Raw genomic sequence first — 288,358 nt, 5'->3', positions numbered from 1 at the left:
GGTGGAATAATTCGGACACCTCAGTGCCAGGGATCATTTGATCAATTAACCCCAGGCTGTCTGGAGACAGCCTTCTGCCTGTCCTGAGTCTAACAATGGATTTTTATAGCCAGTAATGCCTCGGTGCAGGAACTAGAAGCTGGACTGTTGCTGAAGGCAGAAGAAAAACTCAACAGTAATTTTCCATTGAGAAAAGTTAAGATAAGGAAACAACATTCATTTCAACAAATACTTTCGGCTGGGTGCAGTGGGTCACACCTGTATTCCCAGCACTTTGAGAGTCCTAAATAGAAGGATTGCTTGAGGCCCAGAGTTTGAGACCCACCTGGGGAACACGTGAGACCGTGTCTCTACAGAACATTTATAAAAATTAGCTGGGCATGGTGGTGTGTGTCTATAGTCCTAGCAACTAGGAAGACTGAGGTGGGAGGATCTTGAGCCCAGGAGTTTTAGGCAGCAGTGAAGTATGATCACTATACTGCACACAAGTCTGGGTGACAGCAAGACTTTGTCTCTAATTTTTTTTTAATTGAAAAAGTACAAAAACAAGTACTTTAGAGCTTATACTGTACTCATGGCACTATACTATTCTTCAATAATATATATAGAGAAAATACAATTGCTACTGTCTAGAAAGGGGAGATAGTAGTTACCCAGTAAGGAGTGGTGATAAGTTCTAGACCAGAAGTGTGAAGAAGACCTAAACTCTGGAAAAGAAATGTCCAGCTGTAATCAAGAAACATAGCAAATTAACAGTTCACACTTTGAGAGGCCAAGGTGGGTGGATCACTTGAGGTCAGGAGTTTAAGACCAGCCTGGTCAACATGGTGAAATCCCGTCTCTACTAAAAACACAAAAATTAGCCAGGCATGGTGGTGCACACCTGTAGTCCCAGCTATTCAGGAGACTGAGGCACGAGAATCACTTGAACCTGGGGGGCAGAGGTTGCAGTGAGCTGAGATCGCACCACTGCACTCCAGCCTGGGTGACAGAGCAAGACCCTGTCTCAAAAAAAGCAAAGCAAAACAAAACAACAACAACAAAAAACCTGTTAATTGATGATTTCATTATTTAAATTAATTGTAATATCTTTGTAAATTAATATCCCCTGTATTAACATTTTAGTTTAATTATTAATAGTTGATTTTATATTAAGACAAAATATCTCTCTCTCACACACACACACAGTATTTCGTATATATAAACTAAGAGTTCTTTAATCATCAATTCTGGCCTTTTATTTCATGATGACCTTGCAGAACTTCAGGAAAACCTGTAATTGAAAGCGGTAGAGACAGGTATAGCTATTATAGGAAATTTGGTTCTGATGAAGAATCCTTCCAAGGATCTACCAGAGTTTTTGCAGACACCTCCTCTGCTGCAGTTTAGGATGCTCAGCAATATTAAGTTCATCAGTTCACTTGCATGAGGAAGAAATGTTAGATGAAGTTTGATTTTATTTAATTCAGGTGGGCGAAGTGTCAGACGGAGGCTATTTCTGAGCAGGGCAGAGCCTCAGTGTTCTGAGTGTCACTCAGCAAAAGGTTTCTGAGAGATCTTAATTGTCCGTTCAGGAAAAATGGGACACCCATTGTTCTGCCTTGAGATTACATGATTTCCCTAGGTAATCTAATTTCATTCTTCCTTTTTTTGTAGTGTGTATACGTGAATGAATTATTCTCAATTCTCTGTGTAGCTCCAGGTAGAGTACCAGACTCATATATCCAGCCTAGTGACCCAGAGTCATCTGTGTCATATAGTGAATGCTTACATTTGCCCTCCTTCCCTTCTCATTTCTCTGATTCTTGGTGCTTTCAAATCCTTGCTTCTCAAAATGTGGTCCATGACACATCAGTATCACCTACACTTGCTAGAAATGCAAAGGCTCAGGCACCACCCAAGATCTACTTAATTAGGATCTGCATTTTAACAAGCCGTCTAGGGGATCCTGTGCATGTTAAAGGTGGAGATGCACTCTCTTAGCCTCCACCATCGCTGCTGCCTCCTCACATCCTGTCAATCAATAACATCAAAGATTGTGCCTCTTTGATTACCTCTTGTGTTAGTCTGTTCTCACACTGTTAAGAAGAAATACCCGAGACTAGGTAATTTATAAAGGAAAGAGGCTTAATTGACTCACAATTCCACGTGGCTAGGGAGGCCTCAGGACACGTACAATCATGGTGGAAGGCAAAGAAGCAGCAGGCACCTTCTTCACAGGGCAGCAGGATGGAGTGAATGCAAGCAGGGGAAACGCCAGACACTTATAAAACCATCCGATCTCGTGATACTAACTCCCTGTCATGAGAACAGCATGTGGAAAACCACCCCCATGATCCAGTTACCTCCACCTGGTCCCACCCTTGAGATGTGATGTGGAGATTATTGGGATTATGGAGATTACAATTCAAGATGAGATTTTGGGTGGGGACACAGCCACACTGTATCACCTCTGTAATCAGGATTGTGAGTTTGGCTTGTAAACTATAAAACAAAGGGAGAGACTGGGGAGATGTTGGTCAAAGGATACAAAATTTTAGTTAGGAGTAATAATTTCAGGAGAGCTATTGTACACCATGGTGACTATAGTTAATAACAATGTATTGTAGTCTTCAAAATTGCTAAGAGAGTAGACCTTTAAATATTCTCACTGCAAAAAAAATGTGGGTAATATGTTAATTGGTTTGATTTAGCCATGCTATAATGTATATATATATTAAAACATCGGGTTGTACACCATAAATATATATAACTTTTATGAATCAAATGAATAAACCAGACAGACACTATAGAGGGATAAGCTCTCTGTACCTCTCTGTTGCACTCTGGGCCCTGTTGTCTCTTCGTCTCCTTCAGTCATTTACCTGCCTGCCTCTCAGTTTCTGAGCAATGCGTCCCGTCCACGCTCACTTCAATACGCCAGTGCAGGCCTTCGTTTTCTGTGCTCTGAATGACTGTAAGGGCCTCTAAACTGGCCTTTTGCCCACATTCCCATCTCATTGTTCTCAGATCCACGTCATTAATGCAATGATTTTGCAAGTTCAAATTGCACACCTGCTCAGCATCCTTGGCGACTTCATCACTTGCTGTCCTTTTTTCTAAGTGGCTTTCTGAACACACCTGGCTGTTGCAGGGTCCCTGTATTGTGCACGTGCTACTTTCCCATATCCCCTTTTCTCCTTTTCTTCCTCTTTCCTTAGAATTGACTGTAGTGTTACCTACTTCATTGCCTCTGACCTGCACTCCAGTACTTCTGTAGCAACCACCCACAGGAATGCTTAGTGTGTGCTGTGCCTCTCCCACACTAAGATGTGAACCCCTTGAGAGCCTTTCTGAGACAGTGACAGTGGGATTGTTCCTTTACTCTGGGTTTTGTACAGACTGGGTACATCTGGGACTGTCCCCTTACTTTTGGTTTGCCTGCATGGTTTTTTTTTGGGTAGGTAATCAGTCACATTAGAGGCGGGCAGATCATGAGGTCAGGAGTTGGAGACCAGCCTGGCCAACATGGTGAAACCCCATCTCTACTAATACAAAAATTAGCTGGGGATGATGGCGCACACCTGTATTTCCGGCTACTCAGGAGGCTGAGACAGGAGAATCATTTGAAACTGGGAGGTGGAAGTTGCAGTGAACTGAGATCGAGAGATCGAGCCACTGCACTCCAGCCTGGGCAACAGAGCAAGGCTCCATCTTGGGGGAAAAGAAAATCGGTGATACTTTCTAAAAATAGGAAGTTCATTCTATTTTAATTTAACTTTTTTACATTTGAGAGATTTCATAACAAAAGCGACCAGATATAATGGAGATCTTTGTGTTATTCTCCACTATTCTTTCAGTGTTTGCATTTTTCTTGCTTTGGTCCTTCTGGGATAGACTTAAAGCTTTGACTTTCCATGGAACTAAATTGGATGATAATGAATGATACATACTTATTGTAGACAGTTTTGAAGTTTCATATGTTTGACTTGCATACCATTTGTAGCAAAACTAACCCTTTTCAGCAATCTGTTTAAAACCCTTTTCAGCAATCTGTTTATTACGGATTCCATCTTTAGGTTTCTCAACTAATGTTAATAGAGCAGCAGTGTCTGGGGGAAGCTGGCAGGAGGGCAGGAGCCAAGGAAGCATGGTGGTGCCACTGGGGCCTGGTGTGTCCAACTTTCTCCTCCTTCTTACTTCTCCCTTATCCCCCACACTTGCACCTTGGAGTCCTACAGCGTGTCCCCTCACTTAATCTATCTGTCCTCCCCAGCTGCAGTTTATGTGTGAAGCCAGGTGGAATTGCTCTCTCTTTACTCCTGCTCTAGATTCCCAGCATTTGGGATGATGTTTGAAGACTGGAGACTGGCTCACAGGATGTGGGAGGGGCGGGCAACTGGGAGATCCATCTACTGTAGTCTCAGTAAACATTGCCACGTGCTGCTGGGGCAGATGGAAGTTATATTTACTGGAACAATTAGAAGTATTATTGTATGTTTTTTTAAATTCTAGAATTCTCTCGTTGCGGAATAGAAAAGTATATTTGTTCTAATGTTAGGTGTTTGTTTTTCAACATGCTTTTAGATTGTTATATACAGAAAAAGGAAATGCTTCAATTTCCATTTTTTCCATTAACATTTTTAGTAAAATTGTTTAATTCTTCCCATTTTATGTTAGCAACCACCATATTGACCTATTTTCTAGAAATGATGTAAAGTTTAGCTTTTTGAATTAGTCATTTCATCATTGTAATAATAGAATCCTTTGTGAAGTTCTGTCCTTACCCCTTGCCCTTCTCAAAAAAACAACTAATGTTATAAATAATTAATAACATTTTGCTCACATTAAATTCCTTTTGGGGAAGGCCTGAGTTTCATTCATAAACACTGTTTACTTCATAGCTTTTGTTGTGCCCTTCTCAGATGCTGGTCTTGTTGACAAATTGTTTCAGATCATTTAGGTCATGAAATATTTTTCTTGTATCTTCAAAAAACAGGGCTTTGCTTCACTGCTGGGCCGGTAGTGACTACTCGTGCAGATTTTCTTTCAAGCTCTTCTTTCTCTTTACTTAAATCTGAAGGATTCTTTTGTTTCCATCTTAAATGTTATCTTGTTATCTCATCTTCTTTCTTGGCAGGTGCTAAGGATTATCTTTAAAAAAAAAATACAGTTTAAAGACTGATTATTAGGTTATGGTTGTTTTGTTTTTGCTTTTGTTTGAGTGGTTTTAACTTGCAGATTGCTTTTTTTTTTTTTTAAGACGGAGTTTTGCTCTGTCGCCCAAGCTGGAGTGCAGTGGCACGATCTCGGCTCACGGCAACCTCTGCCTCCCGGGTTCAAGCAATTCTCCTTCCTCAGCCTCCAGAGTAGCTGGGACTACAGGCGCACACCACCACGCCTGGCTAATTTTTGTGTTTTTAGTAGAAATGGGGTTTCACCATGTTGGCCAGGATGGTCTCGATCTCTTGACCTCGTGATCTGTCTCAAATTCCTGGCCTCAAGCAGTCCTACTGCCTTGTCCTCCCTAAGTGGTGGGATTACAGGTGTGAGTCACCATGCCTGGCCACTCCTTTTTAAAAAACACCATGGAGAATGTACTATTTGTACACTCCTCAAACTTGGTTTTCCACTTAAACATATATTGTGGGTATTTGTAGCAGGTTCTTTAATTAGGTGGGAATAGTAGGTACGAATAGTAATAGTCAACCACTCTCTCCCATAACTTCTGCATTTAATGATTTTTGTTCTACTTCTAAATTAATTAGCTTTAATCTTAGCACATTAAGGATTATGTGCTGCTCCTATAAATAGGTCTTGGTCTTGGGAAATTTGGTGGACCAGTTGTTAACTTACACATTTTTTTTTTGAGACGGAGTTTCGCTCTTGTCATCCAGGCTGGAGTGCAATGGTGTGATCTCGGCTCACTGCAACCTCTACCTCCAGGGTTCAGGCGATTCCCCTGCCTCAACCTCCTGAAAAGCTGGGATTACAGGCTTCCACCACCACGCCTGGCTAATTTTTGTGTTTTTAGTAGAGATGGGGTTTCACCATGTTGGCCAGGCTGATCTCAAACTCCTGACCTAGGTGATTCACCCGCCTTGGCCTCCCAAAATGCTGGGATTACAAGCATGAGGCACTGCACCTGGCCAACATTTTTCATTTTATTTTAAGTTACCTGTGTCCTCCTCTTTCTTGCTCTCCTAGAAGAGAAAAACGCAGAGGAAATGGTAGGAACTCCTGCAGCAGGTGGAGTGACACCCAAGGCCCCAGGGGCTGAGGCAAACGACTTGGAAATGAGAGGGTCATGACATGTGGTCTTTAGCCTCTTAGGTGATTATATATATATATTTAAATGCCAAACATAACAAATTAGATTTAGTAAGCAATTATTGCTCAGCTTTCTGGATGTGTGTAAGTTCTGCCTCCAGTAGGCAGATCACTCTATACAGGTATACAGGTCATTATTTCTTTTATATAAAAGTGTTTTGAAAGAGCAGACAATTCTAGATAGGCAGAAGAAAGAAGAAGGGAAAATATTCTTCTCTTCCATAATGGCGTTTATTTCCTTTTCTACCTTTCTCTTGTGAATATCATAGTTAAATGTGTTCATTTAAAAAAAACCTCATTTTGTGTCTTGTTGCTAAGATATCATACATCTGTCTGGTCATATTAAGCAGGTGAGTAGCTTTTCTGCAGTGACCTAAACAGCTAGTCAGAAAAACAGTTGCTCTAGCTTAGTGTATTTATTTGAAAAGTGCTTCCCCTTTTAGATTGGACGGGACTTGAACACAACTACTGATGAGTGTCTACAGATTGCCTGCAGTGTTCTCAGGAATTCAGAACAGTGGTTTTAAATCAGGTTTTAATTGTGTGTCACGACCAGTTGGAGGAGCTTTTTGAAAATATACACATCTGAGCATCATTCTTGTCCTACTTAATCAGAATCCCCAGGGGTTGGGGCCTGGGCATGTCGCTATTAGCAAAATCTCCTTGGGTAGCTGATGTATAGCCTTGATTAGGAAGAACTGATTTAACAGGTATTCTTCCTTTAGCATTACCAAGAATGTTTGCATACTTTTTCCCTGCAGGAAGGTCTCTGTTATAAGTTTCTATAAATTAATGCTTATAAAAATGTGGCATATAAAATTATACCCATATGAAAATATCAGTATACTCTTAAGTAATGAATTTGGTAACAGAGGTTTTCTATTTTTGACACTTCTTCTTAACTGTCCCTCTGTGCATCTCCACCGTGCTTCATGATAAATGTTTGGTGGTGAGGTCCAACCCTTGTGCATCAGTGACGGCTGCAGATGTGGGAGTCAAGCTGCCATCACCTTGCAGTTCTCTATACCCCACTGGACACAAGTCATTTGGAACAGTGATGGACTGTGTTGAGATCTGACAGGGAGAGGGACACACATCGTTCCATGGGGCTCAGCCTGTCCTCCAGGAGTAATGGGAAGGCCGTACCTGCAGTTCTGTAGAATTCTTGACTTTCTCAGAAGCTCCGTCAAGCTTAGCTAATAGCTGTCAGTATCTTCATTGTGTGTGTGTATGTGTGTTTGCGTGCACATTGTTCTCATTGTCTATTTGTTTCACAAGCGTGAATTCCTCTTCTCAGCGGTCCTTAACATGAAGGATTCATGTTGTTCTAGAAAACAGTGTTTGCTCTGTATACAAATACTGGACAGAGGGAGGAATAGATGAATAGATGGATGAGCAAATGAAAGTGTACTTGATGCCTTTGAATTAGTGGGGGTGAAAGGGGAGAGACAGAGTGAGACAAACTGACTGACCTTTCCAGTGAGTCTAGGAAGTAATGTGGATTTCATTAGGGCGTGGAGAATGCAGTTTGTCTTCTTCCCTGTGAGATCTCTCTTGTAGCAAACAGGAGCAATGACAACTTCACGTACATGTTACCTGTGTCCCTTCTCACTGCCTGAAAGATCCCCTTTCCATCTCTGATTAGCCAACATTTTCCATTATATATAAGTCTTGGTCATTATGATATAAAAGTCCCATTCTGTATGTCTCACCATTGCCATGTGGTCACCTTTTCCTCCTCACCCCCTAGTTACTATAGTACTTGAGTCACCCTACCCAGCTTTTGCACTTAATTATACTTACTCATGATTTGCTTATTGCTTTATGTGAACCATATAATTTATCTTCCCAAATAGACGGTAATCTTTTAAAAAATAGCGCTGCATTTTAGGCTACTTCTTCATTTCCTGTTGCACCTAGAAGAGCCATGCTGGTACTTCCAGGTCCTTCTGAGAGCTGCCGGGAACACTTCCTTTAAGCTAGTGTCTTAATGGGTGGTTGACAGAGTAACCTCTACTCCTGACTGCTCAGCCCCAACAACATAACTTGAGTTCATTGTGTTTCTTTGACCTGGTTCTGGCAGATGAGGCTCTTTTCTTAGACCGTTTCCTTACAGTCTTGGTGGGAGGAGGTAGGGATATAGACTGGTTTCAAAAATTCTAAAGATCTAGCTAGACCTGCTCTGGCCTCTCCCCTTAGGTTCAGGTGTTGTCAGGTGGGCTTTATGATCTGGTTTATCCAGACTTGCTGGAGCACCCCTACACGTGCTAAATGCTGACCCAAATACTTGGGATGGGAAGGTACACCCAAATCAGCTTTCTCCTTTGTGCCCTCTCTCACTTGCTTGCTCTCTCTCTCTCTGCCTGCCCCCTTGTTCCCTCTTCCTCTCTCCCTCCCCCTTTCTGTCTTTACTTGTTCCTATCACCATCCCAAGAATTTGTAATATCACACACTGGCCTGTACTGCCCCTACTATAAATGTTGCTACTCATTTGAGTGAGTATTCTCCTTGAATTAACTGTTGTTCATTGACTAATATCTTGGTGTTCAAGGAATACAATGTTGTAGGCTAAGCATCTAATATTTATGAAGTCACACTTTGAAAATTTAAACCTTAGGTAGCTGTGCAATAATAATTTAGCTGTGCCACAATGTATATAGTCTGCATGTGATCTCTTCAGCATGTATTTTAGAAATAATATTGATTAAAAATTTGTGTATGAATTTGTTCATTATTTGCTCTGATTTCAAAAGAGTAGCAAATCAGAATGGATTTATTATTTCTGGGACATTGGTAAATTTGATTAGAGCAGATGTTTTGAAATAGAGTAGTAATTGTTTTCTTTTCTTTTTTAAAAAATAAAGATGGGGTCTTGCTATGTTGCCCAGGCTGGTCTCAAACTCCTGGGCTCAAGCGATCCTTCTGCCTTGGACTCCCTAAGTGCTGGGACTACAGACATGAGCGCCTGGGGAGTAGTAAAGTAAGTCAGTACGGTTATAACCAGGAGTCACAGGTATTGATGCAAACTTGGGCATTGCCCCTCAATTCAGTTGGTATCAATTTGGATTTGCATATTCCTCCTCTTCCTGCTTCTCTTCTTATTTTGAGAACCTGACTTGGGCCAGGTGCCGTGGCACATGCCTGTAATCCCAACACTTTGGGAGGCTGAGGCAGGCAGATCACAAGGTCAGGAGACCGAGACCATCCTGACTAACACGGTGAAACCCCTGTCTCTACTAAAAATACAAAAACTTAGTCAGGCATGGTGGCATGTGCCTGTAGCCCTAGCTACTCAGGAGGCTGAGGCAGGAGAATCGCTTGAATCTGGGAGGCGGAGGTTGCAGTGAACCGAGGTAGTGCCAACTGCACTTCCATCCTGGGCGACAGAGTGAGACTCCGTCTCACAAAGAAAAAAAGAACCTGACTTGCTTGCATGCTTGGGTTATTTGCATATAAAAAAGTGGTTTCCTAAACTGATGTCTCCATTCACAGATAACCTGAATGTCTTTTTGTAGCCAAAGAATATTGGGAGTATGTTTATGAATAGAATCATAATTTCCACCAACAAAATAGCAATGTTGACAACAAGGGGCTGGAAAGCAATATTGTAAAAATATGATAAGAGTGGCTTGAACAAGCAACAACAAAATTTTCTTCAAGTTGCTTCCTGGAGGGTGTGAGCTGGAAGGCTCTCCTGGCTGGAGAGACAATATGAATGGATGGCACTGACCCTGCTGCAGCCTGTGGAGCCTGAGGTTTCCGTAATTTTGCAAGCTGAGACCTGGGGAGGACTGGGCTCTCTTATTCTTTCCCATTGCCTTGGTGTTCCACTGTCTGAACTCAAATTCCAGCTTTGTCATTTGCCAGCTTTGTGATCTAGGGCAGTGGTCCTCAACCTTTTTGGCACCAGGGACCAGTTTCTTGGAAGACCATTTTCCCACAGACCTGGGGTGGGGTGGGTGGTGGTGGTGGTTTCAGGATGAAACTATTTCGACTCAGATCATCAGGCATTAGATTCTCATAAGAAGCATTCAACCTAGATCCCTCCCATGTGCAGTTCACAATAGGGTTCATGCTTCTGTGAGAATCTGATGCCGCTGCTGATGTGACAGGAGGCGGAGCTCAGGCAGTAATGCTTGCTTGCCTGCCGCTCACCTCCTGCTGTGTGGCCCAGTTCCTAACAAGCAACAGACCAGACTGGTACTGGTCTGTGGCCTGGGGGTTGGGGACCCCCTGACATGGCGTATTTTATTTAAATTCACTGTGTCTCAGTTTCCTTGGTTGAAATGGGAATATTGGTAGTAGCTACCTTGTAGGGTCATTGAGAAGATTCAGTGGGTAACTTAATTAGAACAAGGCCTGCTTGTATAGTAAGCACTTGTTTCCTTGAGTTGCTATGCAGCTGCAAGTAACAGATCCCAAACACCAGTGATTAACACTTGTGGATGTTTATTTTTCTCATGTAATGAGAAGTTCAGAAGTAGGCAGCCCAGGGCTAGGATGGTTTCACGAGGCCATCACCAGACTCCACTATTTCTTTTCCACTCAGCTTTCCTTAGTGTGTGTTTGTCATCTCACAGTCACAAGGTGGCTGCCTCATTTCCAGCATCATCCTTACATCCCAGCAGGAAGAACAGGAAGGTCAGAGAGCAAATGGTGAGCACCAGCTGAATTGCCTCTCTTTATAAAGAGATTTCCAGAAAGCCTCACACATCAATTTCTATTTATATTATATTGGCCAAAATTATAGCACATGACCTTATCTATAAGCAAAGAAAGGAAATATAGTTTTTAATTGAGCATGTTATCATTCCCCCAAACATCAAGGTTGTTATTGGTAGTAAGGAAGAATTAGACAAGGGATGTTGGGTAGGCAAACCAGCCATGTCTGCTGCAGCACTCAACATTCTTACCATAGAAATCATCCTTGAATGTGGCTGTCCCTAGAGATAGGGACCTTGCAGGAAGAAGGTTTCAGGATTCTGATTAGGAATCATGGAAATTTGCAGAAGCAGCAGCATTCACTTCCAGGCCATCCTGCACTAAATGTGGGCCTACGACTGACCCATTCTACATCTTTCTCCTGCTTTCTCAGCCTAATTCGCTTCCCCTCTCCTATTACTGCCTAGGGTCTTAAATGTCTTATCAAATGTCCTTAATCTGTTGCCTGCAAATTCCAGGGTGCTTTTGGGGAACACCTGGAAGCAGTGGCAGTCTGGTGGCCCCGCTAGCACTGAAGACAGGATACAGGGCAGTCTGGTTATCCGCAAGACGTGGGACTGGACAGGTCGCATGGCCATGGGGGATTTGTCCCGTTCCAGCTCTCCACTTGCTGTACTTTTTCCTCCTCTAATTAAACTCTTAGGTGCACATACTTCCTCAGTTTTACTGGCATTCCATTCCCATGCTGCGTGTTGATGAAATGGAAAAAGAGCCTTTGCCTGCATTTGTCAGCAGGGGAAAACTTGGCTCACACTCTCGGACCCAGGCATGGTGTTTCCCATCTGTGGTGGCCATCAGTGACTGGAGCGGCGTACTTCTAATACACATCCGTCAGGGGTTCTAAGCTTGGGGAAGGGCAGAAGGCCAGATACCATCATCTAAAACTCCACATCGATCAGAAACAATGAAAACTTTCTCAAGATGGGCACAACTACCTAAAATGTTGGCTTGGGCTTTGTTATAGGCTGGTTCATTAATGGCCAATATTTTGGCCTACAGTTAGTTAAAAGCATAATACCAGCCAACCTTGAAGCAGCATTCCATATCTGTTTGCATCATCTTATTTCCACTCCAGAGTCAGCAAACTTTCCATTAAGAAAATGGGCCTGGTGTGGTGGTTTCTCAGGGTTTGCTTCAAATCTTTTTCTACTTCCATTAGCTTTCAATACAGAGCTACTGCAGATTCAATAAACAATGGCTCATTGTGAAGACGCAAATGCTTTGTGGTCCGACTAAGACTAAAAGTGGTATCTCCATGCCCTTTCCTTAAAAAAGAGATAGTTTTCCTCAATCAAAGAGCTTTGTAAATGCTGTAGATCAGCAAAGCAAGTTAATTTTTGAAAAAACTAAATTCATTTAGTGCTATTTAAACTCCACAAACTCACTCATTTTGTAAAAGGAAGATAGGTTTTTAAAGTTCACAAATAAAAGGTAAGTGCTACTGTGTCAGGTTAGTTAAAAGGGAAGATGATTGAGAGGACAATGTGTCATTAATTTTTGTGTGTGTGTATATAGAAGCTTTCTCAGAGAAAAACATTCAAATATTACAATTCTCCTTGACAAACCCCTCCTCAGAAGTAACCAGTATTTTCACTCTCTCATGTATCTTCTAAGACTTTCTAGGCATTTATATTTTTTTCCATGGAAATTATCTTTAAAAGTGTATATGGTATTATGGTGTGCATTATACAGTTTTCAGATTTTAACAATAGTATATCTTGAAGGTTATTATATACTAGTACATTTATACTTATTCTTTTTCATTGCTGCATATACCATGGTTTTAATCCTTCCCCGGGCACTTAGTTGTTGCTAATGTTTTTGTTTCCGGCTTTGTTTTTTGAGTATTACAATTACGCAGTTCTTGTATTAGTGTTTCTGTACATATGTGTGAGTATTTCTACTGGATAGATACTGAGAAGTAAAATATTTGAGGCAAATGGTATATGCATTTCAAATTTTAATAGATACTTCCAAATTTCCTTCTGAAGTGGCAATACTGATATACCCTCCCATCAGCAGTATGTATACAAGAGTTTCAACTTACTTTTTTTTTTTTTGAGATGAAGTCTTGCTCTGTTGCTCAGGCTGGAGTGCAGTGGCGTGATCTTGGCTCACTGCAACCTCTGCCTCCCAGGTTCAAGCAATTTTCCTCCCTCAGCCTCCTGAGTAACTGGGATTACAGGTGGCCGTCACCATGCCTGGCTAATTTTTGTAGTTTTAGTAGAGACAGAGTTTCACCATGTTGACCAGGCTGGTCTTGAACTCCTGACCTCAGGTGACCCACCTGCCTTGGCCTCGCAAAGTGCTGGGATTACAAGCGTGAACCACCGTGCTCAGCCTCAACATATTTTTTTAGTGTGGCATTTATTTCTATGTTTTTAGGCAGGCTTTAATGTTTAGCTTTTGCATACATTTCTATTATATGGTATGTTCTGGGACTACAGTTAGCACATACATATTTAGTAATGCTTTTAATTTGAAATAGTGGTAAATGTGAAATCATTCCTATACCGCTGAAGCAGCAGCAGCACACTGAGAAATTGTGTCACCCTTAAGTCTCTCTCCTTTAATGAGGCATATGTGAAACACTATTAAAATGCTGCCTGTTGCTATTTATAGTTGACGTTGATGGTTTCCTACCAAGCATTCATCTTCCCTATCCTTTTCTTATTAGTAGAAGCCCCCACCTCCTTTTTCTTCAGAAAAATGACCCCAATTCAGAGAAAACTGTTGAAATACCGTTTTCCTTGCCACTTGACTTTTTTGTTTGTTTGAGACAGAGTCTCTCTCTGTCACTCACTGGAGTGCAGTGGTGCAATCTCAGTTCATTGCAACCTCCACCTTCTGAGTTCAAGTGATTCTTCTGCCTCAGCCTCCTGAGTAGCTGGAATTACAGGCATGCGCCACCACACCCAGCTAATTTTTGTATTTCTATTAGAGATGGGGTTTCACCATGTTGGTCAGGCTGGTCTTGAACTCCTGACCTCAGGTGATCCACTCAGCCTCCCAAAGTGCTGGGATTACAGGCATGAGCCTCTGCACCCAGCCAATAATGCCGTTATTTTCGGATGCAGGGAGGCCACCTGCCTCATTCTTGGCTTCTCTGGCTTTTGGAATGGATGAGTAAGTGTAGACCAATGCCCCAGGTCTAGCCATAATTACCTTTGAGTCTTTGGGTGGAACTGTTGAGATAGGATGAAACTAACACAAAGGAAAATGGAGCTGAGAAGTTGTTCTGTGATTGCCTGTTTTTTGCTTTCTATCTCTGGACTCTTCACATTTTGTCTTCTAAGTTGTGGTTTTAGTATTTGCTACTGAATGCCTAACATATTGCCTCCAAATCTAGCTTTTCTTGCTCCTCACATCTTGGTTGGCTCAGAAGGGGACATTTTGGGATGAGGCATTGGTGGGGCCCTGTGGGAGCAAACAGCCAACCTCTTTCTTGTGCAGGTTGAAACAGGTGAGGGTGATATGGGAAAGAAAAGTGAGAATTTCCTGTAAACCCTCAGGCTCAACATCATAAAGGAGGAGTGTGGCAGGGGGCCTAAGATGCATCATGCAACTGACCACATATGTGCCTTAAAATGGACATTTCGTGGAAGGATGACATTGATGGTGGTCACTATCTACTACTATAGCCATATTGGCAGTAGTAATAACAATGAAAATTATTGAGTATTGGTGCCTGCCAGGTGCTGTGCTGAGCACTTTACATTTATGATCTCATTTAATCTCTAGAATAATGGTCTGAGATAGATGACATGGATAGCACTACTTTTTATAGGAAAATGAAGTTAGGAAAGTTGGTTAAGGCCACATGGTCAGTGGTGATGGTGGGGCTTGAGCAGCCTGATTCTTGGGCTGTGCGTGAGCCCCAGCGGTGCATTGCCAGCTTGCCCGAGCAGCCTCGACTCTGCGTCTCACATTCTTCCTGACATCCACATTCCTCTATAGCTTTGGTCCCAGCTCACCCTCACACCACGTCCAGCACCATTTCTATGAGCTTTGACCTATGCATTTTGGCCACCCTTGGAGGCGTAGGCAACATCCATTTGCTTGTCTGCCTTTCTTAGCCACTTTATTTGTAAGTAATATATTTATTGGGAACTCGCCAGCATATATTGTTTGTATCAGCATTTCTTAATCTTTGGAGATTGTGGACCCTTTAGATAGGCATTATTCTCCCTAACGAAAAAAGTGTGTATAGTGTATGCATGTAAATTTGCATGCAATTTCATGGAGTTACAAATACTCTGAAAACCAGTTTCTCTTTACATGCCTAGCGTCTTCTAGTAACCAACAGAGTAGATGGGCAAGACAGTGGGGTTGAATGAAATGTTCCTGTTATGTAAATATCTTTCCTGTGTTCTCTTCCTAATCCCCTGAAGGGAGGGATGGTCTCAATCTTTGAATGTATTTGTATACTATGATGTAACTGGCACAATTATTTGTCTTATAAATTATGTAGCTTCATTTGTAGTGGCAGTTGAAGGAGGCCGCTCTGCTTTGTTTTTTGCCAAATTATTTTTATTACCAGTAACTGCAGTTCGTAGTTAGTAGTCATTGATCAGGAATTTTCTTTATGGGAAGTTAACTGGACAAAGTAGAAATAAAATTTTCAGTATGGGTAACAAGTTTTATCAAACTTAATAGGCTCAAGAAATGATTTTGTGCTACAGATCCTACTACAGTATAATGATGCCTATTTTATAGAGAAAGCAGGAATTCTTGAGTTCACATTGAGTTGAAACTTATTTTAAAATTTTCAACTCCATTTTTTATCTGTTTCAACTGACTTGTACTTAGGGAACTTGAAAATGACCTAATTTCTTCCAAGGCCAACTGTTAAAATTCTGCTTCATGTATGAATTACAGCTTTTGTGTTTGGATTATTGGTGCTAAGATTTAGAATCTTGAGGCTGTATTGTTGGAAACTGACTTCCTTTTTCTCAGAAATTACTCAGTATGAGAAACATGTCATTCAAAGTAATTTTCGTGATTTTCTGACAGGCAGACATGTTAGTGCCTTTCAAACAAACTAAAGCCTTCATTTAGTAAGATTTATCCTCTCGTGAGCTAAAATATGTCCTTTGAGAAAGTGTTTTCTTGGTCTAGAATTCTTTTGTTGGCGCTCACTGTTGCAGAAGAGTGTTCCCCTGCTGCGCAGTTCCGCTTGGTCCTGCAGCTAGACAGTGAGCGGAGCTGACAGGGTTGAAGGTTAGCATCCCAGGACTTGGGGGATCTCAGCCCTTCCTTTGGGGTGCATGGGAATGCCACAGTGTCTCCAAGGAGGACCTCTAAGGTCCAAAAGAGGCATCCCGCCCCCTCCTTCTGTCACTTATCTTTGGAGCCTCAATCGTGAAACTTTTGATTCTGTTTCTTAGGCGGTATGAATTTGAAGACATTACAAAGTACCCATTTGGTCTCCTGAACATAATTCCTTGGAGTAGTTGTCCTTCTGAAACATACCTCAGCATTTAACTTTAAAGCCTCATGGGAAGGAAGGAAGTCGACAAGAAACCCCACTCTGTGATTATGACTCCCGGCGGTCCTTGCACGTATGAGGCATTGGTCACAGCTTTTGTTCTTGCTTTTGTTCCATGTACCACAACTTGTTTTTCTAGAATTCCCCAAGCTTTTGTATGCTGAAGAAAAAAATCAAACTATCGCAATTTTAATCCTGACTAGATTCCATCTCACTTCCAAGTCAACTCATAAAAACATACGAAGTTTTAAGGTGTGGTATGCTAAATTGAAAATTACATTGCTATAATATTCTTTGTTTGCTTTTTTTGTTTACGAACCAGACGAAGTAGTTTGACCTCTCACTTGTTTCAAGGCTAATCTGGGTGAATACTTTTGTTTTTGTTTTGGTCGGTTTTGTCCAGTGATAGTATATTTAGAAATAATGTTCATAGCAATAAGGTCAGAGACTTGTAAGAGGGAGACTGACTGATTCATCTTTCTGTTCACAGCATTAACACCATAGCTGTGTTCAGTGAATGGATGCATTTATTACTTAGCACTTAAGAGTGTCAGGCGTGATGCTAATTTCCAGAGATCCAAAGTTGAATGAAATGGAAAAGGGAAATAAAGAAGAGGAAATAATTCCCAAACAGTGTGGAGCATTATGTACAGATGCATAGGTTTTGATGGTAGCACCTGGGGGCACCTCCTTTTTGAGGATATCCTATTTTAGCTGATTAAAGAAGTAGCACAGGGGCTGGGCACCATGGCTCACGCCCGTCATCCCAGCACTTTGGGAGGCCGAGGCGGGTGGATCACAAGGTTAGGAGATCGAGACCATCCTGGCTAACACGGTGAAACCCCGTCTCTACTAAAAATACAAAAATATTTGCTGGGCGTGGTGGCAGATGCCTATAATCCCAGCTATTCGGGAGGCTGAGGCAGGAGAATGGCGTGAACCCATGAGGTGGAGCTTGCAGTGAAGCGAGATCCTGCCACTGCACTCCAGCCGGGACGACAGAGCGAGACTCTAAAAAAAGAAAAAAGAAAGAAAGAAAGAAAGAAGGAAAGAAAGAAAAGAAAGAAAGAAGGAAAGAAAAAGAAGTAGCACAGGTAATCCGGATGAAGGTGGGGTAGGGATACTGCCAGTCACAAGCACGGAGACAATAAATGGCATGAATTTGCTGGGGAATATGGGCACTGAGGACACAATGCTAGGTGACAGGTGTTAAGAGACCTATGAAGTGGGTCTGTGACAAGGGACCTTGTCATAGACAGCTCTGTAAAGCATACAAAAGATACTTGATCCCAACCTATTTAATTGATCAAGAATGACAAGGGCTGTGGGGCTTAGTATCGTTTTGTTATTTTGAAATGTTGTGATGATAGTTGATGAAATTAATTAATCATACTCTATCGCAGATGGAAATGAGACAACGGTAACAGTTCTTTCTCTGTGGGGAATGAAGTATTTTGGTTGCAAGAAGAGGATGAAGGTGCAAGCTCTTTCCTCTGCAGCCTCTTCAGGCCGGAGGAGCCTGTGTGGGTTGTGATTTGTGGGTGGCTTGTCATTCTGTGGGTGGCAGGCACAGCAGGGGGCTGTGAGAATGCAGGAACAACTTGTATACACAAAGTACTTTGCGGTTTTGTGAAGCCCCTTCATCCATGTTGTCGATTCTGAACTCACAAAATCCCTTTTTAAAAAGCAGAACAGCACACCTCTCCAGTTACTCCTATAGTTGAAGTTCAGAGAAGTTACGTGAGATGTTCAAGGATATGCAATTAGAAATCGAAGGATATTAATAAGCCCCAAATTTATGACTCTGGTACTCATGCACTTTCCACATTACCACACTTCTGCCTTGCTTGATAGCTATTCAAGAGACCTGGCCATTTTCCTCTCAGAACTACGTGTAGTTCCCTTCAACAGAGAGACTGTTGATTGAACAGATTCTTAACAGTGTAGAAACTTACCTTAATCAAATGACTATTGTGTTGAGTCTGTTCTCTGAAAGCAAAATTATTTTAGTCATATGCTTCTCTTTGATGAATTTTTGCCTTTATATTTGTGCCTAATGTCTTAGAAATAGCTTTCAAATCAAAGTCGTGGTGGGGAGACACAATGTCAGTGAAGCTGGAGCTAGAACAGTTGTAAGATAGCGGATGCCTTTGTCTTTTTGTGCTTTGAGCTGATGAAAATCTGTTCCATTTTTGACTGCCACAGTATTTTAATTCTGGTAAACTTTTTTTGTGGGGAGTGAGAATGTGAGAGTTTATATTTTTATTTGCTTATATGAAAAGGTAATTATACAAAAAAGAAATTAGCCAGGCGTGTTGGCGTGCACCTGTCATCCCGGCCACCCGGGAGGCTGAGGTGGGAGGACTGCTTGAGCCCAGGAGTTTGAGGCTGCCGTGAGCTGTGATAACACCACTGTACTCCAGCCTAGGCAACAGAGCAAAACCCTGTCTCAAAAACAAACAAAAAAGGTAGTTAGATGAGTCCATGCAAAAAATGGTGAAATCCAAGTCAGGTCTGTTGTCTAGTTAACTGTGCTTTGTGCCAGTCAGTTTTCTGCTTCTGATAATGCGATGCAGATTATGTCAGATGTTACTATTGGGGGAAGCTGAGTGAGGAGTATACCAATCTCTGTACTATTTTGGCAGTTTCTTGTGAGTCTATAATTATTTCAGAAGAAAAGGTAATAGAAAAGTAATTAAGATATGTCAGTCAAGTAAGTCAGATATTTTCCTTAAATTTGAAACAATTTGTCATGACTAAATTGTAGTGCAGGCTGGGTGCGGTGGCTCATGCCTGTAATTCCAGCACTTTGGAGTCTGAGGCGGGTGGATCACCTGAGGTCAGGAGTTCGAGACTAGCCTGGCCAACATGGTGAAACCCGGTCTCTACTAAAAATACAAAAATTAGCCAGACTTGGTGGCACATGCCTGTAGTTCCAGCTACTCAGGTGGCTGAGGCATGAGAATCGCTTGAACCCAGGAGGCAGAGGTTGCAGTGAGCCGAGATCACACCACTGCACTCCAGTCTGGGTGACAGTGCGAGACTGTCTCAAAAAAAATTATTTTAAATAAATCAATCAATCAGAGTGCAAATAACATACTCATCATTCATTCATTCATTCACCAGATAATTGTTGAGTTCTTTACTTTCTGCCAGGCATTATTTTAGTTGCAGAATCAGAGAGCTGTGCCTAACTGTAAGGGGTTAACCAGAAAGAGCCTTCCCTCCTTGCTTCTTAGTTGTAGAGCCCGGCTTACCCTAAGCTGTAGATTTTAGGGATAACATTTATGCTTTCTGCAGAAAGTATCCTTAGTGTTCATTAGATTTTTGAAGTTTAAGGACTGGTGCCGTAGATGATTACTTCTCATACATGGCTTTTCATGAATACAGGGAAGCCTCTGGCATTCTGAATGCATTAACCTGATTAATTGTCTTTGGAAAACTTGAGCTATGCAAGGTACCTGTCAGACTTCTTTATTTTTCTTTTTAGTTGACTGATGGTAAAGGTGTTGGATACTTAGAAACAGTTTGACTTCTGAAACGAAAATATTTAGAACTACTTAAGTTGATCCATGTGAGCTCTGATTTTTGGGGTGGTCAACTCACTTAGCAAAACTTAATGCAGATGATGAAACTTCTAAAATGTTTTTGCAGGAGCTCTTGTGTGAGGTGTCATACTGAACACTGTATGCGTACTGCACACATTTTTGTTGCCCCATCCATTCCAAGGGGCCAATGTGCCTGACACATCTCTTTTATTCAGAGTCTGTGTGGTGTTTAAAATTAGTTCCAGGTAAGACTTACAATTCATGATATGTTTTACACATTCTCTCTTTTGTATGTGGTTGGTACAGGTATGAGATTTTTCTCTTAAAGAAAAATGAAAACCAGTCTTAAACTTCCATCAAATTACATTGTCCTATAACTATACATATTTTCCTTGGTAGCATTTAGTGTGCCTGACATGCTTCTGTTTTAAAGGGATGAGATGCTCTTAGAATAAGAGACTTAAAGTACGAGAAGGGGAGTTTGAACTAAAGTCTGACTGTATCTACAATAATTTATAATGGTAATTCTCAAGTTTGTCTCTTGTCATTAGACTTTGAGCCCCTTGAGGGCAAGGCTGAGCTCATTTATGTCTGTTTATTCCTCGGCTCCTAGTGTGGGATCTAGCAGCCTGTAGGTGTCCAGGAATTGTCTGTTAAAAACCTTCAAAACACTATTTACAGGCACCACCAAACCTCATAGTGCTCACCCAGGAATGTATGGGAAACCTTTACACTAATCAAAGATCCCTGTTGGCTAGAGCACTGCGTGTGGTGGTGTTTTTAAAATGCTCAGAATCCAGACTGGCACAGTTGGCTCATCCCTGTGATCCCAGCACTTTGGGAGGCTGAGATGGGTGGATCACTTGAGCTCAGGAGTTCAAGACCAGCCTGGACAACATGACAAACCTCATCTCTACAAAAAATAAAAAAAAATGTAAAATCAAAAAAAACCCCTCAGAATCCTCAACTAGTGTAAATATTCCCCTCTCAACATACTATTTGACTTTAAAAGCTTAAAATTGATAGTTATATTTTGGCCATTGCTTAAGTAGCTAATTTTGGGAGTGGAAGGTATCTTCTTTCCATAAAAGAAAACCAGCAAACAACAATGTGAGCTGAATTAATTTTTGTTTATAATGTACTTTCTCTGTTTGTTTGGAGGGCTTTCTCTGAGGGTGCTTCATAGATTTAGCTATGATTTCCACTTTAGATTTATGAACTGTCCAGGAAGGAGTTCTGTTTTATTTTGTCACAACACCACAGTCCCTTGAAGACATGGATTCTTAATGCATCTGATGAGGAGAATGTAATTTTAAACACTTACACCTACCAATGATGAAAATAACAAAAGGCATGCTATCTTCAGTTCCAAGTGGATTCTCTTTATCCATGGGAAATGATAATGTCCCATATTGTTGGAAAAAAAATAAAATTACACGAAACAAACATTTGTAAATCTAACAAAATTTGCATTTCCATGGAAACTGAAATTGAAAATACAATAACCGGCTGGGCATGGTGGCTCACGCCTGTAATCCCAGCACTTTGGGAGGTTGAGATGGGCAGGATTGTCAGAGGTCAGGTGTTCAAGAGCAGCCTGGCCAACATGGTGAAACCCCTTCCCTACTGAAAATAGAAAAATTAGCTGGGCATGGTGGCAGTAGCCCGTAATTCCAGCTACTCTGGAGGCTGAGGCAGGATAATTGCTTGAACCTGGGAGATGGAGGTTTCTGTAAGCTGAGATAGTGCCACTACACTCCAGCCTGATGACCGAGTGAGACTCGGTCTCAAAACAAAAACAAAAACAGAAACAGTAACCGTATTTGCACATAAGAAAGTGAAAAACCTAGGTATAAATCGAATGAAACATACAAAATCTGTATGCTGAAAATTACAAAATGCTGATGGATAAAATCAAAGACCTGAATACATGGAGAGACATACCATGTTCGTGGATTGGAAGACTCACCATAGTAAATATATCAGTTCTGCAAATTATCCTATAAATATGACACAACTTTTTGTAAATTGATAGTGACATCAAAATAACAAGCTCAAAATAACAAGCTTAAAACATCAACCTGGTATTTCATCTTCACATCTTAAAAATTCCAGGTTAATTAGTAGTTACCATTTTTCTGTATGCTGCTCTCATTGTAGTCCTATGAAATAATGATAAACTTATCGGCTTTATAGGTTTGCAGTCTGATAGATCTTTTAATGAAAAAGTTAAAGTGTGTACATTTTCTTATTCTTTAGCCTTAGTTTTGGTTTTTGTTATTGTTATTAAATACATTCTTGAGTTTTTGTGATACTGTTGCTGGATTTAAGAAAAACTCTTTTTTTTTTTTTTTTTTTAGGTGGAGTCTCCCTCTGTCGCCAGGCTGGAATCCAGTGGCGTGATCTGGGTTTACTGCAACCTTCACCTCCCGGGTTCAAGCGATTCTTCTGTCTTAGCCTCCCGAGTAGCTGGGACTGCATGCGCGCTTCATCACATCCAGCTAATTTTTGTATGTTTAGTAGAGACAGGGTTTCACCATGTTGGCCAGGATGGTCTCGATCTCTTGACCTTGTGATCTGCCCACCTCAGCCTCCCAGAGTGCTGGGATTACGGGCATGAGCCACTGTGCCCGGCCAAGAAAAACTCTTACAATCAGTATTAATCATTTTAGATTCACATAAGAGTAAATTTTTAAAAATAGTATCCCTCTTGTATGAGTTTTCTGCATGACAGGTACAATTGAGCAATAGCCACACAAGTGTCTAGGGATGGCGCTGCATGTGTAACAAAAGGTTAAAAGGGTTTTCTAACAGATTGCCAGCAGTGTTTTACATTTCCTGAATGATCTAAGTGTGGTTTAGCTTGGGACTGGAGAACATAACAGATTTAAAACATAACAATGAATATGGTTGCTCTGTCAGAATTAAAGAGTTATTTAAATAAAGGCAGGCCAGGGAGTATTATCAAAAGATTCCCAACAATCCTGGTGAGTTTTACTTTAGAAAAAAGTTCTGAGATAAGTGATTCAGATTTATAGTGGAACCAGATTTTATATTCATTTCTTTCTAGTTAACCCAGATTCTATTTTATACATTTTGTCCCTTAAAAAGTAAATGAAGGGACATAATGTTTGAATAGAATCCTTTGTTTTCTATTGACTTTAATGCTTTCATAATCATTATGAGAAAATACTTTCAAATGATTTACACATGATTTAGAAATGCAGGCAGCCCTTTCCAAGTGATTATTGTATTCTGACACACAGTGATATGTGTAGATATATCATGTTACAGAATGAAGTGGCCATTTTTGTGGGATGAATTTTCTAAAGAACATGTTGAAATATTGGAAGTTAGGGTTATTTTAAAACATGATTTCCTTCTCTCACAAATTACAGTGTTTGATCCCTATAATTGCCAGACTATAAGCTCTAATAGGGATAGTAAGATCTAAGTGTCTGTTTAGCAACAACATTAAGAAAATTTTAAGTATAGCTCTGAATTTTAAAAGGTATTAATACTATTTTTCATTTAAATTTATAGTAATTTAATGAGAAACAAATGGCTTAAACCCAGGGAAGCAAGGATTGTAATTGATTTTTTTGAGCAATGTTCTCTTTTGGTTACAAAGTAAAAGGTAAAATAAAAGTTTAAAAGCATTTGGAAAGAATGTTCTTTGGTTTTGTCACTCAGTAACCTAAAGTTTAATGACTCTTTATAGTGCTGATAAACACTTAACTTTTTGCAGTAGGCATTGCTAGTTCAAATTGAAGGAAGGTTGCCAGGCTCATGCCCATAGTCCCAACTACTTAGGAGGCTAAGGCAGGAGGATCCCTTGAGGCCAGGAGTGCAAGGCTGCCGTGAGCTATCATCTTGCTACTGCACTCCAGCCTGGGCAATAGAGTAAGAGATGGTCAAGAAAAGAAAAGAGGAGAGGAGAGGGGAGGGGAGGGGAGGGGAGAGAGCATCGAGTGGAACTTAAAATACCTCTGTGTTACTTTATTTTAATTAATTAATTATTATTATTATTTTTTTTTTTGAGATGGAGTCTTGCTCCGTTGCCCGGGCTGGAGTGCAGTGGTGCAATCTCGGCTCACTGCAGCCTGTCTCCCACGTTCAGGTGATTCTCCTGCCTCAGCCTTCCAAGTAGCTGGAATTATAGGCGCCTGCCACCACACCCAGCTGACTTTTGTGCTTTTAGTAGAGACGGGGGTTTCACCATGTTGGCCAGGCTGGTCTTGAACTCCTGACCTCAGGTGATCCACCCACCTCGGCCTCCCAAAGTGCTGGGATTACAGGCATAAGCCACTGCGCCCAGCCTTACATGTTTTTATGTAGTACAGGTTACCATAAAACACTATATTATGTAGAATTTGTTTTGAAAAAATATGTAATAGAATTCAAAACAATTAGGTAGCTCAGAATGTTTTCTTAGGTTATACTCTGTGCCTGGGTCAAGAGGTAACAGACAAATCGGATCCAAACTTTACAGCTAGATGACTTGGACACACGAGAACAGGTGACTCGCTGATGATTAAACAGGGAATCTGATGGATCTCCAGGCCCTGAGCTCTGGCCTTGGAATCTTGCACTTTTTGCAGTCTAATGTTTGGAAACATAGGGGTGAACCTGAATTAAAGAGAAATCCATGTAAGGCCATTTACTTTAATTTCATCTTCATTATTGTACTTAGAGTGTGAGGATGCTGTCATCTTAGAATGAATGAATGCAGGGTTCAGTATTAGTGGGATTATATAGCTTCTCCCACCCTACTACAAAGAGGTGAGGAAATGCTGGATGTCGTTTTAGCCTGGTCAGCAAATCCAAATCTGTGAGCAGTGTGGAGAAAGGGTTTATGTTCACATATATTTTTAGTAGTTCTTAGAAGAAAGACAAATGCTGATTTTTTTTTTTCTTAGATGAAGTCTTGCTTAGTTGCCCAGGCTGCTGGAGTGCAGTGGTATGGTCATGGCTCACTGCAGCCTCAAACTTCTGGGCTCAAGCCATCCTCAGACCTCAGCCTCCAGACTAGCTAGGACTACAGGTGTGTGCCATCACACCTGGCTATTTTTTTTTTTTTCCTTAAGATGGAGTCTTGCTCTGTCGCCCAGGCTGGAGTGCAGTGGTGCGATCTTGACTCACTACAACTGCCACCTCCCAGGCTCAAGCAATTCTCCTGCCTTAACCTCCCAAGAAGTTGGGACTACAGGTGCCCACCACCATGCCCAGCTAATTTTTGTAGAGACAGGGTTTCACCATGTTGGCCTGACTGGTCCTGAACTCTTGGCCTCAAATGATCCACCCACCTCAGCCTCCCAAAGTTCTGGGATTACAGATGTGAGCCACCACGCCTGGCCTAATTTTTTAGAAAATTATTATTTGTAGAGATGGGGTATCACCATGTTGCCTGAGCTGGTCTTGAACTCCTGGGCTCCTATGATCCGCCTCCGAGAGTGCTGGGATTACAAGCGTGAGCCACTGTGCCCTGACAAAAGCTGATTTTTAAGAAGGTGGGAGACAGTTTCACCTGCACCACCTTCTCTTCTGGGAATCATCATCAAGGTCACTGATGACATTATCATCATCACTGGGGAAGTGCTGGCACACCCTGTAGGTCACTGCTTCTCACTCATAAGAAATATTTTTAATATCTTTTTTCTACCCTGAAATGAGTATTGCATAGGCAATATATGTCTATTCATGCATGCTTAAAAAGTCAATATAATGTCCTACCTGCAACGTAAGGAGAAATTAAAGAAGGCCATTTCTACCTTTTCATATTCATTGCTTAGAAAAGACTGTACTTACTGGAAGATGGAATACAACCGTTAGATGCTTACATGTGTGTGGAATTACCACGATGAAAAAGTTAGTGACTCAAACACTACAAGCGGTTAGGTGGTCAGTGATGTGATTTTTCAGAAATGGTGAACAATTCTTGACAAAATTCCAAAGTAAGCAAACTAAAGTGATCTTTCTATTCAGTGTTAGCAGTGTACCTGGAAATTTTGGCATACATTAAAGTCAAACACAAACATTGTATTCTTATGTAATAAAAATATCATGAGAGGTTTTTTAATCAGCATAAACATCTAAAGCCTTTTAAATCTATCAGAACATAGGACAATATACTGTCACACAGATTGTATGATTTCTGGTAAACCTGCTGCCTGCCCACCAAATGCCAGTGGTGTTACCCAACTATCCTGATGACCCAGAATGCCCCACACATTTCCAAGATGGCTGCTAGGGTGAGGCACTACTCTTGTTGAGAACTTCCTTTCATTTTCTCCTGCTTTTTGATGATTTGCTTACTGTTTAGAAGTAGGCACTCTGTCATACCTTGTAATTTTTCTTGCTCTCATAGGGTGGTGTTGTGTGGCGGGCGTGGTGAGGGAAGAAGAAAAAATTGTAGTTTGTGGTGGTGGGTATCAATGATCTGTGTCAGTATTTTGAAGATTTTTTTTTTTTGCATTCACGAGGCAAGATGAAACTCTTATCCTTAATAGTGATTTGACACCTCAAAGCACTATCTGATGTGAAGCAAAAATTTGCATTTTGCATTTTTTCAAGCAAATGGGAAATAAATCATTTGCTTGACCCTGGTCTTCTTCCTAGTTAACCTGGAGATTATGTTAAATATTGTTGTGAAAGGAGTGTGAATTGGAATGTTTCTTAGGAACACCTATTTAATATTATTGACTGTAAAATTTTGAAGCCTGGCAACCACTGAAATTTGGGCATCACAGTAGAATCAGTCATGACCCCTGGGTGTGACTCTGTCATTTATAAGAGTGTTGCTGTGTTTGACTTGTGTGTACCAGCAATCAAGCTGATAGAGTTGAAACAGTATTGCTATGACATAATAGCAGGGGCTTTTTATAATATTGTCCCCAAATCATGACAATTGTGTTGCATTTCAGATTTATACCTTTTAAGGATGCACTTCTCTGCATGCCCCATCCCTATCCCTGGTGCCCAAAGCCATGTTTGTTCAAGGAGCCTGGTCCCCAGTTTCAGTGGAGTAGATGAGGTTGAACAGTAGTCCCAAGATGGCAAGGTCTCCTTCTAGGAACTGGTATTGAAAGGGAAGAGGAAGAAGGAGAGAATGAATGGGAGAGAGCAAAACTGAGAGATCCTATTTCTCTGGGTAGTAGATTTGGGTGCTTGGGCTGAAATCAAGATATTGGCCTGGTTGATTCCTTCTGAGGGCTGTGAGGGAAGGATCTGTTCCAGGCCTCTGTCCTTGATGTGTAGATGGTCGTCTTCTCCCTGCGTGTTTTTACATTGTCTTCCCTCTATGCATCTGTCTCTGTGTCCAAATTTCCCCATTCAATAAGGACCGGTCATACTGAATTAGGACTTACTCTAATGACCTTATTTTAACTCGATCACCTCTGTAAAGACCCTATCTCCAGATATGGTATTAGGGTGTAGGACTCCACCATCTTTTTTCAGAGGACACAATTCACCACCTAAGAGGTGCTCTAAGCCACTGCCCTGCTGTATGGACTGGGAAGTACAGGAAGGTGATTTGCAGAGACAAAGAGTAAGACACAAACGACATGGGAAGAAATGACTTCACAGATTATTGACTCTTTCCCATTTTTCCTGGAGATGAGTTGTATTCCTAACCTTGGATTCAGTGAGCTACCACTGTGGGCTTCCAACATGTTCCCATTGCTTAAATGTAGTTCCTGTATGTTTAGCTAAAAAATGCTAACTAATATGATAACCAAATTGGGACAGACATTGTAGTATGACACTCTTAAAGATCTGGGTGTTACCTGCGGGTCTTGTGAAGCCATCGCTGGTTAGATGAACTGGAAAAGGGAGGCAGAAAGAACTCTTAGAAGCCTATTCTCATGGAATTATGAGGTGAGGGAGAGTAAGGAGGAATGGAACCTGTAGATTTTGGTTCTTTTTAGAGTACCTGTTACTGTACAAGCCCTTTCATTTAACTGGGGCCCACATTAAGGACATGGATTAAAGAGATTCAAAGAGGGAGAGGGAGGAACCCATGTTGACTTGGAACTTTCTGCTTTAGGCGGTGGGGTTGATAGGTTTGGTGTTAACTTGACAGGGACTGTGTTTGAGGAAAGACAGAATTCTGATTTGGAAATGTTGAGTTGAGGACATGGACAGCCAGGAAAGCTGGGCATGGTACCTGAGGTGCTGGTGCTGAAAGCAGTTTTGGAGAGTCATTTGTTTCATGCTATGCTGGTGGAAGCTGTGTTGACTAGAAGCTATCACCAGGGAAAAGAAGAGAGAATCCCAGAAAGGGCCATGTATGAACATCACCTTTGGAAGTGCAGTCTGAAGAAAAGGGTCAGCAAAGAAGATGAAAACAAAGAAGCAGTCACCTGATGTAGCAGTGAGGCTTAAACACACTCCACAGACATTTATAATTTATAAGCATAGTGGGGGCAAAAGTTGTGAGGTTGTGTTGCTGTGGGTAGAGGCAAGAATTGTGCATTAAAAAAATGGAGGCATGGCTGGGCATGTGGTCTTGGCATTTTGGGAGGCCAAGGCAAGAGGACTGCTTAAGGTCAGGAGTTTGAGACGAGCCGGTGAAGCATAGCAAGACCCTGTCTCTACGGGAAGTGGGGGAAGCTACTCTGGAGGCTGAGGTGGAAGAATTGCCTGAACTCACGATTTCAAGGCTACAGTGAGTTGTGGTCTCACCACTGTACTCCAGCCTCGGCAACAGGGCAAGACCCTGCCTTTGAAAACAAAAACACAAACAAAATAATAATAATAATAATAATAATAATAATAATAATAAAATAGAGGCAACAGCATAGATGGTTCCTTCAAGATTTCGAGAAGAATAGAGAATGATTGCTTGAAAGGAAGGCAGGATGGAAGAGAGATTCCCACAGGAAGGGGGAAGCCCACATTCCTCCAAATATATGCTACTTAAAATAGCCACTATTTATTGAGCCATGCATAATGTGCAGCACTGGCTAAATGCTTTATATACATTATCCAAGCTGCCCTTTCACACACACGTGAAGCTTGAGAGGAAACATCAGGCAAGTTCCCAGATCCTTCTGTGTCCCTTAGATACATACAGTTTATACAAGATCAAACCGGTTAGAAAGCTCAGGTCTATCTAAATCTAAAGCCACCCCATCCCTCCCTGAAAAATCTCTCTATAACAAAAATGAATTCAGAGTATCAGCTAAATACGAAAACAAAACAAACAAAAAAACAAAACAAAAAAACCCAAGAATTAAATTCAGGCCATCTCTTATAAATTTTTAAATGGGATTTGCCAAGCATTCTGCCTTATTGAATGAAGTGAATGACAATAGGCTAAAAAATAAATGTAGAAATGGCAGTAGGAGGCACAGGGGTCCTGCTTGGTTTGGAAAGAAACTGATCTGGGGTTAGATGTGTCAATAGGAGTGGAACTTCAGACTTACTAGGTGGCAATTTGGGGGAAAATATCAGGTAATAGAAAGTTAGGCTAGCACTTTCGATAAGGTCTCCAATGCTTGTCAATACCGAAAGGAGAACAACTAAGCAACATGGATGTGAGTGTCAGAAAGCAAGAAGGGCATGTGTTTGAAACCAGACTAGGAGATGAGAAAGTCAAAGATGAACATAGGAAAATTAAATAGAAAGGAGAGAGTGAAAGGGACCCTCCAACCCCCTCAAATGATAACTATCAGTAAGAATGAAAGGGACAAATTCCATTTATTCATTAATGAATTCCATTAATTAGTTCTCCATTGGGTAACATTAATACATGCCACATCTTTTATTGTATATATAAAAGGGTATGTGTAAAATAAAACCATGCATTTCACAAATTTCAAAGCTACGTATCATTTGTTGTAATCGTGCCTACTCACTCACATTCCACTGCCTTCCTGTCTTCCTGAGTGTTAACCCCACTAACATCAGACCACGTGTTGCCTTCCTTCATCCCTAGGTCTTTAGCAGTTAGTTTCCTCTCTACCTGGTGTGTGGTGGCCCTCAAGAAATACATATTCATTCCATGTGTTAATTCATTTCCACTTAATGCAGGATAATTGAGAGATTGAGGTTTTCATTAAAGGATTTCAGATACCTATCAACAATTCACTAGCTCAGTAAAATACATACTTTTGTTTTATCTGGAGTTGGAGCTAAGAAATATGAACTTGTAAGTTTACATTAGATTTCCACATTTTTAGAATGTTGTCTGTTACCCTTAGCTTTTGATTACAAATCCACATTTCTCTTATTTTTAACTCCGAAAGACCTACTGGTAAACCTACTAGATACTTTTATATTTAAATGTAGCTGTCAAATTGATATAAGGCTATATGTGACATAAAAGAATGATGTTTGTTTTTGCTTTTGTTTTTTTTTTTTTTTTTTTTTTTTGAGACAGGGTCTTGCTCTGTCGCCCAGGCTGGAGTGCAGTGGCGCGATCTTGGCTCACTGCAACTTTTGCCTCCCAGGTTCAAGCTATCCTCCCACCTCAGCCTCCTGAGTAGCTGGGATTACAGGAATGTGCCACCACACTTGACTGAGTTTTCCATTTTTTTTTGTAGAGATGGGGTTTCACCTGGTTGGCCAGGCTGGTTTCCAGTTCCTGAGCTCAAGTGATCCTCCTTTCTCAGCCTCCCAAAATGTTGGGCTTACAGCCGTGAGCCACTGCGCCTGGCTATAGCAATGTTTTGAGTTTTTTTGTTTTTTAATTTTTTTCTAACTTTTAATTGAAAGATAACATGCATACAGGGAAGTGTGCATACTTCATTGCTTTTGGGTGTGCAAGGCCGACTTTTCACAGTAGAGGGTGATTGGTTTGTCCTGCTGCTTTTAGGTACTTTACCAGCTTGTAATGTTCACTTCTTGGTCTCCCTCATGTGCAGCTGCCAAAGGAAGCAGGGAGTCCACACTAAAATCACCAAAAAGGAGCAACAGGTACCTGAGACCTGGAAGTGAGGCATATGATGATGTTTGGTTTGAATTTTGGACTAAAGTTCTGTGACGATTAATAGCACAGGCAAACAAATGTAAAACTCGTCAAATCAATAGTTATATAGATTTTACTATTAAAAGGAAATAACAGTATCTGAGATGGAATTAAAATTCCAGGCTCCTAAAATCATTACCTGTAAATTCTTTGTTCTTTATGCTATATGACACCAGATCAAAACTTCACAAACTTAACAAACCATTTTTATGGATTGATGCTTCATATGCCAGCACTTAATTAGGCTTTTGTATTCTATTTGCTATTTGGAGGTCTTAACTTTTTTTGTTGTTGTTGAGATGGAATCTCACTCTGTTGCCCAGGCTGGAGTGCAGTGGTGCGCTCTTGGCTCACTGCAGCCTCCGCCTCCCAGGTTCAAGCGATTCTCGTGCCTCAGCCTCCTGAGTAGCTGGGATTACAGGCGCCCGCCACCACACCTGGCTAATTTCTTATATTTTTGGTAGAGATGGGGTTTCACCATGTTGGCCAGGCTGGTCTCAATCTCCTGGGAGGTCTTAACTTATTGATTGCAAGGTGGGAACCCTGAGCACTTGAAACTCTGCTTGAGAGAGTGTTTCTGTCCCGCTTAACTCATGCAAGGTAGAAATGAATAATTTGCTGCTGCCACTGCCTCTAGAGACTATTTTAAAGGATTATCTCATGAAGCTTTCAGAACTCCCCCCCGCCCTGCCCCACCAGTTGAATGTGGGTGAGAAACGGATGTGAACTTAAAAACTTACAAAACTTGGTTAACCTCTTAGGAGCAGCTCTGCTTAAATTAGCTGCATTGAGCTCCTCGATGTCCTTTTGTGGTGCTGCTGATTCTTTCAAGAACCTTGGCTGCCTTGCCAAATGTATCACTCCTTTATAATCCTAAGTGTTTTAACAAATGAAATACAGTTCAGTTTCTGCGCTTGGTTTTAAATGTCATTATGTGTCTCAGCAATCCACTTAGTCCATCAAAATCACATTTTGACTTGTCCACATAATCCTTTTAGACTGTTTCTGGATTTATTAAGTGCTTTTCATGCAGTTGATGAAAAAGCTTTCATTTTAAAAATAATTTCCACATGACGCTGGAGGCCTCCCATTGTAGTTTTTTTTTTTTTTTTTTTTTTTTTTTGAGACGGAGTCTCGCTCTGCCGCCCAGGCTGGAGTGCAGTGGCCCGATCTCAGCTCACTGCAAGCTCCGCCTCCCGGGTTCACGCCATTCTCCTGCCTCAGCCTCCCGAGTAGCTGGGACTACAGGCGCCCGCCACCGCGCCCGGCTATTTTTTTGTATTTTTTTAGTAGAGACGGGGTTTCACCGTGTTAGCCAGGATGGTCTCGATCTCCTGACCTCGTGATCCACCCGTCTCGGCCTCCCAAAGTGCTGGGATTACAGGCTTGAGCCACCGCGCCCGGCCCCCATTGTAGTTTAACAATAGTTGAGATGTTGTATTGTTTATTCAGAACTGCCAAGTAGCGTCAGTGCTGCTGGATGGGAACCCTGGATGGAGTGCTGGGAGAGCCCTGGAGAGGTAATTTAACCTCTTTGTTGTACAGTCCTGATGTCCAGTGGGTTTCAGCAGCATGTCTAGGTTGACTCCATTGCCAGGCAGAGATAGATTCTGCCTCCTCTGCCCCTTTGCCTTCCTTGGATGAATGATTGACCACTGGAAGGCATTCAGACCATTACCTTTCTATGCCTTTTCCTTTGCCTACGACCTGCAGAGGAAAACATACTTTCATCCTGGATATTTTTTGGTTTTAGCTTCCAAGTAGGGGTTATGGCCTTTTTTTCTCTTGGGATTGGGAAGAAGGGCAGTGTTGGAGGGAAGAGACCCAGAAACACCACCATGCTAGTAATAAGGAGGAGAAAGTTGGGCCATATTAGAGTCCCTCTGCTAATTATGTAGATCGTGGAGCATAGGTGCAAGGTTGGCATGGCAGCCTCTGGACTCCTCACTTTCCACTTTCTCTTACCCATTGTCTCCATAGGACTCAGTGTTTTGTTTCCAAAATCTTTCAACTTTACCTGTATGATATGCTATTCTTATCCATTCGTTGTACATAAATATATTTTCTGCTGATTGAAAAAATTCAGAAAGGAAAGAGGGAGATAATCTTTTTATAATTGATTCCAGGTTCCCCTATGATATTGAAGTTATTGAAATTCACTTTTGTAAAACAGACTTAATATATCTGTTTTAAAAAAAGAGATAGGGTGTCACTCTGTGGCCTAGGCTGGAGTACAGTGACAGGATCACAGCTTAGTGCAGCCTAGAACTCCTGGGGCGCAAATAATCCTCCCACCTTGGTCTCCTGAGTAGCTGGGACTACAGGTGCTTGCCACCACACCCGACTAATTTTTAACTATTTTTTGCAGAGACAAGATCTCGTTATGTTGCCCAGGCTGGTCTCACACTCCTGACCTCAAGTGACCCTCCTGCCTTGGCCTCCCAAAGTGCTAGGATTACAGGCATGAGCCACTGTACCTGGCCTGTATCTTTAATTTTAACTCTCTTCCTCTTCTTAGTGGCTGGTCCTTTTCCTGACATATACTGTCTAGAGACTATATGCATAAAATAGCTCAAGGAAATATTATTTAGAAAGAAATAGTTTTCAAAGAATCACTTTTTATTTTCTGTAGGTGATTGATTGACGTGCTTAGAAGACCTGCAGAGGCCTACGCCTGTGATGTATACTGTACAGTAGGCTTGGCATCAGCCTAGTGGGAATCTCTGGTTTTGAATTTCTAAAGTGACTTGCAAAGGTCCAAGACATATAGTGAAATGTTGAGTTGCAAATTAGGGTCATGTGCTGGATGGGGCTTGTGCTGGGGAACAGGATCTGGGCTCATGCGTGAACCAGCAGCCAGCTAACCACAGCAGTCGACCCCTGAACGAGTTTTGTAGTGCACTCCTCGTTTTAAGCACTTTACTCCTTTCAAAATACATTTTTCTTTCTTTGTGAAAATCATCTAGAAAAGAAAAAGCCCACTTTTGAGTGAGAGATACAGATTTCTTTATCTGTAAACTTGGGGACTCTTTAAAATCTTGCTATGTAGCCCTTTCCTTGTCAGTGTCAATGTGCGCAATTTAAAGTACCTGCACTCTCAATTATTTGTCTATTGTCTTGATCTTCCTAGGAAGCAGAGGAGTAGTTTTCAGCTCTGGGTGCTCCTTGCTGGGAATCATATTGTATTTTGTAGCTTTGGCACTGGGCCCATACATCTGTAGAGTGAAAAGCTCCCTAGGTGATTCTGATGTACAACCACGGTCAAAAAGCATTGAAATAGACAAGTGAATGAAGATCAAAGAGTTCAGGGAAAATACTCAACGACTTTCACGTCAGTCCCCAAGAACAGGTACAGGGGCTGTTTTTGCTTAGAGCCTGGGAGCAGTTGCAGAAGCCCAGCGAAATTGGCAGTCCTATTGGCAATAAGTTAAGCTCTCAAGGATTTAGTTCTACATAGGTTCATTTTCCCCAGTGACTGAATAGATACTCCCACCTTGTCCTGAAACAGTTGTGAATGAGAGTCTAACTGTTCTTTGCTACTGAATACCAAAAATACTGGTACTTTAGCCAAACCCTTTCTCTGTTGCTTAGAAGCTGCTGAATCAGTGTAGTGCATTTCTCCTATTTTATCCACATCCCCCAACCACATAATTAATGTGATCAAAATAAACTGACCCCCACCACATCCCTGGACATTTACAGCAACATTAGCATGTCAAAGGCTGGGAAAGTCCTGTAGTGAACAAGACAAAAAACCTTTTAAAAACTTTGTTCCCCCTAAGCTTATTTGCGTAGGAAGATCCTTTTGGCTCCTATATCTACAACTGAACAGTTTTTCCTTAACACCAGTTTGGGAAAAACGGCCCAAGTCACTTTTCGATTCAGCAGTTTTCTTAGAGTTAACTTCTGACAGCTGAACCTCTCTTTAAAATCCCCTTTGAAGTTGGTCTGAGTTAACAAATGGAAGGCTTGGCAAAGCAGTTTACTAATTCATAACTCTATCCCTCAGCTTTCTTTGTGTTGCTAAATACTATCATCTTTGACCCGAAAGGAAGAATACTGCTAACAAGTAAATATTTGAAAGGCCCCATGAAGTATAATGGGCATGAGTTTGTGCCTGGGGAGACCGTCTGCTGGATGAAAGAAATGACTCACTTTTCATCTCCTAATGAAAGTGAGTTTGTTGTTTTACAGTAGGTTGAAAGGAAGTATTTTGAGTGCTAAGGGCTAGATTTCCTTTTATTTTTAAATTTAGCCATTGGCCTCACTGATTCGAGGGTTGCGTGTTAAGTCGTCATTCCTAAGTGTATCAGCACTCTCTCTGTATGAGTGAATTAGCATGATTGTGAATGAATGAACTCTGTGCTACCAAAGCCCAGTGTTTGGAACAGTCAGAGGAAACGGAAACGTGACTCACTGATGTACTTGAAGACTATCAAGGGGGAATCACGAACTTCAGAGCCAGACCTGAAGCATGGGAGAGTGGGCAGAGCCTGGACTGGGGCAAGGACAACGGGATTCTAGTCCCAGCAGTGCTCCTGACTGCCTCCGTGACAGTGCCGGAATCTCTCAGAACCTGTCTATCTCCTATGAATAATAGGAGTTGTGAATTATTTGTCACTCAGATCATTTCCAGCTTCAAGATTCAATAAATCTTTGAATTCTACTGATTCTCTGGTTTGTGTGGAAGTGGGTGTGTATGTTTTAATGGCTTTCAGATGGGATTCATCAAGGCTCCATTAAATAAACTTTATTTTTAAAATTTGAAGTGAACTGCAGTGACAGAGTTTGGCTAGGAAAGTCCATAACAGAAAATGAGGAAGCAAGTAAACTTTGATTTATAAGGCTGTGGGCAACTGACTTCCTGTGGCTGTGGCGTTTGATATGTAAAATGGTATGTGTGTGATGCTTTTGGAGAAAGGTTAATTATTGTCTATAAGCAAAAGTTTTGCTCCGTCACAATTGCTTTTAAAAAGCTGAAGTAGCTCCTAGCTACCCTGTTTCATATGTCTTACGATGTTTAGAAAATATGTAGACCAGCCTACTAAAATACATCTGCAGACCTTTTTCCTTAGGGGCAATTACCTGCATACCTATCAGTTTTCACTTTTTAGTTCTGGTTATGTGGGTGTTTTTGTTGTTGTTTTGTTTTTTTGTGGGACAGTCTCGCTCTGTTGCCCAGGCTGGAGTGCAGTGGAGCAATCTTGGCTCACGGCAGACTCCACCTCCTGGGTTCCAGTGATTCTCATGCCTCAGCCTCCCAAGTAGCTGGGACTACAGGTGCACGCCACCATGCCCAGCTAATTTTTGTATTTTTAGTAGAGACAGGGTTTCGCCATGCTGGCCAGGCTCATCTCAAACTCCTGGTCTCCAGTGATCTGCCCGCCTCAGCCTCCCAAAGTGCTGGTATTATAGGTGTGAGCTACTGTGCCTGGCCTGTGTAGTTTTTACACAGTCATTTTTGTATATGAAGAATCTTGTGTTCTATTTTCATTCAGTTGTTTTCTTTCATGCGGGCTGAATTGACAGGTACCTTGAAATGTGGGTGTGGGACCTATTAGAAATTATCTGTGCAATCTTGAAAAGTGATAATGTGGATATTTACTATTGTGTTTTGGGGAGCAGGAAGCAGTGTAGTTTTCTTGAGGGTGATAATTAAATTTTCTTTAGTTTGATTATGGCTGTGAGAATGCATTTATTGTCATGGAATAATTGAGCAAAAAACCCAAAAAACATTTTCAAATGGGAACTTTCAAAGTTACAGTAGTCTCCCTTCATCCATGAGGGATAGGTTCCAAAGCCCTCAGTGGATGCCTGAGACCATGGAGGCTGCGGAACCCTGTACACATTATGTGTTTCCAATCTGATAACCGAGTAGTCTGTTCAGTAACTCAGGAGAGTGTGTCCGCAGCGTGGCTCTGCTGCACAAAAGGATGATTCACGTGCAGGGCTAGACAGAGCAGGACGGTGGGAGATTTCATCACGCAATTTAGAACCGTGCTCAATTGAAAACTGATGAATTAGCTGGGCAGGGTGGCTCATGTCTGTAATCCCAGCATGCTGGGAGGCCAAGGCAGGCACATCACTCGAGCCCAGGAATTTAAGACCAGCCTGGGCGACACAGGGAGATATCTCTACCAAAAACAAAAACAAAACAAAACAAAAAACCCAAAAAATTAGCCAGGCATGGGGGCGTGTACTTGTGGTCCCAGCCACTCAAGAGGCTGAGGTGGGAGGATTGCTTGAGCTCTGGAAGTGGAGGCTGCAGTGAGCTTTGACCAACACGCCACTGTACTCTAGCCTGGGCAACATTATGAGACTCCATCTCAAATAAATAATAAAAGGAAAAAGGAGAAAACTTAAGAATTATTGATTTCTGGAATTTTTCATTTAATGTTTTAGACCGCAGTTGACCTCAGGTGCCTGAATTCAACTGCAGAAAGCAAAACTGCAGATAAAGGGGAGGGACTACTTTAAATAATATTTGATAGCTTTCATAATTTTATCCCTTTTTTTCTGCAACTTAAGCTACAGTATAATATTTGCTACCAGTGTTTCCCCCCTTGATAACTGGTATCAATAGTCCCTTACCTATTCCTTTTGCTGATTAATATGCTGCTGCAAATTCTCAAGTTCAAGAAGATAGGTCTGAGTGCCTCCTGAGTGCTCCGTGCTTGCCCCATACAGTCACTAGGTGGCGGTATTGCCGTTCTTTTTCTTGCGAGGAGGCGATTCCCAGAGGATTGCCTGAGATCCAGTGGTCAATACACAGGCCTGCTGAAATCAGGATTAGAAGCCAGCCTTGCCTGATTCAAATATTTGTGCTATTTGCCTCTCTCTGTTGCTCCAGCATATTTTTGAGGGGGGGAAAGGAAAGGACTAAAGCCTTGCTTCTTAACATACGGTATAATTTTACTGACCATCCACAGTTAATTTTTTTCTTAAGGAATGATTATCACTGATGGACAGGAGAGGTGTCAGTGGTCTGACATCAGTAACCCACGGTGCAAAGGAGGGAAATCCCATATGACCAGGCAGCCTGGTACTATGCCAGTTCTCCCAGTGGAGAGGGTAAACAGCTGCTTTAAGGGTCAGGGATGATGCTGAAGAGGATGGAGAACTGAGGAGTCCACACAGACAGGTTGGATTCTGTTGTGGGGGATGAAATGGAAGGCAGAGGAGCTTGCGTTTGATGAGGTAGAGGCCCCAGCACAGCAGTTTGACAAGATCAGGGCTGGAGTTGGTGGTTGATTGGGCAGGATGTGCAGGCCAGAAGGAAGAATCAGAGGGAAGAGGGGCAGGGGCTTTCCTTGGGGAGTGGGGGGAAAGGGAGAAAGGAGGGGCTTGACTGCAGTTTTGTGCAAAGGGAGGTTGTCTTTGAGTTTGGGAGTGAAGGTGGGAGTGGGCTTCAGGGAAAACCTAAAGGTTTGGAGCAACGAGACCGACATGAAAGGTATGAGTAGGCCAGGCGCAGTGGCTCACGCCTGGAATTCCAGCACTTTCGGAGGCCAAAGCCAATGGTTCACCTGAGGTCAGGAGTATGAGACCAGCCTGGCCAACATGGTGAAACCCTGTCTCTACTAAAATGCAAAAATTAGCTGGGCATGGTGATGGGCGCCTGTAGTCCCAGCTACTTGGGAGGCTGAGGCAGGAGAATCGCTTGAACCCAGGAGGCAGAGGTTGCAGTGAGCCGAGATTGCACTCCAGCCTGGGCAACAGAGTGAGACCCTGTCTCAAAAAAAAAAAAAAAAAAGAGTAGAAATATTGTAGAAAAACACTAGAGGCTGGCAATCAGGCTCAGAGCCAGCCCGGTCAGCACATTCAGTGTCTTTATTTCTGAGGTGGCTGGGGACCCACAGGAGCAGTGTGGGTGCCAAGGTGCAAGGGCCGAGGAAGAGGGAGTGCTGGGGATGCGGAGGCTGGGACTATGCCGACTCGGAGGAGCAGCCGGCTGAGGAGAGGCGATTTGCTGTCTGATGTAGAGGATCAGAGGTTATCAGCAAAGGGAAAGGAGTGTATTATCTAGAAAAAGAGGTTGAAGATGCAAAAGAGGAAGCCAGTTCATTCCTGCTGTGAGAAGGAGGTAAAATGAACAGGACAGGGAAGGCATAGATGAGGGTTTGGGGTAAAAGGAGGCTGGGGAGGGTGCAGGTACAGAGATCGTCACAGGTGACTCTACTGAACCCTCTGTGTGCTGAGCAGTGAGGGGCGAGCGAGTCTCTGCCAAGCCTCTACATTGCTGCCTACCCCGAGCACGTGGTGGAAGGTGACTCCTCACCTGTGGGCAGGTTATGGCAGTGCTGTAGTGCACAAGCCAGCCAGGCCTCCGCTTGGCTGATGAAGACCCCAGGTGATTCTCTGGCCCTTTCCTTACATACTCTGGTTGTCTAGGGTGGGCCCTGGGTCTGTATTTTAGTAAGCACCCCGCATCATTTGGGGGAACAGGTCATTTGATATGACCCCTGGGATGCTGGCACGCCCTCTGTGCTTTCTCCTTCACACCTCACCCATACTCTCCTGTGAATGCACAGGACACACTTCTGAGTGTTAATCTCCAGGTTGTTGAAGCTAATGGTTACTTGACTGCTTTCATTTTATGAGCCACCCTCAGGTTTTAGTTGGATGCAGGATCCTTTGCAGGTTCCTACTGCAATTTTGGCGGGCGGGTGTTAGGATACAAATACTCCTTCCCTGATGGTCTGCCCAGCAGTTCTCTTCCCCTGCCTGTGGCTTTCTCAAGGATGGGTTGTTTTGTTCTGCCACCTGCTGGTCAACTACGGGCACTGCACGTGGTGTTGGGAGGATGGCTCCGTATGGAAGGCGGGATTTCAAACATGATTTTCAGTGGGGTGTGTGGATGAGGTAAAAAGTCTTATTTTGGATGGGTGGGGATACTAACCACTATACTAACAAGAAGCCGTTAAAAGTCTTATTTCTAATAGAGCCATCTGCTCTAAGTCAAACCATTTACCCTTAATGTTACCATATAACAAAGTGAATTTCCTCTTCTCTAGAGCTTTCTTTTCACCCAAACTTAAAATTTAATAACAACAACACATTTTAAGAGATCAGGTTGCTGTGTTAATCTCAGAAGGAATGTTTTCTAATATGCCAAGTGTCTGTTCTAAGGACAGATGATTCCGGTGCTTCAGGTCAGTGGTGAAGACAGATAGGTTCAAGCTCCATTTTGTTGGAGGGGTATGACCTTGGAAAATGGCTTTACTTAGGCTCAGTTTGTTTTCAGTGTAGTTGCAGTGTCATTATTTTATTTTTTATTTATTATTATTTTTGAGACGAAGTCTTGCTCTGTCATCCAGACTGGAGAGCAATGGCGTGATCTCAGCTCACTGCAACCTCTGCCTCCTGGGTGCAAGCAGTTCTCTTGCCTCAGCCTTCCCAATAGCTGGATTATAGGCGCACACCACCACACCCAGCTAATTTTTGTATTTTTAGTAGAGACAGAGTTTCACCATGTTGCCCAGGCTGGTCTTGAACTCCTGACCTCAAGTGATCTACCCACCTGGGCCTCCCAAAGTGCTGAGATTATAGGCGTGAGCCACCAGACCCAGCCAGTTGTTATTATTATTATTTTAAACTGTGCCTGGTTCTGAGTCCCAACTTTGCTGATGACCTAACCCTGAGAATTAATTTCTAAGGATTTTAAGGAGTACCTGCGAGGTGCTGGGCCACACAGCGGTAGACTGCTGAGATGTGATTCCTGCCGCCAAGGGGCAAGCATCACCGCCAGCACATGAGCTTTCTGGTTCCATTTCCTCATTTGTACCATGAAAGTGTATGATGGGATTATCTCTAAGCTCTTCTTGGGCCCCAAGCTTCTGTAACTTAAACAAACAGTATGAAGTGTTCAACTTGACTTTCCTAGTGACCATGGGAGGCGGTGTCTGTTGTTGTGTCCTCCTTGATGGTGCCAGGTTGTGTCCTTTTAGACTCAGAGACCCGTTGACCTTGGCATGTTCCATGGGAAGCTTCCAAGGCAGTGAATTTCAGGCTTTGCATTTGATGTGTGTTTAAACATTTTAAAATATTAGAATCAAAACAATGGCAGGCTCCTTCATTTTCTTTGTCTTTTAAATGTTATCGTTTGAAACATAGAATCAGCATTTCACTTGGCAGCTCTATCTATAAACAGAATGTGAAGTTTCTTAAAGATCAGTAGTTCTTAAATGTAGGGTAAGAGGCTTACCTTACACAGAACACGAAGCTTCTTATTTTTGTTCTTCTTCTTCTTTTTTTTTTTTTTCTAGACAGAGTTTTGCTCTTGATGTCCTCCCGAGTATCTGGGATTACAGGCATCTGCCACCACACCTGGCTTATTTTTTGTATTTTTAGTAGAGACAGGGTTTCACTGTTGGAGGGGTACGCCTGTAATCCCAACACTTTGGGAGGCCGAGGTGGGCGGATCACCTGAGATCAGGAGTTTGAGACCAGCCTGGCCAACATGGCAAAACCCCATCTCTACTAAAAATACAAAAATTAGCCAGGCGTGGTGGCGGGTGCCTGTAATCTCAGCTATTCGAGAGGCTGAGACAGGAGAATCACTTGAACCCAGGAGGTGGAGGTTGCGGTGAGTGGAGATTGCGCCGCTGCACTCCAGCATGGACGACAGAGTGAGACTCCATCCCCACCCAAGAAAAACACACGTGCCAAACAAGAAACCTCAAACCCACTCTACCCATAACCTGTTGAATAAGAAGCTTTTTGAAAGATGGCTCTGATGTTCAGCCGTGGTTGAGAATGAAAGCACTGACACAGTTTCAGTTGGGCCTGACCCATCCTGGGTCGTTTGTTTTTGAGCAGCACGAGGCCGTCAAACACAGGGGACTCACAGTGTCCCAAGCCCTGTGCTTGGCTCTGGATCCTAAACCCGCAAATGCTTACTGATTATCCCCTCCTACACATTCCCCCCACTACCTTTATTAGGCTGGTGGCAGAACATTTGATGAGACTATTGATTTCTCTAGGTAGACTTTATTATGAAGCTTACCCTAGTTAAGTAAATTAGATTTTAATCTTTCCTCAGACCTCATTGTAATCTCATTATGTAAAGGGGGTCTCTTCTGGAAGTGGCTGAGTGTTATATTGACATATTAATTCTTAAGTGACTTTGTTACTTCTTAAGTGATGTCACTTATTGTACCTCAAGCATAGGCTATACCCTGCTATAATTCCCTATGTGCTGAATAACTGGTGTTGGACTCTGTTATAAATTAAAGATTTTGGGCTGGGCGTGGTGGCTCATGCCTGTAATCCCAGCACTTTGGGAAGCCAAGGTGGGCAGATCACTTGAGATCAGGAGTTCGAGACCAGACTGGTCAACACAGTGAAACCCTGTCATTACTAAAAATATAAAAATTAGCTGGACGTTGTGGCAGGTGCCTGTAATTCCAGCTATTTGGGAGGATGAGGCAGGAGAATCTCTTGAACCTGGATAGTGGAGGTTGCAGTGAGCCAAGATTGCACCACTGCACTCCAGCCTGGGCAAGAGCAAGACTCCATCTAAAAAAAAAAAGAGAAAGATTTTGACACTATTAACTCTTTTTTCTTACTTATTTGTTTTTGTTTTTAGAGTTGGGGTCTTGCTCTGTTGCCCAGGCTAGAGTGCAGTGGCACAATCACAGCTCCACTGCAACCTTGAACTCCTGGGCTCAAGTGATCCTCCTGTCTCTGGCTCCCTTGTAGCTGGAACTGTGGGCATTCACCACCACACCCAGCTAATTTTTAAGTTGTTGTTTTTTTGTTTTTTTTTTTTGTAGAAACTGGGACTTGCGGTGTTTCCCAGGCAGGTCTTGAGCTTCTGGCCTCAAGCAGTCCTCCCACCTCACCTCCCAAAGTGCTGGGATTACAGGTGTGAGCTAACTTTCCTTGCCTTTTCTCCCTGTTTTGAAATGTAGCTCACTTTTAACCAAGCATTTCCTTATCAGCTGTAACCAGTGATGTGTATTTTATAGAGCGATTCAGTGCGGTATTTTTCTTCTGTGTTCATTTTTTTCCCCCTAGAAAAATTATCAGTGAAACAAACTTTAGGATGGAACATGAGAGAGAGAGAAGTTTGACCAAATTTGGAGTTTTCAATTTTTAAAATTTTTCAGTCATTTAAAATAACTGACATTCCTTATGAGGTAAGGTAGCCATGCTTGTGCTCTTTTTGTAGTAATTTCTTTTAAGTTGTCGGAATTCCACACTTTTCTTTGAACCATTCATTGCCTCACATCCTGTGAAGAAAAATATGCCTCACAACTAGGTGAAATGACACAAGCTGGTCACTTTTAGAATTGTATTATTACAGGTGAGACTTGGGTGCTCACTTCTTTTCCTCGTAATTCTGGCATGAGTGAAATATCTCCCTGATAGGAAATATTTCCTGATGGAATCTGACTCTCAATCCCAGCTCACCTCCCGCTCCCTGTACACACCAGGTGTAACTAATCATCTGTGCTGGTCCACCAGCCACATCTATTTCAAGGACTGTTCCTGCTGTTGCTGAAAATAACCTCCCAGTTACTGAGTGCTAATAATGGGCCTTTCTCACTTAGTTTTCATAACAACTCTAAGAAATAAAGGCCTGGGTGTCTGTAGCATGCCGGGGTTCAAGCAGAGAAATGAGAGCCAAGGGTAAGTACAACTGTTAAGGCCCTGGGGTCCTTACCCACACAGGTGCATTTTGTGGCAGCTCTGTTGTAGTTCTTCCTGTGTTTCAGGTAAATGCCTGCGTGACTGGGCTGGGAGGAGGACGATTAGGAAGGAGAATCTCTGGAACAAATGTCTCCATTTGTGCTTGCCAGTTTCCATCAGTCCACTCCAGTCTGCCATCAGTGGAAAGGGCACGGTGTTTACTTTGTAGAGGTACTTCGTCCTTCTTTGACGTTCTTCTTGATGGCATATCTTCAAGTAGCCTATTATGGTAATAGAAGTTGTCTTGGTTTAACATACCCGGTTTTGATCCTGGGGAACAAGTGTTTCAACCTCAAATTTCTGAGTGTCTTAAGTGTTCTTTAGGCCTTTTGTTCTCTGCATTTCTCCTTATCAGATGAGTTCATTACTTTAGGACTGTAACAAAAGTAATCGCACAGGGACCACTGAAGTAGTCATTGTCAAATTGGATTCCCCTTCACTAAATAGCTCTTCTACTCACGGATTTTGATGACTGTTGGGAGAGTTGCAGTGCACGTGGCTGTAAAAATTTGTTGAGCTGAAGAGAAAAATATACAAAGATAAAGTCATCTTAAATTTTTTAAGTTTTAAAAGAGTGAAATTTTAATAGACAGTATGTGAGAGAAACACAAACGTCTATGCCCTTAATCAGATTTGCGGATTGAATATAGAGACATAGAGATCAATTTTTAGATATATCCAGCTGTGAAGTGTTCATTTAATTACATAAACAAGGTTGTAGGAAAAGGATCACGTGAATTAGTTTAGTTGCAGGGTGAGTGGAAAGTTTTTAATATTATTTTATTTGTTTATTTACTTGAGATAAAATCTTGCTGTGTTGCCCAGGCTGGAGTGCAGTGGTGCATTCATAACTCACTGCGGCCTCAAATTCCTAGGCTCACGTGATCTTCCTGCCTCAGCTTCCTGAGTAGCTGGGACTATAGGCGAGCACCACCACAACCAACTCATTTTATTTTTTGTAGAGACGAGGTGGGAGTTGGGGTGTGGGGAGTGTCTCACTTTGTTGTCCAGGCTGCTCTCCAACTCCTGGCCTCAGGTAATCCTCCCACCTTGGCCTCCCTAAATGCTGGGATTACAGGTGTGAGCCACTGCACCTGCCATGTTTTTGTAAATAAAGTTTTATTGAAACCCAGCTACCCTCCTTTGTTTATGTGTTGTCTGGCTGCTTTTTTGTTACAATGGCAGATTGAGTAGTTGCAGTAGGGACTATAGAGTTAGCAAAGCCTTAAAATATATGCTGTCTGGCTCTGTATCTAATCAACCTTTTTATGTGAGGGAATATCAAAGGAGGTCCAGTAAAGAAACTTGAGTTCGTCTGTCAGGAGAGAGTTGAACATGACGATAAACAGCATATGATGGACCAGTACAGTTTAACAAACATCAATTTAGTGCTTACTGTATGCTGGGTCCTGGGCACACGGTGACAAAAGCCTCAGTTCTTTCTCTTGGGTGGTTTACAGTCTAGAATGGCAAATGCATAATTTCAGATGCCACAGGTGAAGCACAGCATCTCTCTGTGTGGGCTGTTATGGGGACACACAGCAGGGGTACCTCACATAGCCCAATCCCTGAGGTCAGGAATGGTGTTTTTGGAGCCTTTAACCCTTGGTAACTTGCCCAAGTAGCTGCCTGTGGTAGATGAGATTCAGAAATATTCACCCCTTGCCCCCACTTCCTTGGGTGAGTGGAGTTAATTCCTTGCCCCGTGATGCTGGGCTTGGGCACATGACCTGCTTTGGCCAGTGGAATGTGAGTAGCCCTCTTGCCTAGGAAGCTTCTGCAGCTGAGCTGGTGCTCTCTGGTGCCATTGCCGTGGAAAAGACAAGCTTGGACTGGCCTACTAGTCCTAGGAGCGGGAGGGACACCTGGAGGTCGCCGCCAAGGTGACCAGCCATCCTGGTGTCTCCAGGACTGCCCCCATTTTAAAACTGCAGTTCCATGTCCCAGGAAATGTCTCATTTTCAGGCACACAGGGACAGCCACTTTGGAGCATAGCCACTCTCAGCCGAATTCAGCCGAGGTTCACTACCCTCCAGATGACCCACTAGCTTCTGAGAAATTGTAAGTGATGACTGCTTTAAGCCACTGGGTTTTGCAGGAGTTTGGGGGGCAGCAATAGTTAAGTGATACAGGACCCAATAAACATTTGCTTATTTGAATTGAGACAGCTCCCGGCAGAAGTTTTGAAGGGTGAGTAAAAGTAAAGCCGGTGGAAAAGATGAGGAATGTTCCAGAGATGGAGGAGATAAAGAGTCAAGGCCTGGAGGCGTGGAGCATGGTATGCCTGGTGGTGGGGAGGACAGATTGAAGGCGTACAGCCAAAAGCAGGTCACCCAGTTCCCAGGGCATGGCTGTAGCCCAGGGGAGACACCCGCAGGCAGTGGCCCTCAGCACAGAGGGAAGGCTCTTGACTTGGGGTTGGGTGGATGCTCAGCTCAGGACCTTAGGTGAGATACTCCATCACATTCTTCCTCAGTACCCTCACCTATCAAATACATCTACACCACTGAGATGGCAGCAGTGATCTGTCTAGAACAGCGTGACTGAAAGCACATGGGTCATTATGACTGTTTGCTTACTGGTTTCAAAATTTTTTGAAGGTTTTTTGGTCCCATCTTTTTTTCTTTTCTTTTTAAAATATTTTATATTCTCATTCATGTTCATCCAATTATTCCCCAGGGCAAAAGGGATTTTTTTGGTCTTGAAATGGAGTGTCCTGATATTAATTGAAGATTATTTATTGTATTCCATTTACATATTCTCAGTGATTTAAAAACTGCTCTTTAAATTAAGACCACTTTGGGCCAGGCACAGTGGCTCATGGGATTATAATCCCAGCACTTTGGGAGACTGAGGCGGGCGAATCAATTGAGATCAGGAGTTTGAGACCAGCCTGGCCAACATGGTGAAACTCTGTCTCTACTAAAAATACAAACATTAGCCAGGCATGGTGGTGTGCACCTGTAATCCCAGCTACTTGGGAGGTGGAGGCTCGAGAATCGCTCGAACCTCTAAGGCAGAGGCTGCAGTAAGCCAAGATCACGCCACTGCACTACAGCCTGAGCAACAGAGCAAGACTCTGACTCAAAGGAAAAAAAAAAAGTAGAACCTCAAAACTGAGATGGAGTCTCACTCTGTCACCCAGGCTGGAGTACAGTGGCGTGATCTCAGCTCACTGCAACCTCAGTCTCCTGTGTTCAAGCAATTCTCCTGCCTCAGCCTCCCAAGTAGCTGGGATTAGAGGCAGACACCACCATGCCCGGCTAATTTTTGTATTTTTAGTTTCACCATGTTGGCCAGGCTGTTCTCGAACTTATGACCTCAGGTGATCCTCCCACCTCTGCCTCCCAAAGTGCTGGGATTACAGGTGTGAGCAACCACGCCCAGGCCTGTGAAAAATCTCTCTAAATTGCCAGTTGTTGGCAACTTAAACTGCCTCTACTCATTCCCTGTTAGATCTAGTCTTCCAAACTTTTGCTTTTATAAACAACACCAAAAAAGGACTGAAAAGGAATTAGAAAATTAGAAAAGTATAAGAGTGCAAAAGATCTCCGAATTCTTACAAAATGAACAGAAATGCTTAAAGATAGAGCAGGTTGCAAAACTCCCATTGGTACTCCACTGCATCAGTTTCCTATACAGCTGCTCTAAAAAACCACCGCAAACTTGGTGGCTTAAAACAATGGAAATTTATTCCCTCATAGCTCTGGAGGCCAGAAGTCTGAAATCAAAGTGTTGGCAGGGCTGCACTCCCTCCAGAGTTTCTAGGGAAGATCCTGTTCTTTGCTTCTTCCAGCTCTAGTGGCTGAATCACTTCGATCTCAGCCTCTGTGGTCACATTGCCTTTTCCTCTTCTGGCGGAAATCTCCCCCTGCTTCTCTCTTTGAAAGGACACATGTGATTGCATTTATAGCCCACCCAGCTAATCCACGATAGTATCCGCATCTCCAGATCCTTAACTGAATCATACCTATGTATCTCTTTTTCCCATGTCAGGTAACATTTATAGATTTCTCTCTCCCTCCACCCATGCTAATACTTAAATAATTGGTAATTATGGGGCGATTAATTTCCTACCAAGTCATTATGTTTGCCAAATGATTGTGTTGGCCAAATTCAGTGGTGTACTGGAGCCAGCACATACTGACTGTGGGAGCCAGTTCTTAAATTTCAAGATTTTAGCAGGCTGATTGTTAAATTGTTGGTGACTTGAAAGTGGCCATGGTGGGAGCCTTTACATCATGGAAATTGGCAAATATGTATTAAAAGTCATGACTTTACGTCCCTCATCCCCGCCCCAGAGAGCCAGTTTACTAGCACACTACTGGTTGACTAAATCTCCCGACCACTAGAAAACTCAGCTAGAGAGCACATCTCATCCCGAAGAAATTACTGAAGCCCAGAGGCTTGACTCGGGCCTACTACTTGTTTCTTGCATTTGTTTTTTTGCAGTATATTGAAAGTAACTGTGCATATCTGTCTTCTACAACACATTTAATAGTCCTCTAGGGCAGGGCCCTATCTTTTTTTGCTTTAGAATCAGCCTCCCTGGCCCATCTCCTAGCATAGAGATCAATAAATATTTGAACTGATCCCTGTAACTGGGATTACATTTGCTATTTCTGGAGGTGACACACATACTGATGCATAGCTGCAATAATCCTAAATATATGTTTTTGCATTTCTGTCTCTTTCCTTGTTTGGAAACATACTCGATGTTTTTGCTTACTGGGTGCTCCTGATTAATTTTAGTTACTTTATATTCAATTCTGTTAATAAATCATTAAAAGTAAGATTTATCTGCTTCACTGGAAATCAGTGCTTGTATCAAGCAATGTGTCACATGTATTTAGCATGTAGGCGTAGCACAGTAAAAGTAGGCTGAATTGATAAAATGTCTGTTAGAAGTCGGATATATTCAGTGTAAGCACTGTAGCGCCATTGCGAGTATAGTTTTAAAGATAGAGTTAAATAGAATAAATGCTTTAGAAGGTCACGTAAGGTCGATTGGAAAATTCTTTGTAATTTCTTAAACATCTACTAGGAAAAACTGACGTAAAAACATTTTTCCACTGGCATGGAGCAATTCAATTCACCTAGTAGAACCCAGCAGGTCCCAGCCTGTGTGTGGATTATCAGGTAGAATGTGGGCTGCTTTTTGATTTGGCTCACTGTTGATTGCACTGGGCTGGCCTGGAACATTGGATTCGGAAGTTTTGGTGGATGGAAGCAGCGAAGATGTCCTAATAAATGAAGGAAAGCATACGCCTATCAGTTAATAACCTTCTTTCTTCCCAAAGTGAAACAGTATGGCCATATGGATGGGGTTTTATTATTAACCCTTTAATTCAGATTGTATACTTTTTGCCAGTTTATACATTTTACTTTTGCTTTTTGTGATTTAGTGATAAAGGAGTGGTTGCTGTAAAGGCCTACTTATCTCCTTACGCTGAAACTTGTTAAGATCAAAAGAAAGAGGTAACATGGAAATGACAGATGGTTCCATTTTTCACCCTGTCAACCAACATTGGCTAAATGTTAGCTGTGTGTAAGGTATTATAAGGCAGGGGTCCCCAAACCCCAGGCTGTGGCCTATTAGGAACCGGGCCGCTCAGCAGGAGGTGAGCTGTGGGCAAGCGAGCATGACTGCCTGAGCTTCACCTCCTGTCAGACGGGCAGTGGCATTAGATTCTCACAGGAGTGTGAACCCTGTTGTGAGCCATGCATGCCAGGGATCTAGGTTGCACACTCCTTATGAGAATCTCATGCTGCTGATGAGCTGAGGTGGAATAGTTTCATTCTGAAACCACCCCCTACCCTGCTGTCCATGGAAAAATGGTCTTTCACGACACTGGTCCCTGGTGCCAAAAAGGTTGGGGACCACTGCTATAAGGGACAGGAAGATGACAGATGAGCTCCCTGGCCTCAGAGGGCATTATAGTCTAGCACTGTGCTAACTTAAACCTGGTCTGTTCACTAGCATCACTTGGGCACTTCTGGGAGTTCAGAATTTCAGTCCCTTCCCCAGACCTGAATCACACTCTGCATTTCAATAAGATCTCCTGTGATTTTAGATGCTTAATACAATTTGCAAAAAAAAAAAAAAAAAAACTGGTTGAGTAGATAGAAAAAAATAATAACCACAGTGATCACAGGAGAGGCTATAGGAAAGGTATCAAGAACAAAGGAAGTTATTATTTTTAAAAAAATTATTTATTTGGAATTTTATTTTGATCTCAGAGTAAGTTTGCCCTTGGTCTTCTTGTATCAGAAGAATCTCAAAGTTGATGCCGTTTTAGGGTTTCTTGTAATCTGAACCCCTTAGACTGGGGACATTTTCTTGGTGAAAGTTGGTGCAGATGTCGCATTCTTGGTTGTGTACTGCTTCCCAAGCCTCTGACGTCCATGTTTTCTGTCAGTGGCGGCTTCTGTACCGGCGACATCCTTTATCCCCTCGCACCTCAGGGGACTGAGAACAATAATCTGCCATATTGCTCCTGTATCAAGTGATCCCATGGGGACAGTGCGGCTAAGGCTTAGGATGTCAGATCTGTTCGCCCTTTGCAGGCATGAAGACTTTGAAAGGTGGGAGTTGGGCTGGTGGTGATACATATGCATAAATGTTTGTGTTGAGTCTTTCCCTTTGAGGGGAACAGCACTATTAATTCCATTGAAGGCACTGTGGCTTTTAAAGCCAGGGTTTAATGAAAAGTCAGTGCTTTTCCTTCTTTTAAGTATTAAAGCAGTGGTAGTTGTGGGCAACCTGAAAACGGGACCAGCTCTGAATAGGTGATTAGCTGTGTTTTGCCTTCCATGACTTCTTTCTGGAGTACAATCACTGGTTCCATTCCTTGGTAGGTGGAAAGGTGGATAAAGGAAGAAGGATTTAATGTACTATGGGGAGTGTGTTTGCTGTGGTCCTGGGGGTAATACGGTTTGGTGGTTTTGTTTTTCTAGTTATAAATATCTGGCTCAAAGTATTTACTTTTGATATTGAGATAAGCTTTCATTATTCGTGTGTACAAATTACCTCATAGAAAGATTTCCATTTAAGTCTACTGTTAAATTATTCACAGGAGATGATAGTTGGAAAACCTACTGTACCCTGTCCTAAGCTAAAGGCCCCTGTGGGTTGTCCGGGTGACTCATGCAGTAATCTGATGAGAGGCACACTTCACTGCTCCCAGCCCAGGCAGGGCCACTCAGAATGTGACACCATAGAGAGCAGTCCTCCTCTCTGCTCTATGTGGTTCTCTTTGCACCTTTGTCTCTGTTCACATGCCTTCTGTTTATGCGCCTCACTCCCAGTCAAACCAGCCAACCCCAGCAGCTCTCGCAATCCAGCCGTGTTTTCCCATTGATTTCTAACTTCAGGGTGCGGCCTCTCTTGTTCTCTTCTCTAGGTTTGACAGGGCAGGCAAGCTACACATGGAAGTGAAAAGTCACAGTGCTCATTTGTGGCCTGTGAGGCCAAAAAACTGATGGCACTTGAAATTAGTTCCTATTTTTGGCTGGCAGTTTACACAGATGGCGAGTAGAGCAATTACATGCCTGATTGCATTGAAAGGTTTGTCTAATCCTATATCTTGTCCTCTTTAACACTTTTTATTAAGTCTCCAACTTTCATTTATGATAAACTCCTTTTTAAGGATGCAGTATATGTTGAAACATAAAATATTGCGTCTTATGGCAAGAACCTTCCAAACATATCAGTCTGTTCCTTTGAGTCTTGGTAGAAGCACAAATAAATCTTTCCAAATTAATGGGCATTTGACTTAGGAATTCCCAAACGAGATGATTCTAGAACTTCCTCTGGTAATTTATTCTGATGCCTCCAGTTTTTATAGTTAATTTTTCCTTAATGTATTACTTACATCATTTCTGAAATATATAGAGTAATATAGAGTAATTTCTTGTCCCTTTGTCAGCAGTGACGGATAAGTGACCCTCAAATGCGGAGAACTTAATATAAAAGATTCTATTGATCATAAACGTGGTGTAAAGATCCACCTGGGGGTCATTATGCAGGGTCTGCTCCTCCAGCCATTTCCACCCTGGGGCTTCCATCCTGCTGGTGAAGGAGATGGGTGCTGGCCAAAGGCAGCTGCGACAAAGCCCTTCCACAGAGGCTCTGCCTTTTATTCCGTGAGCCCTCATTAACTCCCACTAAACATGTAATTTAAACAAGCCTGTTTATTTGATTCCTAAGGCCTGAAGCTCAGCAGTGGCAAAGTGGTAGGAAGGGAGCAGTTATTGGCACATGTGATGACAGCAGAAGTTCGAATTTGACAGCCTGACAGTGAGAGGGGAGGGGGCAGCGCAGCGCGGTAAGGAAGGCGGATAAAATCTGTTCAGCACGTCTGTCCCACATGGGGACAAGGCAGTCTAATGTAGATTTTCTTGCGGAAAAATAGCTACATTAAGATGTTTTCATTACTTCGAAGATTATAGCTGAAGTTACTTAAAAAAAAATTACTGTAAAAGTAGGGATTTGTGGGTGGGGAGCGGTGGGTCATGCCTGTAATCACAGCACTTTGGGAGGCTAAGGTGGGCAGATCACCTGACATCAGGAGTTTGAGACCAGCCTGACCAACATGGCAAAATCCCGTCTATACTAAAAATACAAAAATTATCCAGGCGTGGAGGCGCGTGCCTGTAGTTCCACCTACTTGGGAGGCTGAGGAAAGAAAATTGCTTGAACCCAGGAGGCAAAGGTTGCAGTGAGCCAAGATCATGTGCTCCAGCCTGAGGGACAGAGTGAGATTCTGCCTCAAAATAAATAAAGAAATAAATGTAGGGATTTTCCATGGCAGGGTTATTGTGAGGATTAGCAATAATATACAGGAAGCATGTGGCACAAAGTAGCCTTGGACCTACTGCCGGGAGGGGTGATTGGTATGGCTCTTGGGTTGATAATCCACATAACTAAAATGTAGGGCTCATCGTGGTTGCTAAACAAATATAGCTTGAGTCAATATAGTAGCTTCTTAAGAAGCCCACTTAGGATGTTCTCAGCTAATTAGAGTATATATCTAATATGCAGAGTTAAAATCTAAATATTACCTACAAAGCTGATTTAAACCATTATATTCTCTTGACCAACAGGAACTCTGATCCAGTTGTAAAAGTAGTTAATTTATTTGACTTTCTTAGATAAATGAAGATTTAATAATCAAGGCCCAATATAACAGAAATATGCACTAGCCAGTAGACAGAGAACTGGTTATTATGCAAACGTATCCCTAGGCCTTATGATTTGTGGGTGCACGGTTTCTGGAAATCTGGCATAAGTGGGCACTTACTTTGAGGGAGAGTCATAAGTCTAGTCCCCAAATGGACTAGTTATTGTTTTTGGCTGCTTGGCAGGAAATGTTCCTTTAGCTTCTCCTATTAAACCTTTCCTTGATGTATACAGGGATGGGAGCACTAGAGGAAAACACGCCAGTTACTAATGACACCAATTCACCTTTGCTGCTGTATGTATGCACACTCCACGGAGGAAGAGTTGAGGAAAGTGCTCAACAGCCCTTCTGGTAAATACAGAACAGCACTTGGGCCGAGCATGGTGGCTCACATCTGTAATCCCAGCACTTTGGGAGGCTGAGGCGGGTGGATCACCTGAGGTTAGGAGTTCGAGACCAGCCTGACCAACATGGAGAAACCCCATGTCTAGTAAAAATACAAAATTAGCTGAGTGTGGTGGCACATGCCTGTAATCCCAGCTACACAGGAGGCTGAGGCAGGAGAATCACTTGTACCTGGGAGGCGGAGGTTGTGGTGAGCCGAGAGCGTGCCATTGCATTCCAGCCTGGGCAACAAGAGGGAAACTCCATCTCAAAAAAACCAAAAAAACCAAAAAAACAAACAGCACAAGGTTTAAGCATATATATAATTTTTTATTTTTCTTATTTATTTATTTTTTGAGACAGGGTCTCATTCTGTTGCCCAGGCTAGAGTACAGTGATGCAACCACAGCTCACTGAAGCCTCAATTTCCTGGGCTCAAGTGATCCTCCTCCCTCAGCCTCCTGAGTAGCTGGGACCATAGGCAAGTACTAACATGCATGACTAATTTTTTTCTTTTTTGGGGGGTATTATTTGTAGACACAGGGTTTTGCCATGTTTCCCAGGCTGGGCTTGAACTCCTGAGCTCAAACGGTTCATCTACTTTGGTCTCCCAAAGTGCTGGGTTTATAGACGTAAGCCACCATGCCCAGCCAGATATTTTTAAATTAAAAAATGCAGCCACAGGACGTAGAGAGTAGGGAGAAGAGAATTGTGTTTATTGCTTGGGTTCCATGGATCCTTTGAGTGTGCACAGATGTGTGGCAGGGGGTCTCGTGAACCAATGAAATGGTAAACAGCATTTGGGACATTAATGGATTTTTCTGGTGAGATGGTCGTTTTTTACTTTTCCTTTTATATTTTGAGACTCTCAAAAAGTGCTTTCTACTCAGAAAGAAGAGAGTGGATGTTTGATGTTTGCCACTGGTGTTATGCACAAATATTTTACCTTTGCCTTTACAGTGGTAGTCAAAGTGGAGATATTATTCCAATTAATAATTGAAATAGGCCCAGAGCACTTGGTGATATAGCAAGCATCCCTGGTAAGTGTGTGAATCTCTGATCCCAGTGGTGTCAGATGCAGCCTGGTCTTCATTACTGACTCCTCTGTGTGACATTGGGTATGAACATACTTTCTCTGGGCCTGAGCTTTCCTATCTGAAAATCAAGGAGTTTAAACTATGTGATCTCAAGGACTCTTTTAGCTTTTAAACAGAGGCTGCTTTGTAGCTTCTCCCTTAGTAGTACCTGTTCTCTGTCATTATTTACATGGTATAATATGAACTGCCCATCCTAGGAACACTTTGTAGAACTTCTGACTATCTTCTACAAGTGTTGCTGTCCCAGTAAGCTTGTAGAGCCTTTTTCTTAAAATCTCAGTGAATTGGAGTAGATGTATGATGCAAAATCCTTGTTTTAAAATTTTTAATCAAAGTTTGTTTTCTATTGCAGTTTGTTAGTTTTAATGTATTTGATCGATGCTGAGTAAAGCAAAGTGCTGCGGGACCTAGTTCTCTACTTGTTGCTTATTTGCTTTACTCCAAATAACACTTGGGGGAAGGAGATGCCGACCCAAGTTTCTATGATGGAAAGTTGCAGGGACTTTGAACACCCCTAGGACCATGCAATTGCAGTAAGTTAGCCTTGGGTGAAATGCTACACCCAAATGCATTGCAAGTTATGGCTCTAGGTAGTTTGCAGAGGAGGCTCAGGGCTAGAGCCTGCAGCTAAGTGCCACTAGTATAGCTCTCTGATAACTCTTTGTGATAGGATGATCATTCAAGATTGGAGACGAATAACCCCCAGGGGCTCCCAGTGATAGGGCAGAGGAGAATCCTCAGTCCCACACTCTGGCTGCTGGTGACAGGCAGGAGTGACAATAACAAGTACAATAATGGCTGCGTTTCACCTTTGTTGGAAGCTGGGGTCCATTATATTCTCTTTGGAAGTATGTTTCCTTAAATGATGGACATTCCTAAATACATCTAGGAATGTTGGATATATCTATATCTATATACTGTATTAAGCCCCTTCTCAAAATTGTCGTTTCAGAAGTATGGTTTGATAATTAATAATCAAGTTCTTTTTCTTTATGCCCAGAAGTCTGTATTCTGCACAGACTTGCATACCCCTAACTGCGCTAAAGTTCAGAAGTTTGAGCTGCCACTGAAGTATTGGCTGTGGAGAGGCGGAGTTTTCTGTCTCCAATGAGGTGCCTTTGGTGTCAGGAAAGCCTATCGTCTTTCTTTCGCAGGAGTGCTTGCTCTGTAATCCAAGCAATAGCCACGCAGCCGGTTTTATTGTTTGCGAAGTCCTGCGGCTCTTAACGAGCGCTTCACAGACGGGAAGGAGAGCAAGTGGGCGGTTTATGATTCTGCCCTGTGCTGGGGCGAGTGAGCTGAGCTCTTTGATTTCTCCCAAGTGACCGTGTGGGTGAACTGTAAACTGGGTGCCTGGCTTGACCCTGAATCTTTTTCTCTAGGGTGAGGAGTTCCTTCTTTCTGCAACCGACAGCTGGCTTTCTGCCCTGGTGGGGAAAGATGCCCAGGAGTGGAGTAGGATTACAGTTTGGGATGCTAGGGACACACCAAAGAGTCGGAGTGCCCTGGCTTTGTGTTTTGCAAAGTCCTGACAAGTGCTCCTGAAATGAACACCCTGTTTCATTTTTTAAATTATACTTTTATTTATTTATTATTTTTTGGCCGTGGATATCGCTGATCTAGAAACGGAGTCCACAGTGTGGCTAGGGTGAAACATTTTTCTTTTCTTTCTTAATCCCTCCTTTTCCCTTTCTTTTTAATTGGGTGACACAGAAGCCGTCTTTTTGGATAATGCCGTGCCTGACTGTCAGCGTTGTCTAAGAGGGAAACAGCAGGCGTGTGGAGAGGACCTGGGCCAATGCAAAAAACCCAGCGTTTTGTTTGCTGGTCTGTTCTTTGTCTCTAGTTGATTTTGAAAAGAAGATGAAAAAGGAAGGCTCTTCAGGTTCCTTCAGACTCAAGCCGAATGCAGGTTCTCTCTCACGTGCTGTGAGTTGGATAAATTTCTCCTCCTTGTCCAGGCAGACAAAGAGGCTGTTTCGCAGTGATGGAGAGCTCTCAGTTTGTGGGCAGCAGGTGGAAGTGGATGACGAAAACTGGATATACAGAGCCCAGCCCAGAAAAGGTGACTCGATTTTTTAAAAATTTAAACATTTGAAAAAGTTTGTTATGTAGAATTCTTTGTTTCTATCACTCCCCCTTCATGATTTTTGCCCCCATTAGGAGTTTCTTTTGAAATGTTTGTTTTTGTATTGGAATTCAGCGTCATTTGTTTACAAGTCTAAAATAAAAATGCTCTTCCAACTAGATTCAGCTTGAGCTTGTATCTTGTATCATTCAAAGAAGGATAAAGTAGCTGTTATTTGTTCTCGGCAGCCTCCCTCCCTCCATCAGAGCCACATGCTCATGTGACTTATGAAAAGTTCAATGGTAAACCACCACCCCAAAGAGAATCTCCTGCCCTTATAGCAATCTGGGGCTAGAACGTGGAGCTCTTGTAAAACTGCACTGAGAAAACTTCAGGAATCGTACATAGTCTTCTTGCATCCTTCTTCTAAGATTGATGAATTACATGAATGCTTGAATTAAGCTGGTGTTGGGCTATGACATCAAGGAAAATGAACACGCAAGGGGCTTAACCCTGATATGTTGGTCCCAAGGAGTTTTTGGATTTTTTTTTCTCCTTTCCTTCTTTTAACCAGAGTTTTAGTTTTCTATCAAGTTTCTTTTCAGATTGACGTTGACTCTGTTCTCAGGATTAACATGTTTTGCCTCCAAGATGAAAAAAAAAAAAAAAAAATACCAGTCCTGCTGGGAGAGAGGGAAACAGGTCAATATTTCTTAACATACCCCTATTTTATATTTAGATTTTCTGAGTTCTTCCTCTTGGTGTGTGTAGAGACTGAATTGTTAAGCTCTAAAATGGTTTCTGCATTCAGTGCAGTGGGTAAAGCCCAGTAGGGGAGTGCTATTTAAGTATCACAAAGGAACCAAGTCCAGACATTCCGCATGATTGTGTTTTCCCTGTTTATCACATTCTTCCCCGTGCCAAGAGAAACCTTGCTGGAGTCTTTCAGGGACCTGTGCCTCCCCCTGCTTTGGAAAGCAGAACTACTGAAACGTGAGAGAATCAACTAAGTTCAATATGTGCTTATGAGTATAGTAATTATATCGCACAGGCTAAGTGTTAATGCAGCCCTTCTTCAGGGTGAATGTGTGTAAACTATTTGTTCTTGTCTATTAAACTATGGCACAAGAGGGACTAGCTAATAATATTTGAAAGTATCAGCTGTTTATTATATCAACAAGGTGATCAACAATGACCCACTGATTCTGAGCTTAAAAATGTGGGTTTTCAGTTCAAATGCTGTGTGATTGCCAGGCTTAGAAAAGGCATTTGTGCGTTCTGGCTGGAGTTGTATAGCTTAGTAAGTCCGTGAACTTTACTTTTCTAAATCAGGAATAAGCTGTGGTTTTGGTAAATGATTGGGTTGTAATGTTTGAAACAAAAATGTTTGAAGGGTGGATTCAGTAGTGCTGTGGTCGCGAGAGGGTATAGTTTTGATTCCTTTGGGCTTTGCCGAAGGTCGCTTTTTAGGACTTGTTTGACTTGAAATCAACCACTGTCAAGTCTCTGTTAATGATTGTATACATGTGAGCACGAGGCTGTAGGATTTCTACTGTAGATGCTTCATCTGAATTAGCATTAAAGGAACAGAGACTGAATTTGCATGTATTAGTTTTAGTTGGGAAATAAAGCAAATACTGTACACGTGACTTGTGGAAAATAAGTCATTGTAAAGGACAGGGGTGACTTGTGAAGGGAGGACTTGCTTACGTAGCAATACAAAAGATTGTGCCCTTTATCCCTTAATGGAATAGGGGATACAGTAGCTTCATGAAGATAAATGGAAGCATAATACATGGTGTAAGTTTATGTGTTTTTTAAAAAATAATTGGGCATGAATAATATGATTTTTGACATATGGTGTCAGAGAGAATCCTTAAAAAGCTGCTTATACATCAAAATTCATGGCATTATATTCTGTTTTCACATTTGACTTACAAAAGAAAATTGGCTCCCAACTTTGACATCTTGTCTCAGGGGCATGTTATAACAGTTGATCTTTTTTCCACACAATTCCTTTCTTTGGAGAAATACAGAAGTGACATTTGTTTATGTGAGCAGATCAAAAGAGGAAAAGTCTTCAAGAAAAATTATGCAGAGATGAAGTTTTTTCTCAGAAGCATCAAATAGGCTGACACTCTAGCAAGGATTATCAGGCAATACTAAGAATGCCCAGTGGCCACGTTAGGATTTGGTTGCAAATAAATATGCACTGGGAGACACACTGGTCTGATGGGAATGTGTAGCATCTTTTATATCTCTCTGCCCAGATCACGCACAGCCTAATCCACCTTCCTTTCAGTTTACTCCGCAACCCCCCTAACTTACATTAACATTTTTTGATTTATACAGATTGCCAAAAACCTGCTCTCCCTCCTCCCCGCGCTCTCTCTCTCTCTCTCTCTCTCACACACACACACACACACACACACACACACACACACACCCACAACCATTATGCAGTGACAGCTCGAGGTAGGGCAACTGTAGCTTAACAAGCCAGCCTCGCATCAGTGGTCCCCCTGCGGGATCTGTGGTTGGTGGAGGTCCGGTTCTGCAGCTCCTCCCCTCCAGCAGCTGCTGCCAGGCCGCACTGCTTGCCTGTTCCCTGCCCACTGTCTCCAGGTAGGCTTTGCACCATTAGCCTTCTGAGCTCCTACCATCAGTGTGTTGTATGAGACACATTCAATTTCTGAAACAGAAGCTCTTTTAATAGGGAATTTCTATGCTGGATTGTTATCAGGAACATGAAAATAAAGTTTTGAAGTGGTTACCCTTATGGATATCTTTCGGTACAACAAACCAATAGCTTTATGATTTAATGTCAAGAAACTAAGGATAAAATTATAGTGCTTGAGATTCTTCTTTCTTTTGAGAATCTTTTTTAAGATTAGAAGCTACTAGTATGCATTTTCTAATTAGACTACTGTTCCTGAGCTTAAAAAGTAATTACAAGATACATATTGATAGGTCCAAAGCAGCCACCAGTAAGCATCTGTATGTTTTCTTTTGTATGTGTGTTTGACAGCACACTACAAGTTTCAAAATTCTCTTGAATCCCTGTTTATACTCGGAGAGGTAAGAATGAATTGGGTAACAGCAATGATCAATTCTTATATTCTTAGTATGATATGACCCACTGCAGTAGTAGATGAGGTTTTAACTTAATTAGCCATACAAATTAAGGGCGTGAATCAGTATCTTCTTTATAGTAAAAAAGTGGAATGCAGTGGTAGATGAGACAATATGTAACTTTTCATGTGAAGTTGTGAGAGCATTTATTGTTGGAATCATTACTGAACAGTATGTGCAGGGTACAAAGAAAGATAGCACTTAGGCCCTGAAGTCATGGAGTTCATGCTTAAATGGAGAAGCAGATAAGACATCTAAAGTGGGGGTTTAAAGAGAGAATGTAGGATAATTGTGAAAAAGTGCAACACGATGACCTAGATGAGAAGGTCCGGATAAGAGAAGGTCCAGATAAAGGAAGTTTATCCGGAGCATTTTCATGTTTTCGTGGTCTTCTGACTGTTAGCATTTAACTGAACAAGATTTAATGAGTACCTGCTGCTTTTCTAGCACTGTGGAAGGTCCTTGAGGAAAACTAATGACTAGTAGTATTTATTCTGTGCTTCCCCTTTCTTGCTCACTCAAATAAAACTGAAAGAGGTGGAGTCATAATGGGGTGTCTGTCCTCTCATTGAGCAGAGCTTGTTTTGTTGTATCCTCAGCTCTCCATTTAGCTGGGCAGAAGCGTGATTGATGATCCTGGTATTGACAGGTCAGCAGATAGAGAGGGCAATTGACATGCAAAGCCTTGCTTCAAACAATGTTTTATCCTTTCCTTCTGGACTTTATCATACAGACTAGTAATGTTACCAGCTTGGAATCATTTGAATGTCAGTGCCCTCCCTTCTCAGCCACTACAAAAATGGCCAGAGAATGGCCATACTAGGTATCAAGGGTAATGAATAATCCATATACTAGATAACCAATTTTTGAGTGCGGGAGTTGGATCTATTAAAGTAATTTCATCCCAATTATTCTCCTAATAAAATAGTTGCAGAAAGCAGGATCCTTGTGCATAATTAGATTACTAATGTCCAGATATTACAGTGGAGAAAAATGACATGAAAGACCAAAAGCAGCTAGGTCAAAAGTCAAGATCTTGTTTCCATGTAAATAGCTGTGGTTTATTTCTGATAATAAATTCCTTAAAATGGTGGGATTTAGGAATAGCTTCCTGGGCCAGGTGTGGTGGCTCATGCCTGTTATCCCAACACTTTCGGAGGCCGAAGTGGGCATATCACTTGAGCCCAGGAGTTCAAGACCAGCCTGGGGAACACGACGAAACCTTGTCTCTACAAAAAATAGAAAAAGTAGTCAAGCGTGGTGGTGTGCGCCTGTAGTCCCAGCTACTCAGGAGGCTGAGGTGGGAGGATCGCTTGAGCCCGGGAGGTCGAGTCTGCAGTGAGCCAAGATCACACCACAGCACTCCAACCTGGGTAACAGAGCAAGACTAGGTCTCAAAACCAAACAAACATAAAGACTGGGTCTCAAACCAAAAAAAAAAAAAAAAAAAAACACCTCCATAAAAAATAGCTTCTTTATGGCATTAAGAAAACCTAAGAAATATTGAAAAATATTGTTAAGTAGCATCACAAATTTAAGAGTGAAACAAGATCAGTAAGTTTTATTTATTCCGAGGGTTACAACATATATCGGAAAAATAGCCAAAGGAAGTTTTACCGTGGTGTGTTAACAAAAGAGATCAGTGAATGTCATGGTATTCTTCTTACTTCCTACTGAAGCTGACATTCTGTGAAAGAGACACACAGTGAGTGCCACTTAATATTTTATCTGGTTTGTTGAGACTGCCCTTTATTGACCTTTGATTATTTTTTTTTTTTTTCCTGAAGTTGGGACTCTGTTGTCTCACTGCCTTGTTTTGTTGTAAAATGTCTTTATTTGCAAATTAAATTGTTGAAGTTCGATTTAAATGATATTTTGTCCAGTATCCTTCCTTTTTTAGTTTAAAAACTTTGTGCATTTGTTTTGAGAAGAGACATTTAAATTATGAAAAATATCTTTTTTGAAAATTATGAAAAGTATCTTAAGAGTGATAAAAGAAGCAACTTATTGTCAGGGCTTGGGTGTGGAACTGAGTAACCTGTGTTCTTTTCCATTAAAATGTCTTTGCTAAGTTACAGAAACCTTTGAAATTGATCTTTACGAACAGTTTACTTTTATTTATTTTTTTTTGAGACGAAGTCTTGCTCTGTTGCCCAGACTGGAGTGTGATGGCATGATCTCGGCTCACTGCAGCCTCTGCCTCCGGGGTTCTAGCGATTCTCCTGCCTCAGCCTCCTGGGTAGCTGGGATTATAGGCACCTGCCACCACGCCCGGCTAATTTTTGAATTTTTAGTAGAGACGGGGTTTCACGATGTTGGCCAGGCTGGTGTTAAAACTCCTGACCTCAGGTGATCTACCCACCTCAGCTTCTCAAAGTGTTGGGATTATAGGCGTGAGCCACCATGCCTGGCCAACAGTTTGCTTTTTATAATTTTAAAAGATCTTGCATATTATTTAGGGTTAATTTTTATGTCTCATGCAATTGTTATAAAATATATTTCCATGTCATTTCAGGGTGTTTTGGTTTAATTATAACATGTTCTGTCAAATTAGAGGGGTTTGTTTGTTTCCTTTTTTTTTTTTTTTAGAGACAGGGTCTTGCTTTGTTGTCCAGGCTGCAGTGCAGTGGCACAATCATAGCTCCCTGTAACCTTGAATTCCCAGGCTCAAGGGATCCTCCCCGCTCAGCCTCCTGAGTAGCTAGGGCTATCAGCACAGGGTACCATGCTTTTTGAATTTTTTATTTTATTTTATTTTTGTAGAGATGGGGTCTCTCTCTTTTGCTCAGGCTGATCTTGAACATCTGGCCTCAAGTGATCCTCCTGCCTTGGCCTTCCAAAATGCTGGGATTATAAACCTGAGCCACCATGGCTGGCCTGGAGTTTTTTTCAAAACTACAGTCTTTTCTATCAAATACTTCAGTTTAATCTTCTAAAGGTCTGCTGTGTTTGAACCTGGATGTCTGTCCTCATAGAGTTTAGGCCCTTACTGGCTCTTACATGGATTTCTGAATGATCTTCTGTTCTCTTTTGCTTTCTCCACTCTTGTTCCCCTTTGATCCATCCATGAGTCTACACTGTTTCCAGAGTGATCTTTCTAAGATACAAAAACCAGCTGGTACCAGTGGCTCAAGCCTATAATCCCAGCACTTGGGGAGGCGCAGCATTTGAACTCAGGAGTTCATGACCAGCCTGGCCAACATGGTGAAACCCCATCTCTACTAAAAATACAAAATTTAGTTGGGTGTAGTGCATACCTGTAATCCCAGCTACTTGGGAGGCTGAGGCAGGAGAATCGCTTGAACCCGGGAGGCGGAGGTTGCAGTGAGCTGAGATCGCACCACTTGACTCCAGCCTGGGTGATATAGCAGGCCTCTGTCTCAGAAAAACAAATAACAGAAAAACCCACAAAAACAACTGGATCACCTTTCTGTAGCTCCCCATTGCGTACAGAATGAAGCCCACATCACTTTACATGGTGTGAAACCTTAAGAGATCTGCCTCCGTCCTCTCCCCTCCAGAACTAGCATACAGACCCATTGCTTTTTCATAACTCCAGAAACTAGCACCTCACGTTTCCTCTTATTCCCTGTGCCAGGGTGCTCCAGTCGCCTCCCCTGCCTGTTGACTTCCTACTTATCCTTCTAGACTCGCTTTAAAACTCTGTGAAGTCTTCTCTAACATCCTCAGGCAGAGCTGATGGCTCTTGTCTATGCTATTTCTCTGCCTTCTTCATTCCTCTCTAATTGTGGTTTTCATGCCCTGGATTATGCTTACTTGTTTACTTGTCTGTGTCTTGAACTAGCCATGACGTGTTTTAGGCCAGAGACTCAATCTTATTATTATTATTTTTTAATCACCAAGGCTAAGTGCTCAATAAATGGTTGCTGAATGGGTAAACTTAAGACATCTGGGACTCGGTTAAATGGTGCTGTGCGCATAGACTAATGTGCTAAGCAAATACTTTCTGAATTTGGCTTAGTCCAGCTAATTTTTGTATTTTTTAGTAGAGACGGGTTTCACCATGTTGGCCAGGTTGGTCTCGAACTCCGGGCCTCAAGTGTTCCACCTGTCTCGGCTTCCCAAAGTGCTTGGATTACAGGCTTGGCTTAAGCCACTGTGCCCAGCCTGTTTTTGTATTTTGGGAAGATCGCTCTAGAAACAGTGTAGACTCAAGGATGGATCAAAGGGGAACAAGAGTGGAGACAGCAAGAGAGGATAGAAGACCATTCAGAAGTCCAAGTTATGTGTAGCACTGTATGCTTATTACCAGTGCTCTCAACTCTGGACTTTTTTGAGTGTGATAAAAGAGAGGGTTCTGTTTATGGAACATAATTTCAATGGCATACTTTTGGTGTTTTCTGTTGCTTCATTCAAACTAGGTACGTATCAAGCACTTTGTATAAAAAAAAAAAAATTTTGATCAGGGCTGTTTTGACCAATTAGTAAAGTTGGCTTTAGTGAACAGAGAGGAGATATGGAATTAACGATGCCAAGCCTGATGAGGAGAGGCTCCATCGTGCTATTGCAATCTTTTCTTCACTGGTTTCCCTGCTTTCACCTTTGTACACACCGCTTCCCTCCCCACCAATTGGGCTGATCTTAACCTAGCAGCCTCAGTGATCCTGTTAAACCTCAAACATGAAACATGTGTAATTTCACTACTTGAAACCCCTCAGGTGCTTTCCTTCTCCAGGGAATTAAATAACTAAATCTTGACAATGCTCTCTAAAGCCCTATACATTCTGCTTCCCTTACCCCATTGCCTCCTTGTGCTTCCTCCTCACTCTCTCCTCCACAGTCACACCAGCCACACTGTGAAATGGGGTAATACCTATTCGTCATACATATCAGTAGCAGGTACAATTTATTTATTGAATAAATGAATGCTTGTTTAATAGATATGCTGTAAGCCTACAAATTTGATCCGTTGTATTTAATGATACTGGCCATTGGATTGATAATCTCTTCACTATCAATAGTCAGTTGAGTCAAAAAATGCAAAAAGTGTCTTTATCCTAGTGTAGACTATACTATGATGTAGAATTTCCAGTTGTAGAAGTGTCTTTGGAGTACTTGTATAACCTAGGCAACTCAAGTGGAACCTATCACTTCCTTTACGTAATCCTTCAAGGAATTTGTATCTCAGTGTTGACGTCAAATCCTGAAATGATTAAAATACTATATTGCAAGTCATGTCTGAATCAGTCAACCTACCCATAAGCTTAATAATGGCTAATATTTAGTGAATGTTTACCGTGGCGAGACACTATTATTAAAACTTTACATGAGTTCATTCATTTAATAAACCTAGTCTGGACATCATAAGTGACCAATAAAAACAATAGTTGGTTTGGTAAGGAAGGGTCAGATCATTAGAGAGAACTGAAAACTGGGCAGAGAAACAGATGTGGGGAGGCAGGGAACGGAGTATAATTCTTCAGACGGAGAAATGACATTGAAAGCACCTAGGGCGTTTTGGTGTCAAGGACTTAATAACTTTTGGTTTAAGGGCAAATACTCTGCTTTGAAAATATTTGAGTATGTGCTTCATACTTCTCCTAGATTTGAAGCCCTTTGAAGTCTAGCCTGTCTTTTTCAAGTGCCTTGCACTTTGCAGATAGTAAGTAAATATCTGTTGTGAATACTTGGTTGAAGCTGTGTTGGAGGGAACCCACTCTGGTTATGGCGTGCAGAAGGGATTGGAGCATTAGAAGTTAGAACTAGGTCATCTAGGGGCTGAGAAAAGACAAAGTTCTGATTGAAGGGATTATATAGGCACATAAGGGAAAGTAGTAATGAATCCACAGATTTTCATGTTAGGCTCCCTTTTTGTGTGTGTGTGAGACAGAGTATTACTCTGTCCCCCAGGCTGGAGTGCTCTGGTGCAATCTCGGCTCACTGCAACCTCTACCTCCAGGGTTCAAATGGTTTTCGTGCCTCAGTCTCCCCAGTAGCTGGGATTACAGGCATGTGCCACCACACTTGGCTAATTTTTGTTGTTGTTGTATTTTTAATAGAGACAGCGTTTCACCATGTTGGTGAGGCTGGTCTCGAACTCCTGACCTCAGGTGATCCACCCACCTCAGCCTCCCAAAGTGCTGGGATTACAGGCATGAGCCTTCACACCTGGCCATGTTAGGGTATCTTTATTAAGAGAAGTCACAGATTTTCATAATTACTTGTTCCGTTAGCAACAGCATCTGTGATTTTTTCCAATGTATAGTTATACTTTTTCTAGCTTTGTGAACTATGGGTAGTCTTTACCTTATATTTCTAATCTCCCTAATTAAAGATTATATTTATGGCAATCACTGTCTTAATAAATGTGATTGGAAAATTTATGTATAATCAACATACACACTCTTCATATACACAAATGTGTGAGGTGTAAGGCTGGGGATGCCTGAAGCTGGTTGCAGTGATGTAGCTGTGGTCTGCCCCTCTTTAGCCTGTACCATACCTCTTCTGTGTTCCGTTGAATTCAGCATCTCTGAGCATTGTCTATCAGTTCATCACTGACGTTTGATGACTGACTAGCAGATATTATAGACGTTAAACCAACAATTATTTATTTAGCTTTTGCTAAAATTCGTTACTGTGCCGGCTGCATCTCGCTTTGGATATTTAGGCCGTAAGAGAAATGATGAATGCTTGCATAGGCAAGCAGTTGTCTGAGACCATCCTTCCCCGCTGTGGTTGTAGGGGGAGGACGTGTTGGCCAAGTCTCCCAGCCAGTGCTTCCCTTGCCAATACCGTCATTTTCTGGACTCATTTCTAGTGTTTGGGGGCATGCTTGGGTGTGCGCCTCATGTGGCGGGCACATCGTGGGTTCTTGTGTTTGGAGAGCACCTAGTACTGCATACACTTGATGTAAAGCAACCTTCTGAGTAACTCATACTGAGGAGTCAATGTGAAAATGGCTTGAATTGGGAAGTTACTGGGAGCATCCTGGCCCACAAGAGGTTTCCTAGAGTGGGTGCTCATTAAGGTTGGTGGAATGAAGAGGGACTCTACTTTCCCATTTTCATGCCCTCTTATTTTTGAAAAAGACTGTATTGGGAGTGGTAGTGAATGGAAGAAGGTAGCAGTAACCTGGAGGGAAGAGGAGGGGATAAGCTCTGAGGAAAGAAGAGATCATGACTCCCATACTGATCCAGTTCTACCCCGCCACTTAGCTAGGACTTTTTGAATTCCCATCCCCTAAGTAATCATGGTTTGTGGGAGCTTGGTCAAATTTCTGAGTGTGCTGCTTGCATCACTAATTGTACACTTGTAGTATTGTAGGTTTGTTTTTATGTTTTAAGACATAGCTTAATAAGTTTTTGTACATGATTGAAAAAGGTATAGAACAAGAATAAAGGCTAATCTATTTACTGGTGAAAATAATTTTCGTGGTAGAAGTAAATTGTCAGGTTTGGGCTTAATATATGTTTAGCTTTCTTGAAGGAAAACTCACAAGTATTAATAAAAGCCACAAGCAGTTGAGATTTCCTTAAACAGTATCACTTGAGTTTTGTCCTTTCTATAAACTTGACGAGAGAACATGAGAATAAGTATATAAGTATATTGTCGATAAGTTCCCTTGCCTCTATTCCCTAAGCTTCTCTTTCACTTTGTAACTAGAAACGCCTCAGCTAAAGCAGAAACTGGGTATCTGGTGTTTCTGGATTGCCTTCTGAGATAAACCAGCATTCCTTCCTGAACAAGGGTGGGTATTGCTTTAGTCTTGATTGGTTGGGGATTCTTTTACAAAGCAGACACAAGGCAGTTTGTGAATTTACCTTGTGGGTGGTTGTGGCTGGTGCTTAGTTTGGTTGCTGTGATCATCTTGCCTGGTAGTTATTTATTTACATAAGTTTTTCACCAGTAGAAAGTACATAGAATGCTTTGACTTCCTGGAAAAAGAACTTTGATTTCTACAGTGAAAGTCATTTCAGTGCTGAGTTCTTCAACACACTCTATTCCCATTATAAAAGGATGTTTTAAATATTTTTTCCTTGCTAGCTTCCCAAGTGCAACTCTTTGTCCTTAAGTGTGCATGCCTGAGTGTTGTTCTGTCATAAGTATCTTAGCTCTGTTCCATTTACAAGTCACTTTTGAGCCACCGTGTCTCATTTGTGTGCTATTGATGCTTTATGAAGCTGGCGAGGTTGGGGTTTCTCTCCTTCAACATTCCTTTGGATCAGCAGACCTTGGTTACATCGCCACTCTGGAGAATGTGTTGGTTTATTCAGTTGATCTGTGTTCTTATGTCACTGTAACCAGGGGAAGGTTATGCCACTGACTTTAGAAATCTCGAAGGTTATGTTCCAACTCCAACTAATAATAAAGGTTTGAACAAAAATCCAACTAGTTTCTGAGAAAGTTGAGCTAGTTTTCTCTAGAATACATGCTTGTTGCAAATGGGGGAAATAATGTCCTACAGTAACTATGGTGTGAATGTTTTGGGGTTTTCAGGGCCTGAAAAGTTTAGAGAGTTTAAAAAGTTTTGTTTGTGTCCAAAATAATAAATACACTTTACATTGGTTCCCAGGCCACACATGGCATATATGCACAGCATGCATACATGGAATAGCTTTGTGGAATGATTTACCTTTACTGCGTGTCTACATATGATACTCTATTTTCTGTTTATTTTCTGTTTATTCTATTCTACGTTATCAAACAGAACATGTCAGTCCTGACTTACTACTTGATTTTATGACCCTCAAAAATGGTGCTTTCGGTAGACTTCATTTCTTTCAGTAGGGTGTTATTATGCATGTGTATCACATAGCTTTTTTCCTCAATATTTAGAAGTTACAAGCTATGATGGAATTTCTGTAGATAGTCCACTGTTGTCTTAGTGTTGGAGAAAGGCCTGGCATACCAGTAGTACTTTGAGAAATAGTGTGGAGTAGTGATGCCTCTCAGAAAACCATCGGGTCCAAAACCCAGCTCATGACTCTGAGCCACCTACGCATTCATCCACCATAGGAAGTCCTTTTCTGGGTTCCCCTCTGCGCCCCTAGTCCAGGACCCTGTTGGTGTATAAGCCTTGAAAGTTGGCAGCAGGAACGAGTGATTTCCAACGGGAGCCTTGCTGCCTGCTGCAGGGAAGTGTGGAAGAGCCTGCTAATGCACTCAGGCTGATTCTCTGCACCTGCTCACTGGCCCTAGGGAAAGCCCATGAATAGCAATGTCTGGCCAGTTTCTGCCCTGATCCTGTAGATTTCCCTGTCATTATGCTTACCAGCCTACTGTCCATCCCCCATAGGGGAAAATTAGTTGCGAAGTTTAGTCCAAAACTTTCACTTCGAATTATTGGACTCTAGCCTGTATGTAGCAGAGATCGTATGTCTGAACTGGAAAACAAAAGCAATGCTTTGGTGGGTTTTTTTTTTTTTCTTTTTTCTTTTTAAGAGATAGAGCCTCCCTCTGTCATCCAGGCTGGAGTGCAGTGGTGCAATCATAGGTCATTGTAACCTTGAACTCTTGGGCTTAAGGAATTCTCCTGCCTCAGCCTCCCAAGTAGCTGGGACTATCAGGGGCTTGCCACCATGCCTGGCTAATTTATTTTATTTTGTTTTTTGTAGAGAAGGGGTCTTGCTGTGTTGCCCAGGCTGGTCTTCACTCTTAGCCTCAAGTGATTCTCCCACCTTGGCCTCCCAAAATGCTGGGAATATAGGCGTGAGCCACTGCCTGGCTGTACTGTTTTCTTTGAAAAAGTTACTGTAAAAAACGCTCGTTGGGGCCAGGCGCTGTGGCTCACACCTGTAATCCCAGCACTTTCGGAGGCCGAGGCAGGTGGATCATGAGGTCAGGAGATCAAGACCGTCCTGAACATGGTGAAACCCTGTCTCTACTAAACCTACAAAAATTAGTTGGGCATGGTGGCGTGCTCCTGCAGTCCCAGCTACTCAGGAGGTGGAGGCAGGAGAATTGCTTGAACCCGGGAGGCAGAGGCTGCAGTGAGCCAAGATCGTGCCACTGCATTACAGCCTGGGCAACAGAGTGAGACTCTGTCTCAAAAAAAAAAAAAAAAAAAAAAAAAAGGGCCGGGCACAGTGGCTCACACCTCTAGTCCCAGCACTTTGGGAGGCCGAGGCGGGTGGATCACAAGGTCAGGAGATCGAAACCATCCTGGCTAACACAGTGAAACCCCATCTCTACTAAAAATACAAAAAATTAGTTGGGCATGGTGGTGGGTGCCTGTAGTCCCAGCTACTCAGGAGGCTGAGGCAGGAGAATCGCTTGAATCCAAGAGGCGGAGGTTGCAATCCGCTGAGATCGCACCACTGCACTCCAGCCTGGGCAACAGAGTTGAGACTCCATCTCAAAAAAACAAAAACAAAAACAGAAAACCTGGTAATTGGTTAGAGATCCTTTTCTAAACTGTGATCATATGGACTAGATGTTAACTTGTATTAAATACTAGGGGAGTATGCCTTTTACTTATTTGTAGTTCCATATAACAGAAACTTGCCTCATTCGTCTTTCAGAATTCTAAAACAATTGAAAATATTTTTTAATGAACATCTTTCTAAAGTATAGTCTACACCCAGAGCCTGTTTACAGGTCATGTTTTGTGCAGTAGTCATGCATGGTCTTTCTTCATCATGTGGATAGTTCTGTGGGAGAGTGGCAGGACAGGTGGCATTGCCCCTTTTTGTTGTGAGCAAGCAGTTCCTGCAATATTAAGACTTGCTTGAAGCCATAGAGGTAATTGGTATAGACTGGATTTGAATCCACTTCTCGTGACTTAGTCCCACACTCTTTCCATGACACTTCAACAACTCTGCTCAATCAAAGAGTACAATTTAACCTTGTTTTAATGCCCTGGTGTCACTGTGACTAGTCATTGGACCTTGTAGTAACCTGGTGATGCCCTGGTGGCTGCTGAATGTTGTAGGGATCTTTGCTTTGACGTGAAATGAATCTCCGCAGTGTTCTTTAATTTCCAGTGTCTGTTTTGTATTTCACTTTTGCTGGAAGGCTTTCTCTTCCCACAGTGTACTGGTACTGCCTCTGGTAGTCCCCACCGCTGTTTGGCTTGGTGTTGCTCATGTGTTACCTTGTGTGGGGGGTCTGGGTAACCCAGTGTGTTGCAACAGTATTGACTGGAAGATGCATGAGACCCTGAGCCACGATCCTGTGGGCAATGCTGTCTGGTTGGAGGCCATTTTGATTTCTTCTTCTTTGCCATATTTTGAGTGGTTGAATTTGTCAGAAAGATAATCCGTTGATAAGTGGATGTTACTCTAATATGTAACTATGTTTTTTACATGTTTATCTTCTGTTGGCTTTTTGTTTGGGTACAGTGAAATAAAGTACGTGTATGTGTTAACATTATGGACTTGTGACTGTATTTAGCCATCCCAGTGTTTTCTGTAAACATTTTAATCACTCCTGTAAAAATCACTCTGAATTTTCAAGGAGGATTATCATCTACTGCTTTGTTTCACTTACTAAGCAAGTATAGCTTTTAAGCCTTGATTTCACCATTAACCACTTTCTCTAATAACATGTGGATTGTCACTCTCTTTTCTCCATCTGATATTTAGACATCAAGCTTATTTACTCATTTTTCATTTTGTTGAAATTGCGTCCCCCAGATTTCTATTTCATGTTTTTGTTTGTATCCTCTACATTTAAAAAGTCAAGAAATAGTGAAGATAAGATGTATTTCAATTATTTAAAACCAATTCTACTCTACTAAACATGTTTGGCCAAATACTTTAAATGATATTTGAGCCTCATTAATACGAATGGGAATTATATAAAATGTGGCTGAAAAAGCTGATCTGACCCTCTGGTTTTCCATGAATTTGTTAGTGAACCGCTAATATCCCAGTACAGAGAATTCACATGACTTTTTACTAGTTTGTGTTGAAATGCTATAATCCCCATTTTGCATCCTAGATTCACAGTGGTTGCTCAATGAGTACTTTGATTTGCACATAGGAGACCTACAAAAATGTTTAAATGCAACTTAAATTAATTGAAAATAGAGATTACAGAAAATTCTGTGACTCAAGAAACGAGGCTCAGAGAAAAGAAAAATAGTTTCCAAAAGCATTGTTATCCCTTCTCTCATTCTCTAAACATTGAAGAATTGACAGAAGAGTCTCACTCCTGATAGAAAAAGCTTTTGGTATTTTACATAGTCACTCTCTGTTTTGGTTGTAAAATGTCAGAGATGGTGACAGTTTTAAAGATGTCTTTCTTTTCTGATGAAATGAAAACTCAGAGAATTCTGTTTGGTGTTTACCTAATGAGAGAAATCAACTTTAGTAATTACTTAGAGAGAGCTCTTATTGAAGCAATGACCACATATTTTCTTCTCTCGGTGCCATTTGAAGCATTTTAGTAAATATTTGTACACAGTCTCTAAATTGGACATGTGAAGGGATCCAAGTAGAGTTAGCTTTACAACAAGGCTAACGTGTCAGGGCTGGAAAGAACCTCCGAGATACCCTGTTTGATCCCTTGTTTGGCAGCTAAGAAGGGAGGATGCAGAGAAGTGAGTTAGCTTGCTCAAGACGTGCACCCAACAGGGCCCAGTGAGGCTATGTCCTTACATTCCTTTGTCCCCTCTTAAGGTATTGAGAGTGTGTTCCTTTCTATTAGTTTCTTTAATTTTGACATTCCTGACTGCCCTGTGAGGGTCAAGTGACAAATTCCTTTTCTGACCTTACAGAGCAGGTTTTGGAAGCTTCTTAGTCACTCTCTATCACACAGAGAGTTTTCTAAGCAGATGTGCAGAAGACAAGCAATTTACCATAGCAAAGACAAAACGGGAAGAACGCCAGTCCTAAAAACAGGCTTTCTCGTGTCACTTTTATTCCACGCAAGAACAGAATTCATTCAGTTTTCAAAGAACAAAAGAGGAAAAAGAAAACAAAAACAAAAAACCAACTCAAGGGCACCAGGCTGCAGCCTTTCTTTGTTAGGAACTGAAGTCCCTAGAGACAGTTGAGTAACTTAATAGAGCTGTCAGAAGCACACCTGCCTCGAAAGCAATAGATGCATTTTAAAACTTTAAACTTAGCATTCTATTTTTGACTTGGAACTTTTTCCCTCTTGAGTGGCTGTAGTCTTATAGTTAATAACTGAATTTACAAAGATACATTAAATAAAAATACAAAGTAACACAAAGTAAATCTCAGCCATTACCATTAACAGAAAGGTAAGTTACTTCTACTAGAACTTTATTGACTTTAAGCTAGAGAGAGAGAGATAGAGAGAGAGGTAAAACAAAAATAAAAAAGGAAAAGGCTCAGATTATATTCGGCATGATCAAGAGGAGGATCAGAAGAGCTGTTTTTGTGGGCTGCACTGTGCTCTGTGGATCTTGTAACTCTGTAATTATCATGGCAAGACTCCACCCCTGAAGATGGTCTGCGAATTTGAAGAATCATTTTCTTGCTTATTTTTAAACTCTTAAAGACAGGGAAAAAGACAGAAGGAGCCTGAATGCTGTGGTTTCCTCAAACCATTATTGTTGTAAATCCTATGGTTCCTGAAGGAACTCAGTATTCCTAAAGTTTCAAACTGCCTCACTACTCAGAACACTTGGCAGTGGAAAGAGAAATGATTAGCTTCTTCCTTGAAACGTTGTTACTAAGGTTAAAGGGGAACAAAAGTTGGTGAATGTGGTGAATTTCGGAAGTAAGCTACCTTTTTATAGAAATTCCATAGTTCTTTCCAGAGCTTTGGGTTTTTCAAATACTTAGTTGGTTTCGAAACACAATATTTAAACAAGTAAGCCTTAAAGAAATTAACCGTTAGAATAATGTATTCAATTATCTATGCAGAAGTTACCAGAAGCCTGGACATTTAACTTGGCATGCCTTGCTCTTAATATCTTAGTATGTCTTCTGGAATTTTATCTTTTTGTTTGACGATTAAAAGTAATTATAGTCCAGTTACTCTCTCTGCTTATGTTTTATTAACACCTACATTGTGGCAGAACTGTGGTCTGGTTGGTACATGGACTTGAATAATTCTTGATTTTGTGGATGGAGGAGTTGCACCTGTTTCTGTAGTTGAAGGTTGGTTATGGTTTTTACTTCCTCAGATTACTCAGATGCTTGGGAGAAAAGGACACAAATGACTTTTTTTGGTGGGCGGAGGGTCCCATTGATCCGTATAGAAATTGAAGGGTCTCATTGATCTGTATAGAAATCGGAGGGTCTCATTGATCTGTATAGAAATCGGAGGGTCTCATTGATCTGTATAGAAATCGGAGAGTCTCATTGATCTGTATAGAAATCGGAGTGTCCCATTGATCTGTATAGAAATACACAACATGAAAGGACCTACTGTTGTATCTTTCCTATGAGGTTATTTTTATGTGCTTTAACCTAGACCCTCCGAAATGTAATACACATATGTTAGGCATAGTGGCAATGGCAAAGAGAAAACAATTTAGACTCCAGTAGTTTTGTTTTTCTCTCCTATAATACAATTCCTTATAAGTTTACTAAGAAAGGGAATTTGGGGTCATTATTATGACATCTTTCGGTGTCCTCCCTCCATCTGGACATACTGGTGTTAATTCTCTTGTAAGAGCTATTTCCAGAAAATATTTTTCTTCCTTTTTCAGTTCCATCACCCTTCAAATATTTAATTCAGGCAGAATGAGAGTAGGAAAAACTGCTTTCTGAGTTTGCTGTGGTGAAGTTGCCTGGAGAGAGAACGGTATCTGTGTTTGTTTATAAATGAGACTTTTTCAGATTATTAATCCTTTAAGGAAATGACAGTTTATAAAGATTTCACCATAAAGTTTATTAATGATCACTGACTTTCATTTAATAATGAGTTTTAATACCATTGTGTGTAGGGAAAATATGTCAATTTAATTTTAGGGAAGATATTAATTATGACTTTTCATAGGAATCTATGCTGGTGGTTATGTATCTTATCTAGGTTTTATATACTTTCCACTAATGATTTGCTTTTGGATGAAATAGCAAAGTAGTGGTAATTCTGCTTTACATATTTGTGCAACAAACATGGATCACCTATCATGTTCCAGCACCCTGAAAAGTACTGGAAGTTAAGTGTGAATGAGCAAATCCCTACTTTAAGGAATGGTCATATTGGGTGGGCAGAATTGTAATACCATGCCAGCCACGTGAATAAAGTGCCATGGGACATAGTGCAAGCTTGAGATTGATCCTGCTGCTGGAGAGGAGCATGGTTAGAGGAGGCTTTAGAGAAGTAAAAAGCAGAGTACGGGGGTGAGGGCTGCATTCCAGACAAAGGGGACAGTAGCCTGATCCAAGACAACAGAGGTACAAGACCCTAAGGAATATGACGCAGAGCTTACCGAGGGGGTCACTTAATGGGATACGTCCAGAATAGTTTGGAAAAAATACTGAGTACAAGTCCAGACGGGCCTTTATTGCTACATGAGGAGTTTAGAATTTTTCCTTATCTTGTGTTTTTTACATAAGTAGAAACATGATTTTTTTTCCCCCCTCTGGAGGGAAAGGATGGTGCAATTGGAGTTCTTTTGGAAAGATGTAATAGGTGTGAAGGTGGATTAAAAGGTCAGATTTTGAAAGAAAAAATATCAACTACAAAGGTCCCAAGGAGCACTCTGTCTCGAAGAAACATTTCAGCCATAGGCACTATGCTTTGAAGTGACATCAGGGCTGCATAAATGGCACAAGATTCCATAGTAAAATCTCCTTTCTGCACTGCTGCTCATGAGGTGGCACTGTGCTTCTGAGGAAATGAGTGGAGTTACAGACTGGAGCTCAGCGGACAGCAGTGGAAGTCAAGGCAGCTTGCCACAGCTAAGGGCAACCGAAAGAGGTGGGAAAGTTATCTAAGCTAAGAGCCCAGGTCAACTTGGAAATTTATCTTTACCTTCCCCGGGAAGATGAAACCAGAAGGACCTAAAGGTTCTTACAAAAAAAAAAAAAAAGAAGAAGAAGAAGAAAAAAAGAAAAGAAAAATCTAACCCTTTGGGTGTTAGGAGAGCTAGCTAAGGTGCCATGAGTGAAGGCAAATTTCATGAAAAGGAGCCAAATGAGGGCTACTTTCTTGACTGTGATGTCAAGAGACCTAGGCTTGGCTACGAAGAAAAAAAAAGTTGAAATAACCTCAAGAACTGGCTCAGGAGGAGGGGTGTGTGTGTGTGTGTGTGTGTGTGTATACACTTTTCTTTTTTTTTCTTTTTTCTTTGAGATGGAGCCTCACTTTGTCCCCCAGGCTGGAGTGCAGTGGCACGATCTTAGCTCACTGCAACCTCTGCCTCCCGGGTTCAAGCGATTCCCCTGCCTCAGCCTCCCAAGTAGCTGGGACTTACAGGCACGCACCACTATGCCCAGCTAAGTTTTGTATTTTGAGTAGAGCGAGGTTTCACCATGTTGGCCAGGACGGTCTCGATCTCCTGACCTTGTGATCCGCCCGCCTTGACCTCCCAAAGTGCTGGGATTACAGGCTTGAGCCACTGTGCCCAGCCCCAGGAGAGTATATTTTTAAATGGCGAATTAGAGCAGATCTCCCATGATTCAGGGAGGAAATACAGTGATGTGAATGTGTCTACCCAAGGCCAGAGGCCATCGAAGAGCCTCCATGAAGCATTTGTGTAGTTGTCTTACTGCTCCGTGGTTAGTTTGAGTCCAGCACAGAATACCCTAGGATTCAGCTATTTCCTAAAAGAAAATGCAAAGAGGATGAAGGTTGCGCTTGGGACTGAGTAAGTCAGGCCTGGCTCTGGAGTGGAGAAAACTCAAACAGGATACAGGCCCAGACAATGCTGGGAAGAGGCAGTGTCCAGAACAAAAACCCACGTTCCATATTCCCCTGCCTACAGAGCTGGATAGACTGAGGGCACTAAAATGGGGTCTGGTTTTAAATCAGTTTCCCTGGTGAGCCAGGGAAAAAGTGAAATTAGCCAGTTTAAAGTTATAATGCTATAATTTTTTTCTCTTTCTCTTGTTCCTGAGGTAGTAATAAATATATAGAAAAACCCAGACAAAGTCTCCTGTCTGAGAGATTCAGAACACTGGGGAAACTAGAAGTATTCTAGAATAGTAGGGGAGTAGAGAATGACTAAAACTGGGTCAAATGTGTTAGTCATGGTCATAGGTATCACCAGAGTGGATTCCTCTCTGGGGAATTGGCTTAACCTGGTCATTCTCATCTTAAAAGTATCAGAGGGTTTCAACATCTCCAATCTCTTGCATCCAGGGGGAAATGGAAAGCACTGTGATGGGAAATATGTCTTCAGGCTCCTCTGACTTTAAAGCTTCTCATGCTTTAAAAGCATGTCTAGAGATACAGCTATGAAAATAAGCATCACCTGTCTGAATACAGTAGCCCTGCCTTATCCTTGGGGGATACGTTCCAGGATCACCCAGTGGATGCCTGAAACCACAGATAGTACCAAACCCTATATATACTATATTTTTCTTATACATCCGTACCTATGATAGTTTAATTTATGAATTAGGCATAGTAAGAGATTAACAACATAACTATAATAATAAAATAGAACAAGTATAACAGTATGCTGTAATAAAATTAACATAAATGTAGTCTCTTTCCCTCTGTCTTCATATCTCTGTTTTAATATTTTTGGACCTCAGTTGACTAGGGGTAACTGAACGTACCGAAAGCAAAACCTTGGATAAGGGAGGACTGCTGTACTTTGCAGTTGAGGTGAAACAGACCTGTGAATGGGTATGGAAAAGGACTTTTCCATCTTTATCTGGGCTTTTTGGCAAGAGTAAGAGGATACATAGGGAGGAGATATGGTTTGCCTGTTTTTCTTGTATAATTTTGTTTTGTGTTTTGCCAGGAATGAAGACAAATTTTGAGCTGATCTAGATGACTAATTCTCTGTATTATGCAAACTAATTTCTAATTTATTCTCATCCCCACTATTTTCTGGAAATCAAAATTAAACTGGTAGCACACAAGTGAAATCACACTGGAGTGGTTTTGAAGACATAATTATCTAAATATTTTTGGCTGCATGTGTGGATACCACTCCCTCTTGTAGAGATAATAATGTTAAACTTTAACATGATGCTGGATGTCGTAATCCTACAAGGGAGAGAAGTGGTTGCCGCCCTAAGGTCATGATTGGCAAAGGCAAGACTTTTGTGCTGTCCAGAGGGCTACAAATCCTGTGAGTGCACATCATCTTGGACCTACTCCCTTTCACAAAAGCTTCCTAGGTATTTATTTTTCAGTCTCAGTAGCAATGATCAGTAGTGGCAGACAATCATAATTTCAATGGATAGTTCTTACTTTTTCCTAGTTTGAACAGCGTGCCCTTTTGTGTTTTATTCTCAGACATACAGTTGTAAACACAAGGGATTTTATTTTCTTATTATTTTATTTTTTGGAGACGGAGTCTCACTCTGTTGCCCAGGCTGGAGTGCAGTGGCATGATCACAGCTCACTGCAGCCTCCGCCTCCGAGGTTCAAACGATTCTCCTGACTCAGCTTCCCGAGTAGCTGGGATTACAGGCGTACGACACCATGCCTGGCTAATTTTATATTTTTAGTAGAGATGGGGTTTCACCATGTTGGCCAGGCTGGTCTTGAACTCCTGACCTCAGGTGATCAGCCTGCCTCGACCTCCCAAAGTGCTGGAATTACAGGTGTGAGCCACTGTGCCCGGCCCACAAGGAATTTTTTTTAATATGATAATCTTATATTTGACATTAAGAAAAACCCCTTTTATTGTCATTGCTTGAGATTAATGCTGTGAAGTTTCAGGTAGTGATACCTATAATTTCAGCAATTTAATAGGAGTTGGTATTTGTGCTGTTTAGAAGTGCTATAAAATTTTGCTGCAGTAAGTACAAGGGTATGGAAAAAATAGGTTTTAAGCCTATGTAAACATAAATTGAAGACAATTTAAAAGAAAAACAAATCATGACCATCTCCCATAATTATTACCTTGCTAAATGTGTAAGTTCCCTACGGTCACTGTAACAAATTACCCCAAGCGTGGTGGCTTAAAATAAGCAGTTTATTCTCTCCCTGTTCAGGAAACCCGAGTTCTAAAATCAAGGTGGTAGCAGAGCCCTGCTGCCTCCAGAGGCACTAAGGGAGAATCCTGTCCTGGCTCTTCCAGCTTCCGCTGGTGCCGGGTATTCCTTATCTGTGACAGCACCTCCCAGTCTCTGCCTCCATCTTTTAGGACCACCTCTGTGTCTCTGTGTATCCTTTTTTTTTTCTCTTTTTTTTTTTTTTTGAGACAGAGTTTCATTCTTGTTGCCCAGGCTGGAGTTCAATGGCTCAATCTTGGCTCACTGCAATCTCTGCCTCCCAGGTTCAAGCGATTCTCCTGCCTCAGCCTCCCGCGTAGCTGGGATTACAGGCATGCGCCACCACGCCTGGCTAATTTTGTATTTTTAGTAGAGACGGGGTTTCTCCATGTTGGTCAGGCTGGTCTGGAACTCCCAGCCTCAAGAGATCCACCCATCTCGGCCTCCCAAAGTGCTGGGATTGCAGGCATGAGCCACCGTGCCCTGCTCCGTTTTCTCTCTTATTAGGACATTCTTCGTGGATTTAGGGCCCACCCTAATGCAGTATCATCTCATCTTGATTCTTACCTTCCTTAACTTATGAAGACCTTATTTCCAAATAAGGCCACACTCTGAGGGTAAACATGAATTTAGGGTGGACACTATTCAACCCACTACATTAAATTATGTATGCTTTAACCTTAGGAGGGTAGCTTCATTAGATGGCAGTGGGCAAGAGCTACCATTGATCATTATGAATTTTGTGTGTATTCTTCTGTCATGTGACTTACCACACTGAATTATATTTATTCCACTCATCTCTTGCACTAAACCTCAAGAAGGCAAAGATTCTTTTCCTGTGACCTGACATAATGTGCCTAATAGTATGTGTGTGTATTCAAACCAAAAATAAGAAATTAATGAGTTAAGATGGAACCTTAGAGTTAATTTAGTCCCCATGTTCTATTCAGTCCTCACATTTACAGGCCATGAACTGCTGTAGAGACTAACTATTGGGGCATCCAATCTTTTGACTTCCCTGGGCCACATTGGAAGGAGAAGGATTGTCTTGGGCCACACATAAAATACACCAATACAGTGATAGCTGATGAACTTAAAAGTTGCAAAACAATCTCATAATGTTTTCAGAAAGTTTACGAATTTGTGTTGGATCACATTCAAAGTCGTCCTGGGCTGCATGGGGGCCGCAGGTTGGACAAGCTTGAACTAGATAGTGATATAGACATGACTGGAATGAAATTCTCTTTACTTTTCAATCCACTTTTCTTTCCAGCATATAAAGTCATCTCTATTAAAAAAAGGCTTAAACTGCCAGGTGCAGTGGCTCATGCCTGTAATCCCAGCATTTTGGGAGGCTGAGGTGGGTGGATCACGAGGTCAGGAGTTCAAGGCCAGCCTGGCCAAGATGGTGAAACCCTGTTTCTACTAAAAATACAAAAAAAAATTAGCCGGGCATGGTGTCGTACGCCTGTAATCCCAGCTACTTGGGAGGGTGAGGCAGAGAATTGCTTGAACACAGGAGGTGGAGGTTGCAGTGAGCCAAGATTGTGCCGCTGCACTCCGTCCAGAGCGAGACTCCATCTCAAAGAAAAAAAAAAAAGGTCTTAAACTGTTCAGAGTGCTGTTAAATACACCTAATCCCCCGAGACCCTGTGTATTAGCCTGTGTTCAAAAGTCTTAAGTCTCCAAGGTAGGAGCTGCTTTCTTTCTATATACAATTCCAAAAGTTGAATGTAACCCATGAAAATATTTTCAGGAATACCTCTGTAATTCGTAAATTACATGGGAGGGACCACTCAGAACAGGAGAGGACAGAGAATAACTCAGATCAGCCATGGAGAGAGTCCCATGGTGAGATGGAAGAGGCTAATCAGCTGGTCTGGTTTTGATCTTGTTTGTTAGGTGAATCAATCACCTCATGGTTTACACAAACGAAATGAGCTATGAGGTTCCCTCCCATTCTGTTCTAGGAGTTAATATCAGACTAGGCGCGGTGGCTCACGCCTGTAATCCCAGCTCACTTTGTGAGCCCGAGGTGGGCGGATCACAAGGTCAGGAGATCAAGACCATCCGGCTAACACGGTGAAACCCCGTCTCTATTAAAAATATGAAAAAATTTGGCCGGGCGCGGTGGCTCAAGCCTGTAATCCCAGCACTTTGGGAGGCCGAGACGGGCGGATCACGAGGTCAGGAGATCGAGACCATCCTGGCTGACACGGTGAAACCCTGTCTCTACTAAAAAATACAAAAAACTAGCGGGGCGAGGTGGCGGGCGCCTGCAGTCCCAGCTACTCGGGAGGCTGAGGCAGGAGAATGGCGTAAACCCGGGAGGCGGAGCTTGCAGTGAGCCGAGATCTGGCCACTGCACTCCAGCCTGGGCGGCAGAGCGAGACTCCGTCTCAAAAAAAAAAAAAAAAGAAAAAATTAGCTGGACGTGGTGGCGAGCGCCTGTAGTCCCAGCTGCTGGGGAGGCTGAGGCAGGAGAATGGTGTGAACCTGGGAGGCAGAGCTTGCAGTGAGCCGCGATCATGCCACTGCACTCCAGCCTGGGCGACAGAGCGAGACTCTGTCTCAAAAAAAAAAAAAAAAAGAGTTAATATCACTGTTAATCATTCTCAATGCATGTTTTTTTTTTGTTTGTTTGTTTTGTTTTTTTAAATCCTAACTAGCTTCTGGCGAGAGACCTCTTATATATTCTTGTGATTATGGAAACTAGTACGGTGACTTCCTTACGGTAGATAACATATTTATTACCCAGGTGCTATTGGTGATTCAGGGTGACAGGGAGCAGAAACCCCACTGGGATATGCTGAAGCATCTATCGAAAGCCAAAAGAACATAGAGCATCCTTAGTGTGTGGCAGTGAGCACCCCAGGACACAGACAGATAGATAGATTGGTTCTGTGAGTCAGTTTCCTGCATCCTGTGGAGTCAAAAGGAAGACCTGCAAACAGCAACGGGTCCTGTGAACAATGGCCACTTCCTGAGCCAGGAGACTCTCATGTCTCTGTGGGGAAGGACCATGGGGCCACTTATGGTTCAGACGGTACTTTTCAAGCAGGGTGCTCCTGAGGCAGTATTTGTGGACTGTTTCTCTTCAGATCTGTCGTAAGATTCCTTTTGCCACTTTCCACCTGTGTTTGAGAGTCTGCAATCAAGTAACCTTGAACTTGCCAGAGTGAATTTAGCTTTCCAGTGGAGGGGAAGAAATGTACTGATCTCATCATAGCCACAACAGAGTTAGAAATTTGCATAATCTAATGCTGCCTTTGTTTCCTCATTTGAAAAAATGATGCCATAGAAGTATAACATGCTTCACAGTTTTATCCTAATACTCAAGGGGCTTTCTTGTTTTTTGTTTGTTTGTTTTTTGTTTTGAGACAGGATCTCACTCTGTTGCCTGGGCTGGAGTGCAGTTGCATGATCATGGCCAAGGCACTCTCTACCTCTTGGTCTCAAGCAATCCTCCCACCTTAGCCTCCCAAGTAGCTGGGACCCCTGGTGCATGCCACCATGCCCAGATAATTTTTTTTTTTTTTTAAGAGATGGGGTCTCACTGTGTTGCCCAGACTGGTCTCAAACTCCTGGGCTCAAGTGATATTCCCGCCTTGGTCTCCCAAAGTTCTGGGATTATAGGTGTGAGCCACCATGCCCACCCCGTTTTTAAATAGTAGTATGTAGTAGTAATGGTAGCACTTACTTAGTGCTTATGATTTGTCTGGGACCAAAAGAGCATTTCACATATATTCACTCATTTACATAGACCCAGACAATGGAGTGCAAAGTTTCCTATTATAATGTGCAGTGTTAATTATGTACCAGTATATGGTTTGCTCTATATTAGAAAAAAAAGGGGAGCATGTGAACAGAAAAGGAATAATGAAGTCGGTGAATAGTAAGTCATAATTACATAAATAGTAAGTCATAATAAAATAGCAAAAGGTTAAACTGAATCGAGTGATTTCTTTTTTGTGTCGTTGGTCACGTGAAGAGCTGCATCCGCTGTGGTGGAAAATGCTGAGAGAGAAGCACAAACAAATGGGCTCACCCTTGGGCTGGTCTGCACTGGACTGTATGAACGGTGACTGCTAACCCCTGGCTCCCTTCCCTTTTCAAGATGATCGCAGGCTGATTCCATGGTGTGAAATAACCCAGGAGAGATAGGGAGGTGTCAGCAGCACAGCCCAGCAGGCTGGGGATTGGGCAGTGGCTTCCTGGAGTAACAGGCGCTGGCTGGCCGCCCTGCTCTCTGGCAGTGAGCGCTGAGGAGGTGGGCTGGGAGACAGCTGTGCCTAGCACTGCAGGCTTCATCAGACCACAGAGCACAGCCCCTCCATGGAACTGCTGCAGAATGTTCTGCCTGAAAGGTGAGGGGGCTTCGTGCCCATTTGGGTGGCAAAGTTCTACTTGGGGAAGATTGTCATTTAGCATCAGAGCCTAAATCACAGAGCTGGTTCCAGTAAAAATCAAAGTTTGAGGGAGTTTTGTAAGTATGAAAGTGAAAAAGTCATTGTTCTTTTTTGTTGCAAACAGGAAGAAAGACCTCCTGCTGGGGAGATGGAATTCTCTTTTAGACAGAAAGGATATTTCTGTGTTTGAATGTGTTTTGTATGTGTTTTGTTATAGACAAAAGTAGCTAAAAGTTTAAAAGAAGGTTTTTAAAATCAACTTAATAAATATAGGAATAGTTTACAGTGGTAGTATGAGTCTATTAGAGAGGTTTTCATGTAAGGAGTTGTTCTTGTAAAGAGTTAGAATGAGTAGAAGAGGGTAAAAGATTCTATTGCTTTAAGCTTCACTGTGTGAACTTAGGAATGAAATTAATTTGACTGTAGAACATACTTCTAGGCTGGGCGTGGTGGCGGGTGCCTGTAATCCCAGCTACTTGGGAGGCTGAGGCAGGAGAATCACTTGAACCCAGGAGCTGGATGTTGCAGTGTGCCGAGATTGCACCACTGTGCTCCAGCCTGGGCAACAAGAGTGAAACTCGGTCTCAAAAAAAAAAAAAAAAAGAGAAAAAAAAAAAGAACATACTTCTTGTTCTGGCCACATATGGATTATAGTACTTCCTAAGTACTCTAAAATGGTGATTATATGAGTATATGTCATCATTCCCTGATTAGTCAAGGAGTATTTTCCATCTTTAGGCATTTATTTTTTCAGTCAACTCTATTTTTCTTCCAACTCTTGTTATAATGTAATTATTGTAGGCATGTGAGAGTGTGTTTGTGTGATCGTTGAAATGGTCGGGGGTAGAGGGGGAGGTGAATTTCCTTGGAACTGTTCTGTTCATATCTTTCAGTGTATGTCATTCTGTTGATGGGAAATTCTTGACATCTTTTCAAGTTTTGGAAATAAAGTGGTCCTGGCTTATTTGCTTGTGGATTGCTCCTTTGTCCTCAAAGTCTGTTCCTGAGGTATAGACATGGATTTTGTAGACCCAGACTTTGCAGTTTTAACCTTCTTTTGACACCTTAAAACCCACCAGTCTTTAATATTGAACTTGGTGTTTGGGATATTTCTTTATATAGTAGGTGCAAGTTTGGTGAAATTGAGGGGTAAGAACAAAAAGGAACGTCACATTTTTCTCTCCTTAAGCATTCGATTAATTCTCACTACAGAGAGTATCTAGTTGCAGTGGATTTCCAAGGAGTCATGGGCTGACATGAATTTAAGTATTTCCGAAAAAATTTTAGATGAAAGGCATTATGAGCACTCATCACACTGTTTCTTTACAAAATTGGTCTATAAAAAGTTTAGGTATGAAGAGTCGGTGGTATTATTGGATGAACGTACATGCTACCTGGTATAATTTCCACAGTGCAACTGAAATCATTACAATCCAATGATAGCTTAAGGTTTACAATTTCGAATTGAATATGGGTGTGGAATTGTCACTGGGTAGGACATCTGCAGCTTCAACATATTTTTCTCCACCCATTCCCACAGCAGCCATTTCATTTTATTAAAGAATCTCTCATTTTCTTGGACTCTTAGTTTCTGTGGTAACTCAGAAAACTTAAAAAACTCAAACGTATGGCATGTGATGACAACTAAGTGCTTTTACGCTGAAGTGTGTGTTCTAATCAGGAATCCACAATCGCACCCTTTTAAAGCCTGTTCTCTGATCTCCCAGCAGCTAGGACAAACAGTTGATTTTCTACTCGCTTCCTGTGACTTATAGCTTCTTGATTTACAATAATAATTTTTAAGTTGTCCTTTGCCCTACATATGAAGCAAGCCCATGATAAAGTAAGGATGAGTGAGATTAAGCAGAAGAATAGTAAGAGCTACTTGTTGATGCTTTGTGTTCTTACTTTGGAAAAGTGGCTTTCATTCATTGGTCTGTGGCTAGCCAAGGTCCTAGGGGCTATTGCATATGTGGTTGTGATTAGCATTGATTTTAAAGGAAACATGATTGCTCTTCCTTTGGTTTAAATCATGTTCCTGTGTGTTTCTTGTAATTGCTGAAAAAAACATTTAAATCAGATCGCTTCCCACATTGATGCAGGATTTCCTTTTCTCTACTTAGACTGTTTCTTTTCTGAAGCCAGGTCCACTCAGCTTTGTGTCAATTTGGCCTTCCTTGAAGAAGGATGCCATCTTTCTCATTACTGTCACTATGGTAACTCATATAGTTGCAATCACTCTTTGCTATTGAAGTATCTCAGATACATCAGCTTCTCCCAACTACATTTTGTATGTGCAACATTTGAGCACTCAGTCTTCGGGAAGATGTACTGTAAAGTTCAGCTAAGGTCTCTGTGGCTAACAAAGGCATGGTGTGTTCCTTCACTGTGTAGCAAGTGATCCATTATGGTCTGGGAAGTGAATTGTGGCTAATCATATGATTAATAGCAAGTAATATGATTAATAGCAAACTACTGTGTGTACCATTCACAGATTATTCTAAGAAGTAGAAAAGGCCAGGTGCCATGTCTCAAACCTATAATCCCAATGCTTTAGAAGGCCGAGGAGGGAGGATCACTTGAGGCCCTGAGTTCAAGACCAGCCTGGGTAACATAAGGAGACCTTGTCTCCACAAAAAAATTAAAAAATTAGCCAGATGTGGTGACATGGAACTGTAGTCCCAGCTACTTGGGAGGCTGAGGCAGGAGGATTGCTTGAAGCTAGGAGTTCGAGGCTACAGTGAGTCATGATTGTGCCACAGCACTCTAACCTGGGCAATAGGGTGAGACCCTGTCTCGAAAAAATTTTTAAAGAATAAATAAAAATTAGAATAAAATGTTTTTACTACTAAAGCTACGTGGAACATAATTACACTTCTCTGAAATGGTTCCGAATGCAAATTTCTTAATTATAGTAAATCAGCTTTAACTTTATAAATACTAATTATCTTTGCAGTGCTTCTCTAACTTCGGTGAAGACTTTTTAAAAGAAATTTCCAAACCATTACAGACTGATATTTTGTAAAACATAAAATCATGTGCTTGTGTGATATCACCACATTGTCAAACAGCTATAAAAGTTCTTAAACATTTAATCTCATTTCCTGTACTAATCTTGTTATAGACTGGTAGTGAAGTACTGTTCTACTGGCACTGGTTAGTAGACAAATCTGCATTAGTTTCCCAGAGCTGTCATAACAAATTACTGCTTAGTGAGTGGCTTATCCAGAAATGTATTCTCTCACAGTTCTAGGCTAGAAGTCTGAAATCAAGGAGTTGGCAGGGCCATGCTCCCTCTGAAGGCTCCAGGAAAGACTCTTCCTTGCTTCTTCCACTTCCTGATGGCTCCAGGCATTTCTTGGCTTGTGGTAACATCACTTGAGTTTCTGCCTCTCTTCCCACAGCCTTCTTTCCTGTGTGTTTCGCTGTGTCTCTGTGTCAGATGTTTTTCTGATAAGAACACCACTCATTGGACTTAGGGCCCACCCTTAATCCAGTATATCACTTCACCTTAATTAATTACGTCTGCAAAGACCCTATTTCCAAATAAGGTCATATTCCAGGGTTGTGAGCGGACATGATTTTGGAAGGACACTATTCAACCCAGTTCAGTGGACCGCATGTAAAATCACGTAGCTTGAGGGCAGCTGCATGGGAGGTGTGTTTAATGGAGAACTGTAAGAATGATATCCAACTTAGCTGCTTTGAGGATGCCTTTGAAACTATGGCAATGTGAATTTAAGATGAGTTTGTATGTGTAGGTAGAAGAGTTGAAAATGTACATACCCATTATGATCAGTCATGCAAAGGAAAATGTTGCCTTTTTATTTCCTTTAATCGATTTGGCTTCTTTCATGAACTCTTATCCCGCTGAGAAGGGGTAAAACAAAAAACAAAATTGAACTTAGTTCACTGCAGTCAACTCAGTGTGAGCCAAAAATTTAAACGGTTGCATTAGATAGCTCAGTCTGTTGGATGACTCAGTCTTTCAACATTCTCCTGCTTATCCTCCTTCTCTTCAAAGGGGACTTTGTTGCTAAGTCCCCCTTATTAGTATAACAGAAGTGAACCATGCTAAAATATGTACTTTTGAAATCATTGGCTTGATTATTATACAACGTTGAAAATTTTAAAGCAGACTCTCTGCTGTTGAGTTTTAAACATGAGGTAATATTTTTTAAATGATGTTGGTTTTATTTTTATTTTGCTGAGACAGAGTTTTTCTCTGTTACCCAGGCTGGAGTGCAGTAGTGCGATCTTGGCTCACTGCAACCTCCGCCTCCCAGGTTCAAGTGATTCTCCTGCCTGAGCCTCCCGAGTAGCTGGGACTACAGGCGCACACCACCTTGCCTGGCTAATTTTTGTACTTTTATTAGAGATGCGGTTTCGCCATGTTGGCCAGGCTGATCTCGACCTCCTGACCTCAAGTGATTCGCCTGCCTCGGCCTCCCAGAGTGTTGGTATTACAGGCGTGAGCCACCACGCCTGGCCTGATGTTGCTTTTAATGTGGACAGGATGCATACATATATCCTTCTGTGCTCCAGGAATAATTTCACTGTATTTTATGAGCATAATAGACCTTAAGTTCCTGAATTTACTAATGGATTTTACCTAATTTTGCATTCTCTCTAGGGACTTTTTACCTGGTTTGTGTTGGACTAGGTTCTTTCCCTTCCTCAGCCTTTATGTGTCTTCCAAGAGGTAGAAATCTAGTTTCATGGAGCAGAAAAGTGGTAAATTCTGTGGAATTGGGTGTGTCCCAGCTGCCTGCATGCCCCAAACGACAGGGTCCTGTCTATACTCTTTTTTGCTTCACAAGTTACTGATTTAGGAAGGCCTTTAGGTTGTCTAATAATAGCAAAGAGTTATGTTGGAGATTACAGCTATGAACAATCTCAGGCATGTGCCTCTGCTCCCACAAGGGCAGTTCATATTAGAAACTAACCCTATCCTTCCTCATTGTGTACCCTGAAACAGATCACAGGCCTCTTTCCAGTTGTCTCGTGTATGTTGTGTATGTAAAAGAATTCCTTAGATTCTTTTCTTGGCAGCATTTGGAAAATAATGTTAGGAATCAGAAACAGATTTGTTATTTCTGTGCTCAAACAAGTGCATTTTTCAAGTGAGCTAGTAAGCAACCATTTGCTCTGGAAGGTCCCTAGCCTCTTGTTAAATCTGGTAATAAGCTATCAGATAATCAGTGAGCAAAGTTTATGCTAGTTGATTCTGAGCACCATTTTGAAAGATTTTTAAAAATCAAAATGCAAAGCAACCCTGGGAATATGGCATCTGTCTGACTCTGGACATTTTACTATCATGCATTTAGATGTCGAGTTTTATATAAATTATCAGTGGCTTTTAGAACTATTGTTCTACAATTCTTCCTGGTTCTTTCCTGCTCCTTTCATTTAAAATTGCATATAATTGTTAGTGGGTAATCAACAGCTACCAAGCGGAATTCCCATTTGCTCAGTCTGCAATTTAAAATAGCACTTTTAATAAACACAGTGGTAAAAACACGCATTTTTCAAACTGGTGGGGAAAGCCCTTGGAATTTAATAAATGAAACAAAGCTGGCTAGACTTTTATTTCTTTTGTCTTTTCCTTGAACACGTTATCATGCTTTTTAGTTGTCTTTTTTTCCTTCCATGAATAGTCAAAATCTGTTTTTTAAATATGTTGCAGTAGAAGCCAAATTACCATGTTAAATCGGTTGTGTAATACTATATATTGAGATGTTACCCTATGGACTAAAAGAGCAGTTAACAGAGTTTTGCTGCCTAAAACAAGGAGAACTTGAGGTCTGCTTGTTTCTGGAGCGTGCTCTGTGCAAGGATTCATGCTCTGGGTAATTTTGTGGAACTGAATCAAATAACTTGAATTACTGAAAGCATTAGCAAATATTTCAGTTAAACTCTTCATTTTAATATCCCCTGTTCCATTTCTACCTATTCTGGTTTCCTTTATTTGCTGATTTTCATGTCTCTCTTTTTTAGGCCCCCTACCTCGCCTTAGCTGTCCTCCTCTGTGATGGCTCATTGGGGGAGCAGTATTACAACTAAGCCATATTGAACTCCTTCTAGTTACAAGGATGTGGTCAGTAGTCTACACACACATTAGCAAAGGTGACAGTTAATAGGCAAGGCAGATGGACCCGTGTGATAAAGGCAGTTTACCTCTCAGGATGTCATGTCACCACCATTAACCAGGTGCAAAGGTATGCAGGGGTATATATTTTTCTATGTTAAACATCAGAAGAAAATACTGCTGAAAACAACCTGAGGGTTTTTAAGCAATGAATAGATTTTGCATGATTAAACAGTTTGGCAGGATATGGTATTGGGGATGTGGGGTGGAAGATGGGTAGTCTTAAATTGGGAACATTAATTATTTTATACAATCGTATGTAGCAATTGCATTTAAAATTAAGAGATCTTAATTTGACAGCCAACAGAATGACAAACAATTTGATTTAATGTCAGCAGCATTGATCTTGTATCTGGTGATTATGTGACATTTATCAGTCTTTGTTAACTTAGATTACATTTAGAACTTTTTTTGTTGTTGTTACTGTCAAAATGTGATTAACCCTGAGAGCCAGTGAGACAAAAGGCCAGAGTGACTTGACTGTGGGTTTAACTTGGGGGAGGTGTGCATGATAAGAGAAATGTGAGTGCTCATCACCACTTTTTCTTTGGAATGTCTTCTTATAACAAAAAGATATAAATAGCATAAAGTGAACTTTAGGAGCCACAAGTTGCAGTACACTTTAAGTGAATTTATATATGCACAGAATAGTTTTCAAAAGGTCAGATGATAACATATGTTTGTACTTGTGAAATTTTGCAAGACAGCATTTGAGAGCAAAAGAGAAAATCTCTGCTTTGCTGACCACAAGAGGCCACCTATGTTCTTCATCATTTTGTTTCACTGAGTGAACTGTGCAAGGTTCATTGTTGCTGGAACTTTCAGAATAAAAGTTGAGACAGATGCTTCTGCTCTCTCGAGGGCGCGAGCGTTGCGAGCAGGGTCGGGGAGGATGAATAGTGACTTGATGAGTGGTCTCTTAGGAAAGGGAAGGCAAAGGGGACCACAGGAGCCTGGCTGATGAGCCTGGCAGATGCCTAGAGGATGCTTGATTTGGTAGAAGATCACATGGGGAAACTGGGTTATACCAGACATTGAGAGTGGCAACTTTTCTGATTACAAACAGAGTAAATGAGAAAGGGGCCTCAGAAAATGCCTTGGTGTTAGCTACGTGGGATGGCATGGCAAAAGAAAATGAAGTATATGAACACACCTAGCCCCAGTGGTGGTACTCTATCTCTCCTTCCTTAGCCATCTCCTACAGATTTGTACTTTTGCTTTATCTAGACCCTTTCCTAATTTTAAAAGGACAAAGGAAGCTCAAGTCCCGTCTTTTTTCCTGGAAAAGTTTTGCTGTAACAGAATACCCAGTATTTTATGCAAAAGAGGTCAATATTCTCCCAAGGTTGGCTAATTATATGTCAAAGTGTATCCAAGATTTGTCGATATTTTGAAATACCTCTGAAGTTCATCAACTCTGACCAAAATATTTTGATAGAATTTGGGGTGTGTTAATTTCATTGAATGTTGATGAGCACTTACCATGCACCAGTCACTGTTCCTACCCCCAGGAAACTCTTCCTCTCTGATGCTCTGGACTTCTCACCGGTCTGGGTCTCTTCAGCCCCAAGACTTCTGGTTGTTTTCCTGCCCGCTGTAACGGTGCTGCTTCTTGTGCCAGCTTTTGGGGGTTCTTCTTTCCCCGAGATTGACTCTGCGAACAAAGCAAAGCCAGAGACTTTGTAAAGGGTTTCCCTGCTAATCATGACCCAAATAACACAAATAATTAACACAGGTTTGTAAAGAATATTCAAGAAATCCCAGCTCTATCCATTAATCATATCTGCTTATCCCTGGAGTAAAGATCTCCATAGCTCTGACACTGGATCCTGCCTAATAAAATATTGAGGATTAAGTAATAATTTACATAAGATGCTGGTATTTTCTCTGTAATATATAGTGATGTTATTTAAATTTGACCTCTCTAAGGGCTTAATTTGGGCTTGTGAAAGTAAAGACTGATTTGTACCCTAATTTGCAAATATGGTATTTCTGCATAGTGGGAAAGGCAGATGTATTTCTCAGTTTTCATCACAGCATATTTACGCCAACTTTTGAAAAGTTTTCTGGACCTACACAGTTGTATAAATACATCCAGATGAATAAAAAAGTATTACAAGTCACATATATTGGCAAAGGAGCGTGATAGCAACACAAATATTTTGAAAGCTATGTAAGCCAGTGAGAGTATCCTGATACTGCTCTTAACAGCTCCAACGGAAGTGTTTGCTGCCACAGCAATTGAGACAAAACCTTTCCTTTTTGGAAATGTTTCCTGGCAGAACAAATACTTGATAAAAATTTAAAACAAGATTTGAACTGCTCAAGATGGTGCCTTTTATAAAATTGTTTTATTTTTACAAACTCTTTTCACATCAGGAGGAGAGAAATCTGTGGGTGGACGGTTTTATCCTTATATAGGTGGAAATGTCCTTAGTTTAGGTTGACTGCTGTACTGAGGAATTGGGAATGAGCTCCCCTTAATTATGGGTTATTTCTCTTCTTGTTGTATTTCTTCTTCTATCAGTAATTGGCAGCCTATTTTTCATCTCAGAGAGAAGAGGCCAGGGAGTGTAAGAGTTGTCCAACTGAATTGTCAGTCAGTAAATTACGATGGAAGTTTAAAATCAGTAGCATACTCAGAAGATGACATATATCGGGAGTAGGGGGAAAGGGGAGGGTGAGCATCAGGACAAATCCCTAATGCATGCGGGGCTTAAAACCTAGATGACGGGTTGATGGGTGCAGCAAACCACCATGGCACATGTATACCTATGTAACAATCCTGCATGTTCTGCACATGTATCCCAGAACTTAAAGTAAAAAAAAAGAAAAAGATGACATATGTCCACCTCTCCAAAAATGCGGAGTTTATAAACGCTGAAAAGATTGAATGCAGATGAGTAAAGTTGTGATGTCTGTAAGCATGATTTAAATATAAAACATTAGTTTGATGTTTGCCATCACTTTTAGGTTTGGGTTTACAAGACTGCTCCTATAGAGATGGCTGATAGAGATGGATGCTAAAACATCCAGTGTCGTTTCTGCTTGCCACAGAAAGTCGATGTTGGTTGATATGGCAAATATCGTAAATCCTTGTTTGTATGTTATTTGACTTATGATAACACACTTGGCTGAAAATGAGTTTGTCTTAGTCGCTCCTCAGTCCTCACTCACCTTCATGAAATCGTAGAATGGATCCATTGTTGGTGTGTTATCTGCAAAAGATAAAGTGTCTGTGAGCTAGGGGATAACTGGAGCCCCTAAAATAAATGAGATTCGTTTAACATGTGCCATACCACAGGTTTCTCCTAGACTGCTGTTTTGGACTATGTTTGACTAGATTTCCTTTACTCTAATTTTCCCTTGCCCTCTTTTTGATTTTGGAAAGCAACCTTCAACCTCTGTGTGTGAATAGCCACCCTCCTTTGTCTCTTGCTTGACGCTGGCCCCCCAGCAACTAGCTCAGTGTCATGTCTAAAATTAGATCAGTCTGTATGGATGCCCTGTAGGGAAGTGAGAGAACAGGCTCTCTCTGCCAGAGCAGATCCTCACTGCGCAATGAAAATTCTCACTTTACGATAATTCCCTAGTCAATGTCATGAGTCTTTTGCTGTTTTACAGTAAGGCAGTCTGGTATTTGGTGTACTGAACTGCAGATACGAATATCCAGCTGCCACATTTTCACCTGGATGTCTAACTGACCTCATGAACATATCAAAACTCCTGTCCCCCACCCCTAACTATCCCACTGCAGACTTCCCCGTTTCATGGCAAATCCATCCTTTCAGTTGCTTAGGCCAAAAACCTTGAAGTCCTTTATGACTTCTTTTTTTGGTAAGGGAGTGTCGTGAGGGGAGAGAGGATCTTCTTGTTCTGTTGCCCAGTCTGGAGTGCAGTGGCACAATTATGGCTCACTGCAGCCTTGACCTCTTGGGCTCAAGTAATCTCACCTTAGCTTCTTGAATAGCTGGGACTACAGGCATGCACCACCATACCTGGCTATTTTTTTTTTTTTTTTTTGGTCAAGGTGGGGTTTTACTGTGTAGCCCAGACTGGTCTCAAACTCCTGGGCTCAGGCCATCCTCCTGCCTTTATCTCCCATTGTGCTAGAATTATAGGCGTGAACCACTGCGCCCAGCCAACTACTTTTTTTTTCTTATTCCTACATTCAATTTGGCAGAAAATTCTATTGACTATATTAATTTTTTTTCCGCATTATCTGACTATCTCTCACCATCTGAACTACTACCTGCTTAGCCTGAATTTCACCTGGATTATGATAATAGCTTCCCTTTACAGCCTGCTTTCAACCCAGTAGCCCGAGTAAATCTTTTAAGACAAGCGATATCGTGCCAGTCCTTTGCTTTGAAGCCTCATTTCACTCGGAGTAAAAGCTCGTCTTGACAATTTCTCTTTATTTTTGAAATATCAATCACAGGCTTGAAATAAACCTAGGAGGAGAAAGTGTTTTCTAAGCTACAGAACTGGCAGCTGCATCAAACCTTTAGTCTGGCAGAAAAGGAAAAGTTTTCCCTGCCAGAACTACTGTCCCAGCTGAGTCGTGCTCTTGTTTGATGCTCCTAGAAGGTATGGTCTTTAATGAGACTCCTCCATCTTTTCCTTAATGCAAGTGAGGATTGTTCCACCCCATCTCATTTTATCATTAAAAGTGGCAATCTATGTACTAAATGCAGCCACAGAGATTTACCTTTGGGCTTTATTAACTGAGTTTGATAGAGTTTCTGTTGGAATTTTGGAAAACTGATTCCCATGGCTTTATTGATAGGGATTAAGTTAGAAATAATCAGCAGGGAACTGTAGAAGAACTAACTTAAATGTTGGAGCCAGGTTAGTTTTTATTTGTATGCATATATCTCTTGTGCCGAGATTGTGTGATGAAGTCTATGAAAAAGACTTTGCTGGTAAGTACAGGATATTTTACCCTTTCAGAGTGCTCCTTTTCTTTCATAGCATTATTAAAATGGAGAGTAGGATCCAGTCCAACTCACTGAGTGGGATTTGCATGTTCTATGGGACATGAACCCTCTTTTTTTGTGTGGTCGTCATGTACCGAGGGTCCTTTGGTTTTCCTGCTAGATTGTAAGCTCCTTGAGGGCTAAGTCCATTAACTTGATCCAGAAGAATTCCAGTAGATATTGCTGATTAAAGGAATGAAATATTAATATTTAATCTGGTTTCGGTAAAAAGACTTTAACCATCACTCTCTATGCAAACAAATTTCAATGGGACTGAAAATACGCAGGCTATTAATTAGCAGAGCAAGAAAGATTTTAAATTCTGAGTTTCATTTTTTGTAGCAGCTCAATCAAAAAATCTGATGAAACAGTTTCAATCATTAATGGCCTGTAGCATGTGGAAGCTGGTCATAGAGGAGGAGAAAATTTAATGTGTTTCTAGACATTTAAACATTCAGAACAAATGAGTCTCAGCTTCATGGTGACTGGAAGGGAGACAAGCTTCCCATGTAGCTTCTTGCTCTTAGAAGTGGCAGGTCACCATCTGGAGAATGGCCCATTCCCTGCTGGCCCTTCTCAAGCATCACTCTGAAGTGGCTACACTTCTCTTGAGTAAAAAGGATTAGGGATTTACTCACCAAGGAAAAACACACCCTTTATCTAAGCACTTTCCTCACTCTAGGGTTTTCAGTGTTTTAGAAAAACACTCCAATGCATAGTCCCATGAATGGGCAATTGATCATAGACAGAAAAAAAAATTATTTTCAGAAATATGAGATTATTTCTCTTAGCAGTCATCATTTAAGAGTGTGTGTGTGTGTGGTTGTTTTTTTTTTTTTCTTTTTTTGAGATGGAGTTTCACTTTTTTTGCTCAGGCTGGAGTGCAATGGAGTGATCTTGGCTCACTGCAGCCTCCGCCTCCCGGGTTCAAGCAATTACCCTGCCTCAGCCTCCTGAGTAGCTGGGATTACAGGCCCAGCTAATTTTGTATTTTTAGTAAAGACAGGTTTTCTCCATGTTGGTCAGGCTGGTCTTGAACTGCTGACCTCAGGTGATCTGCCCACCTCAGCCTCCCAAAGTGCTGGGATTACAGGTGTGAGCCACTGTGCCCGGCGGTAATTTTTTAAAATAGTAATATTCATTGAAGTTTTATTTCATTTGGTCTTTCTACCCTTTGTTCTAAATTTGTAGGTCCATTTGATTATTTTCTAGGGTTCCCCTGTATGTATTTCATTCTATTGCCATTGCATTTGTTCCTCATTTTCTCTAAATGTGTTCACAATCAAGTCACTATGTGTTTTTGTCTTTTAGGTACTATTTGAGCAAGTTGATTATTACTCAAGACCCCATGTCAGAGTGCACCTGGAGGTACTCTGTTAATCTGTTGAGTAATTAAGTGCTTGGCTACCTTAAGGACTTCATTCCTTCCCCTTTATTTCTGTGAACTGTTATGGTTATTAAAAGTTGTAGGAACCTTGACCTCCAATAGACTGCCTTTTCAGCTTCTGTCTTGTAAGTGGGATCATCATTTTAATGACCAGTTGAGATCTTATTAGATTACACATTCGGGATGAACCTGGAATCTTCCATGATGCTATTACCCATGAGTAAAATTTCTGCATGTAAAACAGAAAGACCCCTAACCTAGGAATCAGAGTTTCTGATCCCAAGTCTAGCATTTATTGACTCAGAATAAGCCACCTAACTACTCTGAGCCACTTGTTGCCATCTAATAAATAGAAGTGATTGCCCTGCTTGCTTGATGGGGTGATTTTTGGGGGGATCAAATGAGATAAGATACCCAGAATGTAGCCAGAAACTAGGAATCCTCTTTCCTTCTCCTCTCCCATTCTCTTGTACTTCTTGTCAGCTCCATCCCTTCTCTCCAGGCCGTGAGTCACCGTCTCAATGAGGTGACTGTTAGCATCTCATGCCTTTGTTATTAGGCTCCTGACTTCCGGATCCTAGGCTAATTACCTAGCATTCCTTCTCCAAACTCTATCCAGAATGAAAAAAACACATCACAACTGTTTCTTCTCTGGTTAAAAATTCTTCAGTTCCCTACCACCACCGTTCCATTGCCTTCAGGATGAAGTGTAAATTTCCTAACATGATATATAGGAACCCTTCATGATAGGATGCTTCCTTATTTTCTTCTTGAGCTTCAATTCTCAGTAGCCTCTTCCCCCATCCATATTTCCCATTGTGTTCACCTTCCTTTGCATATGCCAGGACCCTCTGCCTTGAGGGAATATCTGCTTCTCTGCTGTTGCTTCAACCTGATTTTTCCATTAGACTTACAGGATTCAGTTCAGATGTTACCTCCTCTTGGAAGTTCTCCATAATATTCCAGTGCTGGTTAGTAACCCTTCTCTGTGTTGCCTATCAGAGTGTCATACAGCTGTCTGTTTTCTTGTGCTAGGCAATAAGAACCTAGAGGGCAGGGAATGTATATTGTTCATTGCCGTTGATGCCAGGAAGCACGTAAGAATTGGCTAAATTACCTTGTTAATAATTGAAAAAAATTTAAGATATAAAGGAAAATTCTGATGTATCATCTGCTTTAATATCAGAAAAAGAATTAGCCAGGTATTGTGGCTCACACTTGTAATCCCAGCACTTTGGAAGGCTGAGGCAGGCGGATCACTTGAGGTCAGGAGTTGACCCGCCTAAGCAACATGGCAAAATCCTGTCCCTACAAAAACAGAAAACAAAAAGACAAAAAAATTAGCCAGATGTGGTGGCACACACCTGAAGTCTCAGCTACTGTGGAGGCTGAAGTGGATCAAGGCTACATTGAGCCGAGATGGTGCCATTGCACTCCAGCCTGGGCAGCAGAGTGAGACCCTGTTTCAGAAAAAAGAAGAGAAACAAAATGGTTAACAAATGAAGTAGATCTAAGAAAAACAGAAACAAAATGGAAAGCTTTTACCCTGCCCCCTTATTTGAAGTTACAAACTGACCATTCTTACCTGGAATACCACGCCTTGCCCTGGAAAATTGTATTTAAGAAGGAGTACCACAATATTCTGTAAGAGTAAATTAACATGGATATTGTCAAGCAAAGGCAGTTAATTCAAGACTAGGAGTGATGCTGTTTATTACCTGGAATGGTGGTGAAAACTGAAAATATGAACCCATTCAAGAAAATACAAACAGTTTAATGATTGATTTATATCTTAGTTTGGACTGCTATAACCATAGACTGGGTGACCTGTAAACCACAAATTGTATTTCTCACAGTTCTGTAGGCTGGACGTCTGAGATCAAGGTATCAGCACGAATTCTGGTGAGGTTCCTTTTCCAGGTTGCAGACTGCCGTCTCCTCATAGTATTTTCACATGGAAAAAGAGAGAAGAAAGCTGTGGCCTCTTTTTTTTAAAAAAATTATTTTAAATTTTATCTCAGTAGTCAAAAACTATTGAACAGGTGGTTTTTGGTTGCATGGATAAGTTCTTGAGTGACGATTTCTGAGATTTTGGTGCACTTGCCACCTGAGCAGTGTATGCCCTACCCAACATGTAGTCTTTTATCCCTCACCCCACTCCCATCCTTTCCCCCGAGTCCCCAGAGTCCATTATACCATTTTTATGCCTTTGCATCCACATAGCTATATATCGCTATATTTGGTGACTCACTTAGTAGCTACCACTTATAAGTGAGAACGTACAATATTTGGTTTTCCATCCCTGAGTTACTTCACTTAGACTAATGGCCTCCAGCTCGATCCAAGTTGCTGCAAAGACCATTATTTCACTCCGTTTTATGGCTGAGTAGTATTCCATGGTGTATATATATCACATTTTCTTTATCCACTCTTCGGTTGTTGGGCATTTAGGCTGGTTCCACGTTTTTGCAATTGCAAATTGTGCTGCTATAAACATGCATGTGCGTGTATCTTTTTCATATCATGACCTCTTTTCCTTTGGGTAGATATCCAATAGTGGTATTACTGGATCGAATGGTACTTCTACTTTGAGTTCGTTAAGGAATCTCCCTCCTGTTTTCCATAGTGGTTGTACTAGTTTACAGGTCTGCCAGCAGTGTGAAAGTGTTCCCTTTTCACCACATCCATGCCAACATGGTCATTCTTGCAAGAGTAAGGCGGTATCTCGTTGCAGTTTTAATTTGCATTTCTCTGGGGCCTCTTTTATAGGTGCACTAATTTTATAGGTGCACTAATTCCATTCATGGGGTCTTCACTCTGATGACCTAATCACCTTCCAAAGGCCCCACCTCCTAATACCATCACATTGGGGGTTAGGATTTTAACATAAGAATTTTGGGGAGACAAACATTCACACCATTGTAATCTGTAATTGATTATTAAGGCAAAATGGTCTGTTTGAGTCTTCTGGAATTAAATAATTCAAATAATGGAAAACAACTGCAGTCTACTGAATATGATAGTCAAAAATTTTTACCCCTGTGACTTTTATTCCTGCCATGTCTGTCAGTATGTTACACTACATGGCAAAAAGGGCCTCTTCAGATGTCATTAAAGTTACTAATCAGTGACCTTACCAAAGGGAGATTAGCCTGGATTATCCAAGTGGGCCTAATGTCATCAGAGGAGCACTGAAAAGCAGAGCTCTCTCCGGTTGATGGCAGAGGGGAAGTTGAGAGATTCTTCAGGTGAGGAGTCAGTCAGTGTGCTGTTGCTGGTTTGAAGATAGAGGGAGCAGTAGGAGATGAGAAGGAACTGAATTCTGCCAACAATGAGCTTGGAAGCTGATTCTTCTGCATAGCCTTCAGATAAAAGCCCAGGCTGGCCGACTCTTAAGTTTAGGCCTTGTGAGACCCTAAGCAAGGCCCCCAGCCAAGCCCACTGGACTGCTAACCTGCAGAACTGTGAGATAATAAATGGGTATTATCTGCAGGTGCTAAATTCATGGTAAGTTGTTATAACAGCATGTGACATGGCTCTCATAAAGGCAACATTGAGAATGAGCCTTTAGAAAGGCTGTAGAAAACTACTGCATTATTAAAACAAAACAAAAAATGGAGTTGAGGGACAGGAGTGTCTTGCTTTGGGAACCTTTCTATTAGAAAGATTTGATTTCCAGTAGACCTTAATATTGGACGATGTCTGACAAACACCAAAATTGAATGACCTTTCTGACACCTGCAAGGGAGTCTTTATTTCTGGCTGATGCAAGATCTTTCCCTGACCCCTGGCACATCATAGTTGACCCAGTGCTTGCTCCGAAGTGTGTCTCAGACTTCTAAAGGCCCCAGTGGAGACATCAGTCAAGGGAATCTTATGCTATTATATGCTGACTTTGTGCAGGAGAGGTTAACAATAATAAATTCAAGGAATGAAGATTGTTTTGGGTAGTAGAATATCAAAGGCTCATTCTCAGTTTTTCCAAGTGTTTTGTAAAAAATAGGACATTTGAGATGTTTACTTTTCAGCACTGTTTTTCTAATGTCACCTTTATGAGGACCATGCTGTTTGTCAAAGGCGCCCTTGAACCCCAAATACTGGAAACGTACTAATCTTGTTAATGAGAAGAGAGGATTTGATTTTGACTTCATTCCGGAAATACTGTATTCTCTTACTGCAATTCTAAAAACCGTTCATTTTACTTGTCATGTACAGGATAGACAAAGACTTATGTCTGCTCTGTGTTTTGCCAATGTGGTGAATCTGTCCATATTAAAACAGTTGACTTGGTATCAAAATAGAGAACAATTGTGTCTGTACAGGATGATAATTAATAGCAGTTAGAAATTAACAGAGTTGATAATCCTGTTTAATCCCTCACCTTTTAGAAATTAAGTGGTTGGCCGGGCGCGATGGCTCAAGCCTGTAATCCCAGCACTTTGGGAGGCCGAGACGGGTGGATCATGAGGTCAGGAGATCGAGACCATCCTGGCTAACATGGTGAAACCCCGTCTCTACTAAAAAAAATACAAAAAACTAGCCGGGCGAGGTGGCGGGCGCCTGTAGTCCCAGCTACTCGGGAGGTTGAGGCAGGAGAATGGCGTAAACCCGGGAGGCGGAGCTTGCAGTGAGCTGAGATCGGGCCACTGCACTCCAGCCTGGGCGACAGAGCGAGACTCCGTCTCAAAACAAACAAACAAACAAACAAACAAACAAACAAACAAAAAAAGAAATTAAGTGGTTACTGCCTTCGTTTGTCTAGAGAACAAATCATGAATTATACATTTATCCCTCTCAAAACATCAAGTAACAAGAATTATAGGTAACTTCTTGAATGACTAGTCAAAGAATGAAAATTTAAAAGGCAGGTTAGGTTGGCAGGTAAATCGTCACTCTCCACTTCCTTTCTTCCTGGACTCCAGAACTTGGCACAGTTGTCAACTCATATCTGCCTTGATTTTGTTTTTCTTCTAAAGATGGACTCATCCCTTCCTTCTGAATGGATACTTCTGTCTCTTTCACTCTGTTCTGCAGCTCTCCTTTGCTTCTCTGTTACTCCGGCTATTCTCTGAGTATTAGGAATATATCTTAAAAAGTAATACAAGAAATAAAATCTTGGTATTTTAGGCTTATGTAATCATCTGGAATTATATTTACTTGTATAGCTTTATAATTATGTCAAATAACTTGCTTTCTCTCCACAGTCACCTTGAGTTGTATACGTATAATTTACCAGTTTCCAGTACACTACAAAATATGGATTGGAATATGGCCTGCTTAGCTCAGAGGAGGAATGTAAGAAGCGTAAATAAAAGGAAAAGTCTGGCATTCAGTTCACAGGCTCTTGTTTGAGGCTTTCTAATCACTAATGACTTTGGCTCAGCCAGTAGAAGTATGTGGCAAGTCACTTAACTTCCCGGGGTCCCAGCTCTTTCATCTCGACTACACAGATGGTAATTCCCTAACTCATAAGGGCTTCATGAACTTTAAATGGGGCAATGCATGCAAAGCTTGCTTGGAACCTGGCTAGACCCAGGAACTGTTAACTACTATTTTTCTTTCTGTCATGTGTGTGTTCAATGCTACACAACCTCTGAAAATCTAACTGGTATTTGTCACGCTGGAGCCTCAAAGAGGATCTTTTCACTTTGGGTTTTCAGTCTCCTAAGTGGATTGGTAACGGGTGTAGTATGTACCCACTTCTTTCGACTGTTCATATGTAAATGCTTTCAACAAATGCCTGGACACTGGTAATCCGGCTGCTCTCTGACTTGCCATTTATCTTGAGCTATAAATTCAGCCGCTATTCATGGATGCAAATGAGGGATTTGTTTTCATGGTGCTGCAAGCCTCATAAGCCTTATTAGTCTTTTGTCACTTCAGATTAAAAAAAGAACAAACTTTGTAAAAAATTTTTTGGGGCCGGGGGCACTTTTGCCCTCCTCGTTTTAGACTCCCAGACTGCCGTTTGTAAGCAAACTCAGAATGATCCTCTAAATGTCTATGATTTTTGGTGTTTCATAGTGTTTTTTTTTTTTCCCTTCTGTACTTAATCTTAGTTTCCCAAACATGTAACCATGAAAGAAATCCTTATCTGCACACAATCCAATGCAGCCTCCCAGCGCTGGTCTTGATCTCATATGTCAATAGGGTAAAGAGGAAGAGCGAAGGCTCAGATTTGTATGCTGCCTACACAGCTGGCTCAGTTTGCTTTCTTGTTTAAACGCCCCAAAGCAAAGACAAAGACACTAATGTTAGACACATGACAGAGTGGAGTGCGGTTCTGAAGTGTATCTTTAAGCCCAAAGAAGCAGGATAGATGCTGGTGGAATTCCCGAAACCACCATGAATGGCAAACTTTATCAATGCTATCAAGATGATTCTGTTCAATTTCAGACCATGTATCAGCTGATTTTGAAATTCATTAGTATAGTGGTTAAAAACACAAGAAAAAGGATATTTAAATTTTAAAAGCAGACTTTTTTAGAAATTAATGATTTAAAGTTACATTTCAAAACTCACGGGATGTGACCAAAACTATATGCAGAGGAAAATTAGTAAGCTCATATATTTTTAAAATAAAAAAGAATAAAAATTAAGCACCCAACTCGAGGTAAAGTATAAAGAAACATTGAAAAAGCTTATCATAAAAATAGGAGGAAAATGGCAAACCCACTGGAGTTTGTTTCATATATTTACAGGTGTTCTGGGTGAAAGTGGAGAGGGCAAGGAAGTGCCCCGTACAATAGAAAAAGGGAGAAGAGTGAGCACTGTGTATGGTAAAATAGGAAGTTTTGTTTGTCTTTCCAGACAGGGCTCACTCTGTCACCCAGGCTGGAGTGCAGTGGTGCAGTCTTGGCTCACTGCAGCCTTGACTTCCCAGGCTCAACTGACCCTCACCTCATCCTTCCCAGTAGTTGGAACTACAGGTGAGCACCACCAGGCGTGGCTAATTTTTGTGTTTTTTAGAGACAGAGGTTTGCCATGTTGCCCAGGCTGGTCCTGAACTCCTAAGCTCAAGTGATCCATCCACCTCAGCCTCCCAAAGTGCTGGGATTATAGGTGTGAGCCATTGCACCTGACTGCAAAATGGAATGTTTTAACATTATGATCTGGGAACTCAGGAGCACATTTAAAATTCTATTCTTTTTATTTTATTTTTGCCCAAATCTTTTCTTTCTTTTTTTTTTTTTTTTTGAGACAGAGTCTGTTGCTCAGGATAGAGTGCAGAAGCATGATCTCAGCTCACTGCAACCTCCTCCTCCCAGGTTCAAGTGATTCTCATGCCTCAGCATTCCGAGTAGCTGGGATTACAGGCTCCTGCCACCACGGCTAATTTTTGTATTGTTAGTAGAGATGGGGTTTCACCATGTTGGCCAGGCTGGTCTCAAACTCCTGACCTCAGGTGATCCGCCCGCCTTAGCCTCCCAAAGTGCTGGGATTATAGGTGTGAGCCACTGCGCCTGGCCAGGTTAAATATTTTCAAATCGTTCTTTTTTCTAAAAGCCTTCCTTATCAGATCCCAAAATATTTCTCCAACACTTAAGTAGTCATTAAAACTCCCCTATGGGCCCGTCGCAGTGGCTCACGCCTGTAGTCCCAGTACTGTGGGAGGCCGAGGCGGGCGGGTCACGAGGTCAGGCAATCGAGACCATCCTGGCCAACACAGTGAAACCCTGTCTCTACTAAAAATACAAAAAATTAGCCTGGCGTGGTGGTGGGCGCCTATACTCCCAGTTACTCTGGAGGCTGACGCCGGAGAATGGCGTGAACCTGGGAGGCAGAGCTTGAGGTGAGCCGAGATCGCGGCACTGCACTCCAGCCTGGGCAACACAGCGAGACTCTGTCTCAAAAAAAATAAAAATAAAAACTCCCCTATGTACCCTCATTGTATCAACCCAGCTAACCTTCATTTTTATTTTGTTTTTTTATTTGGCAACAAAGTACATCCTGATTTTATATATTCTAGCTTTGAGTACATTATAGAGCAAGCATATAGGACTGAATCTTTCCCCTCCTTTTTTTTTCAGACAAGGTGTCACTTCTTTGTTCAGGCTGGAATGTAGTGGAATGATTTCAGCTCACTATATCCTCGACTTCCTGGACTCCAGTGATCTTCCCACTCAGCCACTCTGAGTAGCTGGGACTACAGGTGTGCACCACCACACCTGGCTACTTTTTAATATTTTGTAGAGAGAGAATCTTGCTATGTTGCACAGGCTGGTCTCCAACTCCTGGGCTCAAGCAGTGTGTATACTTTGGCTTCCCAAAGTGCTGGGATTATAGGCGTAAGCCACTGTGCTCAGCCCCTTCCTGTTTTTGATAGGGCTGAAACATTCTATTTTTTGTCAGTATGACACAATATTGCACCCAAAATCAAACTTAGAGCTCAACTAGTGCCAGCCTATCATTACAGAGGTGAAAAATCCAACGCCCAGAGACATTAAGCTTCCAGGACTCACATGGCAAGGTGAAAACTAGAAATGTCCATGGTGGGCCAAAACGTGTCTCCATCACAGTCCACAGCCAGCCCGTTTGCCACTTACACGTACCCTTTCAAGATCCTTTCAGCCAAATTTTTCTTTAGCTTTTATTACATGAACCTTTGGCAAGCAGGGCTCCCATCATTCAGATGATTTTTAAGTATTCTTTTAAATTGATTTCTGGTGTTTAAGAATGGGCTTCTGATAACGTTTTATGATATCCTTCAATATTTTTTTGTGTGCCCATTTGCTAGGGAAGAAAACCTTTAAATCACTCTACTAGTGTTTCCTATTTGGGAAACTTTTTGGCAATATCTCCTAAAGCTGACTATGCACACAGTCTCTGACCCAGCAAATTCCCCTTCTGGGATTATACCCACCATAACGAGATACTTAATGTTTACCAAATGACATGCATGAGAATGTTCATAGTGCACTATTCCTAAAAGCCCCAAACTGGAAAAAAAACAAACAACTAAATGTCCATTAATAATACAATAGATAAGTAATTTTTTTCACCATACCAATAAGAATAAACGTATTACTGCTACATAAAACCACATAGATGAATCTTACAAACACAGAAGAGTGTGATTCCAACCATATAAAGTTCAAAAGCAGGCAAAACTCATCTATGGTGATTTTATCAGGGTAATGGTTTTGTGTGGGGATGGGGCTAGTGGCTGCAAGGAGGGCATGAACAGGAGGTCTTGGGAACTGGTAAAGATCTCTGTCTTGATCTGGGTGCTGGTTACATGGGCGTTCACTCTGTGGCAATTCGTCGAGCTGCGTACATAATTTGTGCACTTTTCTGTACCCAGTGACAAGTCTGCTTAACACTAAGCTTAATTTTAGCTTTCAGTACCCCTGTTTTGTATGAGCCCGTGTGGGGCTTGCTTCTCAATTTACTTGGGTAAGTGCTCATTTTTCAGAGGTAAATAGGAGGGAACCTTCAGGGTCCCACCCCACCACTTGGCAAGCTTAAGGCCTTTGGAAATTACTTAGCTTCCTACTTAGTCTTCATTTCCTCAACTCCAAAAATGGGCATAATCACAGCTCACATATCTCAGGGCTGTAATGTGAGTTCAATGAGATCATTCACATAAAATTCGCAGCCTGGAGTAAGCACGATTAACTTCTTGCTATTATTTTTATTTTGCTTCCCTAAAGACTGTTCGATGCTTTTATGACACAAGTAATCTTGCCATTTGGCCGCAGGCTAGACCTAAAACCTGGACCTATAGCACAGGATTTGGGCTTTCCCATTCTTAAATCCTCAAAGGAGATGTCACATCCTAAATGACTCATCTGCTTCAGTGCTTCAGATTCATAATAATTTCATGTCAGTAAAACCAATCAAGAATTCCCCTGTCTCAGTCTCCTGTCTTCTATTCCTGGAGCTTTTAGCTCTTTTTTTTTTTTTTTTTTCCTCTTTAAGACATCTCTAGGCTGGGTATGGTGGCTCATGCCTGTAATCCCAGCACTTTGGGAGGCTGAAGCGGTAAGATGGCTTGAGCCCAGGAGTTTGAGACCTGCCTGGGCAACATAGCAAGACCCCGTCTCGACAAAAAGTTTAAACAGTTAACTGGGTAGGGTGGTGGCTCACGCTTGTCGTCCCAGCTACTCAGAAGGCTGAAGCAGGAGGATCGCTTGAGCCCAGGAGTTCGAGGCTACAGTGAGCTATGGTCTCACCACTGCACTGCAGCCTAGGTGACAGAGTGAGACCCTGTTTCTAAACCATAATAAAATAAAAACAAAATTTAAAAATTCTCTTTAATTCACTGCCTTCTCCGGCTCCCCTTCTGTACCCTCCCCCACTCCTCTGCCCCACCATTAATTATTTTCCTCACAAATACAGAAAATACTCAGTGTGTTGCAAAACTTTACTGGCCTGACTTCCCCTAAGGGCCTTAGTGGATATGTTCTGTCCAAATGAGTGATTCCTCCCAGGAATGTTCTGGAATCTGTACCAAGCCAGTTAGTTGATGGTAGACTACAGAATGTTATACAGAGAGATCATGAAAGGGTAGAGGTGGGGGGATGGAGACCCTGCCTTTTATTTTATTAATGAAACTCATTCATTCAGGAAATAATTCCTAGCCTTTCCGCCTACAGATTATTGTCATTCATTAACCCAGATAACACAAGATTGTTAAATCTTGTTTTGTTATGTAAATATAAAAAGGCTTTTCATTTTCAGTGCACCATGGACTCAAACAAATTAAGAGAGCTCAAAGAGAAAGTAAACTTTTTTTTGAGACAGGATCTTGCTATGTCAGCAGGCTGGAGTGCAGTGGCACAATCATGGCTCACTGCAGCCTCAGCCGCCTGGACCCAAGCCATCTTCCCAGCTCAGCCACACGAGTAGCTGAAACCACGTGTGCACCACCACACCTGACTAAATTTTATTTTATTTTATTTTATTTTAGTTGAGATGGAGTTTTGCTCTTGTCACCCAGGCTGGAGTGCAATGGCGTGATCTTGGCTCACTGCAACCTCTGCTTCCTGGGTTCAAGCGATTCTCCTGCCTCAGCCTCCCAATTACAGGGATTACAGGTGCACCCTATCATGGCCCACTGATTTTTGTATTTTTAGTAGAGTTGGGGTTTCACCATGTTGGCCAGGCTGGTCTCGAACTCTTGACCTTAGGTGATCCATCCGCCTCAGCCTCCCAAAGTGCTGGGATTACAGGCATGAGCCACCGCACCTGGCCTAAATTTTATATTTTTTTAGATACAGGTTTTTCTATGTTGCCCAGGCTCCAAACATTCTTTGAACAAGAAGTTACAGTGATAGATTTCCATTTTTGAAGTTACTTTCTTGACTTCATATGTCTTTCAGGGGCCATCCATTTTTCTATTTGTCTTCAGAGCAAAATTTAATAATAAAAAAGTCTGCATCTGATCTTCTGCTTTCTCACCCCTTCTTCAGACTCTGGATTTCTGGCTCCACAGTATCATAGGATTCTCCTCCAGGGTGTTCATAGTTTCCACGTGGCCAGATGCAACGCTCACTTTTCTGACTTTGCTGTACTTATTAGCATATTCCAGGGAGCTGAAACAGTTTCCTCTGTTGGATTTCCTGAAGTCATTGGCCACACTTCTGGGCCTCCTCCAAGGCTCCTCCTCTTCTTTCTGACCAAGAGTCTCCCTCTTTTCTCTCCCTGCCCTCTTCCCCTTGATGTTCTCCTTAAGTGGCTTTAAGTATCCTTTTATAAGCTAATTTTAAAGGTTTTAAAATGTCATGCCCTGACCTCTGTTATGATGGAGACTCCATGCCCATATGAGATGTTCCACTTTGCCCATCTAATTGTCTTCTAGCCACTCTTTTTTCTGAGTTCTCCTCCCCAATAAATAGCACCACCAGCCTGCACTCAGGCACCTTCAGCAAAAAACTCTAATCGTCTTTGATTCCTCTTTCTTCTGTCCCACATCTAATCCTGTCCAGTGCCGACCTAAAGTGTGTGACAGAGACCAACTCTTCCAAAGCAAAGAATTTATTTGGGAATAGCAGGGGATTGCAATCCAGAATACTCATGCTATGGCTAACCATAGGCATATTCCAGGGGGTGAGTCAGCGGGTAGCTGTTTTGTTTTGTTTGAGGCAGGGTCTCACTTTGCTGCCCAGGCTGGAGGGCAGGGGTGTGATCATGGCTCACTGGAACCTCAACCTTCTGGGCTCAAGGGGTCTTCCTGCCGCAACCTCTTAAGTAGCTGAGACCACAGGTGTGCACAACCACGCCCAGTGAATTTCTTTATTTTTAGTTTTGTAGAGATGGGGTCTCACTTATGTTGCCTAGGCTGGTCTCGAACTTCTGGGAATACAGATGTGAGCCACCACGCCTGTTCTGGGGGAGGCTTTTAAAGACAAAAAGGCAAAGTCCACCTAAGCTATTCTGAAACAAATACTATTGGTTACAGGGATTTGTTGTAGATGTTGGCATTAGCTAATTGGTGGAGACAGTCAAACCTGTTGGGTGTGCACTTGTGCAGAAGGCTTATCTGGAATACTGTGGTTTTGAGGAATCCCTTGCATAGTTCCCATTATAGGCATACCTGTATGAGGGCCCCGCCTTCATGGTCTCTCGGCTTCAGTTTTTTGGGTTTGACATTAGTGGCTCCATTTTGATACTGACAACTTTCACACTGATCTACCTCCAAATTATATCTTGAATCCACCCATTTGTCTCATTTCCAACAGGTGTTCAAGCCACCATATTTCTTTCCTAGTTGATGACAGTAGCTTCCTACTTTTACTTGCCCATGCACAGTCTGTTCTCCACACAGTGGCCAAAGAGATCTGGTTGAAGCCCGAATGTTTGGTGCAAAAAGTAGAAATCAGTTGTTCTTTCAGGCTCTGTCATAGGCAGTATCTGTGGTAAAATATTTGGAAAATATTTTTGAGAAATATCCTCATTTTTACCAGCAGAGGGAGATTAACGTGGTCAAGGTTGTATTCAAGTGTAAAAAGAATTAAACTGCCAGGCATGATGACTCACGTCTGTAATCCCAGTACTTGGGGACGCTGAGGTGGGCAGATTGCCTAGGTCAGGAGTTCAAGACCAGCCTGGCCAACATGGTGAAACCCTATCTCTACTAAAAATACAAAAATTAGCTGGGTGTGGTGACGCACGCCTGTAGTCCCAGCTACTTGGGAGGCGGAGGCAGGAGAATCGCTTGAACCCGGGAGGCACAGGTTGCAGTGAGCCGAGATTGTACCACTGCACTCCAGCCTGACAACAGAGCAGGTCTCCATCTCAAAAAAAAAAAAAAAAAAAAAAAAAAAGAATTAAACCAGGCAGTGTACTCCAGCAGTCAGTGTTGGGAGAGCTGTGCCCAATTTTGAAATTTTATTGGTTATTAATATTTATTTTGGTTTGATTTTATATGCCAAGACTGTGTAGATTTATATTTTGTTCTTTTGAAACAATCTGTTTTGCCTTATTATGTTATTATTGTCATTATTCTTTGTCACTGACCTTAAAGAACACACAACAATTGGATTTGGGCAGTAATGAATTGTATACTGAATGCCAACATTTATGGGAAAAACCCAGTATTCCCCTTGTTTCAGAAAGGATTGAAAGCAGCTGGGAAAATATAAAACGTGAAAAAGGTTGAGAGGGAGTAGGAAAATTTTTGATAAACTAGTCTTCATCTTTATCAACTTTTTAAGGGATGGCTCTGAAATATGTATTTTTAAAACAAAGAGTATTTCAGGAATATGAATATGGAACAAAGAGTTGCTAATCAACTCTTGTCTGAATACTGAAATGGAGGGAATGGGAAATGCTGCCCATCTAAGTGCTCTAGGTCTTCCTCCAGCTAGCTTGCTAGAAACCCCTAGGTATGTGTGAAGATGTATCGTTTCTGAAGTGCAAGAAGAAACTAGCACCAGACAACAATCTGCAGACACTGTGTTTGTTTGTAAAAATTGTTCACAAGATTTTCCCACTCCCCTGTTGATTTTCTAACAGGGTAAATGTATCATGGACAATGGAAAAAAAAGTCTTGTGCAAATGTTGTTCCAGCCTTGCATATTAAATTATTCATGTATTGTGATGATAGCAAATTACTTTCTTCATCGAAGATATTTCTCTGGTTTAAAAAAAAAGATAAGAATGTTAATATTTAATGCTTTTATTACAATATTTGGGTGTTTATGAAGAAATAAATATTTTTGAGTTATGAGAGACATAAAAATTCTGTTTGTTTTTGATAACACATTTTTAAGGTCATTGCTTTGTCAAAAGGAAAATTGGGTGGCAGAGTAGATTTTTTTTTGAAGGTTCACTTTCTTTTAAATTTCTACTACTAAATTATGCTTTGAAAAAATACTATTGAAGTTGTTAGTTGTTACTATATACAGGGTAAGGCTTTTAATTTTTTTTGTCTCATTCAGAGGAGGCTTATTTATGCAGTGGTGCTCAGAAAAGTTATCTTTTCTTTTTTTTTTTTTTTGAGACGGAATCTCGCTCTGTCGCCCAGGCTGGAGTGCAGTGGCCAGATCTCAGCTCACTGCAAGCTCTGCCTCCTGGGTTTACGCCATTCTCCTGCCTCAGCCTCCCGAGTAGCTGAGACTACAGGCGCCCGCCACCTTGCCCGGCTAGTTTTTTGGTACTTTTTAGTAGAGACGGGGTTTCACCGTGTTCGCCAGGATGGTCTCGATCTCCTGACCTCGTGATCAGCCCGTCTCGGCCTCCCAAAGTGCTGGGATTACAGGCTTGAGCCACCGCGCCCGGCCAAGTTATCTTTTCCCATTAGATGGTTAGCTGTGGAGTGTTTTATTCTTCAGTGGCATTTTATTATTTTTATTTATTTATTTATTTTTGAGACAGTGTCTTGCTCTGTCACCCAGGCTGGAGCGCAGTGGTGTGATCTTGGCTCACTGCAACCTCCACCTCCCCAGTTCAAGTGATTCTCCTGCCCCAGCCTCCCAAGTAGTTGGGATTATGGGCATGCACCACCACACCCAGCTAATTTTTGTGTTTTTTTTGAGACAGAGTCTCGCTCTGTTGCCCAGGTTGGAGTGCAGTGGTGTGATCTCTGCTCACTGCAAGCTCTGCCTCCTGGGTTCATGCCATTCTCCTGCCTCAGTCTCCCGAGTAGCTGGGACTGCAGGCGCCCACCACCACACCTGGCTATTTTTTTTTGTATTTTTAGTAGAGACAGCATTTCATCACGTTGGCCATGCTGGTCTTGAACTCCTGACCTCAGGCGATCTGCCCACCTTGGCCTCCTAAAGTGCTGAGATTACAGGTGTGAGCTACTGCGCCTGGCCTTCGGTGACATTCTAGAATGTTCTATTGAAGTTTCTATATCAGTGCTTGGATTTCTTACTGTCTTCCCCATGAGAACATAGTATGTAGTGAAGAATTAAAGCTAAACATAAACATTTCTAGTTTTGTTTTGTTTTGTTTTTTCCAACTTTAACTATATAGGTTAGTTGGAAAAGTGAGTTAATTTAACTTGTTCTTTTAATTTCTGAAGTGAGATTGCAACAACCCATGAAATGCTCTGGGTTTTTCTAAAAAAAAAAAATCATTCCTGTGGACTTTCTACCCTCACTTCTGTTATTTTTCTTATATAATGTGAGTTTGTGCATGTCTTAACAAAAAGTCTGCTGTAATTTTTTAAAGTTCTTCAGAAAGAGAGTCCATGGAAAGAAACCAATCCTGGACTTTGTTGAGTTGATAGACTTAGCAGGTGACACTGTTAAATGCTACTGGGTGAATTCTTGTGGGCCACTGATACAATTTGAGTTAAAGCATTCTCTGATGCTCTCAGTTTCTGACTCAGGAAGTTCAGATGTATTAATAAATAACTTGTATTTCTGGATTTGAAGCAAAACTGAAATAAGAGACCACAAATCTCAGGCGACTTAGAAACCTATATTAGTAGTTGTTCTTACTGAAGAATTTGTCCAGAAATCTTGCAGCATGTTCTCACTCCAGTCCTGTCCCCTTCCTCCATCTGACCTGACTTCCTCCCCTAACCAGCCACAGAACTAACAATGTCCATTTCCCAGACTCCCTTGCAGCTACAGTGCAGGTATGTGACCTAGGCTCTGCCACCCTGACCCACTCATTGAACGTGGATGCCAAACTGAGGGATGTTAGGCAGTAGCTGAGTAGGTTGTCTGGATCTACTGGCAAGGCTAGCAGCGCTGGCCTTTTGCTCTGGGAGCCACTTAGTGGGCACTGGGCATCCACACTTGGGTGTGCTCTGTGATGACCAGCAGGTGGCAGCAGCAGCAGTGTTTCGCTGTTACAGTCCTGGCTGTGTGGCAGGTAAACTTATCCTCTGGCCCTCCTGGAGATTCCGAGAGCTCCTTAATATCTCTTAATAAATAGGATTTGCTTAATTAATATAATGAGAGTGGATTCTGTTGTTTGCCTCTTAAGTGCTCAGACATTGCTTTTATATCTGCTTTAACAAGGCACTGGCTGTCTTATTTCAGTTATCTGATGTTCTTTCCCTAAATACTAATAGTGGTTAGATCTTACATGTTCTTTATCAAAATTTATGCGATACTTCAGAACTGTATATAACTAAAATTGGGAAAAACTCAGCATTTAAAAAACGAATACAGAGAAAGCTTTTTATGTCATTATTACTTTCTATTCATGGGCTTTAATCGTGACCATCCAGTTTCTGCAAACCCTACTTGTAGAAAAAAATCAGTCTGACAAGGCAGGTAATAATCAGGAACTGAAATATTCATCCAGAATTCTCCAACAACATGAAATCAGAGAGTCTGGTGAGAACAGAGGCTAAGTAGAGTCAGAATGTGACAATATGCTACCCCCTGGACTGTTGGTGTCGTCTTGGACTAGGTAACACGTTTAAGAGAGGCGGAAAGTGTTACGATACAACCAAAGAGTAGGCATGGGGGAAATCATTGTGCGGAAGATAGACTGTTTACTTCCATTCCTTTCTCATCAACATTATAGTTTGCCTTGGATCTAAACACTTGTCTATTTTTTAAATTTAGTTTTCTACATCTCTAACGTTTTTCTAAAACACGGAAGACTGTTTTGCATGAAAACTTTCATGTTGGCCGGATGCAGTGGCTCATGCCTAAAGACCAGCCTGGGCAAAATGGCAAACCCTGTCTCTAAAAAAAAATACAAATTAGCTGGGCATGGTGGCATGCACCTCTAGTCCCAACTACTTGGGAGGCTGAGGTGGGAGGATGACTTGAGCCCAGGAGGTAGAGGTTGCAATGAGCCAAGATCACACTACTGCACTCCAGCCTGGGCAGTAGAGCCAGACCTTGTTGCAAACAAACAAACGAAAAAACGAATTGCCTATTTTCCAACAACAACAACAACAAACAGCATTGATGATCAGCCATTCCATTGCTAACTGAGAGTTCTAAAGTCTTTGGCTTGCCACCAGTGGTGACTTAACTTTTCTAGCCATATCTCTCACAGCCATTGCCACAAACCCCACCTTGTCATCCCACCAGGCCAGCAGATTGTCTCAGGCAGATTCAGTTGCAGACAACATTGTAAGCAGAAGGGGATTTAAAATAGAGTATGTGGTATCTACATGATCATTGGGAAAACCTTTGGGAATAGGCCCAAACCCAGGCATGACTGTCTCGGAACTGGCTGGCCAAAGGAGCTGTTATCTCTGCTGCTGTCAAAGCTGGCACCCAGGTTTTGACTCCAGGCCCACACTGCCTCAGCTGTGTACCTTATCAGCAAAATGATCACCACATGCATTGCCTCTCACCTCCATGAAAATAGGGACGGCACACTGACACTTCAGTTACCTCAACAGTCAGACTTAGCAGCAGAAACAGCCGAAGCAGCAGGAGCATGGAGGTAAGGACTTGTGTCATCAGCCATGTGCATCTGCTTTGCAAATGCTAAGCTGGCTGCTGAGGCCCGTGTATCAAAGAGTCTGGGAAATGTGGTTTCCAACTCCCAGCCTCTCATTGTGGTGCACTCGACAAGGAGGTGGCTTGCCTGGGACTGTGAGAGACGGCATGCGCCATCATGACACACACACTCAGTGTTCCCAGCTCCAGACAACTCACTCTCTTCTTTATGCCTTCTTGTTGAGTTGGAATGTGTTTCATATCCGTTTTCATCTAGCAAACTTTTACCTACCCATCCGGCCTAGGTCACATGTCACCTTCTATGTCAAGTTTTCCCCGATACTATTAACTTCCAGCCGTTAGAGTTATGCACTTCCTAATTTAAAATGTACCTTATTCCCATTTGATTGAATCTGTCTTCTTTCATCAAACAGAATGCCTGATGGACAAGAAATAGATTGTTTATTTATTGCATCATTTGATCGACCAACTTACTGGCATCTCCAAAGCCAGTATGGCCCAGTTCCTGTCCTCCAGAAGCACAGCTCCTAGCAGGGGAGACAAATGAGCACAATTATGGAGCACATAAGCCAAATATGAGTGAAAAATCCACTCTCCTGGGGAGAGGATGCAAAAGATTACAAAGTCAGAGAAGGCTTCATAAGAGAAGGTTGTCTTTGTTTTGGTATCTCCAGTGCCTAGAGTATTGTTTGGTGTGTTGAGTCCTTAATGAATGAGATGAGGCTAAAGATGAATGAACTGATTTCTGTGAATGAACTTTTGTCTCCTGTTAAAAGCTCCCTGCTGATCTGAGTGGCTGCAGATACTTTACAGTGGTCTCCCCTTAGCCTCGGTTTTTGCTTCTCGTGGTTTGAGTTACCCATGTTCAACTGAGATCTGAAAATATTAAGTGGAAATTTTTAGAAATAACAATACGCAAGTTTTGAATTGTGTGCTGTTCTGAGAAGTGTGGTGAACTCTCTCACCCTCCTGCCCCATCCTGCCCAGGATGTGGCCAGCTGATCCACGCCGTAGACACTGCCTGCCCATCAGTCACAGTTATCAGATCTGCTGTTGTGGTATCTCATCATGTAGACCTTTTTTTTAATCTCACATCCTCAGAAGAAGGGTGAATTCAGTACAGTAAGATTTTTGGGTTTTTTTTGTTTGTTTGTTGTTGTTGTTGTTGTTGTTGTGTGAGACAGGGTCTTGCATTGTCGTCCAGGCCGGAATGCAGTGGTACGACCACAGCTCACTGCAGCCTCAAATTTCCGGGCTCAAGCTATCCTCCCACCTCAGCCTCCCAAGTAGCTGGAACCACAGGTGTGAGCCACCACACCTGGCTGATTTGTATTTTTTATTTTTTGTAGAGACAGAGTCTCCCTGTTTTCCCCAGGCTGGTCTCAAACTCCTAGGCTCAAGCCCTCCACCTGCCTTGGCCTCCTAAAGTGCTGAGATTGCAGGAGTGAGCCACCATGCCTGGCCACAATAAGATATTTTGAGAGAGAGAAAAAGAGAGAGGCAGACCATATCCACATAACTTTTACTATTGTATACTGTTGTCATTGTTCTGTTTTATTGTTATTGTTGTTAATCTCTTACTGTGCGTAATTTATAAATGAAACTTTATCATGGATATGTATGTGTTGGAATAAATGTAGCATATTTAGGGTTTGGTACCCTAAATATCTGTGGTTTTAGGCATCTACTGGGAGTCTTGGAGTGTATTCCTTGTGGACAAGGGAGAACTACTGTATTTTTTTTTAACATCCTAAGAATAAAGTTTGTTTTTTGTTTTGTTTTGTTTTGTTTTGTTTTTTGAGAGGGAGTCTTGCTCTGTCACCCAGGCTGGAGTGCAGTGGCGTGATCCTGGCTCACTGCAACCCCTGCCTCCTGGGTTCAAGTGATTCTCCTGCCTCAGCCTCCTGAGTACCTGGGACTACAGGTGCCCACTACCATGCCCGGCTAATTTTTGTTATTTTTAGTAGAGACAGGGTTTCACCATGTTGGTCAGGCTGGTCTCAAACTCCTGACCTCAGGTGATCCACCCACCTTGGCCTCCCAAAGTGTTGCGATTACAGGCGTGAGCCACCATGCCCGGCCAAGAATAACGTCTTTAGAGTTAGTAACGTAAACTATTTCTTTAACTCCTGTATTAAATTCATTCATTTAATAGAATAATATGAATTGCATGCCCACAGTGTATCAAACCTGGCACTGGGCCCCTTGTTACTGTAGGTTCAGCGAGCCATGGCCTCTGTATCATAGTCCAGATCATGTGTCTAGTGGGAGACTGAACAAATTAGTCATTGAACAAATCACTACACAAAAACTAGTAGTAGTGATATGGAAGAAAAGTACAGGTTTTGATGAAAGTGAATAATAGGAGGTCTAAATAGAGTCCGATTCAGACCCTGAAGAAATGGCAAATTAATCTGAGACCCAAAGGATGATGGGAGGAGAGTGGGTAAAAGGCCAACCCACTGGCTCTCTGTCTCTTTACACGGCAACTAAGATAACTCTTGCTTCTTCCTTTGCCCGCCAGCCCCTGTAATCATTTGATTGCCAAAATATCTGGTATTCAAGAAAATAAAATCCAATTTCAACACACAGGGAAACTTTTCAAAAAGTTACTTATCCCAGCTACTTGGGAGGCTGAAGCAGGAGGATTGCTTGAGCCCAGGAGTTGGAGACTGCGGTGAACTAGGATCTGCACTCTAACCTGGGTGACGGAGTGAGACCCCGTCTCTGGAAAAAGAAAAAAAAAGTTACGTACATTCATGAATAAATGTTAGGTTTATTCATAAATGTGTGGACATTTTTGTTTAGTATTTGCAAGGCATTTCTTAAGGAAAATTTTCATAGAGGTTAGAAAATTATGTCACTACGGAACAAGAATGCTTTAAAGTTCTCCAGGCTCTTTTCCTTCCCAACCCATTTCTATGAATGCTACCTGTTGTCCCATCGTATCCATTTTCACAACAGCTGGTTTTGCATGGCACCGAGGTTGGCACTGTGCAAAGTGAAGGGCATGGAGTTGGCTTTGGCCCTCCGGGAGCTTCCAGAAATATCAGAGGAGGTGTCTGCCGTGTGTAGAACACATAGCACATCGAGTACGAATTTTAAATAACGTGTTCGTTTAGGTCTGGGTAATTGATGGCAGAGCATGAACAGATTGAGGGTAAGTGCATTTTATTAGGAAAGCAGGAGGAAAAAACACATTAGTTGTGGAGAAGGGAGCTAACACTAGGGAAACCCCCATCTAGACAGGGCAGGCTGAGGGGAATTAGTGATTCCTCCTTTGATCACTGTGGGAATCTTCTGAAACCTTTCTCTCGTCATTTGCATAGACCTGAGAAGAATTTGCAGGCAAGGGCTGAAAGCAGTCTTCTGCCCAAGACTTCTTAATGATCCCCTTTGCCACTGTGATGTTTTTAGGACATTCTACACGTTTTGTTTCTCTCTGAATGAAGCATTCACGTTGCCATTGAACACATCTAGTTTGGGGTGCATTCTAAGTCAAATTATACAAGAAGCTATTTGTGGCATTCAGCAGCTGCAGAAAGAAGAGGCTGGTTTTTTTTTTTTGTTTTTTTTTTTTTTTTTTTTTTTTGGTGTTGGGGAGTGTTAAACACAATTCAAGTAAAGCTAGAAAGTTCAGAATATAGAGTTATCCTGTTGATGAGCAGTTAGAATTGTATTAACAAAGAAGACGACGGAGGTTACTGAGGAAAGAAGTGAATTTTATCCTATTTTAACATGGGACATTGTGCCGGAACGAGTTCTCCATAGATGCTCTGGGATTTATTTTGATAATGAATGTAATATATTGTCTGGAGTCTGTGGCCGATTCCTCTTTCCCATGGGGTGCAGTTGGTGAGTATCTCTCTTCAGAAAGCAGTTGTAATAAAATAATTAAATTTGTCTGATTAAAAATGATTGTGCATAAACATTAAGCATGGGAAAGTGCAGGTATTTTAAAACTGCCCTCAGTAGCCTAAATGTATACTTAATTAAATAAGGTTTGCTAATGAGAATTGATTGTGGCAGCTTTATTTAAACTGTTTTATCACTTAATGATGTATATGCATTGCAGCACACAAAGAGATAGGTGTTTCAGATGAGGTGATAAAAGTGGATCCATCTCACTCTTCTGAGGGCTGCTATGCAATATTTAGAGAAGTTTGGAAAAACTACTTGGCGTTATAAGACCCTGTTTATTTTCTCCCTCAGATGTCTTACTTTTCAAGACAGGATCTCGCTCCGTTGCCCAGGCTGGAGTGCGGTGGCGCAATCTCGGCTCACTGCAACCTCGGCCTCCCAGGCAGCTGAGATTACAGGCAGGCCTGTGCCACTGTGCTCTGCTAAGTTTTGTATATTTTTGTAGAGACGGGTTTTCACTATGTTGCCCAGGCTGGGTTCAAGTGATCCACCCACCTTGGCTTTCTAAAGTGCTGTTATTACAGGCATGAGCCACTTTGCTTGGCCTATTACTTTTCTTTCACTAGTTCAGGAAGACATGGATTGCCTTTGTTGTTGGTCAGATTCTTATAGTGGCCTGGCGTGGTGGCTCATGCCTGTAATCCCAGCACTTTGGGAGGCTGTGGCGGGCAGATCGCTTGAGCCCAGGAGTTGGAGACCAGCATGGGCAGCATTGGGAGACCCCATAGACGTAATTTGTTCAAAACACACTCACACACACACTCTCTCTCTCTCTCTCATACACACACACACATACTCACTCAGTGATTTTTTTTTTTTTTATCTACCTCACCTTTTTTCTTTAGTAAAAAGCAAACATTGGACCAAATTATGAAATCTCCATACCTGCCTTTACAATGCCAAGCTTCAGTTTTGGCTGCAAGTTAAAAATATTATTAGGTACACCAGGAAGCCTGCTGATCTTAGTCCTTCCAAATGTGATTTTGTTTGCTAAGATGTGAAGAATTCCATTGTTACTTTTCTGCTTTCTGTTCCAAGCCTCCATGATGCTAATGAAGAGGAGCTAAGCGTATCATTTTTACAAAGTCAGTGCCACTACCTAGAATTAGCATTATCGTTTCGCTTCCTGGTTGATTTTTTTCTCAGATTCTGTGTGGGCCAAATTATGTGGGATCTGCAATCAGTGTACCTCCCTTCCCTTCCAGCTGTGCCCTCATTGTATCGCCCTCTAGTAACAAGCCTGGAGGTACTTCTGTGGCATCAAATCAGAAATCTACCTTGTGACATCCTTGCTTTAGAAATACCAGGTTACTAGAATTTAGAGATACTAAGCAATATGTCTCCATACAGTGACTGATGTTTTTGTTCTTGTCCCTTGCTCTTATTTGATGTTTACTTATTAAAAATGGTCTTTTCAATATGAATTGAAAAGAAATCAGTGAACAAATATGAAAAATTGAGATTATAGGAAGGTTTTTATTTACTTAAAAAGTCTTTGACTGACATTAATGGAAGTTCTGTACTAGGTGAATTCTAAATACAATCTTATGTCAGCCTGAGCTTCTTTGCTCTTATGCCTCACCTCCGCCATAATTCCAAAACCCTTGTAGCACTCATGCTTCATAAGAACCTGTGATTTTGCTGTTTGGAGAATTTTGCTGCCGTGTGTTCGGTAGTTTAGGACAATGAAAAAAATGTTTCGAAAACATCCAACACTAATCAAATAAAATATTATCCTCATGTAGATTAACCTTTACCATTACTGGAAAACCAAGTACAGCTGGAGACTTAACTATAGGTCTTGCTGTTGGTTCATCAGCAAACCAAAATGGTCCAATTTGTCTCATTACCATTTTGCATGTGAACCAGCTGTCCTCTTAACAAAAGCAGTTGAGCACACCAGCCGATTAATTGTAGCATTCATCTTAACCATATGTGAAACAATATTAGAAATCACAGGAAACAGAGAAAAGAAAAACTGAACAGCCAGTTAATCTTCAGAACACAAGTTCACAGCGATTGTTCTGTGGCTTACTAAATAATTAACTCTAGTTATCCTTTTTCTCTAAATCTTTATACTTATTGATTATTAATTGGGAGGAAGTTAGGCAGTGATAAATATGATTTGCCTTCAGTCATTTTAGGTTGTATTTTGTATTCTTGGACAGAATGATTTCAGAATCTTCATCAGTCCAAAGGAAAACACTTTTTGGATTCCGTTGTGTAAGGCTTTACCTTTTGGTTATAAATTGATGTAGATTTTTTTCTTAGCCCCGTTATTCAGTTAAACACAGCTTCCCCCTTATTGATTTAGAAATGTTTTGTATAACTCAGGGGTACTTCCTTAATGTGAGCTGGGTTGCAGACACTAGGTTGTTTATGAATATTCACAAATCTTTTTGAAGGTGTGGTGTCAATGTTGTCCGAATTGAGGCTCAAAAGGGCGCAGGGATCATAGAATATGTCTTTCTCTAGGGGAGGAAGACAAGGATATTCGTTTGAGACGTGACCATGAATGAGAGCATGTTATCTTCTGTAAATGACAGCTGGGGAAATCATTTTCATGCACCAGTGTGTCGTTGAGTGTCATGGTGTCCCCTGTAGGTGGCGACCTTCTACTTTATTTTGTCAGTGTCTCCTGGTAGTCTTTATTAGGAAGTCTTCCTTTGCTCTCATTTTTTTTCTACATAAAAAATTCCTTTTGAGTATAGATTCTTTGTAGGTTTTACAACACCATCAATCAAGCAAGTTCTTGATATTATCCAATTTTAAAAATACAGGGGAGCTCAGAGTATAAAGCACTTAGCTAATCACAATTCTTTTAAATTAGATCTCTAGGATCATCATATTATACCTTGGCTTTTCATTCCACAATGAGATTTTCTTCCCTGAAGATTTTAGAAGAAAGGTTGCATCAATTTCTTTTTCGAATTTTGATTCATTGTTTGAATTACTGTTATTGTAAATGTATGATTATGTTAAGTATAAATAGCACAGGAAATAAATTTTAATTTCTAAGTGATTGAAAAGTGTTCTCTTCTCTAAGATGTTCTAGACCCTTTATAGGCATTCAGAAAATGTGTTTTGAATGACTGAATTGGGAAAGACCAAGTGAGTTAACTTTACAGTTGAGTTCATCAATATGTAGCTCTGCTTATATATATTATTTCTCTCCTGAAATGAGCCTTTATATACCTAATATAGCCTTTGAGAATGAATTAGATGAATCTGTACTACTTGGGTAGATGGATTAGGGCTGTACAACATGTCACAAAGAATAATTGGTTCAAGTGTAAGAGGTTACAGTTAATGAAATTATTCTCTTTCTGCAAGAAAGACATAGCTCACTTTGGGGGAAGTTATCCTTGAAATAAAGTGACATATTTTTGAAATAAAGAATTACAGTCTGTCAAGGAATGCTTCCTAAGAAAGGTTAACATTTGAATTATAACTTGAAAAATGAATAGAGGTATGCCAAGTGGATAAGTGGAGGATCAAGCATCCCAGGCAGATTAATAGCATGTGCAAAGGCATAGGGGTAGAAGGAGTGTGGATAGTGGGATCCCTCACCTCCCTGGCCCTTACCAAAGGCAGCAAGTAGCACGTTGAATTGAAAACTGGGCCACAAGATGGGGTATCAATACAGATGCTGGGTGGCCCTGTGATCACTGCAGGTCACTTATTTGTAAAATTGGTTTAAATGTTCCTTATGACTTTCTTCTGCTTTAACTTTCTAGGGGCCTATGAAATCTCCCTTTTTTGATTTGCCTGTGCTATTTCCATACTCACCAATAATTCCAACATCAGCACCCATCCCTTTCACAAAGCTGTCCCATGCTAGCCCGACCTCATTTCTAGCGTCTCAGGACAGTCTCTGGATGATCCCAGCCATGCGCTAGAAAGACTTTGCAGCCTTCCATTCCCGCAGGCATGGCTGAACTTTGAATGCTGTGTCAGCAGGGCTCCCTTTGTGTTTTGGACTTTTGATTTGGGTTTCTTTTTTTTCGTAGCACGTTTTCTGTCTGCCTTGCCTTTCATTTGTTCAACATTTGTCACATGAATACTGTGGCTTGACTAAACTAGTCACAGTGATAGCAGACGTTTTGAAATTGACCGAGCCGATGGCAGCAATGATATTGGATTAAATTATTAACTAGGATCCACAGCAGAAGCCTTTAGCTTCAGCACATGCAGAGTAAAGGGTGTTTCCTAGCATCAAAATTAACTGGCAAAGTGGATGCCAGATCAAGTTTCTTCTAAAGAATTGATACGTTATCATCTCCTAAGGTTCCCCTTTCTGTCCCCAACCACTCCCCCGACCCCATAATTGATGAAGAGAGAGATTTCCATTTGTCTTTTTTTCAGTATGTCATATGTTTCATCATTAAAGATTAATTCAGAAATAGAAGAAAGAAAAGATCATTATACCCATGAGATTCTAGAATATTGGTGATTTTTAACATGCTTTTGTGAAATAACATTCGTGGGACACTTAAAATAACTCTTCATGAGTATCTGTTACCAGATTCATGTTTTCATTCTGTGGACAGTATCTCTGCATTACCTTTTAAATGTGTGTGTGTGTCTGTTTACCTCATTATGTAACTGTAAAAATTGAGAGCATAAGAGTAAGATCACACCCAGAGTCTATTCCGGTTTTTCCACTTATCTGTAAAAGACTTTATAGCTAGTTTATCCAAAACTAGCGTCACATCCAGGATCATGTTGTGATGTTCTTTAAATCTCTTATAATCTGGCACATTTCTATTATTATTAGCAGTAGTAGTGTTAATTATTTGGTACGTTATTGGAGAGGCCAGATCAGCATAATGTCTCAGTTTAAGACTGATTGCTTTTTCTTTTTCTTCTAGCTCTTTTATGTCTGTAACATGATAGAATTTAACTTGTCAGAAAAAACTTTGATTTACCATAGGTGATGTTTATACTTGCTATTTCATCACATCAGTGGACATAAAACATCAGTTGCCCACCATTTGTGTTTGCTGGATTAGGGAGATGCCTGGCTGGTCCTTCTGCTGTGTGGCTGCTCTCATATTCCTCTTACATGGCAGCTCTTCAGCAGGGAGTTAAAACTGACAAAGAAAGATAGAAGGTTCAAATACCTAAGATTTAGACTGCTAGGAAATGAACAGTAATAATCTGTAAGAAAAATGCCTGATGCAAAAAAATTAGAGATTGATTCTTAAGGCACAAGTGACCAATTCGTCTTTTGGTTTGTTTCTAGTCAAAATAAATGCCCAGCAGCAGGCACTTTATGAGTCCACTCAATTTGGCTCGATTAATCTTAAGTAGTTTTTTTAATCTGCCATATCAAATACTTAAAGTTATTTTTAATATTATAAATTATAATTGTATTAACTTTTACTTTATTTTACTATAGATTTTTGAAAATTCCTTTAATAATGTCAACTTTTGAAGAATAAATCTTTATTATTAACCAGTGATTTTTCTTCCAGCTACTCCTATCAAACTCTTACTATTCTATGACCTTAGATAAGTTTTTTAAATTGTACTTTAAGATTTCCAGATTAACCAAATACAAGATGCCCACTTGGTTAAATGTCAGAGAAACAATGAATTATATTTTAGCATAAGTATATCCCATTCAATATTTGGGACATTGTATATTTAAAAATTATTTTTTATCTATCTGAAATTCAACTTTATTTGGACATCATATATTTTATTTGGCGGCCCTATGTTTAAAAGTTGCTGTTTTATTTACACATTTATTGACTATTAATTTACCTGCCTATGTTATTAGTTTGCTTTGCAGCTTCACTGATTCAATAATAATTGTTTGAATTCAAAATTGTTATTTTGCTAGACAAGAATTACAGACTTTACATAATTGCTCTCAAGTGAAAGTATTCATAAAAACATGAAACATAATTCTTACCTTCAAGAGTTAACGTTATAGGAAGACTTTGTTCCTTAATAAACAGGATAGGCCTAAATTATCTTTATCTATTGGTAAAACATTATGAATGTGTATTAAGTAGATGATGATGTTAATTTTTAGAAATGTATAAAATCCCTTACTACTCTGTACATTTTATTTTATTGGCCCAGAAGGCTTGGGTTGTGCTTTCTGCTGTGATGTTTTCCAATGTTTCAATGAGTCTGAAAAGCATAAGAATGAATGGGTGTGTCTATAGATTTAAAAATTGTTTTTGAAGTATTTTAACCATGCATAAAGATGAGTACATCTAAATTACCTTGGTCATATACAGTCTTCTATGCTAGATGTTAAACTTGATTTTTAAAAATATCCTGAAATGAATTAACAGTCAGTAAAGGCACCGTTTATAGATAAGTTTGCTTTGAAAAATTTTCTATTTGAAGAGCTAAATTCCTTTGAGAAGCATTTCAAACGATCCTTTAATACACAGCCCTGAGCAGAACTCTATTATGTCTGATTTTTATTTCCCCTTTCTCCTCTTCAGCTTGGAAGAAAATAACGATCTTTATTGATTGTATATTTCATTTTCTTTCTTTTTTTTTTTTTTTTTGAGATGGAGTCTAGCTCTGTCACCCAGGCTGGTGCAGTGGCGCTATCTCAGCTCACTGCAACCTCCACCTCCCGGGTTCAAGTGATTCTCCTGCCTCAGCCTCTGAGTAGCGGCACCGCACCTGGCTAATTTTTTGTATTTTTAGTAGAGACGAGGTTTCACCCTGTTAGCCAGGATGGTCTTGATCTCTTGACCTCGTGATCCACCTGCCTTGGCCTCCCAAAGTGCTGGCATTACATGTATGAGCCACCATGCCCAGCCCCTATTTCATTTTCAATTGCTCAAAGATTCAAATTTTATCTAATTCAAAGTGCATAATATGATATAAACATGGCTCATTTCTGCATAATATTTGAAAATGACCCTTTTTAGTCAATATTGTTTAACAGTGTTTGTGAAAAAGTTTCTGGATTCCAAATAAAGACTTTCAGTGCGCTGACTGCATTTGATACACTAAAGAGGGCCTGTGGGTTTGTGTAAATAGGGGTGGGGGTGGGGATGGGCAAGGCTGTGTCTGTGAGTTCTAGAAGCTGTAGACAGCTCTGCTCTTAAGAGGCTTTTAGGTTTAGACATATAATCTTTGGCCTTCACAAAAATAATGAGGGTGTACTTTAAGATCGTATTAAAGATAAAAGCATGGGTGGTAACAGTCATTTATTTAAATGGACAAGGTTTAATTTTTTGAACTTTATACTTTAGGTTTATTTGGTTCCTGAAGCATTTTACAGACGGTGAAACACAGGCTGATAAAACCAAGTTTTTCTAGAGAAAGAAAGTTATTCTGAGCTGAGAGTGAATTCTGACCTCTTCACCTTTTGTGTGGATTGTGGCACCATTTTCTCTCTCCGCCTCTGGTCAAGCCTATTCAAACCTACTTGCCATTTGACACCAGGGTTCTAGTTAAAGTGCACCATTGGCCCTACAGGTTCCCCTCTGATCCTCCATCAGGGACACCCTTGCCCACCACGTGCCACTCACCCACGGTGGCAAGCAAGACCCTGCGGGCCTGCCCTGCCTCTCTCCATCTTCCCCACCATCTTTCCCCACAGGACTGTCCTGTGACCTTTCACCAAAGTGTCAGCGTATCTCCCCATGTCCCAGGACTGGGCTTTACCCAAGAGTCTCTCCTCTGGACTCTAATGGCGGGTGATCCTTTGAATGAGGTGGGTGTGTGTTATCACTTTACCTAGGAACTTCATAGTCACCTCTCTCTCACTGGACTTAATCTTTATGTCATCATTTTTATCTGTGTGGGTGTGTCTTTTCCCCTAGACTGTCAGCTTCCAAAGGTCAGTGATCATGTTTGATTAATTTTTAACCTGGACACCTAACACAAGGCAGCAAATATGTTCTCTCTTTCTCTCTCTCTCTCTTTTTCTTTTAAGGGACAAGGTCTCATTCTGTCACCCAGGCTGCAGTGCAGTGGTGTGATCATAGCTCTCTGCAACCTCAAACTTCTGGGCTTAAACAGTCTTCCTGCCTCAGCTTCCTGAGTAGCTAGGACTACAGGCATGACACCATACCGGGCTAGTATTTTTATATTTTTCTGGGGATAGGGTCTCTCTGTGTTGCCTAGGTTGGTACTGAACACCTGGCCTCAAGCAGTCCTCCTTCCTCAGCCTCCCAAAGCTCTGGGATTACAGGTGTGAGCCATCATCACATCTAGCCTCGGTTTTTTTCTTTTTTAACTGGGGATTAAATTTACCTGTCTGGTTCATGGGAAGAAAAAAAAAAGATAGTCCTAATAGAAGTAAAAGTAGTTCCTGAGAAACAGTTTAGGGGGAAAAGCAGATTGTCTCAAATTAGATATGTTGAACTTGCGATAATGTGAAATCTGAGTAGAGGTTAGCAAACGGGACTGAGGGCAGACAAATGAAAGAAAATAGAAATGAAGGTTGAGCAGGATGTTTAAAGGCGGTAGCTTAAGCCATAGGCCAGCCGTCTTTTTCTCTTAAAGGTTCAGATAGTAAATATTTTCCGTTTTGAGAGCCGTACAGTCTTATTTGTAGCTGCTCAGCCCTGCTGTTACAACCCCAGAGCAGCCTTAGGCAATGTTTAAACAAATCTTTGAACAAATAGGTGTGGTGGCATTCCATTGCTTTATTATTGGACATTGAAATTTGAATTTCATGTACTTTTCACGTTATGAAAAATTCTTCTCTTACTTTAAAAAAAATCATTTAATGGCTGGATTTGGCCAAAGGATCATAATTTGCTGACCTCTGCTCTATACTAACAAAATCATTCAAGTTTCAAGGGGAAATAAGTATAGGACAAAGGCTTATGGACTAGATCTTTGAAGCTTGGTTAGAGTTCGTTGGAATTCAGAGAAGGAGCCATCACATGTGGGAGAGGAACTAGTGTGTTGCAGTGTCAGTGAAGAGGATCAAGAGCTGGGTGGTTGGAGGTGTATGATTAAGAAGATCATTAGGAAGGTGAGGAGAAAGAAAAACACCATTAGTAGGAATCAGAAATTCACCGATGACCACTGAGAATTTTTTAAAAACTGAAATAAAATCTTAGACAATCGAAAAGTTAATATGTGGATATAAATTGGAAGCAGGGGGTATATAGCAATTACTCAGGAGTTGGCAGTTTAAGTCAGAGACAAGTAGAAAGACAGCTGTGGGGTCTGCCACGCTGATTTCCTTGCATGAAAGCATAGCCCTTTATTAAGCAGAAGGCTGCTAAGCTATCTCTTGAGATTTTATTCATTGATTTAACATACACTTACATATGTTTACATACCAGATACTGTTCTAAGGAGTTTATCAATAATAACTCTTAGTTCTCATCATGACCTGGTGATGTAAACACTGTTGTTATCCCATTTTACAGATGAGCAAACCAAGGGATGGAGAGGTGACTCTTCTAGTAAGTGGCTGGTAACCTGGGTAGGATGGTTCCAGAGGGGGCTGCTTTTCGCTATTATGCATTGGTGTCAATTTTTTCATGTCTAGTTCATTAGAACATTTCTTTTTCTTTTTTTGCCCTGTGCAGTGGGCCTTGCCTGTAATCCAAACACTTTGGGAGGCTGAGGTGGGAGGATTGCTTGAGGCCAGGAGTTTGACTACAGCCTGGGCAACATAGTACCCTATCTTTACAAAAACCTTTTTTTTTTTTTTTTTTTTTGCCACTGTCATATATGGCTGAAGTTGGCATCGGAAGTACCATGGATTTATATCTTTTCTGTTGCACATATAAATTGTACAATTAAAAAATACACTTCCAGAAGAATACAGCTCTTCCATCAACCACAGCATCGAGGCATGCAAATTATATGATGAAAACGTTTCCCTGTGCTCATGCTCATATGAAAGATGTAAAGTAAGAGCTGGCAATTGATTGGGGAAACTTTCTAATTAATAAGCACTTTGAAAATGCAACTTAATATAGAACGCAAGAAATGTGATAGTTTATTTGGTTTATTTCCTGAAAATCTGGATTTTATGGTGTTACATGGCAGTGTGGAATAATGCACAGAGGATGAGACATCCTAGGATGCCGGGATGGAAGCCTGCATTCTCCCCCTAGGTTTACCACTTCTTTGTATGTAACCAAGTACAGTTGGCTCTCCATATCCATGAGTTCTACTTCCACGGATTCAAGCAACCATGGAGCAAAAATATTTGGAGAAAAAACCACAATAAAAGTAATGCAGCAATTAAAAAAACACATATTTTTAAACCAATACAGTATAACAACTACTTGCATAACATTTACATTGTATTAGGTACTATAAGTAACGTAGAGATGATTTAAAGTATATAGGAAGATGTGCATAGGTTGCATGCAAATACTATTATATCAGGGACTGGAGCATCCAAGGATTTTTGTATCCAAGGGGCATCCTGGAATGGATACAGAGGAACAACTGCGGCCACTTGCTATCACATTTAATATTCAGTAAGAAAGGAAATTACTCCATGCAAGATTCTTCCTACAGTTCATTTTCTGAGAGGAAAGAGCACTTCTCTGGTCCAGGGAGATGGAAATGTGTCTCACAGCCTGAGGAGTCTCTGTCTGTCTTTAAAATGAGAGCCAGTGAGATTCATTATACAGAGTTTTGTTTTCTTGCCATTGCCTCCTTCAAGGTTTTGCTCAAATCTCACCTTTTCATGAGGACCACCCTGACTCCTACGATACTGCAGCCTGGCCACCCTCAAACCCCCCCTTTTATGTTGCTCAACTTTTTAATTTTGTCTATTGCGCTCGTCTCCTAACATACCATAAAATTGTAGTTTAGTGTCTAATAATTTAAGCTCCATGAGGGCAGGGATCTCACCTGTTTTGTCCAATGACGTATCCCAACTAAATGAAAGAGTAGTAGTTAGCATCGGTGCCCAGTATTTATCTTTCTGAGGAATGAATCTATATTCAGATGCCATTGTTGAACACATGGAAAGCTACATGCTATGGAGGATTGAGCATAATCAGCGTTTCTCAAGAGAACAATTTCTCTTTTCACTGGACATTTGCATGGTGACACTTAACTTCAAACACTTGTGGATTGTGCATATGAGTGTTTTTGCCCACAGCTCTCCTTGTGTCTAATGCAATGAGCAGAGCGAGGTCACTCTGCAGATAAATTTGTTTTCCAAAGGGGAACTTTGCCCGCTAATTTAAGGCAGCCACATAATCTGACTTACAGGCTCAGTCGTTTCTCATTTGCCATCTGGCAATTTAATTACTTTAAAATAAAGCTATATATAGAATGAAAGAACACAAGTTGGAAATCTGATAATATGTGTGATAAGATGGTAATGTTTCTATTTGTTTTTTGTTTTGTTGTTGAAAAAATAAAGCGCATAGAAAGACTCGAGAAGGAATCATTTCAAAGCTTTCCCTAGACAGAGCCCCTTACATAAATTTTATTCTTTGACTAAGAGCCTTTGTTATAAACTAAATGTTTTGAATTAGTGGATTATTACATTTTTCCATTGAGTTATAAGTCTGGCCCAAAGCTATGAAATAAGAGGTTGTCAAAATTGTTTCAAAAGTGTTTGGCCATGAAGTGGAACGGGGCTGAGATGCGAGGAAGGTTCTTTTCCTTTTTCCCTTTTCATAGTATTTCCTGATCTATATTCTTTTTTTCTCCTATCCCTTTACCCCTGGAATATGTTTTTCCAGTGCCTTCTTACACTCTGTTTCTGATTTCTCCATCTCTGCTTGTGCTTCCCTAGTCCTCTGTGGTTAATTGCAAATGGGCAAAAGAACCAGCACTCTGGATGGTATATTCAAGTTAAAGAGTAACTCAGATAATGTTTGTTTGAGACGACTGTGAGGGAAGGGCGATTATGGAATTCTGAAAACCAGGAGCTTAGGTGACAATTACATTTAAAATAAAGATTAAAGTGATCAGGGTACTTTATCTAATTTCTCGTTTGTAGTGGGAAAGTTGTGTTTTTTTGGTGGTTTCTTTTTTTTTTCCTTGATTGTTGTGGCAGCTAGATGCAAATAACATCACGCTTTGGAACACACAATGCTGATTCTCACTCACTGGCAAAGAAGGGTGAGAAGACAGGGCATCCTAATTTGCACAAAAATGCAACCAAGTCATCATTTGCAGCTCCTTGGAGATTCCATTCTAAAGTTTTACTGCTTGTACAAGTTCCTTTGGTATGGGAGGCAGAGCCTGGGGCGTGGTTGGGAAACAATAGTTTGGCTTTTTTACCCCCTAAATCAGTTCAAATCTCATATACCCTGAATTAACTGGAATTGCTCTCAGACTTGGCAGCTCCTGTAAAAGATCTGGATGTTCATAGTGGCTTAGTGAAATGGGGAACACATTTGTTTCATCTTGACTTCCATAGAGGAGAATCTGCACTATTTTTGTGGGCTCAGAGAGGGGGAGCTTCTGATCTGTTGGAGAGAAAACTGAATGAATGGGCACTGAGGCAGAAAGCCTGATGTGGCTGTCATGCAAATAAGAACCGTGATTGGCTTTCCCTTTCTTTCTGCGCACGATGTCACTGGCTGCTCTCAGCCTTAAAGATTAGGTTTCAGTAGGAGTTTTTCAGGTTCAAGGACTGTTAATGGTTTGTAACTGCCTGACAATAAGCTCAACCTCAAAGTTACATCAGCCTGGGCAGATGTCTAAGGATATGAGACCGGGGGAAGAAAAGTTAGAATCTGGAGCAGGACGAAGCTTGCCACCTGCCTCATGGGCTGAGCTTTTAATGTGATTTACATTTCTAAGCTCTATGTAGGTGCCCTGGAAATGGTGGTCTTCATTAATGCAAAGATTAAGTCTTTAATTAAACTTTTTAAGAAGAAAAGTAAGTAGTTCCTTTTCTCTCTGCTACCTATTGTGTGCGTATGTTTCCGTATGTGCGTATGTCCCTGTGTGCCCGTGTGTGTGTGTGTGTGTGTGTGTGTGTGTGTGTGTGTGTCCATGTGTGTGTTTTAGGTCCTTCGTTCCTTTGTGTGATTAAATTAAGAGTGTGAAACAGCATAGTAGGCATGAGTTAAACTCTATACCAGGTTGTTTAAATACCTCAGACTTTTGTAACTCTAGGACAGTATTATGTGATCTTAGCATGTCTTATTTATTTATGATTGGGGTTTTAAGTGAATTTACTTCTTTTGTGCTTTTCAAAAGAAGTCCTTTGAAGAGGGGGAAAAATTATTGTACTTAATTTATGTTTCCCTTAATATCCAGTGTATGATTTTTTGATTCTTTGGCTAAATATGCAGCTGAGGTAAGGGAGCCTCTGTGTAATGTATGACATGTTTCTGGTGGAGATAATCCCCTAAAACTCCCTGGCACTCTTTGTTGTATATTTAAGAGCTCGAGCAAGCACAAACCGTCTAGACTGATCAGTGATTGTTGTAAGGTACAGAGCTTTTGTGGTGTGGCTTTATTGTGTGCTTACCATTGACTTACATTTCTTTAATCTAGTTGCTTCTTCATTCTCTTGAAAATGATAATTTTTATAACTACCTGGCTTTGTTTTTACATAGTTGTTGTTTTATTTTAGTTTAGTTTAGTTTTTGGACCAGTGATTTAAACTGGATAAATGTACATGGGTAGGGGCATTGATAAAAGGGGCTTTGGAGAAGGCTATGAAGAGCAGCACGGTGTGCTGATTTTCTGCAGCTTCTTGCCGAAGGCTGCTTTGGATGGACAGATTAAAAGTGCCCCTGGCGAGAGTGAGGAACACCAGCGAAAGAGACTGTCTCATAGGAGCCAGTTGGTAGCTGTGCAGTGGGGCTGATGGTGCGACTGATGGTGCAGACACGAATGCCATTACTTGGATTTGATTTGTAATTGGCACATAGGAAAAGTTTTCATTTTCCATAGTTTCTACTCTGAAGTATGGTAACTCAATCTTTAAAATAAATGGACATCAGCATAAAACACTGATGAACTCTGGCTACACTTGGGGGGACATATGGTGAGTTTGGCCCAGTGCTAGATTATTCTGAAACACAAATGAGGGTAAAGTCAGGTCTTTGTGGATTTTGTGTATTAAGATTGATAGTTGTATGCACCGTGCAAAACATTTGCTCAACAAGAGTTTATGTGAAATACTAGGTGCTGAATGCACATACTGCTTTTGTCAAACACTAAGCAGAAAACGCACTGGACATTTCTGTTTTTAACCTGATACCTAATTCTCAATGTTTACTTTCTCATTTAGCAACTTATGGAGAAGGTGGGATCCTTTTGAAAATGAGTTATCCTGTTCAGATTCATACGATTGTAAAATTTAGTAGCTGTAGAAAAGATGGTATGTGAGATGAGCGCTAACCTGTGGCCCAGGTTTACAAGAGACAATGACGGTTGGAAGTTTGGGGCCTCATTAGAATAATTTTTACTGTTCCTGCCACAACCGTGTTTTACCTGAGTTATTTCATGAGCTAAGTACTTTATGTATATTGGTTCATTTGATCTTTAAAGTAGCCCTAATAACTGTGCTATAGAGTATGTTTAGTTAATTTTAGATATCTTCAAATGGATTTAATAGTTTATGCATGTGTTCTCACGTTATTTGAGAATTCATTTTATGGTCTAGTTTCCGGGTACATGTTATGCTGGGGACATGGATACCCAGTGTGAACTCTATAGCATAGATCAGAGTCAGGAAGACTTGCTCCTCACTCACAATTCAAGTATCTGCTGGCTTTACAAGGGTTACACTTGCTACCTCAAGCAAATGCCTCAGCACAAGGACTTTCTCCAATACCTTTCCAGTCTCTCTTATGCCTGGGTTACATGGCAGACATATAGAAAGTATTAAAACATTGTTGATGAATTTGTTTTGGTGCTGTCGGCCTCATTTTGGGCTCCACTGATGCCCCAACTTAGCTTGTGTTGTCAGGAAAAATGAACTAGAGACGTCTCAAGCCTCCGGGATTTAAAGAAAAATTATTATAGAGATTTATCTTAGTCTCAGGATTTTACCTGTTATTTTATCCTCTAATGTCTCGGTCTCTTCTGTGCTGGGAAAATTTAGTTGAATTGGATTGAGTTGGGAAGAGTCAATTGCATTGTAATTTAAAAATTTTTTAATATAAAAGCATTTCGTGAAAGCAGGAAATGCAGAGGGAATTTCGTAACACAAATGGATCTCCACATCTATTAGCTATGTCATTTACATGTAAATTGAATGTTTATGCTTAATTTTTTTTAAATGTAATTGAGTTTATAACAGTGATGCTCTGTAAATAATGCTGTAGAGAGGGAATATTTCTTATAAACCTCCTGGTAGGAAATTCATTTCTGTCAGGACAGTCTAACATTTACTGTTGCAATGGCATTATACAGTTGAGTAACTGATATTTGCTGTGTGTGTGGGAGGGGGTTAAGTAGGAATTGGAAGTCTCTTTCAATTCTGTGCATTGTTTTCAAACATTGAAGTAAAGGGAGGACCTGAAATGCTGGGAGGCAGTTAACTGAGCAAATGATTCTATGAAGACATTGTTTGGAGGGTGGACACTTTCAGCTTTTCCTTTATAAATAAAACACTGTGGGCAAGACCCCTGGAATCTAAGATTAAATCTAATTTGGAATTTGCTCCATTGCTCCCTTGCCTGCCCTTACCCGTGGATGTGTTAGGCATGGAAACACATCATGATGTAATGAATTTGTAGCTAATGAAGCCTAAGTTGACACATGAATGTATTCTATCTTTTTTTCTATAGCGGTTTCCAACCTAGATGAGGAGAGCCGATGGACAGTCCACTACAGTGCCCCATGGCACCAGCAGGAGAATGTGTTCCTTCCCACCACAAGACCCCCCTGCGTTGAGGACCTGCACCGCCAAGCCAAGCTCAATCTCAAATCAGTATTGAGGGGTAAGATGGCATCATCTGTGAGCTTATTTTCTTGGTTATTGGGTCCTGAGAGTATAAACTTGATATCTATCTATAAAACCAGATCTACTTTTATTGAATGTGTAGTAGGCTGTGTCTTTATATGATGTCATAAATACAACCTAATACATGCTGATATGGTTTGGCTGTGTCCCCACCCAAATCTCATCTTGAATTGTAGCTCCCGTAATTCTCATGTGTTGTAGGAGAGACCCAGTGGGAGATAATTGAATCATGGGGGCAGTTTCCCCCATACTGTTCTCGTGGTAGTGAATAAGTCTCATGAAATCTGATGGTTTTATAAGTGGACACCCCTTTTGCTTGGTTGTCAATGCTCTTGTTTGCCACCATATAAGACATGTCTTTCACCTTCTGCCATGATTGTGCGGCCTCCCCAGCCATGTGGAACTGTGAGTCCACTAAACCTCTTTTTCTTTATAAATTATCCAGTCTTGGGTGTATCTTTTTCAGCACTGTGAAAATGGGATAATACACATGCCTAAGATGTTCTGGTCTCTGCAGAAACTTGCCTATTTGCAGATATGCAAATCTATTTCCAGGAGCCCACACCTTCTCAGAAACACTTTAGCATGTTTAAACCACCAGTGTTAATTTGATCCAAATAAACCACTGCTGACATGGGCAGTTTTGCCACTGTCTTTTTAAAACCATTGTAAGTATTCAAACCAATTTGTTTTTTTGAACACATTTGTTTGTTCTGTTTAGTTCAAGCCGGCTGGAAGAAGGACCTATATATAGACTTTGAAGATGTGCTAAATGGTTTGATTTATCAGAACTGTGTAGCACCCAACTGGGCTCTCTGAGCCTAGGTTCTGACAGCAGATGAGCAAGGTATACTTGGTCAAGTGGAAAATATAGGAAGAATGTATTCCTATATCTAGTTTAAAATTCTCATTTTTACTTGAATTTATTGTGGTTTGTTTTTCTTATTGAGATGAAGTCTCACTCTGTCACCCAGGCTGGAGTGCAGTGGCGTGATCTTGGCTCACTGTAACCTCCACCTCCCAGGTTCAAGCAATTCTCCTGCCTCAGCCTTCTGAGTAGCTGGGATTACAAGAGTGCATCACCACACCTGGCTAATTTTTGTATTTTTAGTAGAGATGGGGTTTCACCACATTGCCCAGGCTGGTCTCAAACTCCTGACCTCGTGTGATCCACCCACCTCAGCCTCCCAACATGCTAGGATTACAGGCTTGAGCCACTACACCTGGCCCAATTTATTGTTGAAGTTAAAAAGTAAATGTGTGGCAAGGAGGGCAGCCTAAAGGTGACAAAGAAGGAAAGTAGTTCTTCAAAGAGGAAGGAGTGACTTGTAAAATTCAGAGAGTCTTTCTTAGTACAACAAACCAAACTTCTTATTCTACCAGATACTGCTCCCACCAGACTTCTCCTACCATGCAGTATTTGGGACATTAGTATACCAAAGAAGTATTTCTTATTTATCTGAAATTTAGTTTTACTGGGGCTCTGTATTTTATCCTATTGTGGAAGACTTGACTTTGGGAGAAATTCTGTCATTGATTCAAGGAAAATCTAGATAAATAATTTTATCTTGTCTACCAGTCACTTATGAAGTGGTTCATTCTTTAATGTACCACCACTACGATGACTGATAACATTTATTAAACACTTACCTATAATGCCAGGTACTGTTCTAGGTCCACTAAATGTATTACCTCATTTAATTTTCCCAGTGATCCTACTGCTTACTGTTACTATGCCCAGATGGAAAAACAGAAGCACAACGATTAGAAACTTGCCCAAGATCTCCAAGTTAATTAGCAGTAGGACCAGGATTTAAACTTGGACAGTCTGAGGCTGTGGAGCTCATATTCTTAACTGCTACACTATACTGCCTTTAACAATGATTTATTTATTGGGAATCTGTTATTCTGGCAGAATTGCAGAGTACAAAGGCAGGGTCCTAGCTCTCAAAGAATTTATGCCTGCATCTCTTGTGCAAATCACAATGTGGAAAATACTGAGGAGACAAACCAAAAATTACTGTATGGGAATTAAAGAGAGCAGATAATTTCTGCTTGGAGAGAGAAAGAATAGCTATCCATAGGTTCACCAAAGATTTGGTATTCTGAACAGAACTGTGCAGACATTTCAGATCATGGCTCTATTTTTTGTTCCTTTCATCTTTTGTAATGCTTAGATTATCTAATGTATCTTCCAGTATCTTGTATCTCATAGCTTTGCTATTGGACTATTTAGAAATGAGGGCATTGTTGGTTTTCCTTTTTATTTAGCCTGAGTAACCTCTATCTTTAGTGACTTCAATCTTAAATGAGAAGAATGGCATTTGTTTGGTTCGTTTGTAAATGGCCTTGGAGTTGTGCTTTGAGCTTTGTTGCTGTCATAATATTGGTCCCTTAATGTACCTAAACCCAACCAGAGTTTTTTCTAGATCCCTTTAGTTTCTGGTGATTTATCTTTAGTAAATTGTGACCAGGAACTTCTCTACTTATAGCTCACCTTCCTTCACCAAATAACTAATGAGAATGTTAAATGGCACCGTTCCCAGGACAAATCCCTGAGGCAGTGCCTGGTTAGTATTTCTCTGCCCAGCTCCTAAGCAACAGAGCACTACATGGTCTGGCTTGTAGAAAACACTTTCGTGAAGGTATGTGTGAGTTTGAATATTCAGGCTCAACTGTTTTTGATCACTCTCCAGGAAACTGTGCTTCACTCCCTATTTCATGTATTTTCAAGTTCCAGATCAGGACTTCACTTCTCTCCCCTTGAAAAACTGAACATCTGTTTATAGGCATTTCTGCTTTTCTTTTTGAATATGCAGTACATCTATATGAAATATCATATATCCCCACTGGTTTTGCCTAAACTTGAATTTGATTTTGAAAAGATAAATGCTTTCATAATTGCTTTAATGCTCTAAAATGGTTCATCAAAGGGATTTACTATTAATAAAATTAATAACTTTGGAAACTTCCTGGAGCACAACCTTTAAAGTCTGGATTTTAAAACTTCGTAAGAGATTTTAGATAAATTATAGACTTATGAACAGTGGTTGGGAAGGATGAAATGAGAAAGATTATCTGAGTTCTTTTGTTCTCAGTTGTTTACTTTTAACCACATGTACAGAACTTCATGGACCTCTTCCCCTGTATCATCTTAGCAACCTGAAATAAACACAACATGAGCACAAGGTATGAATTACCTCATTTCAGTGAGGATTAAAAAATCAGTCCCTGAATATGTGGCACTATTAAGATTTGATGTTATATAAATTATCAGTCTAAGTTCATTCAACCTCAGCATTCTCTACTTAAAACTATAGAAAGGTAGCTAATTATTCACAATGAGTAATCGATTTTGTTTCTTCTTCTATTCTTACTGTGTCCATAATTTTAAGAAAAGAATGCCATTCTTTAATATTAAACAGGTTATTGCTTTTTCATCGCCATTAAATGCTTATTGTATGAATTAGTCTGTCAGTTTTTATGGGGAGCTAGTCTACTCTTGGGAACCATAAAGTGTGAAAGGAAATGACACAGCGAGTATCAATAAATGAATAATGAAATGTAAACATATGCTTTTTAAAATAATGCATAAATCCTTAGTAGTTAACAGATTAACTGAAGAAGCCACAGAATTACTGGAAAATGTTTGGTGAAAAAACTGAGTTTGACTTAGTACATAAAAGCGGATAATAGACATAAGTTAATCAATATTGAGCATCTGTTCGGTTCTATGCCAGGACTGTTTAAATGAACGGATGAAAGTTCCTGGTTCCTCAACTTTAAAGAGCCAGGCCTGCTGTCTTGGCAGCAGCTTGTAGCAGAGCTTGAGGTTTGCTGCTGCAAGCTTACTGTCTTACAGTAGTAAACAGACAGTAGTGTGATGGAGGTGTGCCTGAGGTACATTGTGCACACAGGGAGAGAGGGCTCAGTCAAAGAAGAAAGAAAAGCCCTGGGAGGTCCCCTGACTCCCCCACTCCCTCCTGCTCCCATCCTCACATGAGAGAGGAGATAGTCTTTCAAGATGTGTAAAATGGCATGTGAAGCAGGCTCTTGTCCATGTATAGTTTCGCTCTACTCTGATCTGAATATAGCAGATACCTTTTATATTTACAGTTGGAGAGTCTCTGGAGACTTTGATAAAATGTGATGGTCACAGGCTTAGATTAAATGTCTTGGTTTTGTTTGTTGATTTGTTTTGTTACTAGAGATTTAGGTAATGGTTCACTGCTAATGAAGATACAAACATGTACAGGTTGAACATCCCTAATCTGAAAATTAGAAATCTGAAATGCTCCCAAATCCAAAACTTTTTGAGCACTGACATGATGCTCAAAGGAAGTACTCATATGAGCATTTTGGGTTTTGGGATTAGGGATTCTCAATCAGTAGTTATAATGCAAATATTCAAAAATCAGAAAAAATCCAAACTCTGAAACATTTCTGGTCCTAAGCATTTCGGATAAGAGATACTCAACCTTTACCCAGATTTAAAAATGGCATTTTAATATTTGGTTCAATAGACACCTGGCTAGCAACAAAAAATAAATTTTTGAAGATGGATCCCATTATCTGTGAAGAATTCACTCAGCTGCTTACTGAGTTTCCAGAAGAAGTCTACCTTTTTTACATCCAGCATTGTTTGAATCCTTCATGAACTTCATTGGAGATAGCTGTGATGATAAGTAACCTAAAGCTAGCTAAACATTTATCTGCATAGTTTTTAGCTTTATGGAAAGGGCTACAACTAAGTAGAAAAGAAATCAAGAGATAGGAGTAAGCTGAATGAGACCTTCAGATTTTGCTTTTTTGTCACCTGTAGACCTCATTTGACAACTATGAGCATATTAAAGGCTGAAATAAAGACATGTCACTTTTAAGGCTCCATCCCCCAAAAGCCCAACTTGGGAGGGAGATAAACATAATTTCTCACAGTGTGTTTAACAGGCACTTTAGTTACTGTCTCTGTGTATGCTCCTGCCTGAATTAGTTCACAGAGCAGCTGTTGTTGGCATCAGAAATGTTCTCTAGTCACAGCTCTTCCCTGAAGAAATGCATTTTAGCAGGTCAGCGTGCTCTATGGCTCTAGAATTAAAAGTGTGAGCACAAGGAGGAGTGTTGAATCTGGCCTATGTCATTCAAAGTCAGAGGGCTATATTTATTATACCTGAAAGGATAGGAGTTGAGAATTTATGACACAATGTGAAAAAATATCTACTTACACCAAGTGATTAAAAACAATTGTGCACACATCAACCTGTTTAACATTAAAGAATGATTTACTGGCTGGGCGCAGTGGCTCATGCCTGTAATCACAGCACTTTGGGAGGCCACGGCAGGAGGATCACGAGGTCAGGAGATCGAGACCATCCTGGCCAACACAGTGAAACCCATGTCTACTAAAAATACAAAAATTAGCCAGGTGTGGTGGCACATGCCTGTAGTCCCAGCCTACTCAGGACGCTGAGGCAGGAAAATCGCTTGAACCTGGGAGGCAGAGGCTGCAGTGGGCCAAGATCGTGCCACTGCACTCCAGCCTGGTGACAAAGTGAGACTCTGTCTCAAAAAAAAAAAAAAAAAATAGAATGATTTACCTTTCCTAAAATTACGAACTAGATTTCCAAGTTGTTCCAGCCAGATTTCTCTACAGTTACCGACAGCAGACTTTGAGGGTCTGCATCCACCCTTAGTTGTCATGAAGCCTCCTTGCTCCCTTTTGGCGTAGACAAGTATGTTTGTCTTGGGAGAGATTGTGGGCCTCCTCTGGATTTGATGAGGTTGCTTGTCTGTCTTATTTATCTGCCCAGAGCACATGCGTCCCTGAGATATCGCAGATACCCCTTGTCTTTCGCTATCGGTTCTCCACTTGAAGGTCCTGTGGCGCTTTCCCAGGACTGTCTAGGAGGTGCCTTTGCAGGAACGGCCTGTGGACGTTGATTGAGAGCTCTCCCTGACGGCATGATGCATCTGCTCACTACCTCAGACAGGCCCAAGATGGACATCTGCTTTGCCCACCTGGTGCTAACCACATTGAATGCTTCATCTTTTTTTTCTGTAACTTTTTAAAAAATATGACATATAACACAGAGAGGTACATAAAAACGTGTACGGCTTAAGAAATAGAGTGAACACCTATATAACCATTACTTAGGTCAAAATGTGACCTAAACTTCAGAAGCTTCCTATTCCTGCTTGCTTGCCTTTCTTTTTTCTTTTTTTCTTTTTTTTTTTTTTTGAGACAGGGTCTTACTCTGTTGCCCAGGCTGGAGTGCAGTGGTATGATCATGGCTCACTGCAGCCTTGACTTCCCGGACCCAATCCATCCTCCCACTTCAGCCCCCTGAGTAGCTGGGACTATAGACATACACCACCGTGCCCAGCTAGTTTTTACATTTTTTGTAGAGATGGGGTTTTGCCATGTTGCCTAGTCTGGTTTTACACTCCTGGGCTCAAGCCGTCCTCCTGCCTCAGCCTCCCAAAGTGCTGGCATTACAGGCGTGAGCCTCCACACCCAGCCATGTTCCTGCTTTCTAACAGGAGAAGTCCAGGTGTCATGTGAAGTACTTGAGTCACATCTAAATTCCAGTCCTGACTCTGTTACATACTAGGCATAGGTTATTTGAGTTTAATATTATTTGTTTCTTGAACATTTTGATCTTGTTTTCTCATCTATAAAGACCATAATATCTGTTTACATGGGAATGAAATGAACATATTCATGTAAAGTATTCATATCTCAGTGTACCTGCCCCTCAATGTGGAAGTTACAGGTGTCTGTGGAGGGAGGGGTACATTTTAATTGAAGTGGAATGGAACACAGATACAATTTTATAAATCTCAAATGGCCTTATGATTTAGTTGGGGCTTTCTCTCCTACCTGTTGTGCTCCAGAGAATATACTGTGGGTAGCCGGGCGAGGTGGCAGGCGCCTGTAGTCCCAGCTACTTGAGAGGCTGAGGCAGGAGAATGGCGGGAACCTGGGAGGCAGAGCTTGCAGTGAACTGAGATCGCGCCACTGCACTCCAGCCTGGGCGCCAGAGCGAGACTCCGTCTCAAAAAAAAAAAAAAAAAAAAAAAGAGAATATACTGTGGGGAGGAGGGATAAAGGAACAGAACAAGGAACACTTCTGATGACAGTGACAGACGCTTAATACTCAGGTTCATTTCATCCACATGAGCAAGATGCCTTTGCCCACTCACCATCAACCTCTGAAAGACCCCTAGAATGCTGGAGCTGGAAGGAGCCTCCCAGTCCTCCGGTCAGTCCCCCTTTCCATTTTGTAGATAAGCAAAGCAAGACCCAGAGAAGTTAAGGGTTCCTGGTGCTCACACATGCTGGCCTATTCTGATCTCAGACCTCGAGAGCACTGAAGCGACCTGTCCCTTTGATGCCCTTTCAGCTGCCCTCCACTTTATGGAATTTCACAGGGACAAAGCTCACCCTGGGAAAATCATGGCCAAAGATGGATTTGGTTTCTTTAGCCAGTTAATTTAGAAATGCAAATTGGCTCTTTGTTGCCTAAAGGTGGTGACTTCATGGTTGATCCTGAAGTCTCCTCACTCACCCCCGATTTCATTAAAATTCAAATAAGTCTAAGAGAAATAAAGGAAGCATCACATGACATGTTTGATTAATATCTATAACCATTCTTTCATCTTAATGGCGTTTGGTGCTTATTTTTAGGGTTATAATTGGTCATTAGTAACTCAATAGACTTAAAAAAATAGGCACAGGTTACAAGGGAAGGAAAGATAAACATTTGAAATTAATAAATGCACTAGTGGTTTAGCACTTGCAGCTGAGTTTACAATTTGCCTAGTTTGCTACTTCCCAAAGAATACTTTAGTAAAATTGATGTACAAAAGGCAAAGGTCAGATGTCTCTGGCTAAGATATTTTAATTTTTTTTCTTTTTTCTTTTTTTTTATTTTTTTAGACAGAGTCTTGCTCTGTTGCCCGGGCTGGAGCGCAGTGGTGTGATCTTGGCTCACTGCAACCTCCACCTCCTGGGTTCAAGTGATTCTTGTGCCTCAGCCTCCCAAGTAGCTGGGACTACAGGTGTGCACCACCATGCCCAGCTAATTTTTGTATTTTTAGTAGAGACGGGATTTTGCCATGTTGGCTAGGCTGGTCACTAACTCCTGACCTTAGGTGATCTGCCTGCCTCAGCCTCCCAAAGTGCTGGGATTACAGAAGTGAGCCACCATGCCCAGCCACGTAAGATTCAAGCAAGAAATTTTTCATTACTTATATTCATTTATACAGTTTTAAATCATTTTCTAGTTGAAACAAATATTGGTATAGAATTGGGGGGCAGGAGGAGTGCTATATTATTCTGAAAAAGTCACTGAACAGGGGAAGGAAGTATAATTGTCTCTTATTTCGGAAAACCGCAGTATCACTGACGTCTTGTCATTAACAATTCCAGAAGATGAGATGGGAGACCAGAATTCTGGTTGCAGTGTTGTCAGCGGCAAGCTGCAGGATGTTGGGAGTCGTATCCCATCTTTGTACTTGGCTTCCTCCTCTGAAAAACAATTTATGATCTCTATGTTCCCTGCTAAGCTCTAAAATTCTGATTGGCTTCTCAGTACTTAACTGTTTGAGGGTAATATGTGTGAAGTTAACTGACACAAAGATATTACTGACGGCTGAGCCTAAGTCCTGACAAACTGGAATGTGTCATCTTAAGTCTATGTGGATGGAAAAATTGTCTTAAGTGCATACTGCAAGTGAGGCACTGGGCTGGATGTTATAGTGCAATCAAAGATGAATGACATTAGTGCTTTCCTCTAGAGGCTGAAAGCTAGCCAGAGATAAGATGTATGTATGACTAGCTTGTGTACAAGGTTCATAGCAGTGGTATTATTAAGCCTCACCTCTGGGTGTTATCTTTAAAACAAACTTGGTCAGCCTGTCCTAGTTAAAAATTCTTTACCGGCTCCCCATTATTAACAGAATATAACCTAAGCTCTTAGCATCTGGAAACCTTCCTGAACTCAAGCCTGTTTGTCTCATCTCATCTGCAGAATCACCTTTGCTCCCCAGACATCTCTACTCCCCCATCCAGGTTTTTACTTTGTGCCTTCACGTGTAATGATAAAGTCCTTCAGTTGGAATGCTAGCCTGTCTTGTTCTTCTTTCTACCCACTGCATGTCCCAAGCCATACCTTTTCCCTTCTGAACCACAACCTCTCACACCTGGCCAATTCCTGTTTCCCCTTTGAGAGTCATCCTTGGGTGCTAGAGTGCCCCACAACCTCTCCTGGATTCCCCTGGGCAGCCCCAGGAAGCCTTTTTCTACCTTGTCATGGAAGCTTACACTCCACCATTCCACTGCTTATGATACACTATATAATTGTGTTTGCACGTTTATTTCCCTACTTGACAGTAACATCCGTGGGAACAGGGATGTCTTTTCACTTGTGTGTCCCCAGTGCACAGTCCAGTGACTGGGACTGCAAATACTGTTGTGTTTGTAGAGGGCCTGAAAATGTTTGGAAAAGTCACCTAAAACTCAGGAGAGGGGTCAGAGTCAAAGCCGGGGAACAAGTGGTGAGAATGTGGAATGATGAGATTGGGGATGGTGAGGGCCAGTGGTGAGGAGGAGGGAGGGTTGAGGCTTGGAAGCTTTCCTTTAGGGCACTGGGAGGGAGAAGTCTGCAAAAGAGCACAAGCGGGGAAGAAGAAAGTCAACCGGGAAGAAGAAAGTCAGCCAGGATGAGGCAGTCATCGTGGTGCTCACAGGTGGGGAGAGAGGCATTGTAAGAAGAGGCTGTTGAATTGGTTGTTAGGTGGCGATTGGTGACCTCTGAAAGGGCAGTTTCAAGGAAGTCTTTAGATTAAGAAGNTTTTTTTTTTTTTTTTTTTTTTTTTTTTTTTTTTTGAGACCGAGTCTCGCTCTGTCGCCCGGGCTGGAGTGCAGTGGCACCATCTCGGCTCACTGCAAGCTCCGCCTCCCGGGTTCACGCCATTCTCCTGCCTCAGCCTCCCGAGTAGCTGGGACTACAGGCACTCAACGCCACCTCGCCCGGCTAGTTTTTTTTTGTATTTTTAGTAGAGACGGGGTTTCGCCGTGTTAGCCAGGATGGTCTTGATCTCCTGACCTTGTGATCCGCCCGTCTCGGCCTCCCAAAGTGCTGGGATTACAGGCTTGAGCCACCGCGCCCGGCCGGAGAATGATTTTTATAAGCAGAAAACCAATAAAAGTAATTTTTTTTAAAGAAATGAAGGTGAGTGAATGATGCCAGCAGAGCAGAGAGGGAAGGGATAGTATTTTTGAGGTGATGGCAGGGTACAGCTGATATTATAACATGTTTTAAAAACTAGAGCTTATGCAAACAGGGCCGTAGACAAAAGGAGTCAACAGGAGAGGAAAGGATTGCAGATATGGAAAGAGAATGGGAGGATGTTCCCTGAAGAGGCAGGGAGGAGGCAGTCAACTCAGGGCAAAGCGGAGGGGCGGAGGTTGCAGCCTCTGTCTCCTAGAGGGAATTGGGGAAGTATGTTATGAGATGGAGCCAGAGATGGAGGCTGCTCATTACATGGTGTGGGAGCCTTGCTTGCAATATGGCCCCCCCACCATTTTGTTAGCTCTTTGGTGAAAAGGATGACTTTATTTGGTGCTGTCTCGCTCAGGTCTTGTGAATTTAATTAGGTTGACTTTCAAAGACAAATGATGTTATTAAAGGCTTAAAAAAAATATGTGTGGTATTTCATTAGGCTCTATTGGAATTTTTGTCCTGAGGGAAAGTTGCCCAGCTGGATGAAACCATGGATTAAATGCCCTATTGAGAAAAAAGAAAAGAGCAGACAAAAATATGGGATTAACAGAACGGGATTTATATACAAAAAGGGGCTATTTAACTTCTCTTGGATTTGGTGGCATGGAATTGTCTGTAATACTAAGTACTACTCTGGGTACAGTAACCCTGAAAGAAGTGCTTTCCTCGGTGTCCTTAACTTGGGAGAGAGAAGTCGGATACAAGAGCAAAGGAAAAATGAACAATCATTGCTTTTTCAGATAGTTAAAGAGACATGTTGCCCCCACCCCCCACACCGTTTTTTTTTTTTTTTTTTTTTTTTTTTTTTTAAACGGTAAGCAACACAGAAAAGATAGAATGGCAAAGACAGTCATTTAAATGACCCAGGTCTTAACAAAGCACTACGGATTGTTTAAACAAAGGCTTTTTGTTTTGTTTTTGTGTCTGCAGCCCGTCTGCTGTTTCAGCAATTCTATTTTAACTCCCGATAAAGTAAGTAACTTGAGTGGCTTCTATATTTCACTCAGGGCAGCATAAAAACGCTACATTGAAGGTACTGTGGATAAGGTTTGTTATTCACGGTACAACCGAAGTCTCTGGTGTTGGCTTAGAATCTTTGCAGGCTATTTGATCTTGAGTAACCTTGGTGATGCTCCTCTGCTGCCAATGATATGGCTTTATAATTCTAAAGTGAAACGAGATCGCCTTCAATTTGGCGGCTCTCTCTGGTGGTGCTCAGCTAGGACTTGCAGACTCTCAGCACACTCGCATTAATCATGGCATCAGAAAGCTTTCACCTTAATTTAAATCAGATTTAGTTCTTCAAGGCTTCCTAAATTAATTTGGGCACGTGACAAGAAGAAATGTTAAAAGCTGATTTTCTGCAATGGCAAATGACATTTTAATAGTAATTCTTGCCATGGCGTGCAATGAAAAACAAAGCTAACAAACAGTTTATCCAGTGGCTCAAGTTTTAATGTTTAACTCCTAAGGGTTTTTGTTGTTGTTTGTTTGTTTTGTTTTGTTTTTGGAGGTTTTAATTTCACTCTAATAGGAATTAATCACAGAGCAAGAATATTAATCAAAATGGCCTTTTATTTTTAACCCTTCTACATAAAACGAGATTGTCTATGGTATTTAGTGTCAGTGACAGAGATATTGATCCCAAGACATGGGGGAAAACCAGTCTTTCTAAAATGTGTTAATGCATTGTTAACAAATTCATTTCCAGTTAGACTGTTGAGCTGATGACCACAATTAATAGTGTATTTTCCCTCTGTGGTTCGTCCCAACCGGCTCATTTTATTTTGCTAAATATACAATGTAAATTGAAATGAGAAGTCATTTGGAATTGTGCTATTATAAAATAATTTTTAGGCAGTCTGCTCATCATTCCTTTTTTGTCCCCCTCCCTTGGCAAAGAAACCTGTCCATTTCAAAGGTGGCATTTTGTCACCACCTCCTCTCTTCCATCTTACTCCCCGCCTAAACTTGCCTGCAAGGTTTTTCTGAAAATGCAGCTTTCCTGTGGCATCTGTTCTGTCTGACTAGAAAGCTTTGGGGAGTTGTCCATGATGCGGTTAACTTTTTAATCCTCGATTGGTCAGTTTCCCTGAAATTCTACTGAGGCAAAATTTCCTTGGATAGATAACCACGACGGTGCACCAGACATCATCTTCCTTATTCATTCTGTTCCACCTACTCTCCTCTCATCCACCTATTACTCAAATATGTGAGTTGTGGATGGGAGAAGAGGCCCATTTAATGGGAGGTCAGGTCATATGCCTTGGGTTGATGAAGGCGGAAAATGTGGCCGAGGATAAAATCTACCTGGGTGAGCAGTGGGGCCATCACTTTTGTAGTATAGTTAAAATACCCTTTCAAGCATGCTGCTGAATAAATACAGATCATTCATTCATTTAAGGAACTCACTGAGCACCAGCCAGCCACCCACATTGAGTCAGATCATGCAGGGCTTAGAAACCATTAGGAGGACTTTGGCTTTTACATTCAGGGTGTGGAGAGATTTGAACTCAGAAGTGACATAATCTGACTCATTATTTTGAAATGGATCAATCTGATTGTGCGTTGAAAGTTCACAGTAAAGGAGACAAGGGAGTCAAAGTAGGAGACCAGGTGGAGGTCACCATCAGGCGAGAGATGGTGGTGGCCTGATCAGGAAGCTTTCCCTGCAGTTGCAGCTGGAGTGGAGTGTTAAAATAAATGTTAGAACCCTCCAAGCACTTTAAGGGAATCTTGACATGTAAGACACATTTCTACAGTAGCAAAACTAAAGCTTTTCCTGGAACAAAACGGCATTCTTTAGGGACTAAAGGTAGATACCAGATATAGCATTCCCCCACCATTGATCTGTACCGTATCAGCTAAATTCTTTATCTTATGTTCCCTTTTAAGTTATTCACTTGGTGAGTGTGGATCATTTGTGACATAATAAAAAGAACAGACCAACCCTCTTTTCCTTTGGGCCTTTTATCATTTCTCACGTGGAGTATATAGGAAGCAAAATTCTATTGCCCTCTTTGGGAGCCCCACCTAACACCTCCTCTAAGTGGAGAAGACTTCTCCTCTTTCACTTTCACCTCCACCCTAAATGGATATCATATTGATCCCTTTAATTTTATTTCTACTTCTCTTTAGGTATTTGTCTTACTCTGAAACAGTTTTCTCACGGTGTGGCTCACAGGACGCTGCATCAGCATTGATTGAGAACTTGCTAGGAATCCAAGCTCTCAGGCTCCACCCCAGACCTACTGAATCAGATATGGGAGTGGACTCAGCAGTGATTTTATAACGAGCCCTCCCGGGGATTCTGATGCACCTTACTTTGGGACGCCACTGCTCTGTACATTGGCCTGTGAATTTGTCTAATGAGGCAGCTAAACTGTAAGCACCTTGAAGGCTGGAATGTAACCCTTTAGTCCCACTACCCGATACAAGCTACAAGTTAGGATTCCAAGACACAGCTCCCCAGTTTCAGAGTTGGAGCTCTTGACTGCTGCTGCTTTTCTCTCTCATTGGTGGCAAAGGTGACTTGAGAAACTGGTGTTGATGCCTCTGTGTATTCATTCTGTGTTGTCTCCAAGTTAGCTCTGCCTTGACTGTCTGAAAGAGGAGTGTTCAGAGGCTTAGAAAGAAATGGCTGGCCAAAGCACAGGTCAGGAAAATCACTGAATCTGGAGGTTGGAAAGAAAACATAATTGTTGCCAGCTTGACTTTCCCTTTTCCATCTTTCTGGTAGTATAAGTCTAGATAACTTTCATCCTCTTTTTTTTTTTTTTTTTTTTTGGAGACAGAGTCCCACTCTGTTGCCCAGGCTGGAGTGCAGTGGTGCCATCTTGGCTCACTGCAACCTCCACCACCTGGGTTCAAGCAATTCTCCTGTCTCAGCCTCCTGAGTAGCTGGGACTACAGGCACTCACCACCACGCCCAGCTAATTTTTGTATTTTAATAGAGATGGAGTTTCACCATATTGGCCAGGCTGGTCTTGAACTCCTGACCTTGTGATCCGCCTACCTTGGCCTCCCAAATGTTGGGATTACAGGCGTGAGCCACCACGCCCGGCCTCATCTTCCTTTTTTGAGGCAAAGTAAGACGTATTCCCTTCAGGAAATTTCCCTTTTTCTTGACACCAGGGTGATAGTTGGCATATTTTCATATTGACTCACTTTCTTGCTTCACCTGCAGCGAAGCATATTGTACTCCATTATCTGGAATGTTTTGTCTTTATAGGTTCCATTAAGAGATAAAATATTTACTTTTAGAACTTTTAGAAAGTCTTGGGCTTAATTATTAAAGACATATATTTTCTCTTTTTTATGTTTTATATTGCTTTGAATGCTAAGTGTCACTGAAGTGATGATTCGTGAAGAAGTGGTCTTATGGGCTCAAATTTGCATTTATTAGGAGGTAAATTTGAGTTTAATACTTGAAATATAAAAGCACGCTTTTATGCTGTTATACATATTCCTGTATAGCTACATAACAACTCTTGCTCTAAAAAGAGGGCAAGGGAGAAAAGAATAAATCATTAGTCTAATAATAAACCAAAAGGCCTATTTATTTGAAACTTATTATTTAAAACTAGTATAAATTATAAAGGAAAATATTCATTGAAAAGGTCTGTATTAAATACACAGTGTCTTTAAGATTTAAAACAGCTTGTCACCTCTTTGATACGCTACACACAACTGAATAACTTAAATGTTTGAACATCTATTGTCTTTTAATTATGTTCTAGTTTGTTTATTGTTGAAGACAATTAAATAAATTGAAGTTCAACTGCTTTGAAGAATTTATGGAAAATCTAAATATACTTTTGGAAAATTCATCATGCATGAGGGACAAGGGAGAATCCTAACTACAGTATCAGTATGATTTCTTTCTCTTTTCCAATATTGCCAAGCCAAACAAATTAATGAAGGGGTAGGTAAATAAATCCCTTCTATTTTAAATGCACTTTGGTTTGATTTTTCCTTAAGAAAATAAGTTCTCTAATATTCACAATACATGATATTTAGGTGCAGTCAGTTTTTCCTATGTATTTACTCGCAAGCTCAAACTAGATTATTTAGCTATACAATACTTCAGCTATTGGGCTGGAATTTATTTTCTTCTAAACGTGAATGTTTATAGTCTTATGTATTCTCAGTCCTTCTGGACTAAGGTGAAGTTTTGTGATAGAACTGGCCTTTTGCCCTGTTATTAATAATCTGGTAGATTATTAACTGGGATAGAACTTTAAAAACTTCGAACTGCCAGAAACTTTATACCTGGGCTTCAGAATCTGTAAGACTGATATAATAACTGCTTTCCTTCAATTCGCAGAGAGTTATTGTGAGCACAAATCAGATAATGATAGCAAGAGGCTTTCAGTTTAGAAAAGTGTCAGTAGTATTGGCTTTAAAAATCAGTGATCTGAAAAAAAATATTTTAGACTCTAGATCATCATAGGACTTTTTCACTGAAGCAGTACATCATGACTGCTGTTTTTATAATTAACTTTGGTATTGGAGTCCTCCCAATGTTTAATGACCTTGAATTACAGTAGGAAGGTTGCAAAAGATTTAATACTGTTAAAAATAAATCACATTCAGATTTTAAAATATGGTATATGTAGAATACCATGCTAGAAATACCAAATTATGCTTTAACCTGAATGTTTCAAAACTTTCCTAGCAACTCATACTCATACACGTCAACACTACCCATGACCTGAAAAATGACAACTGGCCCACTGAACTGGTCCTTCTGGCTTTTCACACTGCAGTGCTTGTTTTAAATACAGTTGACCCTTGAATATAACACGTTTGAACTTGGAGGACCCACTTATATGGATTTTTTCAATACAGTCAGCCCTCCATACATTCTGGGTCCAGCATCTGAAACCAAATGTGAATGGAAAATATAATACTCAGGTATTTTCTGCATCTGAAACCAAATGCGAATGGAAAATACACTGTTCACATTGTGTGAAACCTACATTATACAGAAAACCGACTTTCTGGGTCTGTGATGTGCAGGACTTTAGTATGCATGGATTTGTGGTATTCTGGGGTCCTGGAACCAATCCCCTTCCGATACAGAGGAATGACTGCTTCTTCCATCAGTTCTTTCCCTTTGTCACACAATCTAAGAAGTCAGCAAACTTCTTACTTTTTTTCTTTTAGCATCCACTCATCATCCCACATCATTTCCTTGGGAAATAGAAGAAGAATCCCATCTTAATCCACTTTGCATTCAATTTCTCTTTCTTCTATTTCTCCATCTCCCTCTCATTTAAGCAGGTCATACTTAGTAACCATCTATTTAAGAACTTTGCCCCCTCAGATTATATTTCAGAATCTTTATAATAAATTCAGGAAAATGTTCACTGCATTGTATGCTTTCTCTTATGAAATTATACACATGAAGAAATCAATCGTGACAAATTACAGAAGTCAGTGGTAAAAATGTCCATGTACTTTTATCAGCATCACTAAGCACCTTGCATTTTCCTCGTGTAGATAATAGCATGTTTAAAGTAGTCCTCTCTTATTTGTGGTTTCACTTTCTATAGTTTCAACTACCTGCAGTCAACCATGGTCTGAAAATTTTAAATGGAAAATTCCAGAAATGAACAGTTTATAAGTTTACATTTAGGATCTTGTTTCTAGCCTGTGGTTGCAGGCATAACCTGGCTTTAAATTATGCTCTGCTTTGCAGTTATTCTCTCAGTTCAGTGTCTAAAAAGTCTTTGCTTATTCATGATGGCTTGCTCTCAGTTTTGTTTCACTCCACAGACAATAAACTCCATTTCTAATGAACAAAACCATGGTTTTAGAACCTGAGATCTGTTGCAACTTGACAAGAGGAAAATTTTCTGAATTTCTCCTAGAGTTGGTATAAATGACAGTGGAATTTGATGAGTTTACTAAATTTCAGAAATTTGATAAGAGCAAAAAAAATTGGTCAGCTGTCATGAATTTATATTGTCTAGTCTTCTCTTAGATCCAGCATCATATTTCATTTGTTTTACTACCATTTCTTATACTGCCATTAAAACATGTTTTTGACCAGGCGCAGTGGTTCGCGCTTGTAATCCCAGCACTTCGGGAGGCCGAGGCGGGCAGATCACCTGAGGTCAGGAGTTCGAGACCAGCCTGACCAACATAGAGAATCCCAGTCTCTACTGATAATACAAAAATTAGCCAGGTGTGGTGGTGCATGCCTGTAATCCCAGCTACTCGGGAGGCTGAGGCAGGAGAATAGCTTGAACCAAGGAAGCGGAGGTTGCGATGAGCCGAGATTGCGCCATTGCACTCCACTACAGCCTGGGCAAGAAGAGCAAAACTCCGTCTCAAAAGAAAAAAAAAAAATTGTGACATAGATTTCATGGTAGAAAAAGGATGCATTGTCTTTTAAACTGGGCTCAAAAAAGTGACACATACTGGACGTACTAATGTTGAGGCCTCAAGCAACCCTCCCACCTTGGCCTCCCAAAGCACTGGGATTACAGGTGTGACCCACTGTGCCCAGCCCTATAATTTAAACTTCTTATAGGGTTCATCAATGAAGCAAAGAAGACAATTTTGAACAATAAATTAATTTAGTTTAAAAGGGCTTTGGACTTCTCTTTATATTTGTAAAGTGTTTGAATATCCTGAATTACATAGATAAGTAGCTACAAATGATAATAGTTTATATTGGTTTATTTTACAACAATAAATAGATCTTTAGACTTTAGTTTTACAGAGAGAGCAGGAATAGCTTTATTTCTAGGACCACCGGAAAGTTAATTTAGCAGCATAAGTTAATAAATTAATTCCCTCATTGTCTTAAAATTTGGTATGTAAAACTATTGAACTTGAGTCTTATTTATTCAATTTTTTTTTTTTTTTTAGATTCAGGGAGTATATGTGCAGGTTTGTTACATGGGTATATTGTGTAATGGTGAGCTTTGGACTTGTAGTGTACCCATCACCTAAACAGTGAACACTGTACCCAATAGATAATTTTTTTATTTTTATTTTTTTTCTGAGATGGAGTTTCGCTCTTGTCACCCAAGCTGGAGTATGATAGCATGATCTTGGGCTGACTGCAATCTGTGCCTCCTGAGTTCAAGCAGTTCTCTTGCCTCAGCCTCCCAAGTAGCTGGGATTATAGGTACCCACAACCATACCCGGCTGATTTTTGTGTTTTTAGTAGAGACGGGGTTTTTCTTTGTTGGCCAGGCTGGTCTCTAACTCCTGACCCCAGGTGATCTGCCTACCTCGGCCTCCATTAGTGCTTGGATTACAGGCATGAGCTACTGGCACGGCCCCCTAATAGGTAATTTTTAACCCTCACCCCCCTTCCACCCTCCCTCCTTTTGGAGTCCCCAGTTTTATTTATTTATTTCCATCTGTGTGTCCATGTGTACCAATTGTTTGACTCCCACTAATAGGGTGAGAACATGCACTATTTGATTTTCTGTTTCTGAGTTATTTCACTTAGGATAATGGCCTCCAATTCTGTCCAAGTTCCTGCAAATGATATGATTTAATTCTTTTTTTATGGCTGGATAGTATTCCATGATGTGTATCTACTACATTTTCTTTATCCAGTCAACTATTGTTGGATACTTAGGTTGATTCCATGACTCTGCCATTGTGAATAGTGCTGCGATAAACATATGGGTGCAGGTATCTTTTTTCTGTAATGATTTCTTTTCCTTTGGGTAGATGCTCAGTAGTGGGATTGCTGGGTCGAATGGTCATTCTATTTTTAGTTCTTTGCGAAATCTTCATACTGTTTTCCATAGAAGTGGTACTAATACACATTCCCACCGATGGTGTGTAAATGTTTCCTTTTGTCTACATCCATGCCAACATCTGTTGCTTATGACTTTTGTTTTGTTTTTTGAGACTGAATCTCACTCTGTTGCCCAGGCTGGAGTGCAGTGGTGTAATCTCAGTTCACTGCAACCTCTGCCTCCCGGGTTGAAGCAATTCTCCTGCCTCAGCCTCTGGAGTAGTTGGGATTACGGCGTGTGACACCATGCCTGGCTCTTTTTTTTTTTTTTTTTCTTTTTGTATTTTTAGTAGAGGTGGGGTTTTGCCATGTTGCCCAGGCTGGTCTCCAACTCCTAGCCCCAAATGATCCACCTGCCTCAACCTCCCAAAGTGCTGGGATTATAGGTGTAAGCCACCATGCCCGGCCTTGCTTTTTAATTATAGCCATTCTTGAGTGTTATTTTTTAATCTTAGCTTTAAGGTAGCTATTTAAAGAAAATCTAATCCAATATTTACAGAATGTCAGAACTCTGCAGAAAATACCATTTGAAAACTACTAATCAGGCTGGGTTCAGTGGCTCATGTCTGTAATCCCAGTACTTTGGGAGGCCAAGGTGGAAGAATCGCTTGAGTCCAGGAGTTCAAGAGCAGCTTAGGCAACGTAGTGAGTCCCCATATCTAAAACATTAAAAAAAAAATAATGCCAGGCTTGATGGCATGTGCCTATATAGTTCAGCTACTCAGAAAGCTGAGGTGGGAGGATCACTTGAGCCCAGGAGGTTGAGGCTGAAGTGAGCCGTGATCATCGTGCTACTGCACTCCAGCCTGCATGATAGAGTAAGACCCTGTCTCAAAAAAAAAAAAAAAAACAAAAGTACTAATCATGCTTTATATAACATATAACATTATCTCTGTAGAGTGAGAGTATAGATTCCTTTTTTTTTTTTTCTGAGACTGAGTTTTGCTCTTGTTGCCCAGGCTGGAGTTCAGTGGCACAATCTTGGCTCACTGCAACTTCTGCTTCCTGGGTTCAATCGATTCTCCTGCCTCAGCCTTCCTGAGTAGCTGGGATTACAGGCATGCACCACCACGCTCGGCTAATTTTGTATTTTTAGACGAGACAGGGTTTCTCCATGTTGGTCAGGCTGGTCTCGAACTCTCGACCTCAGATGATCCTCCTGCCTCGGCCTCCCAAAGTACTGGGATTACAGGCGTAAGCCACCACGCCCAGCCTGAGAATATAGTTTCTAATCATACTCTTTATTTCAGGAAAATTGCCAAATGGAGAAAATGTGAAAATATTTCTTATAAAGGGTTAGATTAATATGAGTAAATTCTCATTAAAAATATGTTGTGTTCTGGAATTTTCAGAAATTTTCTTTAAATATCACTTTTAATCAATATTACAAGTAGTTGCCACCACAAAATTTTTGACCTATAAGTAACTGAAGTAGTATTAGTTAGCCATTTTATGATTACATTTGCATGTTTTCATTAGCTTGCCATTCTAACAGGTCCTCATTTTTGTCTAATTTGCAGTTCCGAATTGTAAACGTTGTCCTTCCACTCCCACTGTGAGGTATCAAAGGAGAATGAGGACTTTTTTTTAATCCCCTGGCTTATTTAAAATTGGTCTAATATTTTTAGCCCTCCACTGAAGTGACTGCCGTCTCCTCTTTGAGGAAGAATCGTGGATCCTGATGTCAGAAAGGAACTCTGAAGATGCCCTAGTTTAGTTCTGTGCCTGTAGATGCATGCTTTTTATAAAGCTGTGCAAAGAGAAAACTTTTCCAAAACCACACACGTTTTGTGCCCCTTTAGAAAGTCAGATATTTAAAGGAACCCTGTGGCAAATCCTTTTTTGAGGCAAATGCTCCTTTGTGCATCTTGGTGCTTTAAAGAGCCATTGGAAATTTTCTGACAGCACCTGCCCCAACCCATGAGAGCTGCCAGTGCAGTGCTTTCCCCTCAAAGAGGATCCTCCTTTCCACACAGCCAGTGGCCCCAGTACCCCTGAAGTCCAAAGTACCATAGTGGTGCCAGACATTCCTCTGTGGGCTGGCAGATGTCTCAGGCTGGCACCCACCTTCCTGTTAAATTCCACACAAGATTTACAGGCTGTTTGACATCAAAATTAAATTGAGAAAATTAATATAAAATGAGAACATTATAATCCATGATCTCGTGTGTCCCTTCTAGCTAAAATGAGTCTAGGAAACAAGCATAGCATGAGCATCGCTTTTTTTTTTCTGTGTGGAATACTTTCACATAATCTAGTAACTAAGGCTTACTAAGGTTAAGATTCCGAGTCCACCGCTCACTTGCATAACATTATAGAGCAAATAACATAATTACCCTAAACATCAATGTCCTGTGAGTAAAGTAGAATTAATGATGGTGTCTACCTCACAGGGTAGTTGTGAGCTCTGAATGCAGTCTTATCAAGTATTAATTTAATATTAATATTAATTGAAATATGGTATGTAGTGTGTACTAGGGACTTTAATAATTCTTAACTGTTTTTACCATTATTTCAAAATCCTGTTAATGCCTAGAAAAATATAACTTTGAAAAGTAAAAAAGAAGAGTAAATGTAAAGTAAGCAAAGAGGAATACAGCTTTTTAATAACCTTCTTCCCCTCCCTGCGTGCCCCTCTGCAGAATGTGATAAGTTGCGGCATGATGGCTACCGCAGTTCTCAGTACTACTCTCAGGGACCCACCTTTGCGGCCAACGCCAGCCCACTCTGTGATGAGTACCAAGACGAAGATGAAGAAGCAGATCAAAAGGTAAGCTTCAAAGTTCAACACGGGGTCCTGGGTTGGATTCCAGAACACAGAAAGGATATATGTAGACAAACTGGTAATATCAAAATCAAGCCTGTATTTTAATCAATAGTATTGTCTCAAGTGAATATCTTGGTTTTGACAAATGTGCCATAATTATGTAAGAGAATAACATAAATGGAAACTGGGTGAAGGGTACACAGGAAACTCTCAATACTCTTTGCAGCTTTTCAGAAAATATAAAACTATCCTGATTTTTAAAAAGGTAAGATTAGAATCTAAAGAATTTATAAAGGAGACATAAAATCAGTGTATTTGTGCATCTAAAATATTCTTTTTTGGTTAGAAAAATAAAGGGCTTTTTTCTCTTGTTTGATTTTTCATATGACCAAGAACTCAGTTATATGACAATGAAGAACTCTGATCATAATCGTAGAACCCACTGCTTTACAGTGGTCAGTGTTATTGATAGAAATAGAATAGAAACAGTGCATTTACTTAATATTATTGCACTAGCCAATTCATTTAGTGATGCTATGTTACATTTGGGTTCCTTTTCCTCTGCCATCTCTGGCGATATGCACAAACCACTTAAGATAAGTAATTTTCTTAATACTAAATACATATGAAAGAATAAAAATGTATGAAGATTTTGATTTATGTAGTTTTATTTTCATTTATTAAGTAATGTGGATTGACACTGGAATTATTACTTAAAATAAGATTTGATGAATAGTGTTTTGTTTCACAACCATTTTAATTAATTAAAAACTTTCAGTGGAATTAGGCCAATTTATAAGTGCCTTATTGATTGAAGAACATTATTCAAAATTTATTGTCCTTTTCCTCAAATAGGTAACTTCAGAGAATAAAATAAGATAAGAATTGATCAAAACATGGGAAATTAAGCCAGGCGTTGTGGCATGCATCTGTTATATCAACTACTTGGAAGGATGAGACAGGAGGATCCCTTGAGCCCGGGAATTTGAGTTGTGGTCACTCCATTGTACTCCAACCTGGGCAGCAAAACAAGACCCTGCCTCAGAAAGCAAAAGGGAAATTACTACCTTAAACTTTTGATCTTCAAATGATCTTAACCCGGATTTTTTCTTTAGATTCACTTTTTTTTTTTTTTTTTTGGTGAGACAGTCTTGCTTGCTCTGTCACCCAGGCTGGAGTGCAGTGATGCAGTCTTGGCTCACTGCAACCTCCACCTCCCAGGTTCAAGCAATTCTCATGCCTCAGCCTGCAAGTAGATGGAATTACAGGCACACGCCACCACGCTTGGCAGAGTTTTGTATTTTCAGTAGATACAGGATTTCACCATATTGTCCAGGCTGGTCTTGAATTCCTGACTTCAAGTGATCTGCCCACCTCAGCCTCCCAAAGTGCTGGAATTACAGGCACGAGTCACTGCGCCTGGTCTACATTTTTAAATTAATGTTTTAAATTGACAAATCATAATTATATGCATTTATGGAGCACAATGTGATGATTTGATATAGATACACAACATGGAATGATTAAATCAGACTAGTGTATCTGTCACTGTGCTTACCTATTATTTTTTATGGCAAGACATGTGAAATTTACGCTCTTTGTTATTTTGAAATATACAATTTGTTATTAGAGATTGTAGTCATCCTACTGTGCAATAGATATAAAAACTTATTCCACCTGTCTGAAATGTTGTCCCCTTTGATCAACAACTTTCTATTCCTTCCCTTTCCACCTAGATTTTTATCACAGAATGTTTTTTCTAGTTCTTGAAAGGTATTCTCACATATTGGATTGCTCCTTTGAGCCTTTAAAATATACAAAGACAGTATCTTACTATAATGAGTAAAGCATTCATTTCAAAATTAATCTGAACTCTAATTTTGAAAATTTTCATTTTTCTCTTGTTGGCATGAGGGGAAAATGAAAACCAGAAAGTGAATTATAGAGTGAGACTTTTGTTTATCCAGATATACATTAGCCTTATACTGACGCTCAGAGAAGAAGAAAAGTTTATAATGGGGCCCAGTGAGACAGATGCTTTCTGGGTGTATAGAGTCCACTAGCAAATTGGCATTGTCATGACAGCATCCTAAGATTTTTCTGGAGAATGGAAAAATCGTTTCTAATTCTCACATAGCTCTTTGCTTACCATGACACTCAACTCTGAGGGAAGTTAGCCTCTGCACTAGTTTCTACTCCTCTGTACCATTGCCACAGACCCTGACAGCCAAACAGCCCTCTCCCAGATGTGTGTGAGAGTGTGGACAAATCACCCCCAAGAAAACAGGCTCCTATCCTGCTGAAAATGAGTGCAATGAAAATGGTCATGTATAAGGGAATATATATAAAAGTCATCCTTTATATGATGTGATATGACATGACATCCCAGTAAACACAAATGTTTCCATAATAATTACCTTAGTGTGATTTGCTGATGCTGGCATCACTAGACCGGGAACGAGAAGTTGACGGTGGGACCCTTGACAAGTCTCCTTGGGATCCACAGTGTCCTTCTTTTTGTGAAAGGGAGGAGGTAGGCAGTGGGAGGACCTGTCTGGTGTGTGTGGGAGGAGAGCTATTTTCTGGGGTCCCTCCCAACCCTCTCCAAGTTACAATGTCTGCCTTCATGGCTTTCCTATATTTGGTCTCTTACAAAAGCACACAGCCACTTTCAAATCTTAGCTTTCTTTGCTGCTATCAATTTTTGTTACTTTTGTGATTTTTAAAAATCCAGGTTTGGTTAGGTGTGTTGGCTCACACCTGTAATCCCAGCAATGTTGGAGGCCAAGGTGACCAGATAGTTTGAGCTCAGGAACTCAAGACCAGCCTGGGCAATGTAGCAAGACCTTGTCTCTACAAAAAATAGAACAAAAACTAGCTGGGTGTGGTAGCACACCTGTAGTGCCAGCTCCTCGGGAGGCTAAGGTGGGAGGATTGCTTAAGCCCAGGAAGTCAAGGCTACAGTGAGACATGTTTGCACCACTGCACTCCAGCCTGGGCAACTGAGTGAGACCCTGTCTCAAAAAAGAAAAAAAAATCAGGTTAATACTTGTTCTTGGGTAAAAGTATTTTGAAATCCTTGGAATATATCATTAGAGATCTTTATGGGGAACTTGTATTTTTCCTTTTCTTAAATATGTAGAACCAAGTTGAAGTATATTAGAAAAATGTTCAATCATTAGATCTGAATGTCATCTCAAGGCAATCTCTGTAAGAAATTGGTTTCAGAATAAAATAAATATCAAATTATTTTATCAAATATATATTAGACATTATTATGTACTAATTAAATATCAGCTAACAAATTATACCATCATAATAGCTAACTGCCTGCTTCCCCTTCCTGCCTCCCTCACTCCCTTCTTACATTCTTCTCTTGGAGCAACCTCACTGAGTTTTGTATTAACTTCACCATTTCTTGATTCTGTGCAGCATCAAAAAAACCACTTGCCACCCAACTATAACATATAGCCAATTCCACGATCTTGGAGCACATTTCCCATCCTTTTGCTTATTCATCATGGTTGGATTAATTGCAGCACTCTGTTTTTTGTGTTTTTGTTGTTGTTGTTTTGTTTTGTTTTTGGGGCAGGGTCTCACTCTGTTGAGTCTGTTGCCCAGGCTGGAGTGCAATGGCACAGTCACAGTTCACTGTAGCCTCAACCTCCTGGGTTCAAGTGATCCTCCTGCCTCAGCCTCCCGAGTAGGTGAGACTCCAGGTGCACATCTCCACGCCCAGCTAATTCTTGTATTTTTTTTGTAGAGATGGGGTTTTACCATGTTGCCCAGGCTGGTCTAGAACTCCTGGGCTCAAGCAATCTGCCCGCTTTGGCCTCCCAAAGTTCTAGGCTTACAGGCGTGAGTCATCACACTCAGCCTTGTTCTTCTTAACTACATAAAGTTGACAAGTCTTAGTGTGCTGTCAGTGACAAAGATCCTGAAATTGGTATGGAAATTAAACACATAAGCCTTATGTTTTCTCTACCACTTCCTATAGGTCCCTCTCCATAACTCATGTGCGAATGTCTTCAGGTTGAAGTGAGGGTTTCATTTGTGTGCATCTGCATAGTACGTGATTGGCTGCTTAGTTGGCTTATTCATTCAACAGTAATTCCTTGAGTTATTTCTACTAAGTAAATATTTGCTCTGAGTCCAAATCTTTATTAATCTTCATGGCCCTTCCTGCCATTCACTAGGTCACTGTGATGCACGGATGCATCCAAGCTGTACAGCCAGCAGTGGTGGTCATTTAGGACCCAGAAACACTCCTCACAGCTCCGTAATGTGTTCTGAGAAAGAGCTCCTTCAAGCACAGAATTATAATTCCTTTGTAAAATAAGGACTTATTGATCACCTTCTATGTGCCAGAGACTATTCTAGGTGTTGGAGATGTAACAGTAAACCAAATGCAAGAAATCTCTGTCCTTGATGGAGCTTTGATTTCATGGGGAGGCACTAAGAGCAAATACAGTCATGCATTGTGGATACATGCTGAAAAATGCATTGTTAGGTGATTAGTCATTGTGCAAATATCATAGGGTGCACTTACCCAAACCTAGATGGTACAGCCTTCTACACACCTAGGCTAGATGGGATAACCCAGTGGCCCCCAGATTCTTTGTCAGCAGGGTCCAGTTTCATGGAAGACAATTTTTTCATGGCCCAGACGGGTGGGTGGGGCAGTTTTGGGATGAAACTGTTCCACCTCAGATCATCAGACACTAGTTGGATTCTCATAAGGAGGGTACAGCCTAGAGCCCTCACATGGAAAGTTCACAACAGGGTTTGCGCTCCTATGAGAATCTAATGCTGCCACTGATCTGACAGGAGGCGGAGCTCAGGCAGTAATGCTTGCTCGCCTGCCGCTCACCTCCTGCTGTTCAGCCCAGTTCCTGACAGGCCACAGATGGGTACAGGCGCACGGCCTGGGGGCTAGGGACCCCCGGTGTATGGCCTATTGCTCCTAGGCTACAGCATGTTATTATACTGAATACTCTAGATAATTGTAACAATGGTGAGTATTTGTGTATCTGAACATAGGAAAGGCACAATAAAAACACAGTAGAAATGATGAAAAATGGTACATCTGAGCAGGACACTTACCATGAATGGAGCTTGCAGGACTGGACGTTGCTCCGAGTGAGTCAGTGAGTGTGGTGAGTGAATGTGAAGGCCTAGGGCATTATTGTACACTATTGTAGGCTTTATAAACACCGTAGACTTAGGCTGCACTATATTTATAAACAAAAATTTTTCTAGCCAGTTTCAGTAGCTCACGCCTGTAATCCCAGCACTCTGAGAGGCCAAGGTGGGAGGATTGCATGAGTCCAGGAATTCAAGACTAGCCTGGGCAACAAACTGAGACCCCATCTCTACAAAAAAGCAATATGTTTCTTTCTTCAATAGTAAATTAGCCGTAGCTTACTGTAACTTTTTTTTTTTTTTTTTTTTGAGACGGAGTCTCGCTCTGCCGCCCAGGCTGGAGTGCAGTGGCCGGATCTCTGCTCACTGCAAGCTCCGCCTCCCGGGTTCACGCCATTCTCCTGCCTCAGCCTTCCGAGTAGCTGGGACTACAGGCGCCCGCCACCGCGCCCGGCTAGTTTTTTGTATTTTTTAGTAGAGACGGGGTTTCACCATGTTAGCCAGGATGGTCTCGATCTCCTGACCTCGTGATCCGCCCGTCTCGGCCTCCCAAAGTGCTGGGATTACAGGCTTGAGCCACCGCGCCCGGCCTAGCTTACTGTAACTTTTTTACTTTATAGGCTTTTAAATTTTTTAAACTTTTTGACTGTTTTGTAATAACACAGCTTAAAACATAAATACATTGTATGGCTGTACAAAGATATTTTCTTCATATCCTTATTCTGTAACAGTTTTTTTTATTTAAGATGTTTAATAAAAAAGTTTAAAGAGGAAAACACTAAGACACAAACGCACACACTAGCCTTGGCCTACACAGGGTACAGGGTCAGCAGCATCAATATCACTTTCTTCCCCTCCACATCTTGTCCTACTGGAAGTTCCTCAGGGGCAGTAACACCCATGGAGCTGTCATCTCCTGTGATAACAATACCCTCTTCTGGAATATCTTCTGAAGGACTGGCCTGAGGCTGTTTTACAGTTAACTTTTTTCATAAGTAGGAATACCTTCTAAAATAACAAAATATATAGTATGGTAAATACATAAACCAGTAGCATAGTCACTTGATATCTTTATCTTGTATATCATTACCAAGTATGATGTATTGTGCATAATTGTGTCATATTTTGTTTTTTTGTTTGTTTGTTTTGAGATGGAGTTTTGCTCTTGTCTCCCAGGTTGGAGTGCAGTGGCATGATCTCGACTCACTGCAACCTCTGCCTCCTGGGTTCCAGCAATTCTTAGTAGATTTTTAGTAGAGACGGGGTTTCACCATGTTGTCCAGGCTGGTCTCAAACTCCTGATCTCAGGTGATCCACCCACCTCGGCCTCCCAAAGTGCTGAGGCTACAGGCGTGAGCCGCCGTGCCGGGCCTCAGTTGTGTCATATTTTTATATGAGTCTTAGGGCAGTGAGTTTGTTTACACCAGAATCACCACAAGCAGGAGTAATGTGTTGTGCTATGTTGTGATGCCCGCGACATCATTAGGCAATAGAAATTTCTCAGCTCCGTTATGATCTTATGGGACCACCATCGTATATGTGGCCTGTTGTTGACTGAAATGTCATTATGCGCACATGACTGTAAGTAATTTTGCTCTGTTAGAGAGTGGCATATACTCTGGAGTAAAATCAACTGGAGGGACAGTTGCAATGTTAAATGAAAAGGGTAGGCCTTCCTCAGCATAGAGGTGATTGGGATTGAAAGAATGAACATTTCTGAAAGAACATTTTAGAAACAGAAAAATCATTCATTTCTGGAAGAACATTTTAGAAACAGAAAGCAGCCAATGCAGTAAATGTTTCTTAAGAGTGTATGTGGGGCTGGGCGCAGTGGCACATGCCTATAATCCCAGCACTTTGAAAGGCCTAGGTGGGTGGATCACTTAAGGTCAGGAGTTTAAGACCAGCCTGCACAACATGCTAAAACCCTGTCTCTACTAAAAATACAAAAATTAGCTGGGTGTGGTGGCAGGTGCCTGTGATCTCAGCTACTCAGGAGGCTGAGGCAGGAGAATTGCTTGAACCCAGGAGGCAGAGGTTGCAGTGAGCCAAGATCATGCCACTGCACTACAGCCTAGGTGACAGAGCCAGACTCTGTCTCAAAAAAAAAAAAAAAAAAAAAAGTATGTGATGTATCAGATGCTGCAAAATTCAAAGATTAATAAGATATTTTACATGCCTTAAGGATTTTACAGCTCTCCAGGGTAGGGAAAACTAAGTAGAATAAAAAGCATTATATATAACCTGCTGTTTTAAGTGTTTGGCATATAGTACTAGGTGAAAAAGAAATTATTCTGACTTGGATAATCAGGAAATGGGGGAGGGATCCAGAGATGGTAAAGTATGTAAGAAGAATGGTTACGGGGCTGTTGCAACAGGCAAGATGGCACTGAGGACTGAGACCAAAAGTATGGTAGAATGATGAGGAAGGGGGTGGTTAAGAGATGGGGCATTCCAGAGTTAGGAGACCAGTTTCAAGTTTTAGTTCTGCCACTTGCTGTGTTTCTTTGGATGCATCACACCCCTTTACAGCATGAATTTCCTTATATAGAAAGTGGGGAGTGGAAGAAGATTGTTCTCTGTGAGCTTGCAGGACTGGAAGTTGTTCTGGGTGAGTCAGTGAGTGTGGTGAGTGAATGTGAAGGCCTAGGGCATTATTGTACTCTGTGAGCTTTTGAACAAACAGTTTATTCATTCTTTTTGTGTGTGTGTGAGGCATACACATTGCTTTATTTAAAAAATACGGCGAAGAGAGCCAGGCGAGGGGGCTCATGTGTGTAATCCCAGCACTTTGAAAGGCCTAGGTGGGTGGATCACCTGAGGCCAGGAGTTTGAGGCCAACCTAGACAACATGGCGAAACCCTGTCTCTACTTAAAAAAACAAAAATTAGCTGGGCATGGTGGCACACACCTATAATCCCAGCTACTAGGGAGGCTGAGGCAGGAGAATCACTTGAACCTGCGAGGCGGAGGTTGCAGTGAGCCAAGATCACGCCGCTGCACTCCAGCCTGGGTAACAGAGCCAGACTCTGTCTCAAAAAAAAAAAAAAAAAAAAAGGTGAAGGGAAAATATCTAGCTATTTGAACGTAATTATTCCAAACATAGAAAACACACAATTAAAACAAGTGAAGGAAAGCTACTATAAAATAACAGCTTAGATACTTTTTAAGGATCACTTATAGTAAATCTAGAAATGGAAAAAAAAAATCACAGAGACAGAATCTGTTTAGCGCTAAGTGCAAATGCTGCTGAGATGTTAGCAGACTGAGACTCAGAATTGAAGCACTACAGCTGTTCTCCAGTGGCCTAGGGATGCTCTCTTCTCCCGCGCTCCCATCTTCAGCCTTCCTGCCCTGACCTCTCTTCAGAAGTGCCTGGCGAAGGCAGCAATGGCGACCACCTGCAGGATGGCCTCCAGGCTGTGGAGCACCAGGAGTGTGGCGCTGAGGGCCCAGTCCACCCACAACACCAGCGTCTGCCAAAGCAGGAAGTGGGCAGAGAGGAGGACGGTGCCAGCCGTGATGGCCAGGCTGGCGACCAGCAGCCTCTCAGCCTCTGTCAGGTTGCCCCTGGTGCCCAGGTATAACTATACTGCTTCCAGAGTCCCCATCAGAAACAACGAAGTGAGATCGAGGACCAGGTAGCAGTGAGGATAGCTGAACACCTGACCTTGCGTGCAACTGCCATCTTGCTCGCCCCCTCATTCATTTACTGAGTAAATATTCAGTCTTGCCAATATGCCAAGCATTGTTCTAAGTACTGAGAAGCCATCAAGTGAACCAAAGCCCCTTCTACTGAAGGGAAGATCATGGTGAACAAACAAGCATCATACAACACCAGGTGGTGATAAGTGTTACGAAGGTAAATAAAACAATGGTAAGGAGAGTTCCAGAGCGACAGGACTGCCAGTTTAGATTGAGTGTCCAAGAAGGACTCAGAATCGTCATTAGAGCAGACCATCAAGTGACATGTAAGAACGTCACCCAAGTGGGAGTTGAGCAATGAGAACACATGGACACAGGGAGGGGAACATCACACACCAGGGCCTGTCAGTGGGGTGGGGAGAAAGGGGAGGGAGAGCATTAGGGCAAATACCTAATGCATGTGGGGCTTAAAACCTAGACAACTGATTGATAGGTGCAGCAAACCACCATGGCACATATATATCTAAATAACAAACCTGCACGTTCAGCTCATGTATCCCAGAACTTAAAGTAAAATACAAAATAAAACATTTAAAAAAAAAAGAACATCACACATGGGAAGGCCTGGAAACCTTCTTGTAGTTACCCTGCGGGAAGAATAGCCACACACCAGAGCAGGTAGGCACGGAGCAAGGGGAAGAGTGGTGATAATGACTTTGGAGGAAATAACCAAGGACCAGATCACATAGGACCTAATTAGCCATAGTAAAGATTTTGGATTTGTTGCTCCTGGGTGAGATGGGAGTCACTGGAGGAGTTGAGCAGGGAAGTAACATGATCTGATTGATTATTTAATGGGATTTGTCTGTAGGAAAATTAGACCATAGACAGTGGAAGACAGAAACACAGAGATAAGACAATAGGCCCTTGCAGTAATCCAGAAAAGCGATGGCCAAGGGTGGCTGGGACCAGAATGGCAGTGGTGGGGTTTCTAGGTTTATTTGGAAAGTGAATCCTATAGGATTTGCTTAAGTTATGAGACAAAGAAGAGTTGAGGATAACTCCATCTGCTATTTTTCTAGCTTGGTCTCTCTAGAATCTCATTACAAAAATTATTTTACCCCCTGAGAAAGTCTCACCCATTAACCCTGCCCTCTTCATGTCCACACTCATCGTTCCCCGGCTTATATTACATGGCCTGCCATTGCACTCACTTCTTTGCACACATTTTCAACTCTGCTGGCTCCTTTCTCCTTCTGCCACTTTCCTGGCCAAGAACCCAACTCCAGTTTGATCCAACTCTTCCCTGCTTTGCACTAAAGCCTGATTGGTTGGTTAAACGAGGCTAGAGAAGGACGCCAGGGTGTGTTTCACTGAATGTATGACCTCAAGCCTCAAGTGCTGCCTAGCAATCCTACTATATTAACTCATCAGTTCATTCTTCCGCTCTCCCAAGTAATATTTCATACCTTCTCAAATCTCCAAACACAACTTCTTCTGTGTCACTTGCAGATCCTGCCTGCTGTGGTTTGGAAATGGATCGAGTTTGTCCCCACCAAAACTCATGTTGAAATGTGATCCCACTGTGGTAGTGTTGGAAGTTGGGGCCTAGTAGAAAGTGTCTGGGCTGTGGAGGAAGATCCCTCATGAATAGCTTGGTGGTGTTCTCTGGCTTGGTAGTGAGTTTCTGCCCTCTCTCTTGATGGGATTGGTTCTCGTGGAAATAGATTAGTTCTAGTGAGAGTCAGTTGTTATAAAGCCGGGAACCCTCAGATCCTCCCCTCATTGCACATGTCTGCTTCCCTTTTGATCATCTCTACCATGTTGTGACACAGCGTGAGAGCCCTTGCTAGAAGCCAGGGCCATGCCCTTGAACTTCTCAACCTGTGAAATCCTAAGCTAAATAAACCTCTACTCTTTATAAACTACCCAGTCTCAGATATTCTTTTATAGCAACAGAAAACAGACTCAGACTCTGCCCTTTGTATTTGCTGCACTAGGAAAACAAAAGCACTCAGGTCATATCTTTTCACCACCAAACCCATCAAACTTCTTACATCTCCTCCTTTATGCTCTCACCCTTTCCCGCCATTGCAATGCCCTGCTGTGTCCCAAGTGGCTAGCTCAGGGCCTGGCACACAGTAGGCACTCAGTATTTTTCCAGTGGGATGAATAAGGACAACTTCTCAAGGACTCCATATTTGCAATTCATCCCTCTCTCTTAGCCCTAATCAATTTTCTGTCTTGATTGCATCATAACCATCATTATACAAACATATTTTTGTATATTTTCTTTCATCTTGAAGAAACCCTGCTTTGACCTTTCATCCCCCTCAAATTTCTACCACATTGTTCACTTCAACTTTATAATTAAATATGTCCAAAGAACTGTCTAGACTTGCCATCTCCACATCCGTTTTTCACAATCTCTTTTGAAGCCCCTCCAAACAAACTTTTATCCCCCGCGCATACTTAAACTACTCTTGTTAAGTCTACCAATCACTTCCACGTTGCCAAATCTAATATTTAATAGTTAATTCTCAGACCTCATCTTACTCAGCCTCTCAGCATTTGACATTGTTTATGATTCTTTTCCTCTAAGAATACTTGGCTCTCATGACATGACACACTCCTGGTTTTCCTCTTCCCTCACTGGCCATTGCCTCTCAATCATTTGTTGGATAGTCCTTTTCTTCCAAATACCTAAAAGTTGGTTTAACTCAGGGCTCAAACCTTGAACCCCTGCTACTCTGTAACAGGCTCACTCCTTGGGTGATTTCATCGAGTCCCATGGCTTTAAGTGCCATGTGCTGATGTTTTGTAAATGTATATCTTTAGCCCAGACTCATGCAGTTACCTGCTTACTTTCCATCTCCACTGAAATGTCTTACAGGTATCTCAAACTTGTCCAAATCCAAATATGTGATTCTCACATTTCTTTTCAAAAAAAAAAAAAAAATGCTTCCTTCTTTCATAGTTTTTGCAAAACCACCTCAGTAAACCACAACTCCATTCTACCAGTTACTTAAGTCAAAAACCTAGGGCACGGTCTCTATTCTTTTCTTTTTCTCGCACCTTCAGCAACTTCTATAGGACTACCAATTTTTGAAACACCTTTAAAACCTCAATTCAGGCATCCTGCAATGGGTAGGTCAGGGGGTATGTCCATAGAGTAGGCAGCCGAGGCAGGTTAGAAGTGAGGCTGTGAAGGATTCAGGTAGGTGTTAGATGGGCCGTGCTGTGGATATTGAGTTCACCAGGAGTGATAACGGGAGTGCTGGTGGAGGGAGGCTGAGGTGGGCTCACAGAGGGGCAGTGCTAAGTGAAGGAATTCCTTTATTGCATAGCTAACAGGAAATCTCTGACACATTTTTAAGCAGAGAATTTTATGATTAGGAGTAAAAATTGTATATAGTAATCCCTCAGTATCCGTGGGCAACTGGTTCCAGGATTTCCCACAAATACCAAAATCTGTGGATGCTCAAGTCCACAGATGCTCAAGTCTATCAGATGATGTAGTATTTGCATATAAGCTACACATATCCTCTCATATACTAGATCACCTCTGGATTACTTATAATAACTAATATAATGTAAATGCTATGTAAACAGTTGTTATACTGTATTGTTTAGGGAATAATGACACAAAAAATGTCTGTATATATTCAGTTACAGACACAGCCATTCTTTTATTTTTTGTTCAAATACTTTTAATCCGTGGTTGGTTGAATGCACAGATACAGAATCCACAGATACAGAGGGCTGACGTATATCATCTTTTGATAGATGGGAGATACATAGGTAATTTTGAAACTGATTTTCCAGTTTATACAGTGTATCAAAACTGACCCTAGAAAAGAGGAAATATTTTATCAGAGTGATTACCATGAAAAAAACCCAAATCTTATCAAACGTTTACATCAAATTGAAAAAAATACCCAAGCCCAGATGGTCTTGTGTATGTTGGGTAGGAGTGGTCTTCTACGAAAGATGTTAAAGAATAGGTAAGTCCAATGCTTAAAACTTTTTCAGAGCAAAGGGAAAAAGTGCAGTTCTTTTTAATGAATTAGTTTAACACTGATGCCAAAACCTGGCAAAGATTGTACGAAGCAGAAAATTAACTAGCCAGTCTCACTCATGAATATTGGCTTTAGAGATCATAAATAAAACAGTAGGAAATATAATCTAACAGCTCATTAAAAGAACTATTCCAAAATCAACCTGGGTTTATTCCAATAGTAATGCAAGGATGCTTGATACTAGGCAATCTAATTATATATTAATAATATTAATAGATCTGAAGAGAAAAATTTTATATAGTCAAAACTGTAGATATTGACAAGTTGTTTGGTACAATTTAATGGCCATTCTTGATTTTAAAAAATATAGCAGAACTTAACAAAGTTTATCTGCCTTGTCCTCCAAATCCCACAATTTTTAATGGGCTGTTCCCACTAGAATGCGATATAAGAGAAGGACATTCACTATCATTATTACCACTTAGCATAGTATGGAAAGAGGTAGCCAACAAAATCAGGAAAGCTGTAGAATAAAAAGGGCAAAAGTGAGAAAGATTGAGATTATGTTACCACTCTTTGTTCGTGGTTAAGTCTATATACTGGGTAAATCCAAGAAAGTAATATTTCAAAATTTCTATAAATAACAGAGTTCAATGATATAGTAAGGTATAAAATTAATATATAGCAATCAATAACTTTCATATCTACAAAGTCAAATTAGAAGATACAACAGGAAAAATCTATTTAAAATAGCTATTGCAAAGTACAGATAAATTTAGTAAGAAAAGGACAAGATCTATATGAAAGAAACTTTAAAAAATACCATATGGCCAGGTACAGTGGCTCATGCCTGTAATCCCAGCACTTTGGGAGGCCAAGTTGGGTGGATCACCTGAGGTCAGGAGTTCAAGACCAGCCTGGCCAACATGGCGAAACCCCATCTCTACTAAAAATACAAAAATCAGCTGGACGTGGTGATGTGTGCCTGTAATCCCAGGTACTCGGCAGGCTGACGAAGGAGAACCCAGGAGGTGGAGGTTGCAGTGAGCCAAGAGTGTGCCCCACTGCTCTCCAGCCTGGGTGACAGAGCAAGACTCTTCTCAAAAACAAAAACAAACTACAGAACACAAATAAGATTTGAGTAACTGAAAAGACATATCATGTCCTCAGAGGCATTAATGTCAAAAAGCTCTCCATTCTGCCCAAGTTAATTTATAAGATTAACACAATACCAATAAAAACATGAGTAGATTTTTTCTGGGTTTTTTTTTTTTTTTTTTTTTTTTGGAGACAGAGTCTCACTCTGTTGCCCAGGCTGGAGTGCAGTGGTGTGAACTTGGCTCACTGCAACCTCTGCCTCCTAGGTTCAAGCGATTCTCCTACCTCAGCCTCCCGAGTAGCTGGTACTACAGGTGCCCACCACCACGCCCAGCTAATTTTTGCATTTTTAGTAGAGATGGGGTTTCACCATGTTGGTCAGGATGATCTCGATCTCCTGACCTCGTGATCCACCCTCCTCGGCCTCCCAAAGTGCTGGGATTACAGGTATGAGCCATCACACCCAACCTAATTTTTGCACTTTTAGTAGAGATGGGGTTTCACCATTTTGGCCAGGCTGGTCTTGAACCCCTGACCTCAAGTGATCTGCCTAGCTTGGCCTCCCAAAGTGCTGGGATTACAGGCATGAGCCACCACACCCAGCCTAATTTTTCTACTTTTAGTAGAGACAGGGTTTTACCATTTTGGCCAGGCTGGTCTTGAACCCCTGACCTCAAGTGATCCGCCTACCTTGGCCTCCCAAAGTGCTGGGATTATAAGCTGTTCTGTTTTGTCTTGATCTGAGGCTACTTTGAGGGGTTAAAGGAGAAGAGAGAGGACTAAGGAAGCTGAAGCTAAAGTTTGTAGCTAGGAAAGCTGTAAAACAAAGGAGCAGTAAGGAAGAACTGCCTTGACCAGGTGTGAGAACATAGAGTTAGGGATTCCTCCGTTGTGGCAGCCGAATGTACAAACCAGTATAACAGAATATTAAAAACAGTGTAGAAGTTAGAAATAGACCTAAATCTTCATGGGATTTAATAGATCATCAAGCTGTCATTTGAAATCAGGTGGGAATCCAGTAACTGTTGAAAGGGGCTCCAAGTCAGCAGTATGGTCTTCCATGTTAAGACTAAGACTCCTAACCATGGTTCATGTTCTTAACATCACCCAAACAGTTGGGATCTTTTTTTATTTTTTATTTTTTGAGTTGAGGTGTCACTCTGTTGCTTAGTCTGGAGTACAGTGGCACAATCTTGACTCACCACAACCTCTGCCTCCTGGGTTCAAAAGATTCTCCTGCCTCAGCCTCCCGAGTAGCTGGGACCACAGGTGCATGCCACCACGCCCAGCTAATTTTTGTATTTTTAGTAGAGATGGAGTTTCACTATGTTGACCAGGCTGGTCTTGAGCTCCTGACCTCGTGATCCGCCCACCTCGGCCTCCCAAAGGGAATCATTTTAAATATAGGGTGTGTAGAAGTCAATTTGGAGGGGAAATTCGATCTGGAAAACCTTTTCTTTTATATTTCCTAATAGGTTTTGAGGGGAGGGGTATGGTACAAAGAGCAGTGACTATATAGAAGAAGAGATGCATGAGTTAACAAATTATCAACATTAAAAGAAGTATTTCTTACAAAAATCATCTAACTTGCATTCAACAAATATTAAAAATCCATTATGTGCTTAAGATGAGTTGGTAATAAGGCAAAGGTTAAGGACATATAAATTAGAGAAGAGAACCTAGAGGACGTCTATTCTGGTTATTTACTCTGGCTAATTGTTCTAGAATAATTATCCTCATTATCCTAATGTGAAATACCAACTAGGACTCTATGTGTTATGGTATGAAGAAAGATGTTTTGCTAATGAGATCCACACGTATCTTTGATGTTCAAAGTGGGAATATAGTGTAGCAAGAAGAAAACTGTTTAAAGTATTTCCAATTGTATATGTTATGCATATCATCTAAACATAAACATGATGCATTGAAAAAAATGCCGTTGGCAAAGCAATTTAAAAATTCCAGAGAATAGGCCGGGCGCGGCGGCTCACGCCTGTAATCCCAGCTCTTTGGGAGGCCAAGGTGGGCGGATCAGGAGGTCAGGAGATCGAGACTATCCTGGCTAACACGGTGAAACCCTGTCTCTACTAAAAATACAAAAAGTTAGCCAGGTGTGGTGGTGGGCTCCTGTAATCCCAGCTACTGGGGAGGCTGAGGCAGGAGAATTGCTTGAACCTGGGAGGTAGAGCTTGCAGTAAGCTGAGATCGTGCCACCGCACTCCAGCCTGGGTGAAAGAGTGAGACTCTGTCTCAAAAAAAAAAAGAAAGGGAGGGAGGGAAGGAAGGGAGGGAGGGAGGGAGGAAATTCCAGAAAATAAGCCAGGCGTGGTGTTGCGTGCCTGTATCCCAGCAGTTTGGGAGGCTGAGGTGGGCGAATCACTTGAAGTCAGGAGTTCCAGACTTGCCTGGCCAACATGGTGAAACCCTGTCTCTACTGAAAATATAAAAATTAGCCAGACATGGTGGCATGCACCTGTGGGCCCAGCTACTCAGGCTGAGGCAGTAGAATTGCTTGAATCTGGGAGGCGGAGGTTGCAGTGAGCTGAGATCGCACCACTGCACTCCAGCCTGGGCAGCTGAGTGAATGAGACTCCGTCTCCAAAAAAAAAAAAAAAAGGGAAAGAAAGAAATTTGAGAAAATATCTTTTCATTCAACTCTGAAATGAAAGAGTATGCCATTGCTTTGTGTTCTATTTTTGACTTTTTTTCTCATTTCGGTTTTCAGCATATGCCAAGTACTGCCAAAGAGGTTCTTGCATTTGAAGGGAGGTCAGTTATCAGTGCCAAAATACTTACTGTGAGTCGATAGGGAATTTCCCCCTGCCATTATTGGAAGTTGTATTTGATGGTATGTTCACTGAATCTGGAAACATTCACAGAGTCCCCTTTGTCTTAGCAGAAAGGATATCAATCATGAGTTATGCAATCTCTTGTGTAAAATTCACCCCTAAAGAGATGTATTAGATCTAGATTTTTGGCAGTAAACAGTTGGCTTTAATAGTAATGATAGAACTCAAAATTTCCCTATTTCCTGTTATTCTTTGAACTGTCATGTCAGTTTCTGTTTTAGGCTTTGTTGATAACAAATGTTTAAATCAAAGGAAGACTTTGAAGAAAAGGCAGTAACCTTGCTGCCATACCCGTAAACACAGGAGGCTTATTTAACATGATGCTTGAGAGCATAGGTTTGGGGCAGCTTTTCCACCTGTCAGACCTCAGTGGCCTTGGATAAAGTTGCTTTCGTCTGTGAGGTTCAGTTTCCTCAACTGTAAAGAGATATAAACCACATGTTCTGGTTTGCTTAGGACAGCCCTGGTTTACAGCTGTTTTCTGTGTAATTATTAATTGCACCCGCTTTCAGTCTCAGAGGTGTTCTGGGTTTGATAAAATTACATAGTTACCCTACCTGCCTTGGAAAGGTTGAAGTAAATTAATGTTGTGAAACCCTTAGCACAGTGCCTGGCACATAGTAGATGCTCAAATGATGATAAGTGTTATTAAGCTGATTGGCATTTCAAACCACGCTTCAAAGAAAATAATTCAATAGACAATGTCTGTTTTTATAAAAATGTGGCCACTCTCCCAATCATCTTTTGTTCCACCCACATAGAATTTCCTGCCCAAGGCAATAAATTTGAGAGGTTTCAGCATCTACTGACAAATGTCTGATTGTCATGGCTTTACGGGTTATCTATGTGTGGAGCTACCATTGTTTATGCTATTGCTAGCTTGTTCATCACAGTACACGTTAGGATATAGAACTTTTTCACAAATTAGATCTTATTTTCCACAAGCAGCCCATGAAACAGATTATTTTAATACCTATTACTATTATTTTAATCTGGAAATGGAGACTCAGAAATATGAGATGGCTTTCTCAAGATCACATAGCTCGAAAGCACCAGGAGGCATGCGAAGGCGGGAGCTCCTTGCAGGAAGCATGCGAAGGTGGCTCTTTGCAGGGCGCATGTGAAGGCGGGGCTCCTTGGAGCTCATTTCTTTTCATTGTACCATGCTGGTTAAGCAAAAGGGCAAGATTACTCAGTTACCCCAATTCCTCCTCATTATGCCCGATTTTGTCATCTCTTACTCCTTTTTGACTTGTCTGGTATGCGTCACTCAATTGTTTTTTCCCCAAAAAATGTTTTTAAGAGTTACTTGGTCTCAGTATATGGATCCCGTTCTTGGCCTGGAGTAGCTTACAGTCGAGAAGTGATTACTCCGTATGCAATCATGTGTTACTGGGTCTCTGCGAGTAACTTCAGGACACTGTAGAAACACAAATGAGTCGATGCTCACTGCTCTGCAGTTATGGCACCTTCTTATTCTATGCCATTGCAGGCAAGAATGAGAGAATCGGGGTCGGTCATTCCCGGGCCTTTTTGCCTGCAAACCAGCAAGAGTGTCTCCAGTGACCCATTCCAGTTTCTCTTACTGTTTCTACTCTATAATCAGGGTCTATTCATACCTGCCTTCTCTTCTAGATTAGTGGACAGCATCCCTATCTTGTCGATCTCTGTGTTTCCAGTATGATGCCAAACACCTGGCACATGGAAAGTCTCAGGCGCCAGGGACTGTGCTCAGTGCTGTATGTGAATATATTCAGTATTTATTGCAACCATGCAAGGTAGCTTTGATTATGCCCATATCATGGATGAGAAAACTGTATCTTGGAGAGATTAGATCACTTGCCTAAGATCACATAGCTTTTAAATACTGAAACAAGATCTTTGTTTGTTAAAATACCTTTATTGAAGTATAACTTACATAAAATAATCTATACACATTTAAGCCTATGCATATTTAAAGTATACAACTTAATAAATTTGGACATGTGTACACACAGGAGACCATTGCCATAATCAAGACAGTGAATACATCTATTACCCCTAAAAGCAAAACCAGGATTTAAACCTAGACTTATGACTCCAGAGCTCATGTTTTTCACCCAGTAATGAGTGTATGGGGAGTAGAGCCTTTCCCACAGCCCTTTCTTCCTAACCAGTCTCTTATGGGGAATTTTGCATTGCTGAAATAATACAAAGAGTGTCTTTTACAACCCAATTGTCTATCAATTATGGAAGTGAATGAATTAGTACTGGAGTGGAATGTATACCCCAGTGAAATGAATGAATTATAGTTTCACACAACTACATGGATGTGTCTTAGAAAGATAATGGTAAGAAAAACACAAAGAGAATAATACTATTTTTGTAAAAGTCAAAGCAAATTTATGCACACACATACACACACACATATGCACACATATAACAAGGAATAATTAGGAACACAAAATTCAGGCTAGTGATCACCACTGGGGAAGTAGGGAGATGGGATGGGGCATGGAGGGAGATGCAGGTTATTAGTAATATTTTAAGTCATGGGTTGAGTAGTGAGTTCTTGAATATTCATTATGTTATGTGATTGTAATACATAACATAATGTATTATAATTTGTTATACTAAATAATTTGTTATAGTAAATATTTGTTATACTAAAATATGATTACAAACAATTTACTATATCAGTTAAACATATATGTTCTAATTAAGTATTTTCTTTGAGGAAAGGATCGCTTAATATGGGATAGCTAAGATCCAAAATATTTTAATTTACTGAGTGATAAGAAAGTTTAGAGCTCTTAGGGCCTGGTGCAGTGGCTCGAGCCTGTAATTTTAGCACTTTGGAGGCTGAGGCAGGAGGATGGCTTGAGCCTAGGAGTTCAAGACCAGCCTGGGCAACATAGCGGGACCCTATCTCTACAGAAGGCTTTCAAAAGTTAGCTGGGCATGGTGGCTTGTGCCCCTCATCCTAGTTATTTGGGAGGCTGAGGTGGGAGGATGGCTTGAACCCAGGAGTTTGAGTCTGCAGTGAGTTGTGATTGTGCCACTGCATTCTGGCCTGGGTGACAGGGTGAGACCCTGTCTCAAAAAAATAATAATGCAATAAAAATAAATGAAAAATAAATAAATTAGCCAGGCACGCTGGTGCACATCCATAGTCCCAGCTACTTGGGAAACTGAGGCAGGAGGATTGCTTGAGCCTGGGAATCTGAGGCTGCCGTGAGCTATAATCGCTTTGCTGCACTCTAGCCTGGGCAAGAGGGCAAGACCTCATCTCGAAAACAGCAGTAACAAAAGAGTTTAGAGCTCTTGATAAAGCAATTAGATTTAAGGTAAAGGGACTAATATAAGGCATATGAAAGAATGAACAATTAGGCGGGGCACGGTGGCTCACACCTGTAATCCCAAAACTTTGGAGCCTGAGGCGGGCAGATCACCTGAGGCCAAGAGTTCGAGACCAGCCTGGCCAATGTGGCAAAACCCCATCTCTACTACAAATACAAAAATTAGCCAGGCATGGTGGCACGTGCCTGTAATCTCAGCTACTTGGGAGGCTGAGGCAGGAGAATTGCTTCAACCTGGGATGCGGAGGTTGCAGTGAGCCAAGATCGCACCACTACACTGCACTCTAGCCTGGGCGACAGAGTGAAACTTCATCTCAAAAGAAAAAAAGAATGAACACTTAAAGTTACTTGATAATATGGATGTGGAAGTCACCTGTTGGCCATCATGGAGTTGCTGAATGAACCATGAACTGTGCTTCTACATGCATTCATTTCCACTACCCCCCACTTTTTCTGTTGTTGTTGGTGCCAGGAGGAAAAAAAAAAAAAGGAATACACAGAGAACAGAAATAAGTGAGGGTCTCTTGTGTCTTAAGTCTACTAAAGACAAAAGAAGCATATAGCCAAAAAAGGCTACAGGCGTTTTGGCACCCTATGAAACTATGAAGGATCTTGAAAACCAAGAGTCAACACAAGAGGTTTAATTCTGGGAGGAAGAGCATCAAAGACTAAGTGTCTTCCAAAAAGGACTGGAATGTATGTTGCTGTCTTCTTAAAGATACCAACTATATAGTTCTATATAGTTGATATGTTCTATATAGTGTCATCTGTTCTCTATTTTCATGTAATAATTCTAAATGAATACTAAGTTTAGCTCTGGCTATAATTCAATTTTCTAACTTTTACTAACAAATCAAAACAAAAAAGACTGAACTAATCTGTGTTTCTTAGTTAATCCCACTTTTGGATCAGTTCGCTGTTCTGAGAAAGAGAGCATATTTCATATCAGAATACATGGGAAGGCGGCCCTGCTTCAGGCCCCACACTGTCCGTCTGGTGGGAGCTTGTCTGGTTTCTGGGTAGAATCTAGAAGTCTCTAAAATGCAGGTCTTCCAGCATCCAGAAACTACAAAGTAACTGTCAGTGTTGCCTGTTTCTCTCCCTTTCTGAATGAAGCAATTTGACACAAGGAATCTGGCTTATGTTTCATTTGTGACTCTCCATTCCGTCCAGGACCAGGATATGGGGTATTGGTGAACATTATTGACCAACTGGCAGATCCCAAAACTACATTTAAGTTCTGAGAGCAAGGCAATTTAAAACTCAATTTTTTAAAAAGTCACCCTATATTGAGGGATTTCATTAACATGAAGCATTTGAATGCTAGTTGGGTCATTCTGTTCTCTGTTTGGGGAGATTGAGTTGATCAAAACATACAGCTAGTAAATGACAGTGCCAGGATGTGCTGGTACACACAGTTTTTTTTTTTTTTTTTCTTTACTTGTATAGAGTTTCAAAAGGTTTTGTTCTTATTTACAGCTATAAAGGGAGATTTTGTTTTGAGACCGGAAGACCTAGTAATTTATTGTAAATATTGCCACATTGTTATTTTACACTGTTTCACAGGAGAGACTTTGGGGTCAGTTCTGGTTTCTAATCTCAACTGCCCACTTGTGAACTTTCCAAAAGTCAAGTTACTTTACTCCTTTGAGTCCCCACTTCCTTATTATTAAGGCAAACACCGTGAAGATTAAATGAGATACATTCTATAAAGCCCCCACCAAGGGCAAGGCATATAGCCATCAATTACTAAATGGTGGGCCTTCTGAAGCTCAAATTCTGAAATAACCTTCTATGCAATTCTGATTCAAAGCTTCATGGAACTTATATTCTTGTCGGAGAGTCAAGATACATAAATAAAATGTATGTGTACTGGTTGTGTGTACTAAAGAGAAAAAAGAAAGAAGGGAAAGGGGATACAAAATATTAGAAAGAGGTTGAAATTGAATAGGATGAACAGGTAAGACCTCAATAAAAGAGGACTCTTAAGGGGACCTAAAGAAAAAGAAGGGGCTACCTGTGTGGATGTCTACAGGAGGAGCATTTCAGGCCATGGAACAACAAGTGCAAAGGCCCTGAGGCAGGAGTGTGCATGGAAGGTACAAGGTACAGCATGGAGGATGGCGTGGCTGGAGTAGAATTAATATGGGAGAGAACAGTAGGAAATGCAGTCAGGGAGATAACAGTGGCCGGCTGGTAGATCATGTAGGGTCTTGGAGGTCATAGTAAGGACTTTGGAGGGTTTGAACAGAAGGGCAACATGATCTGACTTATATTTCTAAAACGATCCCTTTGCCTGCCGTGTTGAGAGTAGACAATTAGAAGGGGAGGAGCAGGGGAGGATGGTCAACAAGGGCAGAAAAATGGAGATAGTTAAGAGGCCTGTGTAATAATCCGGTATTACTATGTCCATCTTAATAGGCTAATCATGTTGTGTTCTGCTATTGAAATGAGGGGGGTGTTTCTGTGCCCCTGCTGTGTTTATACACACTGGGAGGCATGAGAGTCATATCATCCTGGAAGTCATCCATCCTGGTGTTTTACTGTCCTTTAGTAGAGTGTGAGACCTAACAGTCACATTTGTGTATAACTCTATCTGTGCCCTGCTTGGCTGGGAAATTTTCTTGTAAGAGAAAGGAGCACTTTACAAAATGGACTCTCTTTGTCAGTTGTCATGCTGGAGTGATCCCTGGTGATTGTCCCTACGGGGAAGTGCTGTTTCATTATGAGAGTTATCGATTCTGACACTATCAGTCAACTAGAAGAAAAGTAGGTTAGTGGGGCTGATGAGCACCATTGAGATGCTTCCAAACGGTAGACAGTGCTTCATCCTGCTCCCACAGTAGACGTCATGTGGAAAAGGGAGCCCTTGCTACAGGGCATAGAGAGCTGTAGCCTGAAAGCGTTATTTTTCTTTCCTTTAAACCTTTCTGGTTAGGATTTGCTTCTTATTGCCTTCAAGCTTTATACTATAATTCAAGGCTGCCTGAAAAATTATATTTATGTGTATGTAACGGGAAATTGGAGTAATCCTCTAATTTACTAGCTTGAGATTCAAACTCAGACATGTGGCCCTTATACAAACTGCCATGAAATTCTTCAGTGATATTAATTTTAAGTGTGTGTGTGTGTGTGCATCTTAAGGGTAGAGAATATGTGTTACAAATCAAACTTAACAAGTGTCACAACTGCAAAAAGGCTGGAAATAATTGATTTACATCAGTATGGCTTAGCTGCTGCTGACTCAAAACCCCTTTGATTGTCTTTAAGGATCTGTGTGAGTTTTGACCCCTTTAACCAGAATCAGATCAAGTATCAATGGTTATAGTGCAATTTAGTATTATAAGACGCCAACAACATGCTCAGTTTATAAATTGAGTATATTTGTCAATTTAATTACAAACATTATTTCACATTTTCCTTAGGTGGAAAAGAAACTGGATGATCATTTTATGTGTTTTATGTATTAAGAACATCAAGTAAATGTATTGAGATATCTAATTATATGATTTATCTTTTCCACATACCTTTATTATTATTAGTCTTCTTGGTAAAAGAAAAAAAAGTGAGCACATGTCAGTTCATGACTTTGCTTTTCTAAAGTAATATTTATGTCAGCACCACCTTCATATCCATGATTTTTTTTTTTTTTTTTTTTTTGAGACAGAGTCTCGCTCTGTTGCCAGGCTGGAGTGCAGTGGCACAATCTCGACTCTCCTGCCTCAACCTCCCGAGTAGCTGAGACTACAGGTGCACACCATCACGCCCAGCTAATTTTTTTTGTTTTTTAATTTTAGTAGAGACGGGGTTTCATCATTTTGGCCAGGATGGTCTCGATCTCCTGACTTTGTGATCTGCCCGTCTCAGCCTCCCAAAGTGCTGGGGTTCCAGGCATGAGCCACTGTGCCTGGCCCATATCCACGATATTTAACAGTCATAGACACTTTCACATTTATCATCTTATTAGGTCTTAAGAGCACCTCTGTGGATGCACAAAGGTAGGCTGGGTAGCCCCATTTTACAGCAAAGGAAACATCAAAGTTTAGGAAGAGACTCAGGTCTTTGGATTCTTAGTCTAGGGCCCTATCGCCCATAGCAAACTATTTTCATTAGCTCTTACATAGTCTTTTTCAGATTTATAGAGCTCCAGTGGTTGTAGAATAAATACAGATTTTTGCAGCAAGATGAATGCAGTTGCAATAAACAGTGATGACTGTGTTCTTGTGTTTGAATTTTTTTTTTTTTTTTTTTTTTTGAGACAGAATTTTGCTCTTGTTTCCCAGGCTGGGGTGCAGTGGTACAATCTCGGCTCACTGCAACCTCTGCCTCCTGGGTTCAAGCAGTTCTCCTGCCTCAGCCTTCCCAGTAGCTGGGATTACAGGTATGCGCCAGCATGTCCAGCTAATTTTGTATTTTTAGTAGAGACAGGTTTTCTCCATGTTGGTCAGGCTGGTCTCGAACTCCCGACCTCAGGTGATCCGCCCGCCTTGGCCTCACAGGGTGCTGGGATTACAGGCGTGAGCCACCGTGCCTGGCCTGAATAACCAATGCATTTCTTTATATTTCTCATCTGTGTCCTCTTAGAGACTTGCATTAAATCCAGAAAGATTAAAACATGCCTTGTAAAGTTAGATGAAACATAATGTTAAATGAAATAAATAGGTCACAAAAGAGAACAGACAGTGTGATTCCCTTTACAGGAAGTTCAAATATAGGCAAAACCAAGCTGTGGTATTAGAAGCTGGGATAACAGTTACCCTCGTTTGGGGATATGTGGTTGGGGTAGGAGGTGTATTGAACTGGGTGCTGGTTGTACAGGTATTCCCTTTGGGAAGGTTCACTGACTTTTTATTTTCCAGTAAAATTCTTTCTAAAAGCTTTACTTTCATAAGTGGTAATTCCGTTTAAATGCTTCAGACTTAAAGAGCAGTTCTTACACATTTATTTTTTATTATAAGCTGTTATTTCCCCCACAAAAGTCGATTACCCTTTTTTGTTGTGTTCCTAAGCACCCTGCACTCATTCGGCCTTCTCGGAGCATCTTAGTCACAGAACCAGCTGCCATGGAGCCAGGTTGAAGTCCATCATAAAATGCTTGCCAACACAACTTTCTTGATTACAGTTTTTAAGGTGTTATGGGAAAGAAAGGTATTGAAGAAGGGCTCTTCAGTGAGGATGTTAATCTGTATCAAAACAGACAATGCTAGAAATGTTTTCATAGAATTTTGATATGGCTCAGAGCAGAGCTTTAGTCAACTCCTTATAATTTAACAATTTCACACTGATTTTCTCCCATATAAATGGCTTCACAAGAGCACAAGTAGTTGAACAACAATAGCTCTATCATTTTTGAAATGTCCTTGAAGTCAGACCCTGAAGGAAATAAGATTGAGGCTAGAAATTACTTTGAGCAAAACTAAATTTTAATAAAAATGGAAACTGATGGCCACAGCCATGTTGTTTTTCTCCAGGCTTCTAACGTTAAACTAAACCCATGAGCTTTCTTTCCTTCTTTCTTTTTAAAAATTTTTTTTGAGACAGAGTCTCACTCTGTTGCCCAGGCTGGAGTGCAGTGGCACGATCTTGGCTCACTGCAACCTCTGCCTCTTGGGTTCAAGCGATCCTCCTGCCTCAACCTCCCAAGTAGCTGGGATTACAGGTGCTCACCACCACCCCTGACTAATTTTTTTATTTTTAGTAGGGACGGGGTTTCACCATGTTGGCCAGCTGGTCTTGAACGCCTGACCTCAAGTGATCCACCCACCTCTGCCTCCCAAAGTGCTGGGATTACAGGCATGAGCCACCGTGCCAGCCATTCCATGAACTTTCTGACCACAGTAGATAGAGGGAAAGCAGAAAGGACTTCAAAGATTTTGTGGGTCAGCAGAACCTTTTGCAGTCCTCACAGTTTACAGACTAAGGCCGGTGTGAATCATGAGTATTACAGGTCAGACTCAAGAGGCTGAGCAAACCATTGCCTCTGTTCCTAAAAGCGACCAATTATTTTGGCTTCTTTTAAACCAATCTAATTTTTTTAAAAATAAGAAATATATTTTAAAATGTTTCTGCCAGCTCTTTATACACTGTGGCTGCTGCTTCTTTTTTCTCTGCAGTGTTCTCTCTCTTCATCAGAAGAAGAAAGATTTATTTCCATCAGGAGACCTAAAACACCAACCTCAAGTGACTTCTCCGACCTTAATACTCAGACGAACTGGACCAAGTCGCTTCCACTGCCAACACCAGAAGAGAAGATGCGACAGCAAGCCCAAACAGTCCAGGCTGATGTGGTGCCTATTAACATAACTGGTACGCTTTGCTAGCCAGACAGGTTCAGAATGTACTTGGGAGAATGACTACAGCTTTTTGATATACGCTGTTAGCATTTCATTGTTGTATCAAAGGTGAATAGCTGTGGTCCAACTTCATGCTCTTTGTTTAATGAAAGGAATATTGAAACTACATATATGTGTGCATATGAAATATCTACTGCTTGTTGGATCAGAAGACTATGTCGCCAAACACTGGTGTCAAAGAACTCAGTGGTCCAACCATTCATCTTAAGAGTGTCTCTTTTAATTAAATTGCTTTTTAGTAAGCCTTTGGTTATATAGAAACATCTTGTAAATGTGGTCCTAGGTATGAAGAAAAAGTATATATTTCCCTTCTAAAGGGTTAAGTAATATTTACAGAAGTAAAGAAATAATTATTTTGTGATGTTTCTAATGATAGATTTTCTAGAAATTTCCTAAAGTAGAAAAAAGGAGACATTACTTATTCAAAATTTCTTCTGAATATAAAATTTTCAGAATATGTTATATTAAGCTAGACTACAAATATTAATTGCCAAACCTGAAATTCAAGTTCTTTTGGAATATTATACTCAGCCTGTAATCATTTGTGACAATTAAGGTGACAACAAGGTACATACAATTCAAAGATGATCTTTCATGAACTTAGGAGAGCTGCTAAAAAGATAGCAGAATTGGCTGGGCACAGTGGCTCACACCTGTAATCCCAGCACTTTGGGAGGCTGAGGTGGGCGGATCACATGAGTTCAGGAGTTCGAGACCAGCCTGGCCAACATGGTGAAACCCTGTCTCTACTAAAAATACAAAATTAGCGGGGCATGGTGGCACATGCCTGTAATCCCAGCTACTCTGGAGTCTGAGACAGGAGAATTGCTTGAACCCAGGAGGCAGAGGTTTCAGTGAGCCAAGAGATTGCACCATTGCACTCCAACCTGGGCAAAAAGGAACAAAACTTCACCTCAAAAAAAAAAAGAATCAAAATTTTCCTGCTTTATCACCTCCATAGACCACAAGGAGCATGGGTTAATGGTTTGGGGAGGGCACAAAGTGAAAATAGACATGTGAAGAGTTAATAGCTTCAACTATTAATTGAATTGTATGTTCGATGGAAATAGATGACTAATAGTAGTCATTGATAAGCAGGGCCCTTAAGGCCAGAAGCTGACAAAAAAAACTAGGTGATCAAAAAGAATGAGTTTTCCTGAACATTTACTCTGGAAACCCATAGCATCCTTGCTGTGCTTCTGAGGCTACTGCTGTTAGAAAGCTTTAGAAAGCTTTTTGCCATGGCATTGGTGAGCTTGTAAGGGGCTAATAGCATCTTCATAGTCACTGCAGATTTTTTTTTTTTTTTTGAGACGGAGTCTCGCTCTGTCGCCCAGGCTGGAGTGCAGTGGCCGGATCTCAGCTCACTGCAAGCTCTGCCTCCCGGGTTCACGCCATTCTCCTGCCTCAGCCTCCCGAGTAGCTGGGACTACAGGCGTCCGCCACCTCGCCCGGCTAAGTTTTTGTATTTTTAGTAGAGACGAGGTTTCACCGTGTTAGCCAGGATGGTCTCGATCTCCTGACCTCGTGATCCGCCCGTCTCGGCCTCCCAAAGTGCTGGGATTACAGGCTTGAGCCACCGCGCCCGGCCGCAGATTTTTTTTAAAACCTTCCCGGATATTTAGAAATTACATTTAGAACTCATATTTTAAATTCCATAGAAATTTAATAAATAAGTACATGAATTATTTTCAGTTTAGTATATATTTTTCCACATTTATTTTACTTAAATCTTAAAAGAATAGCAGGACATTTTAAGCCATTTTCTCAGCAAACAATGTTATTGATCTTTCTGAATATGCTTCTTATTTACCTAGATAATATTTTTTAAAGATTATTTTTAAAAGTATAACTATGTTTTAGAACAAAGTATAATGTTTACTGGTCAATGAAATACATGTCTGCTTTTTTCTATAAGAAAATGAATTACACTATTTGATTGATTAAATGCAGCAGAAATGTAATTACATTATATATAATTAAGTGCCTATGAAATAATATTATAAGATAAGAAGATTGTGCAATGAAATATGACAATCCTTAATGGAATTAAGGTGAAATGCATTATCTTGAGATTAAGAGATTTAAAATAGAGTAGAGTTTCAAGAATGAAGAATTACTTCCAATGAATTACATTGTCACAACAGAAGACAGTGTCATGTCTCTAAGCTTTAATTCTATCCTATCTGATGACTAAGTAGAGATGAATTAGAGTTTAAAGAGAGGCCTTTAAAATGCTACACAGGAAAGGTGAATGACAATAAACAAAGAGCAATATGAGTTATGTCAAAATGTAATTTACTTTTAATCAAATGATTAACATTTTGCAGAAATGCTAAAAGTAAATATAATACCTAATCACATATTGATCCATTTCTACATCTGTGTGTTCACATATATACACACATATTTCTTAAAGAATTATTTTTCTAATCTGTTATAAAGAAACAATACATTTAAAATTTTTCACTTTTAGTGGTTGAGTTGACATAGGTTATACAGCTTCCTGCTTTTTAAATTATATATTTCTAAAGTCCTAGAAGATATTTGAGATTAAAAAAAAATTCCTCTAGGGAACTGTCATGTGCTCATTCGTTGGGGTGAGCATTGAGCCTCGAGTTTGATTTTCCTAGTAAGGCTCAGCAGGAAAAAAAAAGTGGCAATAAAGACATCATTTCAAATCCAGAGTTCAGCCCACCATGCATAGAGGTAGAATGTTAGCACCACGAGCTGCTGGCTTGAAAACTGATTTAATCCCTTTAGTTATAGTCTTGTGGGCACTCAGCATGTTCTAAAACTTGAAGAGGAAAAAATATTTAAATTAATATGTACATATAAATATGTTCTATAATCTGCTATGTGGGATAACGACTCTTCCACCTGGAAGATAAGTGTATTGGATAAACATACTTAAAGAATTTTTACAAACTGGCTTTATACTGGTGTTTGAGCTATCCAAGTTTGTTTCTTTTTTTTTTTTTTGGTTTTAAATTTAACATAGTTTAATTGAGCAATGAACAATTTGTTAATCGGGCAGCCTCCAGAGCCAGAGTATGCCCAGAGACTTTCAAGTATATTTCTAAATAGTAACCATGACTGATGAATGCCATTTTTCAATTAAAGGCAGTGATTAAATTCAACAGATATTTATTGAATAACTGCTTTGTGCCAGGCATTAGCTGAGTGCCATGGGGGATGCTAAAGTACATGCATCACAGTCTGTACCCTCAAAAAATGTATAATCCAGCAGAAGATACAGACTTTTTTTAGGTCATGATGCAAGATCAAGCGTTTGGTGCCTTCAATGACGTGTGTCTTAGATGTTCATCCTCAAATGGTTTGTTTCTTAATTTTCTTGGAGCTTGGGTGATTTTATCTTTTGTCTAGGAAGCAAAACTGGAGACTAAATGCAACTTTCTTTTAATTTTTTTTTTTTTTTGGAGATGGAGGTCTCACTCTGTCGCCCATGCTGGCATGCAGTGGCGCAATCTCGGCTCACTGCAACCTCCGCCTCCCAGGCTCAAGCGATCCTCCCACCTCAGCCTCCTGAGTAAGTGGGACTACAGGCACATACCACCACACCCAGATACCTGTTTTGTATTTTTGGTAGAGACGGGGTTTCACCATGTTGCTTAGGCTGGTCTTGAACCCCTGAGTTCAAGTGATCCACCCACCTCAGCCCTCCAACGTGCTGGGATTATAGGTATGGGCCACCACACTGGCCTAAGTGCAACTTTCTGTTAATGTTTTGTCGGTTCTTAATGTTTTGATACAAGGAAGTTTTTTCTGCTGCAGGGAATTAATGAAGCACTGCATTGTGACTTGCCTCTCACATGCACCATTTATGCCATTGCACTTAGTGACCCAGTTTTTTGCAGCATTGGCATCTTCTGGTATTTAGGGGTTTTCTCTCAGTCATTTCTGTTTTTCTCCATTAGTGACAAGGTTGTAAGCGTTTGTAAGTTTGCAAGCATTTACATAAGTTTGTTCCTCAGCAGGGGAAATGTGTTTTGATCATTCAGATGTTTTATTCTCTCTTTTCATTAGATAAGGTTCCCAATTTTTTCTTACCAAAATAGAAGTTACATTGTCCACAACATACCTACATTGAATGTGTGTGAGTAATGCTAAGAGTGAACGTTTTTATACTTTTATGCATAAAATGATGGAAGTTTGTAATGTGTATGTGTATATATATGTATATTTAAAAATAACTTTTTGAGGAATAACCATTCAAAAAGGTCAGTGCTGTAAGACTTTACACTGCCAGGTAATTTAAAATAGACCAATGAATAACAGATGCTGTTATATACTTTATTATTGTATGGTTTCTCATGATGTGTTAATCAAACACACCGATACTCTAGAAGGAAAAAAAGAAGTCCCATGATGTGGCATTCCAGGTTTGATTGCAAAATCACCTGAAATGTCTGAATTAAGATCAACTTTGAAAAGTAATTATGAAATAGAAGCAGTTCACCTTTAACAACAGCAGTGCTACTGGGTCTCATTGTGGTAAAAGTACTTTATCATGATAAGGCGTTTCATTTTTCACTACAGTTGTATGTCACACCACAGCAATTACCACAGTCTATCCAAATTGTCAGCCTCCTTGATTGAAGAAAAAGCTTTTCATTCAAGAAATCTTTATTAAGTTACTTATTTCAACACATAAAGCAAGACATTAGTGTTGATCTCTGCAAGATGACCATATGAATGAAAAATACTCATTCCGTCGCCACCTACACGCTAATGTAGAGTGGTTTTGGTGACCAGAGCATATATATGAAATACTTCCAAAATTTTGTTTTGTTAAATAACACAGAATAACTCTTCCAGTGTGTTATTAAATTTGCATTTGCTACTCCAGCTCATTTGAAAATGAGATCAAGGTGCTTCCTTTGGAAGGTAGAACTTGGAAAACAGCCTTACTGTGATAATGTGCTTTCCTTCCTTTTTTGCCCTTCAGCATTCATCATCATATGACTGGCTAACATTATTAATACCTTCTTATCATTTTACAACAAGCTTCTGGAATAAAGTGCATGGTGTCAGCTTGCTTGAAAATAACATTGCTTTGCTTGTTCTACTACTCTACATTAGGGGAGAATTTCGATCGCCAGGCCAGCCTTCGGCGGTCTCTAATTTACACAGACTCTCTGGTAAGACGACCGAAGAAAGTCAAAAGGAGAAAGACTATTACAGGAGTCCCTGACAACATACAGAAGGAGCTAGGTATGGCTCATCAGAACTGTATTCTGTTGCCCCTCACTGCCACTCGGCCTTACTGCGCTAACCTCATTCGTGGTGCTTATAAAATCGATACATTCTGATAGCCGTTTGGTGCCCCAACGGGCCAGCTTCCTTCCTGAATGAGGCATTATGTGCAGATCTTAACATCCCATGGAGAGAGAGAATTGATTGAATTTTGGGGAGAAGGTACAAGGAGAGGGAAGAGCTTACATGAAAACGATTAACTGGGAAGATAGAAATTCATAGTTACCTCATCATCGCTATGTGACATGGAGCATTGGTTATTCCCACAATTAAATTTACTTGTCATTTATATCTTGAGTTTTCATGAAACAGAAAAGTCATTCTAGGACATCAAATTATGAATATGGACTTCCACTATAACTATAATGACACTACTGGTGGCATTTTGTCATCAGAAACTACAGTCTGGGATTATTGGTAAATATAGGAAATAGTCATTTATGTTCGATAGTGCCTTTATTACTTTCAGTGAAACAATTTCATAGCTTCTTTATTCTTAATCCTTTATGTTCAACCTGTGATGAAAACAAAAAAAAAATGTTTTGGCTGGTGAAGAGGATTGTTTAATTACTTATCCATTTTGTTCCTGGTTATCTTTATAAATGCTTTGGATAATCCTTTCATTTTCTTTCTAGATTAACTTCCTCTCACTGTTTTCTAATAGGGCCCATGATACCAGAATGTCTGCAGAGGCACCATAGCATAGCTCCTGGGTTAGGACTAAGGACTCCAGTGCCAACCGGCTTGGTTGAACCCTAACTCTGCCACTTGCTCTGCGGGTGACCTCAGTTAACTTCATCTCTCTGAGTCTACTTCCTCATTTAACAAACGGGCTTGGTGATGTTAATAGAACCTACCTCTTAGGGTTGTTTGAGGACAATTTATGCATGTGAGGCCCTTGGTACTTGGTTAGTACCTGGTACTACCATAAACATAATAGCTACTGTGGTCATTATTATAGGAAACTTAATACTACCTGTCTTGAAATGTGTCCTTTCCTCTTTGGCCAACCTGTGGGCTTATTTCCTAATAGTTACTTTCACCTGATGTTTTTATTTACTCTCAAAAGTTATACTCTAGAAACTCAGAGTCGTTATTTCTAAAGTTTGCAGTTAGTCTTTTAGTCAAAATGAGTGTAACCAGTAATAGTGATGTATCTGTGATAGCACCTTGAGGTTGCACGTCAGCTTCTGGGTGCTATGCTACAGACCGTGTGCTTCTCTGTTTGTTTTCCCAAACACCCCTGATTGAATGCCTTGTATTAGAGAGCACAGACTCACTTTTCTTTAGCTGGCATTTTCTCCTTTATGGCCATCCACTTTTATAGTACATATTCTCCGCCTTCTATGCTGTAGCAAAAGTCAGATGAGAATAGCAATGTTCTGCCTTTGCTGCAGGCAGCCACAGTGACCCAGATGGTATACAGGTGTTCGCCCTATTCTATCATGGATTGGTTTATTGCAAACAAAGGCAAGACTGCAGCTGCTCCTGGGGGATTGTGAAGTCTGTCTTTGGTTCGTGCCCTACATGCTGCTGCTATTATTGGCCTGGTTCCTCTGTGGCTACCTGTCTCCAGGCACCTTCCCTCAGCCTACCTTAAGGACACCTGTGTGCTTTCTCTCTCTCCTCTCAGTTTATGTCTTATTCTTTCAGACTCTTTTTTCCATTCTTGAAGTGACAGCTAACTAATTTGGAAACCAATCTGTACTCATATGTTCAGTAGATAGTTTATGGAGTAATTTCCTAAAGCACTCCAGCAACATTTATACTTTAACTGGTCTTTTTAGGAGATGTGCCTTCAAGGAGTGACTTTAAAGACAGGCATTTAGGCCCTTCGTAAGATCAGAAGGATAGTGTGGTCCAAATAAAGATGCGGATACATATAAGTATTCCATATGCATTGTCTGTGTGTGTATGTCATATGACGTCTAGAACGAGAGTTACGAATTTTTATCACTTTCATTCCTGAACCAACCAGTATGGAAGCCAATAGCTCAGTTGTTTCTTTGATCTTACTAGAATGATCTGGCAAGCTAGATAAATCATCTCTTTTGTAACTATAGTATTTTTTAAATCACTGATTAAAATCCCTGGAATCCACGTTCATTTCTTTTACATGTGACATGGAACTGCCACTAATGCTAGAGGGAAGAAAATAGCTTTCCGCACATTGTCTGGGTTGTGACTGTTGCCAGACACGAGACAGTCAATATCATTGCGGTCGATGACATGACCTGGATTAGAACTGGAGGTCAACTGAGACAACCGTATCGAAGAGCTAGTTTAAAAAAAAAAAAAGATAATTAGACAAGGACTCTAGTTTTATAGGTAGGCTAGTTGGAGGATTACTGGATAGAATGAGGAGTTAACGTTTATATACAGTTTTATTTAGCAAAAATATTGGATTACATATTTATTTGTTCTGTCCTTTCAGGACTTCTGGTTGATCTTGCCTTTTTTCCCAGTATTTTATACTTATAAGGACTCTGATTTGGAAGTCTTAAACTACCAAGGTTTCTTTAAAAAAACTTAAAAAAAAAAAAAACTTTAAAAACTACCAAGGTTTTTTTACCAAGATTATCAAATCATACGTAGGTAATGATGATCAAAAATAGATACTTCATATTTTCTTTAAAATGAGTCGTCTTCTAGATATACAGGGGAAGTGTAACAAACAAATTAGACAAAAAAAAAATGATGGCCCAAAGGAAAGGCATTCGCTAGGAAAGATGCACCCTGTCCAAAAGGCATTGCCCAAGTTGCCTGGGGGTTTGGATTTTTTAAAAAACCTAACCATAGAGAGGACCTCCATGAATTAGAAAGATATATTATGCTAAATTATATGCAGTTTTTATTTCAAAATCCATAAATAATAGACTATTATTAATAGTAATAAAATGGAGACTAGCCAATATGTAACACTTTAAAATCAAGGTATGATATTTAATGCTTACTTCCAAAACTTACCTGATAAACTAAAATTTGTTGCCTTTCGTTTCAGTCAATTGGACATTTTGAATTTTTTCTTTTATCTTAAATCTGTACAAAAATGTATCTGAACATCATATTATGAGGTTTCATCTTTTAGAATCAGATAGGATTATTTTGTTGATATATATATTACACTTGGCTACTGAACCTATCCACGTACATATTCTCTAAGCAGAAAAGGCCTCATCTAAAGGAATCCCTTTATGCATAATTTTTGGTAGTTTATACTAAGAAACTATCTACTTGACAAGACTTTTTAAAAACTCATAGCCTACACCTTAAATAAACTGACTTGTAAATCCTCAGCATCGTTAATTACATATATTTTTTAGAAATTCAAAATATTATTAATAAAAGAAAAAGTATAAATAATTATTTCTGTACATTACATCTTAAAATCAGATAAATCCCATCAAGTTTGAGCAGCACCTAAGTGGTCTACACTTGTTTGTAGTTGTCTTTTTGTAGTTTGTTCTGTCTAAAGCCATACCTCAGGGATATCGCAGCTATAGTTCCAGACTACTACAATAAAGTGAATATTGTAATACAGCAAGTCACATGAATTTTTTGGTTTTCCAGCACCTATAAAAGTTATGTTTACACTGTGCTGTGGTCTACTAAGTATGCAATAGCATTATGTAAAAAAAAAAAAAAAAAAAAAAAAAGGTACAGTGTAAAAATACCTGATTGCTAAAAAATACTAAGGATGATCTGAGCCTACAGACAGTTGTAATCTTCTTGCTGGTGAAAGTTCTTGCCTCGATGTCGATGGCTACTGACTGATTAGGGTGGTGGTTGCTGAAGGTAAGAATGACTGTGGCAATTTCCTAAAATAAGACAACAGTGACATTTGCCACATTGACAGATCCTTCCTTTCTTGAAAGATTTCTCTGTAGCACGTAATACTGTTTAGTAACATTTTACCAACAGTAGAACTACTCTCAGAATTTGAGTCAGTCTCTCAAACCCTGCTGCTGCTTTATCAACTAAGTTTATATAATATTCTGAATCCTTTGTTGTCATTTTAACAATGTTCACAGCATCTTCACTAGTAGAGTCCATCTCAGGAAAGCATTTTCATTGCTCGTCTGTAAGAAGCAATGCCTCGTTGTTCAAGTTTGATCATGAGATTGCAGCAATTCAGCCACATCTTCAGGCTCCACTTCTAATTCTAGTTCCTTGCTGTTTCTACCACATCTGGAGTCACTTCCTTCACTTCAGTCTCGATCCTCTCAAAGTTATCTACGAGAGCTGGAATCAATTTCTTCCAGACTCTTACTAATGTTGATATTTTGACCTTCTCCTATGAATTAAAATTGTTCTTACTGTGCTAGAGTGGTGAATCCTTTTCAGGTTTCCAACTTAACTTAGCTCAGATCTATCAGAGGAATCACTGTCTATGGCAGCTTTGGCCTTACAAAGTGCATTACAAAATTATGACTTGAAAGTCAAAATTACTGTTTAAGCCATGGGCTGCAGAATGAATGTTGTGTTAGCAGGCATGAAAACATTTATGTCTTTGTACATCTTCATCAGAGCTCTGGGGTGACTAGGTGCATTGTATTTGTGTGTGTGTGTGTGTGTGTGTGTGTATGTATGTATATATAATTTTTTGTTTTGAGACGGAGTTTCACTCTTGTTGCCCAGGCTGGAGTGCAGTGGTGCGATCTCAGCTCACTGCAACCTCCGCCTCCTGGGTTCAAGCAATTCTCCTGCCTCAGCCTCCCGAGTAGCTGTGATTACAGGCATGCGCCACCACACCTGGCTAATTTTTTTGTATTTTTAGTAGAGACAGGGTTTCTTTATGTTGTTCAGGCTGGTCTCGAACTCCTGGCCTCAGGTGATCTGCCCACCTTGGCCTTTCAAAGCGCTGGGATTACAGGCGTGAGCCACTGCCCCCAGCCTAGGTGCACTGTAAATGAAAGAAATCTTTTTTTTTCTGAGCAGTAGATCTCAACTGTGGACTTAAAAGTATTCAATAAATCATGCTGTAAGCTGACATGCTGTCATCCAGGCTTTGTTGTTCCATTTATAGAGCACAGGCAGATTCTGTTTAGCATAATTCTTAAGGACTCTAGGATTTCCAGAATGGTAAAGAAACATTGGCTTCAACTTCAAGTCACCAGCTACTTTGGCTCTAACAAGAGTCAGTTTGTCCTTTGAAGCTTTGAAGACAGGCATTGACTCCTCCTCTTGTAGCTTTGAAAGTCCTAGATGATTAGAAGGTCGTTTCATCTACATTGAAAACCTGTTGTCGAGTATAACCACCTTCATCAACTAACCTAGCTAGATCTTCTAGATAAATTTCTGCAGCTTTTCCGTCAGCATTTGCTGCTTCACTTTTATGTTGTAGAAATGGCTCCTTTCCTTCAACCTCATGAAACAACCTGTGCTAGCTTCCAGCTCTTCTTCTATAGCTTCCTCACCTCTCTCAGCTTTCACAGGATTGAAGAGTTAGGGCCTTGCTCTGGATTAGGCTTTGGCTTAAGGGAAATGTTGTGGCTGGTTTGATTTTCTGTCCAGACCATTAAAACTTTCTCCATATCAGCAATAAAGCTGTTTTTTTATTTGTGTATGCACTGGAGTAGCACTTTTTATTTCCTTCAAGAACTTTTCCTTTGCAGTCACAGCTCGGTTAACTGTTTGGCACAAGAGGCCTAGCTTTTGGCCTATCTTAGCTTTTGACATGCCTTCCTCGCTAGGCTTAATCATTTCTAACTTTTGATTTAAAGTGAGAGACATGCAACTCTTCCTTTCGCTTGAACCCTTAGAGGCCATGTAGGGCTATTAATGACCTAATTTCATTATTGTTGTATCTCAGGGAATAGAGAAGCCCGAGAAGAGGGAGAGAAGCTGGGAAACAGCTGGTCAGTGGAGCAGTCAGAACACACACAACGTTTATCAATCACATTTGCTGTCTTATGTGGGTGTGATTTGTGGCACCCCAAAACAATTACAATAGTAATATCAAAGATCACTGGTCACAGATCACCATAACAGATCTAACAATAATGAAAAAGTTTGAGATATTGCAAGAATAACCAAAGCGTGACACGGAGACACACAGTAAGCACATGTTAGAAAAATGGCGTCAGTAGACTTGCTCAACACAGGGTTGCCACAAACCTTCGATCTGTTAAAAAAAAAAACCACAATTATCTGCAATGCACAATAAAGCTAAGCACAGTAAAATGACATATGCCTCTGTAGCATTCATCTGTTTCCTATCATATTCTGAAACTTTTAATACTGTGAAAATATTGGAGGGTCTGTTTTGGGAATAGAATTTTGGTAGTCCTTGTGATAAGATATATTAGTTTTTCATATGCTTTTTAAGGTCTTTAGGAAATGCTTTTATTTTAATAAGAAAGTTATACTTAGCTGTAGACGGTGATAAAATAGCTATATTTCTATTTTTTTTTTTACATGCCTAGAATGGTTTCATATTTAAAACTGTTACCCAAAAGTATCAGGATTTTGTTTATGCTACTTAAAGACAGTTAAAAATCTACCACTAACTCCATGCAAAAACTAGTACAGTTTTGAAAGAAAAAAATGTATTCATATAAGGTCAACTCCAAACATTCAAAACTCATTGTTGAATGAAATTAGGTATTTTGAGTGTTTGGAATTGAACTTGTATGCACTGATACACCAATACCAGTCAAGCGCCCATCTTCTAAATTACTAAATGGCAAAACTTTGCACCTCCTCAAAGTGGGTTTTTCTTCTGTCCTGCCCTTTTGCCCACTTTCCCTGTCTGTGTGGGACAGCCTCGTGTGTGTGTGTGTGTCTGTGTGTGTGTGTCTGTGTGTCTGTCTTCAGCGAGTGGGTACTTGAAAGAGGGTAGAGAGAGGAAATAGATCATCTTTGCTAAAAATACAAGTATAAAATTTCCTCTCCATCATCACAGTGAAGAAGGCGGCTTTATGCCAGGATCCTTCCTTCCAGGGTGCCATCTCTTTTGAAGTTGATACAAGCACATTGCTGCCATTTCAGTACTACCTGCTGCTATCTGAGTGAGCAAAAGGCGTTCTCTATCCAGTCCATGCCCTGGTTAGACTATGTGTTGGGAGAGGGAAGCCTTAGGAACCCTATCACCCCTAGGGTGACATCCAGGTGTTCACTGACACAGAGGGGTGTGCTCGACTCGTGTTGCTCAGCAAAGCCCGTGTTGAGATAGATAGATACTCTCGGGTCCTTGCTGGATGGAGATAACATAGGGAGAACTATAGTTTTACTACTATTTTTGGAGATTTGATTTGTCGTAAGAATTAACTTTTTTTTTTTCTCAGTACACTTTGGGTAGGTTCTTTGTGATTTATTTATTTATTTGTTTATTTATTTATTTTTTCCTCATAAGCTCTGTTCTTTCCTGGGTAGCCTGAAATCTGTTTACACTTAAGGTTTACCTCGTCCATGTCCCTCTCTGTTGGCCCTTCCTTTTGTTTCTTTTTTTTTTTAAACATACTATTCTCTGTTTGGTTGTAAAACTCCAACGAATAAATCATCCTAATTTGAGGAAATGTTCACTGGATCAGTTCCTGCCGGTTTCCCCCACCAGAACACAACAGATTGCTGTTGAATTTTGAATGTCACCAACAGACAGATAATGACTTCAGATGGATAATGAAATGTTTGGAACACAGATGGGCCTGTAAATCAGTTTTCTTTGCCTTAGAATTTCCTTCTGACATAAAGAATTAATGTAATTAACACTGTTTTATACCAGTACCCCTCAAACATGGTATCTCCGTGGCCCTATTGTTCAATTACTACATTCATCTGCCTTTGGGAAAGCTGTGTCACTGCTTGATAGATGGTCTGCACAGTCACCCCGTGGGTGAAAGGCTACCTTGAAGACTTTACTGAAAGGTGGTTATTTCAAAGTAAATCCTCCTCCGAGCCCTCAGCGCCTTGATCTTGAAGGGATCACCTGAGAATTCCATATGTGGCACTCAAGCCATAGGAGGATTGGAGGTACAAATTAAGAGAAGTACCTGAAATTCATGACAAGAATTTTTATTTTAGAGCTATCAGTAACTTTTTAAATGTACTTAGGTACCTACAGGAGAAAGGACATTAAATCAAATAGAAAATTTTTTAAAAAATTCTGTCAGAGGCGGTGAGGGTATAGGTGATGAACTATGGATTTTATTTTCAGGTAACAAGCCTCTTTCTGCTTTATCTCCAGCATCAGGCACTGGCCAAGATGATGTCGATGGTCACTCAGTGCACACCCCCGATCACTACTCTGCGCTAGGAAGGTTCGATAGCTATCGGTCTGCTGGGCAGCGCTCAGAAACCAGGGACTCCAGCTGTCAGACGGAGGATGTGAAGGTCGTACCACCTTCCATGAGGAGAATCAGGGCACAGAAGGGGCAAGGCATTGCTGCCCAGATGGGCCACTTCTCAGGTTCTTCTGGCAACATGTCTGTGCTGAGCGATTCTGCGGGGATCATATTCCCTTCCCGCCTCAACAATGATGCTGGCTTCCATAGTCTTCCGCGTTCTGGAGTGAGGGCAAACATTCAGTCTCTTGAGCCGAGGCTGGGTGCCCTGGGCCCTGCAGGAGACATGGATGGCACATTCCTCTACCAGGGAGGTCACCCACAAGCAGATGAAAACTTAGGCCATTTAGGAGGTGCCTCAGAGACTGGAACACTTTTGAGACCCAAATCCCAAGAGCTGAGACACTTTGAGAGTGAAAATGTAATGAGCCCAGCATGTGTGGTTTCTCCTCATGCAGCCTACTCCACCAGCATCATCCCAAATGCCACACTGTCTTCCTCTTCCGAGGTCATCGCTATTCACACTGCTCAGAGTGCAGGGCAGCGGGAAAGTAGAAGTTCTGGCTCATCACATGCAAGGATAAAACCCAGAGACCACCTCATCTCCAGGCATGCTGTGAAAGATGATCATCAGTCTCCCGGGCGCCACTGGAATGAGGGTCACACCACCATTCTTTCACAGGCCTTAGACCCTCATTCCCCTGGTGCACCCACACTGTTGTCCCTCTGTGACTCGGCAGTCTCTCTAAATGCTCCAGCAAATAGGGAGAATGCGTCCCAAGCCATGCCGTATAATTGTAGAAACGACCTAGCCTTCCCAGCCCACTCCCAAGATGTGGATGGCAAGAGTGAATCTAGTTATTCAGGGGGTGGAGGGCACAGCAGCTCGGAGCCCTGGGAATACAAGTCCTCAGGTAATGGAAGGGCATCCCCCCTGAAGCCGCATGTAGCAACTCCTGGCTACTCCACTCCCACAAGTAACATGAGCAGCTGCAGTTTGGACCAAACGTCCAACAAAGAGGATGCTGGGTCGCTGTATTCCGAGGACCATGATGGCTACTGCACATCTGTGCACACTGACTCTGGACATGGATCTGGGAATCTGTGCAATAGCAGTGATGGCTTTGGGAACCCCAGGCACAGCGTGGTCAATGTTTTTGATGGAAGAGCTCAGAAAAACCAAGGGGACCGGTCCAATTACCAGGATAAATCCTTATCGAGAAACATCTCTTTGAAGAAAGCAAAGAAGCCTCCCCTGCCACCCTCCCGGACAGACTCCCTCCGCAGGATTCCCAAGAAGAGTGGCCAGTCCAACGGGCAGGTGCTCAACGAGAGCCTGATCGCCACACTCCAGCACTCGCTGCAGCTGAGCCTCCCAGGCAAGGGTGGCAGCTCGCCCTCCCAGAGCCCCTGCAGTGACTTGGAAGAGCCCTGGCTGCCCCGCTCCCGGAGCCAGAGCACGGTCAGTGCTGGCAGCAGCATGACTTCCGCCACCACCCCCAATGTCTACTCCCTGTGCGGGGCCACACCATCGCAGAGTGACACGAGCAGTGTCAAGTCAGAGTACACGGACCCCTGGGGTTACTACATTGACTACACAGGCATGCAGGAAGATCTGGGGAACCCAGCAGGGGGCTGTTCAACCAGCAGCGGGGTGCCCACTGGGAACGGGCCAGTCCGCCATGTCCAAGAAGGGTCCAGAGCCACAATGCCTCAAGTGCCCAGTGGTTCAGTCAAACCAAAGATCATGTCACCAGAGAAGTCCCATAGAGTCATTTCTCCATCCAGTGGGTATTCCAGCCAGTCGAATACACCCACAGCACTCACCCCTGTGCCTGTGTTTTTAAAATCAATGTCACCAGCAAATGGGAAGGGGAAGCCCAAGCCCAGGGTACCAGAAAGGAAGTCCTCTCTGATATCTTCAGTATCCATTTCCTCGTCGTCCACTTCTCTTTCCTCTAATACTTCTACTGAAGGAAGTGGCACTATGAAGAAACTGGATCCAGCCGTGGGCTCTCCCCTGGCTCCTCCTCCTTCTATTCCCTCTCCTCCATCCCCTTGTCCTGCAGACAGGTCTCCTTTCCTTCCTCCCCCACCTCCTGTCACAGATTGCTCCCAGGGCTCTCCTCTGCCTCACTCTCCTGTGTTCCCCCCTCCACCGCCAGAAGCTCTCACTCCCTTCTGCTCCCCACCTGATTGGTGCCTTTCTCCCCCGCCCACTGCACTGAGCCCGCTTCTTCCAGATTCACCTGTGTCCTTGCCATTGCCCCCACCTCTCTTACCTTTCTCGGAGCCCCCACCCGCCCCACCTCTTGACCCCAAATTCATGAAAGACACCAGGCCGCCTTTCACAAATTCTGGCCAGCCAGAATCCTCCCGGGGATCCTTGAGGCCGCCTTCTACCAAGGAGGAGACCAGCAGGCCCCCCATGCCCCTGATAACCACGGAAGCATTGCAGATGGTGCAGTTGAGGCCGGTGAGAAAGAACTCAGGCACCGAGGCAGCACTGTTGTCTGAACGAACAGCTCAGGAACAACGAACTCCAGTTGCTCCACAGTACCACTTAAAGCCATCTGCTCTCCTGAAATCCCGAAATAGCACAAATGAAATGGAGAGTGAAAGCCAGCCTGCCTCTGTGACAAGCTCGCTTCCGACGCCTGCCAAGAGCTCGAGTCAGGGTGACCATGGCAGTGCGGCCGGGCGCGGCGGCCCTGTGAGCCGCAGCCCTGGAGCTTTGAGCGCTGGGGAGGCAGAGGCTCGGCCCAGTCCCAGCACCACCCCACTCCCAGACTCTTCACCCAGGAGGAAGCCACCCCCCATTTCCAAGAAGCCCAAACTGTTCCTGGTGGTACCACCTCCGCAGAAAGATTTTGCAGTGGAGCCCGCAGAGAACGTGAGCGAAGCCCTTCGAGCCGCGCCCAGCCCCACGAGGGGAGAGGAGGGCTCTGTGCACAGCAGAGAGGCAAAAGAGAGTTCTACAGTCCAAGCTGGCTCTCATGCCACGCACCCTGGCACCTCGGTTCTTGAGGGAGGAGCTGCAGGATCCGTGTCTCCCAGCAGAGTGGAAGCCAATGTCCTCATGGTTCAGCCCGATGTCTCACCAGCCCCCAAGCAGGAGGAGCCAGCTGAGAACAGTGCGGATGCTGGGAGCGATAGGGAGAGCTGCCTATCTCAACAGGACGGAGCAGGTGAGTCTGGCTTCCTGGCTTCTCTCTCCTGTGCCCTCTGCCCATATGCAGCTGAACCAGATAGGGCTGTTGAATGCTTACACGTGGAAAGAACCCAGGTAGATCAGATTGGTGTTAAAGCTAGCAGTATGTAGGCTTCCTGTGCAAAAACACAGATTAAGTTACCAGCTTTGCATTTTGTTATTATTTTTAAAATCTAGACCTAAAGGCATGGCAGAAAATAGGGGGATGGAGATGATCTGCAGCAGGCTGGATATTAAATAGCAATGGGTAACACCTCCCTTCCAAAGAGCCACAAAGAAATGTTGCAACAAAATTTAAGAGAGATGCCATGGGCGTTCTATACTTTAACAAAGAATGAGCTCTGGCTCTCACGCTAGTGTCATTTCCTCCCTTCTTTGTGAACTATCAAACTACAGACCTATGGCATCTCCCTGCGGTTCTCACATTGTCAGGAATGGCAGGGAAGCAGCATATTTAGAAGCTTGGCTGAGGACTGAGATTCTAGTCACTTGTGCATCTTGTGGGCCTGCCTGCTTTTCTGTAGCTGGGGTGCCGGAGACCACCGCAGCCAGTTCATCCTCAGAGGCCTGTGACTTCCTCAAGGAAGACGGGAGTGATGAGGTGATGACCCCTAGTCGACCCAGGACCACAGAAGACCTTTTTGCAGCTATTCACAGGTATTTCAAACTCCTTCCTTTGACTTTAATCTACTGTGTAATTCCTTCTTTCCAAGCAGCACCTCAATTTACTTTTCTTCCCCAAGGTTTCTTCTGTCACCCAATCATGACTCCTTAACTTTACTGTTGATTTTTATAGTTTTATTTCCTCTGACTCCAATTTCTCTTTTACTTTGTTTCACTGATTTTTATGACATTGGGGACAGAGGCGCAATGTGATACCTTCTGGTAGGCGCTGCTCTTCCTGGCAAGGGGTGTAGTGTGGCAGTCATAAGACAGAGGATATTAGTGAGAGTCGGATTAAAGCGGCTGACAGTGCAGTCAGGAGGAGGAATGCTGTGTTCTGTGGACTTAGGATGCACAGACTAGCTCCATGGGACTCTCTTCCTAAAGATCTTTTAGTTTATTCTAATTTTTTTTTTGTTTTACAGAAAAACCACAATCATACAGTGCAATTTCTTTGGCTGCTTAAATGTTTCTATAAAAGGGTACGTCCCTTTAAGCGGGAGCAAAAGAATGATTTGTGCTGGTTACTGTATAACACTAGTGCCATCTACTGGCATCAGAAATCGTTGGGGTTCAAAACAAACAAACAAACAAACAAAGGGTAAAATTTTCAAAGTAATGGCCTGAACTGTTTGTACTTTTTATATGTGGTCACCTTTAAGGGTAAATATGATTTAGCACTAAAGTTTTACTTATTGCATCATTTTTCTGATTGTAAACAGCTGAGTACTCCCACAACAGTGTCATTGTAAAAACTGATGACTGTATATGTGCAAGTACGTTAAGCTGTAATGCTGTATAAACCTTTTGCTTCCTTCTAGACTTCTTTACCACGGTATTTCCAGGTAACTCTAATGAATGTCCTTCTGCTGCTAAGGCCTTATTTTGCCCTGAATGAAGATCCTTTTTTTTTTTTTTTTAAACCTCCTGAAACAAAGCATCCTATAGAATCATTTGATTCTGTGTGTGAATGATCTTATGTCAGCACTGCTTTCCCAATTCTTGGACTCTCCCTGAAAAGGCTATTGCATAAGATGAAAAACATAGTGCTGTGCCTACCTGAAGCTCTTCATGTAACACGTAAACATCTAACTTGGTGCCAGGGGGAACGAAGCAGGTGAATTCATGTGCTCCTCAAGAATCATGCTCTTTACATCGCTCCTCTAGTGTTGGTATAATAGATCCTAAAGACTACCCGCTTTAACATGGACTGGTTTTTTAATCTCATTAGAAGTAAAAAGGTAGCTAGTTATCCAATTATTTCTCAAAACAGAGAAATGATAAATGATGCATCCTTTGAAACTTTAGTGGCAATTCTAGAAGTTCCCACAGATGTTTCTAACTCTTAACCACGCTGGACACATAAGAAGCACTCAATAAATATTTCCTGAATTAAATGAAACCAACTGGTATTTAACCACTAGAAGATTCTTCCGAGACTCAAAGTATTTCATTTAGTATGGAATGCACTGGGTTGCTAAATATACAGGCATATCTATCTATTTATAATAGCCATCCACAGAGAAGATTGCATTTCCTGGTCATCCTGTGTACTAAATACTTGGTTCCAGTGAGGAAACCCAACTGTTGTAGGTCCAAATTACTGCATTTTTTTTTCCCAAAAATATGCCAAAAGCCTCTTCTATATTTTGGCAACCTTCTTAAGGCACTGAAAAATGTGTGGTTTCTCTTACTAGGGCGTTACATCGACTGCAGTTGTAGAAATCGGTCAGTTCGTATTATTCAGTGCACGTATGAGAGAAGTAAAAGCCAAGTAGGCCTTAGGAATGGATTGCAGAGAGAGAGCGAGGACACATGCTAATTTCTGTTGTAGCGTTGAGAATAAATTAGCAGACATAGTAAAAATCCATCTACTGTATGTGCTTTTTTAGGCTTTATTTTTATGTCCTTCAGCGCTTAAGCTCATAATTTAAAATAAAGAGTATCTAAGTTGGAACACAGCTTCCAAATTTTATAATGCAAATTAATTCACTTCAGATTTAAAGCCAGATGGAAAATGTAGAACACCAGTTGAGGTGTGAAGTTTTTATATTTATTGAAGTAATTAGTTTTTAAATCAGTGTTAACTGTTTAAGCACTTTTTATAGCCGTCTTCCTTAAAAATACATATTTGTGTGTGTGTCTGTGTGTATGTATAGGCAAAGAATTTGTACGTTTAGATTTAATTATTTTAGTGGGCACCTGCTCTTGAGAGATGACAGTGCTTTCATAAAATCCCATCGTTCTTCCTTTTTTTTTTTTTTCTTTTTTGATACAGAGTCCAATTCACTCTGTCACTCAGGCTGGAGTGCAGTGGCACGATCTTGGCTTACTGCAACCTCTGCCTCCCAGATTTGAATGATTCTCCTGCCTCAGCATGCCGAGTAGCTGGGATTATAGGCTAATTGCCACCATGCCCGGCTAATTTTTGTATTTGTAGTAGAGACATGGTTTCACCATGTTGCTCAGGCTGGTCACCCCATCTTCTTTCTTAATTCTATGTCTACAATTAAAGGTCAAGTTTAGTTGTGACTTGTTTAATGGATCTCAGCATACCCTCACCATTTAAAAACTAAATTAAAAATTAAGTCACCAGCCAATACCTAAAAGAATGAAATGAGCAGAGCTGCTTTGGGGAGTAGACCATGTAAGTGGTGAGGCCATGTGCTGTAAGCTCAAGTCCTAGTTGTCATACTAACAAGTTACCTTTTCTCAGTTACCTTTTCTGAAACCCAAAGTAGTTGGACCAGACCATTTCTAATGTCTTTTCTAGCTCTACAATTTTGAGATGTTAGGATGTCTGTAGTTTTGTCAGCCGGTCCTAACTCTTATCAGGACACTGCTCTTGTTGACTACTGAGCGGGACCATGAAACCTGTACCATAGGTCGTGTTCTGAGGTCCCAAAGAGTCTGGTGCCCTGTCCACTCTGGCCACCCTTCAGACTCTGTATTGGGTCCTTGCCATTTCCCAACTTCTGCTTTAGTGGCATCTTTTTGACCAGAAGAATGGAGATGACCCCAGGAACACCAAGCCCAGGGCAGCCAGCATAGGCCCATCTTGCCCCTAGTCTTGCTGTGTAAGCCATGTAAAAACTAAATCCATTTTCTATGTGACATTCAAAGGTTTGTTAAGCACCTGCTCTATGCCTGACCAATTATGGCTATTACTACATTCACATGTACTGACAAACTGTGACCTATATACTGTTATTCCCCTTTTTGTGATAGGAAAAATACACAGTCAGAAATGTTAACTTGTCCAAGGCGACAGAACAAGGAAGCTTTAGCAGTGGGAGCCATGTAGCTTCTTTATTTCACTTAATCTTCACAAACCTGTGAGGTTGGTATCTTATAAGTGAGGAGGCACAGCACGCATGGGTAATTTGTCCCAGGTCACACAGCGAGAGGTGGGAAAAGTCTGGTTTCAACTCTTAATCTGTATGTATAGAATCATACTCTCAACCTTTCCCTGCTGCATGTTCTACAATTTTATAGCAGGAAAAGAGATACACCCACGTCTTTATTCTGTTAACTGTGTCGAGCTTCCTTAAAGCAAGTTGTCCTGCACTTAGCTAAGAGACACACACTGAGTTGTTGTCATGAAGAGACCAGCAAGGGGCCACTTGGTTCATTGCCTTTATCATCTCTTTGCCACTGTCAATGGAAAGCACATTGAACAGTGAGGTTCTTAGAGACTCAGGACAAGAAATATCGACAGGAAACCTTCAACTTTCTTTGATTGCCCCTTCGTCTTCCCCACCCCACCCCACCCCACCCCTCACATTTTCTTGATCAGTGCAAGCTTTGCTGAGTCAATCATGAAGCAGGGTCTGGCACAGAGGGTTCACCTTTGTTTTCTGGAAGGCTGGATTTTAGAAGTTGGCACATGGTCCTGAAAGAGCTGAGGAAGACTGGTCTGATGGCAACTTCTAAAATAACTGAGAATGTGAAGCTGAGGAGTTGTTCTAGGACCTGGAGTGGGGTACATCTTGGTACAGGGGATATTCTGGCATGGAACAAGAAAAGGAAGCGTAGAAAGAAAGGAGGGTCAGCATGTGAAATTCACTCTGGATCAGCCCATCTAGGAGAGATCAAGGAAAACTGGCCATTATTAAAACTTTTAGTCCTATCCAAAGTAAGTTAATACAGTGTCTAAGATTTGTTTCAAATAGGGAGGGTGGAGACAAAAGAAGAGTGACCCTAATTCATGATTATCATAAGTGTGTTATGGGCTCATGTGGTCTTGCAATGAGCTGTTCTTTTTTGTGTGGGTGTTTGAAATTTTCAAAGTTAAAAATAAATTATTTGCGGGGCACAGTGGCTCACGCCTGTAATCCCAGCACTTTGGGAGGCCGAGGCAGGTGGATCACCTGAGGTCGGGAGTTCGAGACTAGCCTGGCCATCATGGCAAAATCCCATCTCTACTAAAAATACAAAAATTAACTGGGCATGGTGGTGGGCACCTGTAATCCCAGCTACTCGGGAGGCTGAGGCAGGAGAATCGCTTGCACCTGGGAGGCGGAGGTTGCAGTGAGCTGAGATTATGCCATTGCACTCCAGCCTGGGCAACAGAGCAGGACTCTGTCTTAAATAAATAAATAATTATGCATTTATTAATTTTTCTTTTTCTCTTTCTTTTTCTTTTTTTTTGAATAGAGATAAGGTCTTACTGTGTTACCCAGGCTGGTCTTGAACTCCTAAGCTCAAGTGATCCTCCCACCTTGGCCTCCCAAAATGCTGGGATTACAGGTGTGAGCCACTGTGCCCAGTGAAAAATAAATTTTTTGAAAGTGAATCTGAAGTAGATGGTGACCTGAAGATGCGATAAGAGAAGCAGAGTGGTTGTGGCTGTGACCACAGTCTGTGGTCCCATGGGAATTAACCTTTTTCTTAATGTTATTAAATCTCAGATCCAAAAGGAAAGTCCTCGGCCGTAGAGATTCAGATGATGACCACTCCCGAAACCATTCTCCCTCCCCACCCGTGACACCCACCGGCGCTGCCCCGAGCCTGGCCTCTCCAAAGCAAGTGGGATCGATTCAGAGAAGCATCCGAAAGAGCAGCACCAGCAGTGACAATTTCAAAGCTCTGCTGCTAAAAAAGGGCAGTCGTTCAGACACCAGCGCCCGCATGTCTGCAGCAGAGATGCTCAAGAACACAGACCCTAGATTCCAGAGGTCAAGGTCAGAACCTTCACCAGATGCCCCCGAGAGCCCGTCAAGCTGTTCCCCAAGCAAAAACAGAAGGGCGCAGGAGGAGTGGGCCAAGAATGAAGGCTTGATGCCTCGGAGTCTGTCCTTTTCCGGCCCCAGGTACGGCCGCAGCCGAACACCGCCTTGTGCCGCCAGCAGCAGGTACAGCATGCGGAACCGGATCCAGAGCAGCCCCATGACCGTCATCTCGGAGGGAGAAGGGGAGGCCGTGGAGCCTGTGGACAGCGTGGCCCACGGGGCTCTGGGCGTTGCGGAGGGATGTTCCCTGGACGGACTAGCGAGGGAGGAGATGGACGAGGGCAGCCTGCTCTGTGGGGAGAGGCCTGCCGCCTCTCTGCAGCCCCAGGCCCCCGGCCCCGTGGATGGGACAGCCAGTGCAGAGGGCAGAGAGCCCTCCCCGCAGTGTGGCGGTTCTCTGAGTGAGGAGAGTTAGGGCCAAGAACATAACTCTCCCAGGTGACACGGGGGGAGATGAGCAATGCAGCACTCTAGGAAGCCTGCTAGGCGCCCTTCCCTGGCTCACCCGGGGATCCCACGCTGTTTCTGTGCTGTGGGCCCAGGGTTGCCAGCCCTGCAGTGTGAGTGAAGGGTTATTTAGGACTCACTTGGCACTTGCCCTGTGGCTTAAGAACAAGTAGAAGCTTAAACTTCTGAAAGTGCTTCCTGGGGAAGATTTTTTTTTTTTTTTTGCTGAATGCTGGGTGTGTGTGTGCATTTTCAACACATTTTAATTTTTAAAAAATACATGTATACACAAACAACATGTACAGAAATAGAAGAAAGCAAGCCAGAGTTAAGCTTGATAGAGTAACGGAGTTACTCTGGACTAGATGGTAATTGCTTTCAGAGCATTACGTTTATGGAAATCAGCGAGTTCCGTAAGAAAGGAGAAGATGTTACTTCTAAGAAAGAGGCAGTAGAGTTGCTGGATCTTAATGCACAGAACACACAGATATATGCACACGTGTGCTGCTGAGGTGAGGCAGGTCTGGTGAGCACAGAGAGGCTGGGAAGGGGCTAAGTGACTAATTGGTTCAGGTACTTTTTTCTAGGGGAGGTAGACTTTGCTTCTTTTTTGTAAAAATGACAAACATGTAGAAGTGGCAACGCTGTAACCTGGTGCCTGCTGCTGTGCAGCCACATACACACAATTGTAGCCTGATTTTTAGAAGTGTGGGTAATTTTTTAATGAATTTCCTCCTTGAGTAGCAGCTGAGGTCATTGACAACTGAAGTGACGGTGTGGACATACAGAGAGGGGAAGGGTTTTTAGAGGAGTAAGTGATACACTGCTGGAATTTGTTTTCTGCCTATGAAATAAAATTATTTTTCAGAATTAAATTTGAAAACTTGCACTACAGAACTATGGGTGGGGCTTTTCCTTTTACAACAGTTTTGTTGTTGTTGTTTTTAACCAGAGTTTAAACTTCCATTAGGCAATTTCCTGTCACTTGAAATGTCAACATCTGCTAACTTTTGGATATCCTTTTGGTTACACCAAAGAAAAAGTTATGGCTATTTTTTTTTTTCCTTGAACTGCCTACAGTATCATGTCCTAATTCAGAAAAATTTATCAAAATCTATTATATATTATCTTACTTTGAAGAAAATGCTGAATAGCTCTTGTTAGTCAAATAAACTGATAAAAATTGGTAGGGCCTGGCTATCAGTTAGCCCTGGGAAATGAATTTTTAGATTAAAAAGTTTTTTTTGCATCATTTGGTTTGTGCGTTTTTATATTTGTTTATAAATAATTGAGTTGCTAATTATCTTATAATCTTCTCCAGTCACATTTTCAACAATTTTAGACATGGGACACAAGTGTGCCAAGTCTTTATTTTAATGTAATAATCTCATTACCCCCACCCTTACTCCCTTAACTTCCATGTACTTAGACTTCATTTGTTACATAAGCCAGAGGATTGTCGTCTTCATTAGAAGGACCTAGGATGATAATGTGGAGACTGTTGGTCTGAATCTAGTGCAACTACCACCTGCCATCTTTTGGGGGGTATGAACGTATCTAAAAGTTGGACTGCACGGGTCAAGTCATTATGAGACTTATAAACTAAAACTTTAGATACCCATTTAGAAATGTCTTGGAGGCAAAAACAAACCTAAAGAATGAAGACTCTTTCCCTTCTCTGAAAAAAAACAAAACTGCTCTTCACACAACCAGAAATCAAGACCAGAGATTTGGAGCAATTGTCTACTAATTTGGCACAAAGATCGTTTGTTCTTTAGAAAACTGGCATTGGCTTTTGAATATGAAATCTTCTCATAGCTGCCTAAAAAAGACTAGAATGTATATGGATATCAGAAACCTTTAATACATAATTTATGCAAAGATAAAGCAACATAACACTAATTATAAAACTATTTTTAGATCCCCATTTTTAATGAAAAATACACATTTGTATTTAATTTGCTTTGAATAAAATAATTGTAAAGTAAATATTTGAAACATTTCTTTTTGTTTATACATGTATTTTTTTGAATAATGAGATAGGTCTTCTTGTACAGAATTGTTGAGTGTTTTGCTGGAATTCAAAAGCTCCACAGGGGTAGATCTGATGGCTCTCATATCCTGATACTTTAAGTTCCAGATAATCATAGACAGAAGCCCTAGCCCTGAATTATTTCCACTTTATTTTTACTATCAGTGGGGAGAGAAACAAATGACTGTTTGGTCTGTCAGTTGGAAACAACCTCAATGTGATCTGCTTTCTGCCATCATACTATTTCTGAAGAATCTTGATTGAACTCTTGCTTTTCCTGTGGGGGTGACAGTATATTCCGTAGGAGAATCACAGTGAAAAGGAGATGTTTCTGTGTCTCCATATTTCTCCCCACCCATCAGGGCAGCATCTTAGGAGGAGAGGGGAAAGAGTGGCTTTCTTGGTTCTGCTGTAGTAGGGGTTCAGCCTGCATGGGATGCTGATTCCATCATCAAATGAGCACAGCAGAGTAATCTGCTTTGACAGATGTGAGGATATTGTTGGGGGAACGGAGGGTCATTTGAATGAAATATGGACCTGATTCTTGTGCCACTTTCCTTAATAAGCCATTCGGTAACTCTAATAGTTTCTCTCAGTTGCCTGCTCTGACCTACCTTCCACAGCGGCCAGCCTTTACTCACAGAACAAGGAGTAGAGCAATCTGTAGTCATGTGTTCAGCAATGGAAAAAGAAGTCCTAATAAATGCTTCTCATGTGCTAGGTAAAGACAAGGAGGCCCAAAGATAGAAAATGTGGTTGAGCTATCAGTAAGGGGCATGATCCTACTGCCAGTTTAGATTCTTCAAGAAGTAGACACTGAGATAGTTAGAATACCAAAGGTTTTATTATTGGAGTAAGCACCTTTGAAAGGAAAAGAGGAAGCAGGACGAGGCAGGGAGAGCAGGTGATCCGCCATCCCAGGGGAACTGTGGGAAAAAGGTCACTCATTGGAGGAGTCCTGTGTTGGACTGAAACAGCTAGCTCCTGGTACCACTGCCTTGCTTGGTCTTTGGCAAGAGCCCCCCCAGAGAAAAGCATGCTCTCAATTTCCATAATTTAGTGAAATCACTGGCCACCAACCCCTCCTGTCTTGAGAATAGTGTGACCTCAGCTTGAAAGCTAAGGTAGATCCTGGTGAAGTAGCAGCTGGTGCCTGCCAGCTACCCACACTCCTTGCAGCTGGATGGCACGTCTTGTCTTGAAGGGGGATCTAAATGGCACCTCCCCATGCCTGCCACGGTCCACCCCTTGCCTCTGTGGATCCATTTCCCCCAAAACACGCAGAGAGTGACTGTTCCAGTCTCCTCCTGAGGATAAATGTTGAAAGAGGAGTTTGGTAGGACCAACTAGAGCACCTTCCTGCAAGTGGTTTTGGAACCACAACTGGTCCTCATTACTCCCTGCTCCATTCTAAATTCCCCTCACCCTCAACTGTCATCTTTGCTGGTCTTGGTGGCTTTTTTGATAGTATAAACCAAGCTCTCATTCCTGAGGGTCCTGAGCTCCTGGGAGCCAAACCCTTCTCAGACCAGGGTTGCTGCACTAGTCCATTCAGTTACAGCTGGGCGAGGAGTACAGAGGGTGCCTCCAGTGGATCTGCTAAGTTCCACACACACTGCTCTTGCCCCCATCCTCTGACAGCAGGCTTACCTACTCTTGCAGTTCATGCTAAATTACCCTTGACTAGATGGTGACTTCTTGCCTACTGGTCCCTGAACACAAAGAGTCCAAAGTGCCCACATAGTAGCAGCAGACTGTAGTTCAATAGGATTCTTGCAATATTGCCTAGAGAAGGTATACACTCTCTGAGAACTAGGACTTCTGATGCTGTAGAACCCAGAGTTTCGGGCATGGGAAGTACTAAGTCCCTCAATGGTTCGTTGGGTGTGATGGTAAGTGGGGTCATTCCTGCCTCCACTCCTTGGTTCTGAAATCTATATATTCCTGTCGTAGACACAACATCATACAGGCTTTCTGATTCAATAAGTATACCGTGTGCAGGAGATGGTGGCACATCTTGGCAGGGTATTGTCTCCCACCTGGTGCTAAAGCAGGCAATGTCAACGTTCCATCAGGCCAGCAGCTTCTAGGTGGTGCAGTATGTGATAGGAGACGTGGATCCTATGGCCATTGGCGAACTCTCCCTGATTGGGTGTTAACATGTATAGATCACATATTCAGCAAGTCCATGTTGGCAGATCAGATGTTTTTATAAGTCCCTAGATTGTGTTCAGGACCCTGTAGGCCCAAAAGGAACCACATACCTAGAATAGGAAGTCTGTCCTTGTGTGAGTAAACTGCCGGTGCTTCTAGGAAAGAATGAGCCCACCATAGTGAATTTGCTATCAAGTGACGAGTTGGTCCTCACAGCCTCATCGGGGTCTCAGTATTGGTATCTAATGCTGGCAGGTTGGATAGTGAGAGTGAGCAGTGTCTAAGTTGGCCTTGGTAAGTGGGAGTGCATGTTCTGGGTTCCATGCATAGCCTCCATCTTTGCCACCACTGCCACTTTGTGTACGCATTTTACCAGCACTGAGGTGGGCACTGGCAAAAGCTAATACAACAGGCTAAGTCATTTCATCTACTTGGTTGTTTAGTGCCTCTTCTGTGGTGGGTGCTATCTGGTGGGCATTAACATGTCATACAGTTTTTCAAGTTCTGTGTCCACTCCATATGCCCATCCACATGCCTCTACCCCAGACCTCCTAATCATCCATGTTTTTTCCTCCCAAACTCCTAATCAGCTGGCAGGCCATTTTCTGCTATTTCCATAAATATTTTACCTGTCCTCCCTCACAAAGTGAATGATCCAGTGTACCTCAAAAAATTCTGCCTGGTTTTTACAGTAAGATTGCAATTTTTTTCCCGTTTTTCAATGTCACCTTTGAGTGAGGGTCCATTTTCAGCTTGCAACTACAGAATAAGATGATTAATCAATAAACCAAGCCCATGCATTCCTCTTCCTTCAGCGGATTATATATGTCCTCCAACAACCACAGGGAGGGGTGATGTAGGTGCCACTGTTCAGACATGGTGGTTGGGATCATTGCTCTTGCAGTTTGCTTATGTCCTCCAGTCCAGCTTGGAACTGCTCCTGTATATATCATTTCCATCTTCCAATGGACGGCTGCCGATCCTACTAGCTTATGACTTGGTGCTTCCCACAGGACCCAGTTAAGATGGGCAATTCTGGATACAGCATCACTGGGTCTCAAAGTTCCGCGTCTACCAGGGCCCAGTAGCACAGCAGAGGCTGTTTTACAAAAAGCATATGATTCTCTCCTGCAGTTAGAACCACCTTGCGGGACCTGCACTGTGATTCTCTCACTGGGCCTTGTCATCTGTTCACACTGCATCTTCTTTCCCCCTACCTCCAGTACATAAGATCTGCCACATCACATAATTTAAGCTGCTAATTTCTTCATATGTGTCACTTCTGGGTCTACTTCTAATGATTACTTTTTTTTTTTCCTAATTATGGGCCATAATTTATATTTCTCTTTGTTTCCAGTACTTTTTTTTAACTGGATGTTGGGAATTATGAGTGTTACGTTGTTTGTTGATGGATTTTGTTATATTCCTGTAAATGGTATTGGGCTTTATTCTGAGTCACAGTTAAGTTTCTTGAAATTAGTTTGATCCTTCCAAGGCTTGCCTTTAAGCTTTTTTAGGGGAAGTCCAAAGAAGCCTTTGGTCTAGGAACAATTTGACCTCAAAACCACCCTTTGGAGGATTTCACCTGATGACCCATGCATTATGAGTTATTTCTACTATGGCTAATGGAAACCCAAACTTTTCACAGCCCTGTAGATGATCTGTAAATTATTTACTCTACTACTTTCCAGTTACTCATTTCTTGGCTTAGGTAGTTTCTTCTTACACCTTCACTCAACCAAGGACTCTAGGGGACCCACTGCAGATCTACAGCACTGTATGTGTGTGCTGCTTCCTTCTCTCCTCTCACTTACTCACCTTGGCCTCCAGTAACACTGATCTCCAGCTCCTCAACACAACAGGACCACTGGTCTCTGGCTCTTCCCTCCCTGCTTTGCTGCCTAGAAACTGCCTCCAGGCCATTAGCTTGAGCAATCACTGGACTCACTTCATTATTCCCCCTTCTCTCAGAGATCACAGTCCTGTCCTATGAACTTTCAGTGTCTGAAAACCATTGTTTCATATATTTTGTCTGCGTTTCTAGTTGTTTAAGAGGGACGGGTAAATTGGGTTCCCATTTCATCATCATGGCCAAAAGCAGATGTTCACCTGAGGTGCTTAAAAAACACTGTTCAAGGCAATATTGATTATGGTTTACTGCCCTGATTGGAGGAGATGGAGTTTAGAAGCTTATATTCTTTCCCCACAGGTCAAGGAACAAATGTAGGGGTTATGCTGCCTGCCAAGGATGTCAGTCTCAATTATACATTCAGGAATTAGGCAGATAACCAATCAGATAACCTGCAGGCCCAGGAGATCTGCTGTAAGCCAAACTTTGATTAGAACTACATTTACTTTCTAACCTCTGTATGCTCCCATTTTAATGGGAAGAGGAGGAACTGTAATGACACTTTGGGTTAGTGGGTATCAGATGTTAACTTGGATCCTGATGTATCCAGGTATTCCTCTTTCCCCAGGGTAGAGCCACCTGAGTAAACGGCCATAGATCCTTTAGAAAAAGAATGAGGGGATCATTACTGTGTACACCTGCTGAAATGTTGCAGGAAACTTTCCCCTAGGGTGCAGTCACCTCTGCAATTAATGAGCTCTGGGTCAGAAAACTGAACTAGAAACTGGCAAGGAATCGTGTTTTTGTTTTTTAATTGGAGTGATCTCTCTCAGTCCCCTGCTCATCAGTTCTTGCTTGCTTTTGATTATAAAGCCTTACCCTTGTTGATTAGTCAGCTGTTTTGTCCCTAGGAATGCCTTGTTCTACCAACTATTTCCATGAGACTTTACAGGTCAGGGCCCCTTGGCTGCCATTTGGAGCTTAGTGGTTAACAGGATACTGATGGCACCCTGGCTTCTGTGGCTGGCACTTCCACCTGGGCTCTTCAAGGTCTTATCATCATCCACATTGCTCTCAGCAAGCGAAGTTCCATCACAGCCTTTCCTGCCAGCCCCAGCCTGCCGAGGAGAGCCACTGCTGAGCTCCTTCATGATGCTCAAGCCTGCTCACCAGTGCATTCCCAGCGGCCTTGCTGAAGGATGGGTCCCCTGGGCCTTCCCGTGGAACATAATTGTCTGATGGGTCCCCTTGCCTCATGTATCCATGCCAGCAGGCTCCCTTCCCTGAGCCTTCTCATTCCTTTCTCTATTGTTTGTCCCAGCCATTCAGGCATTTCAACATTCTGATCACTCTTTCTAGGCTTCTATGAAGCCACCCTAGAGCAGTGAGTCTGTATTATCTCCTGGCATGTTTCTCATGGTGTGAAATCCTGTATCCTGAGAGCCCCAAGTCAATATACCCTCTCCTTTATCTAGTTGTAAAAACCCAGCCCCTTTGACCAAGCACCCTCGGGATCCAGTCCCAAGAGTATACCCCTGCCGCCTGCAGTACATGCCACCAGGTTAGGTGGCTCCTCTGGCATAGAGTCCATTTCTCCCTCATCAGACCCCTCAGCTGCAATCAGTTATGTTCTGACTTAAGTCTTGTTATAGGCCTGGTAGCCAGGAGAAGGGGAGGGACCAATCTTGAGGGGCACCTGTTGCTTCATGGGGAAAGACCTTGGACACTGAATCCCCTTGTGTTAGGGGAGAGGCAGGGAGGGAGGGTACTGCCAGCTCTTCATGGGGAAGGGTGGGCCTCTTCTGCAGGCTCTGAATATTCAAGGAGTCTCCTAGGGAGTCAAATGGTTGGGGATATCCACTAAATGCCCCCATCCCATGTTTTAGGTTCCCACGTTTGATTCTGACCTTGATCTAACAGGCCTGGCTTGGTTGAGTATCTGTTGGCTGTTAGCTACCTTTACCATGGAATCCTGTGCTTGACCTTCAGCTTGCTCTGCTTGGCTACAGCATGAGATGAGGACTTGTTGGCAAGCTACCACAGAGACTCTGCTGCTCACACTTGGTTTTGTTTGTTAACTGACCTCAGTTTTTCATTATCCACTTGCAGGATGTCAATCCAGCTCAGCAATAACCATGGAAGCCCATTGTCCTTGTCTCTTTCATCCACCCTTCCCATATTTGAGACACCCAAATCACCCAGCAGTCATTGTGTTCCCTTGTAGCAGCATGCCATTTCATCTGCAGTCTTCATCATTGTGCCAGGGACTGTCTGTGTCACCTATCCACCAGGGATGGGGGCCTCCGAGCCAGCCAGTGAGTCACTCAGCCTGCTAATGCTGTCTTACCACCTACATTCGTGGGCCACTGGTACCAATTGTGCCAATTTTAGGCTGAGATGGAGTTAGGAGTACAAAACTGGTGAAGTGACATCTCTGAAAGGAAAAGGGAAAAGCAGGATTGAGCAGAGGAACTGTAGAATCTAACAAAGTCTCTACCAGCCCACCAAAAACCTCCAGAGCAGAGGCTGTTTATTAGAGGGGTTTCAAGCTGGTAGAAATGACTAGGTCTTTTTTTTTTTTTTTCTTCCTGAGACAGAGTCTCACTCTGTCACCCAGGCTAGAGTGCAGTGGCATGATCATGACTCACTGCAACCTCCGCCTCCTAAGCTCAAGCAATCCTTTCACCTCGGCCTTCTAAGTAGCTGGGACTACAGGCGTGTGCCACCACACTTGGCTACTTTTTTATTTTTTGGACAGACAGTCTCACTAGGTTGCTTTGACTGGTCTTGAACTGCTGGGCTCAAGCAATCCTCCCACCTTAGCCTCCCAAAGTGCTGAATTACAGATGCGAGCCACTGCACCTGGCCTAAATGACTAGGTCTTATACCACCACCTTGCTCAGTTATTGGCTGGAAGTTGCCAGAAAAAAAGCATGCTGTCAGCTACCACTGCCTTGCTCAGTTTTGACTAGGTCCCCCTCTCTCCCATAGACTAGTGTGTCCTTATCTTGAAATCTGGCGTGGACCCTGAAGACAGTAACAGGGGAGACTGTCAGCGAACCACACGCCTCACAACTGGGTGGCTGGTACTTTCTTGAAGGTAAATTTGAGTGGCACACCTCACGTTGTCTGCCACACCTCACGTTGTCTGCCACAACTTCAAATCCCAGAATAAAACTGACCATGCTTTGGTCATAGTAACAATTAAGTACCAGAAACAATCAATGACAATTTCACATCAGTCACCTCCAAACCAGGCTTCTAAATCATGCTAATCAGCAGCGGCCTCACTCTGGTAACTGCATCTCCACAACTAAAGCTCGATCAACTCCTAAATGCTTGTGAAAGTCTGTTAATCCCTCCTAAAACCCTGCCTAAGGTCAGCAGTTTTCTTTATCAGGAGAGACTGTGCCCTACAGTGCTCTCTTGCTCAGCAAGCAGTGTGTGCAGCTGTTTGTTCTAGGTACCAAACATGGCCTCTCCCTTTAACACTGTCACGTCTGCCCGTGGCTTTCATCTGACTCCTCCTCGTCATTCAAGTCTCAACTGTCTCTTGAGAGGCCTTTGCTGACCACCTTATGTGATGCCCACCACACCCTACCTAACCACACTCTACCCCACTGCCCTATTTCAGTTCTTCATCATGCTTGCCAATTTCAAGTATCTTATTTGTGTTGAGCTCCCTCACCCTCTAGAATGTAAACTCCATGAGGCCAGGGGCCTTATCTGTCGTGTTCACAGTGGGAAGGTGAATGAAATAGTTAAGGAGGTGGAAAGATGTTGTTGAAGTTAGTAAAGAGGAAGTCAGTGATGAGGGGCTTGGGACACAGATTTTCTTACCTTAGCAGAGTGCTTGGAACAGAGCAGGGGCTCCCTACAATGCGTTCAAGAATGAATGAAAATACGTGACAGTTAACAGTGAAATGTTTAGGGGAAAAAGCAAGATTTTTAGGGGGTTAAGTGGAGACTAGAAAGAAAGGAATGAATTCACTACGTTTAAATGGAGTTAAATAGAGTATTCTTATGCAGTGGGGCAGTGGGGCAGTGGGAGGATGCGGGAGGGAATGTAATACATACAACAGAGAATGTAATGGTGGCAGCCACAAAAGACAATTTGATTTTTGTGTCCAACTGAATTTCACCTCTCCGGGCCTGACAGCCTAGTGGTTCCACACAAGATAAATCTTTAACATTTTTATTGATACTATCTGGAGGGGATATCATCCAACTGACACAAATCCAAGGAAAAAAAGGAAATATGATTGTGATGCAGTGAAGAAGAGGGAAGTGACGTGAAATTTCCCTAGATCCTCACAGAAATAAAGACCGCCATAGTTATGACCAATTTATATGTTTACACACTACTGTCCTCTGTTACCTGTGTATGTAGGTAAAACTTCAAGCATTAAAAAGGCACACTGGCAGTAAGCTTCATTAATAGTAGTATTCTCAATAGAAGACACTAGACACGCACTTTACTTAGAGGTCATGTTGGTGTCTATGATAAACAGACGTTTTGCCTCTGACAGCGGAACTTCATTTTTCTCATTCGTTTTCTTTGGTGGGTTCATTTTTTTGAATCAACCACACTTCATTATTTCTATTAAGCAATTTGAAAGGACTGTTGTAGCCTGCAGTGTAGTAAACCTTCTCATCAAAAACTTTTCCATCTTCCCTCAAAATGCTTGCTAACGTCAGAAGTTGTTCTTGATTCTTTTGGCCACTAGAAAATCCATCGAAAGACCTACAAAGGAGAAAGGAAATAACCGTGAATGATTTTAATACTGATGTGAATGTCGGTCTGAAGCAAAAAGCGGGTGCTGGTACCGTGAATGCTGGGTGAAGTGCAACTTCAAAGTTACTCCCTCTTGGCCAGGCGAGGTGGTTCACGCCTGTAATCCCAGCACTTTGGGAGGTCGAGGTGGGCGGATCACTTGAGGTCAGGAGTTCGAGACCAGCCTGGCCAACATGGTAAAACCCCATCTCTAAAAAACATACAAAAATTAGCCGGGCATGGTGGCAGGCGCCTGTAGTCCCAGTTACTTGAGGGGCTGAAGCAGGAGAATCGCTTGAACCTGGGAGGTGCAGGTTGCAGTGAGCCGAGATCATGCCACTGCACTCCAGCCTGGGCGACAGAGTGCAAGACTCTTTTTCAAAAAATAAAAATAAAAAAAGCTACTCTCTGTCAGCAGATGAACTGACCACTCCTACCTGTGATTCCTGGTCTCCGTGTGACCTCAGAAGCACTGAGGAAACCCAGCAGGATGCATCCCCTCCTCCCATCTGTTGACAGGTGGATTTGGAACCTACACAATCTCAAGTGCTCTACCCTGTGCTTCTCAAATCTTTAATGTGCATACAGGTCACCTGGGGATTTTGCTACAATGCAGATTCAGGTCTGGGGTGGGGCCTGAGAGTCTGTATTTCTACCAAGCTTCCACACTCATGCCGGTGCTGCTGATCCGAGAACTATACTGACACCCCTGTAGAAGCCCCTTTTCCAGACTCAGTTTTCACTTGAACATTGCCCCTTTTTCCCTCTCCTAGGGAAAAGAATAAGCGCTGGATTACAGATGAATATGATATAGTTTTCACCTCTCTGAATGTATGATCCAAGGGAAGAGAGAAACATTTTGGCAGTTCTCTCTATACATCCTGAGGTTTTTGGTTTGTTTGTTTGTTTGTTTGTTTGAGACCGGGTCTCACTCTGTCTGTTGCCCAGGCTGGAATATGGTAGGACAGCATACTGCATCCTTGACCTCCTGGGCTCAAGCAGTCCTCCCACCTCAGCCTCCCGAGTTGCTGGAACCACAGGTGCACAATGGACTAATTTTTTAAAAAAATCGGTAGAGACAGGGTCTTACTATGTTACCCAGGCTGGTCTCAAACTCCTGAGCTCAAGTGATCCACCTGCCTTGGCTTCCCAAAGCGTTGGGATTACAGGCACGAGCCACCATGCCCGGCCTCTGAGAAGGGTTTTAAACAAGGACAGGATCAAAGTGTTGTGGGAGCGTTGAGGACATGATTACATCTGGGGTAAGGAGAGTCATCTGAATTGGGCCTGAATGGAGGATGGTTTTGCTGAACAAAGAAAGGGGAGTGATAGGAAAGAGACCATAAATCTAAAAATACCAAATGTTTTCAGAGTGAGGCATAAAATGAGGCCAGGAAGGTGAGTCAGAGCTAGAAGGCAGAACCCTGTGCATTAGCCTAAGGCCTTTTGAGGTTATTTTCAAGGATGTTGAGCAGAAATGTGCAACTTGATCAGATCTGGATTAGAATATAGGCAGATAGATAATAGACTGGTGAGGAAGGATCCAAGCAGGAGGTTGCTATGGGGATGTGGAAGAAAAGACAGTCAAAAGCTTAAAACAAAAAGTGGGAAAAGAGAATAAAAGTTTAAGTATAGATTTTACAGTATATAAACAAAAACATCCTGAGATTAAATCATGACAGCACTGACCTAGCTGAGCTGCTGACAGGCAAGCATGATGAATTTGATTTTGAGGGTGAAGAATAAGAAACACTGAGAAACAAAAATTTTCTTAATATGCCTTCTTTGGTGTAAGTTCTGTTATCAATGTGCCAGTGCAAAAAATCAATCCTACCACGCTTCAGATGAGGTGTCATCTTTCGAGGGTACAAACCATGTCTGTTTTATATAACGATGTCTACCCAGCACCCAGAACCATTCCTGGCATGCAGTTCCCTTTTAATCATGCCAAGTGTAGGAATCTCTGCGTGCACATGTATACAAAATAAAACACTGCAGGTGAGTTGATATAACTCTTCTGTTCTATCGTTTTCATGTCGATTGAATATAATTCTGAACCACGGGTTAAGAAACATTTTGGGCTAGGCATGGTGGCTCACGCCTGTAGTCCCAGCACTTTGGGAAGCCAAGGTGGGTGGATCACCTGAGGTCAGGAGTTCCAGACTAGCCTGGCCAACATGGGGAAACCCCGTCTCTACTAAAAATACAAAAATTAGCTGGGCATAGTGGGGGCACCTGTAATCCCAGGTACTCGGGAGGCTGAGGCACTTGAATCCCTTGAACCTGGGAGGCGGTGGTTGCAGTGAGCCAAGATTGGGCCATTGCATTCCAGCCTGCGCAACAAGAGTGAAACTCTGTCTCAAAAAAAAAAAAAAAAAAAAAAAGAAAGAAAGAAACATTTTGGCTCCTAAATGTATTCTTTATTTCCTTAATGAATAATCAATGCTTAGCATGTTCTGCCTGAAAGGAATTTGTTTTCAAATTCATTTTCCCTTAAAATCAAATATTGAACCCTTTAATTAGAAATAAGCTTTTGTTCTCTGAATGTGTGTTGTTTCACAATGATCTAGTCATAGTTTTATTCAGAACACAGACAACATATATGGTGCCTGCCTTGCCAGGGGCTGGAATATATGGACATAGTAACACGCTGTCATATTCTTGACGTTTCCGTCTATAAATAAGTCACTATTACTTAGAAGAAGAAGAATAGAAGGAAGGGCACCAGGACAGAGTAGCTAGCTAGGTGGAGAAACTGAAGAAGGCATCACAGAAAACGTGTCATTTGCACTGTAGGGTGGCAGTGGGCTCTCCAGAAAGAGTGAAAAGAGAGTGCTAGAGCTAGGAATGCCTGATGCTCATGTTCCAAGTGTTTTACACAAATTAACTCATCTGGTCTTCATGGCAACCCTATGAGATAGGTAAGTACTATGATCATATGCATTTTAAAACAAGGAAATTTTAGCAAGGAAAAGTGGACGAATGTGCCTGAGGTCAAAGGTAACAAGATGTGGAAGAACATGGCATGGTCCGTGAAGGGTGAGAAGCCCAAGTGATGGGAAGGGGAGCTGCTGGAGACAGAGCTGGGCCAGGTCATATGTGGCACTGTGCACTGTGTCAACAATCTGAGCTTCCCTGGGGAAACAAGAGGAATCCGACAGAGATTTGGGGCTTTTGTCATTGTTGTAAGAAAGATCACAGTCCCAGTGTGGAAGAGGGGAGGAAAAGACTGGTGGCAGGGAAGATGGCTTGCAGGCTACTGAAGTGAAATAGTCAAGAAATTATTCAGTTGAGATCAATCAACATCCCAATATCCACTGGGAGTGTCAGGCATGTGCTGAGAACTAGGCTACACAAAGATGACTTAGCGCGGTCCCTAGAAGATGAAGACCCGAGTAAGTCACAGTGGTGAAGGAGAGAAGGGAACAAATCCCTCAATCATTTTTGAGGTGAATGGGCCAGATTTGGGAACCAGTTGTCAGGAACAGTGTGCTGATGGTGACGGTAAATTCCTTGCTCAGGAAGCTGTCTTGACTGGGCATGGTAGCTCATGCTTGCAAACCCGATGCTTTGGGAGGCTGAGATAAGTAGATTGCTTGAGCCCAGGAGTCCAAGACCAGCCTGGGCAACATAGTGAAATCCCGTACTACAAAAAATAATAAATTAGCTGGGCATGGTGGTGGCACACACCACTCAGGAGGCTGAAGTGGAAGGATCCCTTGAGCCCAGATGTTCTCGGCTGCAGTGAGATATCATTATGCCACTATACTCCAGCCTGGACAACAGAGCAAGGCCCTGTCTCAGAAAGAAAAAAAAAAAAAAAGGAACCTATCTGGCTGATGAGGCCCTCGACTGAGACAGGCACTATAAGATCAGAGAAGATTTGGGAATTGGGGGAAGGCTCATTTTTAGGGTTGTTGAGTTTGATTCCCCCAACCCCAAAGAGAGATGTCCAACAAGTAGGGAAATCAGATCTGGAGACACTTAATAGATTTGAGAATCATTTGACTCAGGGAGTTGAAACAATATGTATGGATCGCCCAGAATAAGTCAGCTCTGAAATAAGGGTCTAAAACAGGCATCAACAGCGATCCTAGGGTGGGGAGCTGAGGAGGGGCCAACAGAGGTAAAGAAATGGGAGAGCAGAAATGACAAGAGAGTGACTCTCCGAAAGTTAAAGGATAAGCAAGTATTAACGGACCAGATTGGTCCACACATGACTGCTGTAAGGGTCACATGGGAGAGGACAGTAACCGTGTGACAGATACAGAGGCACTGCTGAGGATGGCAAGGGCAGTCTAAGGAGAGGGTGGGAGTCATACTGGATCATGGTGGTTTGAGGTAAAGGCCGTTCCGATAAGGTCTCGGATGGAAATGAGGAACATTTATTGGAACTTGGAGGAAAGGTGACCCTTGTCATGACATGGCAAACAAACTGTGTGTGTGTCCTAGTGTAATGTGGACAGTACAACTTGTGAATTATGAAACAGGATATTTGGGTGAACATTTTCTAAGCAAAATGGGAATGGAAGATGTGGCCTGGCTGCTCTCGATAGTTAAATATAAGAAGAGAGAATTTAAAGAGTAAATTGTTAATCAAAAGGGAAGCAGAACTTAAACATTTGGAAAATTCTTAGCCTATCCATATTAAAAAAAATGAGAAAGCTTGTTCCAGAGAGAACAAGGGTAAGGCCAAGCAACCCTTTGATAAGGAGATGAATGTGGAACTGCCATCTAAACAGAAACCAGGACCTGTTCTCCAGAATAATGGAAGAACGGTGCCAAAGGCATTTCAGAAATTACGAGCTGCCTCTCCCATCACATGCCAAGTTTCAGTGCCTGGCGGGGGCAGAACAATTTCAAAGGAGGGTCTTTGGGCACCTGGGGGGCCTTGGAACTCACTGCCAACAATGCCTCACCACTCTGTCCCCTGCATTCCAGTGCAGCCCTCCTTGGATGCCCCAGGTTCAGCTCCAGTGGGCTGAGGTGTGGCCTGGGCTGCTATGGCTGTCCCCCCGGAAGGTGCAGGCAGTTAACCTCAGCAGCATCCATGTGGTGCCACCTCTGCCAGTACACGAGCTGTGGGGGTGTGGCTACCTCCACCTTGAAGGATGGAGCTGCCCAGGGCCTTGGATATGTGACCCAAGCAGAGGGCCACAGTGAGAGCAAAGCTACTGCAGAGTCCCCAATAGGGAAAATGGCTAACAGAGCCGTGGGAGCAGGGCACACTAGACTGGGAGGGCCACTGGTGTGTAATTTGAGCCTGGTAGGACTGCCCCTGGGGTTCCTCCAACTATGAGAGCTGCAGTGGGTTTGGGCCTCCAAAGCCATGGGCAGGGCCAATTGAAGCCTTGGGGGCCCAACCTCTGTTCAGCAGAGCTTCACAAGTGGGACCTTCATCCCAGTGGGCCCAGAGGGAAAAGCTTTGAGTCACAGAAAATTAATCTGAAGATTTAGAACTTACTTGGAACCTGTTACGCATTTCTTTTTTCCCATTTCTTCATTTTGGAATGTGGTATTTATCCTATGTCTGTCCTACCATTTTTTTTTTTGGAAGCATATAACATGTTTGATTTCACAGGTTCATAGATGGAGAGGAATCGGCCTCAGGATAAACTGTACCTTGAGCCTCAGATTTGATTTTGATGATCTTTAGATGAATTTAGACTTTTGAGTTGATGCTGGAATGAATTAAGACTTTTGGGGCTATTGGGATAGAATGAATATATTCTGCATGTGAGATGATATGAATTTTACAGGGTCAGGGCAGAAAGCTATGAAGTCCATGTTTGTGTCTCCCCAAAATTCATATATACATTTTTTTTTTTTTTTGAGACAGGGTCTCACTCTGTCACACAGGCTGGAGTGCATTGGTGCAATTACGGCTCACTCAGCCTCGACCTTCTGGGCCCAAGTGATCCTCCTACCTCAGCCTCCCAAGTAGCTGGGACCACAGGCATGTGCCACCAGGCCTGGCTTATATATATATATATATATATATATATATATATTTTAGTAGAGATGGGGACTTGCTATGTTGCCCAGGCTAGTCTCTAACTCCCAGGCTAAAGTGATCCACCTGCCTCAGCCTCCCAAAGTGCTGGGCCTCAAAATTCATATTTTGAAAACCTAATCACTAATGTGATAGTATTAGGAGATGAGGCCTTTGGAAAGTGATTAGGTCATGAGGGTAGAGCCTTGTAAAACATGTCCAGTAAAGCTACCTTGCCTCTTCTACCACATGAGGACATTTCTGAGAAGGTTCCATCTATGAACCAGGAAACAGGCCCTTACCAGTCACTGAAACTGCCGGCACCTTAAACTTGAACTTCCTTGTCTCCAGAAATGTGAGAGACAAATTTCTGTTTTTCATAAACTACCCAGCCCATGGTATTTTGTTACAGCAGCCTGAACAAACTAAGACTTTTGTTTAAGGTACTTTTGTTCAGATCTAACTATATTGCAGTCTTTTGTTTTGGGGGCATATAATTTGCACCGTGTCTTATATGAAGGGCATGCAATAGACTCATTAAATGAAGTGATTATTATCTTGTGACAGGCCTCAGTAACAGATACAACAAAGCCAGTAGGAAAACATCACAAAATGCATTAGACCTAATTTTATGGAAGGGTGAAAAGCCTTTTGAAATTGCATTAGAGCTAAACTGTAAGTAAAACTAGCAGTCAGCAATGCTATAAATTATCTACCACTTACCGTACAAACACAGTCATTTCGGCTCTATCTTCAATGAAGACATCTGACTCTAAAGGCCTGGGCGGATCAAATTGCTGTTCAGAGGGAATATACAGGGAAATGGTAATAGTAGACTCACTAAAAGGACCTGAACCAGGCTCCACGTAGCTTGTCACTGGAGCTGTCATCTTTATTTTCATCTCTGTGACATAAAAATGAAAGCAAACTTAGTGTATTTTTGACAGCTTTAAACATTTAACCTATTCTGTTTTGATCTGGGTTTCTTGATTTACTTCACATTATTGACATATTTACCTTCAAGATAATTTTCATCTTAAAACAGTAAGGCCAAAATTACTAAACTGCTCACTGCCCATATTAAACCACTTTCTGTAATACTGATATTCTGGGTTCATAAATTCTTAATTTTAGAGATAAAAGGGGAAATTAGAGATTACATGGTCAGTAAACTCTTTTTTCTTACAATTCAGAAAATGAGGTCCCACAGGCTAAGAGACCTGCTAAAATATAAATAGCGGCAAAGCCAGACCAAAAGCTATGACTTGATGCTTCTAATCTTGGTACCTTCTTGCCTCCCAATGTCTCTGATCCTACCAGTCAGCAAATTATCTTGAAGTGTTAGCTATGGAAAAGGACTTATCACACGTTACACCAAACCCCAGTTCATCCAGCAAAATCAGAGAACAGAGGTTGAAAAGTAATACCCAGTGGAACTCTGGTCCTGAGGAGTCTTGTCTGAAAACAAGACAAGTCTTTGATGACTTGCTTATTTTTCTATTATAAAGGATATTTCTTTGACAAGCTAAAACTCAGTAAGAAACCCAGGGACTCTTTCACAATATGCATAATTACAAGGAAAACTGCTTTTACCTTTCTCGTTTTTGCCTTGAATGTAGCTGTTCAGTCTCGTAAAGCCCGTCTGGATGGCTGAATCCCAGTCCATAGACTCCACGGACGTGCTGACCCACTTGGCTGGTCCATAGTGTCGGATCTCATAACTTCCGGGCTAAAGCGGAACAGAGAAAACTTCGAGAAGCAATTCTAAGAGGGTAGGAGTGAGATGCAAAAATACCGGTGCCATGATCTCGGGTCGACCTGTCTAGGGGCTGCACCGCCCTGGGGTCCAGCCCGAGATCCCCGCTCCTTAGGTCTGGGAGGTGCCCCTCCACGAGGTTCCCCTTCTTGCGATTAGGGACCGCAGCGGCCCCAACCCCACACGCTGGGGGCTCGATTCACACTTTAAAGACGAGCACCTATTACACCCCCTCGCTTCGGAGGGTTCCACCACGCGTTCTGGGACGTAACCAGTTCCTCCTCGCCCTACCACCCCGCAAAGACAAGAAATTGAGATGGGACCTGCGCTGGGGTAGAGGGGAGGGTAGACCTAAATGACCTGGGTTTCTCGTTTGTGTAGGATACGGGGTAGGGACTCGGACCATTTAAAGAATTGTACTTTTTACTTAACTCTATGGGACCCGCTGGCTTCATGGCAAATCAGCCCGAAGGCTAGCCCAGCCCCTCTGCTCCTGGGTCGGCGCCTACCTGGGAGCCCGCGTCCTCCGGGGCCTTCCAGCCCGGCGTCTCTACGGCTTGGGCCGCCGCGTCCTCGGCCGCCCCGGGGTCTGGCTGGAGCGGTTCGGCCATGGGCGGCGCCGGCGCTCTGGGAGCCTGGCCAGCCGCTCCAAGGGCCCGTACCCCGGGCGGTCCCACCCGCGTGTGCGCGCCCCGCCGCGGCCCCGAGTCCCCGCCCCGCAGACCCTGTTCCTCCTCCCCGCCGGGCGGGAGACCCGAGCCCGCCGATGCGCCTAACTCTGGACCGCGAGGGGGCGCCGTCACCAAGGCGGGGCCGGCTCACGACCCGGGACAGCTGCGGCCGGAGTTGCGCGCCCTTCCCTGGCTCCTACGCAGGGACAGGGAGCCGCACCTCGCTTCGGCCCGCCTTCTTTTGGGGCACCTCCCGCCCCCGTCCCTGCCCTTGTTTCTGAGAGAAAGGCAGGCAAAGATGGCCCCGCGGGCAGTCGCGGGTGGCGCTGTTTCTGTGCAACCGGTTTGGGCGCCTCTGCCGCGGCCCGGCCCGCGCTGGGAACCGCGGGCACTGAGCCGCCAAGAGGTTGTCCCAGCGCCGCCGCGAGCAGAGAAAGGCCGGAGGGGGTGCCTGGCGACCCGCCCCCCGTGGCCCGTGCCCGCACTCCTGGGGCTCAGCCAGGGCGAATGGTCGTACTCATCCCAAGAAGGTGTCGTAGGTACCAGACAGCTTTCAGCGTCCCTTGCGGAGGAGGTGGTGGGACCACAGACACACGGGCAGAATCTGGAACTGTTCTGGTTTCTGAACTTCCCCGACAGGACCCCAAACCCTCTGAGTCATCCCCCCAGGCTTAACGGGACTCGGGGAGAGTTAGTGCGGAGGCCAGACACTAGTGCTTTTCAAGAATTTTGGTTACCAAGGCTTTCCGGAGCCGAGCGAGGTGCGGCTCTGTTTCCCAACACCCGCGCTCAGCCCGCCAGGCCGACCCCGCGTTACTGTCCCCTGCGGCGGAGACCCGGCGCGGCTCCGGCGTCCTCCAGAGGACCCCCATCGTGGGAAGCCAGAGCTCCGAGGCTCCCCGGGGCTACGGGGCCGCCGCAGAAGCAGCAGGCCCTCCCCACGCGAAAACCAACGGACAGAAGGGTGGCCACGTGAAAAGCAATGGTGACATCCCCCAAGGGTGAAGGGGAGTTGGCCCCTGTGAACAGAAGAGGCAGCCGGGGCCACTGGCAATAACATGGAGCCAGCACCCCCTAGCCAGGGTGCTGAGGCCAAAGGGGAGCCTCCCTCCCCCGCAAGGAGACTCCCAAGAAGACGAAATTGTCTTTCAAGGCCAGGCATGGTGGCTCATGCCTGTAATCCCTGCATTTTGGGAGGCCAAGACTGGGGGAATCGCTTGAACCCAGGAGTTCCAGACCAGACTGGGCAACATGTCGAAAACCCATCTCTACAATACTACAATAAAATACCGTTGATGGTATAGTGGTGAGCATAGCTGCCTTCCAAGAAAAAAAAAAAAAAAAAGCTGGATGTGCTGGGGTTGTGATCTCAGCTACTCCCGAGGCTGAGCTGGGAGGATCCGCTTGAGCCTGGGGAGGTCGAAGCTGCAGTGAGCCGAGATCACGCCACTGCACTTTAACCTGTCTTTTAAAAAAAAAAAAATCTCTTTCAAGAAGGCTTTCTAAGAGCAGCTTGTCCTTCAAGACAAATGGGAAGGAGGGTGGGGTGCTTCTTCTGCCTCCACACCTATGGGGGAAGAGCAGGAGTGGGGGGAGATCAGTGCCTGCAGCGACAAGGGCACTGCCCAGGAAGGGAAGGCTATTGCTACCCCTGAGAGCCGGGAGCCCCAGGCCAAGGGGGCAGAGGCAGTGCTGCCTCAGAAGAAGAGGCAGGGCCCCAGGCTACAGAGCTGTCCGCTTCCTTGGGGCGGAGAGTGGCGCTACACCAGCCCACGCTGAGCAGAATGAATAGCGGGGTGGGCCAGGTGGTTGATCTCTAAGCTGCAAAAACTGCTGTTGTTGTGAGGTCACTGCCTGGACCTGGTGCCCTGGCTGCCCTCCTGTGCCCAGAAAGGAAGGGGCTATTGCATCCTACCAGCTACATTCCCTTTCCTTCTCTTCCTCCTGTGGATTCTCCAATCCGCCATCTGGCTTTCCTCTTAAGGCCAGTTGAAGATGGTCCCTTACAGCCTCCCAAGTTAAATTAGTGATATGAAATCCTCCTTTCCCTGGCCCTGCCTCCTTCCCTGTCCCCAGCCCTGCAGAAGGTAATTTTTGGTTTTCTTCCCCAATTATTTTCCAAGTAGGTTTTGTTTACCCTACTCCCCAAGTCCCTGAGCCAGAAGTTGGGTGCTTAAACTCCCAAACCTTGAGGGTCCAGCCTCCCCCGTGTTGAGTTTTTACTCTCTGGTGCTCTGCCTAGTGTTACCTGGGCGGGGGAAAGCGGGGGACACTGCCCTGCCTAGGGTTCTGTTCAAGTTCAAACCTTCAGCTTGTGAATCAGCTGTGTCTCTTTTTTTGACTTGGTAAGCACGTATTAGGCTTTGGGGCCAGGGAGAGGTCTGTAATGTGAAATAACTTCTTCTTACCTTTTCTTCTCTAATTTTTATAAATAACTTTTCATGGCCAAACCCCAGATTTGTATTTTTTTTTTTTTCTAACTGCTAAAACCATTCTCTTCCACCTGGTTTTATTATAACAATAGGAAAAGGAATACATGTTCCTTACATTTTTTTTTTGTTAGATGCATTCTTTATTTTTTCCAAGAGATTTATTGAGATATAATTCATATACAATATAGTTCACCCATTTAGAGTGAACTAGTCAACAGTTTTTAGGATATTTAGAACTGGGCAACCATCATCACAAGGTGAGAACATTTTCATCACTCCCCACCCTTAAAGAAACTCTGTAACCTTTAACCACCACCTCCCAATTCCCTATTCCCCATGCCTAGGCAACTACGAATTTGTTCTGTGTCTCTACAGTTTTGTCTGTTTAGAACATTTCATATGAATGGACTCATAATAGTATGTGATCCTTTGTGACTGGTTTCTTTAACTTGGCAAAATGTTTTCAAAGTTCATCTGTGTTGTGGCAGGTACTCCATTTCTTTTCATAGCTGATTAATAGTCCATTAGGTAAACATTTTATTTATCAGTTCATCAGATGAGGGACATTTGGGCCATTTTCAACTTTTGGTTATTATAAATAAAGCTGCTATACATGTTTATGTACATGTTTCTGTGTGCATGTATGTTTTCATGTCTCTTGGGTAAACATCTAGGAGTGGAAGTTCTGGGTCAAATGGTAACTCTATGTCTCTTATGTTTAACTTTTTGAGGAACTGCCAGACTGTTTTTTTGCCACTTTACATTCTCACCAGCAGGGTATGAGCATTCTATTTCTCCACATCCTCGTCAACACGTGTTATTATCTGGCTTTTGGATTCTAATCATCCTAGCAGGTGTGTGCTATGGTTTGAATGTTTGTCTCTCCGGAAACTCATGTTGAAACTGAATCCCCAATATGGCAGTATTGAAAGGTGGGGCCTTAAAAGGTGATTGGGTGGTGAGGGCTCTGAAATCAATCCATCCATGGGTTAATGGATGAATGGATTATTGGGTTAGCACAAGAATGGGACTTGTGGCTTTATAAGAGGAAGGAGAGAGACCTGTGCTAGCACACTGAACCCCATCACCATGTAATGCTCTGTGCTGTCACAGGACTCTGAAGAGAGTCCCCACCAGCAGGAAGGCCCTCACCAGATGTGGCCCCTTGACCTTGAACTTCCCAACCTCCGTAACTGTAGAAAATAAATTGCTTTTCTTTATAAACTACCCAGATTCAGATTTTCTGTTATAAGCAATAGAAAATAGACTAAAACAGTGCACCTGGTGCTTTAAAATATTTTTTGAGATATAATTCGCATAGCATCAGTCACTATTTTAAAGTGTACAATTCAGTGACTTTTAGTATATTCACTATGTTGTACAAACATCATTACTACTAATTCTAATTCTAGAATATTCCATCAGTCCAAACAGAAACTCCATGTATTTTAGCAATCACTGTTCACCTCCCTTGCCCCAACCTCTTGCAGCCACGAAACTACTTTCTGTCTCTATCGATTTGCCTCTTCTGGATATTTCGTACAAATGGAATCATATATTATAATATGTGATATTTATGCCAGGCGCAGTTGCTCACGCCTGTAATCCCAGCACTTTGGGAGGCTAAGGCGGGCAGATCACCTGAGGTTGGGAGTTCGAATCCAGCCTGACCAACATGGAGAAACCCCATCTCTACTGAAAATACAAAATTAGCCAGGTGTGGTGGCACATGCCTGTAATCCAGCTACTCGGGAGGCTGAAGCAGGAGAATCGCTTGAACCTGGGAGGTAGAGATTGCAGTGAGCCGAGATCCTGCCATTGCACTCAAGCCTGGGCAACAAGAGTGAAACTCCGTCTCAAAACAAACAAACAAAAAAACAATTATATGTGATATTTTGCAACTGGATGCTTACTCTTAGTGTAATGTTTTCCTCTATGTTGTAGCATGTACCAGTACTTAATTTCTTTTTAATTGCCAGAAAATAACCATTGTATGGGCCTAGTGCTTCTAAAGCATTTGATGTCTTCTCTTTTCCTTGCCCTTCCCTGCCCAAACAACTGTGCGGTGGCCTGAGGACTCATGGCACTTTCTAGTGGTTCTGTCAGATATATTATTATGCAGAGCTAAGTTTGATTTACTTAGTAAAGGCTAAATAATGAATGTTTACTTATTTTTAAAAATAGCTTGTTTAGTTTAACTATGTAACAGATGTGATCCATTGCTTAGGTGACTTTGCAAAGCTGAAAATACAACTTTATCACAGGTCTTTTTTAAAAAAAGAAAAAGGATGTAATTTACATCATTGCTTAATAAATCTGTTATTTTAATATACAGAGTATTTTTACATTTATCAATGTCATTTTTGGAGGGCAATATTTTATTTGCGGAAAATCTGAGGCTAAATTTGGAGACATTTATTTTTTAGGGTTTGGAATATGCAATTAGTGAAGGTAATAGCAGATGACTAGGCTGCATTATCTGTATTTACAAGGCAGTAACTAGTCATATAAAAGAACAGAGGAAGGAAAGAAAAGGATTTATTTCAAAATCGTAGGATTTCAGTTTAGAACAAGTTTAATAAAGTTTAACAAACTTTAAATTTTTTAAAGTTCATAAACAATCTTCATTCAAGTTTTATATTGTTATTTCAAAATAATTGAGTTAGTTTTAGTTTTCTTGTCAATTAAAGTAATTTTTTATTAGCTTATATTTCATCAATGTTTATGTGACACTATGAAGCAGATATTTTATTTAAGCTTTACAGCAAATTTTGAGATAAGTTCTATTTTCCACATTTGGAAATCTATGAGCTGATGGGGGAGGGGCAGAGCACCCAAATGTTTCTTCTTTTTGTCTTTCAAAAGTACTATTTATCTTCAGTTAACAAGCAATATTTTATTTTTGTATTTCTTCATTTATTCATTTATTTAGAGACAAGGTCTTACTCTGTCACCCAAGCTGGAGTGCAGTGGTATAATCACGGCTCATGCAGCCTTGGCCTCCCCAGCCTCAAGCAATCCTCCCACCTCAGCCTCCTGAGTAACTGAGATTACAGGGGCATGCTACCACACCTGGCTAATTTTTTGGTTGTTTTTGTAGAGAAAGGGTTTTATCACATTGCCCAGGCTGGTCTTGAACTCCCGGGCTCAAGTAATCTGCCCACCTTGGCCTCAGAAAGTGCTGGGATTATAGGCCTGAGCCACCATGCCTGGCCTTACAAGTGGTATTTTAGGAACAGATATTTAGCATTGTGTTTGGTGAGGAAAGACTAAGTTATGCTGTGGAAACAACTTCCCATAGCACTGACCATAAGCAACAGCTGATTCCTTGCTCACGCAGAGTCCTGTCTGGGTCTGAATGAGGATTTTGGACAGCCCCTTTCCACGAGATGGTACAGCGTGGCGCCTCCACGATCACCCTGGCGAGGGAAGAGAGCACTGAGAGACCCATACCAGTAATACAGCCAGTTCTCATTATTTGTGGTAGTTACATTCCTTAAAGTAACCATAAACACCGACTTAGCAAATACTGACCCATTGCTCCCAGGGGAAATATAGAGTTAGGTTCCTGTAAGCCTCTGGTCACGCTATTTTCAGTAACCAGTCAATACATAACCTTGTTTTATGTGTGTTTCTGCATAAATATATCTTATTTAACAGGTGTTGTTGATTCATTAACATTGAACTCACAACCAACAGCATTATAACTCATAACTGAATGACACACATGTCTTCTCCATAAGGCACATCACAGCCTTCTTGCACTTAGGAACACTAGACAGCACATCAGCCCTAAGCCTGGGGGCTGTTTTTTGCTTTGTTTTGTTTTTGTTTTTGAGACGGAGTCTCGCCCTGTCGCCCAGGCTGTTGTGCAGTGGTGTGATCTCCACTCACTGCAACCTCCGCGTCCCGGGTTCAAGCAATTCTCCTGCCCCACTAGCTGCCCGAGTAGCTGCGATTACAGGTGCATGCCTCCATACGCCTGAGGACTGTTTTAAACAGCAAACAAAAAGCACAAAAAAGCAAAAACGGTGGCACTCCAAGACTGTGAAATGGACATTGTCTACCGCACGAGAGCTAAAACAAGACAGAGCTTGCCTCATCCACCTTCAGCTAGGAATGTGTACACTGGGCAACCTGTATTTTCCAAAGCTCTGTGCCTGCATATGTCTGAGAGTGACCAGAAAATGCTGTGAGTATTGACTATGGAATTACAAAGATATTTTAGCAAGCAGGCAAATTTGCAAATATGCAAATACGGAATTTGTGAATAATGAGGATCAACTGTAAATGCTTCCTGCAGTAAGTTACATAGGTTGTTTCCATCCACTTTCATTGACCAAAGCAAGTCACCGGGCCTTAATTAACCTCAAGGGGGTGCAAAAATGCGTCGATCTGTGTTTTTAAAGGAGAGCTCAAAATATTTGAGAAAAGCCTGTCTGTAATATCATTGAGTCACACGTTGTTTATTTATTCCATACTTGTGGCGGATTTTTATTTCCCAAAGATGGTTGCAACATTATCTTCCATCCAATGTGCTGTTCTTATAACGTGACTTTGACATACCTCTAATTAAGAGGTGGACATCTCTTCTCCCTTTCCTTGAAACTTGGCAGGCTTGTGATGACAGTAGAAGGCTAGATCATTAAAGTTGTCCACCTAGTTTTCTTTAGGACACTTGCTCTTAGAATCTAACAGCCATGCTGAAAGGAACCCCAAGCAGCTCCATGGAGAGCTATGTGTAGTATATCCTAGCTGAGGACCTGGCTGACAGCTGGTATCAACCACTGCCCATGTTGAGTAAGCAAGTGTTCAGATGATTCCAGCCCACCATTGAGTCACCTCCAGACATCCTTGAGTCTTCCTCCCGAGGTCCCAGAAGTCATAGAGGAGATACAAGCTATCCCTGCAGTACTCACAGAAACTGTGAGGATAAGAAAATGGTTATTTTAAAAAATGACTTTATGTTTGGGGTAATGTTTTTCAGAAAGAATAACTTGAAAAGTATTTATTCTATGCAGTATTGTAGTAGGTTTTGGTGGGTGGTATGGTTCAGCTCTGTCCCCACTCAAATCTCATTTTGAATTGTAATCCCTACTTGTCAGGGGAAGGGCCTGGTGAGAGGTGATTGGATCATGGGAGTGGACTTGCCCCTTGCTGTTCTTGTGATAGTGAGTTCTCACGAGATCTGGTTGTTTGAAAGTGTGTGGTACTTCCCCCTTCACTGTCTCCTGTTCCACCATGGTAAGACGTGCTTGCTTCCCCTTCACCTTTTGCAATGATTGTAAGTTTTCTGAGGCCTCCCAACCATGCTTCCTATAAAGCCTGCAGATCTGTGGGTCAATTAAACCTCTTTTCTTCATAAATTACCCAGTCCCAGGTAATTCTTTACAGCAGTGTGAGAACGGACTAATACAGTGGGTTTTAGCAACAAATAGTATTTGATTTTGGCCTTTCTGAGGTCATCCATGCACTCATAACATAGTTAAATATCTGGTCTTCTTGGCCTTTTTTTTTTTTTTTTTAAGACAGGGCCTCACTTTGTCGCCCAAGTTGGAGTGCAGTGGCTATTCGCAGGCACAGTCACAGAGCACTACAGCCTTGAACTGCTGTGCTCAAGGTATCCTCCCACCTCAGCCTCCTGAGTAGCAAGGACTACAGCTGCATGCCACTGCTCTCAGCAGTTACCTAGTTATCTGGTCCCCTTATGGTTACACGTGTCTCATATGTGATAACTGTAAAATGGGTAGCAACTTGGTATTCTAACAAGAAATTTAGTCTTTTTTTTTTGGCTGGCTTCTCCTTCAGTTTTGATGAGAATTAGAGTACCCATTAATGATTTAGACGCAAAGCAACCCATGAAGCACCTCCTCCACTGAGCTCTTTGCTCTGTGCCTGATCCATAATTGCATGCTAAATGTTGAATGAATGCCAGTCGTAGAATTTGGCAGACACATAGATAGGAATTGAGTGTTTTTAGGAACACCTGGGAACCACCTTTCTTATCTGTCACAGAAAATGAAGAGACACTGAGTTGTGGGGTTGAGGATAAAAAAGCTAAAGTCTCAAGCTGGAAATGCTTTTAAAAATTAAAATACCAATTTTAATCAGAGTGAGGCTTGATATAACTTGTAAGTCTGTTGGAGGTGTTTATGAAAAAAGGGAGGCTCATCCATACTGATTTTAAAAGGTTTATGCTTTGAAGTAAAAATAGATGACCAAATATATCACAACTAGATAACTCACATTCTCAAAAGCACTTAAAAAACTAATCTTTGATGCAGCTAAGATAAAATGTTTCTAATAGATCACTTGATGAAAGACCATTTCCCAAAAATTTAGTGCTGCTAAGATGTTTCCTTGAACATGTGGGTTTTTCCTTGAACATGTGGGGTTTTCACTGTTGCAGTAGAATTATCATATTCTTCCTTTCTTTTTTCTTTTTCTTTTCTTTTCTTTTTAGAAATAGGGTCTTGCTCTATCACCCAGGCTGGAGTGCAGTGGCACAATCCTGGGCTCAAGCAATCCTCCCATCTCAGCCTTCAGAGTAGCTGGGACTATAGGTGCACACCACCATGGCTGGCAATTTCTTTAATAATTTCTTGTAGAAATGGGGTCTTTAACTCCTGGGCTCAAGTGATCCTCCAGCCTCAGCCTCTCAAAGTACTGGAATTACAGGTGTGAGCCACCATGCCTGGCCTGCATTATTTATTAAGATAAATTAAAGCATTAGTAGGAATTGGACTTGACTCCCTAATGACTTTGGGAACATAGGTGTTACAGAGGTTCAGTGTCCAACTTCCCAGAAGAGGAGTTCCTCTGCCTGCCTCTTTAACAGATCTGCAAACTGGTCAGTTCTCAGCCTGCTCGTAAGTCCTGCATAATGGTCTCCCCAGGTTGTTCTACAGTTGAGTGTCTACATGTGCACAATGAGACCCAGGCACAGAAGAAATAAGTAACAGATTAAAAATTGCCTCCAAGGTCATGTGTGTTGGCTCACACCTGTAATCCCAGCACTTTAGAAGGCTGAGACAGGAGAGTCACTTGATCCCAGGAGTTTGAGACCAGCCTGAGCAATATAATGAGACCATGTCTCTACAAAAAAAATCTTTTTTTAATTAGCTGGGCGTGGTGGCTGAGCCTATAGTCCCAGCTACTAGTGGGGCTGAGGTGGGAAGATCACTTGAGCCCTGGAGGTCAGGGATGCAGTGAGCCATGATCACGCCACTGTACTCGAGCTTCGGTGATAGAGCAAGACCCTGTTAAAAAAAAACTCCACTACCATGGAGAAAAGGTTTAGTAGTAACGCCTGGAACATCTCCTCTTTGAGATCAATGCCTCTCAAGCTATCTGCAATGAAAGATCCTTTATATATTTTTAAAATTTCCAGCTCATCTTAAACCAACATCAGTGTCTACTGCACAGGACCATGTGCAGCTCATACTATAGGCTACTGAACCCACAAGTTCTGCAGTAATTTAGTTGGTCTATACCAATATCAGTGAGATGAGTCCACTGATCACATGCATGGATTTTGTAAAAAATAAGTTGCTATGAATGTCTCTAAACATGAAACCAGCCCAATTGTGCCATAGAACTGATGTTCATGGTTTCTTTTGAATAAACATAGAAATTGGCCCAGTGGTAAAACTTTAGAAAGTTATCTTTGTCTTATTTGAGTTCCTTTCTCAGGAAACCAACCATCAGGCCTCCCAGATAGTATCAAGGAACTGAAACTTACAAGATCATTGCATCTGGCCAATGAGAGGCCAGATCCCTTACCCTTCATGATTGTCTAACCGACCACTTGCCTCCTGTTAACCAACTCCTCTTCCTTACCCCTTCCTAACTCCTGTTTTCCCACACATAGTTATATTTTCTCCCTGCTACATACACCCCTAATTTTAGTTGGTTGGGGATTTGAGACAGATCTCTCATCCCTTCAGCTGTAGCACCTGAATAAAGCCTTCTTCCCTGCCAATACTTGTCTCAGTGATTGGCTTTCTGTTTGGTGAGCAATGGGACTTAGATGGAACCCCTGGTGTTTTAGTAACAAATGCTTACTCTCAACTTCTCTTATTATCTTATCTCAGACTCTCAACAAATAGCTTGTGAGCCAGCATCAGTTCATGGACCATAACTCGAAGAACACTAATTTAGATGACTATCCCTGTCTCCTGTCCAGCTGAAACCTGATTTAGCCTTTCCAATCATTGCAGTACTTCTGGGGTTGACTCTCTGGATACTTAGCTTGTATTTATACTTAAGGAAGACTACAGTGTATTAACATGGATTAGACGATATTATTTTATAGTCTATACTCATAATTTTCATTGCTCTAAATTTAAATATATAAAATTATATTTTACTTGGTTTTATTATTTGTTTATTTAATATTTAGAAATATTTTTTTTCCAGGTTCATATTTGTACACATTGACTATCACATGATGAGCTGACATTATTAGCTTCTTCAGGCATGAGGACTTAATGGATGAGGTACAGGCAGGCTGGAATCCATTAATGTTGCTTTCACAGCTAGAGTTTCTTTAGACATTCACTTAAAGTATAGGACAATCAAAGTCATGCCCCTTTTTGTGGCTAGTACACAATTCGTTCTACTTGTAAGAGTGTTAAGTGTTGGGATATTGTTAATACCAGTGAACAGGAATTGGGCATCAGTTTCTGGACTGCCATGATTTTAGTCTCACCACAGTCACAAAATCTGTCGCCTGCGTCCTTCAACGTGGGCAGCCACCCTCCGCCAGGTCAGAAGAGAGTGCCTCCGCTTGGCTTAAACCCACAATCTGGGTTTCCATCTGAGCTCTGCCACTTTCTGGCCTTGGGCCCGGGATTCAGCCTCACCAAATCTCTTTCTTCATTGGTACAAATAGCTGGGTATTCATCACATACAATTTTGAGGATTCTAAGAGGAAATGCCCAGTTACTGCTTAGCCCAATATTTTGCATGTTGTGTCCCCATAAATGATAGTTGTGGGTATGGTTTTTTGTGAATGAAAACTCTGGGTCATTTCACTAAGCCCTGAGATCCATTAATTGAACTCGCCTGGTCCTCTGTCCATTAGAATCTCCAGGCATGAGAACTTAGTGGATGACGTACAGAAAGGTTGGAATCCATCTGTATTGCTTTCACAGCTAGAGTTCCTTTAGACCTTCACTTGACGTAGAGGACACTCCATTTGCAATAGTTGTTCTGTCCTCAAGGCAGATGTGTGTTTGAACACTGGATTGTCCCAATAGCCCTCTGCAGTAGATCCTATTAATATGATAAAAGAATAAATAAATAATGAATAATTTAGAGATGAGAAGATTCAATGATGTGTTCTTGTACATTCTGCATATAGAAGAAAACTTATTAACATCACTTTATAACTTATTGTTATGATGGCATTAGCAAAATGGGAGAAAATAAGGGAAGGAAAGTCTGGCTAGGACCACTGAACTTGTGTCGGGGAGGAAAGAGAAATTAATTCTTATTTTCTCTGAATAAAACATCCAATTTCCTGTTTCCTTGCCTGAATTTTGCTTGCATTGAATCAGGATAACCTCCTTCCCAGGGCTATATTGTGACTATTGCAGGCCTAAGGCACTTTTGTCTTTGTGGTTTCCACACAAAAATTATAAAATATATGAATTACATTTTATGGCTGTATTGGTGTAAAGATGAATATAATCTTTGATCCCCAAAGTTTATTTTTTCTTCTGATTTTAAAATAAATTAAAACCTTTTCATGGACCCTAAAAGTAAGGTGAGCTTTGGGGATGGTGCCTCGTGTGCCTGATTGGCCCTGGTCCCACCATAGCAATTCAGATGTTTTAGTTTCCTTATGAGAGAGTGAGAGTGCTTGATGTATAACATGGGTTGGTAAATATAGAGAGGAGCTGATGCTTGCTCTGTCCTTAGGCAGATGTGTGTTTTAACACTGGATTGTCCCAATAACCCTCAGATTCTTGTAATATGATAAAGGAACAGATAAATAATGAACAATGTAGAGAAAGGAAGAGTCAGCGTTTGAAATCAGAATATTTAATTTTTTCTCCACTTTGTTCAGAATCCGGTAGATGAAGAATGCAAATATTGGCCCTTCAAAACATCCAACTATGTGCATTGTATACAAACTTTGAGAGGTTGGGTGCAGTGGCTCATGCCTGTAATCCCGGCACTTTAGGAGGCCGAGGCAGGTGGATCACGAGGTCAAGAGATCAAGACCATCTTGGCCAACATGGTGAAACCTCATCTCTACTAAAAATATAAAAATTATCTGGGAGTGGTTGCACATGCCTGTAGCTACTCGGGTTGCACAGCTACTCGGGAGGCTGAGGCAGGAGAATTCCTGGATCCAGAAGGAAGAGGCTGCAGTGAGCCAAGATTGTGTCACTGCACTACAGCCTGGCAACAGAGCAAGACTCCATCTCAAAAACAGAACAAAACAAAACAAAACAAACAAACTTTCAGGAATTGAGGACATGAAGATATATTTTACCTGTATGGCAGAGTCCCTCCCCCAGGAGCAAGAACACTGTGGGACTTAAGAGTTTTTCTACCCTGTGACTCAGGTTGGAGTGCAGTGGCACGATCATGGCTCAATGCAGCCTCAACCTCCTGGGCTCAAGTGATCCTTCCACCTCAGCCTCCTGGGTAGCTAGGACCACAGGTGTACACCACCATGCCTGGCTAATTTTTAAAACATTTTTGTGGAGATGGTGTATTGCCTTGTTGCCCAGGCTGGTCTCAAACTCCTGGGCTCAAGCCGTCCTCCTGCCTCGGCCTCCCAAATTGCTGGGATTACAGGCATGAGCTACCATGCTAAGCCCTTTTGTGGTTTTCACTGAGCACTTTATATGGTTCTATTTTCTCTGATTTCTTACACATCAATTATTCTTATTTTTTAGTGGTGGGCCTAGAATTTGCAATATATATTTACAATGAATCCAAGTCCTCTTTCAAATAATATTATACTGCTTCATAGATAGTGCAAGTACTTTATAATAATAAAATTCTCCTAATTCCTCCCTCCTGTCTCTTATATTATGGCTGTCATGTATTTCACTTATATATAAGCATACATAATCAAGCAGGTTTTTGCTGCTATTATTTTGAACAATTAAGACTTTTATCAATTAAGAACAGAGCACATACAAAATTACTTTACCTTTATTTATCCCCTCTATAATCCTCTTCCTTTCTTTTTTGTTTTGTTTTTTGAGACAGGGTTTCACTTCGTTGCCCAGTCTGGAGTGCAGTGGTGCGATCATAGCTCACTGTAATTACCAGCTCCTGGGCTCAAGCGATCCTCTCACCTTAGCCTTTCGAGCAGCTGGGACTACAGGAGTGCACCACCATGCCAGGCTGTTTTTATTTTTTTTAGATGGAGTTTTGCTCTTGTCACCCAGGCTGGAGCGCAGTGGCACAATCTTGCCTCACTGAAACCTCCACCTCCCAGGTTCAAGCCATCCTCTCACCTCAGCCTCCCCAGTAGCTGGGAATACAGGCACACAATACCACGCCAGGCTAATTTTTAATTTTTTTTTTAGAGATGGGGTTTCACCATGTTGCCCAGGCTGGTCTCAAACTTGTGAGCTCAAGCAATCTGCCCGCCTCAGCCTCCCAAAGTGCTAAGATTATAGACATAAGCCACTGTGCCCAGCCAGAAAGAAGCATATTTCTGATGACCACGATTCAGTCATCACCTAAAACATGTTTTATACTGTTCAAGTTCAGCGTACTCCATTTTTCCTCATCTTCCTTAAATCATAAACTAAAACACTTTTCAGCCATAAATCGAACAATCCAGAGAGTATTTCCTAAGCAATGAATCATTTTTTATTTTTTTGTTAAAAAAATTTTTTTTTGAGATGTAGTTTCGCTCTCATTGCCCAGGCCGGAGTGCAATGGTGCAATCTCAGCTCACTGCAACCTTCACTTCCTGGGTTCAAGTGATTCTCCTGCCTCAGCCTCTCAAGTAGCTGGGATTACAGGTGCCTGCCACCATACCTGGCTAATTTTTGTAATTTTAGTAGAGACGGAGTTTCACCATTTTGACCATGCTGGTCTCAAACTCCTGACCTCAGATGATCCACCCGCCTTGGTCTCCCAGAGTGCTGGGATTACAGGTATGAGCCACCGCACCCAGCCTCATTTAAAAAATTTTTAATTTTGTAGAGATGAGGTCTCGCTATGCTGCCCAGGCTGGGCTCAAACTCCTGGGCTCAAGTGACTCTCTTGCCTCAGGCTCCCAAAGTGCTGTGATTACAGCTGTGAGCCACCACGCCCTTCCCTCTTCCTCCCTTTATCCAAATTTCTGACCTGTGTCATTTTCCTTATCTCTGAAGAATTCATTTTAATATTTCTTACAAAGCAGATGGCTTGGCAACAAATTCCCTCAATTTTTGTTCCTGTGAGCAAGTTTTTCTTTATCCCTCACTTTTGAAGAATAATTTTGTAGAATACAGAATTCTAAGTTGGTGTTTTCTTCCTGTCAATACTTTAAACATTTCATGCTACTCCACTTGCTTGCATGGTTTCTGAGAAGCTGAATGTCATTCTTGTCATTCCTCTTCTATGGGTAGTGTTTCTTTTTTCCCCCCGACTTCAAGATTTTTCCTTGTGTTTGATTTCCTGCAGTTTAAATATGATATGCCTATGTGTAGTTCTGGGACAATTATCCTACTTATTCTCAGGCTTCCCAGATCTGTGGTTTGGTATCTGACATTAATTTGGAGACATTTGCAGTCATTATTACTTCAAATATTTTTTCTTTTCCTTTCTCCTTCCAGTATTCATATGCGTGTGTAACACCATTTGTAATTGTTCCTCAGTTCTCAGATGTTGTTCCTTTTTTCAGTTTTCTTTTCTTCTTCGCTTTTCCATTTTGGAAGTTTCTATTGACAAACAAATCCTCACGCTCAGAGATTCTTTCTTCAGCTGTGTCTCTTCTAGTAATAAGCCATCAAAGACATTCTTCATTTGTGTTACAGTGGTTTTGATCTCTAGTGTTTTTTGATTTTTTTCTTGCAATGTCCATCTCTCTGCTTATGTAACTCAACTGTTCCTGCATGTGGTCTCCTTTTTCCATTAGAGTCCTTAGCATATTAATCCTGGTTGTTTCACATTTTGGCCTGAGAATTTCAACATTCTGCCCTATCTGAGTCTGCTTCTGATACATGCTCTGCCTCTTCAAACCGTGGTTTTGTTTTTGCTTTTGCCATTTAGTATGCCTTGTAATTTCTTGTTGAAAAGTGGACATGATGTAAAAGGAACTCTGATAATTAGGCCTTTAGGAATGTGGAGGTGAAGTGTGGGGAAGGGTGTATTCTGTAGCCCTTTAATTAGGTCTCATGTTTTAGCAAGCCTCTGCGCCTGGGTTGTAAGCTTCACAGGTGCTTCTCATTATTTCCCTCCCTCTTTAGGTGGGACAGGATGGCTAGAGGGGCTAGAGCAAGTAGTTCCCTTCTCCATGTGGAAGGCTAGTGGGGGCTGAAGCTGGGAATTTCCCTTCCCCCAGGTCAGTTAAGCTCTGGTAAAATAAACTCTCCTGAGGGCAGGCCTTGTTAAGAACAGAATGCTCTGGTGCATTTCAAAATGGTTGCTTCCCCTGTCCCTGCCAGAAGCATAAGGGGGTTTTCTCTGATTTTCACTGTGAGAACCTGATAGGGTTCCTGGAGGTAACACTCACAAAAGCGCAGGGGCCCTCCATGAATGGCATCCCTAGAGTTTTTAAACTCTCAGAGCTTCCAGCAATTCATCAATTACAGTTCAGGTTTTCCACCCCCAGCTGGTTCCTGGAGGTTTCGCTCAGGTAAGTTGTGATTCTCTGTGTCTGTCTGTCTCTCCAACTTTGGGGACGGTGGTTTGTCCTGTGACCTCACTTCGCTAATGGATTTAAGAAGAGTTGATTTTTCTCTTTGTTCAGCTTTTTCTTGTTGGGATGACTTCCAACTTCCTTACAAGTCAGAGCGGAAAGCAGACGTCATTTCCTTTTTATAAAATGATAAAGATATTTTCTGGTCCACTGTTGAATTTAGTGAAATGTCCACATTCTATTCACTAATTCTATTTCCCATTCTTAACTTTTTCTTGCTAAAATTATTTTTTCCCAAAATACCTTTTAGTTGTTAACAATTTAATGCCTCTATTTGCGGATTTTCTTCAACTCCACTTTTTCTTGGAGTGCTAACAACCAGATTATTCGTGTTTGCCAGTTGTGTCAACATTTAAACAAGGATGTACTGTTTACACTGTTGTTCCCCATGTTCTGCCTGCAAATCCTGCTTTGTCAATTGAATTGGCTGCAGCTGCACGTTTGGTTGATGGTGTCAGGAAACAGTTTACGGAGAATGTTGCCTTATAAGTGAAGGCCCAAAACTGTATATGCCAATCTCATTTTCTGTAAACCTGTTAACATAAATCTGTCCACATTGAAACTCACCTGTATTTTATGGTTCACTCATATTACCTAGAGTAATTGGTTTCAATCTTGGCTTCATATTGGAATCACTGGCTCTATTTCTTTCTTTCTTCTTTTTTTTTAATTAAAAATTTTTTTTGATAGAGATGGGTCCTTGCTATGTTGCCCAGGCTGGGCTTGAACTCCTGCGCTTGAGTCATCCTCCTGCCTCAGCCTCCCAAAGTGCTGGGATTACAGGTATAAGCCACCGCACCTGGCCACTTCTGGCTCTATTTCTATGTAATTGATCTGTCTGGGTCCTGGTATCCGATTTCTAAAAGTTCCTCCAAGTGATTTTACTATGCAGTTAAAGTTAAAATCCAAGAGCTAGCAAACCTTTTTTTTTTTTTTTTTTAATATTTTTAAAAGTTTTGTAGAGATGGTTTAAAATTTTGTAGGATGGGGGTGGGCTTGCTATGTTGCCCAGACTGGTCTTAAACTCCTGGCCTCAAGTAATCCTCCCTTCTCAGCCTCCCAAAGCGGTTACAGGCATGAGCCACTGCGTCCAGTCACCAGCAAACTTTTTCTCTGAAGGATCAGACGGTAAATGCTTTAGGCTTTGAGGGTCAAAAAGTCTCTGTTGCAACTAAACTCTAACCTCATAGCATGAAAACAGCCACAGGCAAGTGAACATGGCTGTGTTTAATAAAACTTTATTTCTAGACACTGAGATTTGAGTTTATGTAAATTTCATGTGTCATCAAATATTCTCCTTTTTATGTTTTTTCAACTGTTTAAAAATGCGAAAATCATCTTGCAGGATATACAGAAACAGGTTGCAAGTGGGATTTGCTCTGCAGGCCAGATAGTCTGGCAACCCCTGGTTTATGGTTTATTTGCTTCACTGCTTCACTTTGGTTCCATAAGACAAAATGTTTCTTTCCCTAAATCACTGATAACATTTTTAATGAGTCGTAGCATTGGTTACTTATTTTACATGTCTTATCAGAACAGTTTAAAACATGGCAATGCATCTCCTTAGTTAGAAATTGTAGCAGCTGGGCACGGGGGCTCATGCCTGTAATTCTAGCACTTTGGGAGGCTGAGGCAGGCAGTTCACTTGAGGTCAGGAGTTCGAGACCAGTCTGGCCAACGTGGTGAAACCCTGTCTATACTAAAAATACAGAAATTAGCTGGGCGTGGTGACATGTTCCTGTCGTCCCAGCTACCTGAGAGGCTGAGGCAGGAGAATCGCTGGAACCCGGGAGGTGGAGGCTGCAGTGAGCCAAGATTGCACCACTATACTCCAGCCTGGGTGACAGAGCAAGACTCTGCCTCAAAAAAAAAAAAAAAAAAAAAAGAGAGAAATGGTAGCAGTTGGGATGCTTTCGTCTTCAAGTAGCAAGCCTGGCTTAAATGGCTTAAAACAGTAGGAAAGGGCTGGGTATGGTGGCTCATGCCTATCATCCCAGCAGCACTTTGGGAGGCCGAGGCAGGTGGATCACTTGAGCTCAGGTGTTCAAGACCATCCTTGGCAATGTGGCAAAACCCTAGCTTTACTTTTTTTTTCCTTTTTTTTTTTTTTGAGACGGAGTTTCACTCTTGTTGCCCAGGCTGGAGTGCAATGGCACGATCTCGGCTCACCGCAACCTCTGCCTCCCAGGTTCAAGCAATTCTCCTGCCTCAGCCTCCGTAGTAGCTAGGATCATAGGCGTGTGCCACCACGCTCGGCTAATTTTGTATTTTTAGTAGAGACGGGGTTTCTCCATGTTGGTCAGGCTGGTCTCGAACTCCCGACCTCAGGTGATCCACCCACCTTGGCCTTCCAAAGTGCTGGGATTACAGGCGTGAGCCACCGCGCCCGGCACCCTAGCTTTACAAAAAATACAAAAATTAACTAGGTGTGGTGGCACATGCCTGTAGTCCCAGCTACTCAGGGAGCTGAGGCAGGAGGATGGCTTGAGCCTGGGAGGTTGAAGCTGCACTGAGCCAAGATTGTGCCACTGTACTCCAGTCTGGCAGACAGAGCAAGGCCCTGTCTCAAAAAACAAAAACAAAAAACGGTAGGAAAGGTATTCTATCATTAAAATATAGACAGTTGCAGGGTTAGTTCAGCTGCTCTACAGCGTCATCACAGACAGATGCGCATCCAGCAGAGAGCAAGGGGATTTCTTTCCATGTGTTTATTTTTAACAGCGAGGCAAACTTTTCTAGAATGAGCCCCTCCTCCCTTGTAAATATCGCCTTCGGTCCCAAAGACCAAATCAGTTCCTGGTGAATGAATTAAGATCGCCTAATTAAATGTCATGATGCACCCTCAGGGTTTTAGAAGGGCCCAGCCTGCCTTAAGCAGGTAGTCTCAGGATCCCAGAACCAAATTAGGGTTCTGTGAGCAAGGAGGAAGGAGGAATGGCAATTGGAAAAGAATCAACTGGATCTCTCGCAGAACTAGATTCTTGGGATTAAAAAAAAATTGTGGGCCAGGCATGGTGGCTCATGCCTGTAATCCTAGCACTTTGGGAGGCTGAGGTGGCTGGTCAGGCCAGGTGTTCAAGACCAGCCTGGTCAACATGGTGAAACCCCGTCTCTACTAAAAATACAAAAATTAGCCAGGCGTGATGGCACATGCCTGTAATTGCAGCTACTTGGAAGGCTGAGGCACAAGAATCACTTGAACCCGGGAGGCAGAGGCTGCAATAAGCCCAGCTCACACCACTGCACTCCAGCCTGGGTGACAGAATGAGACTCTGTAACAACAACAACAACAAAATATATACACACACACACACATATATATATCTGAACAAGGTTGTGTGCTGAGCTTCTTGAATTTCCATTTGTTTATTTCCTTTAAAGAACGCTACAGAATTGGTCAGTACAATTTCCTTAAAAGAAAACCTATTGATTTTCACCTAAATAGATCATATTTTGCTTTAGTCTTCAAAACCACAACTATTATTTCCATGAGGTTACATTTTTAAAAAGTATTCTATTTTTGCCTATTTTGTTGTTTTAAACTTTATTACATTGCACATCTAGTATAAAAATGTTCATGCTAAAATGACTTTTATTTTTGAGACAGGGTCTAGTTCTGTCACCCACACTGGAGTGCAATAACACGATCACAACCCACTGCATCTTCAACATCCTGGGCCCAAGCAATCCTCCCACCTCAGCCTCCCAAGTAGGTGAGATCACAGGTGTGCACCACCACACCCGGTTAATTTTTTTTTTTTTTTTTTTTTTTGCAGAAATGGTGTCTCACTGTGTTGCCCAGGCAGGAGATCCTCCCACCTCAGCCTCCCCAAATGCCAGGATTACACGTGTGAGCCACCATACCTAGCCCCAAAATGAGTTTTTTTAAAGTCACCATTTTTGTTCATTTTGAACCATCACACATGTCTAGTTTTGAATTTTGCATTGTGACAATAATAAAAATTGTTTTCAAAAATATTCTAGCATTGAATAAGAGTTTAAGACTATACATGTCACTTCCTGCTTTCCCTTGTCACCTCCATGGGTATTTTGATGTACCTCCCAAGTGGTAATACCCACCTATGTCTCCTTATTTGAAAAATCACTGAGGAGGCCAAGTGTAGTGGTTCACACCTGTAATTCTAGCACTTCGGGAGGCTGAGACGGGAGGACTACTTGAGCCTAAGGGTTCAAGACTAGCCTGGGCAAGAAGGCAAGATTCTGTCTCTATAAAAACATAAAAAATTAGCTGGGCATGGTGGAGCACACCTATGGTCCCAGCATCTCAGGGGGCTGAAGTGGGAGGATCACTTGCTCCCAGGAAGTCAAGGCAGCAGTTAGCTGTATTTGTGCCACTGCACTCCAGCCTGGGTGACAGAGCAAGTTCATGTCTCAAGAAAGAAAAAGAAAAATCACAGAGGGAGATCTTGTATCAATATCAATTCTACTCTCAACTATGCTAATCCTTCTGAGAGCCCTGATCCTCCAGGAGCATGGGGTGATATTCGACCTTAGCAATTTTCTGGGGAGAACATCTGGCACAGTAGAAGACCCTTCTGCCCAGGGCAGAGAGGGCAGGCTTCTGTTCTTGGCTCTGCCTCTTACGAGGTATGTTACATTGGACAAGTCACTTAACCTCTCTAAGCTGTAGCTTTGATGTCTATAAAGCAATAATTTGAACTTTGTAGCTGTAAGGTCCCTATTGGAACTAATAGTTTTTTCTTTACCATGTAATCCAAAATGTTGACCTATCCTTTCCAATGTTAACCTGATTTCTACTGTCATTGTTGCTTGGTGAAGCTTAAAAATTCAGTCACAGTGCTACACACGACATATTATATGGTAGTGTTATATAAGAAGATAATAAGTGCTATCTAATAAGATAATGTGTTATAGCAGAAGCTCTCTCTTTTGCCACAGCACTGTCAGATGACCCATAATATCGTAGTGTGAGACATTCCCATGTCACTAAGCCACATCTCTCCCACATTTGAGGAAGCAAATCAGAAGACAAATAAGGTGACTACAAAGAAAATAACTTTGGACAGCTTTATTATTATTTTTTAACTAAAATGTTTGCAAATATCTACATTTTCATTGCTAAAACTGTAATATATTTCACCGTTATTTACAACACAACTATCCCCTGCAGCTCTAGAGATGTCTTTTACTCCTTCTAGAACTCTCTCTGTATCTTGGAGCATTCATACAGAAGTGAAACAAACCATGAAACCCTGAAAACCTGGTGTGGGGAGAAAAGTTATATTTGGTGGCAAAAGTAGTTACTTTTGGCTGGTCCAGAATTTTTTTTCTTGCCCTTCAGAGTCCGTTCCTTTGCTCATTAGTAATTCAATTTGTTTTTTTTTCAACTCACATAGAACTTTCCTTTTTTTCTCAGAAGTGTTATACATTTTAGGAGAGTGCAGTCATCTTTAGAAGAACCTGGGGAACTTTTCCCTAAGGAATGTGAAAATAGGTTAACTAGATTGGCATTTGTCAAGCTTTGCCCTCAGCTTGAAGTGCTCCATTGGCAGAGGTTGGCCAATGAATAGCAGCTTCTTGTGTCTAGGGGTCCTTCTCCCTCTTCTCATGGGCGCTCTGTTAAAGGTGGAGAGCTATTTTTTATATGATTCCCAAGAGCAGTTTATTTTTGTCCTTCCAGTCCATGTGAGCCCTCTTCATACTGAAGGACTGCATCCCCGGGCCTCCTCCCCAGGAGGATTTCTGGTGGCCTCCTCGTAGGAGGGCGGTAAACACTGGGAGGGGAGAGTGGCCTCCGGGGGCAATGGGGAGTAGGGGAAGTCCTCACTGCCCCAGGCCAGGCCGGGCAGGAGGTCTGTCACCTCTTCTGCAGGTGGGTGCTCTGGTAGGTCAATGCTGAACACCTGCCCCTGGGGTGGCGGGGACTGGCAGCGGCGGTACAGGAACAACAGCAGAAAGGCCAGGAAGAGCAGGATAGTGGCTGGCAGAAGGATGCACAGGAAGGGCTCCACATCCTCCTGGGTGGAGCTCACCCACTGGGTGCCCTGGAGTTAGGGAAGGAAGCCCAGTTAGGAGATGTGGAAAGAAGGCCTCGCATTTCTTTTTTTTTCTTTTTTTTTTTTTTTTTCCTTGTTTTTTTGTTTTTTGTTTGTTTGTTTGTTTGTTTGTTTTGAGACATAGTCTTGCTCTGTCGCCCAGGCTGGAGTGCAATGGCGCAATCTCGGCTCACTGCAACCTCCACCACCCTGGGTTCAAGCAATTCTCCTGCCTCAACCTCCCGAGTAGCTGGAATTACAGGCATGCATCACCACGCCCGGCTAATTTTTGTATTTTTAGTAGAGACGGGGTTTCGCTATGTCGGCCAGGATGGTCTCAAACTCCTGACCTCATGTGATCCGCCCACCTTGGCCTCCCAAAGTGCTGGGATTACAGGCATAAGCCACGGCTAAGGCCTCGCATTTCTAAGGTCCTGAAGTTCCCTCTCATCTTTCATTCTTCTTTCTATTATTACTCACTCTAAAAATCACTGTTATTTACTTATGCCGGTGAGCTTAAGCCTATATGAAATAATGTTAATTTACACAATAAAGTGTGAATTCAGAATGCCAAAAAGTATACGTTGATGAGATCTTACAACATTTCCACAAAAGTAAAAATATTGAAATAAGTTTTAGTTGGTAGGTCTGCTGTTCATTTTCTGGAATGAAAATTCTTACTATTTATGTACTTATTTTATTTAGAATGAGACCAATTATGATTTATTGCCACTAACGGATTATGTGGGACTCACTTAAGTTCTTTAATTCTGGAACAAAATCTCATGATGTGTTCACATCACAGGTAAAAATTACATGCATGTCAAATGTAAATAACTGAATTTGGATTTGATAGTTGGTGCTTATGATGAATGAGATTTTTAAAATTCTTTAAATTTGTTTTTGTAAAATTTGTAGGATAAATATGCAAACATTTTACCTTTTTAAAGACAAAGAATTACAGATGAATTCTTGGGCAACCAAAAAGGTATGATTTTATAATATTAGCTCACAGAAATGATAATGGCTCCTGATGGCAGAAATAATACAATAGGCATGAAATGATGTTTAAACAGCAAAGTAGGAAAGCAAGTTTAAAAAAAAATACTGTTCCTAATGCACAGAGACTGCCTTTAATAAGGCTACTAAGAAATAATGAAGTGTTAAAAAGTTTATCTCTTTTATAAAGCATATAGTAACAAGTGTAAATGTTAGTATCTACTATGGAGGAAAAGAAAATATTTTAAAGCCTTGTAATTATGTTTAAAATAAGCAAACAGAATATTAAGCTCTTTACTTATTTAAAAGAAAACCTAGGCCAGGCCCAGTGGCTCACGCCTGTAATCCCAGCACTTTGGGAGGCTGAGATGGGAGGATCACTTGAGGTCGGGAGTTTGAAACCAGCCTGGCCAACATGGTGAAACCCCATCTCTACTAAAAATACAAAAAAAATTAGCTGAATGTGGTGGTGGGCACCTGTAATCCTAGCTACTGGGGAGGCTGAGACAGGAGAATCACTTGAACTCAGGAGGTGGAGGTTTGCGGTGAGCCGAGATCGTGCCACTTTATTCCAGCCTGGGCAACAAAGCGAGACTCTGTCTCAAAAAAAAAGGAAAAAAAAAAAAAAAAACACCCTAATAAACTATGAGAGATGAGGTTCACTCCTTGATGTTGGTGGAAAGGACACATGTTTTGCTGATCATGACCTCTTAAGAGACTGGTTTATGTAGCTAGCATTGTATAATGCTAGATGTTTGTATAATCTTTTGTTATTCCCTACAGACTTTACAACTATGTGTGTGGTTTTGACTTGAAATTAGATGGTTTATTTAATATTTATATTTCCAGATATTTTGTCCTTGGTAAGATATGAATTAAGATATTTTAGCTTAAAGAACATAAAAATAGTGTTCTCGAGAAGCAGAGCATCATCTTTGAGGGTTGACAGCTCTGTGTTTGAATTCCTACGATGTTCTAACACCTGTGTGACTGCGGACTGTTCACTTGCCTTCTCTGGGCCTAGGCTTTCTCCTCTGTGAAATGGAATTAATAACATTGTTATCAAGGGTTAACATAAGAAGTAAATGAATTAAAGTGCATAAAGCTCTTGGTGATAGTACTTATATATTTATATCTCAGTGACTTGAACGGTCAAGTTTACTAAACCTAAAATATTAAAGATAATCAGAGAAATCTAGAAATTTATTGGTGAGGCTAGAAAATCAGAGAAACCTAGAAATTTATTGGTAAGGCCAGAAAAAAAAATCTGGCATAACTAAATTTATGTTTTAATAAATACATATTTTCAGAAAAAAAGTCTCATGGTTTATATATGTGACTGTTCTAAACGATAAATTCCTTCTGTTTCTTACATAAAATCTAATTTGATATCAGAATTATTAACTTAAAATTTGTTGTGACATAGTAAGGACTTTGATTACAAAAACTGTAAGAGTAGATGAACTCATAAATTTGCTACAATTATTAAGAAATCAAGTTGGAGTAAAAACATTTTAACTATAATTTGTTTTTTCTCTCTAGATGAATCACCAAAAAAAGTTTTAACATTTTTAATGATTAAACAATAGCTTAATAGCTTATACTAGCTTAATAATTCAATAATAACTTTGGCTATTATCTCTTTTAGTATTTCAACCCTGATAAGCATAGACAATTTTTCATAATCTATTTTTATTTCATTCTCTATCAATAATATGGATGATAACAGTTTCTGATCAGTTGTGGCCATCAATTTTAAATTCTCTGTTATATCCTAGATAGTTAGTAGGCATAGAATACAGAGATACTTAATGTTCTATTTAAAAGGTTTCATGTTACAGATTCTTTGTTTATAATTATGCTACTTACGGTATTCTCAATACTAGTTGCAAAAATTCGGGAAAGGAGAAGTACCACAGTCCCTGCTGTAATCAGTACTTCCGTTGGCTGATTTAAATTTGTCCACATAGAAAGTGGCATTAGAAGACTTTTATACAGCAAACTAGGACAATTTTTTGAGACAAAGGACTTTTCCAGTTAAGAGAAGCCCAGAGCTATCGGACAAATTCATTACAATATCCTTAATTTGCTTATTTAATTATTTATGGTATGTTGCTTAAAATTGTTGGATTTTTTTAATGTGGAAAGGATGTCTTTTTTAGTCAAAAATCCTAATTTGCTTACCCACCTCAAAGTTATTTTTTAACTTTTAATGTTTTTCTGATGTTTATTTTATATTGGCTAAAGGGATTTGTTCAGGGGATATTTTCAAGAAATGTCCAATTAAAGGTGTAACTGCTAAAGGATATCTCAATATCCATATCAATATATATTTATGTATTTTTTCTGTAAAATGTGGTTTTGGAGAACTTAAATACTAATCTCACCAGTTGGTTTTCCAGAAAGCAAGAAAATAGTTTGATGTCCTTCTTTCTTGGGTTGTCAGCAGTGTCACTCATTTCTCCTCTGATTATAAAATTCTTAGGTTTTAGATTTGTAAAAATATTTGTCCTTAATGCTGCCTCCTATGGAGACTGCACCGGTGATTTGCCAGACAAAGCAAAAGCAGCTGCTGCATTTCTTAGTGAGAGACAAAATCTCTTTAACCCCCTGCTGTCTTACCTGAAGAAAGATGCATGGTTTCTGCTAACACTTAAAAACAGTGGTTAATACACAGCCAGGACCAAAGAGAGGCTCTTATTTTTGTATATGTAGACATTGCACCCTGAGCAAAGAACGAAGTTGTAACACCGAGGCTTTTCCATTGTAACACCTCTGTTGACCCCTGGTTTCAGGTGTTCTTCCACATATTTCAGATATCAAGGGTTCTTAGGAGGATACAGGTGTGCCAAGTTTTACCTGAATGTATCCTTGTCCAAAAAGTATAACTTTCAAGTTATTGCCTTTAGACCAAGCCAATCAGTGAATTCATATTTTTGTTATAGCTGTAAGACAAAATTGCTACCACTACGTTTTAAGATCCTAAAACCATAGGTATTGTTGATTTTAAAACTGATGAAGACGTTTTGGGGAAAAAAAGACTTAAGTCATAAGTACAGACCTGCAGCTGGGTCTCCAAGAGAGGCAGGCTGGGCTCGCTGGTTAACCACTCGTATGTCTCCCGGCCAGCATGTCCAAACTTCTTCCAGCTGCTGCCCAGCAGTCCCCGCATGTTTTCATCCAGCTGACGCCCTGGCCACCCTTCCACCTTGCTGCCCAGATTTCAACAATGCTGCTTGCTCTTGGCCTGGATCCAGTTTGGATGTGCTTGGTTGATGGCTGTTGGTAAACTCGTCCTCGGATGAATGGCAACAGGGAAAAGAAACCAACCAGAGAGACCTCTCAGGACTGACTGTTTAGATTCGGTGCTTCTGGATTTGTGTCTGTGGCCTTTATCACTATAGGGGTTGGCATCAGATATCAGATATGGAATAGATTTCAGACAAGAGAGTTTTCTGCACTAGCATTACTGCAGTGCAAAGAATGGCCTCAGTGAATAAAGAGCTGTTTATATTTAGGACATAAATAAGAGCCTTTCCCTTTGCTTAGCACACCTCTCTCTAGAGACCTATCTGATCAAGGAAAACTACTCAAGCTGAATTTCCCACTAATTATTTCTGGATTCTGTGGTACAGAGAGAAGAGATATTTGGTAGAAAAGCAAAGACTCATTAATATTTTACTGAATTTACAGATGAAAGATGCCTGATGATAAAGTTGTACAGAAGACAGACCATAGCTTAGATTGTTTGGATGGAATGTTTGCCGATTTCAATTTGTAAAAAAATCAAATTAGCAGTACCTAAATAGTCTTCCTTCTGATTATCTTGTGAACTTCATAACGGTATTGATATCAAGCTTAAAACAAGGAGTTTTCAATTTAAATGTTCACTGAGTTGACTTTGGGATACTTGATTCTACGTATTATTTAACATTTAAGATATGGTGGTTGGATTATCTTTTAGTGGAATAAACTTCAGCTTCAAAGATTTGCACAATTGTTATGGAGAATAGTCTGAGCAATTTAAAAAGAAAAAAGATATATGCAAAATGTTATAACTCAATATTACAACCACCCACATCCTTATCTAAGCATCATTTCTGTACAAGTGATTATCATGCTGAAATAATATTTCTTAACCAGGATTCTTTTTTTAATCTTGATTGAGGTTCTTAATGACTGGCCCATGGTGGTTCATGAATAGGTTTCAGGAGGTGGTAGACTCTCCAAACTTTGTAGATATGTGCAATTTTCTTGGAAGAATCCATAGTTTTCATCACGTTTTCAGATGAGATCCAGCACATTCAGGGTGGTATGGCCAGAGCCTTCACTACCTTTTCAAAGACAGCTACCATCCCCAACAGATTGTAGTACTTTGTCAACTTTTTTGTGGTGAAAGTTTTCATTAAGTGTCCCAGTACCTCAGTCAGTATCCTCGTGTGGAACTCTCTTTTCATTTCATTTCATCATCATCTTTCTTATTGTGGAGTAAGCTGATTTTGTGCTTTCCATTAAAATATTGCCTTGTTCCATTTATGTGTTCCTATTTTAAATAGATCCTGTATTCCACCCTTGATACATCAGAAACACCTGGCATCCAGTGCACCATTTTGCTTTCTTGCACTTCAGTGGGTTTGTCAATACTGTGGCCTCAACATGAGCCATCCTTCTCCACCTTGTTTACTTATTTAAACACTGTATCTTCATTTCTTTAGAAGCAAATTGGAGATCTGGATTAAAAGCATTAAATATGTATCTGTAACATTGACTCTCTTCCAGTATTGAACAAATTAGATACAAATTCCTGCACTTATGAATACATTTTGGGGTCCCAAAAAATAACAAATTGCACAAATAAAAAATGTATCAGAAGAAGAGAAATATTATGGGAAAAAAGCAGAGAATGGACAGTAAACATTGAAGGGAGGAGGCCCTTTGAAAAGAGGACATCACTTAGAACCTCAGAGGTAAAGTGATATTTGAGCAAAGACCTGAAGGCAGCAAGGGACTGAGCTATGAAGACATTGGATGAAAAAACATTGCAGACCCAGGGAACAGCCAGTGCAAAGGCCCTGAGGCAGGCACATGCCTGGTTCCTTCACCAAGTGACTAGTAGGTCTGGGTGGGCTGAAGCAGTGAACTAGAAGAAAAAAAGTAGAGGATGAAATCAGAGAGGATCTATGGGGGATTAGAGGGTAACATTGAGTTCAGGGTTTATAGAGCATTGGGAGAATGTTGGCTTTTACTCTAAGTGAAATGGAAGAGCTATACAGAGTTTTGAGCAGAGGAGTGGTAAGATCTGACTTCCTTTTTTTTTTTTTTTTTTTTTTGAGACAGAGTCTTGTTCTATCATCCAGGCTGGAGTGCAGTGGCATGATCTCAGTTCACTGCAAGCTCCGCCTCCCGGGTTCACGCCATTCTCTTGCCTCAACCTCCTGAGTAGCAGGGACTACAGATGCATGCCACCACGCCTGGCTAATTTGTTTTGTATTTTTAGTAGAGATGGGGTGTCACTGTGTCAGCCAGGATGGTCTCGATCTCCTGACCTCGTGATCCATCCACCTCAACCTCCCTAAGTGCTGGGATTACAGGAGTGAGCCACTGTGCCCGGCCCTGACTTCCATTTTAAAAGGATCACTCAGGCCTCTGTGTTGTAACTAGACATAGGGATTAAGAGCAAATGCAGGGAGACTAGTTAGGGGTTCTTAATAATTCAGGAAAGGAATACCAGACCAGAGTAGGAGCAGTAAAAGATAGAGACAGGAGGCAGAGAAACTCTAGGCAGACAGGGGCAGGTCCCTGGCAAAGCCCCAGCTTCAAGCCCAAAAACCTGAAACACCTGGCTCAAAGTGAGAACTTCTATCTTGTTTGCCTGCTCTCTCCTGATTGGTTCTTTCTGAAGAATGTCTTTTTACCAATTGAATGTTGCCTTTTCCAAATCTACCTGTGGCCTGCTCCCCCTGATCCTGTGCCTATAAAGACCCCAGACTCAGCTGGTAGAGAGGAGAAACAGCTGGACATTGAGAGGTCACTTGACTTCAGAGACAATGGCTGGATGTTAAGCCTTGACTTCAGGGGCGAGTGACCTGCCCTTCCCATCGCCTTTCCAGCTCCCCTCTTCCCTGAGAACCCCTTTCATTGCTCAGTAAAATTCTTCACATTCCCCATCCTTCAACTGGTCTATGTGACCTCATTCTTCTTGGGCACTGGACAAGAATTCGGGACCCACCAAGTGAGGGTACCCAAAAAGACTGTCACACTGGCCCTTTGCCCTCTTTGGTGAAAGGCAGCCACTCCATGTGACAAGGCAAAGGACCCACTGAGCTGATAAGACACTGCTGTCTGCAGATGGTGGTGCAACATGCCCTCTGGGGCCTTGAGGTTTGGTACTGCTGGCACTAAAGTGACTGGCCGATTCCTGCACTTACTTGCCTACATGGTCCCTCCCATGAGGGGTCAAATGGGGTGGGCTGCATAAATGGGGCATCCCTATCATGATCCCACAAAGGGGTCAAAAAAACATTCTGTGTCAAAAGTAGTGAGAGTCTAGATTCTAATATGTTTTAGGGATAGAGACAATAAGATTTCTTGAAGAACTCAAGGTGGTATAAGATAAAGAATGATTTAGAAGAATTCTAAGGTCTTAGTCTTGAGCAGCTGCAGGGATGGCCATTGTTATTTACAGAGAAGGGAAAGACTGGGGTGGGGTTGTGTTTTTTAAAGCAGGAGGAATAAAGATCAGGAGTTGGTAATAGATATGGTAAGTTTTCAGTGTGCATGAGTTTGGACATTTGTTATTTAGTTTAAGGGTGAGGACTAGACAAGAGATACTAGTTGGAACTTATAGGCAAGGAGATGATTTTTAAAGCTAGGAGACTTAACGAGATCACCCAGAGAATGTGGGTCAATAGGATGAGGAGGCAGAGTGAGTGTCCAGTGAGCTGAAAGGGAAACCAAGAGTGTGTGGTGTCCTGGAATCCAAGTGAGAAAATGTTTCTGGAAGGGGAAAATGATCATCTATCTCAAAAGTTACTGTCTGATCAAGTAAGATGATGAATGAGATTTAATATTGGATTTAACACAATGTGTGTATGTGTATATATATGGGGGGGGCCATGATGGTTGCTTATTTGGACAAGAGGAGTTTTGATGGAGTGGCTCAGGGGAAAGCCTGGTTAGAATGGTTTTAAGAGAGAAAGGAGAAGAATTGGAGATTCTTTAAACACCTAGGGTTATTCTGCTTGAAAGTGGAGCAGAGAAGTGGTGCAGTAGCTGGTCAGTGACATGTCATGAAGAAGGTGATATACTTGGAACAAGTTAATAGATTATAGAGAAAAGAGAACATTGGTAACTCTGGTATCGGCCCTCAGCAATTCCACTTCTAGGGATTCCTCCTAAAAGGTAATCTGATGGGCAGGACACGGTGGCTCACATCTGTAATCCCAGCATTTTGGGAGGCTGAGGTGGGCGGATCATGAGGTCAGGAGTTCAAGACCAGTCTGGCCAACATGATGAAACCCCTTCTCTACTAAAAATACAAAAATGAGCCAGGAGCGCCTGTAGTCCTGGCTACTTGGGAGGCTGAGGCAGGAGAATAGCTTGAGCTCGGGAGGCAGAGGTTGCAGTGAGCCAAGATCACGCCATTGCACTCCAGCCTGGGCTACAAAGCAAGACTCTGCCTCAAATAAAATAATAATAATAATAATAATAATAATAATCTGATGAACATTCAAGGATACAACTAAGTACTCAAAGATATAAACTTTTGAAAGACATTTTAACAAATCTTACACGTCCATACTAACAAACAACTGGAAATAAAATGTCTACAAAGTGATATTTGGGTAATAAGATATGAACATATAAAGATGTATTATCACCTGAAAGTAAATACCAGAAAGACGCAACCATGTTCACAACATATTGTAAGGAATGTGCCAGGAAACTGCATATTTAGGTCAGGTGTGGTGGCTCACGCCTATAACCCCAGTACTTTGGGAGATGGAGACAGGAGGACCACTTGAGGCCAGAAGTTTGAGACCAGCCTGGGCAACAAAGTGAGATCCCATCTCTCTCTCTCTCTCTCTCTCTGTATATATATATATATATATATATACACACACACACACACACACAGAGAAAACTGCATGCTTATTGTAAATTTGCATATCTCTGCAAATAGACAAAATAGTCAGTGTTAACAATGGCACTTTTTTTTCTAAGTAGTGAAATTAGGGTTGTTTTCCATAGGACTATGGATTTTATTTCTGAGGATCTACATTTTGTAATTTTTCTATGAATATGTGTTGCATAAGCAAGACCATAGTTCTCAGATTTGCCTATCTTTGAAGAACTGCATAAAAGCCACCCTGTGGTAATATTGTTATTTCCTGCCCTCCACCTGAATTAGAATGAATCACTATTTCCTCTGAATTCCCACAGCACGTTGGTTAATCCAATATTACAGACTTATTTGAATCAGCTTTGTGTTATTTCAAAAGTAAATTAGGAGACTGTTAGCTGACTTACAAAAGGCCTCGCTGAGGAGTGGCATGAAATAGTGGTCTCTGCTGTGACTGATAGCTTATGAAGACATGCTTAGCCTATAGAGCCAATAGCCTTTACCTGCTATAACAGCTTACAGAAATGCTGTCATATTTCAACTCTAGAAAGCTGTTGTATTTCAATTCTAAAATCTGTAGATTTTTAAGGATCACAGTCTTTTTTTCAGATCTCCACAGCCTATGCTCATTTGTTTTTCACGAATTATTTATTTTTCACACTAAAAGGCAGACCACTTCCTTTTATTTCCATGAGTTTTTAACTATCTCACATTCTCCTGTTCAGAACTTTTATAGACTGATGTTAATTATAAACACTGACTACAATTAATCTGAAGATCAGATTAGCTATCTATAAAACTTTTTTAGGTATTTCAGACCTGAGAATAGAATAGTATTTATATTTTCTACTTTATTCTTCTTTCTTTTTTGAAAATGAGTTGAAGTTTTCATCCATTTGGCTGCTCTGTTTTTTTTTTCTTCCTTAATTTCATTGAACTTTACACAGTTGATTTGCTATTATGTTTTCAAGAGCTACTGAGACTTCTACATTTTCTGGTCTTATTGGTTGTGGATTATTGGCTGTAGGGAAGTTTGTTTGTCGTGTTATATATTTCACCCTCTGGGCCAATAGTAGAGAAAAAGCCCCAGAAAACCAATGGTCAGAGATGATTCAAGTAAACCAGATTACCATAAAAAAGGTAGCTTCCCCTGCTACATTCAATTTCCAGATTAGCAAATGTATTTGAATTTTAGTAAACTGGTCATTATACTATCTCAAGATACTGTTATAAGAATTTAATAAGCTTGTATTTGATTAGGGTGACAGAAAAACTAATCAGTAGACTGCAAGCAGTACTGTGACTAATCACCGTGCCTGAATCAGACTTCCAGGGAGACCCAGGGTTCATCTAAGGGTCACAGATCTGCTCTTTGCTTTTGTTAAACTTTGGCCATGATAATCTAGAAGGAAAGCGACAAAGAGTTTGAGTAAATCCATCGGCAATATGAACGGAAAGAGGAAGATTACCAAGTGATTTTTTAAAAAACCAACCAAGAATGATGATGAAAAAAGAAAAATGACTGATATAAAATTTACTTTGGAAAAGTATAGGCATCTATGAAATTGGAAGTTTGAGCAGAAGATTTAAAAACATTTTTGCCTGTGGAGGAATAATTAATGTAAAATACAAGGCAAAGATCTTCTGTGTTCAGTTTGATGAATTTTGACAGTTTTAGTCATGCTTGTAACCTAAAACAAGATATAAAGCATTTCCATCACACTAGAAATTTCCCTCATGCCTTTTTCTGATCATTTCACCTTCTTCCTCAGTCAACTATTCTCTGCTTCTATCTAAAATGGAGAAATATTTTTTAAGATCTAAATTCTTCAAAACATCAAGGAGCAGAATATGAAATTTATAAGTATATGGTGTTCTCTGGTAATGAACTAGGGTATTTTCAAATATTTGGCCTTTAGTTTCTTTTAATATGGAATTAAGGAAAAATATAGATATATTGAAAAGATCACAAATGTTTGGTTGATAAAATGGTATTCTTGAATTTAAAACAGAAAGTAGTAGATAGACATATTAAAAATCCTCATGTAATTTGTCTAGCATATTTTCTTTATTAAACTATATGACAGGGAGTTAGTTAGTGTGAAGGAATACCATTATTTATTACCTAAATTGTCAAATATTATTATTTTTTGAGGCAGGGTCTTGATCTGATGCCCAGGGTGGAGTGCAGTAACAGTATCATGCAGGCTCAGCCTCCTGGGCTCAAGTGATTCTCCCACCTCAGCCTCTTGAGTAGCTGGGACCACAGTCACATGCTACCATGCCTGGCTAATTTTTAAAATTTTGGGTAGGGACACGGTCTCACTATGTTGTTAGGCTGGTCTCAAGTTCCTAGGGTCAAGTGTTATATTATCTATTTACCTTTCTTCCTTTCCTTTCCTTACATTCCCCCTTCCCTTCCCCTTTCCCTCCCCCTTCCCTTTCCCCTTCCATTCCCCCTTCCCTTCCCCCTTCCCTTCCCTCTTCCCTTCCTCCCTTTCCCCTTCCCTTCCTTCTTCCCTTCCCTTCCCTCCCCTCCCCTATTCCCTTGCCTTCCCTCCCCCATTCCCTTGTCTTCCTCTGCCTTCCCCCTTTCTTCCTCCTTCCCTTCCCCCTTGCCTTCTCTTCCCCCTTCTCTTCCCCCTTCTCTTCTCTCTTCCCTTCTCCTCACCCTTCCCCTCCCTTCCCCCTCCCTTCCCCCTTCCCTTCCCCCTTCCCCCTTCCCTTCCTTTCCTCCTTCGCCCTTACCTTTTCCCTTTTCCCTTCCCTTCCTTTCCTCAACTTTAGCTTATAAGAAATATTCTGGCCGGGTGCGGTGGCTCACGCCTGTAATCCCAGCACTTTGGGAGGCTGAGGCGGGTGGATCACGAGGCCAGGAGATTGAGACCATCCTGGCTAACACAGTAAAATCCCATCTCTACTAAAAAATACAATGCAAAAAATTAGCCAGTTGTGCTGGCGGGCGCCTGTAGTCCCAGCTACTCCGGAGGCTCAGGCAGGAGAATGGCGTGAACCCAGGAGGCGGAGCGTGTGGTGAGCAGAGACCGCGACACTGCCCTCCAGCCTGGGAGACATAGCGAGACTCCGTCTCAAACAAACAAACAAACAAAAAAACAACAACAAAAAAGGAATATTCCTGTATTGCAGATTAACAAGAAGTTAAGGCTTGCATTAAACAATCTTGGGAAACAATGTCCATGTTTTTCTAAGATTATATAATTCCAGGAGTCAGATCTAGACACAACTTTTCCCAACATCTCTGAAGCAAAAAAAACTTTCGGTGGTGAATAAGTTTGTTTTCCTTTTAAGAAGTGCAGCAGCCTTACTCCTTAGGGCAAAAACCTAGGGATACCAAATGTCCTTTGATTATAAAGTCTAATAGGAAAAATTAGTTGCCTTAGATCTATTTTTTTTTCTTTAAAGCTTACTTTAGTATGATTTATTTCACAACTCCTCCACTGATTCAACTCTATCACCACCAGCCACAGATGCAGTCAACTACTACCTTGATCTGGATTGCTTCCAGGACATGCACATACTTTCATTACTTCGCATAGTATATTCCACAATGAAATTGTCTGAAAGCCTTTCTTTTCTTCACTAATAAAAGGCAAAAATTGTCTTTTAAATGTTCTCCTAAAGTTCAGCCAGTGGCTGACATACGGTGGGCACTGCAATGCTTTTGGAGGAATGAAGTACTAGGGTCTCATTTTCTGTGTGCTATGGTTTAGATGTTTGTCTCCTCCAAATCGAATGTTGGTATGTGATCCCAATGTTGGAAGTAAGGCCTGGTGGGAGGTGTTTGGGTCATGTGGGCGGATCCCTCATGAATGGCTTGGTGCCCTCCTCGTGGTAATGAATGAGTTCTCACTCTATTAGTTCATGTGAATGCTAGTTGTTTAAAAGACTCTGGGAGCTCTGGGACTTCCCCCACTTTCTCTTGCTTCCTCTCTTGCCATGTGACATGCCTGACTTCCCTTCACCGTCTGCCATGAGTGAAAGCTTCCTGAGGCCTCACCAGAAGCTGAGCTGATGGATGCGGGTGCCATGCTTATATGGCTGGCAGAACTGTGAGCCAAATAAACCTTGTCATAAATTACCCAGCCTCAGGTATTCCTTTATAGCAATGCAAAATGAATGAACACCGTGTATAATACGTGTCAGTTTTTGAACACTGTCAGGAAGATGGCCTCCCCAGAAGGCTCTTATTGGAGTACATGTGCCTGTAGCATGCAAGGGAGCCCGCTGAGTTGCCCCCATGGGGAGCTCCTGGAGCCACATTCAGACACTGGACCTGGGCCCTGCTCTGTGGAGAGCTCTGCACATTTAAACTCCACAGTTCCTGGGATTTGAGTCAGTGTACTGCCAATTAACCTGAGCTCATGAGAATTCTGCAAAAGATGTTCTCAAACACCTTTAAGCAATGTCAGGTTGAATATTATTCAAAATGTTCTCGGGAAAATTTTGATCTGAATGAGATATTTAGCTAACAGTATGGGATGGAACAGATAATATAGCTGACATATGTTAGGCATATTACAGTTCATGAATAAGCAGTCACTAGTGCTAGACATAGAAAAGTACAAATAGAACATCTGCTAACTCTTAAGTACATGTTTTTGAAGTCCTTATTTACATTGAGTTGTTCTCCCTCTGATTAAAAGTATTATAATATTAAAATGTTTGATGGATTTGATCTCATGATTTCACAAAAGAGAAATGAATTCCAAACATATCTTGACTATTTTCATATGAAGTCTTACAATTGAGGCAAAATATTTTTTTCAATAAAGTTTTAGAAATAATCATCTAATTAAAGTCACGATTTGTAGATTCCCAATGTTCTTCCCTTTATTGACATCAGTCATACTTGTCAGCTTGCCTGAACAACTAAAACCAGAGACTCCCCCAGCTCCCACCAACACACACATATGCTAACAGAATAAAATCTTTGATGAGTTTGTGATTTAAAAAAATAGAACTGTGGAAATGCTATTTTTAGGAGAGAATAGTTGGAGGGAACCTCTGGGTTGTCATAATATTATTTATATGTACTCTCTTCATTTACTTTTTGTGGTTAACCCATGGCAATAATCTCATTTATGATCTTATTTTTTTAAGTTTTTTTTTTTTTTTTTTTTTTTAAATGAGACAGAGTCTCCCTCTCTCACCCAGGCTGGAGTGCAGTGACACAATCATAGCTCACTGCAGCCTTGACCTCCTGGGCTTAACCCATCCTCCCACTTCAGCATCCCAAGTAGCTGGGATTACAGGCGTGTGCCACTACATCCGGCTAATTTTTGTATTTTTTGAAGAGACAGAGTTTTGCCATGCTGCCCAGGCTGCTCTCAAATTTCTGGACTCAAGCAGTCCTCTCACCTTGGCCCCCAAAGTTCTGAGATAACAGGCATGAGCCACGGTGCCCAGCCAGAAGTTTTATATATGCAAAAAATAAAGGGGAATCACTTTGTCTCTATTTCTACATCAGTGTTTCTAAAAGTGTTATCAGGACTCTACTATATAGACAGATTCAAGCAATGTGAGGATTTTCTTTGGGCCCTAAGTTACTCACATGTCTAACCAGAAAGGAGAAGTTTCTACTTATGTAGATAAGTGATAACCAAGTTCTAAGGAGCACAGCACAATTGTGGGTAGAATCAGGTGATACAAGAGATTGGAGGAAGAAAACAAAGAAGAAAAGATAGTCCCTAACCTCAAGGCATTTACCTCTTTTTTGTTTTATTGTATTCTATCACAATTAGTTTCCATCCATCATTTATAATCAAAACAGAAGCACAAACCATGAACTGAGAACTCCCTTCTCAATCAAAACATAAACATGGGGAAACATTCAAAATAGTGATGTCCTTGGACTCTCTTTACTATTGCAATTGGGTATAAATGACACCTAGCCTGTCGTCTGTGCATGGCCATTCCCCCAGAGGCCTCACAAAGCTACAACATACCAGGAGAGCCTATGCATGGCCCACATTACATTTCTCTTCCTGATCCTGCCCTCATTTTTGAGGTTTTAACCAGTAGGCAAAATAAAAGCTTAAAGAAACAACAAAGAAAAAATTATTCAAAATCTGCTTTGAATCAGTTTTTGTGTAGCAAATGAAAACTAGTTTTCTTTCTGGATATTTATTAGAAATTGTAGTATGGGGGAAATTTAGAAAAGATCACATTATTATTCTTCACAGCGTTGGCTATGCATGAAAACTATCGGCAATAACCTGAATGCACATGTGTAGGAGAGTGGTTGAATAAGCCGTGATGCATCCACATAGATGGCTGTGCTATGCAGCTGGAGAAAAGAATAAAAAATGTCTCTGTGAACTGGTATGGAATAATTTCCAGGATATATGAAATTTAAAAAGGAAAGGATAAAAAAACATCTAGAACAGTGGTTAGCTAACTTTTTTCTGGAAAGGGCCAGATGGCAAATATTTTAGATTTTGTAGATCACATGTTCTTGGTGGAGACTACCCAACTGCAGCCGTAGTGTGAAAGCTATCACGGCTCATACTACAGGGAAGGGTGTTGAGGTTGGGTTCCAATCAAACTTAGTCTACAAAACAGGCAGCAGGTTAGATACAGCCCTCAGGCTTTTATTTGCTGATCCCTAATTTGTTGATTCATGTAAGAAAGGGCTATAAGAAAACACAGGAAGGAAAAAAAACAATGAGATTGATTAGCTACAGGGAGTAGAATGGAATGAGGTAGAAAGAATGGAGGAGTGGGTATATGGTCATAGGAATGAACAGGGAGTAATACTTTTTTGAGTAACTTTTTGTGGAGCTCTGACTTTCAGAACCATGGTAATGTTCCATATATCCAAAAAAATTATACTTTTCTGGAAACTGGTCAGTTTTATGTTTTCAAATTTATTGGTATCATTGATATTGTCTTTTACTCTCATATGAATCCATGGCTATGCCCTTTTTATCTTTCTCAACTTTATTTGTGCTTTTTAATCTTTTTTCTTCTTTGAGCAATAGTATATAGGCTTATCAATTTTATATATATATATCATATACAGATACATTTGTATATGTTTACATATGTATATTTATATATGTATGTGTATATATATGTATATGTATACACACACATTCTAAGAACCATATTTGGCTTTTAAATTTTATCTGTGCTTTCTATTTTATTACTTTTTACTCTTATTTTTATCTTTTCTACTTTCTTTGACTTTATTTTATCATTCTGATCTAAATTTCTTGAGATGAACGTTTACCTCAGGAAACTTCAGTCTTTTCTTTTTTCCTAATATGAATATACAGTGCTGTAAGTTGCACCTCCAAATGTTTGGTATGTAAAACTTTCATTATTTAGTTCTGAATATCAACATTTTAATTTTATTTTGACTCAAGGCTTATTTAGTTGCAGGTATATTTTGTTTCCACCTGTAAGAGGATTTTTTCATTTCTATTTGTTTTTGATTTATTAATAAGTTCCATTGTTTTCAGATAACATATTGTTAAGACATCAGCTCTTGACATTTTTAAAAATTATACTTCAAGTTCTAGGGTACATGTGCAAAACGTGCAGGTTTGTTACATATGTATACATGTGCCATGTTGGTTTGCTGCACCCATTAACTCGTCATTTACATTAGGTATTTCTTCTAATGCTATCCCTCCGCCTGCCCCCCACCCCACGACAGGCCCCTGTGTGTGATGTTCCCACCCTGTGTCCAAGTGTTCTCATTGTTCAATTCCCACCTATGAGTGTGTCCTTGTGATAGTTTGATCAGAACGATGGTTTCCAGCTTCATCCATGCCACTACAAAGGACATGAACTCATCCTTTTTTATGGCTGCATAGTATTCCATGGTGTATATGTGCCACATTTTCTTAATCCAGTCTATCATTGATGGGCATTTGGGTTGGTTCCAAGTTTTTTCTATTGTGAATAGTGCCGCAGTAAACATATATGCACATGTGTCTTTATAGTAGCATGATTTATAATCCTTTGGGTATATACCCAGTAATGGGATCACTGGGTCAAATGGTATTTCTAGTTCTAAATCCTTGAGGAATTGCCACATCGTCTTCCACAGTAGTTGAACTAGTTTACACTCCCACCAACAGTTTAAAAGTATTGATTTCTCCACATCCTCTCCAGCATGTGTTGTTTCCTGACTTTTTTTTTTTTTTTTTTTTTGAGACGGAGTCTCACTTGTTGCCCAGGCTGGAGTGCAGTGGCGCAATCTCGGCTCACTGCAAGCTTCGCCTCCTGGGTTCACGCCATTCTCCTGCCTCAGCCTCCCCAGTAGCTGAGACTACAGGCACCTGCCACCACGCCTGGCTAATTTTTTGTATTTTTTAGTAGAGATGGGGTTTCACCGTGTTAGCCAAGATGGTCTCAATCTCTTGACCTCAAGATCTGCCCTTCTTGGCCTCCCAAAGTGCTGGGATTACAGGCGTGAATCTCCACGCCTGGCCATGTTTCCTGATTTTTTAAAGATCACCATTCTAACTGGTGTGAGATGGTATCTCACTGTGGTTTTGATTTGCATTTCTCTGATGACCAGTGATCATGAGCATTTTTTCATGTGTCTGTTGGCTGCATAAATGTCTTCTTTTAAGAAGTGTCTGTTCATATCCTTTGCCCACTTTTTGATGGGGTTGTTTTTTTCTTGTAAATTTGTTTAAGTTCTTTGTAGATTCTGGATATTAGCCCTTTGTCAGGTCGGTAGATAGCAAAAATTTTCTCCCATTCTGTAGGTTGCCTGTTCACTCTGATGGTAGTTTCTTTTGCTGTGCAGAAGCTCTTTAGTTTAATTAGATCCCATTTGTCTATTTTGGCTTTTGTTGCCATTGCTTTTGGTGTTTTAGTCATGAAGTCCTTGCCCATGCCTATGTCCTAAATGGTATTGCCTAGGTTTTCTTCTAGGGTTTTTATGGTTTTAGGTCTAACATTTAAGTCTTTAATCCATCTTGAATTGATTTTTGTATAAGGTATAAGGAAGGGATCCAGTTTCAGCTTTCTACATATGGCTAGCCAGTTTTCCCAGCACCATTTTTTAAATGGAGAATCCTTTCCCCATTTTTTTTTTTTTTTGTCAGATTTGTTGAAGATCAGATGGTTGTAGATGTGTGCTGTTATTTCTGAGGCCTTTGTTCTTTTCCATTGGTCTATCTCTCTGTTTTAGTACCAGTACCATGCTGTTTTGGTTATTGTAGCCTTGTAGTATAGTTTAAAGTCAGGTAGAATAATGTCTTCAGCTTTGTTCTTTTTGCTTAGGATTGTCTTGGCAATGTGGGCTCTTTTTTGGTTCCATATGAACTTTAAAGTAGATTTTTCCAATTCTGTGAAGAAAGTCATTGGTAGCTTGATGAGGATAGCATTGAATCTATAAATTACCTTGGGCAGTATGGCCATTTTCATAATATTGATTCTTACTATCCATGACCATGGAATATTCTTCCATTTGTTCCCTCTTTTATTTCGTTGAGCAGTGGTTTGTAGTTCTCCTTGAAGAGATCCTTCACATCCCTTGTAAGTTGGATTCCTAGGTATTTTATTCTCTCTGTAGCAATTGTGAATGGGAGTTCACTCACGATTTGGCTCTCTGTTTGTCTGTTATTGATGTTTAGGAATGCTTGTGATCTTTGCACATTGATTTTGTATCCTGAGACTTTGCTGAAGTTGCTTATCAGCTTAAGGAGATTTTGGGCTGAGACTATGGGGTTTTCTAAATACACAATCATGTCATATGCAAACAGGGACAATTTGGCTTCCTCTTTTCCTAATTGAATACCCTTCATTTCTTTCTCTTGCTGATTGCCCTGCACAGAACTTCCAACACTATGTTGAATAGGAGTGGTGAGAGAAGGCATACCTGTCTTGTGCCAGTTTTCAAAGGGAATGCTTCCAGTTTTTGCCCATTCAGTATGATACTGGCTGTGGGTTTGTCTTAAATAGCTCTTATTATTTTGAGATACGTTTCATCAATACCTAGTTTATTGAGAGTTTTTAGCATGAAGGCTGTTGAATTTTGTCAAAGGCCTTTTCTGCATCTATTGAGATAATCATGGTTTTTGTTGTTGGTTCTGTTTATGTGATGGATTATGTTTATTAATTTGTGTACCAGCTTTGCATCCCAGAGATGAAGCTGACTTGATCGTGGTTGATAAGCTTTTTGATGTGCTGCTGGATTCGGTTTGCTGGTATTTTATTGAGGATTTTCACACTGATGTTCTTCAGGGATATTGGTCTAAGATTCTCTTTTTTGTTGTGTCTTTGCCAGGTTTTGGTATCAGGATGATGCTGGCCTCATAAAATGAATTAGGGAGGATTCCCTCTTTTTCTGTTGATTGGAATAGTTTCAGAAGGAATGATAGCAGCTCCTCTTTGTACCTCTGGTAGAATTCAGCTGTGAATCCATCTGGTCCTGGACTTTTTTTGGTTGGTAGGCTATTAATTATTGCCTGAATTTCAGGGCCTGTTATTGGTCTATTCAGGGATTCAACTTCTTCCTGGTTTAGTCTTGGGAGGGTGTATGTGTCCAGGAATTTATCCATTTCTTCTAGATTTTCTAGTTTATTTGCATAGAGGTGTTTATAGTATTCTCTGATGGTAGTTTGTTTTTCTGTGGGATTGGTGGTGATATCCCCTTTATCATTTTTTGTTGCATCTATTTCATTCTTCTCTCTTTTCTTCTTTATTAGTCTTGCTAGCGGTCTATCAATTTCAAAAAACCAACTCCTGGAATCATTCATTTTTTTTTTTTGAAGAGTTTTTTGTGTCTCCATCTCCTTCAGTTCTTCTCTGATCTTAGTTATTTCTTGCCTTCTGCTAGCTTTTGAATGTGTTTGCTCTTGCTTCTCTAGTTCTTTTAATTGTGATGTTAGGGTGTTGATTTTAGATCTTTCCTGCTTTCTCTTGTGGGCATTTAATGCTATAAATTTCATTCTACACACTGCTTTAAATGTGTCCCAGAGATTTGGGTACATTGTATCTTTGTTCTCATTGGTTTCAAAGAACATCTTTATTTCTGCCTTCATTTCTTTATTTACCCAGTAGTCATTCAGGAGCAGGTTGTTCAGTTTCCATGTAGTTGTGTGGTTTTGAGTGAGTTCTTAATCCTGAGTTCTAATTTGATGGCACTGTGGTCTGAGAGACAGTTTTTTGTGATTTCTGTTCTTTTACATTTGCCAAGGAGTGCTTTACTTCCAACTATGTGATCAGTTTTGGAATAAGTATGATGTGGTGCTGAGAAGAATGTATATTCTATTGATTTGGGGTGGAGAGTTCTGTAGATGTCTATTAGGTCTGCTTGGTGCAGAGCTGAGTTTAAGTCCTGGATATCCTTGTTAACCTTCTGTCTCATTGATCTGTCTAATATTGACATTAAGTGTTAAAGTCTCCCATTATTACTGTGTGGGAGTCTAAGTCTCTTTGTAGGTCTTTAAGGACTTGCTTTATGAATCCAGGTGCTCCTGTTTTGGGTGCATATATATTTAGGATAGTTAGCTCTTCTTGTTGCATTGATCCCTTTACCATTATGTAATAGCTTTGTCTCTTTTGATCTTTGTTGGTTTAAAGTCTGTTTTGTCAGAGACTAGTATTGCAACCCCTGCTTTTTCTTTTTCTTTTTCTTTTTCTTTTTTTTTTTGCTTTCCATTTGCTTAGTAGGTCTTCCTCTGTCCCTTTATTTTGAGCCTATGTGTGTCTCTGCACGTGAGATGGGTCTCCTGAGTACAGCAGACTGATAGGTCTTGACTCTTTGTCCAATTTGCCAGTCTGTGTTGGGGCATTTAGCCCATTTAAATTTAAGGTTAATATTGTTAGGTGTGAATTTGATCCTGTCATTATGATGTTAGCTGGTTATTTTGCCCACTAGTTGATGCAGTTTCTTCATAGCAACAATGGTCTTTACAATTTGGCATGTTTTTGCCGTGGCTGGCACTGATTGTTCCTTTCCATGTTTAGTGCTTCCTTTAGGAGCTCTTGTAAAGGAGACCTGGTGGTGACAAAATCTCTCAGCATTTGCTTGTCTGTAAAGGATTTTATTTCTCCTTCACTTATGAAACTTAGTTTGGCTGGATATGAAATTCTGGGTTGAAAATTCTTTTCTTTAAGAATGTTGAATATTGGCCCCCACTCTCTTCTGGCTTGTAGAGTTTCTGCTGGATATGAAATTCTGGGTTGAAAATTCTTTTCTTTAAGAATGTTGAATATTGGCCCCCACTCTCTTCTGGCTTGTAGAGTTTCTGCCGAGAGATCTGCTGTTTGATGGGCTTCCCTTTGTGGGTAACTCGACCTTTCTCTCTGGCTGCCCTTAACATTTTTTCCTTCATTTCAACCTTGGTGAATCTGACAATTATGTGTCTTGGGGTTGCTCTTTTTGAGGAGTATCTTTGTGGCATTCTCTGTATTTCCTGAATTTGAATGTTGGCCTGCCTTGCTAGGTTGGGGAAGTTCTCCTGGATACTATCCTGAAGAGTGTTTTCCAGCTTGATTCCATTCTCCGCATCACTTTCAGGTACACCAATCAAATGTAGATTTGGTCTTTTCACATAGTCCCTTATTTCTTGGAGGCTTTGTTCATTTATTTTTGCTCTTTTTTCTCTAACCTTGTCTTCTCATTTTATTTCATTAATTTGATCTTCAGTCACTGATACCCTTTCTTCCACTTGATCGAATCAACTATTGAAGCTTGTGCATGTGTCACGTAGTTCTCATGCCATGGCTTTCAGCTCCATCTGGTCATTTAAGGTCTTCTCTACACTGTTTATTCTAGTTAGCCATGGGTCTAATCTTTTTTCAAGGTTTTTAGCTTCCTTGTGATGGGTTTGAACATCCTCCTTTAGCTTGGAGATATTTGTTATTACCGACCTTCTGAAGCCTACTTCTGTCAGCTCGTCAAAGTCATCCTCCATCCAGCTTTGTTCCTTTGTTGGTGAGGAGCTGCAATCCTTTAGAGGAGAAGAGGTGCTCTGGTTTTTATAATTTTCAGCTTTTCTCCTCTGGTTTCTCCCCATCTTTGTGGTTTTATCTACCTTTGATCTTTGACGCTGGTGGCCAGATCACCTGAGGTCAGGAGTTCGAGACCAGCCTGCCCAACATGGTGAAACCCCATCTATACTAAAAATACAAAAATTAACTAGGCGTGGTAGTACATGCCTGTAGTCCCAGCTACTCAGGAGGCTGAGGCAGGAGAATCACTTGAACCTGGGAGGCAGAGGTTACAGTGAGCCGAGAATGCACCTACAGATGGGGTTTTGGTGTGGATGTCCATTTTGTTGATGTTGATGCCATTCCTTTCTGTTTGTTAGTTTTCCTTCTAACATTCAGGTCCCTCAGCTGCAGGTATTGGAGTTTGCTGGAGTTCCACTCCAGACCCTGTTTGTCTGCGTATCACCAGTGGAGGCTGCAGAGCAGCAAATATTGCAGAACATCAAATATTGCTGCCTGATCCTTCCTCTGGAAGCTTCATCCCAGAGGGGTACCCGCCTGCATGAGGTGTCTGTTGGCCCCTACTGGGAGGTGTCTCCCAGTTAGGCTACACGGGGGTCAGAGACCCACTTAAGGAAGCAGTCTGTCCATTCTCAGAGCTCAAACACTGTGCTGGGAGAACCACTGCTCTCTTCAGACTTGTCAGACAGGGATTTTTAAGTCTGCAGACGTTTCTGCTGCCTTTTGTTCAGATATGCCCTGCCCTTAGAGGTGGGGTCTACAGAGGCAGCAGGACTTACAGAGCTGTGGTGGGCTCCACTCAGTTCGAGCTTCCCTGCCACTTTGTTTACCTACTCAAGCCTCAGCAATGGCGGACGCCCCTCCCCCTGCCAGGCTGCTGCCTCGCAGGTTGATCTCAGACTGCCGCACTAGCAGTGAACAAGGCTTTGTGGGTGTGGGACCTGCTGAGGCAGGCGCAGGATATAATCTCCTGGTGTGCCGTTTGCTAAGACCATTCGAAAAGTGCAGTATTTGGGTGGGAGTGTCCTGATTTTTCAGGTACAGTCTGTCGCGGCTTCCCTTGGCTAGGAAAGGGAAATCCCCTGAACCCTTGCACTTCCCGCGTGAGGTGATGCCCTGCCCTGCTTTGGTTCGCCCTCCATGGGATACACCCACTGTCCAACAAGTCCCAATGAGATGAACCAGGTACCTCAGTTGGAAATGCAGAAATCGCCATCTTCTGTGTTGATCACGCTAAGAGCTACAGACTGGAGCTGTTCCTATTCGGCCATCTTGGAACAGAATCCTAAAATTTTATAGTTTAACATAGGTAGGTGATTAGTTTTTGTTTTCGTTTTTTAAGTGTTCTTTTTACAGTTAAGATCCATGTGATTTCCAATGTTTGATTGTAGGTTTCTGAATATGCTAATAACATTTTAATCTTTTTTTCATAGAATGCTAAGATCTTAGATCACCTTAGCCCTACCTCCCAACTTGAATGATCTGATAATTTAGTCCTATTTATTATTATTATTTTTTTTAGCAGTTTTAGGTTTACAGAGAAAAACTGAGTGAAAAGTACAGAGCTACCATATACTCCTTTACCCCCACCTCTAATTCCCTTATTTTTAACATCTTGTATGAGTTTGGTCCATTTGTTATAACTAATGAGCCAATATTGATCAATTATTAACTAAATTCCATAGTTTACATTAGAGTTCACTCTGTGTCGTACATTCTGTGAGTTTGGACAAATGTATATCTAATGATGGATAACATCTATGCATCATTAGAATATCACACAAAATAATCGTTTCACTGTCTTAAAAATACCCTGTACTTTACCTATTCATCCCTCTCTTCCCCCAAACCCTGGCAGTCACTGATTTTTTTTTATTGTCTCCAGAGTTTTACCTTTTCCAGAATGTCATATAAACTATAATCCTACAGTATGTAGCCCTTTCCAATTGGTTTCTTTTGCTCACCATGAATTTAAGGTTCCTCTTTGTCTTTTGTGGCTTGATAGCTGTTTTCAGTTCTTTTTTAAGTCCACAAATGAGACAGTGTTGTCATTCAGATAATTCTTTAGATTTATCAACATATTTACCAATTTATCCTGCTCCCATCTCAGACCTTCCTTCAGAGGTCACTTTCTATCTTCCGTTCATGAAGGAATAAAATCACTCCTTTAAAAAATTGTAATACTGGGCTGGGCACAGTGGTTCATGCCTGTAATCCTAGCACTTTGGGAGGCCGAGGTGGCCAGATCACCTGAGGTCAGGAGTTCGAGACCAGCCTGCCCAACATGGTGAAACCCCATCTATACTAAAAATACAAAAATTAACTAGGCGTGGTAGTACATGCCTGTAGTCCCAGCTACTCAGGAGGCTGAGGCAGGAGAATCACTTGAACCTGGGAGGCAGAGGTTACAGTGAGCCGAGAATGCACCACTGTACTCCATCCTGGGTGACAGAGCAAGACCCTGTCTCCAAAAAAAAAAAATTACAATACTGTTATTTCACACTCATTGTTGGAAGGTAACTTTGTGAGTAAACATTTCCGGATGGACATAAGTTTCATCAGCCTGTCAAATATATTATACTGCTGACTCTAACAGCTACTGTTGAGAAGTGAATTGTAAATGTAATTGCTGTATTCTTGTAATTTTTTGGTCTCTTTTGTCTGACTGCCTTTAAAGAGCTTCTCTTTGTTTATGATCTTTAATATTACATGAAATTAAAAGTCAGGATTGATTTTATTTAAATCTGCTTGTTATAAGTTGTGTTTCATGCATCTGTGGGTTTATGTCTGCGATGGTTACTTTTATGTGTTACTTGACTGGGCCATAGGGTGCCCAGATATTTGGTTAAGTATTTTTGGGTGTGTCTGTGGGGGTATTTTTGGACGAGATTGGCCTGAGTAAACCAGATTGCCCTCACCAATTCAGCTGGATGTCATCTAATCTGTTGAGGGCCTGGATGGAACAGAAAGTCAGAAGAAGGGAGAATTCACTCTCTGCCTGACTGCTTGAGTTGGGACATTGGTCCTCTCCTGCCCTCAGACTGGCACTTACACTATTGGTTGTTTTGATTCTTGGGCCTTTGGACTCAGATTGGAGTGTCACCACTGGCTTTCCTGGATCTCCAGCTTACAGATGGCAGATTGTGGGGGTTTTCAGCCTTCATAATTGTGACAGCCGTTTCCTTATAATAAATTTTTATATCTACATACCTAGATCTATGTCTATATATGTGTTCTGTTTCTAACACAGTGTTCTTCAAAAGCTTTTGGAAAATTTGGAGTTACTATCCTATGAAATTTTGCCTTTTTTTCTCTGTATTTTGGGACTCTTATTAAATATATTTTAGACCTTCTCATTCTGTCCTCCATGTCTCTTCCCCTTTCCATGTTCCATCCCTTTCACTCTGCATTCTGCATCTATGGGCTGGCGAGTAATTCTCTCCTTTGTTGACTCTAATCAGTTGTAAAACACATCCATCCTTGAGTTTTAAACTTTAATAATGATATTTTGCATCTTGATTTATTCCCCTCAAAAAGGATTACCCCCCCCCCAAAGTGGTTGGTAATTTTTTTAATAGTCTGTTAGTCCTACAATCCTAATTTTTGATTTATTATTCATTTCTTTATTGTTATTCCTTTCTTTACTGCAAATAACTTCATTTTGTATTCTTTATCTGATAATTTAAATGTGTCAGTCCTTTAGACTCAAAGTCTGTTTATTTTTGTTTTCTCTCTCTCAGGACAGTGAGAATAGTTTTTTCCCTGTGTCCTTGGTAACTTTTTAAACTGAGATTTCATATTTTGTTGAACCTGATCTGTAGAAATCTGAAGAGACTAGATTGAAGATTCTTCTTTTAGGGATGATTTGCATTTAGTACTATTGGGGCAACCACCAGCCTGGGACCACTTCTGCCACACTTTTGAGAATTTAAGATTAAAAACGGGAGTTGCAGATTCAACATGTCAGACACTTCAAGTTCCATGTTCCAATTCCATGGTGACAGGGGCAACTCTACATTATTGCTCTCTGTTTGGTTTTACCCTGTTCTGCCTCACCCTGCCTTGCCTGAGAGTCCTCTACTCTCTCATGTGCTCAACAAACTATTAAAAATATTGTTGCAATATATCCAGGATCTAGCTATGTTCTAATGGAAGGACCATTCGCTTTCTAGTTCACCATATTGTCATATGATTAATTTTCTACCATTAATGTCTCTTTTATTTACTTGAATGTTTTAGCTTCCTATTGACTCACTTATCAAGGACTACAAACAGCTTAAAATACTAGTGCCTATTTAGGTAGTGGTTTCTCCAAAGGTATCTCACATGTTGCTAGTACTTTAAGATTTTAATAAAGGTAAGGGGAGACAAAGATTATGTGGTCAAATAACCATAGGAAATCCCAGGTCATAGCCAGAAAATTTTCTTCATTGAAGGATCTATCAGATTCTCAGGTACAAATCGTCTCTGACTTATGAGGGTCTGGCCTATAATGTTCCATCTTTGTGAAGATGCTGAAGTGATACACATATGGCAATATAAAATAATTTATTCAATACATTACATGAGATAGCCAATACTTTATTGTCAAATAGGCTTTGTGTTAAATGATTTTGCCTAACTGTAGGCTAATGTAAGTGTTCTGAGTGTGATTAAGGTAGGCGAGGGCTAAGCTATGATGTTCGATAGGTTAGGTGTGCTGGGCATGGTGGCTCACACTTGTAATCCTAGCACTGTAGGAGGCTGAGATGGGAGGATTGCTTGAGGCCAGGAGTTCAAGACCAGCCTGGTTAATAAAATGAGACCTCGTCTTTACTAAAATTAAAAAAAAAAAAAAAAAATTAGCTGGGTGTGGTGGCACACGCCTGCAGTCCCAGCTACTTGATAAGGGGAGGCAGAACAATCACCTGAGACTGGGAATTTGAGGTTAAAGTGAGCCATGACTGTGTCACTGCATGCCAGCCTGGGTGACAGAGCGAGACTCTGTCTAAAAAAAAAAAAAGTGGATGTATTAAATGTGTTTTTGGCATATGATCTGCTCAACTCATGATGGGTTTATTGGGACGTAGCTCAATACGTGTGAATAGAGGAGCCCCTGGATCCTGCTGTGCCTTGCTATAGTATGGAGCATTTCTTCATCTTCTTTCACCATGGAGCCTTTTTAGTTTTCCTTTTTAGGACAGATTTTTAGATCTACTTTTTCAATGAACAGTCCTTGAGGAATGCTGTTCTAGTTCAACCCCTTCATTTTAAAGGTGAGGAAACTGAAGCTCTGTGACTGTCACAAAGAGTAGGTGTTAGAGTTAGAGCAAAATCCTTTGCATTATAATTCCAGGGTGCTTTCTACCACTGAACATTTCCGTAAGTGGAGGATCCATTTCTTCCCTGACAAAAGTGTTCCTACATGTGATGTGTCCTGCCATTAGTCATGTGTGTTTCTAAGAACTGACTGTCTTAGGGCAGATTTATAGATTGTTGTTAAAATATGTATTGGAGTTTGGAGTGAGGGCAGTGAGAGTGATATCAAAAGTAAAATGTATAGTTATTTTGCTTAGTTAGAGGTACAGTATATGCTGTATGTGTTCCTAGTATTTAGTTGAGGTGATTTAGAAATGTATTTGTAGACTGGGCGTGGTAGCTCATGCCTGTAATCTCAGCACTTTGGGAGGCCAAGGCAGGCAGATTGCCTGAGCTCAGGAGTTCGAAACTAGCCTGAGCAACATGGTGAAACCCTGTCTCTACTATAAATACAAAAAATTAGCTGGATATGGTGGCAGGTGCCTATAATCCCAGATACTCAGGAGGCTGAGGCAGGATAATTGCTTGGACCCAGAGGCAGAGGTTGCAGTGAGCCAAGATTGTGCCACTGCACTACAGCCTGGGTGACAGAGCAAGACTCTGTCTCAAAAAAAGAAATTAAAAAAAAAAAAAAAAGAAATGTATTTGTATACTCTAGGGCATTGCTGTTGAAATACAGATGAGCAAGGCATTAATAGTAAGTTCATGGCCCAACTTATCTGGATGAAAGCCTTTGAATTGAAATGTGCATTATTTAAGAGTCCTGTTCTTTGACATACAATTGGTATACTGGTAATTTAATTTAGGGACATTGGATTTAAAATGCCAACTTTAATCCACACTCCAATTTCAAGCCCCATTCTCTTAAAAAAAAAAAAAGGGCAGTATTTATAACTCAAAATGTTGCTGAATTTATATTTCTCTTTCTTGCCTTTATTTAGTTTGTTTATACTTTACAGGTGTCTTTAAGGCTCCTGCTGGTAGTTCTCTCTGCAAGTAGATATTTGTTATTATTGTAAAGTCATGAGCAGTCAGTGATGAATTAAAATTTGAGGACCCTTTACCCCTCATTCACTGAATTATAAAATACTGGAGTTTGAAAGTTTCTTGGATTGTGGAATCTTAAGTTTGGAGCCTCAAATTCTGAATTAACCACCAAGCAATTGGTATAGAGCCTCTACTACTTGGCAGTATTTTTCTATTGTTTATTAGACAAACATTTTTATTGGGTATCTATTGTTCTAGGCATTATGATGTGCACCTACAAAACAGTCCCTGACCAAAGAAGCTTGTAATCATGTTGGGAACAGACAAGTAAACTGATGGTTACAAGTCAGCATGAAGCCTATTCACAAGAGCAAAGACAGGGAATCAATGTAAGTGCTCATCAACAATGGACTGGATAAAGAAAATGTGGTATATATGCACGATGCAATACTATGCAGTCATAAAAAAGAATGAGGTCATGTCCTTTGCAGCAGCATAGAGGGAGCTGGAGGTCGTGATCCTAAGCAGAGTTGGAAATTAGACTCAATGAAGGAACAGAAAACCCAACACCACATGTTCTCACTTATAAATGGGAGCTAAACATTGAGTACATATGGACACAAGGGAACAACAGACACTTGGGCCTACTTGAGGGTGGAGGGTCGGGGGAGAGTGAGGATTGAAAAATCTACCTATTGGTTCCCATGCTTATTACCTGAGTGGCGAAACAATCTGTACACCAAACCCCAGTGACGTGTAATTTACCCATGTAACAAACCAGCTCATGTACCCCTGAACCTAAAGTAAAAGTTGGAAAGAAAAAAAAAGTCAACATGAGTGTTTGGGCAGTTGTATGCTCAAAGAGCCCCTGGAATCTTAAAGAGGGCATCCGAATCAAATAGGGCTGTGAGGAATGATCTTTCTTTTGAAAGAACTATATAATCAGTTCTTTCAAACATTCTGCACTCTCTTTAAATCCCCTCCCAATCTCTCTTTTCTCTTAGAATTAATTTTTCCCTATGAAACAGCTATTAAGCAACAACTGTGTTCTCTGCTCACTTTTGTCAACTTTCCTCATCTTTTCTCATCCATCGTTGTGGGAGTTGTACTGAGGAAGAGCTGTCCTTTCTGTCCAAAGCAAATTCTGCTCATCCATTCCCCCCAACCTATGACCCAACCTAGTCCCCTCCCTCCTGGGATCCTGTTCCTTTTCCCCAACATGCACGTGTGTGCATACACACACTTCCAACACTCCCACCCCATGATCCTCATCCTGTCCCCTTCTCAAACACCACAGGATGCCACATCCATCTCCTACTCTCCTGCCCTAGGGGATAGCAACACTCTCTTTCCAGTATTTTCCCCTCAGCCTATACACTTTAGAGATGATCTCCCATCTTGAAATAAACAAAGCAGGAATTTTGATCCTTTTCCTTGGCCCTCATTCCTTTTGTGTGTTTCTTTCTTGTCACCTATACCCCCACAATTTAAAAATTGTCATTATTCCTGCCTTCCCTTCTCCCAATTGCTCTTCTCTCCATATTTTGACTTCTGTGCTCACCCTTGCCCTGAAATTGGTCTGATGAAAATCATCACGATCTTCACATGGACTGTGGACTAGTTCCAGTCTTCATCTTACTTGATGTTCCTGTATCATTGGTCCCTGCTGAATGTTCTCTTCTAGAAGTATTCACTTGACTTTGGTAGTACCCTGATTCTATTCTCCTGCAGTCTAACTGGTAGTTGTTTCTCAGTCTCCTCTGAGAGCAACTCCTCCCCAGCCTTCTGTCTTTGCCCAGTTAATTGGACCCAATGGTAAACCATCTCCAAAAACTCAACTTTAAATATTAATATCAAAATCCAATTAGTTTCAATGAAGAAGAATGGAAAAAGTATACCATGCAATCATTAAGCAAATGATTAATATAATTAATATTAGAATCAGATAGCTGGGCATGGTGGCTCATACCTGTAATCCCAGCACTTTGGGAGGCCAAGGTGGGCAGATCATGAGGTCAGGAGATCGAGACCATCCTGGCCAACATGGTGAAACCCTGTCTCTACTAAAAATACAAAAATTAGCTGGGTGTAGTGGCAGGTGCCTGTAATCCCAGCTACTTGGGAGGCTGAGGCAGGAGAATCGCTTGAACCAGGGAGTTGGAAGTTGCAGTGAGCTGAGATTGTGCCATAGCACTCTGGTCTGGCGATAGAGTGAGACTCTGTCACAATAGCAAAGACTTGGAATCAACCCAAATGTCCATCAGTGACAGACTGGATTAAGAAAATGTGGCACATATACACCATAGAATACTATGCAGCCATAAAAAAGGATGAGTTTGTGTCCTTTGTAGGGACATGGATGCAGCTGGAAGCCATCATTCTCAGCAAACTATCGCAAGAACAGAAAACCAAACACCGCATGTTCTCACTCATAGGTGGGAACTGAACAATGAGATCACTTGGACATGGGAAGGGGAACATCACACACCGGGGCCTATCATGGGGAGGGGGGAGGGGGGAGGGGGGGGGGATTGCATTGGGAGTTATACCTGATGTAAATGACGAGTTGATGGGTGCTGATGAGTTGATGGGTGCAGCACACCAACATGGCACAAGTATACATATGTAACAAACCTGCACGTTATGCACATGTACCCTAGAACTTAAAGTATAATAATAATAATAAAAAAATAAAAAATATAAATAAAATGAAAAAATATCAGAAATATGTAAGTATCAGACAAATAGATATCAGCACACAAATATTAGCTGGTATTTAAAAATACATGGTAATAAAGCAGTCAGTTTGTTGAGATGACATAACAGTACTAAATATATACATAATAACAGCTTCAATATATGAAGCAGAAGAAACTAAAAGAAGAAATAGACTAACTCACAATTACAGTTGGAGATTGCAAGATTTCCTCCCAGCGTAATTGACCTAGTCAATGTTTATAGGACACTCCATCCAATAACAGTAGAATACTCATTCTTTTCAGATATGCATGGAACGTTCAACAAGAGGAACTATATTATGGGCTATAAAAAGCCTTAATACATTTAAAAAGTTTAAAATCATGTTCTCTGGAATTTAAATGGGAAATCAACAGAAAGGTATCTGGAAAATCTTCAAATACTTGGAAAATGACAACACATTCTTCAGTAACATAAAGAATTAAAGAAGAAATCACAGGAAAAATTAAAAAGTATTTTGACCTGAGTGTCATTTAAGAAACTTGAAAAAGGAGTGAATTAAACAGAGTAAGCAGTATGATGGAAATGATAAAGAGAGTAGCAGTAGATAAATAAAAGATGCACAAGACAATGAAGAAAATTGATGAAATTAAAAGCTGGTTACTTGAAAGCAATCAATACAATTAACATTTAAACACACTGATCAAGAAACAGAAGACAAAAATTGCCAACTTCAGGAATGGCAGAGGAGCATTACTACAGATATTTAAAGACTAATGAGATATGATGAATAGCTATAGGCCAGTAAGTTTGACAACTTAAATGAAATAGCTAAATAACTACTAAAGTTCAGTCAAGAAGAAATATACACCACATGACCCAGCAATTCCATTCCTGGTATCTATACAAGAGAAATGAAAGCATGTATACAAATGTTTATAGCAGCATTATTCATAATAATGAATATGAATTTGGATATGAATATGGATTTTAAAAGTTTAGAAGTTGGAAAGCTGCAGTTTTAGGGGTGGTGAGTAGTTTCTGCTTTTTAGGATAGTGCCTGCCTTTGTTTTAGAAGATATCCTTAATTCTGGTGAAAATCCTGAAGTGCAGGAATGAACCCAAGTGTGGAGATTTCAGACTGAGATGTGTGTTCTGTTTAGTAAAAATTTGATAATTGGTGGTAATGTAATTTTCCCCTTTAGAGTTTAAGATATTTTTTACATGCAATTCAAAAAAATTTTTTTGAGACAAAGTATTGCTCTGTTGCCCAGCCTGGAGTACAGTGGAATGATCTTGGCTCACTGTAACCTCCATCTCCCAGCCTAAAGCAATCCTCCCACCGCAGCCTCCTGAGTAGCTCGGACCACAGGCGTGAAGCACCTTACCCAGCTGATTTTTTGTAGAGATGAGCTTTCACCATGTTGCTCTGGCTGGTGTTGAACTCCTGGGCTCAAGCGATCTACCTGCCTCAGCTTCCCAAAGTGCTGGGATTACAGGCATGAGCCACTATGGTCAGCCACACATTAAAATGTATGCTCCGTATGCCTAACACAGCTTGGGGGCCGTATTTGTCCATGGATTGCGTTCAGGTGGAAAGATTCACAGCTGAGTTGTCTGTCAGTCAGCGTGACTTGTACTGAACCACAATCTTGGAAGATGTTTTCTGGATTCCTCTAACTGTCTTGGACTGAACCCTGAGGATTAGAGCACAACCTAGTTGCTGCTTACTTGGGGCAGAAAGTGGGATACACATTAAATGAGGGAAGAGAAAGATGACCTCAACCTGGAGATCAAAGTGGGGCAAGTTTCTAAGGAGAGTGTTGATTATGTAAAAGAGTCAGAACCATGGTCTGGGAACATGGTGGGAGCCTGGAGACTTTCTGTGTTTCTTCTGACCTGACTCCCGGAAAGTTTTAAGACAAGGTGGCATCATCAAGGAAAAACTGGTTTTCTTTTTTTTTTTTTTTTTTTTTTTTTGAGACGGAGTCTCGCTCTGTCGCCCAGGCTGGAGTGCAGTGGCCGGATCTCAGCTCACTGCAAGCTCCGCCTCCCGGGTTCACGCCATTCTCCGGCCTCAGCGTCCCGAGTAGCTGGGACTACAGGCGCCCGCCACCTCGCCCGGCTATTTTTTTGTATTTCTTAGTAGAGACGGGGTTTCACCGTGTTAGCCAGGATGGTCTCGATCTCCTGACCTCGTGATCCACCCGTCTCGGCCTCCCAAAGTGCTGGGATTACAGGCTTGAGCCACCGCGCCCGGCCAAAACTGGTTTTCAAGCTGAGGGAGTGGAAGGAGTTATCTAGAAAAAAATTGCCGGGGTCAGGAATTTATGGATAACAGAGCACTTATAGATCACAACTCTAGAGGATAACTCGAGTCCCATTTATTAGGTTTTGAATCTATGCATAAAATAGACTATTTAATAGAAAACTCAAATTTGCTGCTATTCTGATATGTATTTATTTATTCATTTTGAGACGGAGTCTCACCCTGTTGCCCAGGCTGGAGTGCAATGGCATGACCTCGGCTCACTGCAACCTCCCCCTCCCAGGTTCAAATGATTCTCCTGCCTCAGCCTCCCAAGTAGCTAGGATTACAGGCACCCACCACCACACTCAGCTATTTTTTTTGTTTGTTTTTGTTTTGTAGTTTTAATAGAGACGGGGTTTCACCATGTTGGCCAGGCTGGTCTCAAACTCCTGACCCAGTAATCTGCCCGCCTCTGCCTCCCAAAGTGCTGGGATAACAGGCGTGAGTCACCAAGCCCGGCCTCTGATAAATATTTAGACTGTCTAGTGCCATTATGAGAGCTAAATTTTTGATTAGTATGTTCTACTGAATGTTACCTATTCCCTATTAATATAAACGTTAAAAAATTAAACATAGAAGCTACTTGAGTGCAGTCGTTTAACAAGCTTTATAGTTTTTAAGGTGATTTTGTTCTGATGGGTTTATAGACAGACCTATAGGTTATTAGACAAAGATACAGGTTCTAAAGTCAGATGATTTGGTTTGGATTCTACTTCTGCCATCTAAACATGAATGATTTGGGGTAAATTAGGTGATTTCTTTCAACCTGAGGTTCTCCTTCTGTAAAATAGGGATAATGTTCAGTTCAAAACTGTTCTGAAGGTTATATGAAATAATTCTTGCAAAATGTTTTATACTTACTAAGTGCTTGATGTTAACTATTAACTAGTGTGATAGTAGGAAATGCTGTGTCTATTATTAAAGGAGAATTGGTACACTTAACAGAAATTAACTCTGGGAACTCTTGAGTCACAAGCCTCTTCTTAGTCTCAGCTCTTTAGATAAGGATGTATTCTAAAGAGGGACTGGTCACCTTATATCCTTTCCTCTTCCCACATGTACTGAGGGACTCATGTGGGATTGAGGGACACCTGCTTCAGACACTCTGGGTCATGCCACCAATTTTTGCCTCTGAACCGTTTGAGTGGAATGGACCTGAAACCCTGGGGTATCTGGTGCAGCCCTTGTATTGTTAAGAGTATTTGTGGGCAATGTATGCTACTTACATTTTGGAGTTTGCTAAACAACATTTCTCTTGAAGGGACTGTTTTAATTACATGTGATTTATATGTTACTTACAAAAAGGCTTTATGGTCGTTTATAAGTAAAAACAATACGAGCCTAATAACCAAATGGGTGCTACCAGGGAGTTAGGATGAAATAATTTTTTCAACATGTTTGGAGAAGTTGAATTTTTTGGTTCAGACCTGGGCTTGAATTCAGACCGTTTCCTAGCTGGGCAGCCTTGGGATCTCAGGACGTTTTCCTTGTCATGAGAGAAAATAACTTGAAACCACCTTGTCTAATTCTTAGGAAGAGGAATACAGTGAGGTGCAATAAGTTGCAAGGGGCATGTGTTTCATTTTTCCCTCGTTCCTAAACACTCTGCTTTACTGGAAACTAAATTTGGCTCTGAGTTTACTGGCAGCGAAGACAAAATACAAATACAAAAACAAACAGGTTATCTCCCCCTCCCTCCCTTTTAAAGTTAGTATCTATTTACAAGATCAAATAGTTGTTATCAAAGCCCTTTGAATTCTTGAAATAGTCTCATGTTTCCTTATATAAGAAATCAAGTGATGTAATGGGCACCTACTGTTAATATGGATTATGGAACACAAATTCGGTGATTTTTTATATCGACCCTTTTTGAAAGCTGAGATGTAACATTAAATTTTAATTTAGTGCAGGCATTTCTAAAGGAAGCTGAGATAATTTGGCCTGAAACCATTGCTTCTCAGCAGCATAGCATAATGCGGGAATAACATGAGAAATTCTAAAAATTGTGACTACTCAAAATGACCTTTACTTTTGCCTCAAGTATTAATGCTCTCAAGCTATCATTTGGTAAATGCTAAATTGTCAGGTTGAATATGATCATCGTCTTGTGTGTTGCTTATTCCTATAGAATATGAATTTATTTTCTATGGTTTTCTATGGTTATGAGACCAGACTCAGCTTCTCACGGTGAGGACTAGTATACACAATTATTTTGTGAGGACTGATTAAGAAAAAAATGTCTGAATTTAAGTTTGTGGGTGATGTTCACTCAATTAAGGTTAGAGATGGTGCACTGGGAAAGACTCCAGCCGGGCTGTTAATTTCACTTTCATTGTTACCTCAAGCTATCATGTCCTAGTGCTTAAGGTGTGGCTTTGCAGTCAGGCTGAACTGTGTTTGAATTCTGGCTCTGCCAATTTCCAGCCATGTGACCATCAGTAAGTTATTTCTGTTCACTTCTCTGAGCCATTACTCTCTCCATCTGTAAAATGTGGTCTGGAAAACTTACCTTGCCGACTGTTGGTGAGAATAAAGGACATATTTAAAATAAATTGTCCAACATAGTTCTGAGTATTGAGATAGTGAGAATGTGGACTTGGGGGCTTGTTTTGATTCCTTATAATCTGATGCTCCATTCAGAGAGGAAATATGAGCACAAGGTCTTGTCTTGTCTTGTCTTCTCTTCTCTTTTCTTTTTTCTTCTCTTTTCTTCAGATCTCACTCTGTTGTGCAGTGGTGCCATTTTGGCTCACTGCAACCTCCACCTCCTGGGTTCAGGTGATTCTCCTGCCTCAGCCTCCATAGTAGCTGGGACTACAGGCACACGCCACCACACCCAGCTAATTTTTGTATTTTTAGTAGAGACTGTTGGCCAGGCTGATCCAGAACTCCTGACCTCAAATGATCTGCCCACCTCGGCCTCCCAAAGTGCTGGGATTACAGGTGTGAGCCACCATGCCCGGCCATCTTTCTATGACAGAGTAAACACTGAGTAGCAGAGACCCCTGTTCCTTTTGAAAGTGGTCTACTCAGTCTCACTTTTCTTAAGTGGTTTAAAAATGTATCATTAAAATGAAGATAATGAAGAAATAATTATTTTACCTGTTGGTGTCATATGTAAAATTTTTCTAGATTTATTTCATAATCTGATGGCTAATAATATAATATAAGATATATAATATATCTTATAACATATCTAATAATATAATATAAGATAATGGTGATAAATGAGTTTGACCATTTGCATATTAGAGTTATTTGGTAAAATCATTTCTAATATTAGTTATTGAATATTTTAGAATAAACATTAGCTTAGTAATTAGCAGTCAGACTGGTTCCAGGCATCTAAAGGGTTGGTATATTCATTAACAGGGGCCTAAATCTGGATAGAAACTTAATATATTTGACTAATAATTTATCCATCTCATCTTTAAATACTGTTAGGTATATTTTTATTTTTGAGATATTCCTAATTTGAAGCAATTTTTAAAATTTACATGAAACAAGTCATTTAAAAAAAAATTTTAAGAGATCAATCCTGACATTAAAACACTGATTTTTTTTTTTCATTTTTAAAAAATGGGGGTGAGGGGAAATTTTAGGCCATTCTATTATTATTATTTTGTTTTGACAATGCTTTAAAAACCCAACCAAACTGGAATTTTAAGTGAGTGAACTGCATGAATACATACAGAGCTGCCTTTTTAGTAAGCTTTACTCTATAGCCGGGAGACATTTCTTCTGAGTAGGAGAAAATCTATGTATTGCCCCTCTTTTGAATGCCTCTAAAGCAGGAGCCTTCGTGTGAGCTTAGTGGAGCCACTTCGCTGTCAGAACTCTGGTCAGGGAAAGGGAATGGTATGTTTTAAGGGACCTTGGCAATCACTTCACCAGCCCTGTCACATGGCCGATAAGGGAATGAGACTTGAGAAGTAATTTGCTCACGAACACACTGTGTTGATCTAGGACAGGGAGTTAAGGCTCCTAATTCCCAGGTGATCCTAACAGACCATAAGGTGACTCGAGAGAAAAGCGTACTTGTTCCAAATATAATCTGATGAGTTTGTCCCAGATTGACAGCCATCCCCTTCCTTATGGTAACTCTAGGACAGAGTTTCTTTAACTGACAAGTGTACCATGGACTTCTTTGCAGTCTGGGGATGTCTATAGAATTTCTTTTCTAAATAATGTTTCTAAATGCTTAAGATAAAATATAATTGGTTATAAAGGAAGCCAATGTACTTATCAAAATCCTTAACTTGTGATAGAGTAATATATATTCTTCCCCATGAATACATTAAATAACAAGATCTAGTAGTGGTTTCTAGTAACAACCACCATGTGTGTTCCAAGTCTGGGAATTTTTAGAGATCTGCTATAGGGAGGGACTTTTCTGGGTAACAAGCTGCAGGTCCTGCCAACATCGCTGTGATTAGTTGCATGCATTCCAAACTAAAGGGCATGTTAAATTTCAGTTATGTGTCAGTGAAAATAGAGCTATAATTTTTTCCCTTTCTTGTTTGTGGATCCCTTAATTATTCTCTTTCTTTCTTTCTTTCATTTTTTTATTTTTTATTTTTTTGAGGCAGAGTCTCGTTCTGTCACCCAGGCTGAGTGGCATGATTTCAGCTCGCTACAACCTCCGCCTCCTGGGTTCAATCAATCCTCCCGCCTCAGCCTCCCAAGTAGCTGGGATTACAGGCATGCGCCACTATGCTGGGCTAATTTTTGTGTTTTTAGTAGAGATGAGGTTTCACCATATTGGTCAGGCTGGTCTCAAACTTCTGACCCCAGGTGATCCACCTGCCTTGGCCTCCCAAAGTGCTTTGATTACCGAGATCCCTTAATCCTCTGCCTACTCCAAGTTACAAACTTCTGTTCTAAAGTGAAGCTACCTGGGGAATAGAATGCTTGAACAACCTCCACCTATTTCTGCATTTTGAAACCTTGCCAAAATGCAGATTCCTGAGCCCTGCACCGTACTAACTGATCTCCTCTCTGAATGGAGCATCAGAGTATAAGGAATCAAAACAAGCCCCCACATCCACATTCTTACTATCTCAATGGATCAGAAGTTCTGCAAGAACACTTGCAGGTATCCAAGGCCTGGACACCGGCAAGTTCAACATTCAACAATATTTGATTCTTGGGGACATTAGAATTTGAGATTGTCTAAGGTGGCTGAGCTAGTTCAGGTACCTAAGTGAGCTGGGGGAGGAGGCTGTTGTCAGTAGAGGGGAAGGATGGTTTTGATAGGGGTTGAGTCACTCAATAAGCTGGTTACATTGTCCTGCCATTTTCCTTAAGATTACATAGAGAAACGATTTGAATTTCTAAGGCTGAATTTGGCTGTAATCCACATGGGGTGGGAAGTTTCTTTTGCTGATGACCTAACTATGAAGTTGGGCTATTGTAGCCCCAGCAGAAGTGCACATGGGGTGTCTACCCAGAAATAAGCAGAATGGAGGTTATAAAATGGGGTGGGGGAACACATTTGGTTATCTGCCCCAAATGGGTCCCTGCCCAGTGGGTTGAATCAAACTCTAGTCTGTTAAACTGGTTCACATATTCAAGGGGAGAGAGTTTGGGACCCCAGTAGAAGATGACTGGATAAGGCAGCCTTGTTCCCAAAGAGAGCAGATGGCTAGCTTTCTCAGGCCGAGAGCCACTGGCTTTGAACTTAGGAGGTCTTGTTGATTGCCAACTCTGTTGGTACTTCCTTAGGGAATAACTTTGCGTTTGTAAGGACAGCTGGGTGGATTTGTTTTTTTGCCATCCTAATTGCCTTACAAAACGAGACATAAGGTTTTACAGTGATTTTTAGATTATTCACTACAAAAGCAGGTATAAATCTTAGCCCACAACTTGACATATTAACTTTTCATTTTATTTATTTTTCTCTAACTAAAAAGTGTTCTGCGCCTCTATTCTGCCAGGATAGCACAAACTTAACATATCTGTAAAGGGCTTAGGCTTTTAGAATACAAGAGCTGGAGACTCACAGGCAAGTTTTGGCATTCGATCGCATCATGTCCCTCCTCTGAAATAATGAACCCCTGAGCCAACTATTTACTTGACTAGGGAGAAAGGAATGGGGGAAAATATTGAGAGACAAAAAATAGATTAATATCTCAAGAATACTTTTCAGCCTTAATGCTTTTGAGGTACTTAATGCTTTTGAGGAAAAACTTGTGTTGAAGAAAGGTGGTCTGCTAGCATTCATCTACAATTTTTGGATCAAGGATCTGGTCCCTTAAATCCGTATCTGTGCCCATTTTTGAATTTTGGATAGTCTACAATTTTATGAAAGGCACAACCCAGGTTGTTCTGATAATTGCTGAATCCTGTGCATCCTTTCAAGAGCAGCCTTTGAAACAACTCTGTTATCATGTCAATCTATTTCTGGTTGATGCGTAGGAGCAGCATGGTCAGGTCGCAGACAATGTATGCTGTGCTCAGCTGAGTGTGCAGGGACAGGGAGGCTGCTGCTTCTGGCCAGGCAGAGCAGAGGGCTGAGAGAGAGACCTGGGGAGGAGGAGTTGTTTCTATCTCATGCCAGGCCATGCTCTAATCCCCCCCAAAATCACCAAAGGCTTACAGGGTTGGTTGGTTGGTTGTTTCCATAGGAATAAAAGCTATTAGGTTGGTGCAAAAATAATTGTGGTTTTTGCATTAAAAGTAATGGCAAAGACTGGCCGGGTGTGGAGGCTCACACCTGTAATCCCAGCACTTTGGGAGGCCGAGGCGGGTGGATCACCTGAGGTCAGGTTCAAGACCTGTCTGACCAACATGGCGAAACCCTGTCTCTACTAAAAGTACAAGTGTCGTGGTGGGTGCCTGTAATCCCAGCTACTCGGGAGGCTGAGGCAGATGAATTGCTTGAACCCGGGAGGAGGAGGTTGCAGTGAGCCAAGATGGTGCCATTGTACTCCAGCCTGGGTGACAGAGAAAGACTCTGTCTCCGAAAGAAAAAAAAAAAAAAAAAAAAAAAAAAAAGGTAATGGCAAAAACCTCAGTTACTTTTGCACCAACCTAATAAATTTACCAATTTAATAATCTGAAATTTAACTGTCCAAAAGTATACTAATGTGTAACTGGCTGTGTCTTTAGTTCATTGTCCTTAGAATAAAACATCAACTATGCTCAGTTAATTTTCCAAAATGTCCATTTATAAATTGTTTTGACCTGAGAGGTCTATAATAATATATTCTCCTTCTGCTTGAAAAAGAAATCTATTCTAGACTTTAGAAGAATATTATTTTTGTAACCCATTGTTACATTTTAAAAGAGCTGTAAAATATTTATAGTCCATGGCCATTATTGGAGCAGATTAAAATGAACCTTGGAATATCAAACTTTTATCTATAATACAGGCAGCATATCTTTCCTTTATAATAGGTAAATTAGCTTCAATACTCAGTTTTTCAAGTTGCTATAAATGGAGACTTCTACTTCACAACATCTAACATTCATTTTCTTGAAGGTAAATCATTCTTGGCTAGAGACACCACTAGAGAATGTTGTTTTGAATTCTTTCTCTACTAGAGATAGTGCTAGAGAATGTTGTTTTACTTCCTTACATCATTTGTACTGGTTAGAACAATAGCTCAATGTAGCTTCCTTATATGCCAATATAAGAAGACTAGGTAACAATATCAAAGAGAATACCATTTCAATATTTGAGTTTTCAGCTCTAAACTGTTGTGCATTTCATCTCTTCATGTTCAAATAGAAATATTCTAGCTTTTAAAAAATAAGTGATTTACAATCTACTTATAAATGCCTGTGTGATTTAACTATGCCTTTATAATCTTTGAGTTTGAATGAGATTAAACTGGATAGTTTGTTTCTCTGACAACACAATATTTTGCGCAAGCAGATTAAGTTAGCAAGGCAGACTCGGGGCACTAATGGCTTCATGCTGTAACTAGGCATCTATAAATAAAAAGAAACAAGGAGAAGACCAAAGAGATGCTTACCATGCTCCTTCAAAGGCTTGAGATAAGAGGAATGCTGGTCAATATGTGAAAACCGCAATGTTGCATTATGCTTTGATTTTATTTTCACTTGTATATTGAATCTAGCTGTAAGTTGTACGGGAAAGTGAATTTTTTCTAATGAGTGATATGAAATATACATCAAAGCTACATTATAATACAAGTTTTGATCATAAGCCAAATAGTTGAAGTGTATCACTGTTGTGGGAAGTCAGGGACCCCAAATGGGGGGACCGGCTGAAGCCATGGCAGATGAACATAAATTGTGAAGACTTCATGGACATTTATTAGTTCCCTAAATTAATACTTTTATAATTTCTTACACCTATCTTTACTGCAATCTCTGAACATAAACTGTGAAGATTTCATGGACACTTATCACTTCCCCAATCAATACTCTTGTGATTTCCTATGCCTGTCTTTAATCTCTCAATCCCATCATCTTCATAAACTGAGGATGTATGTCGCCTCAGGACCCTGTGATGATTGCATTAACTGCACAAATTGTTTAAACAATATGAAATCTGGGCACCTTGAAAAAAGAACAGGATAACAGCGATGTTCAGGGAACAAGGGAGATAACCATTAGGTCTGGCTGCCTGAGAGCCAGGTGGAACAGAGCCATATTTCTCTTCCTTCAAAAGCAAATAGGAGAAATATTGCTGAATTCTTTTTCTCAGCAAGGAACATCCCTGAGAAAGAGAATGCGTTCCCAAGGGGAGGTCTCTAAAATGGCCACTTTGGGAATGTCTGTCTTTTACAGTTGTAAATAAGGGATGAAATAAGTCCCAGTCTCATGTAGCACTCCCAGGCTTATTAGGACGAGGAAATTCCTGTCCAATAAATTTTGTTTAGACTGGTTGTCTGCTCTCAAACCTTGTCTCCTGATAAGATGTTATCAATGACAATGTGTGCCCGAAACTTCATTAGCAATTTTAATT

General features: G+C 41.4%; 2 protein-coding genes and 1 pseudogene across 5 annotated transcripts; 2 read left to right on the top strand and 1 right to left on the bottom strand.

Moving 5' to 3' along the window:
• The first annotated feature begins 55,632 nt into the window (after window positions 1-55,632).
• Window positions 55,633-206,494, top strand: NHSL1 (NHS like 1). Of its 2 annotated transcripts, XM_025384312.1 has the most exons (8): window positions 129,826-130,085; window positions 132,955-133,107; window positions 154,826-154,953; window positions 181,155-181,347; window positions 186,498-186,629; window positions 194,857-198,141; window positions 198,689-198,821; window positions 203,738-206,494. In XM_025384312.1, the coding sequence occupies exons 1-8, from the start codon at window positions 130,028-130,030 to the stop codon at window positions 204,471-204,473; spliced, it is 4,818 nt and encodes a 1,605-aa protein (XP_025240097.1). In that variant the 5' UTR covers window positions 129,826-130,027; the 3' UTR covers window positions 204,474-206,494. The 2 variants fall into 2 exon arrangements, with proteins under 2 accessions (XP_025240096.1, XP_025240097.1); XM_025384311.1 differs by lacking the exons at window positions 129,826-130,085; window positions 186,498-186,629 and adding an exon at window positions 55,633-56,460.
• Window positions 206,495-214,721: 8,227 nt separating this feature from the next.
• Window positions 214,722-224,632, bottom strand: HEBP2 (heme binding protein 2). 3 transcript variants are annotated; one of them, XM_025384219.1, is made up of 4 exons: window positions 224,471-224,632; window positions 222,900-223,035; window positions 222,030-222,210; window positions 214,722-215,284 (listed from the first exon to the last, which is right to left on the bottom strand). In XM_025384219.1, exons 1-4 carry the CDS (start codon window positions 224,603-224,605, stop codon window positions 215,086-215,088), a joined length of 651 nt encoding a protein of 216 aa, XP_025240004.1. In that variant the 5' UTR covers window positions 224,606-224,632; the 3' UTR covers window positions 214,722-215,085. The 3 variants fall into 3 exon arrangements, with proteins under 3 accessions (XP_025240004.1, XP_025240005.1, XP_025240006.1); XM_025384220.1 differs by lacking the exon at window positions 224,471-224,632 and adding an exon at window positions 223,572-223,969 and having other exon boundaries at window positions 222,148-222,210; XM_025384221.1 differs by lacking the exon at window positions 224,471-224,632 and adding an exon at window positions 223,572-223,861 and having other exon boundaries at window positions 214,726-215,284.
• Window positions 224,607-225,525, top strand: LOC112622686 (annotated as a pseudogene).
• Window positions 225,526-288,358: the final 62,833 nt, after the last annotated feature.

The sequence above is a fragment of the Theropithecus gelada genome, chromosome 4, assembly GCF_003255815.1.
Source record: "Theropithecus gelada isolate Dixy chromosome 4, Tgel_1.0, whole genome shotgun sequence".
In the NCBI taxonomy this organism is placed as follows: Eukaryota; Metazoa; Chordata; class Mammalia; order Primates; family Cercopithecidae; genus Theropithecus; species Theropithecus gelada.
The sequence above is the reverse complement of the archived record's forward strand: the minus strand, read 5'-3'. Positions and strand labels throughout refer to the sequence as shown.

Coding starts and splice junctions, on each gene's coding strand:
- NHSL1 (XM_025384311.1), top strand. CDS start 56,259: ATGAAAAAGGAAGGCTCTTCAGGTTCCTTCAGACTCAAGCCGAATGCA. Junction 198,142..198,688: donor ATCTCAACAGGACGGAGCAG/GTGAGTCTGGCT, acceptor GCTTTTCTGTAG/CTGGGGTGCCGGAGACCACC. Junction 198,822..203,737: donor CTTTTTGCAGCTATTCACAG/GTATTTCAAACT, acceptor ATTAAATCTCAG/ATCCAAAAGGAAAGTCCTCG.
- HEBP2 (XM_025384219.1), bottom strand. CDS start 224,605: ATGGGGGTCCTCTGGAGGACGCCGGAGCCGCGCCGGGTCTCCGCCGCA. Junction 222,211..222,899: donor TCAAGGCAAAAACGAGAAAG/GTAAAAGCAGTT, acceptor TTTATGTCACAG/AGATGAAAATAAAGATGACA. Junction 215,285..222,029: donor GAAATGACTGTGTTTGTACG/GTAAGTGGTAGA, acceptor TCTCCTTTGTAG/GTCTTTCGATGGATTTTCTA.